This window comes from Pinus tabuliformis, chromosome X (assembly GCF_031772625.1).
Source record: "Pinus tabuliformis cultivar Carrire ecotype Pingquan chromosome X, CPIR1, whole genome shotgun sequence".
Taxonomy (NCBI): domain Eukaryota; kingdom Viridiplantae; phylum Streptophyta; class Pinopsida; order Pinales; family Pinaceae; genus Pinus; species Pinus tabuliformis.
This window is the reverse complement of record NC_142308.1, coordinates 341,202,773-341,491,130: the sequence shown is the minus strand read 5'-3', so window position 1 is coordinate 341,491,130 and position 288,358 is coordinate 341,202,773. Positions and strand designations below refer to the sequence as shown.

The 288,358-nt window shown below is 37.9% G+C and overlaps 1 protein-coding gene across 1 annotated transcript; it reads right to left on the bottom strand.

Moving 5' to 3' along the window:
• Positions 1-188,627: 188,627 nt before the first annotated feature.
• Positions 188,628-189,524, bottom strand: LOC149139867 (uncharacterized). The gene has a single exon (XM_089450843.1). It carries the CDS (start codon positions 189,522-189,524, stop codon positions 188,628-188,630), a length of 897 nt encoding a protein of 298 aa, XP_089306969.1.
• Between the last annotated feature and the right edge of the window lie 98,834 nt (positions 189,525-288,358).

The window sequence follows — 288,358 nt, the reverse complement described above, 5'->3', positions numbered from 1 at the left end:
AATCAGCTGATGAAAATTGGGGGGAAAAGCACCTCCAAAGCTCCAACAAACCAAAGTTCAAATGAAATGGTAAAATGAGAGTACAATCTTTGAAAGAACAAAGCTATTTATGGTAAAATCAAGAAATGATCGTTACATCGAGCAGTTTTAGCGCGGACTTCATGCTCGTTAAAAAATAAACATAAGCAAAGAGCACATGTTCCTCTAGAGTTTAAGCTCATTAAAAAATGAACCAATTTTCGGTAAATAACCATCGTGAATGTAATACTTCAGCCTTTAAAGCCTTGGTCGTGTTTGCACCGTCACCTCCACTTTTACATTGGCCGATCATTCACCTCCATTTGATTGTTTACCCCTTTTTGAGGAACAGCTGCGAAGAGTGATCTCACTAGCCATCCTTGTAACACTGCCATGATTGGAAAATTTCAAACCTTACCTGGAATCAGTTGCTAACCAATTTTATCACTCGTTCCTCAAAAGACGAGTCTCCTTTAAGCTCTTTTCAAATGACTTGTAAAATATGAAAAGATTGCCGAGCCATTGGCCTCTCCAGCTCGTTAAAGGGACTGGAAGTGTTATCCCTCCTCTAGATTTTAATCTTTTTGGACCTGAGGGATTATTAGAAAAAAAGATCGAGTGCTTGTTTTGTTCGGCTCGTTAAAAGTATCGAAACTTCATCCCTTCTGTATTGTTTTATACTTTTTCGGACTTAAGGGATTAGATGATGAAAAAGGAATTTTGTAGTTTCCTTTACGTTCCTTTTCAGACTCTCTAAAGTTGAAAAGGACCGAGTTATCTTTGTCGTTAAACTCGTTAAAATTTTAATAGCGACAAACTTGTCTATAGACGAGAACGAGTTTCACTATCGCTAGGCTCGTTAAAACATAGCGATGGGTTTGCCCGAAGGGCAAATTATAGAACAAGCATATGTTATCCTCCTCAAGATTGACAAAAATAAAGAGGTACTGGTCAGCAATGACTGGGGAAAAATTGGGAAGAAAACTTGAAGAAACTTTGTTGGTAGCAAGTCGCTCTTGAACATGACACTTTCACTCCGCATCCAAGTCGGGTTGTGTTGTTTTATTCACCGGTCACATCACCATGGTCCCATCATACCATCCACATTTGGGGTTAATGCTACCAATCCATCACGTCAGTGTCACCGATATGTTCAAGAGAAGTCATTCAGAGAATTCACCTGTGTGTCACCCACTACAATACATTTACACTCCATTCTTTCATGACTGCCACCCTGAACCTTATATCACCAGATCGTTTTCACCTCCATTAAAATAATTTGCTCCGTTCCGTGTCATTGATGTGGGATTCATTAAGGCCCTCCTGTGACGGATCGCTTCTTGTCAACATCAACTCATTATCCAAGAAGTCGATCTAGGAACACCCCATTCAGTACTTTGAAGCTTGCATGCCTCAATGGCAAGTTTCTCACTTCCGGCGACAGGTTTACATCAATGGCCTTCGACCGAAAGACTTTGTGTGGTGTTCGGCGCCAAGTCCTTTATTCACACCAAGTGAATTGTACTGCAGTACCTTGAGGGTCATTATCATTATCAGTGATTCCTCTCGCGCCTGTTAACAGCTTACATCATTGGCTAGTAATCAGGCGATGTCTTTCCATGTTCGACTCCAGAACATCTCTCACATGGATCGACTTGTACTTGGAGTGAAGATCTAACGAGATTGAAGACCCCAGATCTAGTTTCATCCATCCGGGCTGCGATATATATTCAGGGAAATAAAGACATTAAATGTACATCATTGCTGTACAGATAATCATCCAATCAAAGGGATGATGGCTCTACCAGAATCATCAGTCTACACTTAGACGATTGTCTGTCCTATGTACATGAAAATGAATTTATAAAGCTGAGCATGGGAATGCCTGCCTCAGCTAGATCATGAAAATATTATGAAGATAATGTATTGTATTGTATCTTATTACAGGTCTCCTCCCAGCTTGAAAGAACTTCGGATCCTCATAATAAAGCATTTCACCCAACATCAAAAGATTAACGACCTCATGCTTTAGGGGGCAACTGTTATAGACATTTTTGGGCACTACAAACCCAAGCATGAAATGTCCATAAACCAAGGGCTCCTAAGTCCCTAAAAGTGTTGTTCTAACCCCTAAAGGAACAAGGTCAACTGATTACAGCTTCTCCCAGAAGTTCTCCATGAAAAACTGCTCAGAATTAGTCAAAACAGGATCATTTCAACTGCTCTATAGGCAAAGTGCATTGCATCTCACCTAAACACACTGTGTGGGTCCATTGCATTTCAAAAAGCCCTTCTATGGGGTGCGATGGGCGAGAAATGACAAATGGTAGTGTCATTCCGCGAGGTGGAGAGGCAATGGAAGCTTCCAGAAACTTCTCCTGTGACACTTGCCTCTCTGAATTCGACCAAGGATGAGTAAGAGATCATCAATCTCCAAGTGGAAGCAAGAACTATCAGAGGGAAGACACTAATCAATTCACAAGCTAACTTATCTCCCTTACAGATATCTATATATGGATCCCTCATCCCAGAGATCCAGAGGCTGGAATTTTGCATATTGTAAGGAATTGTTGTTGGTTTCTTGAGACAAACATCAAATTGTTGGGTGATCTAAGCTTTGTATGAGGTGAAGAGGGGCTTCCTTGCTGAGAGGATGATGCTGGGTTAGAACAACTGGTTGTAACTCCCCTTGGCTCTTTCTTATTTATCAATAAAAGTTATTCAAGTTTTCTTCCATACTCTTGTGTCATTTATATTTGCTGCATTTGTATGGTCAATTTACATCTGATCCTAGATTGTTTATGATTATAGATCCATGATATTGTATAGTGCTATGCTACTGTGATCTTACAGGTACTCTGTGAAGCTGGGCATGCAAGGGAACAAGTAGTGAAAGACTATCAAGAAGGAGAGGAATCGAACCGGGAGATTAGCGCAAGATAGAGGTTGGTCTGCTGTGTTCTTCTCTATCTATACTTCATAAAGGAAAAACAAAAGTAGCTTTACTTTGTTTGTTTCTAAGGTAGCTATCACACCTTAGTGGGATAAGCAGTTCTGAGTAGACACTTTTCCCTGTAACAAGGAGAATTGATGCAACACATGGATTGGAGAAAGGTCATTATATCCTTAACACATGTGGTAGATCTAATAAAGCTAGCATCCACGCAATACACAGATAATTTATTGTCAATTAATATACATTATATAAAACTTACAGCTATTATTTATGAAATGTTGCATATCATTAACTATAATAAAATAAATAAACATTATATAAAAGATATAACTATTATTTAGAAGATGTTGCATATCATTAATTATAATAAAATGTATGTCCACGGGACAACTTGACATGTATGTACAGAAAAAGGAGATGATTCTTGTAATCCTACTGCATATAACCAAGAAGTACAGATTGTTGAAGGAATGCAAGATCCACATTTTGGATTTAAAGATATGAGGTTGTTCACGATCACCTATCAGCAACATCATGTTAAGGTAAAAATTTGCATCCAAGGAAACATTTTTCAAATGATTGCATTATTGGATTCTGGTGCAGATATTAACATCCTTAATATAAAAAATATTCCAGCAAAGTATTGGGTTTCAACTGAAAGGGAGGTGGTAGGCCTTGGGAACAAGAAACTCCAATATGAAATTCCCAAAGCTTCATTGTGTTTTGATACTCATTGTGTGCACATGAAGTTTGCTATTGAAGACATTCCTGTTGACTGTATATTAGGAAATGTCTTTCTAGCTGCAGTAGATCCCCATGGCTCAGCCAGGCTAAAAGGAGGGAGAGCCAGTTATTTCATTTATGTTCCTACATCAAAAGGCAGGAGAAAGAAAATTGAACTCCCTTATGTTTCAAGTCCAAGGATTTCAACAATGGTCCAAGCCATGCAAAAACTAGAAAAAGCAGAATCTCAATTAGCAGATCTCAAAGATCTAAAAGGCACACTAAGGGTTGAAGAACAGCTAAAATTGCCCCAAGTCAAAAGAAAAATCCAAGAACTGAAAGAAAAATTGGAGGAAACATGTTGCTCAAAAGAGCCAAATGCCTTCTGGCATAGGAAGCAGCATACTATCAAGTTGCCTTAAAAAGAAGGATATACTGGAAAACCCTGTAAAAGTAGAGCCATCCCAATGAGCAAAGAATATAGAGATCTTTGCCAAAGAGATTTTCAGCAATTACTTGACAGAAGACTGATCAGAGAATCCAATAGCCCCTGGAATTGCTATGGATTCTATGTGAATAAAAGAGCTGAACAAATTAGAGGAATTCCCAGACTTGTTATAAATTAAAAGCCTCTAAACTCAGTTCTGGCTGATGACACCTACCCAATTCCACATAAAGGAGATTTGATCAGAAGGATTGCAGGTGCCAAGATATTTTCAAAATTTGATCTCAAAGCGGGATTTTGGCAGGTTGCCATTGATGAAGCTGATAAATTTAAGACTGCTTTTAGTATTCCAGCAGGGCATTATGAATGGAATGTAATGCCATTCGGCCTCAAGAATGCTCCATCAAAGTTCCAGAAAGTAATGGATGATATCTTCAAGCCATATTTTGATTGGCTAATTGTTTATATTGATGATGTTTTAATTTTTTCCAAGAATATTGATGACCATTTCAAACATGTAAATATTTTCTTGAAATTGGTTCAAAAGAATGGATTGGTGCTGAGCAAAAAGAAGATAGAAGTATTCCAGACTTCTATAAAATTTTTGGGACATACAATTTGCAATGGGAAAATTTATCTGCAACAACATGCCTTGAATTTGTAGATAAGTTCCCAAATGAGCTTAAAGACAAAACACAGCTGTAAAGGTTTCTGGGGTGTCTAAACTATGTCAGCAATTTCTACCAGGATTGTGCTAGTGACAGGAAGATGCTCAATAAACGAATTGGTAAGAAACCCCCTGAATGGTCAGATCTCCAAACCACAACAGTCCAAGAAATTAAAGCCAAGGTAAAATCTTTACCCATATCATATGTAGCTGATGACCAAGCATTTAAGATAGTTGAATCTGATGCAAGCAATGTAGGATGGGGAGGAATATTGAAACAAAGAATTGGAAAAGAAGAACAGGTTCTTCAATTTGCTTCGGGAGTCTGGAACCCAGCAGAGCAAAATTTTTCTGTCATTGAAAGAGAGGTAAAAGCAGCATGGAATTGTATTAGCAAATTTGAAGTTTATTTGATAAACAAGCTTTTTCTTCTCAGAACAGATGCCCCAGCTATGCAGAAAGTTTTATCTAAAGATATCAAGAAAGCTGGAGAAGCAAAGTTTGCTAGATGGCAAGCACTCTTTGCAAATTTTGATTTTTCAGTAGAGCACATCAAGGGAAAAGATAACACCCTTCCTGACTTCCTCAGCCGGGAATATATTGAGCAAAATGAAGCAAATGTTAGGATGATTATCACTGAATGGGATAATAACCAGAGACAAGAAGTTTTGAAAATTGTGCCAGATGAATTGGAGTGGGAAACCTACAAAAGAGACTGGAAGCCGACTTGGGAGCTTCGTAATACCAAAGTTTTGCATGCTAATTTGCAGCCTCAAACAGATCTGCAATATTATGTACCAAAGAGAAAAGTCTACCCAAAGGGAAGACAATGGATACATGACATGGTCTATGATAAGGCAAGAAGAGATGCTGAAGTGGCAAGAATAGCACTAGAACAAAATTTTCATGATATTGCTACCATCTGGTATCATGGAGGAAGAGACACAGGAATATATGAAAGACATGTCTGTATCTATAGGACCAGAGATTTATGGAGAGAACCTGGTCATGGAAAAGTTCACCCAGCAACCCGATGGCCCAGAAATGATCCTCATATCATGTTTCCTGAAACTGTTTATGATTTTACAGACTACAGAAAACTCTGGTGGAAATTTTTAAACATTGATGATCAAACAGAGACTCATTATACCAGAATCAAGTTCAGCACAGTTGGGCATTATCAAGGTTATCAGCAATGTGAATGGTTCACGGATTGGTGGAAAGACTACGGGATAAACAGGACAACCATGGATCCTGTAGAGCATGAAAAATATTGTAAAAATATGGGTAAAACCTGTATTATGCAATGTAACAAAGAATGCAATCACCCAGTGTATCATACTGTAAAGGAAATGACAGCACTGAATGGACGACTTATCAATCCTCTTCGTACAATAATTCGCTTGAAGAATATATGAGAGAGCACATGGAATGGCTCGTCCTTACCAAAGTACAACATCAAATCGTGCTGGGGAAACCTATCATTGTCCGACGAATCTACACCAAAGCATGGGACATTATGCCATATAAGCTGGACCGTTTTCTGAATCTCAAGATATTTTGATGTGAACCAGTCACAAGGGCTAAATTGTGACCAGTTTTCCCGTGGGCTTCACTGTTCAAAAGCCTCCACAGTGTAATATTCTCCATTAAAGTCTTTTCTCGTGGGCTTTAGTATAAAAGCATCCACTATGTAGAAGACTCATGATATCTGTCATATTTACTTTTAGTCCAAGAATCTACTTTACAGATAATATCTTAGCGTTACCCGAAAGCAATTATTCGGTCAATCTTTTAGACCTGAATCTTTGTGCGGACGTCGCTCTGATAAAAGCTGGAAAGCAATGATTCCTTTAGCTTTAAGTCTTTCCTTTGTACCAACCAAAAGGATGCTTTTCCCCCCTTCTCTTCCTATATAAGAAGGGTAAGGATCATTTGTTTGGCATCAGAGTTTGGAGAGTCTAAGAGTCTTGAGTCTTGTGAGTTTAGAGTCGCGTGTATTTCCTGCTCTGCATCTGCAGACCCAAGGGTCTGATCTGCTTGCACCACGAAAGATTCACTCAAGTCCTTAGGTGGTTTGGAAGCCTACGCATCAGTGTGCTCGGCACTGGTGAGAACCTAAAGTGGCTAAACCATTAGTAAGAGTCTTCCAGTCTGTAAATGTTTGCCATATGTTTCTGAGGCAGACTCTGTCTATCGCCAAGAAGCCTCCGGTATTACTTGTTCTTTATGAACGATATACAGTCCGGTAAAAGCGATGAAAGTCAATCTCTGTAAAGAAATTTTCTCTCTGTAATACTTTGAGCTTCTGAAATAAAATGATTACACTATATTTCTGCAATCAAGTATCTATGTTATCTAAAAAGTGTGCTGTGATAGTAGTTCTATTGAGCTTTCGTCCGAAGTTCGTAGGAAGTTCGCCAAAGGATCGAAGGGACACCAAGGCTGTTTTGAGGCGTGGAAGTCGTTGTGTAAGCCGAAAGAGTGTGAAAGATCTAAGTAGGTTCACCACTAGTTCATCACGAGTTGGCTATCAACACTAACGAAGAGGCACAGCAAGTTGCAAGCTCGTGACAGGAGCCCCTGCATAAAATTGGTATCAGAGCCAGTAATGTCTAGTTCTTGAGGTTGGTACTCTAAAATCTAAAAGTACTCTTATTCAGAATGGAATCGTTCAGAAAGTCTGTTTCTTTTCGGGAACTTGAAGAGAGAGATTCTCAAGCTGAGGAAAATCCCCTTAGGGATATATTTTACAGTAGTTCAAGTAGAACTCTTAACTCTGTTGAACTCACCTATGAAGAAACTCAGCCCTCTGCCCGGTGGGAATTTCCCGCAATATCCCCTTCAGAAGTCTATAGTGACTTAGCTCCTTTTCATTTAATTGCTGCTTCTAGAATAAGTATTAAAGAGTCAGTCATTCAGGTTCAAGAAAACTCCGACAATATCCAGACTATACCTCTGCTTAACCCCAAAGCCTTACAAGCAGAAGCAAAGAAGCTGAAGACAAATTATCTGCATTTAGGGTGCATTCGGGTTGGAATCAATCCTTTAATCCATAAAGGGTTACACACTTTTGTGCTTGCTACTGTAAGAGACATGACGCACAATAGATATATAGATTCCATTATTGGCGGAATCGTGGCCCCTCTGTCTGATGGTCCATTCTATTTCGACTTCTTCCCAAACTTCTTTGTGTATGTCTATGATGAAACCATTGAGGAAATCCTGCAGTTGCAGATTCAGACAATGGGCTTTGATATGAAAAGGAAGAGAAATAATATATCCATTCAGACTAAAGCTTGTTTTCGTCATACCAATACCCTGTGGCCTGCTATCCGTCATACACCCAGTAGAGACTCCAAGTCCAGCGTCGTAGTCAAGACAGATCCTAAAAACCAGAAAGTTGAACATCTGTTAATCAAATGGGAACACTTGCAGTTTCTGAAACATTGGGTCGTAAACCATTCTATGCCTCATATACCTAGGAATATCACCTCTGCAAATATTACTGAAAATGCTTCCAGTGCAGTCATTTCTTTTCCCTGAAGATCAACCATTGACAGCTGAAGAATTGATGCTGCTTGTAAATCTTCAAAATACTACAGAGATCCTTCCATTGTGGATACTGCCTGCTCATCCTCGTCTTCATGTAGACATGACCAGTTATATGAATTAGCTCAGCTTGTAAATTATTCTTCTTTAGAAGTAAAATTTCCAAACTGTGAAGATACCATAAATCTACTTACATTGGCCGAACAAAATATTCATCTGCATCACAATCCACGAACTGGTATTGCTCCACCTTCTACTTCTATCAATTCATGTCTGAATCCCAAATGCTCTGATATTCCCTTCCCACATGAGCCAGAGCCAGATTCAGACCATGTCCTTGTGATACATACAGTCAAAGAAGAAGATCCTAGACTCACTGAGATGATTTGCCTAATGAGACCATCAAAACCAAGACATGGGCTACGAAAACTTGAGCAATCACAATTGATTCCAGAATGCAGATTTAAACAAATTCCCTCTGACTGTAAGAAACCTGCAGTTATGGAAATGCATAAGTTCTTTTCACTTATGGATGGATGCTTGAAGTCAGAAATTAGTGCCAAATGGATGAAAGACATGCTGAATTGGGATTTGTATACAAACCCTCAGGCAAAAGAGTTTGACCAAGCATACACCCCTGAACAAAAGGGACAGTTGGCAACTGATCGGAAACATTATATGTAAGCAAATAACACTTGGATATATTTCTATTCATGGAAAGATAAGGTTACTCCTATAAATGTTTTTACTGGAACCACCTCTAGCACTACAACTGATAAGCATGGATGGACTACACTTGATGGATCAAAAGTGGAAACTCCTACTACATTTCCTCCTTATAAAAGAATTATTTTAGGAGAAAATAGAAATGCAGCCAAAGCCATTCCTCTGGTCCAAAAAGATGACAATGCCTTATGCATTGATGGGAAAATCCAAAAAGCCAGTGAACAATTAAATTGGACCAATACTGCTATTAAAGCTCTGGAGATGAATGTAGCAAAAACAGAAGATGTAAAGAAGCGGATAGATGTTGTACATTCTTCATTAAATAGTGTAAATAGTTGTTTGAATAACTTGCAGTTTGATTCCTGCATGACTCGCTCTTATACCAGAGAATCAATAAGTAAGATAGAAGAAGTAGGAGAAAACTTAGTTGGACACATAGGTGTAACTAACACACTCCTTACTGGCTTAACAACAAAAATTGAAAGGATACAATTGTCAAAAATTGAAATGCCAGTTCCAAATTCTTTTCTGGTAAAGAGGAATATTAAGATTGAAAATCCTGTGAGAAATGTCCATAAATTTCCTCTATTGTTTCCTAAAGAAATTGCCTCATCATCAAGAGCTGATGAATCAGAACATATCAGTATTGCTTCCTTATTCAGGGAAACAGAGGCAGAAACAGAAGCAAAAGGAATAGAGTAGAAATCACCAGAGACACAGATTCTTCCAATCTATGAGCCTCTGGAGCATAGATATAAAAAATAGGGTTATTATAAATATGTCCCAAAGACTCATTATTACAACCCCTCTGATATTGATTTGCATTCAACCAAACACGAAAAATGGAATAAAATCACTTGTTGGTTGTGCGGCCAGAATGGGCATACAGCTTCCAGATGTCCCCAAGGAGAAGAATCAAAGCTCAATAAAGTTAAGAATAGCTTTTTATGCTCAGAAGTCTAAGCAAGTCAAGCAAGAACATTCAGGACCTATTTTTTGTCTTAGATGTAAATCCAAGACACATGTTACAGAAACATCTCCAAATCTTTCTATCAGAGATACAGCCCAGCAGCACCAACTAGAAGAATCTTCTCTTGATTCTTTTAGTACTACTTCAGAAGAAGAATTGCAGGTCCATATGGGCCAGTATTTTGAATCAGACTCATCAAAATGCTCATGCTTAGATTCAGATGAGTGTGCTTTTCATGCTATATATGAAAATGATTTTGAATATTACATCAGCTCTAGTGAAGAATAAAAACTTAAGCCGCCAAAAGAAAAAGTTCTCATGGCCTCTATTGAAGAAGAAGCAGAATTGAAGATCTTATCTCAAATAAGGGCAATGGAAGAAGGAGACATGAAGAATCGCCTGATTGAAGCATTCACTGACCAGCTCAAGACCAAAGCCTCTAAAGAATCAGGTAAGAAGCCTTTATTTATTGGTGCATCTTATGAAAGAAATATTAAATCATTTCAAATGCATCATCAAAAGCCAGGAAAAGTGAGATCACTTACTCTTGGGGAAGTAAGTGGTGAAATCCACCATCTCAAAACAGAAATCTCTGCAATCAAAGCTCAAATTGCAGAAATACAGAAAGGAAAAAAATCTGCAGAAGAAAAATGAGATGATTCTTGGAATCCTACTGCATATCACCAATAAGTACAGATTGTTGAAGGAATTCAAGATCCACATTTGTATTTAAAGATATGAGGTTGTTCACGATCACCTATCAGCAACATCATGTTAAGGTAAAAATTTGCATCCAAGGAAAAAAATTTCAAATGATTGCATTATTGGATTCTAGTGCAGATATTAACATCCTTAATATCAAAAATATTCCAACAAAGTACTGGGTTTCAGCTGAAAGGGAGGTGGTAGGCCTTGGGAACAAGAAACTCCAATATGAAATTCCCAAAGCTTCATTGTGTTTTGATACTCATTGTGTGCACATGAAGTTTGCTATTGCAGACATTCCTGTTGACTGTATATTAGGAAATGTCTTTCTAGCTGCAGTAGAGCCTCATGGCTCAGCCAGGCTAAAAGGAGGGAGAGCCGGTTATTTCATTTCTGTTCCTACATCAAAAGGCAGGAGAAAGAAAATTGAACTCCCTTATGTTTCAAGTCCAAGGATTTCAACAATGGTCCAAGCCATGCAAAAACTGGAAAAAGAAGAATCTCAATTAGCAGATCTCAAAGATCTAAAAGGCACACTAAGGGTTGAAGAACAGCTAAAATTGCCCCAAGTCAAAAGAAAAATCCAAGAATTGAAAGAAAAATTGGAGGAAACATGCTGCTCAGAAGAGCCAAATGCCTTCTGGCATAGGAAGCAGCATACTATCAAGTTGCCTTACAAAGAAGGATATACTGGAAAACCCTGTAAAAGTAGAGCCATCCCAATGAGCAAAGAATATAGAGATCTTTGCCAAAGAGAGATTCAGCAATTACTTGACATAAGACTGATCAGAGAATCCAATAGCCCCTGGAATTGCTATGGATTCTATGTGAATAAAAGAGCTGAACAAATTAGAGGAATTCCCAGACTTGTTATAAATTACAAGCCTCTAAACTTAGTTCTGGCTGATGACACCTACCCAATTCCACATAAAGGAGATTTGATCAGAAGGATTGTAGGTGCCAAGATATTTTCAAAATTTGATCTCAAAGCAGGATTTTGGCAGGTTGTCATTGATGAAGCTGATAAATTTAAGACTGCTTTTAGTATTCTAGAAAGGCATTATGAATGAAATGTAATGCCATTCGGCCTCAAGAATGCTCCATCAAAGTTCCAGAAAGTAATGGATGATATCTTCAAGCCATATTTTGATTGGCTAATTGTTTATATTGATGATGTTTTAATTTTTTCCAAGAATATTGATGACCATTTCAAACATGTAAATATTTTCTTGAAATTGGTTCAAAAGAATGGATTGGTGCTGAGCAAGAAAAAGATAGAAGTATTCCAGACTTCTATAAAATTTTTGGGACATACAATTTGCAATGGGAAAATTTCTCTGCAACAGCATGCCATTGAATTTGCAGATAAGTTCCCAGATGTGCTTAAAGACAAAACACAGCTGCAAAGGTTTCTAGGGTGCCTAAACTATGTCAGCAATTTCTACCAGGATTGTGCTAGTGACAGGAAGATGCTCAATAAACGACTTGGTAAGAATCCCCCTGAATGGTCAGATCTCCACACTAGAGCAGTTTAAGAAATTAAAGCCAAGCATTTAAGATAGTTGAATCTGATGCAAGCAATGTAGGATGTGGAGGAATCTTGATACAAAGAATTGGAAAAGAAGAATAGGTTGTTCAATTTGCTTCGGGAGTCTGGAACCCAGCGGAGCAAAACTATTTTGTCATTGAAAGAGAGGTAAAAGCAGCATGGAATTGTATTAGCAAATTTGAAATTTATTTGATAAACAAGCCTTTTCTTGTCAGAATAGATGCCTCAGCTATGCAGAAAGTTTAATCTAAAGATATCAAGAAAGCTGGAGAAGCAAAGTTTGCTATATGGCAAGCACTCTTTGCAAATTTTGATTTTTCAGTAGAGCACATCAAGGGAAAAGTTAATAGCCTTCCTGACTTCCTCAGCCGGGAATATATTGAGCAAAAGGAAGCACATGTTATGATGATTATCACTGAATGGGATAATAACAAGAGACAAGAAGTTTTGAAAACTGTGCTAGATGAATTGGAGTGGGAAGCCTACAAAAGAGACTGGAAGCCGACTTGGCAGCTTCGTAATACCAAAGTTTTGGATGCAAATTTGTAGCCTCATACAGATCTACAATATTATGTACCAGAGAGAAAAGTGTACCCAAAGGGAAGACACTGGATACATGACATGGTATATGATAAGGCTAGAAGAGATGCTGAAGTGGCAAGAATAACACTAGAACAAAATTTTCATGATATTGCTACCATTTGGTATCATGGAGGAAGAGACACAGGAATATATGAAAGACATTTCTGTATCTATAGGACCAGAGATTTATGGAGAGAACCTGGTCATGGAAAAGTTCACCCAGCAGCCCGATGGCCCAAAAATGATCCTCATATCATGTTTCCTGACACTGTTTAGGATTTCACAGACTACAGAAAACTCTGGTGGAAATTTTTAAACATTGATGATCAAACAGAGACTCATTATACTCGAATCAAGTTCAGCATAGTTGGGCATTATCAAGGTTATCAGCAATGTGAATGGTTTAGGGATTGGTGGAAAGACTACGGGATAAATAGGACAACCATGGATCCTGTAGAGCATGAAAAATATTGTAAAAATATGGGTAAAACCCGTATTATGCAATGTAACAAAGAATGCAATCACCCAGTGTATCATACTGTAAAGGAAATGGCCAGCACTGAAAGGAAAACTTATCAATCCTCTTCGTACAATAATTCGCTTGAAGAATATATGAGAGAGCACATGGAATGGCTCGTCCTTACAGTACAACATCAAATCATGCTAGGGAAACCTATCATTGTCCGACGAATCTACATCAAAGCATGGGAAATTATTCCATATAAGCTGGACCGTTTTCCGAATCTCAAGATATTTTGATGTGAACCAGTCACAAGGGCTAAATTGTGACCATTTTTCCCGTGGGCTTCACTGTTCAAAAGCCTCCACAGTGTAATATTATCCATTAAAGTCTTTTCTCATGGGCTTTAGTACAAAAGCATCCACTGTGTAGAAGAGTCATGATATCTGTCATATTTACTTTTAGTACAAGAATCTACTTTACAGATAATATCTTAGCGTTACCCGAAAGCAATTATTCGGTCCATATTTCAGACCCGAATCTTTGTGTGGACGTCGCTATGATAAAAGCTGGAAAGCAATGATTCCTTTAGCTTTAAGTCTTTTCTTTGTACCGACCAACATGATGCTTGTCCCCCCTTCTCTTCCTATATAATAAGGGTAAGGCTCATTTGTTTGGCATCAGATTTTGGAGAGTCTAAGAGTATTGAGTCTTGTGAGTTTAGAGTCGCGTGTATTTCCTGCTCTGCATCTGCAGACCCAAGGGTCTGATCTTCTAGCACCACGAAAGATTCGCTCAAGTCCTTAGGTGTTTTGGAAGCCTGCGCATCAATGTGCTCGGCACTAGTGAGAACCTAAAGTGGATGAACCATTAGTAAGAGTCTTTCAGTCTATAAATGTTTGCCATAGATTTCTGAGGCAGAGTCTGTCTATCACCAGGAAGCCTCCAGTATTACTTGTTCTTTATGAACGGTATACAATCCGGTAAAAGTGACCACAGTCAATCTCTGTAAAGAAATTTTCTCTCTGTAATACTTTGAGCTTCTGAAATAAAATGAGTAAACTATATTTCTGCAATCAAGTATCTCTGTGATTTAAAAAGTCTATTGTGATAGTAGTTCTATTGAGCTTTCGTCTGAAGTTCGTAGGAAGTTCGCCAAAGGATCGAAGGGACACCAAGGCTGTTGTGAGGCGTGGAAGCCGTTGTGTAAGCCGAAAGAGTGTGAAAGATCTGAGTAGGTTCACCACTGGTTCATCAGGAGTTGGCTATCAACACTAACGAAGAAGCACAGCAAGTTGCAAGCTTGTGACAGGAGCCCCTGCATAGAATTGGTATCAGAGCCAGTAACGTTTGGTTCTTGAGGTTGGAACTCTAAAATCTAAAAGTACTCTTATTCATAATGGAATCGTTCAAAAAGTCTGTTTCTTTTCGAGAACTTGAAGAGAGAGATTCTCAAGCTGAGGAAAATCCCCTTAGGGATATGTTTGCCAATAGTTCAAGTAGAACTCTTAACTATGCTGAGCTCACCTATGAAGAAACTCAGCCCTCTGCCCGGTGGGAATTGCCCGCAATAACCCCTTCAGAAGTCTATAGTGACTTAGCTCCTTTTCATTTAATTGCTACTTCTATAATAAGTATTAAAGAGTCAGTCAGTCAGGTTCAAGAAAACTCCGACAGTATCTAGACTATACCTCTGCTTAACCCCAAAGCCTTACAAGCATAAGCAAAGAAGCTGAAGACAAATTATTTGCATTTAGGGTGCATTCGGGTTGGAATCAATCCTTTAATCCATAAAGGGTTACACACTTTTGTGCTTGCTACTGTAAGAGACATGATGCACAATAGATATACAGATTCCATTATTGGCGGAATCATGGCCCCTCTGTCTGATGGTCGAGTCTATTTTGACTACTTCCCAAACTTCTCTGTGTATGTCTACGATGAAACCATTGAGGAAATCCTGTAGTTGTAGATTCAGACAATGGGCTTTGATATGAAAAGGAAGAGAAATAATATAGTCATTCAGACTAAAGCTTGTTTTCGTCATACCAATACCCTGTGGCCTGCTATCCGTCATACACCCAGTAGAGACTCCAAGTCCAGCGTCGTAGTCAAGACAAACCCTAAAAACCAGAAAGTTGAACTTCTGTTAATCAAATGGGAAGACTTGCAGTTTCAAGAACATTGGGTCGTAAACCATTCTAGGCCACATATACCTAGGAATATCACCTCTGCAAATATTATTGAAAATGCTTCCAGTGCAGTCATTTCTTTCCCCGAAGATCAACCGTTGACCGCCGAAGAATTCATGCTGCTTGTAAATCTTCAAAATACTACAGAGATCCTTCCACTGTGGATACCGCCTGCTCATCCTCGTCTTCCTGTAAACATAACCAGTTATATGAATTAGCTCAGCTTGTAAATTATTCTTCTTTAGAAGTGAAATGTCCAGACTGTGAAGATACCATAAATTTGCTTACATTGGCCGAACAAAATATTCATCTGCATCACAATCCACGAACTGGTATTGCTCCACCTTCTACTTCTATCAATTCATGTTTGAATCCCAAATGCTCTGGTATTCCCTTCCCACATGAGCTAGAGCCAAATTCAAACCATGTCCTTGTGATACATACAGTCAAAGAAGAAGATCCTAGACTCACTGAGATGATTTGCCTGATGAGACCATCAAAACCAAGACATGGGCTAGGAAAACTTGAGCAATCACAATTGATTCCAGAATGCAGATTTAAACAAATTCCCTCTGACTATAAGAAACCTGCAGTTATGGAAATGTATAAGTTCTTTTCACTTATGGATGGATGCTTGAAGTCAGAAATTAGTGCCAAATGGATTAAAGACATGCTGAATTGGGATTTGTATACAAACCCTCAAACAGAAGAGTTTGACCAAGCATACACCCCTGAACAAAAGAGACAGTTGGCAACTGATTGGAAACATTATATGGAAGAAAATAACACTTGGATATCTTTTTATTCATGGAAAGATAAGGTTGCTCCTATAAATGTTTTCACTGGAACCACCTCTAGCACTACAACTGATAAGCATGGTTGGACTGCACTTGATGGGTCAAAAGTAGAAACTCCTACTACATTTCCTCCTTATAAAGGAATTATTTTAGGAGAAAATACAAATGCAGCCAAAGCCATTCCTCTGGTCCAAAAAGATGACAATGCCTTAGGCATTGATGGGAGAATCCAAAAAGCCAGTGAACAATTAATTGGACCAATACTACTATTAAAGGTCTGGAGATGAATGTAGCAAAAACAGAAGATGTAAAGAAGCAGATAGATGTTGTACAGTCTTCATTAAATAGTGTAAATAGTTGTTTGAATAACTTGCAGTTTGATTCCAGCATGACTCGCTCTTATACCAGAGAATCAATAAGTGAGATAGAAGAAGTAGGAGAAAACTTAGTTGGACACATAGGTGTAACTAAGACAATCCTTACTGGCTTAACAACAAAAATTGAAAGGATACAGTTGTCAAAAATTGAAAAGCCAGTTCCAAATTCTTTTCTGGTAAAGTGGAATATTAAGATTGAAAATCCTGTCAGAAATGTCCAGAAATTTCCTCTATTGTTTCCTAAAGAAATTGCCTCATCATCAGGAGCTGATGAATCAGAACATATCAATATTGCTTCCTTATTCAGGGAAACGGAGGAAAAAACATAAACAAAAGGAATAGAGCATAAATCACCAGAGACACAGATTCTTCGAATCTATGAGCCTCTGGAGCATAGATTTACTAGATATTCTACTCCTGATATTGAAGGAAAAGGGAAAATGCCTGAAGCTCATACTTTATTTCCTGACTCTCACAGAGAATGGAACATTGATAACATGAGTATTGGCCAGATTCGCCAAATGATAGATTTGATGTATACTGAATATAAACTCATGTGTCTCAGAGGCAAATCTGAAATAGGTGCTTGCAGAACAATTATTCAATGTTTCACAGGTACTCTCCTCAGGTGGTGGGAGACTGAATCTTCTCCTAAACTCATTGAAACCATGGAAGAAGAAGTTCTCAAAGATGAGAAAGGAGATGTTATTCACAATCCAGATGGCACTGTCATAAGCAATATGATTGGCGCTTGACATCAATGATTCTGGAGCATTGGTGCGAGAGTGAGACAGAAATAGCCAATAAACATGAGGTTATTCTTATGAACCTCAAGTGCCATAAAATTTCACAGTTCGAAGATTTCCATAGAGATTGGATGCAGTGGATTTATGAGGTAAAAGACTCCAAGAATTTGTGTTGGAAACAGGTATACCTTGCTGCTTTACCCTCTAGATTTGTTGATTATATCAGGATGCAAGAGATTTTTCAGTTACCTTTTGAATCTTCAACATGGGGTGAGATATATTCTCATATTACAAAGACATTGGTGAGTCTTTGTACTAGTTCAAAGGTTAACAAGTCTCTGGAAAAATTATCAAGATTACCAGATAAAAAGTCCATCTGCAGCAAGTATGGACTCACAATAGATGATCCTTTGGTCAAGAAAAGAAAGTCCAGAAAAAGAGCCAAAAGAGAATTTAAAGAGACTTTCTACAGAAATAAAAGAAATTACCCAAAGGATAAAAGAAGATATCCTACAAAGGATAGAAATCAGAGATATAAAAAGAAGGGTTATTATAAATATGTCCCAAAGACTCATTATTACAACCCTCTGATATTCATTTGCATTCAACAAAACAAGAAAAATGGAATGAAATCACTTGTTGGTTGTGCGGCCAGATTGGGCATACAGCTTCCAGATGTCCCCAAGGAGAATAATCAAAGCTCAATAAAGGTAAGAACAACTATTTATGCTCAGAAGTCTAAGCAAGTCAAGCAAGAACATTCAGGACCTATTTTTTGTCTTGGATGTAAATCCAAGACACATGTTACAGAAAAATGTCCAAATCTTTCTATCAGAGATACAGCCCAGCAGCACCAACTGGAAGAACTTTCTCTTGATTCTTTTAGTACTACTTCAAAAGAATAATTACAGGTCCATATGGGACAGTATTCTGAATCAGACTCATCAGAATGCTCATGCTCATATTCAAATGAGTGTGCTTGTCATGCTATATATGAAAATGATTTTGAATATTACATCAGCTCTAGTGAAGAAGAAAAACTTAAGCCGCCAAAAGAAAAAGTTCTCATGGCCTCTAATGAAGAAGAAGCAGAATTTAAGATCTTATCTCAAATAAGGGCAATGGAAGAAGGAGACATGAAGAATCGCCTGATTGAAGCATTCACTGACTAGCTCAAGACCAAAGCTTCTAAAGAATCAGGTAAGAAGCCTTTATTTATTGATGCATCTTATGAAAGAAATACTAAATCATTTCAAATGCATCATCAAAAGCCAGGAAAAGTGAGATCACTTACTCTTGGGGAAGTAAGTGGTGAAATCCACCATCTCAAAACAGAAATCTCTGCAATCAAAGCTCAAATTGCAGAAATACAGAAAGGAAAACAATCTGCAGAAGAAAAAGGAGATGATTCTTGGAATCCTACTGCATATCACCAAGAAGTATAGATTGCTGAAGGAATGCAAGATCCACATTTTGGATTTAAAGATATGAGGTTGTTCACAATCACCTATCAGTAATATCATGTTAAGGTAAAAATTTGCATCCAAGGAAATTTTTTTCAAATGATTGCATTATTGGATTCTGGTGTAGATATTAACATCTTTAATATCAAAAATATTCCAGAAAAGTACTCGGTTTCAGCTGAAAGGGAGGTGGTAGGCCTTGGGAACAAGAAAATCCAATATGAAATTCCTAAAGCTTCATTGTGTTTTGATACTCATTGTGTGCACATGAAGTTTTCTATTGCAGACATTCCTGTTGACTGTATATTAGGAAATGTATTTCTAGCTGCAGTAGAGCCCCATTGCTCAGCCAAGCTAAAAGGAGGGAGAGACGGTTACTTCATTTATGTTCCTACATCAAAAGGTAGGAGAAAGAAAATTGAACTCCCTTATGTTTCAAAGTCCAAGGATTTCAACAATGGTCCAAGCCATGCAAAAACTGGAAAAGGCAGAATCTCAATTCGCAGATCTCAAAGATCTGAAAGGCACACTAAGGGTTGAAGAACAGCTAAAATTGCCCCAAGTCAAAAGAAAAATCCAAGAATTGAAAGAAAAATTGGAGGAAACATGCTGCTCATAAGAGCCAAATGCCTTCTGGCATAGGAAGCAGCACACTATCAAGTTTCCTTACAAAGAAGGATATACTGGAAAACCCTGTAAAAGTAGAGCCATCCCAATGAGAAAAGAATATAGAGATCTTTTCCAAAGAGATATTCAGCAATTACTTGACAGAAGACTGATCAGAGAATCCAATAGCCCCTGGAATTGCTATGGATTCTATGTGAATAAAAGAGCTGAACAAATTAGAGGAATTCCCAGACTTGTCATAAATTACAAGCCTCTAAACTCAGTTCTGGCTAATGACACCTACCCAATTCCACATAAAGGAGATTTGATCAGAAGGATTGCAGGTGCCAAGATATTTTCAAAATTTGATCTCAAAGCAGGATTTTGGCAGGTTGCCATTGATGAAGCAGATAAATTTAAGACTGCTTTTAGTATTCCAGTAGGGCATTATTAGTGGAATGTAATGCCATTCGGACTCAAGAATGCTCCATCAAAGTTCCAGAAAGTAACGGATGATATCTTCAAGCCATATTTTGATTGGCTAATTGTTTATATTGATGATGTTTTAATTTTTTCCAAGAATATTGACGACCATTTCAAACACGTAGATATTTTCTTGAAAATGGTTCAAAAGAATGGATTGGTGCTGAGAAAAAAGAAGATAGAAGTATTCCAGACTTCTATAAAACTTTTGGGACATACAATTTGCAATGAGAAATTTTCTCTGCAACAGCATGCCATTGAATTTGCAGATAAGTTCCCAGATGAGCTTAAAGACAAAACACAACTGCAAAAGTTTCTGGGGTGTCTAAACTATGTCAGCAATTTCTACCAAGATTGTGCTAGTGACAGGAAGATGCTCAATAAACGACTTGGTAAGAAACCCCCTGAATGGTCAGATCTCCACACCAGAGCAATCCAAGAAATTAAAGCCAAGGTAAAATCTTTACCCATATCATATGTAGCTGATGACCAAGCATTTAAGATAGTTGAATCTGATGCAAGAAATGTAGGACGGGGAGGAATCTTGAAACAAAGAATTGGAAAAGAAGAACAAGTTGTTCAATTTGCTTCGGGAGTCTGGAACCCAGCGGAGCAAAACTATTCTGTCATTGAAAGAGAGGTAAAAGCAACATGGAATTGTATTAGCAAATTTGAAGTTTATTTGATAAACAAGCTTTTTCTTCTCAGAACAGATGCCTCAACTATGCAGAAAGTTTTATCTAAAGATATCAAGAAAGTTGGAGAAGAAAAGTTTGCTAGATGGCAAGCACTCTTTGCAAATTTTGATTTTTCAGTAGAGCACATCAAGGGAAAAGATAACAGCCTTCCTGACTTCCTCAGCCGGGAATATATTGAGCAAAAGGAAGCAAATGTTAGGATGATTATCACTGAATGGGATAATAACCAGAGACAAGAAGTTTTGAAAACTGTGCCAGATGAATTGGAGTGGGAAACCTACAAAAGAGACTCGAAGCCGACTTGGCAGCTTCGTAATACCAAAGTTTTGGATGCTAATTTGCAGCCTCATACAGATCTGCAATATTATGTACCAAAGAGAAAAGTATACCCAAAGGGAAGACAGTGGATACATGACATGGTATATGATAAGGCTAGAAGAGATGCTGAAGTGGCAAGAATAGCACTAGAACAAAATTTTCATGATATTGCTACCATCTGGTATCATGGAGGATGAGACACAGGAATATATGAAAGACATGTCTGTATCTATAGGACCAGAGATTTATGGAGAGAACCTGGTCATGGAAAAGTTCACCCAGCAGCCTGATGGCCCAGAAATGATCCTCATATCATGTTTCCTGACACTGTTTATGATTTTACAGACTACAGAAAACTCTGGTGGAAATTTAAACATTGATGATCAAACAGAGACTCATTATACCAGAATCAAGTTCAGCACAGTAGGGCATTATCAAGGTTATCAGCAATGTGAATGGTTCACGAATTGGTGGAAAGACTACGGGATAAATAGGACAGCCACGGATCCTGTAGAGCATGAAAAATATTGTAAAAATATGGGTAAAACCTGTATTATGCAATGTAACAAAGAATGCAATCACCCAGTGTATCATACTGTAAAGGAAATGGCCAGCACTGAATGGACAACTTATCAATCCTCTCCGTACAATAATTCACTTGAAGAATATATGAGAGAGAACATGGAATGGCTCATCCTTACCAAAGTACAACATCAAATCGTGCTAGGGAAACCTATCATTGTCCGACGAATCTACACCAAGGCATGGGACATTATGCCATATAAGCTGGACCGTTTTCGAATCTCAAGATATTTTGATGTGAACCAGTCACAAGGGCTAAATTGTGACCAGTTTTCCCGTGGGCTTCACTGTTCAAAAGCCTCCACAGTGTAATATTCTCCATTAAAGTATTTTCTCATGGGCTTTAGTACAAAAGCATCCATTGTGTAGAAGAGTCATGATATCTGTCATATTTACTTTTAGTACAAGAATATACTTTACAGATAATATCTTAGCATTACCCGAAAGCAATTATTCTGTCCATCTTTTAGACCCGAATCTTTGTGCAGACGTCGCTTTGATAAAAGTTGGAAAGCAATGATTCCTTTAGCTTTAAGTCTTTTTCTTTGTACTGACAAACAGGATGCTTGTCCCCCCTTCTCTTCCTATAAGAAGGGTAAGGATCATTTGTTTGGCATCAAAGTTTGGAGAGTCTAAGAGTCTTGAGTCTTGTGAGTTTAGAGTCGAGTGTATTTCCTGCTCTGCATCTGTGGACCCAAGGGTCTGATCTGCTTGCACCACAAAAGATTCACTCAAGTCCTTAGCTGGTTTGGAAGCCTGCGCATCAGTGTGCTCGGCACTGGTGAGAACCTAAAGTGGCTGAACCATTAGTAAGAGTCTTTCAGTCTTTAAATGTTTGCCATAGATTTCTGAGGCAGAGTCTGTCTATCGCCAGGAAGCCTCTGGTATTACTTCTTCTTTATGAATGGTATACAGTCCGATAAAAGAGATGACAGTCAATCTCTGTAAAGAAATTTTCTCTCTGTAATACTTTGAGTACTTTGAGTACACTATATTTCTGCAATCAAGTATCTCTGTGATTTAAAAAGTCTGCTGTGATAGTAGTTTTGTTGAGCTTTCGTCCGAAGTTTGCAGCAAGTTTTCCAAAGGATCGAAGGGACACCAAGGCTATTGTGAGGCGGGGAAGCCATTTTCTAAGCCGAAAAAGTGTGAAAGATCTGAGTAGGTTCACCACTGGTTCATCAGGAGTTGGCTATTAACACTAATGAAGAGGCACAACAAGTTGCAGGCTCGTGAAAGGAGCCCCTGCATAAAATTGGTATCAGAGTCAGTAACGTCTGGTTCTTGAGGTTGGTACTCTAAAATCTAAAAGTACTCTTATTCGGAATGGAATCGTTCAGAAAGTCTGTTTCTTTTCGAGAACTTGAAGAGAGAGATTCTCAAGCTGAGGAACATCACCTTAGGGATATGTTTGCAAGTAGTTCAAGTAGAATTCTTAACTCTGCTGAACTCAACTATGAAGAAAGTTAGCCCGCTGCCCAGTGGAAATTGCCCGCAATAACCCCTTCAGAAGTCTATAGTGACTTAGCTCCTTTTCATTTAATTGCTGCTTCTAGAATAAGTATTAAAGAGTCAGTCAGTCAGGTTCAAGGAAACTCCGATAGTATCCAGACTATACCTCTGCTTAACCCCAAAGCCTTACAAGCAGAAGCAAAGAAGCTGAAGACAAATTATTTTCATTTAGGGTGCATTCGGGTTGGAATCTTGATGTGATCTACTGAAAAATCAAAATTTGCAAAGAGTGCTTGCCATCTAGAACCTTTGCTTCTCCAGCTTTCTTGATATCTTTAGATAAAACTTTCTGCATAGCCGAGGCATCTGTTTTGAGAAGAAAAGGCGTGTTTATCAAATAAACTTCAAATTTGCTAATACAATTCCATGTTGTTTTTACCTCTCTTTTAATGACATAATAGTTTTGCTTCGCTGGGTTCCAGACTCCCGAAGCAAATTGAACAACCTGTTCTTCTTTTCCAATTCTTTGTTTCAAGATTCCTCCCCATCCTACATTGCTTGCATCAGATTCAACTATCTTAAATGCTTGGTCATCAGCTACATATAATATGGGTAAAGATTTTACCTTGGCTTTAATTTCTTGGACTGCTCTGGTGTGGAGATCTGACCATTCAGAGGGTTTCTTACCAAGTCGTTTATTGAGCATCTTCCTGTCACTAGCACAATCCTGGTAGAAATTGCTGACATAGTTTAGACACCCCAGAAACCTTGGCAGTTGCGTTTTGTCTTTAAGCTCATCTGGGAACTTATCTGCAAATTAAATGGCATGCTGTTGCAGAGAAATTTTCCCATTACAAATTGTATGTCCCAAAAATTTTATAGAAGTATGGAATACTTCTATCTTCTTTTTGCTCAGCACCAATCCATTCTTTTGAACCAATTTCAAGAAAATATTTACATGTTTGAAATGGTTGTCAATATTCTTGGAAAAAATTAAAGCATCATCAATATAAACAATTAGCCAATCAAAATATGGCTTGAAGATATCATCCATTACTTTCTGGAACTTTGATGGAGCATTCTTAAGGCCAAATGGCATTACATTCCATTCATAATTCCCTGCTAGAATACTAAAAGCACTCTTAAATTTATTAGCTTCATCAATGGAAACCTGCCAAAATCCTGCTTTGAGATCAAATTTTGAAAATATCTTGGCACCTGCAATCCTTCTGATCAAATCTCCTTTATGTGGAATTGGGTAGGTGTCATTAGCCAGAACTGAGTTTAGAGGCTTGTAATTTATAACAAGTCTAGGAATTCCTCTAATTTGTTCAGCTCTTTTATTCACATAGAATCCATAGCAATTACAGGGGCTATTGGATTCTCTGATCAGTCTTCTGTCAAGAAATTGCTGAATCTCCCTTTGGAAAAGATCTCTATATACTTTGCTCATTGAGATGGCTCTACTTTTATAGGGTTTTCCAGTATATCCTTCTTTGTAAGGCAACTTGATAGTGTGTTGCTTCCTATGCCATAAGGCATTTGGCTCTTCTGAGCAGCATGTTTCCTCCAATTTTTCTTTCAGTCCTTGGATTTTTCTTTTGACTTGGGGCAATTTTAGTTGTTCTTCAACACTTAGTGTGCCTTTCAGATCTTTGAGATCTACTAATTGAGATTATGCTTTTTCCAGTTTTTGCATGGCTTGGACCATTGTTGAAATCCTTGGACTTGAAACATAAGGGATTTCAATTTTCTTTCTCCTGCCTTTTGATGTAGGAACAGAAATGAAATAACCGGCTCTCCCTCCTTTTAGCCTGGCTGAGCCATGGGGCTCTACTATAGCTAGAAAGACATTTCCTAATATACAGTCAACAGGAATGTCTGCAATAGAAAACTTCATGTGCACACAATGAGTATCAAAACACAATGAAGCTTTGGGAATTTCATATGGGAGTTTCTTGTTCCCAAGGCCTACCACCTCCCTTTCAGCTGAAACCCAGTACTTTGCTGGAATATTTTTGATATTAAGGATGTTAATATCTGCACCAAAATCCAATAATGCAATCATTTGAAAAAAAATTCCTTGGATGCAAATTTTTACCTTAACATGATATTGTTGATAGGTGATCGTGAACAACCTCATATCTTTAAATCCAAAATGTGGATCTTACATTCCTTCAGTAATCTGTACTTCTTGGTGATATGCAGTAGGATTCCAAGAATCATCTCCTTTTTCTTTTGCAGATTGGTTTCCTTTCTGTATTTCTGCAAATTGAGCTTTGATCGCAGAGATTTCTATTTTGAGATGGTGGATTTCACCACTTACTTCCCCAAGAGTAAGTGATCTCACTTTTCCTGGCTTTTGATGATGCATTTGAAATGATTTAGTATTTCTTTCATAAGATGCATCAATAAATAAAGGCTTCTTACCTGATTCTTTAGAAGCTTTGGTCTTGAGCTGGTCAGTGAATGCTTCAATCAGGCGATTCTTCATGTCTCCTTCTTCCATTGCCCTTATTTGAGATAAGATCTTCAATTCTGCTTCTTCTTCAGTAGAGGCCATGAGAACTTTTTCTTTTGGCGGCTTAAGTTTTTCTTCTTCACTAGAGCTGATGTAATATTCAAAATCATTTTCATATATAGCATGACAAGCACACTCATCTGAATCTGAGCATGAGCATTCTGATGAGTCTGATTCAGAATACTGGCCCATATAGACCTGCAATTCTTCTTCTGATGTAGTACTAAAAGAATCAAGAGAAGATTCTTCTAGTTGGTGCTGCTGGGTTGTATCTCTGATAGAAAGACTTGGATATCTTTCTGTAAAATGTGTCTTGGATTCACATCTAAGTCAAAAAATAGGTCCTGAATGTTCTTGCTTGACTTGCTTAGACTTCTGAGCATAAACAGTTGTTCTTACCTTTATTGAGCTTTGATTCTTCTCCTTGGGGACATCTGGAAGCTGTATGCCCATTCTGGCCGCACAACCAACAAGTGATTTTATTCCATTTTTCTTGTTTGGTTGAATGCAAATGAATATCAGAGGGGTTGTAATAATGAGTCTTTGGGACATATTTATAATAACCCTTCTTTTTATATCTCAGATTTCTATCCTTTGCAGGATATCTTCTTTTATCCTTTGGGTAATTTCTTTTATTTATGTAGAAAGTCTCTTTAAATTCTCTTTTGGCTCTTTTCCTGGACTTTCTTTTCTTGACCAAAGGATCATCTATTGTGAGTCCATACTTGCTGCAAATGGACTTTTTATCTGGTAATCTTGATAATTTTTCCAGAGACTTGTTAACCTTTGAACTAGTACAAAGACTCACCAATGTCTTTGTAATATGAGAATATATCTCACCCCATGTGTAAGATTCAAAAGGTAACTGAAAAATCTCTTGCATCCTGATATAATCAACAAATCTAGAGGGTAAAGCAGCAAGGTATACCTGTTTCCAACACAAATTCTTGGAGTCTTTTACCTCATAAATCCACTGCATCCAATCTCTATGGAAATCTTCGAACTGTGAAATTTTATGGCACTTGAGGTTCATAAGAATAACCTCATGTTTATTGGCTATTTCTGTCTCACTCCCGCACCAATGCTCCAGAATCATTGATGTCAATGCGCCAATCATATTGCTTATGACAGTGCCATCTGGATTGTGAATAACATCTCCTTTCTCATCTTTGAGAACTTCTGCTTCCATTTGACACCTAATCCGAAACGGATGGGTGAACTGGACAGTCATCTAGAAGATGAACTGATCTGTTTTCATTTTTGTATATATATGCATGAGTTACCTAATGAATATATCAATCAGTTTTGTCTCTCGTTCAATGTGGAGTTACCCTGGCCTGACATGGTATCAGAGCACAGGTCCCAAAATAGTGTAACTCCTGCTGAGCGCTGCATCATCCTGAGCGATTCCCTTGAAATAGCACTGCCAGAGAGCGATTCTCTGCGCATATAGTGCTGTCACTGCTGAAGACTACGCCCTGTCCTGAGCGCCTCTGCCCTGACATTATCTGCGCATCAGTTTTGATTTCCCTGATCGTTCTCCTTCCGTCCTGACGCTCTCTGTCCCTTGCATGAATGCTGAGACTTCATTGGTATCATCGACTATCAGAGAGAACTCGTTTTCCTTCTTTCGTGCTCCATTCATTCACGTTTTACTGTGTGTATTGGTTTATGTTGCCTGAGCATTTTGTATCAAGCTCACGCTCCATTCATTCACGTTTTACTGTGTCCACGAGTTCCAGCAGTGAGGTATGGGATGGAGTTGCGGTTTGAGTTGAGCCAATAATATTCACTTTGACTTCAAGAAAAAATGAAGTCCATCTTCAAACGCAGTAGACCGTGGCCCCTCGCTGTTGTCGACGTTTTCCTTGTTATAATTAAAGGCGGTGAACAAAAACCGGGTGGTGATGGTGGTGGCATAACCTACAACTGTCGAAAAACAAATCCCATAGATCGGGCCTGTTTGTGGAGATGCGGGGTAATGCGAGTTTTGTATGCTTTCTGGCCTGAGTTTTGTATGCTTTCGGGCCTGTTTGTTGATGAGACCACCGAACGCTCTCTCGTTCAGAGATGTTGTAACTGTAATTCCTTTTAAAATGGATTTATAAGGGCAGAGTTTGTGGATTTATAAGGACCCAGTTCATGAGTTTTGTATACTTTCTGGCCTTCTTCTTGTTCTGATTGTGATTTTTTAGTGAATGTGGTGCTGGACAGTATGTGCACATGTGTGCATACATTATTGTAATGGGCAGCGACTGACATTTATATATGTACATTGTTTAAGGCAGTTGAGTCTGTCTACAAATCATTTGTTTCACAGGATTATAGCTTTTAAAGACTTGGAGATGCTGATGAAAGGATTTAAAATCATCTGCTTTTTGATTTGAATGCCTATGCACAGTCTTGTTCATTCAAAGCAGTTGTAATATTGCACAGTTTTTTATCATTTGAATGATAATTCTTTGAAAAGTTAAAGCATTAAAGTGATATTGAAGTGAGGAAAGTTTTTTTTTATCAGCAGAGATATTTTTTTTACAAAATGCATTCAATCATCTCTATGGTCGGAATAGTTCTCACTGGCAAGGAGAACTATTCAGAATGGTCTCGAATGGTAAAACACACCCTCATCTACAATGAGCTGTGGAAAGGAGTGTGTGTCAGAGAAGAAGACAAAGACCCTGTGCAGCCCACATCAGACAAAGAACTCGTCATTTGGGAGAACAAGAACATCAAAGCCTATGCATTGATCGCAACATCTGTAAATGAGGAAGTAAGTCGTCATATTTCATCCTATTCCAATGCCTTTGAAGCTTTACAAAAGTTGAAAGAACTCTATGATACACATTCTGCACTTGAAGTTGTTCAGCTCATGATTAAACTCTTCACTCTTGAACTAAAAAATAATGATCCTCTTGCTCTTGCATCTGAAATAAAGTCTATAATGCATGATATTAAATCCACTAAGGTTGAGCTGGATATCTCTCTTATTGCCTTTCTCAAAGCACTCTATCCTACCTACTCTAACTATCTTGAGTCTTTACAAGCAAATGGAAATCTTAAAGATATAACCTTTGACACTCTTGTGAAAAAGTTTGCTGAAAGAGAGAAAGCCTTTGGAAAGAAAACAGTCCCTGAATCTTCTGAAGAGACTGTTTGCCTTGCTCATAAAGAAAAGCATCCTGCTCAAGATTCTACAAGAGGAAGATACTTCAGAGGCAAGGGGGGCAGACATCCTCAAGCAGAAAAGGCAGATCTGCATTGCATTCGCTGCAAACGAAATGGATCACATGATGCTTCTACATGCAAGCTACCATGGGACAAGGTTGAGCAGAGAAGAAATCAGCAAAAAGGTAAAACTGATGACACAGACAAAGGTAAAGCACCTGAATCCGCTCACTATATTGAGGCACAATGTAACATTGGAGTAAATGAAGATCTGTTTAATGCTTCACTTGCTTCTTCGAAAAATGACTGGTTTCTTGATTCAGGAGCAACCTGTCATATGACTCATAGGAAAGATTTCTTTGAAGATTTCACTGACAATGTTGATGGAGCAGTATACTTTGCAGATCAGTCAAAAATCAAGCCATCAGGGCTTGGCACAATCAGGCTTAAACTGCCTGGTCTTCCAGACTTTCTTCTGGATCATGTTCTATATCTCCCACAGCTCAAGAGAAACTTGTTGTCCCTGGTCCACATCCGCCAGCAAGGTCACTCCATTCACATGTTTGATGGCAAGCTTGAGGTAAGAAAGGCATCTGACCACTCACTTGTCATGAGGGGTATAGAAGAAGAAAGACTTCTTAAACTGCAAGGAACCTCTGCTCATGCACAACATTTCTCATATATTTCTCATCATGAAGAAGGTGCACTTCCATCAAGTTTATTATGGCATGCTAGATTTGGACATTTAAACTATGATAGTCTCCGCTTGTTGAAGAAAAATGGTGTTGCTGGTTTGCCTACAATTCCTAGAAAACATAAACAATGTGATGCTTGCATTCTAGGAAAGCACAGCAAACAGTCTTTTCATGATTCACATTCAAGAGCACATAGGAAGCTTGAACTTATTCATTCAGATTTATGTGGTCTAATGCCTGTTTCTTCTGCAAATGGAAATAAATATATCATGACATTTATTGATGATTACACCAGAATGTGTTGGGTTTATTTTTTGAAGAACAAATCTGATGCTTTTCAAACATTCAAGAATTTTCATAAGTGGATTGAAAATGATGCACAATCTCATATTGGGTCTATTCGCACTGATAATAGAAAAGAATATACATCAAATGAATTTGAACACTATCTTCGCCAACATGGGATTAAACATCAAACAATTGTGCCTTATAATCCTCAACAGAATGGTGTAGCTGAAAGAATGAACAGAACAATTTTGAATATGGTACGATCCATGCTTTTCTTCAAAAATGTAAAGACAATGTTTTGGGCTGATGTTGTTTTATGTGCTGCATATATAAAGAATAGATGTCCATCTAGTGCTATAAGAAACAAGACTCCTTATGAATTGTGGTATGGACATGTTCCTTCGGTAAAACATCTCAGGATATTTGGTTCCACCTGTTATGCTTTAATACCAAAGGTACATAGAAACAAACTTGGTGCTAGAAGTCGTAAGTGTATCTTCCTGGGGTATTCAAACACATCTAAAGCATACCGCCTCTATGATGAAGTAAATAAAAAGTTTGTTTTATCTAGAGATGTCATTTTTCTTGAATCATCCAAATCTGACAGTGTTGTTGAGCGGCAACTTGATCGCTTGGATAGATTCACAAAACCAAAATCATTTCAAGAGTTTGATAATCAGATTCCACATCTTGAAGGGGGGATTCCTATACTAGATCAACATGTGGAATCTTCTTCTGAAGAACAATCTCCCCTGCATGACACTCCAACAACAGATGATGCTTTAAGTGATGTAATTGATAGAATTGGGAGACTCAATCTTGATTCAGACCCAACTCAATCAACAGAACAGCCTGGACCATCTCAGAAAGGTCCCCCAAAGTGGCTGACAAAGACACTTGAAAGTGTTCATCCTGATGAAATTGGAAAAACAGGAACCAGAAATACAAACCGACAAGATGGAGGTGATGTAGATAACTCTAATTCACCTGTTGATATGGATGTTACTTATGATTGTGAATTGAATTTGTCTACAGATTTTGAACCAACTTCCTTCAAAGAAGCTGCTTCTCATGATGAATGGAAAGAAGCGATGCAGAAGGAGTATGATGCCCTCATAAAGAATGGCACTTGGAAGCTGGTTGATCCTCCATTTGGAACCAAACCAATTGGCTGCAAGTGGGTCTACAAGAACAAGTACAAAGCTGATGGCTCACTTGACAAGCACAAAGCTAGGCTTGTGGCAAAAGGTTTTGCACAAAAGGAAGGGGTCGATTATGAGGAAACTTTTTCTCCCACAGCAAAATGGGCCACCATGCGGACACTCTTTGCACTAGCTGCTCAGAACGGTTGGAAAGTCCATCAAATGGATGTAAAAACTGCATTCTTGAATGGAGATCTAAAAGAGAATGTTTTTATGTCCCAGCCTGAAGGATTTGCTGTGAAAGGACATGAACACAAAGTATGCAAACTTGTGAAGTCTTTGTATGGCCTCAAACAAGCACCACGAGCCTGGTATGAAAAACTAACTGAGCATCTTCTGAAACTCAACTTCAAACATTTTGATCTTGATGATGCAACTTTATTTGTCAAGAAAGTTGGCAAAACAGTTGTATATCTTGTGGTATATGTAGATGATCTTTTAATGACAGGGAACAATGAAAGCTATATTGCATCCATAAAGAAAGAATTAGGAAAATTTTTTGAAATGACTGATTTGGGCTATGTTCATTACTATCTTGGCATTGAAGTAACCCAACATCCAAAGTCCATATTTCTTTCTCAAAAGAAATACATTGGAGATTTTTTATACAGATTTGGCATGACAGAGTGCAATCCCCTTTCTACTCCAATGGAACAAAACTTGAAGCTCACATCTACTGAAGGAAAGGAATTTGAGGATGCAACAAGGTATAGACAGCTTGTAGGAAGTCTCATCTACCTCACTACTACCAGACCAGACATTTCATTTGTTGTTGGAATCCTCTCCAGGTTTATGCAAAAGCCTTGTGAGGGACATTGGTCTGCTGCAAAAAGAGTTCTAAGGTACTTGAAGGGAACTCAAGACCTTGGAATCAAGTATACACAGGTGGACGACTTCAACTTGATTGGATACTCTGATTCAGACTTCGATGGAGACAAAGAAACTGGGATATCTACTTCAGGATATGCTATGAGTCTTGGATCAGGAGCTGTCTCCTGGAGATCACGCAAACAATCAGTACCAGCAGATTCCACAACAGAAGCAGAATATGTGGCAGCAGCTGAAGCAACGAAAGAAATTGTGTGGCTCAGGAAAATTCTTGAAGATTTGCAAGTAAAACAAATACAATCTACTCCACTCATGATTGATAACACATCTGCAATAAAGTTGGCCAAGAATCCAAAGTTCCATGATCGTACTAAGCACATCAATACTAAATATCATCTGATCCGACATCATGTTGAGGCCAAAACAATCCATCTTCGTCATTGTTCCACAAACGAGCAAATTGCAGACATCTTCACCAAAGCGCTTGGAAGAGAAAAGCTTGAAAGATTCAGAACGATGCTTGGACTCACCAACATCCCTTCAGATTAAGGGGGGGAATGTTGACACCTAATCCAAAACGGATGGGTGAACTGGACAGTCATCTAGAAGATGAACTGATTCGTTTTCATTTTTGTATATATATGCATGAGTTACCTAATGAATATATCAATCAGTTTTGTCTCTCGTTCAATGTGGAGTTACCCTGGCCTGACAGTTTCAATGAGTTTAGGAGAAGATTTAGTCTCCCACCACCTGAGGTGAGTTCCTGTGAAACATTGAATAATTGTTCCTGCTGGAATACTAAAAGCAGTCTTAAATTTATTAGCTTAATCAATGGCAACCTGCCAAAATCCTGCTTTGAGATCAAATTTTGAAAATATCTTGGCACCTGTAATCCTTCTAATCAAATCTCCTTTATGTGGAATTGGGCAGGTGTCATCAGCCAGAACTGAGTTTAGAGGCTTGTAATTTATAACAAGTCTAGGAATTCCTCTAATTTGTTCAGCTCTTTTATTCACATAGAATCCATAGCAATTCCAGGGGCTATTGGATTCTATGATCAGTCTTCTGTCAAGTAATTGTTGAATCTCTCTTTGGCAAATATCTCTATATTCTTTGCTCATTGGGATGGCTCTACTTTTACAGGGTTTTCCAGTATATCCTTCTTTGTAAGGCAACTTGATAGTGTGTTGCTTCCTATGCCAGAAGGCATTTGGCTCTTCTAAGCAGCATGTTTCCTCCAATTTTTCTTTCAGTTCTTGGATTTTTCTTTTGACTTGGGGAAATTTTAGTTGTTCTTCAACCCTTAGTGTGCCTTTCAGATCTTTGAGATATGCTAATTGAGATTCTGCTTTTTCCAGTTTTTGCATGGCCTCGACCATTGTTGAAATCCTTGGACTTGAAACATAAGGGATTTCAATTTTCTTTCTCCTGCCTTTTGATGTAGGAACAGAAATGAAATAATCGGCTCTCCCTCCTTTTAGCCTGGCTGAGCCATGGGGCTCTACTGCAGCTAGAAAGACATTTCCTAATATATAGTCAATAGGAATGTCTGTGATCCGGATTTAAACAAGAACGCAATAAAACACAGAGATAACCATAAACATAGATATGCAGCGGAAATAATACTTCACTTCATTAATGTAAAACACTGAAATATGATTACAAACAGTAATGGAAATAAACCAGCTAGGGCAATGGTAGCTTATCTCTAAGAAGAGATGTGGTGGCTTCATGCCTCTGAACTATGTTACAATGAGGCTCGAAGGCCTATTTATTGTTGAGAAACAATGGAAACCCTTTCACATCCCAAAATCTAACCCTAGAAGATGAAACACCAAATTGTGGGCCCCGTTTGGGTAAATTGGTACATCAATTTCCCGAGGTCGTAACTTTGGCATACTATCTTCGTTTGACACGTACAATAGCTCGTTATAAAGATCTATCCAAACACTACCACTTTGGGAGGCAACATCAATCCATGGACCCATGTTTCCCCAGATTCCCAGAAAAACATCGTTTAGGGCCTCAAAACGGCTCCTGAAGTTCAGGACCCGAAAAACTGCTAAAAATAGTAAACTGTGCTACAATTTAGGAAACTGAAAAGACTGAAAGAGACAGTTGTGGGGGTCCAAATGGGATAGGTGGGTGGCCACCAACATCCACCTGGATCATTCCTCCCCCCTTAGGAAGCAATGGTCCCCATTGCGTTGAGTTCCTCCATCTGCTAAACTTGTCCTGCAATCTCTGATGTGTCTAGTAATGGTGGGAAGCATGGTCGACGATGGTCCATATTGAACACTTGGTGCAGGAAAAGGAATGGAAGAATGATGTGCTCCAAAGCATTGTTCCCCACAGCCTTGGTACTGTTGTAAGGACCATGTCGGAGTGGTCTGAGCTTTTGATGGATTCTGGTAAGGCATTCTCTCTGCAGATGCAACCTGACTTTGTTGCCCACCTGAAACTTGTGTGGTATCTCTGTGGGTGAGGAGAAGTTGTTCCTGTGTTCTGTCATGACCGTATCCCTTTGCTGCTGCTGCTGCATGGAGGAACCCTTTGCAGGGGTCATGGATGTAGCAATGATCTTCCCCTTACTTTGGGAGTGAACCAGACAGATAAATTTCCTGGTCTGGGAGATGAGCTTGCTGCCTTTCTTAGCAGTGATCAAAGATGTGGCAGTAGGTGGGGCTACCTCCGGTATCCTGTATAATGAATTATTTAAAGAAATAATGACAGCACGAGGCCTTGACTCATACACAGCATGTCGCCTCCACAAGTATGGTTGGCCTAATAATACATCACAAACATCCAGAGGTGTAACATCACACAATACCTCGTCTGTGAAGGGCTTGACGCTGTAGGAAAGGCGGCACTACTGGCGAACTTTGAGATCTCGTCCTTCATGAAGCCACCCGATACTGTACGGCTATGTGTGGTGTAGTCGGTAGGCCCAACCGCTTCACAACCTCTGCTGAAACGAGGTTTTTTTGGCTGCCACTGTCGACAATGAATTGTAGCGGCGAACCCTTCACCCACATCTGTGAGTGGAAAAGACGCTCCCCTTCCTCTGGATTTTCGGGCTCATCTTTCTGGATCTTGGCGGTGGCAACAGTGGTGCTGGTATCCGCATCAATGATCTGCTTCCCTTTGTCATTCCCCTTGTCGGGTTCTAGCTCAGGGTCAGAACATGCATCTGATTTGGAAGCCTTCAACTCAGCCACCAGCGACTGCTTGGTCCGACACTCACTTGTGTTATGAGTGGGACTCTTGTGGAACTCACACCACTTCCATGTGTCCTTCTTCGGCTTCATGGTGTTGTTCTTTTCTTGCGGCTTCGACGGGTTGTCTTGGGTCACCTCGCCTTGGCTTTGTCCTTTGGGCTTCGGATTTGTAGATCCAAAGTCTCGCTTCTTCTGTTTGAACTTTTGCTCAATTTTGAAAGCGTATCGGTACGCCGTGCCGAGCGAGGAGATGTTCAAGAACACCATCTCTTCCTGGATGTATCTGTGTAGGCAGCCACGGTATTTGAGTACTAGATGCAGCTCAGAATCTTTGATACCCAACTATGTGCGAAGGGTATGAAAAATGTTTGTGAACTCCGGTACATCTTGGTCTCGTCCCTGCCGCAGTGTGGTCCATTTGATGTATTTGTCCTCATAGCTTCCAACAGGGTAGTACTGCTCCTTGATGGCATCTCGGAAGTCATTCCAAGTGGGTGCGGCTGAAAATAGTGAGCCTGTACTTTCATCCTTCTACTCGCAGTAGGTTTCCCACCAGTCTTTGACGTGGGGGGCTGCTTTGAGAAGATTGAAAACGATCTTTTCCCGACTTGAAAATTCATGAACAGAAAAATACCCATCTATTAGATCTAACCATTTATCTACGACATCTGCGTCTATTTGACCCTCGAAGATGGGGATTTAAAATTAACTTGTACCTTAAACGGTGTTGCATTTCCATAGTAGCTGTTGGAAGCCGATGCGTCGCCTATGGGTAGCCGCTGAAAGATCTGGCAAAAGTCGTCCATCATCGCGTTCCTTTATCACTCGAGAGCTTCTTTGAGCAAGATTTTGATAGGATCTCCTGCCCCCTCATCTTTCTTCTCATCCGCTATGGGAGGCCATCGGGATTTGCGAGGCTGGTCTTGCAAAGGTTCGACCAGTTCAAGCCCTAACTCCTTATATCCCAACCTCATTGGGGACATGCAAAGAAAAACAGAGAAAAAGCAGACCGCTCTGATACCACTGATCCAGACTTAAACAGGAACGCAATAAAACACAGAGATAACCATAAACATAGATATGCAGCGGAAATAATACTTCACTTCATTAATGTAAAACACTGAAATATGATTACAAACAGTAATGGAAATAAACCAGCTAGGGCGATGGTAGCTTATCTCTGAGAAGAGATGTGGTGGCTACATGCCTCTGAACTATGTTACAATAAGGCTCGAAGGCCTATTTATTGTTGAGAAACAATGGAAACCCTTTCACATCCCGAAACCTAACCCTAGAAGATGAAACGCCAAATTGTGGGCCTGTTTGGGTAAATTGGTACATCAATTTCCCGGGGTCGTAACTTTGGCATACAATCTCCGTTTGATGCGTACAATAGCTCGTTAGAAAGATCTATCTGAGCACTACCACTTTTGGGAGGCAACATCCGTCCATGGACCCATGTTGCCCCAGATTCCCAAAAAAACATCGTTTAGGGCCTCAAAACGGCTCCGGAAGTTCAGGACCCGAAAAACTGCTAAAAATAGTAAACTATGCTACAATTTAGGAAACTGAAAAGACTGAAAGAAACAGTTGTGGGGGTCCAAATGGGATAGGTGGGTGGCCACCAACATCCACCTGAATCAGTCTGTAATAGCAAACTTCATGTGCACACAATGAGTATCAAAACATAATGAAGCTTTGGGAATTTCATATTGGAGTTTCTTGTTCCCAAGGCCTACCACCTCCCTTTCAGCTGAAACCCAGTACTTTGCTGGAATATTTTTGATATTAAGGATGTTAATATCTGCACCAGAATCCAATAATGCAATCATTTGAAAAAAAATTCCTTGGATGCAAATTTTTACCTTAACATGATGTTGCTGATAGGTGATCGTGAACAACCTCATATCTTTAAATCCAAAATGTGGATCTTGCATTCCTTCAGCAATCTGTACTTCTTGGTGATATGCAGTAGGATTCCAAGAATCATCTCCTTTTTCTTCTGCAGATTGTTTTCCTTTCTGTATTTCTGCAATTTGAGCTTTGATTGCAGAGATTTCTATTTTGAGATGGTGGATTTCACCACTTACTTCCCCAAGAGTAAGTGATCTCACTTTTCCTGGCTTTTGATGATGCATTTGAAATCATTTAGTATTTCTTTCATAAGATGCATTTGAAATCATTTAGTATTTCTTTCATAAGATGCATTAATAAATAAAGGCTTCTTACCTGATTCTTTAGAGACTTTGGTCTTGAGCTGGTCAGTGAATGCTTCAATCAGGCAATTCTTCATGTCTCCTTCTTCCATTGCCCTTATTTGAGATAAGATCTTCAATTCTGCTTCTTCTTCAGTAGATGCCATGAGAAATTTTTCTTTTGGCGGCTTAAGTTTTTCTTCTTCACTAGAGCTGATGTAATATTCAAAATCATTTTCATATATAGCATGACAAGCACACTCATCTGAATCTGAGCATGAGAATTTTGATGAGTTTGATTCAGAATACTGGCCCATATGGACCTGCAATTCTTCTTCTGAAGTAGTACTAAAAGAATCAAGAGAAGATTCTTCTAGTTGGTGTTGCTGGGCTGTATCTTTGATAGAAAGATTTGGACATCTTTCTCTAACATGTGTCTTGGATTTACATCTAAGACAAAAAATAGGTCCTAAATGTTCTTTCTTGACTTGCTTAGACTTCTGAGCATAAACAGCTATTCTTACCTTTATTGAGCTTTGATTCTTCTCCTTGGGGACATCTGGAAGCTATATGCCCATTCTGGCCGCACAACCAACAAGTGATTTTATTCCATTTTTCTTGTTTGGTTGAATGCAAATGAATATCAGAGGGGTTGTAATAATGAGTCTTTGGGACATATTTATAATAACCCTTTTTTTTATATCTCTGATTTCTATCCTTTGCAGGATATCTTCTTTTATCCTTTGGGTAATTTCTTTTATTTCTGTAGAAAGTCTCTTTAAATTCTCTTTTGGCTCTTTTCCTGGACTTTCTTTTCTTGACCAGAGGATCATCTATTGTGAGTCCATACTTGCTGTAGATGGACTTTTTATCTGGTAAGCTTGATAATTTTTCCAGTGACTTGTTAACCTTTGAACTAGTACAAAGACTCACTAATGTCTTTGTAATATGAGAATATATCTCACCCCATGTGTAAGATTCAAAAGGTAACTGAAAAATCTCTTGCATCCTGATATAATCAACAAATCTAGAGGGTAAAGCAGCAAGGTATACCTGTTTCCACAACAAATTCTTGGAGTCTTTTACCTCATAAATCCGCTGCATCCAATCTCTATGGAAATCATCGAACTGTGACATTTTATGGCACTTGAGGTTCATAAGAATAACCTCATGTTTATTGGCTATTTCTGTCTCACTACCACACCAATGCTCCAGAATCATTGATGTCAATGCGCCAATCATATTGCTGATGACAGTGCCATCTGGATTGTGAATAACATCTCCTTTCTCATCTTTGAGAACTTCTGCTTCCATGGTTTCAATGAGTTTAGGAGAAGATTCAGTCTCCCACCACCTGAGGAGAGTACCTGTGAAACATTGAATAATTGTTCTGCAAGCATCTATTTCAGATTTGCCTCTGAGACACATGAGCTTATATTCAGTGTACATCAAATCTATCATTTGGCGAATCTGGCCAATACTCATGTTATCAATGTTCCATTCTCTGTGAGAGTCAGGAAATAAAGTATGATCTTTAAGCATTTTCCCTTTTCCTTCAATACCAGGAGCAGAATATCTAGTAAATCTATGCTCCAGAGGCTCACAGATTGGAAGAATCTGCGTCTCTGGTGATTTCTGCTCTATTCCTTTTGTTTCTATTTCTGCCTCTGTTTCCCTGAATAAGGAAGCAATACTGATATGTTCTGATTCATCAGCTCCTGATGATGAGGCAATTTCTTTAGGAAACAATAGAGGAAATTTCTGGACATTTCTGACAGGATTTTCAATCTTAATATTCCACTTTACCATAAAAGAATTTTGAACTGGCTTTTCAATTTTTGACAATAGTATCCTTTCAATTTTTGTTGTTAAGCCAGTAAGGAGTGTCTTAGTTACACCTATGTGTCCAACTAAGTTTTCTACTACTTCTTCTATCTTACTTATTGATTCTCTGGTATAAGAGCGAGTCATGCTGGAATCAAACTGCAAGTTATTCAAACAACTATTTACACTATTTAATGAAGAATGTACAACATCTATCTGCTTCTTTACATCTTCTGTTTTTGCTACATTCATCTCCAGACCTTTAATAGTAGTATTGGTCCAATTTAATTGTTCACTGGCTTTTTGGATTCTCCCATCAATGCCTAAGGCATTGTCATCTTTTTGGACCAAAAGAATGGCTTTGGCTGCATTTGTATTTTCTCCTAAAATAATTCCTTTATAAGGAGGAAATGTATTAGGAGTTTCTACTTTTGATCCATCAAGTGTTGTCCATCCATGTTTATCAATTGTAGTGCTAAAGGTGGTTCCAGTAAAAACATTTATAGGAGCAACCTTATCGTTCCATGAATAGAAAGATATCCAAGTGTTATTTGCTTCCATATAATGTTTCCAATCAGTTGCCAACTGTCTCTTTTGTTCAGGGTGTATGCTTGGTCAAACTCTTTTGCCTGAGGGTTTGTATACAAATCCCAATTCAGCATGTCTTTCATCCATTTGGCACTAATTTCTGACTTCAAGCATCGATCCATAAGTGAAAAGAACTTATGCATTTCCATAATTGCAGGTTTCTTACAGTCAGAGGGAATTTGTTTAAATCTGCATTCTGGAATCAATTGTGATTGCTTAAGTTTTCCTAGCCCATGTCTTGGTTTTGATGGTCTCATCAGGCAAATCATCTCAATGAGTCTAGGATCTTCTTCTTTGACTGTATGTATCACAAGGACATGGTCTGAATCTGGCTCTGGCTCATGTGGGAAGGGAATATCAGAGCATTTGGGATTCGAACATGAATTGATAGAAATAGAAGGTGGAGCAATACCAGTTCGTGGATTGTGATGCAGATGAATATTTTGTTCGGCCAATGTAAGCAGATTTATGGTATCTTCACAGTCTGTACATTTTACTTCTAAAGAAGAATAATTTACAAGCTGAGCTAATTCATATAACTGGTTATGTCTACAGGAAGACGAGGATGAGCAGGCGGTATCCATAGTGGAAGGATCTCTATAGTATTTTGAAGATTTACAAGCTGCATCAATTCTTCGGCGGTCAATGGTTGATCTTCGGGGAAAAAAAATGACTGCACTGGAAGCATTTTCAATAATATTTGCAAAGGTGATATTCCTAGGTATATGAGGCCTAGAATGGTTTACGGCCCAATGTTCAGGAAACTACAAGTCTTCCCATTTGATTAACAGATGTTCAACTTTCTGGTTTTTAGGATCTGTCTTGACTACAACGCTGGACTTGGAGTCTCTACTGGGTGTATGACAGATAGTAGGCCACAGCGTATTGGTATGACGAAAACAAGCTTTAGTCTGAATGGCTATATTATTTCTCTTCTTTTTCATATCAAAGCCCATTGTCTGAATCTGCAACTGCAGGATTTCCTCAATGGTTTCATCATAGACATACACAGAGAAGTTTGGGAAGCAGTGGAAATAGACTGGACCATCGGACATAGGGGCCACGATTCCACCAATAATGGAATCTGTATATCTATTGTGCGTCATGTCTCTTACAGTAGCAAGCACAAAAGTGTGTAACCCTTTATGGATTAAAGGATTGATTCCAACCCGAATGCACCCTAAATGCAAATAATTTGTCTTCAGCTTCTTTGCTTCTGCTTATAAGGCTTTGGGGTTAAGCAAAGGTATGGTCTGGATACTGTCGGAGTTTTCTTGAACCTGACTGACTAACTCTTTAATACTTATTCTAGAAGCAGCAATTAAATGAAAAGGAGCTAAGTCACTATAGACTTCTGAAGGGGTTATTGCGGGCAATTCCCACCGGGCAGAGGGCTGAGTTTCTTCATAGGTGAGTTCAGCAGAGTTAAGAGTTCTACTTGAACTACTGGCAAACATTTCCCTAAGGGGATTTTCCTCAGCTTGAGAATCTCTCTCTTCAAGTTCTCGAAAAGAAACAGACTTTCTGAACGATTCCATTCTGAATAAGAGTACTTTTAGATTTTAGAGTACCAACCTCAAGAACCAGACGTTATTGGCTCTGATACCAATTTTATGCAGGGGCTCCTGTCACGAGCTTGCAACTTGCTGTGCCTCTTCGTTAGTGTTGATGGCCAACTCCTAATGAACCAGTGGTGAACCTACTCAGATCTTTCACACTCTTTCGGCTTACACAATGGCTTCCACGCCTCACAACAGCCTTGGTGTCCCTTCAATCCTTTGGCGAACTTCGGACGAAAGCTCAACAGAACTACTATCACAGCAGACTTTTTAAATCACAGAGATACTCGATTGCAGAAATATAGTGTACTCATTTTATTTCAGAAACTCAAAGTATTACAGAGAGAGAATTTCTTTACAGAGATTGACTGTCGTCGCTTTTACCAGACTGTATACCGTTCATAAAGAACAAGTAATACCGGAGGCTTCCTGGCGATAGACAGACTCTGCCTCAGAAATCTATGGCAAACATTTACAAACTGAAAGACTCTTACTAATGGTTCAGCCACTTTAGGTTCTCACCAGTGCCGAGCACACTGATGCGCAGGCTTCCAAACCACCTAAGGACTTGAGTGAATCTTTCGTGGTGCAAGCAGATCAGACCCTTAGGTCCGCAGATGCAGAGCAGGAAATACACTCGACTCAAAACTCACAAGACTCAAGACTCTTAGACTCTCCAAACTCCGATGCCAAACAAATGAGCCTTACCCTTCTTATATAGGAAGAGAAGGGGGGACAAGCATCATGTTGGTCGGTACAAAGAAAAGACTTAAAGCTAAAGGAATCATTGCTTTCCAGCTTTTATCAGAGTAACGTCTGCACAAAGATTCGTGTCTAAAAGATGGACCGAATAATTGCTTTCAGGTAACGCTAAGATATTATCTGTAAAGTAGATTCTTGTACTAAAGGTAAATATGACAGATATCATGACTCTTCTACACAGTGGATGCTTTTGTACTAAAGCCCACGAGAAAAGACTTTAATGGAGAATATTACACTGTAGAGGCTTTTGAACAATGAAACCCACAGGAAACTGATTACAATTTAGCCCTCTGGTTCACATCAAAATATCTTGAGATTCGGAAAACGGTCCAGTTTATATGGCATAATGTCCCATGCTTTGGTCTAGATTCGTCGGACAATGATAGGTTTCCCCGGCACGATTTGATGTTGTACTTTGGTAAGGACGAGCCATTCCATGTGCTCTCTCATATATTCTTCAAGCGAATTATTGTACGGAGAGGATTGATAAGTTGTCCATTCAGTGCTGGCCATTTCCTTTACAGTATGATACACTGGGTGATTGCATTCTTTGTTACATTGCATAATACAGGTTTTACCCATATTTTTACAATATTTTTCATGCTCTACAGGATCCATGGTTGTCCTGTTTATCCCGTAGTATTTCCACCAATCCGTGAACCATTCACATTGTTGATAACTTTGATAATGCCCAACTGTGCTGAACTTGATTCTGGTATAATGAGTCTCTGTTTGATCATCAATGTTTAAAAATTTCCACTAGAGTTTTCTGTAGTCTGTAAAATCATAAACAGTGTCAGGAAACATGATATGAGGATCATTTCTGGGCCATCGGGCTGCTGGGTGAACTTTGCCATGACCAGGTTCTCTCCATAAATCTCTGGTCCTGTAGATACATACATTTCTTTCATATATTCCTGTGTCTCTTCCTCCATGATACCAGATGGTAGCAATATAAAATTTTGTTCTAGTGCTATTCTTGCCACTTCAGCATCTCTTCTAGCCTTATCATAGACCATGTCATGTATCCACTGTCTTCCCTTTGGGTAAACTTTTCTCTCTAATACATAATATTGCTGATCTGTATGAGGCTGCAAATTTGCATCCAAAACTTTGGTATTACGAAGCTGCCAAGTGGGCTTCCAATCTCTTTTGTAGGTTTCCCACTCCAATTCATCTAGCACAGTTTTCAAAACTTCTTGTCTCTGGTTATTATCCCATTCAGTGATAATCATCATAACTTATTTAAATTTAGTGACATGTATTGTACTGTATTGTAATATTTATTATAATGTGGAGAAATATATATATTGTTTGTCCATTTATTATTATGTTATTAAATATTAAAACTCAATACTTATAAAAAAAATTATTCGCATTAATGTTTATATTTATTGAAAATAAACTTTAATTAAAATAAAAATATTTATCAATAAGTGGCTATTATATTTGAACGCAACATTTGCCAAAAACGTCAAGATAAATATAATTTACATAATTCGAATTTTACTCATCGAATGTATTTCACATTTTTTATATTTTACATAATTCAAATTTTATGGATTGCAGAATTTGTTTATTGCATTTTAAATTGATTTAAATGATAAATAAAAAACGAAAAACTTGCTTAATATTTCTAATTTAAAATTCCACGAAGAAAGTAAGATTGCTAGGCACGGAACCTGCGGCTCCTTTCAACTGGAAACAAGTTTTAAGCAAAGAAGATTCTGGAATTTTCGACAGTATTCTGGAATTTCGAAACCTCGGCTGTCGGTGGAGTTGTCCGAAAAGGAGTTGTTTTAGTGTGATTTTTTGGAGATTCTGTTGACAAAATTCGGCGGAAAAAATTGAGGTTAAATCTTGATTTGTATTATTTAAAATGGTTTTTTAATTACATATTTAGGTTTAGCATCTTGAAAAACCCCTGGGACGTTTTGATTGTGCAGAAATTAGCTATCAAACTTGTGATTTCAATAAATTACTGCCGGATTTTGACCAGAAAACCCCAGCGAAAAATCTTCCAAAAAATCTCTTTAAAAACAACTCCGTCCGAAAATAGCCGTTAACGTGAATAACGTTCTCTTTAACGTCACCCAATCCAACACAAAATTCGGCTCTGCACCAATCAGTAATACGGACTCCAAATCTGGCCACACACCTAAATATGAAAGCTGTGTTTTTTAATTTATTAGCTCCCTCAGCTTCGAACGCTCGACGTCAGAACCTTCTACACTCTACGGGTTCCATGCAGAAGAAGATGTTTCCATGGAATTGCCACGCGTACTTAAGTACTTGTTACTGCCTCACTCCCTTGTATTCCCGTCAATTCACGTAAATCCTCGTTCTCCGTCATTTCACTGAGATTCGTCGTCCCAACGTTCAAAGACCCGTTCTCAAAACTGATTTGACGTTAACAGAGCATAACAGGCGTTAAAAGTTCAACCTTCCGTCAAATTATATCCGTTTCTTGGAAGCCCACCCACATTGAACATATTATAACGGGCGTTAACTGTTTACCATTCCGTAAAGTAACATCAGTTAGCGTTGATCACATGAGTAAGTTAAGTAACGTAAGGTAAGAAAGCGTGGTAAAATCACACTACTTTTTCACATGGGAAACAAGGACAAAAAGTGAATGTAGTGTAGGACGGTAACGTCTCTTAATTGGGATGATCCACAGAAAACGACATGTGGGGTGCTATATTCTCATTATAAATGATATTGGAAGAGCGTAAAAATGATATTGGTATGAAACAACGTCTCTCTTTTTCATGATGGATAATTAAAAAAAGGAAATGGGAAAATGGATCAAAGGGGAAAAGTACAATTTAGCGTTAGATAGTCAATATAGCCTGTTCTCTGGTCAAAAATTATAGCCGTTGGATGTTTTGAAATATCACTCATTTTGATATGGATCACAAAAGCCTCAATTCAACAAGTACAATTTAATTAAATTTGATGGATGATGAGTAAGATTGTGTTTTTTTGTTATTTAAAATGTATTTTTTAATGTATAAATAGGTTTATTAGGTTGATTTTTTTTCAAAGTATTTGGATTTTGTATGTGATACATCTCAAACTTACTATTTTAAATAATTTTTTTTAGATATTTAGGGAAAAATGGCTCAAAGGAGAAAATCAAAATCTTTATTAGTTAGACTAGGCTTAGCATAAATGGTACAATTTAACTAATAGACATTTGGCTTGTTTTACGAGAATCCAATGGTACAATTTTGGATGAAATTGTATTTTTTTGTATTTAAAAAAATGATTTTTAAATGCATAAATAAATTTAGCACCCTTAAAAACCCCTAAAATAGTCTACCTATAATTCTTAAACATCATATAAATCATATTATATGTAAATGATATAAAATTATTAGCTAAATGACTAGCACAATCTTATATTATATAAAATAATAAATATCAGAAAACATAGCACATACTTTTTCAAATACTCATGACTTTAATGGTTTTCTTATAAATAGAAAAGTATGAACACCAACTATATTTAGAGACATAAACACCCAAATTGAAGAAGCACAAAAACCCTTGATAACAAGTTGTTTAAAAGTGAAAACAACTTCGATGAGATAATTCTTTGAAATAAGTTATATTCATAATAAAATTGGATATATTAAGAAAAATAATTCTCTATAAGTAGAGAATGGTATTGATGGACAACAATAATGGTTATGGTTGAAATCATTGGAGTAAAGATAGAGAAAACATTAAACTCAAAGTGAAGAATATTTTTTTAAGAATAAGATATAATTAATAAAGATGTAGAATGAATAAAATTACATATATAAGTAATACAATACTTTCCTGAAGATGAAACTGCAAAGTTACTTGAAACATATCATTCAGTAACATCTAACAAAAGAGATCATACATACTTCTAAATTAGGAAAAAATCAAATTCACATATCAAACATTGAGAATCAACATTTATAAATTCAAATAAATTTTTAAATAAATTTGAAAATGCTATTTTCTCATTCTTCAAAAAAAAAATATTTTAAAAAAATGATAAATATTTGAGAAAAAAAATCATTATACATAACCAAAAACAAAGGACTCACTACAAGTATGTAAAATTTATTTTATTTTCTTATTAAATATATAAGTTATACTAGGATTATGTCTTTGCCCTGTAGATTATTTTTATGTACAAATACTACGTTTTTATTTATGTTTCTCTGAGATATTTAATGCAATACACATAATTTAACAAATGTTTTATTTTTAATTATTTTAATGTCTGGTATATAATTATTTATATTTATGTTTTTATTAATTCAATAATTTATGTGTTAAAAATAGAATTATATAATTTATTTTACATATATATATTAATCTTAAAATTTTCATGTTTAAATGAGATTTTTAGCTAAACAAATTTATATGGTTAAACTTTCTTACCAGAGAAATAAGAAACATAAAATTATCAATTTAGATCTATTTTAATTTGAGATTTACCAAGGGTCTAGAAGGATCAAATTCCTTTTTTACTTAAAATAAAGTTTGTATCTCAACAAATTTGGTCTCTTTCTCAAGGCTTTGTCGATGCAAAGTTAAAATGAATATAGACTCGTTTTAAAAATACTATAATTTATAGTTTTTATTACATGTCTAAAAAATAATTACATATATTAATGTTTTTTTTGTTAAATATGATTTTTATAATTCAATATAGATTATAATATATAAATAATAATTTATGTTGACAATTAATTAATTAATTATATAATGGGACTAGCCCTCTCAACCCTTACAGTCAATCAATAATTAATTTATGATTAATAAAAAGAATTAATGTAAACAGTCATATGGGTTGATTGCGCAATTAAAAGGTGTGTATTGTGGTTGGTGTGAGGGGACACTTGTCCCTGCCTCGAACTCCACTCTCCCACACTTTTCTTACACCTCAAACCCTTGTTCACTATGGCATTTCGACACTGTGGTTCTCTGTTGTTTGCTGTGAGGGTTTGTCGACTGTTACTCTGTGCTTGTGAGGTTTATGGCAATGGTCCCCGGTTTGCGCTCGGCCACGGGCCCTTCTGCCTGGAGGTTTGGTAACTCTGTCAACAACTCCTTGTCTACTGACTATTTGGCCTCACCTGGGCACTGTGCTGGTTGTTCCGTCGACTACTGTGGAGAGTTTCTTTCGTTCTTCAGCTGTTGTAGCTTACCCTCTCATGGGCGTTGTTCCTATTACTGTTGTCTCAGCTTTCTCTGTGTGCATTTGTTGTTTGAATGTTTGGTTGCTCGCATGGTCATTTCTCTGGTTAACTGGTTGTTATATTTTTATGGTTTACAGGTTGCGGTCACAAGGGACCGGGTCCTCGGCTCTGCTCGTCACTGGGCAAGGTAAGCCCTCTGGTCCATGCTTTAGCTCCTCCTCGCAATTTTTCTTCCTTACTAAGGGCAGTCACTCCTTGTGAGCAGGGACTCCCTCTTGTGGTTGCGACCTGGTTATGGGTTCTTCTCTCTGGTGCCGTCCACTCCTCTGGTAAGCCTTCAAACCCTCACCCTCTCTACTTCATGCTTCTTCTGTTCAGTTGGATAGTCAAACCACTAACGCCTCTCTGTTGGTTTTGTCTACAGGTGGGTTGTGGCTCTAGATGCTTGTTTCCGCGCCTGTTGCTGCCTAGTGAAACTGGTAGGATCGCTCCTCGATATTGACCTGTGTTATCATTTTTTGTTTCACGGCTCTAGCATTCTTGTTGTTTGGTAGTTTGGTTAGGTTTTTGAGATCCTCGGCTCCTCTGTTCCTCGTTTGCTATTAGGTTGCCTTCGGGCTTCAAACCTTCTGTATAATTTATGTTTGCAACAATTATGGAGTCATTCTGGTTTTCACACCTTGGGTTTACTATCGGTTGTCTTATGTATGGGCTCGCCCCGTCTTAACAGTTGCTGGTCTAATATTCTATAACTTATTTTCATGTAAAGACTGTTACTTGGAAAAGGAAAAAAAAGACTTTATATGCTTGTGGGTTACCTGTGTATGTAATGCGATTATTTTAATGCTGAGACTATTAATATTTCGAGGGTTTCTCCATATTGATTGTCTACTCTTTGTATGTCTGAAACTCGTTGCTGGCTGGAATTGTGAATTTGTCTCTCTGTTATTATGATGTCTTCGATCGTTGCTTGAACTGTCCTTGAGACACTGGTTTGCCCAATGACTATTAGGAAAGAAATGCTAGAACAAGAAATGCACTCTTATGATTTTTCAATAGGCACAGTAATTAATGGAAAGAGATAATAGTTAGCTGCAAATGGATTTAGATGTTTGTAACAGAAAATTTCTTTTTGTCTTCTATTCTATCTCATGAAATCGAACCCGTTACAATTTTGGTGTATTTTCTTTTAAGCTATTTTGAAAAAGTTTCTCACAACTGCTGGCAGTTACATATATAGTTGCATGGTTATGATAACTGTTCTTTTTTTTATCCTGTTGTAATTTTACGAAAGAAAACTAATTAAATAAAATAAAAGAAAAAGTTGGCTGGAACAGCCTCCAACTAATCATAATGTTCCTAATTGTTATTTGACTAATAAAATAAAAGCGAAATTCCCTAAATGTTGTTTAACTAATAAATGGAAATGAAAACTAAAAAGTTACTGTGAACCTGTCTGTCTTAGCTGAGACCAAATACCCCAGCCATGATACCCTCAGCTAGATGCTCCTGCATCAGGTTCCCAGGGTAATAAAAATTCATGGCTCCAGTCCATGAGCTCCTCAACTGAATACCCTGCATGTTGTATTTGTCCTACGTCAAGCTAGGAACTGTCCTCAATGGGACAGTTCTTCCACTTGACAAGGTACTGCAGGTACTCCTTCCTTCGAGTTCGCCTGGCCACCTGAGTATCGAGGATTCTCTCGATCTCAAGGGGTTGAGCTGAAGGCATTTGCCTCATCCATGAGTTACTTCCTTCCTGGGTGTCCTGTTTTGGTCGTGCCGAACTGTTGTCTTCTGGACTGGCAGTGTATGGAAACAAATCTTCCACGTTGAAAATGGGCAATATGCCTATCCCTGGAGGCAGTTGTAATTCATAAGCATTGGCAGAGAATTTACGCAGAATTTTGCATGGGCCAATCTTCTTATACTTCAGTTTGTTGTATTCACCCTTAGGGAACCGTTCTCTACGCAAATGTGCGAGGACTTCATCCCCCACATTAAATTGTACCTCTCACTAGTTTAGATATGCCCGCTGCTTATACTTTTGACTGTTGTCCTGCAATTTCGACTTTACCTGCTCATGTAGGTCATTCATTGCTTTGGCGAAATCTTCCCCGTCAGCACTCTGTCTTTCCAGCTGTCCTAGATCCCGTAACTCATGCACTCCGCGAGGATGCATGCCATACAAGATCTGAAAAGGACTGTATCCCGTGTTGTGATTCGGTGAATCATTGTAAGCGAACTCCGCCTGGGCAAGTACATGATCCCACATCCATGAATTTTCTCTGATCAAGCTTCATAGCAGGTTTCCCAAGCTCCTGTTCACCACCTCTGTCTGCCCATCGGTCTATGGGTGATAAGCAGAGTTGAAACTCAACTATGTGTCCAACTTCATCCACAAGGTGCACCAGAAATGTCCTGTAAATTTCACATCCCTGTTAGAAACAATAGACTTACACAGGCCGTGTAGCCTGACTATCTCCATGAAAAACAAGTGTGCTACGTGAGTGGCATCACTGGTTTTTTTTACGAGGGATGAAATGTGCCATATTTGAGAACCAGTCTACTACCACCATCACAGAGTCATAACCTCGTTGCGTTCTAGGTAGACCTAAGACAAAGTCCAAGTTGATTCAGTCCCACGGTCTACTCGGAATAGGCAGTGGTGTGTAGAGTCTCGTTTTCTGACTGTGTCCTTTCGCCAACTGACACACTTTACACCTAGTTACAAATCACTGCACATCCCTTCGCATCTTCGGCCAATAATAAAAGTGACTAAGCTAAGCTAAGGTCTTATCAATGCTGAAATGTCTGGCTAGACATCCGTTGTGCTTCTCCCGGATGATGTTCTCTCTCATTGAACAGTCGAGAATGCATAGCTGTCCTCCTTTAAAAAACAGCTTCTCCTGTAAGCTATAGTCCAACCATGGACTATTATTCCTCAACAAAGAGTTTTGGCAGGCTTCATAAGCCTCCTTGAAATCTGCATCTGTCTGATATAAGTCCTTCAAGTGTTCAAAACCCAACGCTTGTATCGTGCTCTCCTGCAAGAGCAAAACTCTCCTACTCAACGCATCTGCTACCTTGTTGGCCTGTCCACTGATATGCTTCAAAACAAACGTGAAACTCTGCAAGTAATCAACCCATTTTGCGTGCTTGTGGTTCAGCTTATGCTACTGCATAACATACTGCAACGCAGAATTATCAAAAAACAAAACAAATTCATTACCGAGCAAATAGTGTCTCCAATGCTTCAATGCTTGGACGACAGCATAGAACTCCTTGTCGTAAGATAAGTACTTTTTCCTGCTTTCATTCAATTTCACTGAAATAAGCAACTGGTTTGTCTTCCTAGTTGAGTACAGCCCCAATGGCTGTACCACTAGCATCACAACGGACCTGGAAAAGCTTGTTAAAATCAGGCAATCTCAGGATTGGTCTTTCAGTGATCTTCCTCTTCAACATCTGGAAGCTTTTCTCTACTGCTTCAGTCCAATGAAAAGGCTGACTTGCCTTTTTAATAGTGTCCAACATAGGTGCGCAGATCTCACTAAAATTCCTTATAAACTTACGATAAAAACTTCCCAACCCATGAAAGCTATGTACCTCGAACAGACTCTTTGGGGTTGGCCAGCTAATGATAGCTGCAATTTTCTCTGGGTCCATTTTCAGCTCATTTTCTGTAATCACAAAACCCAAATAAACTAATTCCCTCTGAAGAACAGAACATTTTTTCAAATTTATCAGCAGCTTGTTTTGTTGTAATTTCTCCAGCACGCTTCGAACATGTCGAAAATGTTATTCTTTGGTTTGACTGAAAATCAGTATATCATCAAGATATACAATCATGAACTTTCCAATGAATTCTTTCAACATCTCATTCATCAAGCGCATAAAGGTACTAGGGGCATTACATAACCTGAATGGCATCACCAGGCACTCATACAGACCTTCATTGGTTTTGAAAGCTGTCTTCCATTTATCCCCTTCTCTGATTCTAATCTGGTGGTATCCACTCTTCAGATCGATTTTCGAGAAATATACTGCCTCGCTCAAACAGTCCATCATGTCATCCATCCGTGGCAACGGAAACATGTACCTGATGGTAATCTTATTGATGTCCCTCGAATCTGTGCACATCCACCACTCTCCTCCTTTCTTGGGAGCTAAAACTGTTGGAAATGCACAGGGACTTAAACTCTCCCTTATCAATCGCTTATCCAACAATTCCTGTACCTGTTTCCTAATCTCCTCGTTGTCCTTAGGACTCATTCGGTACGCTGCCTTGTTTGGTAAACTAGCTCTGGGTATAAAGTCTATGTGATGACTGATACTTCTCTTAGGAGGCAATTTATCCGGAAAATCATCCACCACAATGTCGCTAAACTCCTGCAACATGTCCTGAATTTCTTCAGGAAAATCTGCAATTTCAGTGTGTAACAACACTGCTCTTGGCCTCCTTACAACAACATATTTTATCTCGTTGTCTTCGATCTGTTTCAAAAATTCCTTTCCTCCCACCAACAATGCTTTGGCTCCACTAGTTTCTGTTGTTTCTTCCTCCTTGATGGGTACAAGCGTGTGTTTAATCCCATCCTTGACAAACTTGTAACAGTTTGTCTTTCCATCATGAACCACCTTTCTGTCATACTACCATGGTCTTCCTAGCAGTATGTGACACACATCCATAGGCATAATATCACAAATAACCTTGTCCCTATATTTTCCAATATGGAACTCAACTTCACACTATTCATCAACCAACAGTTGATGGCCTTTCTGCAACCACGACACCTTATAGGGAGTGGGGTGCTTCAACCGTTTCAAACCCAACTTCTCCACCATCTCTATGGCAACTAGATTATCCGTGCTCCCACTGTCGATAATCAGCTTGCAGCATTTTCCGTGTGACTTACAGACTGTCTGGAATAATGCCTTTCTTTGGGTTTGGTCAGCTGTCTCCTTTGCTGGTTTCAGCAACACCTTATTCAAAATTAAGGCCTCCCCTGTCTCCGGCACATTCTCTACCTCCTGGGGTGGTGCCTCTGCTTCCTCTGGCTGTGCAACATACACTCCTCTTTGGCCAGCCTATTCTCCTTCAGGACACTCAAAGGATCTATGCCCCCACTTGTGGCACTTGTAGCACTGGTAGGCAGCTCCTCTACCTCTGCCATTTTTTTGTTGTCCCTGAGGTCTCTAAATTGCTGACCTCTTCACTGTTGTTGGTAGCTCTTCCTCTGTCAAAGGATTGTCCTTTCCCTCTACCAGTTCCTCGTCCTCTCCTGGCATTCTGCTTTCTTGTGATCTTCTCTTCTGCCTTTAGGGCACTCTGGTATGCTTCCTCTATGTTCTTCAGAGAAAGAAAACTTATCTCGTCCAATATCTCCAGCCTTAGGCCATTCACAAACCTTGTCGTCTTTTCTGGAGTGTCTTCTGTATAACCAACTCTCAAATTCACCCAGTAGGATTCTTCAATATATTCACCCTCATTCCTCTCTGCTTCAAATTCTGTACCTATCGATCCAGAGCAATATGGTAATCTTTGGGCAAAAACCTGCCCTTCATCTTGGCGACCATTCTAGGCCACTTTCTAATTGGTAATTTATTCATCCTTCTTCTCTCTGCTTGGACACTGTCCCACCATAAGGCCGCGTGTCCTTTTAGCTTGGTAGCAGCAAATTTAACTCTCCTATCTTAGCTGACCTCCTCACATTCAAAATATTTGTTTAGCTCGCTAATCCAATCCAATAGCACTTCTGTGGACAAACTGCCATCATAATTCGGAATTGCAGGCTTTGGCTTACTGCTAGCCAATAAGACTGACCTCAATAATCTGATTTCAGGTCCTTCCTCATCTGATCCATCTGTCATAACTACATCTTCTTCTTCACTGTCATCTCCTACTTCCGAATCCCTTCTCCTTCCTACTTCTACCATTGCCAAGCGGGCATTTAGGATCCTAATCTCTTCCCTTAATCCTTCCTCTGCTACTCTCCGAATACCTCTCCCACAACCTCGTCTTCCAACTTCCATTTCTTATGAAAAAAACTCATTCCTGCACTGATACCACAATATGATAGGACCAAACCTCTCAACCCTTACAGTCAATCAATAATTAATTTATGATTAATAAAAAGAATTAATGTAAATAGTCATATGGGTTGATTGCACAATTAAAAGGTGTGTACTGTGGTTGGTGTGAGGGGACACTTGTCCCTACCTCAAACTTCGCTCTCTCGCGCTTTTCTTACACCCCAAACCCTCATTCACTATGACATTTCGACACTGTGGTTCTCTGTTGTTTGCTGTGAGGGTTTGTCTACTATTACTTTGTGCTTGTGAGGTGTATAGCAATGGTGCCCGGTTTGCGCTCAGCCACGGGCCCTTCTGCCTGGAGGTTTGGTAACTCTTTCAACAACACCTTGTCTGCTCACTGTTTGGCCTCACCTGGGCGCTGTGCTGGTTGCTCCGTTGACTACTATGGAGAGTTTCTTTCGTTCTTCAGTTGTTGTAGCTTACCCTCTCATAGGCGTTGTTCCTGTTACTGTTGTCTCGGCTTTCTCTGTGTGCATTTGTTGTTTGAATGTTTGGTTGCTCGCATGGTCGTTTCTCTAGTTAACTGGTTGTTATATTTTTATGGTTTACAAGTTGTGGTCACAAGGGACCGAGTCCTCGGCTCTGCTCGTCACTGGGAAAGGTAAGCCCTCTAGTCCATGCTTTAGCTCCTCCTCGCAATTTTTCTTCCTTACTAAGGGAAGCTACTCCTTGTGAGCAGGGATTCCCTCTTATGGTTGCAACTTGGTTATGGGTTCTTCTCTCCGGCACCATCCACTCCTCTGGTAAGCCTTCAAACCCTCACCCTCTCTACTTCATGCTTCTTCTGTTCAGTTGGATAGTCAAACCACTAATGCCTTTGTGTTGGTTTTGTCTGCAAGTGGGTTGTGGCTCTGGACACTTGTTTCCGCGCCTATTGCTTCCTGGTGAAACCGGTAGGGTCGCTCCTCGATATCGACCTGTGTTATCGTTTTTTGTTTCACAACTCCAACATTCTTGTTTTCTGGAAGTTTGGTTAGGTTTTTGAGAGCCTCGGCTCCTCTGTTCCTCGTTTGCTATTGGGTTGCCTTCGGGCTTCAACCCTTCTGTATAATTTATGTTTGCAACAGTTATGGAGTCGTTCTGGGTTTTCACACCCTGGGTTTGTTGTCGGTTGTCTTATGTATGGGCTTGCCCCGTCTTAACAGTTGCTGGTCTAATATTCTGTAACTTATTTTCATGTAAAGACTATTACTTGGAAAAGAAAAAAAAAAAAAACTTTATATGCTTGTGGGTTACCTGTGTATGTAATGCGATTATTTTAATGCTGAGACTGTTAATCTTTCGAGGGTTTCTCCATATTGATTTTCTATGCTTCGTATGTCTGAAACTCGTTGCTGGCTGGAACTATGAATTCTGCTCTCTATTATTATGATGTCTTCGATTGCTACTTGAACTGTCCTCGAGACACTCTGTTTGCCTGGATGACTGTTAGGAAAGAAATGCTAGAACAAGAAATGCACTCTTATGATTTGTCAGTACGCACAATAATTAATGGAAAGAGATAATAGTTAGTTGCAAATGGATTCAGATGTTTGTAACAGAAAATTTCTTTTTGTCTTCTATTCTATCTCATGAAATCGAACCTGTTACAATTTTGGTGTATTTTCTTTTAAGCTATTTTGAAACAGTTTCTCACAACTGTTGGCAGTTACATATATAGTTGCATGGTTATGATAATTGTTCTTTTTTTTATCCTGTTGTAATTTTATGAAAGACAACTAATTAAATAAAATAAAAGAACAAGTTGGCTGGAACAGCCTCCAACTAATCATAATGTTCCTAAATGCTATTTGACTAATAAAATAAAAATGAAAGTCCCTAAATGTTGTTTAACTAATAAATGGAAATGAAAACTAAAAGGTTACTGTGAACCTGTCTGTCTTAGCTTGAGACCAAATACCCCAGCCATGATACCCTCAGTTGGATGCTCCTGCATCATTATATATATATATATATATATATATATATATATAATTTTTAATTATTGAAATTTAAACTTATAAATTAATAAAAAATCATTATTATCTCGATTTGAAATTAATTATTATCTTAAATTTAATTTGAGGTAGTTTTTTTATTAAGGAATTGTTTATTATTAAAATTAACCTTAATTGATTTTAAAATTATTACTAAATTATAAATGATTTAATTTCTATTCAATTATATATTTTATATAAATATTAGTTGAGTCTAAAACTTACTAAATCATTGATTTTTAGTTGTTGGATTTGATTGTGTTAAAATATCTTTTGAGAAAAGTGTTATGCCCATGGTTTGGTTATATCCAATGGTCTTGTACTTTATATTTATTTAATCTATTAGGTTTTTTCATGGTTTTGTTAGAGCCCATAGTTTTGTATTTTACATTTATCCAATCTATTAATTTTTAAATTTTCTTTTAATTTTTACTGAAATAGATACTTTTCACATGAAATTATTTGATATTAGTTTACATTTCACATTTTATATTTATATATGTTTTCATTTGAATATTAATTAAAACATATGAAGTCATCTTTTGTGTGTATATATGTTTTCACAACATTTAAAAATGCTTAAATTACTTTTTCCTATTCAAAAGATTTGGCTATAGCCTCTTACAAAATTTTAAAAACTTTGGCTTATAATTTTTCTTAATGTTAGCATGCCATTGGTTCATTTGGAGCTTGGCAAGGTGACAAAGCTTTTGGATTTCATTTCTCGTGATTTGTTGTCTCTGCATTTGGAACTTTCAAATGAGATCTATGCTCCCATTTGGTTCGCGATCGAGGCCTACTCAACATTGAAACCTACTCGTCCAGAAGAAATCTAGAAAGTAAAGCAGTCCAAGAAGTTGTGTAAACTCTCAGAGAAATTGATCTCGCAGCCTAATGAGTCTAGTTGCTTTCATAGTATTTCCAGAAGCATAATTACTTCTAATCAAATCTCCGCTCTCCAATCTTGGTTTGACAGTGTTTCTCACCCTTCCGAGGGTGAAGCTGGAACGGTCTCGTGTTTCAGCTATAATAACTCTGCGAATTCACCGTGTCAGATTCACTCAGGTTCTTTGTCCGTTAATTCTTCTTTGGTTTTTGAAAATAGTGGAAGTAGTTCTATTAAAAATAATTTTATAATATTCAATTGAAATAATAATAATAATAATAATAATAATAATAATAATAATAATAATAATAATAATAATAATAATAATAATAATAATGACGGTCGGATAATAATAATAATAATATTAGGGATAACAATAATACTTTATGTGTGGATAATAATAATAACAATATCACTGGGCATAATAATAATAATAATAATTAAGTTAGTGACTTTGTTTCCAATTCCGATAATTGTAATAATATTAGGATTGGTAATAAGGCTCTAGGTTTGAATAATATTGTTTGTTCCAATTTTCTTTCCTCTTTTAATAATAGGGTTTTCAACCTTTCTAGATTTTCTTTTGATCCCCTTGTATTTAGTCTTTTGGAGAAAGGTTTAAATTTTTCTCTTTCTCCTAGAAAGATCTCGGTCGACGATATCATCTGTGACATTGAATATTGTATTAGAGACTTACCAGATGTCACTAAAGATATCATTTGTTAAGACTGCGCAGTTGTCCTTAGAAAGGTAAAGCCACCCAAGAACAACATTGACAAACCTGAGTTTGATGTGCTCAAATCATTAAACAATAATAAGAATATTGTTGTTTTCAAAGATGACAAAGGTGGTGTTGTGGTTATTCTTGATAAATATGATTACCATCAGAAGATGTTGGACCACCTCCATAATAGCGAGAGCTACAAGAAACTCAACAAGGATCCCATGAAGAATATTTCCAGTACTGTGGCTCTTGCTATAAAGGCTAGTAGCTCGGTTAGCTCCTTCAAACATTAGATTATAGAAAGTTTCCCTCTTATCCCTAGAATTTATGGTCTGCCAAAGATTCATAAGGAAGGAGCTCCTCTGAGACCCATTGTCAACACGATAGGAGGGCCAACTTATCTTCTTGCTAAATATTTAGCCCAGAAGCTTAAGCTCCTTGTTGGCCATACATAATCCTTCGTTAAGGACTCTGCATCATTTTTCAATGAGTTAAAGAGTTTTAAGCTTGATCTGGATGACAATCTTGTGATCTTTGATGTGGTCTCCCTCTACACTAATATCCCTATCAACGAGGCCATCGAAGTCATCAATCGCATTACAGATCCTGATACGGATAATTTAGTTGGTATTTGTCTTACTTCTACTTTCTTTTCATTCGATGGGGAATTCTATGAGAAACTTGCGGTGTCGCCATGGGTTCCCCCCCTCCCTTGTGGTAGCTAATCTATTCATAGAGGATTTTGAATCAAAGGCCTTATCTTCTTCTTGTCTTCTGCCTAAGATGTGGAAGAGGTTTGTGGAAGACACTTGTGTCATCTACTCCCATGGTAATGAAGAGCTGGAACTATTTTTCCTCCATCTTAATAATCAATCTAGTTCCATAAAGTTCACCATGGAATTTGAAAGTAATGGTAGTCTGCCCTTCCTTGACGTCCTCCTCTCAAGGAATGATTATGGCTCTTTTTCTCATCAGGTATTTCGTAAGAAAACTCATAGGGAGCAATATCTTCATCCTAATTCTCATCATTTCCCAGCTCAAAGGCTTGGTGTTCTCAACACCTTAGCAATTAGAGCTTTAAGAGTTTCTAATGACAATTGTCTCAATGGAGAGAAAGCACATCTCATAAGTGTTTATTTTAATAATGGGTATAGTAGACACCAGTGTACTAAGGATTTCCTCAGAGCTGAAAATGGTCCTAGTGCTAAGAAAGATACCAAGGATCGATTTTCTGGTGTTCATCTTCCTTTTATCCAAGGGACCACTGGCAAGATTGAGAGGATACTAAGGAAGCATAAGGTGGCTTCAACCTTTAGGCCTTTAAATACCATCCGAATATCCCTTAGATTTGTAAAAGACCCAGTGGAACCCAAGAATATGAAGGGTGTTTACGTTATCACATGCTCTTGTGGGACTCACTGCATTAGTGAGACTGGTAGCTCAATTAATCAAAGGATTTGTGAGCATGCCACTGACATTAAGCATGGCAGGACTCGCTCCTTTGCTTTGGCAGAGCATGCAGATAAATCTAAGCATCACATTTGCATTGAGGAGGCCCAAGTCATTACTAGAGTTAGTCATTTCCATCATCGTAAATTGAGGGAAGCCCTAGAAATTGAAAAAAGACCCAATAGTTTGAATAGAGATGATGGTTTGAATATTAGTAGAAGTTGGGTCCCTATCCTGTCCTCCTAGTTTTTTAGGTTTCTTTTTAAGATTTATTTTGTTTGTTTGTTTATCTATGTAGGTATCGGCATCCTTTTTAAAGTATTTGTTGTTGATTTATTCTTCATTAGAGTTTATTTTCTTGATCCTTCATGTTTTCTTAATTATTTTATCATCCTATTTGTTCTTAACTCCTTTTAGTATTTTTGTTATTTGGTTAATGGCCTCAGCCCCATATTTTATTGTTGACCCTGTTTTATTTATTAATTACTTTTCTTTGAATAGATATCTATATATCTTTTGACTTGTGTATATTTTTGTTTTATTTTATTTATTTTTCCATTAATTATTGTTAATTTAGTTTATTTTATTTCCATTAATTATTTTATTTATTAAATGATCTTGTCTTGATTAGGATTTTGACTCATTTTTATAGTTTTTGACTTCCCTCCTTGTTTATAGTTTGACTTTGATTTTTTTATTCTTGTTAATTTTTTTTAATAATATTTGATTTTAATAAATTAATTTAAATATTATTTTTCAAAAACTATTAATATTTGATTTTAATAAATTAATTTAAATATTATTTTACAAAACTACTCGTTACTTATTAATATTTGTTTTTAATAAATTAATAAACTAATCTCATAATTTAAATATTATTTTTCAAAAATCATTTAATATAGCGACTACTTAATGATATTTGTTTTTAATTTATTAATAAATTAATATCATAATTTAAATATTATTGTTCAAATATAGTCGTTACTTGAAATTATGGACTCTACATTGCTCTTTATTTAAGCTTTTGCTATGGTCTGCCTCTTCATGTAGTCCTGATGATGAACCACACTTGTTGGTTCAAAAAAGGTCGGCCAAAAATTTCTCTTATGTGATTTCTACCGAAAAACTTTGCTTAAATAAATAATAAATAATAAATAATGATAAATGTGAAAATAAATATTATAGTATTTTTAAAATTTAGAGGATAATTTTTTTTAATTAAATTGAAGTTGTATTTTAATTAGGAATTTAGCAAATGTTGAGAGAGATCAAATCTCTTGAGGTATTCATCTTTTTTAAAGTGTAAAACTTAAAAATTTGATGAAATTGATGGAAAAATATACCTAAAAAATATTTTATTGAACATAGGCATTTAATATTTTATTTATAACACATCAAAATATTTTTGAATTAATATATTTTTAAATGCACGTCAATATCACTTAACCTTACATATTGAAATATTTGATTTTTTATCCACCTTGCATATAATAACAAGGGCTACATAGTAGCTAGTGCTTGCTGCTTAGTTTATATGTGACTAAATTAATGTAAAAATATTAAATTCAAGTTAGTGTTAAAGTTTAGAATTTGGTCAAATTAGATAATAATCCTATCCAAAAATGATAACAATAAATATTTGATTGATCGATCATAAGTGCCTGTTGGAAAGTTGGATTTGCATATATAAAAAATTGATTAAAAAACGAGTGTGTTTTTTTAAAAGAGATATTGCAATCTCTAAAAAAACAAAACAAAAAAACAAGAAGAAGAGAGAGAGATTGCACATCCATTCAATAGAAATTAAGGTTTGCCCATACCATGTATCTCTAGTTTTCTAATTGGTTGGTTCTATATGCTTTTATATTTATTATTATAAGTGACAACCTTATCATCTTGTATAATGAGAATTTTCTATAACAAAAGTTCTCTCTAATTTAGAGATGTTGTGAAGACTTAACAATGATAAATATCTCATTGCCACTGTTACTTCATTGACATGATAAGAGAGATGCAACATAGATAACTCTATAATATATAAATAGAATTGCTAAATCTCCAATAAAAATGTTTGTATGAATAAATAAATTTCAAATGTATAAAAAATTTGTTAATAAATTAATTTGTGAAATAATTTAGATAATTTTGTTAATAAAATAATAATTAGAGAATTTTGTTAAAAATCTAATTTATATTTAAAAATAAATATAATTAAGTTTTAGAAATATTTCCTAAATAGTAACTACAAATTTTTTCAGTAAACTAATTCCAAAATACACGTATATAATTTAATGGAAAACTATCTTATTTCGAGTCCAGCAAATTTGTTTGTTATTATGAACTTGAAAATTACAACTCAAACAAGAGTATAGAAAATATGTTTTAAAAATCAATATAAAAATATGTTATAAAAATCAATTGGGAGTCAAGCTCTATATTTTGTGTGTTGAATTAATATGGAAGACGTGTACATTGTCCTAAAACTTCTTTGGTTTTACTTTATCACATAACAAAATTGTAATAATAGGTAAGAAATTGAAAATTATATAACAATTTTGACAAAAGTAATAGGCCGTGAAACTAAAACCACGACGGTAGGCATAATAATACTAACTTAAATGTTATATTGTTGATTTATGTAATAATCTAATGAATTACATATCTCTTTTTTATTACTTTTATTAAGAAATAATTGAATTTTTTAATTTCAAATATATTTTTTGTCACTAAAATATTCTATTATGGTAAATATTAAAATACATTTGTATATTCATAAGAAATATATATATATATATATATATATATATATATAAAAAGTTGACATTGCCATAAATTATAGATATTCAAATAATTTATTTATTTTATGTATTAAAATATTTTTTAAAAGTTTAAGAATCACATGTTTTTAACACTTAAAATTGAAAATATAAGATTTTTTTTTAAATTACTTTATTTATATAAAATTATGTTACTTCATATGGATATGAAAATATTTTGTTTATGCCTAGGAGTGATAGTAAAATATTTTTACTACATCTCCTTTCGTAGTAGGTTTTAAGACACTATCCTCTTTCCACATACACACTAAAGATATCAGAATATAGGATTACTATAACAAATCAAGCTCTTACAGTGACAATAAAATTATTGATATTTTATAATGATATAATTAAAACTACCAAATATATGTATTCATTTTTGTTTTTTTAATCAAAGTAGACATTATTTTTTTAATTTAGAGAATATGTTACTTTTATTTTAAAAGGGACATGGGTCAACTCTACATTGAATACAAAGGAATCAAATATCTGTCTCGTACTGTACTGGGATGTAGAATGGGTCTCTCTACCCAACAAAAATCCCACTCAAATTGTATAAATTTTTAACATATAGTAAAAAAAAATATTTGAAAAAAAATAATAAATATAAAATTTGTAATAAAAAAAATATTGGAATTATTTTTTTCCCATTATGTAAAATATTGAAAATTACATGTTGTAGATGTTGCAAAAGGAGTATATGTCAAAACTGGTGGCATTACCACATACTGAGTATTGGCTATGATTAATGATTACATGGTTGTAACTGATAAGATGACAACATGATATAAATAAACAGATACATGGATCGATCTACCAACACAAAATAAATAAATAAAGACAATGAGGAGCTCCATCTATGATCTGCAAAAAATCAGGGCACTGTTGCCCCCTGTGCATGATGATCTATGAAAGGCCTGTGGAAATACTGATAGAATTCATGTCCATTCTGCTCCTGTATCAACCAATAACCAAGAGGTTGTTGTGTTGCTTCCTTGGAAAGGTTGTTGGAAAGCTGGTTCCTCTCCCTGTAGATATGACGACATGATATATAGTCAAAATGTGATTTTAAATAAATAATTTCATCTAGAAAATTCCTGAGTGTGTGCACGTGACATTCAGATTGTTGATTGAACCAGTTAATGACAAGCTTGGAATCGCCAAAGATCTGAAGTTGTCGACATCTTTCTCAAGGGAAAAAGTAAGAAGATGTCTAAGGTTGTTAAGTTCTGAAAAATTATTTGTGCCTCTCCCTAATCCCATCCTCATCTTATAGTATTGTTCGTCATTAAGATATAAAATTGCTCCATTGCCACATCCTATTTCCTGGGCCAATCCATCGAAATATGCTTAGGGAAAAGTTTCGTCGATGGTTTCTACAACTATATTCCTATGTTGTTGTCTAGGTTCTTCATCCAGAATCAAATTGTACAGAGCAGTAATGTGAGAACAAGATAACTGCCAATTGGGGACCTTCTCTTGGAAAATGAGTTTGTTCCATCCTATCCAAATACTCCAACAAACCAACAGAGGTAAGTTGCGAAGTTTTGAAGGGTGGGCTTGGTTCCACCAGGATTCCCATGCATTTCGAACAGTATCTCCCATCCACCTGATGTTGATAGCCATTGATTGATATAACTGATTCCAAATTTCAATTACTGTAGGGCAGTGAAAAAATAAATTATCAATAGATTCTTCATAGTTCCTGCATAGTATGCACCAGTAGGGTCCATGAAAGGAGTGACATTGTAAGTTGTCTCTTGTAGGAGCTTTGTTGTGTAATAAGCACCACATAAAGAGCTTAGATTTGGGAGAACCTTTTAATTTCCAAAACGAAAACAACCACCAGACATAATTATGGGGCTCTTGATCAACATAGATAAATGGATATCCTTCTTTTGGAGAATATTTTCCATGTTGAGAAATAGCCCAAACTAATTCATCTTCCCTATCCTGAATCCTTATGTAAGCTTTTGATAGTGAATTAATATAGCTTGTCTAGTCCTAATACCATATTGTATGGATCCTATGTGTCAATGCAGATTTCTATGCTTGCCCAAAGATAGAGGAATTTTCTGGAGCCATGATTTGATTTAGAGTCCTTATATCGGATGTCTCCAGAAAATGGACGAGTTCAGGGGGGAGCATGTGAGCATTTACACTCCCAGACCATGCGTCCATTCCAATGCGAACCTTCCCACCTGATCCTACTCTCCATGCCAGACCTACTTGGATGTATTCAATAGAGTTCAAAACAAATCGCCAAATGGTTGATATGTTATTTATGTTCTAGTTTAGCCCTCTGATCCATTCATCACTATGTTGTAGTCTAATGTATTTTCTAACAACCACCTCTATCCATAAATTGTTTTTAGTGAGGACCTGGCATCCTAATTTTGCTGCAAGGGCTTTAGAAAAACATAAAAGATTCTTCATCCCCCATCCTCCCCATTTCTTGGGCAAAGCAATGTGATCCCATCTTACCCATGAAAATTTTCTACCTTCCTTGTTCAGTTGCCAAAGAAAACTACAACATAATTGTTGAATTCTAGATAATATTCCTTTTGTGATCCATGCCAAAGGCATCCAATATATAGTGGTTTCCTCCAACACCAATTTGATTAGAACTAGACAACCCACCTTGGATAACCAATGATGATGCCAGATTTTTACTCTTCTTTCAACCTTAGCTACCAACCACATCCAGTGAGTAATTTTATAGTTATTTGGTTTGAGCTGAAATCCCAAATATTTGAGGTCATCTTTAAAATCTAGGAGTCTATATGGAAATATTTGTATTGCATAATCTATTTCATAATGTGTACACCCCATAGCAGTCAAAGTAGACTTCTCTTGATTTCTTATTGTCATTGTAGCCTTACAGAATAAATTAAGAGTGACATTGAACACGGTTAAATCACTGACAGTCCCATTAAGAAAGATGAAGACATGATCGACAAACAATAAATGAGACAAAATGATATTTTCTACTATTTTAACACCTTTAATTGTCCCTAAATTATTTTCTTCAATGATCAATATACTTAGTCCTTCAATAACCAATAGGAAAAGTAACATGGTAAAGGGCATCCCTGCCCGAGCGCACGTTCAACATGAAAGAAATTTGATGTTGATCCATTGATGAGTATACTATATGATACAGAGGAGATACAACACATTATCCAATTAATAAAATCATGAGGGAATCCTAGGTGAGTTAGTAACATTTGCAAGTACAACCAGTTGGTCTTGTCATATGCCTTAGATAGGACTATTTTGAAAATCATACCTTTCAGGTTCTATTGTAGCGGCTAAAACCACCCTCCAACATTTTTCCTTAGCTTTGTTTTGGAGCCCCCCTACCAACCATCTTCAGCAGCATGTCTTATACTGTCAAGTACACAAGCTTCACTGGTTTTCTATCAGATTGTCAGCTTGTGCATAATAGCTTGTTGCATTCTTCTTACAGGTTGTTTCTCTGGGCTTGGTCCAATTGCAAGTTGACTAGCTCCCTCAAGAAATTGTGTAATTCTGGAGGGGAACCAGCCTTCCCTCCAGAAATTGCGCAATCCTAACTGGAAGCCTGCTGGGCTCCAGAATTGCGCAATCCTTCCTGTCAACCTTCACTAGAAAAATTGTGCAATCCAGCCAAGCACCACTGCTCAGCCCAGAAATTGCGCAGTTCAGGGTAGTAGTCAGATGCTAAGCCCAGAAATTGCGTAATCCCTCTGGGATAGCCAGCCCAACAGCTAGCATAAATTGCACAAATCCATCCAGGCAGCTTGCTTAGCTCAGAAATTGCGAGATGTAGTCAAACATGCTTCCTTGAGAAAATTGCGAGGTTTGACCCCGGAGAACTACTCAGCCCATAAATTGCACAATCTTGGGAAACAGTCACCTGTTCCTCTCAGAAATTGTGCAGTCCCTCTGGGATAGCCATCTCTGCTCAGCCCCAAAACTACGCATATTTTCACCCAAAGCTCGCTGGTCGATGCATGTGCCTTCAGGTTGACGGTGCCCTCCGAGACTGAGCGAACTGATTTGCATGCATGGACTGCTTCTCCCAAGGTAGCATACAAAGGCATCTTTTGATTCATGGATCTATCTTTAGCAGCTGGAGGTTACATGCAAGGATCATTTCAGAAACCTCCCACAAAGTGTTGCTCTTCCTAGATTTGCAGCATGTGCGTAACAACCTCGATTTTATCAGAACTCATCAACCAGACGCTGCAAAGTTCATTCCTCACATCAACCTTGTAGCTTTGACATCCCACATTGCATCTAGGAGTCATCGTCACATTCTTCTTAGCTGTTTTGAGGTAAGCCCACTTTTCATGTCTCGCACCGTGTTTCTGTTGCTTTTCGTGTTTCACTTCGTGTGAGTGTTGTCTGCTTGATTCAGTGAGCACTTGTTGTCGTTTTGATGTATGTTGGCTTGTAGAAGCAACGTTTCAGTTTTTTTTCGCATCTCACTACTGTAGCATGCATGACATTGTTTGTTACACAGTAATTTGTCACCATTTGTCACCGTCCCTGTTACCCCTTTCCCGCACTTTGGAGGACTCATTCCGGGACCTGTGAGAAGTGACATAACTTGAAAACACTTGCATTATGTTCCCCTAAGTATGGACTTCATATTCCTTGAAGACATCTCCTGTAGAATATCCTTAAAAAGTCCCCTTTTTCCATTAGCGCGGATCCACAGTGTATTACCCGCGCCAATGGGGGAAATCCTCCAAAGACGGCGCGCCAGTTGGCGCTCTGTCTCAGAGTTATACCCGCGCCAACTGAGTTTTGGAAAGCTTTTTAACAAACGCACGCCCGAAGGTTTTTTCCTTTCAACTCATGAAGCTTTTTAAGGATAATGCCAATCTCATGGATGTCGAGATTCATCATATCTCCCTTTCCTCTATCCATAATAGCTTTTCAAGGATAATGCCAATCCCATGGATGTCTTGGTTCATTGTATCTCTTCCTCCTCCTCCATCTATAAAAGCTTGTTCTGTTGCATTTGACAAGCTAGTTTCAAGCATAGGGAGAATTATACTGTCGGAAGTCTGAGAGATTTCTGTAAGAGTCTTCTTTGTATTCATAATCAAAGAGAGAGAGGCTTGTTCCCAATCCCAACAAGCTTTACAAGACATATGTAGCTGATCACCCAACCAAAGGAGGATTTGATGTCAGAACTATGGTTGTATTCTTCTTTGTTGATTATCAATAATAGATGACTATCATTATGGTTCCATTCTTGTTTTCCATTGTGATGATGTTGGAGTTATATCTTTTCTGACCGATATATAATTGCATCTATTGGATTTTATGCTTGTATTCGTGTCGTTCTTTGCATGTGCAGGTGTCCATTCACGGAGATCGTGAGGATCGTGACCAGCCGGAGCAAAGGAACGGGAGTGTCAACTCTTCTACAACACTAGCGTTGGAATCCAAGTAGGCTCTCATAATCCACCTTTAATTTGCAATTAGGAACTTGCGTGATAGCATTGTTTGATTGTTGCTAGACCCATTTTGGGCTAGTGGGGATCGCCTCTGTCCGCAGAGGGGATTTACCTCTCCAACAATTTGGTGACTCCACTGGGGAAAGCTATTTGTTGTTTGATTCGTAAACTTTGGACGGAGCTTGAAGTACGGCCAGGTAGCCTTCGAAATGCTATTGCTCTGCATTAGCGAAGTAGATCAACGCCACTTCAGTCAATCTCCGGTTTGGTTTACGAACCAAACAGCTTGGAGTTTATCTTGCACCTTGGTTTTCTCTTGTTTTGCCTGCTTAGATAAGTTTTCTGGATTTAATTTTTAAGTTGTCTCTTGCTGCCTGGTCTGTCTGGATACTGTTGATCAAGCCGTGGACTGCTTGTTTTTATTTTTAAGCTAGCAAACTTGATTAGTGAGATTGTTTCCCTGACAGTCGCGCCAATGGGCGCATGTACAAAAGCAACTCGCGCTAATCCCTTAAAAGCACGAGTTACAGCCTGACAGTCGTGCCAGGCCTGTGAACTTTTCCAGTTTGCTTGTTTGGAAGCCTTCTGAGCTTGGATTTCTGTCTTGTCACATTTTTTCAACTACTGGAGTGTGTCAGACCTTTGTTTGACTGGTTTTTGACATTCATCCTTCGGGTGTTTGCCTCTTTCCATCGATTTCATATTCCAGCCCTAGGGCATCTAGTGGCTTTGTGCATCGAGCCTTCCATGGGAGTTTTTGGTTCTTTGATTGTCCAGTCGACTTCTTGGCTACTTTTTTCACTTGTCTAGTGGTTGTCAAAAAATTTTATTGTGTTCTTTGAGCAATTTACCTCTTTTTCGTTTAGATTTCACTTGGCTTCGTTTGGGCTTAGATTACATAGCTCATTGAGGTTTTTGTGATTTTTCTTGGTTTGAAATATTGTCTTGGTGTTTCAGGGACTTGATTGTGTTTTCATTGAGTGAAATTTGTCTTTTTACTCTTTCTTATTATCTCTCAAAATTTGTTTAGTGCATTTTTCCATCGAAAAAAAAACAAACAATCTCTTTTGCATTGCATTAGTTAATGGAAATTAGAGTTTTTCATTGTTATTAGCGATTAGTCACTTTAAAAAAAAAAAAAAAAAAGTTTCGTTTATTGTCATTAGCTGCATTAGAGTCATTGTTGATTGTTTTATGATCATTTTGTTTGATTGAATGATCTCAACTCTCCCGTAGTTAGCATTCATCAAATGAAATGATATATTTTGGCATATAGCTTGCATTTAGGAAATTGTGAGAGATTACATACGGTAGGACCTGGAAACTGAAACTTAATCAAAGATCAACTGTAAAATGAACTGAATGAATCTAAAAATGCATTGGAACTTAACGCATACATCTAGAGGTCTAGGCTAGAGATGTGTTCCAGCGTCGTTAAACCTAGTCACTATTGTTTCACATCATGGTTGGGTGATTCCTCCTTTTGTGACTCAATAGTTTTCTAGCACGGATTTGTGCTCCCACGTACCGTCGAGTATATGTGGAGACCCCACTAGGTTATCATCCTTTATCCACAAGAAGCCGTGTCTACCGCCTTACAAGTCGTAATGCACTGAACACAACATTCGGGAAGATTGACTGCCGTACGGGAAGTCCTTGGTTTTCATATGATTGCCAAGGTGTATATGCAGTTTTACAGATTGTTTGGTAAACCCTTTGCCTAGTTCTCTAGAGTAGTCACTTTTGATCCTTTTCGGACTCCCTAAAAGAAAAGGCTCACCTGAGCATTTGTCACTTCGGGCTCACTGAACATTCGAAGGAGACTAGAGTCATCTTTTTGTCCTTTTCTCGACTCTTAAAACATGAAAAGGTCAAGTTCAATTCCTTTGTCTTAAAATTTATTTGGCCGCGATTCACATTTACCCGGTTAGATCTTGTTTGCGTTAGTTTGAGTAGGACCCTTTTCTCGTTAGCTTCCCTAGGATTTTGTGAAGTTTTCATCCTGGCAGAATTACCAATTTCGTCTTCATCCTTTGTCAAGATACCAGTTGTGAGTGATACTCTTCCTGTTATTCTGAGTATACAACCGATTAATTCTCGTGCTCCAGGCGATGAGACTTACGAATTTCATTGGAACCCCGTTTGGGAACCTTCTGAAGACGGTATCCCTTTTTGGGAATACACTTCCCCTCGTGTTTTGGCCCCACTATTTTCTTTCGATATGGAGGAAGTATCCCCTACTTCGACTGAAGAATTCGTTGCGACGAGCGGTGAAATTCCCACCGCAACGAAACCTATACCTGTTAGTAGCACCCCTACTACTGGGAGACTACCTCCAGGCTACAAAGCATTAAAGGATGTTATGTCTTCTAGGACTCCCTCCACGAGTTCTATTTGGTCACAACTCGCCTTTCCCACCACGGAGCCTTTTACTCCACAAAGTCGCAGTACGTCTGTTACCTCAATTCCAACCATTCCAATGGTATGTGTAGCTTCTTCGACTCCCGTTTTCAGTGGTCCTTCGGCCTCTATATTCGGAGTCGTTGATCCTACGTCAAACGTCCCAGCAGAGGGACCATACGACCAGTATTTACGACATCTTGGTAGGCCTTTGTTGTCTCAATCAACTGTTGAGATTTCGGTCCCATTGTCAATTGATTGGGGCCCCACCTATTATCATGGTGGCCAAGTATCGTCTGGGCAACCCCAAGGGCCACCTAATCAAGACCAATAGTCTTACACAGGACAACCCTTCCAGGGACAACCTTTGGCCTCTGGTGGTCCATCTTTCACCTCTTATGATCAATCTTTTGGTAACCCAGGTCAATCTTCTGTTCAACAAGGCCAGCCTGGTATCCAACAAGGTTACCCTACTAGACAAATTGGTCAATCGTATGTTCACCCAAACCAACCTAATGTCCAGTATGGTCCAACATTTGGACAAGCTGGTCAACCGTATGGTCAACCCACCGTCCAGTATAGTCAAGCACCTGGGCAAGTCGGCCAGCCTCAAATCCAATCAGGCCAACCAACTGCCCAGCCCACTCGGCCATCTGGTCCGTCAGGACAACCCTCAGTTGTGCAACAACAACTCCACCCCCAGCAAGTACAACCTTCTGGGCAGGTGGGCCAACCTCAATATCAACTAGGTCACCCTTCCGGCCAGATAGCCCAACCTACAGGACATCCTTCCGGTGCTGCTCAACCGGGCACTCAAATGGTTGTTGTCTCACAAGCTCAACCCGGTTTTATGCCCCAGGCTGGACCCCAGGCCCCATCCGGTCTTCAAATGCAAGTTGGAATTCAATCTCAACTAGTCTATCAAACTCAGCCTATTTCTCAAACTCAGTTTGGAGTCCAGCCGCCTTATGGTTACCAGCAACCCCGAGGGCAACCTTCGTTTGCCCCATATCAAAATTATCAACAACTGCAGGCAAATCCTTATCAGAATTACCCACAACCATATGGTGCTCCTGCAGGACAGTTTGGTAATCAATGGAATGCTGGGGGGCAGAACCAAAATCCCTACGGACAAAACCCTATGGGGCCCAGTCCGTCCGGACAAAGCCCATGGGGGCAACCGCCAGTTGGTTGGAACCCTGGTGCTCCATCTTACCCGCAGCCCCAGATGTCCTTCAATCCTCAGTTACCCTTCTTAGCAACCTTAGAATTACTGGATGTGTCCAAACTGACCAATGATCCCATTCTCCATAATCCGTATTGGCCTCCGGTTCCAACGAAGATTCCCGGTGATTGTCCCAAATTTGATGGTAAAGCTAATGAAGATCCTCAAGCTCATGTCATGACCTATCACCTGTGGTGTTCATCGAATTCGTGGCTTGATGACTCGATTCGGCTTCGCCTTTTTCAAAGGACTCTCACTGGCTCTGCAGCTAAGTGGTATATTGAGCTCACTCGCGGATCCTTTCAGGATTTTAACTCGTTGGCTATGGCATTTCTAACTCATTTTCAGTTGCCCATTCGATATGAAATGGGTACACACCTCCTGACATCCTTAAGACAGACAACGGCTACGCATATCTCTGATCATATCCATGAATGGAGACGGCGTAGACGTATGATCAAGTTTTGGATTCCCGACCAACTTCTTACCGACTGGTTTACGACTTCGTTCGTTCCTCCAATAGCACGGGACATTGCAATGGGGGCATGTGTCACTGAAGAGCAAGCTATCGCGCGCGCTCAGTACCTTGACTTGGTTTATTCCCAGTCTGGTACATTGTATGATTATTTGCCTGATGCCCCGAGACCAGGAACATCCAAAGCCCCGCCAACACCATCTGTTGACGGTATCATTGGTTCTGTTAACTCATCCTCGAAGAAGAATTCTGCGAACCCTGGGAAGAAAAAATCAAATGCTTCGAATGAACACACTTCTCAGGCTACACCCACTTCGAATATTACTTTCGAAGTCAATGTCGTCCAGTCCACCACGGCAGACAAAGCTTCGAAAGGAAAGAAGAAAGGAAAAGGGAAGAATAAACCAGATCAACCTAAACAGGACTCACCCAAACCTCCACCCGAGGAAGGTGCCAAGTGCAAACCCAAGTATCTTTGTCTTATCTGTGATGACGATCACTATACCAAGGACTGCCCCAGACGGTCCGAAGTTAGTCGTTTGTTGAAAGGCGCTCCGGGGACTCCTGCGGTGCTCAAAGAAACCTTTCCCTCGCAAAAAACTCAAATGGTGGCTGACCCCTCTCAACCTCCATCTTCCTTCGGTTCTCAAGTATTTATGGCTGGAACAATACCTGTCCACATCAGTACTCAGACAAATAATATCCATCATCAGCCGGGAAAGAACCTGAGGTCCCCTCTAGTGCTCCTCCGTCCAATTCAGGCCCGCTCCACATCGAGAGACCTAGCACTGAGACGCTTATTCGACCCCCTCCAAAAGGAGTACTCCGGAAATCTTCTTACAACCAAAATGCTCGTGCTGCACATCACTACAATATTGTTGAGGACTTAGCTCAGACTCCATCGGCTATGTCCGCTTTATAAGTTCTCCAGAGCTGCCCTTCTCAGAGGAAGTCCTTGCTATCGGCCATCGGTGGCATAGACCCGGCCGACTCGGACCTGATTACTTTTGATTTGGAAAGCCATACGCCGAGACTGCCTCACCAAATCGCATTCCTCATACAGGTTATTATTAATTCCAAAACGATTCATCGTACAGTCATTGATGAAGGTGCTTCAACTTGCATCATGTCTGTTGCCTGTTGGAAAGCTATTGGTTCTCCGACGTTGAGCCAGTCTCCCACAACCTTGGAAGCTTTTGATGGAAGAGCATCCCGTCCCTATGGTATACTCCAACGTTTGCCCATCTCTTTGGAAGGGAAGATGGTCGAGATGGAAGTTGAAGTTGTTGATGCTAATCTTACCTACAACCTCCTTCTCGAACATAGTTGGACATACGCGATGCAAGTTGTAGCTTCGTCTTTGTTTCGTATCATCCGTTTCCCTCATCAAGGGAAGATTGTTACCGTAGACCAGCTTTCATTCTTCGCTTCCTCTTCTGAAGGCAACATCCCTTTTGTGGAGCATACCTCCAAATCATATGAAAGTCTTGAAGCCGGGCTTTTTAAAGATCCCACCCTCATGGGTGTTTTTCTGCTCCCACCTCCTAATGTCGCTTCTGTCAATATGATTACTGTTCATTCTGATCCGTGGATCCTCCCTCCCACTGATCAAGTAGAATCTTGGGGCGATGAGATGCCATTGAGTCCTGCCGAGCTCAACTACGTTGAAATCGTTGCAGCATCGGCTCCCTCTTCTGAACCTGCTCCTTCGAGCAAAGTTCCCGACTCATTCGCTCCATCCTCATGGCTTGGAGATGAGACTTCTTCAGACCCTTTAAAAGAAATATTCCCTTCTGACGAAGCCATTATTGAGACTATGTCTCCCGAGGAACCTCCTTGGCATGATTATCACCATCGTTCCTCGTTTCTCCCTACCCATCAGAATATGCTTACTTGTCTCGAACGGTTTGCTCCTTGTCTCCCATTTCAAACCCTTCAAACACCTATCCAAGTTTATCAAGTGTCCTCTGAAGGAAATATGGGGAACATCACGCAAACCCAGCCTATCGACTTCTCTGTCAAAACCAGGGATTGTTGAGCATCTTCACATTGGAGTCACTTGTACTCCGAAGGAGATTCGACTCTATACCAATCTTTTTCGCGAATTTCGTGACGTCTTTGCATGGTCCTACAAAGAAATTCCCGGCATTGATCCTAGCATAGTGGTGCATGAGATACTCACGTATCCAGGTGTTAAGCCTGTTCATCAACGTTTACGCCCCGTACACCCCCGCAAGGCTGCAGCTATTAAGGTAGAAGTGGAAAAGCTTCTTAAAGTTGGTTTTATTTACCCTATCCCACTCACAGATTGGGTATCTAACATCGTGCCTGTGAATAAAAAACAGGGTACCATCCGTGTTTGTGTCGATTATCGTGATATTAATCGGGCCTGTCCTAAAGATAATTTCCCCACACCATTCATTGATCAAATTATTGACGAGTGTGCCGGAAGAGAAATGTACTCCTTTATGGACGGTTTTTCTGGGTATAACCAGATAAATATTGCCCCCGCTAATCAACACAAGACCGCTTTTATCTGTCCATGGGGCACTTTTGCTTATAAGAAGCTCCCTTTCGGTCTCAAAAATGCCGGTGCTACCTTCCAATGTGCAATGTCTTATGCTTTTCATGACATTCGCCACATTGTACAACCATACCTGGATGATCTACCAGATCATTCAGCTTCAGGACCACCCTACTCACCTTTGCGATATCTTTCTTCGCTGTCGACACTATCGTATCAGACTCAATCCTCACAAATGTGTCTTCTGCGTTGAATCGGGCCGACTTCTCGGGTTTATCGTCTCCCGAGAGGGCATCCGTTTGGATCCCCTTAAAGTCGAGGCTATTTTGAATCTCCCTCCCCCTGCTTCTTTACAGCAATTACAAAGCTTGCAGGGTAAAGCCAACTTTCTTAGACGATTCGTTCCAAACTATGCCGAGGTGGCTAAAGGTTTCACACGGTTGCTAAAGCGAGACGTCCCTTTCCGTTGGGATACTATCGCTCAAGAATCTTTTGAGCATCTCAAGGGTCTCCTTGTTTCCGCTCCATTATTGCATCCTCCGAACTATCATCGCGACTATACTCTGTATTTGGCCGCCGCCGACACCACTATCGGCATGGTTCTCATTCAAAGTGATGATAATAACACTGAGCATGTTATATATTATCTCAGCCGCAACCTTTTAGACACGGAAACTCGATATGCTTATGTCGAGAAGTTGGCTTTGGCCGTTGTTTGTGCCGTCCAACGTTTCCGTCACTACATTCTGCTGCGCACTACCACCGTGGTTTCTGATTGCAACCCCATGACGTACATTTTGTCACGCCAGTTGCTGGGGGGCAAGTACTCAAAGTGGATTGTCATCCTCCAAGAGTTCGACCTGGAATTTACCACTGCCAAGTCCAAGAAATCCCTTGTATTCGCTGAGTTACTTTGCTCTTTGCCATCTTCTTCAACGCCCTCTCACTCAGAGGATCATATTCCGGATGAGACCTTGTTTCTCATTAGCACCCTCGATCCCTGGTACGGGGATATCATCGTATATCTGCAAACGGCCTCTTTTCACCCCGCCCTGTCCAAAGACGCTCGGCGAAGGATCCGTCATCAATCTCAACCATACCGTATCATTGGGGATACACTATACCGCCTCGGCGCCGACTCTGTTCTCCGCCGATGTCTAACTCTCGAGGAAGCTGAGCGTGTTTTGAATGACTGCCACTCTGGCGCCTGTGGTGGTCACATGTCCAGATATGCCACTGCCCAAAAAATTCTCCGTGCTGCCTACTTTTGGCCCTCTATCTTTAAGGATTGCATTCTTGTCGTCCGCTCTTGTCATGAGTGCCAGATATGCCAGCGGAAGATGCGTGCGCCTCTCGCTCCATTGCACCATGTTTTCACCGTCGGCCCTTTTGCAAAATGGGGCATTGATTATACGACATGTAACCCCTTGCTCAACCGGGGGGCATGGGTATATTATCGTTGACGTCGATTACTTCACTAAATGGGCCGAGGCGATGCCCACATTAACTGAAGACGGTCACACAGCGGCGCAATTCTTGTTCAACCATGTTATCTCGCAATTCGGCGTCCCTCAAGCCATCGTCACTGATCACGGGAAGCATTTTCGTAATCATATGATGACGGAACTAACAACCCAACTGGGCTTACGGCACGATAGTTCGACTCCATACTACCCTCAGGCCAATGGCCAAGTTGAAGCTATCAACAAGATTTTAGTTACAATGCTTCAGCATACCATTGGCATGCATAAGTCTAACTAGCATTTGATGTTGTTCCCTGCCTTCTGGGCCTACTGAACCTCCGTGAAGGATGCCACCGGTTTCACTCCATTTCAACTAGTTTATGGACTGGAGGCTACCCTTCCAATCGAGTGCGAAATCCCTTCATTAAAATTGGTCGTCGAACTACTTCCCAACACTACTCTGCTAGAAGAACGCCTTCTTTACCTGGAACGGCTAGATGAGACCCGTCGCCTAGCCTCTCTGGCCATTGAAGCACAAAAGAAGCGGGTCAAGATTCACTTCGATCAGACTGTCCATCCACGTTTTTTTGTTGATGGAGATTTAGTCCTGCTATACGATCAGGAAAACGATAAACTGGGGGCAGGAAAACTCGAGCCTATGTGGCTAGGTCCTTATATTGTCAAGAAAGTTTTGAAAAAAGGGGCCTACGAGCTAATTGACTATGAAGGGAATCCTCTCGAGAAGCCCCGAAACGGGCTGTACTTGAAAAAGTACTATGCGTGATGCTTGTGCACTTTGTTTTGTACATACATGTACTTTAGCAGGTGTGTTGTGTGTGTGTGTTTTAGTTTTGAAGGCGTGACTACCACTTATTGTGTCTTTCGCTTCTTGTGCAGATGTCTGATACACCTTATGTTGGTTTCGCTGATGGTGCCTGCCGCAGTACTCGTAACTTGTCCTCTGCGGCGTGGGTGATCTATGATCCTCATGACGAGTTGATAGATCTTCAAGGTGTGTGTTTGGGCCGTACCACTAACAATGTCGCCGAATATTGTGCTGTAATTGAACTACTTGCTGAAGCAATTAATCTCGGCATTCATGCATTGGTAGTGAACCTAGACTCTCAACTTGTCGTCCACCAGCTCAACGGGAAATATTCCGTCAGAGACCATCGTATTCTAAGGTTGTATTTATGTGTGAGATTGTTAGAAAGGAACTTTGATTTCATCACATATCAGCATATTCCAAGACAATTGAACACATTAACTGATGCATTGGCTAACCATGTATTAGATAGACATTTGCGTAATAGATAAAACATCATACAAGAAAGCATATAAAGCACAATAATAAAACCATAGAAATAGGCATATGTATATATATATGTGTGTCGCAATGTTTGCACCACGTGCATCATATAGTTCAAAAAATAATACATGTTCCTCTCAAATACATCCGGAGACGACATGTCTCTCAAAAAATATGCATGAAAAAGAAACCTAGGAGTCTAGTCCCGGTGGTGCTCATGATAGCACAACACCGCGCGCACCAAGCGTCTCAACAGACGATGGACACGATTAGGCACCCCCACTGTGTGCCTCTGGTATGCTAGTGGCATATCTCCCAGTCTAGCGTAATCAGGAATCCCTCGGGCGAGTCCCTCGAGATTCTGAATCAGTTCATCCCCCTCGGCACCCTCTTCCTGAGGGTCGGCTGCGGGCTGGTTCCTCCGAGCGATGGGAGACATGCCAACTGGTCGCTCTAGGCCAACATCTGCATGTATATACAATTGTTGTTAGGACAAACATGTATTAACAAAAAAAAACATATAAAACATCAAAAACAAAAGAGATCTTACCCAGCTCTTCGTCCCACTCCTCTCCCTCGGGCAGTGGGAGATCTGGGTCTCCCATGAAGTCAGTCCCTGCGTATGGCCAATCCTCCACCACAATCAGCTGACGGCGGAGCCATATAAAGAACTCGGGCCTCCAGGACATCTGCTGGCCCCCTCCTCCCCTGGGCATCAGTGCTGCCCAGCGAGCCATCCTAGGCTCTCGTGGCAAAGGATCAGCCACTATAGCTCCCTGTCCCTGAAAAATTGGTAATCGTTCCAAGAAGAACGATACCACGATCGAGCCATACCCAAACTGCTTTACCCCTCCTCGCTTGCACTTTGTAAGCTGCCTCTTGATGTTGGTGGTCACTGTTGTGGCCCAGTCAAAGATAGTAGGATTTAGGCATTCTGTGGCTAACAGAAGATGGTTTTTGCTCGCCTCATGGGGCGCCTGCACTCCTGCAGCTCGAGTAATGGTGAACAGTATCACCCTGAGAATCAAGTCCAGAACGATGGGAATATCCACCTGCGCACTGTTCCTTCCAAATTGCGCCCCTGGGCACACTCGGTCTCGAACTTCGGTCATCTTCTCCCCAGAAGGTCTACTCTCGGTCAAAATGGGCCTCTCCCCTCTCCGTGACAACCCCGTGATGAAGTAGACATCGGACACATCAAGCTCCAGCACTTGGTCCCGTAAACGGAACACTTGGTCATTAACATCCCACAAATCAATTATGAATTGCAGTAGCTCGGGCTGAGCGCGCAAGTAAGGCGTAAGAAAGAATTTCTTAAGCCCGCAGTCCCTTAGGGCATTCATACACCCTTCATCCTCAAGGGCCAAAGCATCTACGACATCATGTTCTCGTTCCTTCCATTCTACTACCATTTTGCCTGCTTTCCTGCACCCACAAGAACACATAAACCACAATTAGATCACTGGTAAACTTGCAATCCAGTTAAATTCAAAATGCATTGGGAAATTTTAAGCGAAAAATTGAGTTGCGCGGTTGGCGCGACTGTTTCTAAAATAGTCGCGCCAATGGCGCGACCCTTTTAGAAAAATCACCCCATTAGCGCGGGTCCGTGCCGGATACCCGCGCTAATGGGCGAAGCCCTAAATTTTTTAATACCCCTTTGCAGAGGTCAATCAGGAAGCAAAAGCATGAAAAAAATGTATGGAAATGGAGCTAAGGGAAGCGCCTCTTACCTGGAACTGACGAAATCCTGAATGGTTGCACGAATTAGCCGTAATCACCGTCTGAAGTTCACTCCCCAAACAGACCACTGCTACTCTTCGGAGAGGTAAAAAGTAAAAGTAATTCTATTTTTACCATTTTCACCATATTTATAACTTTTTTTACTTATACTTAGGTTTAAAAAGTTACTTTTTGAATATTTTAATATATTTTTGGTTGAAAATGGATTTTACGCTTGCTTTTTGTGCAGCGACAAGTCTTTTACGCAACTTCGATGGTGAAACAAGTTGTATTTTATACTTTTTCGAACTCGGTAAATACACGAAAAAGTCACTGTGGAGTCATCTTTCAGCTCTTTTCTGACTCACTAAACATGAAAAGATCGTCGAGTTATCCCTCTTGACTCGTTAAACGTAAATAAGAGGCGGTCGTCTTTAAACTCTTTTCCGACCGTGTAAAAATGAAAAGATCGTCGGACCCTTGTCATTTCAGGTTCGTTAACGGTTACGAAGCGTCGTAGTTTCGATCGCTTTTTTACTTTTTCAGGTCGAAATCACTACTCATGAAAAGTACTCCTCGATCGTAATGGTCGGGCGGTTCTTTCGAGCATTTTTTTATACTTTTTCGGGCTCGAGAGACACAACTTTACGAAAAAGGACACCCTTGGAGTTTTATTTTCTGCTGTCTTTTCAAACTCTCTAAACATGAAAAGACGTCGAGTTCTTCCTCTGTCAAACAAGTTAAAACTTGATGACATTGGAGTCCGTCGAGATGACACTTCACAAGCATATGCTATCCCTGTCAACCTTGTTAATAAAAATAGCTGGGGTACTCGCCAGAAATGGTGGGGGGAAATGGAACCATAATTATTGTCGTGTCGGCAGCATGTCGCTCTTGAACATGGCACTTGTCTGCTTTTGTGTCTGGGTGGGGACATCTCATCTCATTTTTCACTTGCCTCCGTGGATTTGGGTGATCCTGCTTGACCTCTCATTTGCTCATTAACTCGTCACCATGACCTTTGATCCATTGATGTCAAATACTGCCAAGTCCACTGTCGTGTCGCCGATATTTTCAATAGAAGTTGACCTCTGCGGAATAACAACCTCCCTCTGATAGCTCACAATAATTCTGATTCACCACAACATTCTTCCTTTGTCTCGTGTCGATGATGTGGGAAACACTATGGCCCACCTTTGATCAAGGTCACTTCCTGTCGACTTCAACTCATTATCCAGGAAGCTAATCTAGAGACTCCCTTCCGGTGCCTTGGAACCTACATGCCTCAATGGCAGGTTCTTCGTGTTCGACGTGAGGTTTTCATCATTGGCCTCCGATCGAATGATTCTACGGGTGTTTGACACCAGCTCACTGATTCACATGCCGTAGATTGTACCTATAGTACCTTGAGGGCCATTGTCATTATTGGTGGTACCTCTTGCGTCTGTTAACAGTTTTCATTATTGACTGGTAATCAAACAATGTTCATGCATGTTCGACTTCAACTCATGTATTCACATGCTTGAACTTGTACTTTTGTTCGGGTCGAGATGGAGCGCAAGACCCTGAATTTTGTCTGTTGGAATCCAGGCTGCGATTTTGTGGATTATTGTTACATGACTCATTTAACTGGATGGTTGTGACCATGCCTGAGTCTATTCATCGATCCTCACCGGATGGCTGCGCCCATACCATGGATCTAGATTATTATGTACTATGTTATGGATGGCTGCGCCCATACCACATATATCATGTACTTGAGCTATCAGTTGTACCTCTCTATGCAGATTCTCTGGCGGCCGCTGCATGTGTTCTTGTAAAGAATTTCACCCCTCTCTCTCTCTCTCGGGCATCATGCTTTAGGGGGCATCTGTTACACAGTAATTTGTCACCATTTGTCACCGTCCCTGTTACCCCTTTCCCGCACTTTGGAGGACTCATTCCAGGACCTGTGAGAAGTGACATAACTTGAAAACACTTGCATTATGTTCCCCTAAGTATGGACTTCATATGCCTTGAAGACATCTCCTGCAGAATATCCTTAAAAAGTCCCCTTTTTCCATTAGCGCGGATCCACAGTGTATTACCCGTGCCAATGATCCAGGTGGATATTGGTGGCCACCTGCCAAGTCCACCTGGACCCCCACCATTGTCTTTCTCAGCATTTTCAGTTTCCTTAATTGTAGCACAACTTACTATTTTTAGCAGTTTTTCGGGTCCTGAACTTCCGGAGCCGTTTTGAGGCCCTAAACGACGTTTTTTGGGAAATCTGGGGGCAACATGGGTCCATGGACCGATGTTGCCCTTCCCAAAGTGGTAGTGCTCGGATAGATCTTTCTAACGAGCTATTGTACGCGTCAAACAGAGATCGTATGCCAAAGTTACGACCCCGGGAAGTTGATGTACCAATTTACCCAAACGGGGCCCACAGTTTGGCGTTTCATCTCCTAGGGTTAGGTTTTGGAATGTTAAGGGTTGTCCATTGTTTCTCAACAATAAATAGGCCTTCGAGCCTCATTGTAACACAGTTCAGAGGCATGTAGCCATCACATCTCTTCTCAGAGATAAGCTACCATCGCCCTAGCTAGTTTATTGCCATTTCTGTTTGTAAGCATATTTCAGTATTTTCCATTAATGAAATGAAGTATTATTTCCGCTGCATCTTTGTGTATATGGTTATCTCTGTAATTTGTTGCGTTCCTGTTTAAATCCGGATCAGTGGTATCAGAGCGGTCTGCTTTTTCTCTGTGTTTCTTTGCATGTCCCCAACAAGGTCGGGATATAAGGAGTTAGGGCTTGAACTGGTTGAACCTTTGCAAGACCAGCCTCGCAAATCCCGACGGCCTCCCATGGCGGACGAGAAGAAAGACGAGGGGGCAGGAGATCCCATCAAAATCTTGCTCGAAGAAGCGCTCGAGCGACAACGGAACGCGATGATGGACAGCTTTGCGCAGATCCTTCAGCGGCTACCCAGAAGCGGCGCATCGGCTTCCAGTAGCTCCTCTGGAAACACCACACCCTTTAAGGTACAAGTTAATTTTGAAATCCCCATATTCGAGGGTCAGATAGACGCCGATGCCGTAGATAAATGGTTAAATCTGCTGGAGGGTTATTTTTCTGTTCATGAATTTTCGAGTCGGGAAAAGATTGTTTTTGCTCTTCTCAAAGCAGCCCCCCACGTCAAGGACTGGTGGGAAACCTACTGCGAGCAGAAGGATGAAAGTACTGGCTCACTGTTTTCAGCCGCACCCACCTGGGATTCGTTCCGGGATGCCATCAAGGAGCAGTACTACCCTGTCGGAAGCTATGAGGATGAATACATAAAGTGGACCACGCTGCGGCAGGGAAGGGACCAAGACGTGCCGGAGTTCACCAATCTTTTCCATACCCTTCGCACAAAGTTGGGTATCAAGGATTCGGAGCAACATTTGATACTCAAATACCGTGGCTGCCTGCACAAGTACATCCAGGAAGAAATACAGTTCTTAAACATCCCCTCGCTCGGCGCAGCATACCGGTATGCCGTCAAGGTCGAGCAGAAGTTTAAACAAAAGAAGCGAGACTTTGGATCTGCGAATCCAAAGCAGGGGAAAGGTGCCCCTAAACCACAGAACAAAGGACAAAGCCAAGGCGGGACAGCCCAAGACAACCAACCGAAGCTGCAAGCAAAGAGCAACGCCGCGAAGCCGAGAAAGGACACTGGAAAATGGTGCGAGTTCCATAAGAGCTCCACTCACAACACAAGTGAGTGTCGGGCCAAGCAGTCACTGGTGGCTGAGCTAAAGGTTTCAGAATCAGATGCATGTTCCGACTCTGAGTCAGAACCCGATAAGGGGTATGAAAAAGGGAAGCATATCATTGATGCGGATCCCAGCGCCACTGTTGCTACCGCAAAGATCCAGAAAAATGAACCCGAAGATCCAGAGGAGGAGGAGCGTCTCTTCCACTCCCAGATGTGGGTAAAGGGCTCCCCGATACAGTTCATTGTTGATAGCGGGAGTCAAAAGAACCTCATTTCGGCAGAGGTCGTGAAGCGGTTGGGCTTACCGACCACAGCACATCCACAACCATACACCATTGGGTGGCTTCACCAAGGGCGAGATCTTCGCGTGAGCCAGCAGTGTTGCCTTCCATACAACATCAAGCCCTTCACGGATGAGGTATTGTGTGACATTGCTCCCCTTGAAGTTTGTGATGTATTACTAGGACAACCATACTTGTGGAAGCGACATGCTGTGTATGAATCAAGGCCCCGTGCTGTTATTATTACATTGGGAAATAAGTTGTTCAGGATACCAGAGGTAGCACCACCTGCCGCCATCTCTTTGATTACTGCAAAACAATGCAGTAAGATCATTTCCAAAACCAGGAAATTTGTTTTCCTGATGATACGCCCTCAAGGGAAGAAGAAGACAGTGGCCACGGCCTCCAAACGGGGTTCCTCTGCGCGGCAGCTACAGATGGACAAGATTGTGGAGGAGTACGAAGACATTTTCACCTCCCCGGCAGGGGTTCCTCTGCACTGTCAAGTCAAGCACTCCATCGATCTGACCCCAGGTGCGCCGCTACCCAATGGACCAATTTATCGGCGCTCCGTTTTGGAGAACAATGAAATCAAGAGACAGATTCAGGAGCTCCTGCAGAAAGGTCACATCCGTCCGAGTTCTTCGCCCTGTGGTAGCCCGATAGTGTTGGTACAGAAGAAGGATGGGACGTGGAGACTCTGTATTGACTATCGGGCACTGAACAAGATCACTGTCCGTAATAGGTACCCGATCCCGCGGATTGATGACCTCCTAGACCAACTAAAGGGGGCGAAATATTTCAGCAAGATCGATCTGAAGTCAGGATATCACCAGGTACCAATTGAACCCTCAGATGTGTGGAAGACTGCCTTCAAATCCAAGGAGGGCCTCTTCGAATGGTTGGTCATGCCTTTCGGATTGACGAATGCTCCTGCAACCTTTATGAGGCTAATGGATGACATCTTGCGGCCATTCACCAACTCCTTTGTAGTAGTATACTTGGATGACATTCTGATCTTCAGCCAGAGTTGGGAAGAGCACCTCCACCACATCCGACAGGTTCTCCAAACACTGCGGCAACACAAGCTATGTGCCAATTTGGAGAAATGCACTTTTGGCATGACCGAGGTTCAGTATCTGGGATACATCATTGATGAACAGGGGGTGCATGTCGATCCAGCCAAGGTCCAAGTCATTCGGGATTGGCCCTCTCCAACCACTCTAACAGAGCTCCGCAGCTTTCTAGGTCTTGCCAACTTCTACCGCAGGTTTGTGTTGGGATTTTCTCATATTTCTTGGCCCTTGAGTCAAGTCACCAAGGGCGGGGCGAAAGCAAAATTCTTTTGGTCTGAATCTCAACAGAAGTCATTCAGGGAGTTGAAGGATCGCCTCTGCACGGCACCAGTGCTCGCGTTACCAGATTTACAACAACCATTTGAGGTCGAGACAGATGCCTCTGACTATGCTGTTGGGGCAGTCCTTACTCAACATGGACATCCAGTGGCATATCACAGTGAAACACTTTCAGACACAGTCCGGAAGTACCCCACTTATGATAAAGAGATGTATTCCATTGTACAGGCCTGTCGACAATGGAAGCATTACATTTTGGGGAAGGAAACGGTCATCCACACAGACCACCGACCTCTGCAGTTCATACAGACCCAAGGGAAATTGCAGAATGATCGCCATCAGAAGTGGTCTACATACCTGCAACAGTTTCACTTGAATATCAAGTATAAAAAGGGCAGCACCAATAATGTTGCAGATTGCCTCAGTCGACCACCGATCATGGCGCTAACCACCGTGCTCAACTCTTGCGGGCACGAGACTTCTGATTGGCCACTTCTCTACAAAAGCGACCCAGAATTCGGCCACACATACCAGACACTCTTGGAGGGTCGGCAAGTTGCAGATTTTCACCTCCAGGATGCCCTATTATGCCACCTCGGTCACCTCTGTGTTCCTTCAAGCGAGCGTGCCAAGATGATTTGGGAAGCACACTACAGTCGGGCTGCTGGGCATTTCGGGGTCGAGAAAACAGTGGCAGTACTGCAAAACTATTTCTATTGGCCGAATCTTCGACAGGATGTTGGGAAGTACATCCGATCATGTACTGCATGTGCCATTGCCAAACCGACCATTAAGAAGCAAGGCCTCTATACCCCGTTGCCTACCCCTAGTCGACCTTGGGAATCCATCTCCATGGATTACATGTCAGGCCTTCCTTCCACTAAGCATGGAAATGACTGTGTTTTTGTGGTCGTCGACAGGTTCTCAAAGATGGCCATTATGATGGCCTGCAAGAAGAATATCACAGCAGAAGCCACTGCTAAACTCTTCTTTGAACGAGTGTGGGTGCACTTTGGGATCCCACAGTCTATCATCTCAGATCGGGACAGTCGGTTCCTCAGCACCTTTTGGTCCAGTCTCTGGTCAATGCTGGACACCAAACTCACGAAGTCCACAGCCTTCCATCCTCAAACTGATGGCCAGACGGAGGTTGTCAATAGGATGATTGTGCACATTCTGCGCATGTATAACTCAAAGCATCCACGCACATGGGACGAGAGCCTCCCCTACGTTCAGCACAGCTACAACCGAGCTCTTCACAGCTCCACTGGCCATAGCCCTTTTCAGGTGGGTTTGGGATTCCAGCCACTATGCCCCATTGATGTGGCCATGCCACTTGCAGCTACTCACATGAATTCAGCTCATGTCCAGTCCGAAACAGATAAGGCCACCAGCTTCATTGAGCGAATCCAACATATTCGCCAGCAGGTCCATGACATTCTTGAGAAATCAAATGCCAAGTACAAGCAGCGACATGATCAACATCGGGTGCCACACAAGTTTCAGGTGGGCGACAAAGTCTGGTTGCATTTGCAAAAGGAACGCCTTACTGGAGCCTATCGGAAATTGAGACCACTCCGATATGGTCCTTACACCATTACTAAGGCTATGGGAGACAATGCATTTGAGCTCAGCATTCCCCCATTCCTTGGCCTGCACCCAGTATTTAATGTGGACCGCCTTCGGCCATACTTTCCACCATTGTTAGACACATCCGACATTGCAGAACAGCTCAAACCCACAGAATTAAATCCAGATTGCATGGAACAAGCTGCAACTGATCGGATCATGGACACACAGATCAAGAACACTCGCCAACAGAAGATCCAACTGTATCGAGTTGTCAAAGCGGGCCAACTCCTTCAGCAGGGCAAGTGGCTCACCAGGGAACAAGTTCAGCAGAAGTTTCCTCATCTCATGGAGGAGCTCAACGCAATGGGGACCATTGCTTCCTAAGGGGGGAGGAATGATCCAGGTGGATATTGGTGGCCACCTGCCAAGTCCACCTGGACCCCCACCATTGTCTTTCTCAGCATTTTCAGTTTCCTTAATTGTAGCACAACTTACTATTTTTAGCAGTTTTTCGGGTCCTGAACTTCCGGAGCCGTTTTGAGGCCCTAAACGACGTTTTTTGGGAAATGGGGGCAACATGGGTCCATGGACCGATGTTGCCCTTCCCAAAGTGGTAGTGCTCGGATAGATCTTTCTAACGAGCTATTGTACGCGTCAAACAGAGATCGTATGCCAAAGTTACGACCCCGGGAAGTTGATGTACCAATTTACCCAAACGGGGCCCACAGTTTGGCGTTTCATCTCCTAGGGTTAGGTTTTGGAATGTTAAGGGTTGTCCATTGTTTCTCAACAATAAATAGGCCTTCGAGCCTCATTGTAACACAGTTCAGAGGCATGTAGCCATCACATCTCTTCTCAGAGATAAGCTACCATCGCCCTAGCTAGTTTATTGCCATTTCTGTTTGTAAGCATATTTCAGTATTTTCCATTAATGAAATGAAGTATTATTTCCGCTGCATCTTTGTGTATATGGTTATCTCTGTAATTTGTTGCGTTCCTGTTTAAATCCGGATCAGCCAATGGGGGAAATCCTCCAAAGATGGCGCGCCAGTTGGCGCTCTGTCTCAGAGTTATACCCGCGCCAACCGAGTTTTGGAAAGCTTTTTAACAAACGCACGCCCAAAGGTTTTTTCCTTTCGACTCATGAAGCTTTTTAAGGATAATTCCAATCTCATGGATGTCGAGATTCATCGTATCTCCCTTTCCTCTATCCATAATAGCTTTTCGAGGATAATGCCAATCCCATGGATGTCTTGATTCATTGTATCTCTTCCTCCTCCTCCATCTATAAAAGCTCGTTCTGTTGCATTTGACAAGCTAGTTTCAAGCATAGGGAGAATTATACTGTTGGAAGTCTGAGAGATTGCTGTAAGAGTCTTCTTTGTATTCATAATCAAAGAGAGAGAGGTTTGTTCCCAATCCCAACAAGCTTTGCAAGACATATGTAGCTGATCACCCAGCCAAAGGAGGATTTGACGTCAGAACTATGGTTGTATTCTTCTTTGTTGATTATCAATAATAGATGACTATCATTATGGTTCCATTCTTGTTGTTCATTGTGATGATGTTGGAGTTATATCTTTTCTGACCGATATATAATTGCATCTATTGGATTTTATGCTTGTATTCGTGTCGTTCTTTGCATGTGCAGGTGTCCATTCACGGAGATCGTGACCGGCCGGAGCAAAGGAACGGGAGTGTCAACTCTTCTACAACACTAGCGTTGAAATCCAAGTAGGCTCTCATAATCCACCTTTAATTTGCAATTAGGAACTTGCGTGATAGCATTGTTTGATTGTTGCTAGACCCATTTTGGGCTAGTGGGGATCGCCTCTGTCCGCAGAGGGGATTTACCTCTCCAACAATGTTTTTGCATGAACAGTCGTTGTTTGCAGCGACTCTCTTCACACACATGTATGCTTTCCCATTTTATGAATCCTGCACTTGTTTTTTGCATGTATGAACATTCACTCTTGTTTGCAGTCATCTCATCATGCATTCAGACTTCTCATGATTTCAGTCGCTTGTCGGATGGTTTTTGCTGCCTTGGCCAAGACTGTGCCCCGCCTGGCTAGCATTGCGCATTTCCAGAAGTGAAGCTTCTGCCTTCCCTCGAGAAATTTTGCGTGTTTGGCACATCACTGACTTCCAGACTTTCATTGCGCAATTCTTGGAGGAAGCGTCCTGCTGACCCCAGAAACCTCACAATGCAATTTGTTGATTGCATGTCACTACTGACTGAAATTGCGCATTGCGCAGTTTCAGTCCTCAACAGGCCAGGCTAGATTGTGCATTGCACAATTCCAATAGTCAGTCAGCCTCCTGATAGCCCAGGCTATGCCTTGCACAATTTTGGCAGCCAGTCTCCCGACCTCCCAGCAGAAATTGTGCAAGATTCACGTTCAATCACACAGGTATGTTGCAAGTCAGTGCTCAAGTTTGTTTTGGTTTTGACTGGCAGATTGATTGCCATGAGTGTTGGTATGTCTTTAGGCATCACAGGTGTTCGTTTGTCTCTCAGCAGTACAAGTACAATGGCCTTCAAGAGAACAGAGTCAAAGGACACCGTTGAGAGCACAACGGGGTTGCAGCCAAGCAAGTGTCTATGAACTTGCCTACCTATGAAGACATCAAATTGTTCATAGACAAGGACATCAAGATAAGATGGTAGTAGCATCACAGTGAGCAGCACCATCAGTAGCAGTAGAAGGCAACACACCTGCATTCCGTGAGTGCAAGAGGAAGGTTGTTGACAGCGTAGAGGTGAAGCAAAGCTACAAGTTCAAAGTAGATCCACTTATGACGAAAGAAGCTTTGGATATTGAGGCTATAAGGTGACGGCGCGACAAGATGATCGTGTGAGGATAGAGAAAGCAACAGAGAAGGAGTTGCATGTGCTAAAGTAGCAACTCAAGGAAGAACAGGAGCCACACAGACAAGAGAATGAGTTGTAGCAGGAACATGGACAACAAGGGGCGCAACATGCACAGACGGATGAAATGCCACCAACACAAGTTATAGATCCATCCTAGCAGCTGGCACGAAGTAGACAAGGTGAGCAGTGTTGTTGATCGCATGTAAGGGAATTCAACATCATGCATGTCATCATGCGCATGCATGCGATCCCACCCATTTGGCACACTCGCCAAGGCAAAGAAATGAAGCAAGTTTGACTGGGGTTGAACAAGAAGTTTTACAGTTGATGTGCATGACCACCAGCACACACTTGTGTCAGTGTGTTGCCAATTCGACCACACCCAAGAAGACCATGTGCATGCTATCATATGAGTTGGACAGAGGAGCCATATGCTGTACCAGGATGCAATGGAGGCAAGAGTTTGCTTCAACGAGATGTCATCGTTGAGCGCACAGACACCATCACGGATGACCAAGCTTGGCATCAGCTCACCACCTCAACCATCACAAGGATGTCAAAGAGTTGGTCTCACCACAATGATCAAAGTGTCAGTGATGTATTGCATGGCTCACTCGAGCCATTTTGTCTCACATGGGCACATGTGCATTGTAATGTAACGTCTTGTCAAGTGGAAGTTCAAGTGTCAATAGTTGGATGTAACAATCATAAAGTAGATGAAGAGTCATGAGGGTAGATGTACTGTCACAAAGGGGAATGTCAAATGTCACCCCGCCCTTTGCTATAAATAGTGTTTATTTGGGGTAGCATCAGATGTTCTCTAGCCACGAAAATTGGTGGAGAGGCTAAAGCACATGAGATATCCAATACCTAGAAATGGTTTGGGAAGAATCTAACCATCTTGGGAGATATTAATATAATTAATAATTTTAATGGAGTCCTTAAGTTTAAACTTAGGGAAAATAAAATATTAATGTGAATTAATATAAAACTGAGTTAGAATGGTCCAAAAGTCATGGATCAAGACATATCTAATATTAGTCGTTGATTAGGTACTTAATCTTAGTTGTTGAATTGTCAATGAGAAAAGTATAAGAGGAGGCTTGAGGGTCACTTGGAGAACGCACTGAGTTGGTCAAGAATTTGATTTTCTAGGGCAGTGCTTGCTGAGGAAATCGAAGGAGTGATCACAGTTGTAGCTGAGGGGCAGTGAATGCAGCAGCAAAGAGGCAGAGATAGTACCGAGAGCATCAACGCAGAATCCAGGAGAGGGTTGACGCAAAGCCAGCTAGAGGCCACACAGAGGCAACCATGAGCTACGCAGAGCCTGAGGAGGGCCAGCGTGGGAGACACAGAGGCTCTAGAGGCTGATGTAGAGCCCCGAGAGACTAACGCTGGGCCAAAGAGTCTGACACAAACCCAAGAGGCTGACTTTGGGAGATTTCGTGGGCCAAAGAGTTGGATAGGGTGACGTAAACCCTATTAGGGTGACAGAGAGCAGCAGAAGTGCTGCAGTGTTGTTGTGGGATCATTCATCCGGTGATTTAGATGGAATGTCTATCTCCGACTAAGAGGTGCTACTACCGAGGGCATTCTTTGTTGGGTGAGCCATTTCGAGCACCTAGATTGTATTCTGAAAATGCTTAATAATAAAACCCTCAGATAGCTGCACTGGTTTTCCCGCATTGGGTTTTTCCAGGGACATTAGTCCAAAAATAATGGTGTCACTTGTGTGCTTGTTTTCCTTTAGTTGATGATCTGTATGTGTTGAGACTGCACTTGTATTTAGTTTCAATATTTACATGGTAAATAACTTGTTAATTAACAAAACAAGTAGGAAGAAATAAATCAAATAGTGCAGGAAGAATTTCTAGTGAATAAACTTATAAATTACAACATGGTATCAAAGCGTGGTTGCGGATCACAGCAGAACTGAGGGCATCATCCGAGCAGAGCAGCGACAGCAAAAACAACTGTCCCGAATGACAAAAGTTGTTCCTAGCGAAGAAGCAGCAAGGAAGGGGTGATGCAGTGCCTAGATCATCAAGTTTAAGCCGGGAGGAGGATCAGCGCAGTGGCAGAAAGGAGAAAACCTAACCTACGCAGTGCTCGGTCATATTTCTCAGTCAGGAAGGATTGACACCCATGGCCAGGAGGTGCAGATTTGCTGGTTCCAAGATTACGCAAAGCCTAGAGGCTCTAACCTTCAGTTTGCTGGAGCATAGGAGGCTGTGGGTAAGTTGCGGAGTGAAGCTGGTGGGGTATTGTAGTCAGAACAGTACCTAACAGGGCAAGACCAAGGAGGAGGGAGTTGTTGCCGAGGATTTCTAGCCAATAAATCCAAATCAGTGGTGCAACTGCACTAACAATTGGAGTGGGGGCATCTTGACATTGGCAAAGGGGTTTCCAGGAGGGAAATCAAGGCTTAGAGGGAGTCACACTGAGAACTTCCAGGAGGGAAGTAGAGAGACTCGAAAGAGTCAAAAAAGGAGGAGCGAAATGGCAGTGAATGGGGTGTGAGATCAGGACAGATTGGACGGAGCCTCAAACTTCGTAGCCTTGAAGGCCAGGATCTTGTCCATTCTAGACAGGAATCATCTCAAGCACTTCGCCTTGAAAACAATAGCGATCCCAGTTGACCTAGATGAGAATGACAAGTACAAGGAAGAAATGGTGAGGGCCAAGAGCATCATCCTTGACGGGGTCAAGGACCATGTAGTACCACATATTTCCACAAAGGACACGACAAATGCAATGTGGGAGGCCCTGAAGAAATTATATCAGCATACTTCCATGTAGAGGAAGATGCTACTATAAAATCAACTACAGTCATACTAGATGCAGAAGGGAGAATAGATCGACACCTTCCTCGGTCAATTGAAGGAGATCTGGGATCATCTGACTTCGATAGGGTCCACGCTAGATGAGGAGATGTTGGTGAGGACCGCATTGAACGCAGTCTCAGAGGATTGGAAGGTAATTTTCCAGAGCATACTAGGCAGGTTGACCCTTCCAAATTAGGAGGAAATGTGGACGGCTCTTCATCAAGAAGAGATCAAAAGGCTAACCAAGGCGGGAAGCAGTGGCAAGGGGGTCAGAATCAAGAAGGAGGAAGAGGAGGATGCTACCCTAGCATCTAAGGGAAAGTAGGAGAAATGGAAGAAGAAGGACCTCTCCAAGGTCAAATGCTTCCACTGTGGGGAACTGGATCACTATGTGAGCTAGTGTACGAGGAAGAAGAGCAAGGGCGAGGCTTATGAGACTAAGGTTGCGCTAGCAAGGGCGGAGAAAGAAGTAGAGACAGATGATGATTGTGCCATGAGTGTTCATGCACCACATGAGAGGAAGTGGGGAGACATTGAGTTGTAATCATACGGACTACAAGCAATGAGGGGAAAGATCCTTGAGGTACCCAACCTCTTGGATTATACATTACTATGGGAACCCCGAAGAGGAGTAGCAGGATTGGCAGATGTCAGTAGAGACGGATGCAAATGGAGAAATAGAAAGAGCTACAGTGCAGGAGTCCCAAGACAGTGTGAGGCAGCAATGTGAGATGCATATAGTTGTTGTAGCAACACAGAGGTTAGAGAGGGAGCACCTGTTAGTGACAGAGGGAGCTTTAACATCGGGAGTGTTTCTAGCCTAACAGAGATGTCAGAGTTGGGAGATCAGTTACTTACTTCTCAGTAACTGAGTTGCAGTGCAGCAGTTAGCAGTGGCAGTGCTATGGGCAACACGATGCAACATGATTAGAGGGAACTGTCGTATGGATGTAGCAGTGGCAGTGGTAAGGCCATGGGTAGCAATACATGATGCAATAGTGTAGATGATGGGCAACAGGCCTAGCATCAGCACAGGTGCCGATGCTGGATGATCAGGGTGATGCTCAATGAGGAGTATTGCTAGAGCACAATCCTCGCTAAGAGGGAGTGTTGATTTGCGGTAGCATCAGATGTGCTCTCACCACACAAATTGGTGGAGAGGCTAAAACACATTACATCTCCCATACCCATAAATAGTTTGTGCAGAATCTAAACAGATTGGTAGTTATTAAAATAATTAATATTTTTAATGGAGTCCCTAAGTCTAAACTTAAGGAAAATAAAATATTAATGTGAATTAATATAAAACTGAGTTAGAGTTGTCCAAAAGTCATGTATCAAGCCAGATATAATCTTAATCGTTGATTAGGGACTTAATCTCAACCGTTGAATTGTAAACGAGAAAAGTATAGGAGGAGGCTTGAGGATCACTTGGAGAACACACCGCGTTGATCAAAAATTCGATTTTCTGGGACAAGGCTTGCTGAGAAAATAGAAGGAGTGATCAGAGTTGTAGCTAAGGGGCAGTGAATGCAATAGCAGAGAGGTAGAGATAGTATCAGGAGCATCAACGCAAAAGTCGGGAGAGGGTTGACACAGAGCCAGCTAGAGGCCACATAGAAGCAGCCAAAGGCCACGCAAAGGCAGCCTGGAGTTGTGCAGAGCATGAGGAGGGCTAGCGTGGGAGATGCAGAGGCTCTAGAGGCTGACACAGAACCCCAAGAGGCTGACACTGGGCCAGAGAGACTAACGCTGGGTCAAAGAGGTTGACGCAAACCCTAGAGGCTAATTCTGGGAGATTTCATGGGGTAGAGAGCTGGATAGGGTGACGCAGTCCCTATCAGGGTGACAGAGAGCAACAAAAGTGCTGCAGCGTTGCTGTGGGATCATTCATCTGGTGATTTAGCCGGAATATCTATCTCCGATTGAGAGGTACTACTTTCGAGGGCATTCTCTGTTGGGTGAGCCATTTCTGGCACCCATATTATATTCTGAAACTGCTTAATAATAAAACCCTTAGATAGCTGCACCAATTTTCCCACATTGGGTTTTCCTGGGGACATTAGTCCAAAAATAAAGGTATCACTTGTGTGCTTGTTTTCCTTCATTTGATGATCTGTATGTGTTGAGACTGCACTTGTATTTATTTTCAGTATTTACATGATAAATAACTTGTTAATTAACAGAACAAGTAGGAAGAAATAAATCAGATAGTGCAGGAAGAATTTCTAGCAGATAGACTTAGAAATTACAAAAAATAGTCCCTTATAACTCATTGTAAAGGCTTTTTATCAGCCATGCTTCCAATAGGACTATCTTAGAGAGAGCTTGGACAGTATTGTAACGAGCCTTGGCTTCTCCACTACACAAAGCTAGTATATCTCTTTGGAGGAGCAGGCAGTTGTGGCTTAACATTCCGCTGTCAAAACTATTGGTTGGACATGGATGTATTGTATGACTGGAACTTACACTTCTTAATATAAAAAATCCAACATGTTTCATGCATATGTTGTAATGTATTTCAGCTATATTGAGTACTCTAAATGATATATGCATATGTTTTCTTACGCATGCATGTGTAGCTATTTTCTGTATATGTATGTATGAATCTTACTGAAATGTGTTGTTGGTTTAACCATAAATTTGGGTGCTAGCTAACTTTCCTTCAATGTTGTGCTGCATTTTTTCTCATGTGTTACCTTCTTAACTCTGTGCTATCACAGGTTTCCAAGGGGCGCACTCACCTCACCCTTCGTGTGTTAGAACCTCTCATGCACCTTCTTTGACTTGCCGCAACTGTCACACCCTTGCTACCAACAGGGACATCTTACTTGCCTCTGTGTGAAACCATGGTCGAGGACAAAAAAGGCACGACCCACTACTGGAACTCCTACACCAAACGGTCTGAGGTCTAGTTGGGATTTCTTGCCAAGGAAATCCCTAGAAATGTTGGTGAGTCCAGCACCGTCAACATTTTGGCACTAGAAGGAGGGCCAGATGACAAGCTAAGTCCTCACATCTGTTTTAAATCTCTAAATATCTATCATGAATAACTACATAGTTTCTCTTCCAGAGTGTATGTCTTATGGAAACAACTTCATTATCTCGGAAAAGCTCTTGGATAACTTTTCACATAGAACATACGATGGTGGAGGCCACGTAGCCTTGATTAGGCATGCAATCAGCGTTGTAGGCTCATGCGAAAGACAAGGAATCTTTAAAGAATACATGACCTGTGCGCCGTTCGTCTACACGCTTCGAGGGAACCCCATGCACTGGTGTGCCACGTTGCCTAAAAAATCTATACATTCTCTTTCTCATTTGGTCGGAGAGATAGACTGTGCTTTAATTCATTTTGACTGTAAAGCACTCAATAAAGAAATTTTGGAATTACGAAAAGCACCCGATTAATCCATTGAAAAATTTCACACACGCTTTTGTAATATTACATACCGATTTCCTGAAGATGATATTGATTGGGAATTTCTTGATGGAATATTTGAGTATCTTCTTCACATATCTGAACCCCGCTCAACACACTTAGGTGATGTAATTGCACAATCACAAGCAGGCACAATTGATGTCACAAGTGATTGTCCGCCTTCACCTCATCAGACAGCTCCACCACTATAGAGTGATGTGGGAGATTATGCACACACATCTATTTAACTATCACATCCTCCCACCCCACTACTCTTGATATCTACATAGATTTGGCTTGCAAGCTTGTTGGTTGTCATGTGGATTCATTCCCTCAACCTCTGTCCCCATGTTCTATTGATCCTCTGGATTGTACTGTCTTGTGTTCTCCCATTCCAGACTCCTCACCTACTATCAACGAGGACCAAGTTGCCAACGGAGTTGGTGTTATACAACCAACCTGTTATGTCATTCATGATGAGTGTGTGTGGGAATCTAAAGAGGAACCCACGGTGAAGGATGACTCCCTTCCAGCCACGCCTCATCCGCTTTCTCCTGGCATTCCTTGTGATTCTACCACTGTTGATTTCCCCTGTGACAGCTCATTTCCAGATGTTTATACTTCCGATCATTCACAAGACACATCAGATGTCAGTCTGTCATTACAGTGCAGAGAGGACACATATTCCTCCAAAAATCTGTCCAATCTATCATCTGTAATTTCTGAATACGGAGAGGGTGAACATACTTGCTTTTCATCTACCCCTCTACCCAATTCATCAAATCATGAGGATGCCAACAAACATCCTAAATTTTATGATCTTGGTTGTCGTGATCTCTCTACTTATTCATCTATTCTTGATGTTGATTCAATCATTGTTAATCTGTCTAAGACACTTGTCTATGATGATCTATCTATCAACAAAGTCGAAACACCATAGACTGTCAAGGCACTTCAGCGTGGGCTGATGGTTATGTCAAGCCCTCGCTGTCCTGAGGTTGGTTTCACTTCTGATCAAGAAATTGTTGAAACACTCAAGGCTCCTCATCACTCTCTGCATTGCATTAAAGATGAACCAAACACCCATATTTCGCTTCTTCCACTCGAACTACACGATCCCATCACTCATGCATTGGAGGAATCTTAAACAGCAAGCACACTTTCACAACGTAAGTGGTCTACCTTTCTCACGTTTGCTAGCATGTCACAGTCAAGAGAATGCATACACTCAACATTTGCGAACAGTGCAGCACAACACCATGGCAAGTCCACAGAATGCATGTCATGCGCTTTCACTCATTTTTGTTCTGTGGATGCATGTAAGCTCCAAGTGTGTCCATCTTCATCGTTATATCTTTCATTCTTGCTAGTTTGTGCAACTGTGATGTTCTCAAACCGTGCCTTCACCAACATGGGTCAACCAATGCGCCGGTGGCTGCATTGGAAGTATCACTTCACGTGAGACGACCCATGCACTATTAGCTTAGGAGTAGGAGTAGTGTTTGCTTTTGAGTTGTTTGCTTACATGCATGTTTTCTTCTTTGTTTGTTTTTTTGCTTGCTTGTTTTCTTACTCGCTTTGATTTTGCATTTGATTATGCTTCTCGCTTTGCTTTTTGGTTTGTTTGCTTGTTATTGTCCGTAGGTTAGTTTCACATGGACCGTGTGTGACTCTTAAAACAAGTTGGGTAAAGTACAAGAGGACTTGTACAGCTATCAAAATTTGGTTATCTGTTGCCCGCTCTCTTATGTAAGAACTTGTTGTCTTCAGTCCATGATACATAAATGGAAAATATGTACTGTTCAAAGTGAACGTTGGTGAAAGCACAACGCTTGCACACTAACTAGTATCACCTACTCTAGTCAGTTATTTTTGGGTTAATCCTTGTCAACTCAGTCAAGTAGAGTAAGGTGAGGGGGAAAACCTTAACAAGCACGTCAGAGATATATATAAACTAATTCTCTGAAGGAATAACCTCTTCTTCTCTCAATAAGTCAAGATCCCACTTCTGCCTCTGAAATTAATAAGTGTTATGCACAGATATGAAAATGGAAAAAAATAAAAATGAAAAAGCGAAAATTTTTGAAAAAATGAAAAATGAATAAGGTGAAAGAAGAGAAAGGCTTCCTATGCAGAGAGGTGATTCACGTAACTTTGTCGAGTACTGACCAGGCTTGCTAGTAGCAAAGCAATTCTTGTGTTCTTTCATGACTCCGTCGGGGTACTGTCCAGGCCTACTGGGAGTGGAGAAAAACAAGATATGAAACTAAGACTTTGACAACTATACTGCTTGTGCACCAATATGCCCCTCATCCCCAATCGAAAAAAATGTGTTGGCTTGGCTTGGAATGTGTGAAGACTGACCAAGGGCTTGGCAGATTCTACATCTTACAATCAATCAAGTGTAGAAACCAAGACAAACAGAGAACTGAACAATACTTCTGGAGGTGTTAGACTTTCTTTTCATGAACAAGGTCCATTTAGAGAGCTGGAGTTCTACCAGTGTGTCACCAAGAGTTGTAGCGGCTACAACCACCCTCCAAAATTTTTCCTTAGCTTTGTTTTAGAGCCTCCCTGCTGACCATCTTCACCAGCATGTCTTGCACTGTCAAGTACACAAGCTTCATTGGTTTTCTAGCAGATTGTCAGCCTATGCATAATAACTTGTTTCATTCCCCTCACGGGTTGTTTCTCCAGACTTCGTCCAGCTGCGAGCTGAGTAGCTCCCTCAAGAAATTGCGCGATTTTAGAGGGAACCAATCTTCCTTCCAGAAATTGCGCAATCCCAACAAGCAACCTGCTGGGCTCCATAATTGCGTAATCCTGCCTATCAACCTTCATTGGAAAAACTGTGCAATCCAACCCAACAGGACTACTTAGCCCAGAAATTGTCCAATCGCTCTGGGATAGCCAACCCAATAGCTAGAAGAAATTATGCAAATCCATCCAAGCAACCTGCTCAGCTCAGAAATTATGAGATGTAGTCAAACATGCTTCCTTGAGAAAATTGTGGGGTCTGACCCCAAACAGCTGCTCAGACCAGAAATTATGCAATCCTAGGAGACATTCACCTTTTTCTCTTAGAAATTATGTAATCCCTCTGGGAAAACCATCTCTGCTCAACCCAGAACCTGCGTAGATTTTCATCCCAGACTTGGAGGCAGATGCATGTGCCTTCAGGTTGACTGGTTCCCTCTGGGACAAAGCAAAATTGATTTACATGCATGGACTGCTTCTCCCAAGGCAACATGGAAAGGCATCCCTTGATTCAGGGATCTATCTTTAGCAGCTGGAGGTTACATGCAAGGATCATTTTAGAAACCTCCCACCAAGTGTCGCTCTTCCTAGATTTGTGGCATGCATGTCACAACCTCGATTTGATCAAAACTCATCAACCTGACACTGCAAAGCTCATTCCTCACATCGACCTTGCAACTCTGACATCCCACATTGCATCTAGGAGTCATCGACACATTCTACTCAGTTTTTTCAGGGTAAGACCTCTTTTCATGTCTCGCGATGTGTTTCTCTCGCTTTTTGTGTTTCACTTTGTGTGAGTGTTGTCTTCTTGATTTCAGTGAATGTTTTCTATCATTTTGATGTATGTTAGGTTGTAGAAGCATCGTTTCAATTTTTGTTCACATCTCATTGCTGTTGCATGCGTGACACTGTTTTTGCACGAACGGTCGTCGTTGCGGCGACTCGCTTCACACACATGTATGCTTTCCCATTTTCTAAATCCTGCACTTGTTGTTTGCATGTATGAACATTCACTCTTGTTTGCACTCATCTCATCATGCATTCAAACTTCTCATGATTTCAGTCGCCCGTCGGTCGGTCTGGGCTACGTTGGCCTGGACTGTGCCTTGCCCGACTAGCACTGCGCATTTCCGAAACCGAAGGCTTTGCCTTCCCTCTAGAAATTGTGCATGTCTAGCCCAGCACTGACCTCCAGACTTGCATTGTGCAATTATTGGAGAGAGTGTCATGCTAGCCCTAGAAACCGCGCAATGCAGTTTGTTGGTGGCATGTCACTTCTGATTGAAATTACACATTGTGTAGTTTCAGTCCTCAACAGGTCAGGATGGATTATGCATTGCATAGTTCCAGAAGTCAGTCAGCCTCCTGATAACCTCGGTTGTGCCTTGCGCAATTTTGGCAGTTAGTCTCCCGACCTCCCGGTGGAAATTGCGCAACCTTCATGTTTAATCACACAGGTATGTTGCAAGTTAGTCCTCAAGTTTGTTTTGGTTTTCGATTGATAGATTACTTTCCATGAGTGTTTCTATGTCTCCAGGAATCACAAGTGTTCATTTGTCTCTCAGCATTACAAGTACAATGGCCTTCAAGAGAACAGAGTCAAAGGACACCGTTGAGAGCACAATGGGGTTGCAGCCAAGCAAGTGTCTATGAACTTGCATACCTATGAAGACATCAAGTTGTTCATAGACAATGAAATCAAGATAAGATGGCAACAACATCATAGTGAGCAGCACCATCAGCAATAGTAGAAGGCAGCACACTTGCATGCCGCGAGTGCAAGTGGAAGGTTGTTGACAACATAGAGGCGAAGCAGACCTGCAAGTTCAAAGTGGATCCACTTATGACGAAAGCATCTTTGGAGATTGAGGCTATGAGGTGACAACGCAACAAGACGATCCTGTGAGGACAGAGAAAGGAACATAGAAGGAGTTGCCTGTGCTGAAGCAGCAACTCAAGGAAGAACAAGCGCTGCACAAACAAGAGAATGAGTTGTAGCAGGAATAGGTACAACAGGGGCACAACATGCACAAATGGATGAAACTGTGCCCACACAAGTTATAGATCCATCCGAGTAGTCAGCATGGAGCAGAAAAGGTGATAAGTGTTGTTGATCGCATGCAAGGGACTTCAGCAGCATGCATGTCATCGTACACACGCATGTGATCCCACCCATTTGGCACACTCACCAAGGTGAAGACAAGAAGCAAGTCCGACTGGGGCTGAACATGCAGTTTGACAGTTGATGTGCATGACCACCAGCACACACTTGAAGATCAACACGAACACTATGCATCAATGTGTTTCCGATTCAACGCACCCAAGAAGACCATGCGCATGCTATCAGACAAGTTTAATAGAGGAGCCATATCAGTGTACCAGAATGCAACAAAAGTAAGAGTTCACTTCAGCAGGATGTCACCGTTGAGCACATGGACACCATCGCGGACGATCAATCTTAGCATCAGCACCACCTTGACCATTACAAGGATGTCAAAGAGTTGGTCTCACCACAACGGGTCCGAGTGCCAATGATGTATTGCATGGCTTACTCAAGCCATTTTGTCTCATATGGGAACATGTGCATTGTAATGTAACGTCTTGTCAAGTGGAAGTTCAAGTGTCAATAGTTGGACGTAACAGTCATAGAGTAGATGAAGAGTCTTGTGGGTAGATGAATTGTCACAAAGGGGAATGTCAAGGTTCACCCCACCCTTTGCTATAAATAGTCCCACATAACTCATTGTAAAGGCTTTTGGTCAACCAAGCTTCCAATAGGACTATCATAGAGAGAGCTTGGACAGTATTGTAATGAGCCTTGGATTCTCCACTGCGTAGAGCTAGTATATCTCTTTGGAGGAGCAGGCGATTGTGGCTATAATGTTCCACTGTTAGAACTAGTGGTTGGACATGGATGTATTGTATGACTTGAACTTACACTTCTTAATATAATAAAGCCAACACGTTTCATGCATATGTTGTATTATATTTCAGCTATCTTGAGTACTCTAAATGATATATGTATCGATTTGCTTACACATGCATATGTAGCTATTTTTTGTATATGTATGTATGAATCTTACTGAAATGTGTTGTTGGTTTAACCATCACTTTGGATTGCTAGCTAACTTTCCTTTCATGTTGTGGTGCATCTTTGCTCGTGTGTTCCCTTCTTAACTCTGTGCTATCACAGGTTTCCAAGGGGTGCACTCACATCACCCTTCGTGTGTTAGAAACTCTCATGCACCTTCATTGACTTACCGCAACTGTCACACCCTTGCTACCAACAGGGACATCTTACTTGCCTTTCTGCAAAACTGCGGTCAAGGTGATACTACACGACCCACTGTTGGGACTCTTACACCAAATAGTCTGAGGTCTAGTAAGTACTTCTTACCGAGGAGATCCCTTGACATATTGGTGGGTCCAACACCGTTAGCAGGTTCTTAATTTTCAAAGAGTGTAATCCTTCCTGAGAAATGTCTATAGCTTCATGGATCTGGAAATTGTCTAAGAAGGCAAATTCCTCCTGTGATATATATTGAGATAAAATAGGCTTGATGTGATCTACAATAATTTCGCAATATCCCTATAGATGTAGTTACAAAGATAAATATGCCTGAAGCCATTAAAAGTGCCAGGCTTATCTAATTTTGGAATCAAGGTAATAAAAGTTGCATTGAAAGCATCATACATTCATCCATTCATTCGACAATATTCTATGACCCTGAGAAGATCTTGTCCTATCAAATCAAAGAAATCCAAATAAAACTCCACATATCAGCCATCCGAACCTGCGATCTTATCTTTCTTAAACCATTTAAGCATTGCCTCTAGTTTCTCCAAAGACACTGGTATGTTGAGGTCCTCAGCTGCCTCCTCATCTACAAATCAGGGAAAGAGACCAACTACTTTTATAATTTCTGCTAGAGAAGCCTCCTGGGGGGCTTTAAACAATTGCCCAAAATGAGAAATGCCCAAATTCGCTAACCTGCTGAAGGATTGCACTGATGAGCCATCCTCATCATCCAATAGCCATATAGTATTGATAACCTTCCATCCTTTTGCAAATTGTTGAAATTTTTTTGTATTTTCATCACTATCTTGAAGCCATATAGCTTTTCTCTTAAGCCTCCAAGTTTCTTCCCTTTCTTTTAATATCCTGAGTCTCTCTGATTCAAGTTTAACAACCTGGGATTTTTCTTCAGCAGATACAAACCCTCCTCTATCTAGCTCTTCTAACCTAGCTAATTCAGCTTCAATGTTCCTAAGAGCTTCTTCATCCTTCTTTTTCTTTTCCTTGGCCCATTCTATTGTCCTCTTCTTTAGACAGATAAGGTTTCCAAAAAATAAAAATTAAAAAAAATTAAAAAATAAATAACTAAATAAATAAAAAATAAAATCAGACATTGACTGACCTTCAATCAATGATCTCTCCTGCCATGTTTCTTTAACAATACGATGGTAGGCTTCATCCCTTAATCACGTAACTATTGGAATTATATTATAAAATATAATAATATAAATAAAATGGGATTTATAGAAGTTAAATTTTCAAATATTGTTTGAAATTCAAAATTATTTCCTATAAATTAAATTATTATAATTGTTAATGAGATATAGCATAAAGGCTTATTAGTGTATATCCTAATAAATCAGCTTAGAATGAAAACTATCTTTCAATACATATATTAACTTGGTATTAGAAAAACACATGCCCACAAGTTTCTTGTATGACTTTTTCTTGCATATTGAGGTTGTAATCTAGAAGTTCCATATCTACATCTCCAGAGCTTGTTGATTTCTTTCTTCACCTTAAGAAAAACTTGGGGTAGAACCAAACTACATCCTTAGATGTGATACCATAGAACTCTTGGCTAATCCCAACACCAATCGATAAAGCATGCCACATTCAACTTCATGTTTCTCAATTTTCTTTTCTATTTGGTCACAATCTCTAATGTATTTAGATCTCCTATATTGAAGAATTCATGTTGATTAGGCAGTCTATTGTTCTGGTGGGAGATAGCCACATAATTATCATCTAAAATCATACAGTGTCTCCTAAGAATTCAACATAACATCAAATCCTCCAATGAAAAAGAAACAACTAGGGTGAATATGCTCAACCATTCTTCTATTCTTCCAAGCTTTTCTAAGGAATGCACATGCTGTGGCAACAATCCTTACCTATAATGGTCTTTTGGTTGCCTAAACAAAAATCATCAACATAGAGGTTACAACAACGCAAAAAAAAAGATTCCAAACTATACATAACCTAAAGAAGTCCACAAACTAGGGTAGTGATCACGGAGGCCTTATTTATCCCTAAATCCAACATAAGCCAAGGAGAAACAAATTGGGCTAGAAGCTCCAAAATGATCACACCTTTTATTTTGAAATTAATTCCACTTTGTTTATGAATATGCTCTACTATTGAGGGTAAAATATGCAAAGGTACTTGAGTGCTGGGGGGTTTTAATTCTCATTGATTTACTTTGAATGCATTGTGCCACTTGTCCTTCCTTGTGTCTTTTATTGTAAGCTTGGATTATGATTATCATTGACTAATCTAGGGGATAAGGGACATGGAGAGTATCACTCTTTTTATCCTCAAAATTCTCATGTCCAAATGAGTTTCTTCATTATCTAGGTGGTTTGCTTGTATATTCCAATCCCTCAAGACATAGAAGAAGTCTACCCATTCAGATTGCTTTGTTTCCTTTCCGAATATGAGGATAAATGTTGTTATGTTGTAGTGCTTTGGAGTGGAGTGACATATATGTATAACAATGATTGAGAATTCTCTTATTACAGAGAGACCCTTTATCTTCCTAGCGTTAAGAGCTTCTAGATCTTGGAAGAGAGCCAATGTATCAATTTAGATCTTCCTAGTGTTGAGAGTTTTAAGATCTTGAAAGAGAACCAATATATCAACTTACTTATTGGAAAATTCAACGAGACCTTACTCAAATATTATTTCCTATTTTTCCTTGAAATCAAAGGCAATCACCCCCTTATTCCTTTCTTTGTTTTGATGGAAAAAAATCTACTAACATCCACCACTCATTCTTTTCTTTATTTTGATGGAAGAAAAAAAAATTCATTAAATTTTAAATTTTAGTTTTTTCCAAAATGATTATAAATCTACTAAATTAGAATTGCAGTGCAAATAGAAATTATATAAAATAGTAATAACTATATACAAATTGTTCATATATTTACCTTAAAATTGATAATACAAACACAATTAGAAATTGATATCTTCATTTTTATATTATTATGAAAAATATTTAAAATGAAATACTTAACCTTTTATTTCTCCCATTATATTTACACGTATCATACCAATGGCTGCAAGGTTTCTCATTGTATTATCCCCTGTGATTTTGAAAGCATTATTTATTACACCGTGACTAAAATTTCTATTAAAATCCAGGTCTTTTCTTTGAATCCAATACACCATTGGATATTCTCGATTGTTCTTTCCACTTGGTAAGAGAATCTTGAGTACCAGTAACCCAACGTTAGAAAGCGTGGTAAAATTCCTTTACGGTTCCACTTGAGAAGCAACGACAAAAAGTGATACTTGTGTAGGACCGGAATGTCTTTTAATTGGGATCCAATGAGTGTGAGTGCAACTTATTTTGTAAAAAAAAAAACAAAATGCCATATTGGAGTGGATGTAGAGTAATAAAGGTACAAATGAATAAAAATGTGTTTAAAAGTTATATCTAAGAATGTTTAATAAAATTATAATGGAAAAATACATTATAATAAAGTAAAAACAATGGCTTCTCGATGGGGGTGATCTCTATGTTAAGTAAAGGATAGGGCAGAAAGACCTTGGTTGGCAACATCTTTATAGGAGTACAGGGTGGTTTATTGTCCTTGTCATCACTAGCTCCCCAAATTGCAATAATAAGGGACGACGATTCATGCAGTGGAGGCTTATCCCCTGTCACAACAGCAGCTTAGTATAGAACAATTGGGACTCGAGATCTTGGAGTTCTGCAAAGACAGGGATCGTGGAGGTATGCACAGACACCGAGTAAGAACTTAGAGTTTGTGTGAAGAAAACAACAATTGGGGCTAACATTTACGATTACTTTGTATGCAGCCACCTCAATTTTAATCTCATCGGTTAAATTCTCTTTCCCAACCCCCAAGTTTGTATGTGCATTTTCTCATATCTATAATGTTAATTTTATGGTGGAACGGTTGTTTGGCTTGGGGTATTATTCGCTGAGTTGATAGTTGTTGGGGATTGACCTCTTCTGGTCTCTGTCTTTTTCATTTGTTGGAGTTCATTATTAGCGGTCAATTGGGGAGGCATTGGTGTTGTTTATCGGGTTTCCCCTCTCTCTGTTGCGACTGTGAGTCATTATCATTTTGGGTGTCTTTAGCATCTAGAGTGACCATGAGTCGACTCCTCTCCATTGTGCAAATTTGTACATATTCTTGGTTTCTTCGTCTTGGGGGTGTTGGTGACAGTTCATAGTGGGGATTTCAAGGAAGTTACTTCTCTAAGCATATGGCGTGGGGTTGATGGCCTTCATATGTCACTCTAAGGCCCATGAAATGCTAGCAAGGTTGTGCTCGCTGAGGGATGGCACCTCATCGCCAGGGAGAATACCACCAAGTGGAAATTTAAGACTTTTTGGAAGAAGTAGAATAACGACCACCCCTTTCTCCTTGTAGAGTTGATTTGCCACCTCCATTCGTTTCACTGGAAAATCAAATTCAACAGGTCACCATGATTCTAGAGTAGCTTGCACACGACTGGCATGAGGACTAGAATGAAATGATTGCTTTCATGAGAAATATTCAACACAACGAGTGGCACATGATAGATCGATTGGTATCCTTGCGCAGAGGTCAGAAAAGGATTTAGGAGAGGCTGAACCAACTTGAGGGCAAGTTGGCACATATGGAAGTGAACATTGATAAAGGCCTTTGCCCTCCTCCGCCTCCAGGAAATGGAACGCAAATTCCAGGTGTTGAGTAATCTTTTTGATTAGGGATGAATGTTGGATGCATTTTAGTTCTTGGGATCTTTTGGCTTTTTTGGGTGGTCTGCATGTGATCTCTGTGTTTATTGTTCTTGTTGTTAATGTGTTTTTGTCTTTACCTTCTAGCCAACAAGTCTGGTAGGAATGACGCTGGAAGTAGGATGTTACCAAGCTTCTCATGGTGTACCTTTGATATGAATTAATATAAATTCTCGATTCACAACAAAAAAAAGTTAAAAAAATTGCAAAATAAAGGAGGAGAAGAAAGTGTAAAACTACAAGAAGTTTATCATCAATGGATCACAAAATTGAGAACCAACTCACAAACATTGAGATGTGAACTAGAGAGATAGTTGAATAACCCTACCAATAGTGGCAAGAAAGAAACAATGTTACCAACCTAACGAGAACTTTACCGAGTTCTTTCTTTTCTAGAGTTCACAACAAATCATGTTTTTTAAGCTAATTTTGAAAAGTGATAATACAATATCACATTTTTTCATTTTAGGCTTAAACTACAAACCATTTTCAACCAATTACGAAAGACACGAAAAACACGCTAAGATGCAAAAGTGGGGAAACAATATCACCTTAATTTTTTAGGGTTAAAATTCAAATATTTTTCAATCATGGCATTAAAGGCCAAATATCGTGATTATGAAAGACATAAAAAAACACACCAAAATGAAAAAGTGGTCATGCAACGTCACCCTTTTTTAAGATTAAATTTCAAACATTTTCTAACTGTAGCATTAAAGACCAAATATCATGACTACAAATAAGCACTTAAAGTTTGTATATTTTTTTTTCTTTTCTGAATGTTTGTTTTTTAAGTGTTTTTCAAATTTGTTTAAATTTTATTTTATTTTATTTTTAGGTTAAAATTATGAACTAATTGATATTTTGGTCTTGACCAATGGTTTTCTAAAAAAAATAAAAAATTAAATGTCTCTGAATCAAAAAAATGACATTACATAATTTTTTTAAACTATTTTTTTAATAATTTACATACAAAAAAAACAACAACAATAGAAACAAGGTGTAAAGGGGAAATCAATTTAAAAAGAGGAAGATCAAGAATCGACCCACATATATATATATATATATATATATATATCATTTTCTCAAAAAAAGAAAAAAACAAAATTTTGGGGAAACGTTTGCTTTTTTTAATTTAAATATTTAAAATTTATAAATTTATTCTTTCGAAATTTTTATATAATAATAAAATATAATTAGAATAAAAATAATAAGTTTAGGAGTTTTTTTGTTTTTTTTTCTACTTTGTAGTTGATAGGTCCCAGATTTCGGTGATTGTTACATCCATATAATATTTGTACCAGTCAAATCCACCTGAAGGTATCACTTCCTACCATCTCAACCACAAATCCTAACCTTCAGAGTGTCGAGAGAATTGAACTCATGACCTCTTAATAACAAAGGTGCTTTAATGATAGGCACTCGACTAATTGAGCTAACCCTCAATGCTCAATTTTGTATACAAGTATAATAACACAAAAGAAAATGATTTTTTTTAAGATTATTACAATTCAAAATTATTTAAAAATAACCTAGTTATTTTAACTATTACTATGATATATCATAAAGTATTATTGGTATATATCCTAAGTAATTGATCTAAAAACCAAATATATCAAGGGTCAAGAGGGATCAACTCCAGAGTTAATATGGATTAAAGTTGGTACTCTTGCATTACATAATGGATCTCCTCAAGGCTTTAAATAGACTTCATCATAACAAATACCATGGACAAATACCATGGGAAATGCAATACTATGGGCTTGTAAACCACCATCAATAAAGCCGTCAATTGAATAACTCAAACTTATCTTAACTAGTCTATGACCTAAAAATTTAATTTTTATTTTATTTTAAATAATTTGCCTGAGTCAACATAACATTGCATTGTATTACATAATGTTTTACAACATAGTTTCCATACTGGATTGTAGAGTGCCTCTCAATGCAATCAAAACTTGGAATTAAAAATAATACATATTCACTATGAGCTTCCTACATGACTTGTGCTAGTAGCTTGAGTTCTCAATCTACATGCTTCATTTCCACATTTCGTAGAGATGGTTGACCTACTTCTTCACATTTGGCAACTTCTAGGGTACATCCAATTCACATCTTAGGATGTGATAACACAAAGTAAGAACTTTTGGCTAATTTCCTAGGACCAATTTGTAAAGCATACCACATTCACCTTCAGGCTTCTCAATTTTCCTTTTGTATTGGGTCATTCATAAATTATGGGCTTCTTCTTGATTATATTTTTTCAAGTGGGACATAACTACTTAATTATTATCCAAAAGCTTGTAGTGTCTCCATAGAATTTGACATAGCTTTGAAGCCTCACACAAAAAGTAGTAACTAGGGTGACTATGCTCAGTCATTCTCTTGTTCTCCAAATATTTGTTAAGGAACGTGCACAAGGTAGCCTTGGTTTGAACATGTAATGGTCTTGTTCTTGCCCTAAAAAGGAGAGTTTGGTTCAATATAACATAGAGAAACTCATGATGGAAGGGTCAAGACCATAGGGCTCTTACTAATCCCTAGACCAAATACATACCAACGAGAAACAAATAACCTCCAACATAATTGCACCTATACTTTGTGAATCCATCCCACTCCATTTATGAATTTTCTCCACCATTAAGGATAAATATGAGAAGGTCCTGAAAGCTGACGGGTGTTAATGTCATTCTCCTCACATTGAATACATTGTGTCACTTGTCTTTCCTTATGCCCTTCCTGGTAAACTTGCTATATGATTATCATTCACTAATCTAAGCATATGTGATAAGGACATTACTACACCTCTTATCCTCAAAATTCTCACATCCAAATGAGTTGCATTAACTAAGTGGTTTTCTTGTATATTTTCATCCCTTAACATGTAGAAGAATTCTACTAATTCAAACTACTTTCTTCTCTTTTTTTCGTTTTTATTCTTTTTAAATTATGATAAGCTTCTCTATTTTTCAATCCTTGATAATGGAGGAGTCACATATATTTAATGATGATTTATGTGTCTCGTATTAGCGAGAGGCTCTTGATCCTCTAAGCATTAAGAGTCTTAATACCTTGGAAGTGAGTCAATCCCTTAAATTGGTTATTAGATGATTCAACTAAGACTCACTCAAAACTTATTTCATGTTTTCCCTTGAGATCAAAGACAATCCCCTCACACTTGTCACCCTTTATTCCTTTCTTTGTTTTAATGGAGAAAAGACAATGTTAAAATGAATCATTTTAAATATTTATGTTTTAGTATTTCTAAGATGATTATTGATGTAATAAGGTCAGAGTTTTCTTGCATATCAGAGTCATATAATGGACTCTTATATCTACTCTACATTTTATATTTATTCATGAGAACATATATAAAGTATCAATAAATATAAGCATGCATTTTTTCACACATTTACATTCAGATTTATACTTTAAAAACTCAACTAAAATTTGAGAAAACCACTTTGTACAGACCAATTTCTTCATTTTAATATAATTTCTTCATTTTAATATTAGTATGCAATATATTTTGTAATGTCTCCTAATAATAATAAAAATAATTATGATAGTATAATATAATATAATATTAAAATATAAGTAAATAAATAATAAACAAAAAAGAAAAGATAATAATGGTAAATAAATAGTAATAAATAAAGAAAAGAAAATAATCAATAATAAAGAAAATATAATAATAATAAATAAATAATAAATAATGAAGAGAATATAATGATAATAAATAAATAAAATAGTAAATCATAAAAATAAGAAAATTTAATAAAAGTAAAAACGAATAAAATAAGAAAGAGTTAAATTAAGACAAATATTAAATTAAGTAAAACTTAAAATAAAGAAATAAAAGTTGCATGTTGACACATGGAATGTGTGCATGTGGTCCCTTTCCATTTTTTGGTCTATTTAATAGACAATTAGGAGGATGAGATTCATCCATTCCTTTATCCATTCTTTTGAGAGAAAAGTGTTGCGAGACAAAGGATTCCCTAGAATTTGTACGTTGATTGAAGGCTCGGGGGCAACTAGTTGTAAAAAGATTCTATGCAGCTAAGCCTATGGTTGAGTGGAGAGTCGTCCCAAAAATATTTGTTGTGGTTAGCAGAATTCAAATAACATTCAATTCGAAAAGCAGAAGCAATGAATATCGTCAATACAGGTAAGTCGTCTCTACTCGTGTTTTTTTTAAATTCTATGTTAAATAATCGAATAATTGGGTATTGATTATTAATAATATAAATTGATGTAATCATTTGTATATTTTAAATAATCGATGTACAAATATTAAATATTAATTCAATGTAAAAAGTCCAACCTCAAAAATTAACTCAATTAATTGAATCATTCAAACATATTCAGGATGAAAATACTATATATCACAAATTCAAATTTAATTAATATAATTTTAAAATTACAAACTAATATCACAATTAGTGATTAAAAACTCTTATCCAAATATTTTGTAACCCACAAACTTTTCTTTATTATTATTATTACTTTTCAAATTATCATATCCATACCACCAACCAAAATAAAATAGTGCTCTCATAAAGCTCCATAAAAATATGGAGACATTTATTGAAAGGAACATGCACCATCTTATTATTACTTTTCAAATTATCATATCCATACCACCAACCAAAATAAAATGGTGCTCTCATAAAGCTCCATAAAAATATGGAGACATTTATTGAAAGGAACATGCACCATCTGAGGAGAAAAGGTGTAATGTGTACTTGAATGTCATTTAAATATAAAGATGTAACATATCTATAGCTATTTAAAAAAGCATGTTCCATGCGATGATAAAAGATGGACTGAGTAGTTAAATGGCAGTTCTTAGATATTACAATGATGAGAATCAAATTTCTTTATTATTATTTTTACTTTTCAATTATCATATCCATACCATTAACTAAGAAAATAAAATGGGGCTCTCATAAAGCTCCATATAAATATGGAGACATTTATTGAAAGAAACATGCACCATTTGAGGAGAAAAGATGAACTCTGTACTTGCGTGTCATTTAAATATAAATACTTAACTCAACATATCTATAGCTATTCAAAAAATTATGTGTCATGTGATGATGAAAGACAAACTATGTAGTTAGATGGCAGTTCTTAGATATTACAATGATGATAATCAAATTTCTTTATTTATTATTATTACTTTTCAAATTATCATATCCATACCATTAACCAAGAAAATAAAATGGTGCTCTCATAAATCTCCATAAAAATATGGAGACATTAATTGAAAGAAAATGCACCATTTGAGGAGAAAAGACGAACCGTGTACTTGCATGTCATTTAAATATAAAGACTTAACTCTGCAGATCTACAGCTATTTGAAAAAGCACGTGTCATGCGATGATAAAAAATAAACTGCATAGTTTGATGGTAGTTCTTAGATATTACAATGATGAGAATCAAATTTCTTTATTATTATTATTACTTTTCAAATTATCATATCCATACCATTAACCAATAAAATATAATGGTGCTCTCATAAAGCTCCATATTAAAAAGGATACTTTTATTGAAAGAAACGTGCACCATCTGAGGAGAAAAGATGTATTGTGTACTTGTGTGTCATTTAAATATAAAGACTTAATTCGACAAATCTATAGCTATTCAAAAAAACATGTGTCATGTGATGATAAAAGACAGGTTGCGTAGTTGGATGGAAGTTCTTAGATATTACAATGAGGAGAATCAAATTTCTTTATTATTATTATTACTTTTCAAATTATCATATCCATACCATTAACCAAGAAAATAAAATGGCGCTCTCATAAAGCTCCATACAAATATGGAGACATTTATTGAAAGAAACATGCACCGTCTGAGGAGAAAATATGTGCTCTGTACTTGCGTGTCATTTAAATATAAAGGCTTAACTCAACATATCTATAGCTATTCAAAAAAGTATGTGTCATGCGATGATAAAAGAGAGACTATATAGTTAGATGGCATTTCTTAGATAACAATGATGAAAATCAAATTTATTTATTATTATAATTACTTTTCAAATTATCATATCCATAAAATTAACCAAGAAAATAAAATGGTTCTCTCATAAAGCTCCACATAAATATGGAGACATTTATTGAAAGAAACATGCACCATATGAGGAGAAAAGATGTGCTATGTACTTGTGTGTCATTGAAATATAAAGAATTAACTCAACACATTTATAGCTATTCAAGAAAGCATGTGTCATGGCATGATAAAAAAGAGACTGCATAGTTAGATGGCAATTCTTAAATATTACAACGATGAGAATCAAATTTCTTTATTATTATTACTTTTCAAATTATCATATCCATACTATTAACTAAGAAAACAAAATGGTGCTCTCATAAAGCTCCATATTAGCTCCATATAAATATGGAGACATTTATCGAAAAAAACATGCACCATCTGAGGAGAAAAGATGTATTGTGTACTCTTTTGTCATTTAAATATAAAGACTTAACTGAGCATATCTATAGCTATTCAAAAAAGCATGTGCCATGCGATGATAAAAGATAGACTGCGTAGTTAGAAGGCAGTGCTTAGGTATTACAATGATGAGAATCAAATTTCTTTAATGTGATTGCAACTTTGGGGGTCCACGATGTCTTTTATTTCGAATCCAACAGGGGCACCATTGCTACATAATGTCAAGTGACTCAGTGATTTTTTAAATGAGAATTTAAATCTAATAATACAAATGTTGAAAAGTGATTTTTTCCAATTACTATAATTTAATTATTAAATCAGTGGTGGCACATTTATTATTAATTATTATGTGTGAATATATATTAATTCTTCATTATTATGAAAAAATTATATTATCTATAATGATTTATAAAAAAATAACTATTCATTATTATCAAATATTTTGATTTTTTAATTATTTATTTATTTTTTAAATCAAAGAAAATTTAATTATAATTATATATATTATTTTAAAAACTAAAGAATAATGGATGGATCTTTGAATACTTTTATGGCAGTTAGGGTTTCTCTCCGGCCAACCGATCCATACTTTGAATGTGTGCATTTCTCTGTAGATTTATGTAGTGTGGCTCTTGCAACCCAAACAATGGTAAATCTATGTCATTCAGTAGATAAGACAATAACTCTTGTGGAAATAGCAGTTGGTTCTACGAGCTCTTCCTCTCAGGAAACTCAAGACAACGTTTCTTATAGTGCCATGTTGAAATCTAGATCTGTTCTTCTGACGGTTCAAGAGGCGTTTGCCTTTGATGTTCCCTTGGGGGATGAAGCTTTCAATTGTGATTTTTTTTTCAGAACAAGGTTTGGTATGTAGATTTAATGGGTTGTGGCCACGGCTCGCTGATCTCCAAAAGTGAGTTTATGATTCGTGGAATCCTCTATTGTTTGATGATCTAGATATTTATCCTCTCGCTCAACGTTTTTTTATTGTTGTCTTTGACAACCCTGAGCATAAGAAGATTATTTAGGATTTGGGCCCTGGTTTTGGGGAAGTATTGGTCTCTTCATGTAGCCCTAGTCTCCTACTTTTGATCCAGTTACGGTGACAATCTCCTCGACTCTAGTTTCGGTAAGGCTCTCAAACCTTCCCCTGCATCTTTGGAATCCCTGTTCATCAACTTCTATTGGAAAAGCAATAAGAAAAGTTTATTTTTGTAGTTCAGAAATTGAGCATTTCCTCAAGAGCTATGCTTGAATATGCATGAACATGGATTTAAATAAAGGTTTTCCCGCTGAGGTAAACCTAAAAGCTTCAGATTATGTATGGGTTCATAAGCTTGACTATGAAAATACTTCATTCCAATGTCGAGTGTGTTATGAAACATGCATGTAATCAAGAATTGCCCAAGTGGTTGCAGCATAATAGAGCCCAGAAAAATAGTCGGAGACCCAACATTAGAGAAATTTTTAGGTCAAAAGTAAGCTTCAAAACAAAATGTAAAATAAAAAATAACTTTATAACAACCAATAGGATTCAATATGATGATGTCAACCATGGGGGATGATTCACCATTTTTGGAGTAAAATGGTAAAAAAAAAAAAACTATTTTTTCAACTTATCTCAATATGATTTTACTCAAATTTTGAGCGAGAGCACTGAATGGATGAAAATTTTAATTTTGCATCCAATAAGTACCCATGTTGTATACTTTTGATAGACCCTACTACACGAAAAATCTAAAATACATGAAAAACGTGATCACAATCACGATTTTTCATGTATTTCACATTTTTGTGTAGGAGGGTCCGTAGAAAGTAAGCAAATGGGTACTAGTTCGATGAAAAATTAAAATTTGGATGATTTTGTATTCAACGAGTGCTCCTACTCAAAATTTGAGTAAAATCGTGGGAAGATAAGTTGAAAATACTAGTAGAAAAAATAATTTTTTTTTACTTTTTTCCCTCCAAAACTTTGAGGTAATCTAATCTTATTTTATTATTTCCACTATTATTTTATAATATTCCTTAGAAGGCTCATTTTAGACCTCAAAATTTCTCTAATGATGGTAGGAAGATGCTCATATATAACATTATGTTGTATACAAGGAAGAAGAGACCCAGGACATGTAGGAAGCAAAATAAAGTCGAGAAGAAGTGCATGCCAAAGAGGATCCATTGAGGAAGTAAAAGATAGCCAGGAAGAAATGCATGTCAAAGATGACCCACCAAATTCAAAAATAGAGGAGGACAAAGCCTAACAAGCTCTTGTGAATTATGGATCCTGCATTGAACTCCCAAGAAACAAGACTGGAAATGCAATTTATTGGGTTGATCAGGCATATGGAAAAACTAGATAACGACAACAAAGATCACTCTCTAGAAGATAAACTCCATGGATTAATAAAAATACACGATTTGGATTCAAGTTGGGGAAAGGGACAAAAACATCTTGCCAAGGAACATGAAAAGCCAATCAAATTCAAATAAGCAATAACAAATGGAAATAAAATTTATTTGGATCTTAGGGGGTATTTTCGAAAATCTTTAGTTGGAAAGAGAATAAAATTTTTGTATTAAGTTCTCGCTTGAGGGTTTGGATTGAGTCCTTGTGCTCAATCTCAAACTCACAAAGGATATTGTCAATTGTGGGGAAATGTAATGGTTTTGGGCCGGATCCCAATATTTTTTTTAATAAAACCTTCCCAAATCTTCTATTCCTTCGGTGTACATTTGCACCTTTAGGGACAATTGTTAGCTATTTTCATAATATGATTGGAATTGTTTGTGTTAATTTTTTAAAATTATTGTTTGTAGCCAAGTTTACTCTCATCCTAACCCCTCCCTATGAGGTTTGAACCTCTAGTGTGGACTAAGCCTAATATAAAGAAACAATTTTACACTTCATGGGTTGATCTTTTCAATATTGAATTTTGATATACCACCATATATCCAACTTAACTTTGTATCTATCATGCTTCAAGAGGGTTCAAATTTCTAGAAATGCAAACATTTCTTCAAATTTTACACCATAAAAAGTTTACACTTCAATGAATTTGATTTTTGTCCTAAAATGACAAATCTAAAGTTAAAATGGATCTACACTAATATTAAGTAAATATTGAAAAATATCTCATAAAAGTGTCATTTTTTTACTCTTAAACAACTTATTGTCATAAATTTTTACACTTTTCCAATTTAACTTTATATATCTTTAATATTTCTACTTCACATTTATAAAAAAGTATTGAATTTAATATTAAAGCATTATTGAAAAATATCTCATAGAAGTGTCATTTTTTTACTCTTAAACAGCTTATTGTCATAAATTTTTACACTTCTCTAATTTAATTTTATATATCTTTAATATTTCTACTTCACAGTTATAAAAAAAAGTATTGAATTTAATATTTCGGCTTCACATTTATAAAAGGAGTATTGAAATTATGAACATGCTAAAAAGAATATACAACATTTACCTATATTAATATCTTATTTTCTTACATTTATTTCTCATAATATTTTTCCTGTGCTTTATACCTTACTTTAAATATTCATTAAAACTTAATCCTTAAGTATTTAGAAATTTGTGATATTTTAGTTACTAACCTTCAACATTAATGTATGTAGAATACTGTAAAAAAGACTTCTCAATAATCTTATAGGTGGCAGTAGTAAGTACTAAATACGTGTGGGAATTGCATGGAAGCGTCTTTTTTTAGCATAGAACGTAAAAGGCAGAACATAAGTTTCTGAGGTGGAGCGTTCGAAGCTCAGGGAAGCCAATTAATTTAGAAACACAGTTTTCATATTTTGGGATGTGGCCACTGGCCAAATTTGGAGTCCGTATTACTGATTGATTCAGAGCCGCATTTTGTGTTGGATTGGGTGACGCAAAAGAGTACGTTATTCACGTTAACGGCGATTTTCAGTCAAGCGACGGAGTACTCCACCGACAGCCCAGGTTTGGAAATTTCAGAATGCTGTCGAAACTTTCAGAACCTTCTTTGCTTAAAATTTCCTCTCATTGAAAGGCGAGCAAGTTACGTGTCCGGCAATCTTTCTTTCTTTCGTAAAATTTCCTTTCTCATTGAAAGGCGAGCAAGTTACGTGTGCGGCAATCTTTCTTTCTTTCGTGGAATTTTATATTTTAAAAAGTCTACTGAAATTTTGAAACACCGAATTTCAACGTTCAGAGATTTGCCACAGCTTGGATGGGAGTCATGTGCCTCCAGAGTCAAAACTGGCTTGACGTTAACAGAACAGAACGTTCTATTTAAAGATATATAGAATCAAATTGAATAAGTGCAAATACCCTGGATAACAAGTTGTCTAAGAGTAAAAAACAACTCTTATGAGATAATCTTTTGAAATTAGGTAACTTCGTAATAAAATTGGATATAGTAAGAAAAATAATATTGTATAAGTAGAAAATCGCATTGATGGACAACAATAATGGTTATAGTTGAAATCGCTGGAGTTAGATAAAAGAGATAACATTAAACTCAAAGTGAAGATTTAAGAATAGGATGTAGATTAATAAAGATGTAGAATGGATAAAAGTGCACATACAAATAATGCACATGAATACTTAGTAGAGGGAAAATGGAAATGAGAAGATTAAACTGCAAAGCTATTTGAAACTTATCATTCAAAAGTGTTGATGGTGTTGGACCCGTCAAGATTCAGGGGATCTCCTCGATATGAAGTCCCAACTAGACCTCACATTGTTTGGTGTAGGAGTCCCATCCAGTATGATGGTCTGGTTTCCATTATCTTAAAGATTTGTCTTAGTTCTTACTTGTTAGCACGTGAGAATGGTTTACTTTGTCTTGAACAACGAGGTTGGCCTGCTTGGTGAATGCTTAGTGCTGTGTGTGTCAAAGTTCTTTCACTGCAGAGGGAGAGGGTGGAAGTGAGTCTCAGGTTGAGAGGGAATAGTCCCAACTCTGCTAGAGACACACAACACATCAAGACATGTGCAGCATTTGGCGGAGTAGTCCACACAGATGCGGCAGTCACAAACATAAGGTGAATAGATAACACGTACAACACCCAACGGAATAGTCCACAAGAGTGCGACAGTCATTATAACGAGTTTACAAAAATGAATTTGTCGAGTGTCCGACGAGATAGCCCACATGGGCGAGACATCGTTAACATCTGATACGACACATTTCCAATAGCATATGTACTAAACAACCAAAATAGTTCAACTGTCTTAATACAGGTTAAAGCAACATGCATTACAAGTGTCCAAAGAATAGTCTTACAAACGAATACAATACATGTGTGAAAACGTGCTAGCATGTTAACAAACTTCTGAATTAAGCGAAAGTTCCAAGACACATCCATACACCATTACATCACTAACCCCGATAGCGGGGTGTTGGAGCCACTACTCGCTCCTCAAAGAAAAGATTACAGACTCTCAAGGCTATGTGGGAGGAGCCAAGGTGAAAATTCCTTTGCATGTAAAAATGAGGGGTATTTATAGCCAAGGGTAAAACTGGCCTGTGTGACTGTTCGACTACCCTCATAACTGTTTGACTTACATGACTCTTCATATTTACATGTGGGCCTTTTGGACTTCCATGTTACATTACATTGATTACAACAGTGTGGCCCACAATAGTGAATGGCCAAGATGACTCATGACATGAATCGACATGATAGAGCTGGTATTTTCACGCTGCTAGTGGCGTGCATGTCGAGCTGCAGTGTTGTTGAGTGATGGATGTGCTCTTGGTGTCTCATAGCTTCACCTCTGCATGGCAAGGTGTGCGGAGTCTTCGATGGTCTTGGTGTTCGCTTGATGTTGCATGTGCACATCGCTCCTTTGCTTGTACTTTGGCATGCTTCATGTGTTCGTTCGTCGCGAACAAATCTCCTTGCATGCATTCCTTGTTGTTCGTTTGCGAAACAATCTCCTCACATGCATTCCTCATTGTTCATTTGCGAAATAATCTCCTCGCATGCATTCCTCGTTCGTCCATTTGTGAAACAATCTCCTCGCATGCATTCCTTGTTCGTCCGTTCGTGAACGAATCTCCTCGCATGGTCTCCTTGTTCATCTCGTTCGTCGTTGCATCATGTCTCATCCATGTAACTGTATCTGCAATCACTCATGACGATTCGACATCAAATCCAGAAATCTCATAGTCTACCATGATGCATTGTCATTCGCTTTTAGATGCGAGTGACTAGGAGGGACGACAAGACTCTGAAACCACGCAAGGCATATTTCAAACCGGGATGCAGGCTCGGGGCACTGCCGGTGAAAATTGCGCAGAGGTCACTGGGACACTGAGATGGGCTGATCCGGATCAGCAATGACTGTCTATGGGATCTGGCTCGGCTGGAGGGCATATGTGGACAATTTTCTCAAGGAGGCAGTGCAGGCAGTAGAGGGGAACTGGTAGCAAAAACTGCACAATTTCTCTGGGGAGCTGGCAACGAGCTGCAGGAGGTTGCTTGGAAAAATTGCACAATTTTTCTGTGGAGCTGGTAGTGGGTTGCGGGAGTGCTACTGGCAAAAACTGCGCAGAGTTGGGAGGATGGCCTGTTGGACATCCCTGCTCAGTTTCTGAGCTAAGCGGGATGCTGGGATGCTAGGTGACTTCTCATGAAAATTGTGTGGTTTTCAGGCTGGCTGTCAAGGTGACTCGCTGAGAAGACTGTGCATTTTTTTAGGGCAGTGTAACGAAATGCATCAGGTGCCTGTTGGGCATGCCTGCGCAATTTCTTTAGTCAGCGGAAGTGGGCATGCTTTGTAGCCTCTACGCAATTTTTTGGAGGAGTGAGGCCCAGGGTCACTGCCCAGTCAAACTCTCCGGTCGACCAGCTGGAGGCTTGGTTGATTTGCTTACGGGAAACGCAGATTGAGATGGCTTGCTGAGAAACTTCTGCGTTGTTCTGGGTGACAGTCAGTCCGGTCGATTCCAAGATTGTGCAATGCAGGCTTCCTGGGAGACAACCTCAAGCTCTGCATAATTATGGGCAGCAATACATGATCATTAAGGGCCAACTACGCAATGCAGCTTCACGGAGGTCCGGTTGTTGGAGGGTGATCCTGATCTGGATTTAAACAGGAACGCAACAAATTACAAAGATAACCATGAACACAGAGATGCAGCGGAAATAATACTTCATTTCTTTAATGTAAAACACTGAAATATGCTTACAAACATAAATAGAAATAAACCAGTTAGGGCGATGGTAGCTTATCTCTTAGAAGAGATGTGGTGGCTACATGCCTCTGAATTGTGTTACAATGAGGCTCGAAGGCCTATTTATTGTTGAGAAACAATGGAAAACCCTAAACATCCAAAAACCTAACCCTAGTAGATGAAACACTAAACTATGGGGCCCGTTTGGGTAAATTGGTACATCAACTTCCCGGGGTTGTAACTTTGGCATAAGATCTCTGTTTGACACACACAATATGTCGTTAGAAAGATCTATCCGAGAACTACAGCTTTGGGAAGAGCAACATTAGTCCATGGACCCATGTTGCTCCAAGTTTTTCCAAAAAACGTTGTTTAGAGCCTCAAAACGGCTCGTGAAGTTCAGGACCCAAAAAACTACTAAAAATAGTAAGCTGTGCTACAATTAAGGAAATTGAAAAGCTGACAGAAACAATGGTGGGGTCCAAATGGACTTGCCAGTGGCCTCCAATATCCACCTAGATCATTCATCCCCCCATAGGAAGCAATGGTCCCATTGCGTTGAGATTCTCCATGAGATGAGGAAACTTCTATCGAACTTGGTCCCTAGTGAGCCACTCGCCCTGGTGAAGGAGTTGGCTTGCCTTAACAACTCGATACAATTGGATATTCTGTTGGCGAGTGTGCTTGATCTATGTGTCCATGATCCGATCAATTGCAGCTTGTTCCATGCAATCTGGATTTAACTCTGTGGTTGTGAGTTGTTTTGCAATGTTGGATGTGTCTAGTAATGGTGGAAAGTATGGTCGAAGGTGGTCCATATTGAACACTGGGTATAGGCCAAGGAACGGGGGAATGCTGAGCTCAAATGCATTGTCTCCCACAGCCTTGGTAATGTTGTAAGGACCATATCGGAGTGGTCTAAGTTTCTGATAGGCTCCAGTAAGGCATTCTTTTTACTAATGCAACCAGACTTTGTCCCCCACCTGAAACTTGTGTGGCACCTGATGTTGATCATGTCGATGCTTGTACTTGGCATTTGATTTCTCCATAATGTCATGGACCTGCTGGTGAATATGTTGGATGTGTTGAATGAAGTTGTTTGCCTTATCTGTTTTGGACTGGACATGAGCTGAATCTACGTGAGTAGCTACAAATGGCATGGCCACATCAATAGGACATAGTGGCTGGAATCCCAAGCCCATCTGAAATGGGCTATGGCCGGTCAAGCTGTGGAGAGCTTGGTTGTAGCTGTGCTGACCATAGGGAAGGTTCTCATCCCATGTGCGTGGATGCTTTGAGTTGTACATGCGCAGAATGTGTACGATCATCCTGTTGACAACCTCTGTCTGGCCATCAGTTTCAGGATGGAAGGTTGTGGACTTAGTGATTTTGATGTTCAGCATCGACCAGAGACTATACCAAAATGTACTAAGGAACCTGCTATCTCGATTTGATATGATAGACTGTGGGATCCCAAAGTGTACTCACACTCGTTCAAAGAAGAGTTTAGCAGTGGCTTCTGTTGTGATATTCTTCTTGCAGGCCGACATAATGGCCATCTTCGAGAACCTGTCGACGACCACAAAAACACAGTCGTTTCCATGCTTAGTGGAAGGAAGGCCTGACATGTAATCCATGGAGATGGATTCCCAAGGTTGACTAGGGGTAGGTAGCGGGGTATAGAGGCCTTGCTTCATGATGGTCGGTTTGGCAATGGCACAGGCAATGCATGATTTGATGTACTTCCCAACATCTTGTCGAAGATTCAGCTAATAGAAATTTTCTAGTACTGCCACCGTTTTCTCAACCCTGAAATTCCCAACAGCCTGACTGTAGTGTGCTTCCCAAATCATCTTGGCACGCTCGCTTGAAGGAACATAAAGGTGACCCAGGTGGCATAACAGGGCATCCTGGAAGTGAAAATCTGGAACATGCTGACCCTCCAAGAGTGTCTGGTATGTGTGGCTGAATTCTGGGTCACTTTTGTAGAGAAGTGGCCAATCAGAAGTCTCGTGCCCACAAGAGTCGAGCACGGTGGTTAACGCCATGATCGGTGGTCGACTGAGGCAATCTGCAACATTATTGGTGTTGCTCTTCTTATACTTGATATTCAAATGGAATTGTTGCAGGTATGTGGACTACTTCTGATGGCGATCATTCTGCAATTTCTCTTGGGTCTGTATGAATTGCAGGGGTCGGTGGTCAGTGTGGATGACCCTTTCCTTCCCCAAAATGTAATGCTTCCATTGTCGGCAGGCCTGCACAATGGAATACATTTCTTTGTCATAAGTTGGATACTTCTGGACTGTGTCCGAAAGTGTCTCATTTTGATATGCCACTGGATGCCTGTGTTGAGTAAAGACTACCCCAATAGCATAGTCAGAGGCATCTGTCTCGACCTCAAATGGTTGTTGCAAGTCTGGTAATGCGAGTGCTAGTGCTGAACAGAGGCAATTTTTCAACTTTGTGAATGTCTTATGTTGAGATTCAGACCAAAAGAGTTTTGCTTTCGCTCCTCCCTTGGTGACTTAACTCAAGGGCCAAGTGATATGAGAAAATCCCAACACGAACCTGTTGTAGAAGTTGGCAAGACCTAGAAAGTTGAAGAGCTCTGTCAGATTGGTTGGAGATGGCTAATCCTGAATGACTTGGATCTTGGTTGGATCCACATGCACCCCCTATTCATAAATAATGTATCCCAGATACTGAACCTAGGTCATGCCAAAAGTGCATTTCTCCAAATTGGGATATAGCTTGTGTTACCACTGTGTTTGGAGAACCTGTTGGATGTGTTGGAGGTGCTCTTCCCAACTCTGGCTGAAGATCAGGATGTCATCCAAGTATACCACTACAAATGATTTAGTGAATTCGTCAATCTGAAAGGCATCACCAACCATTCAAAAAGGCCCTCCTTGGCTTTGAAGGTAGTCTTCCACACATCGAAGGGTTCGATTGGTACCTGGTGATATCCTGACTTCAAATCGATCTTGCTGAAATATTTTTACCCCTTCAGTTGGTCCAGGAGGTCATCAATCCATGGGATCGGGTACCTATTACGGACAGTGATCTTGTTCAGCGCCCAATAGTCAATATAGAGTCTCCAAGTCCCATTCTTCTTCTGTACCAACACGATTGGGCTCCCACAGGGCAATGAATTCAGACAGATGTGACCTTTCTACAACAGCTCCTGAATCTGCCTCTTGATTTCATCGTTCTCTAGAATAGAACGCCGATAGATTGGTCCATTGGGCAGCGGTGCACCTAGGGTCAGATTGATGGAATGCTTGACCTGACAGTGAAGACAAACCCCTGCGGGGGAGGTGAAGATGTCCTCGTAGTCCTCCACGACCTTGTCCATCTGTAGTTGTTGTGCGGAGGGGCCCTGTCTAGAGATCATGGCCACCGTCTTCTTCTTTCCTTAAGGGCATATCATTAGGAAAACAAATTTCCTGGTTTTGGAAATGAGCTTACTGCATTATTTTGCAGTAGCCAAAGAGATGGCGGTAGGCAGTGGTACCTCCGGTGTCTTGTACAACTTATTTCCCAAAGTAACAATAACAGCACGAGGCCTTGATTCATACACAGCATGTCGCTTCCATAAGTATGGTTGTCCTAATAATACATCACAAACTTCAAGGGTAGAAATGTCACAAAATACCTCATCTGTGAAGGGGGTGATGTTGTATGGAAGGCGACACTGCTAGCTCACGCGAAGATCCCGTCCTTGGTGAAGCCACCAAATGGTGTATAGTTGTGGACGTGTTGTGGTCAATAAACCCAACCGCTTCACGACCTCTGCCAAAATGAGGTTCTTTTGGCTCCCGCTGTCAACAATGAATTGTAGCGGGGAGCCCTTTACCCACATCTGGGAGTGGAAGAGACGCTCCTCCTCCTCTGGATCTTCGGGTTCCTCCTTCTGGATCTTCGTGGTGGAACGGTGGCGTTGGGCTCCGCAACGACAATCTGCTTCCCTTTGTCATTTCCCTTGTCGAGTTCTGACTTAGAGTCAGAACATGCACCTGATTTTGAAACCTTTAGCTCGACCACCAGTGACTGCTTGGCCCGACACTCACTTGTATTGTGAGTGGAGCTCTTATGGAACTCACACCACTTTCCCGTGTCCTTTTTCGGCTTCGCGGCACTGTTCTTTGCTTGTAGCTTTGGCAGGTTGTCTTGGCCCACCCCACCTTGGCTTTTTCCTTTCTTCTGCGGTTTGGGGGCACCTTTCCCTTGCTTTTGATTCGCAAATCCAAAGTCTTGCTTCTTTTGTTTAAACATTTGCTCGACCTTGACGGCATATCAGTATACCGTGCCGAGCGAGGAGAGGTTCAGGAATTCTATTTCTTCCTGGATGTACTTGTGCAAGCAGTCGCAGTATTTGAGTATCAAATGCTGCTCCGAATCCTTGATACCCAACTTTGTGCGAAGGGTATGGAAAATATTAGTAAACTCCGGCACGTCTTGGTCCCTTCCCTGCCGCAGTGTGGTCCACTTTATGTATTGATCCTCATAGCTTCTAACAGGGTAATACTGCTCCTTAATGGCATCTCAGAATGAATTCAAAGTGGTGCGCTGAAAATAGTGAGCCTGTACTTTCATCTTTCTGCTCATAGTAGGCTTCCCACCAATCCTTAACGTGGGGGGCTGCTTTAAGAAGACCGAAAATAATCTTTTCCCAACTGGAAAAATCATGAACAAAAAAATAACTTCTAGCAAATTTAACCATTTATCGATGGCATTTGCATCTATCCGACCCTCGAATATGGGGATTTCAAAATTAACTTGTACCTTAAATGGTGTGGCGTTTCTAGAGTAGTTGTTAGAAACTGATGCATCGCCCTTGGGTAACTGTTGAAGGATATGGGCAAAGTTTTCCATCTTCGCGTTCCTTTGTCGCTCGAGGGCTTCTTCGAGCAAGATTTGATAGGATCTCCTGCCCCCTCGTCTTTCTTTTCATCCGCCATGGAAGGCTGTCAGGATTTGAGAGGTTGGTCTTGCAAAGGTTCAACCAGTTCAAGCCCTAACTCCTTATATCCAGACCTCGTTGGGGACATGAAAATAAAAATAGAGAAAAAGCAAACTGCTCTGATACCACTGATCCGAATTTAAACAGGAACGCAACAAATTACATAGATAACCATGAACACAGAGATGTAGCGGAAATAATACTTCATGTCATTAATGGAAAATACTAAAATATGCTTACAAACATAAATGGAAATAAACTAGCTAGGGCGATGGTAGTTTATCTCTTAGAAGAGATGTGGTGGCTACATGCCTCTAAACTGTGTTACAATGAGGCTCAAAAGCCTATTTATTGTTGAGAAACAATGGAAAACCATAAACATCCTTAAACCTAACCCTAGAAGATGAAACACCGCACTGTGGGCCCCATTTGGGTAAATTGGTACATCAACTTCCCGGGGTCGTAACTTTGGCATAAGATCTCTGTTTGACGCGCACAATATCTCGTTAGAAAGATATATCCGAGAACTACACCTTTTGAAAGAGCGACATCTGTCCATAGACCGATGTGGCTCTCAGTATTCCAAAAAAACGTCGTTTAGGGCTTCAGAACGACTCTGGAAGTTCAAGACTCGAAAAACTACTAAAAATAGTAAATTGTGCTACGATTAAGGAAACTGAAACGCTGACAGAAACAATGGTGGGGGTCCAAGTGGACTTGGCGGGTGGCCACCAATATCCACCTGGATCATTCCTCCCCTCTTAGGAAGCAATGGTCCCCATTGCATTGAGTTCCTCCATGAGATGAGGAAACTTCTACTGAACTTGGTCCTTGGTGAGCCACTTGCCTTGGTGAAGGAATCCAATCGTCAGAACTTCAGCAAAATGACTAAGTGTGTGAGCGAGTGAACTTATGCATACATGACCTTGCGAACACACATTCAATATGACTCAACGACAAGACACCTCAAACCATCAAGACGACATATACTCAGTGTGACCGACTGACGATACGACACTTGTGATAGATCGTTGAACGACTGCGGCGATGCTTGCGCAATTGTGCATACAACTTCGTGTGTGAGTGCAACTGATGTTTACATAGAAAATACAACTTGTACACACGAAGGTGGACTTTGTGGATGGCCAGAACATGACTGCAAGCATGACATTGTGACCGACATGCAAAAAGATGTATGTTGAATGGTTAAGTGATAATGGTGCAAAGACTCGACACGAGCTCATGGGATGAGCCCGAGTGTTCGCAAACATCAAGGAAAAACCCAAGGAAGGCTGTGAAATTGGATGCAAGGCAAAATTTTGGAGGGTATTGCAGCCGCTACAACAAAAAGCTTAGCATTCAGTAACTTCTAACGAGAAAGATCATACAACTGAGAACTAACTCGCATAGGTTGAAATGCGAACTAAAGAAGGAAATAGACCTACCAATTGTAGTGGGAAAGAATAGACCAAATATATGAAATTATGTTGATAAAAAAATGGAGGAATTTCTCTTACATTGTGTAGCATACTAATAAATTAGATCAAGATAAATTCACATATCAAACATTAAAAATCAACCTTTTAGAAATAAAAACAAATTTGAAAATATAATTTTTTTATTTAATTAAAAAATAATAATTATTAAAAAACATTATTAAAAGAAAAACCAGCCTTTTCCCATTCACTTTCTTAAAATTTCTTTATAAAATCTTAAATAGCCGTAGCCACATTGGACCAATTTTTGGGAAAAAAAAAGACTCTCTACATGTAAAGTTTACTTTATTTTCTTATTAAATATCTAAGTTATATTAATATTATGTCTTTAAAGTTTACTTTATTTTCTTATTAAATATCTAAGTTATATTAGGATTATGTCTGTACCCTCTAAATTTTTTTTATGTATAAATACTACAATTTTGTTTATGTTTCTCTCCCATATTTAATGCAACACATATGATTTAACTAATTGTTTTATTTTAATATCCGGTATATAATTACTTATATTTATGTTTTTATCAACTCAATAATTTATCCGTTAAAAATAACATTAATAGAATTATATATATATATCTTTAAAAATTAGTAACAAAAACCAAAATCCAATAAAATTTTTTTGTTTCTATTCGAACTCCATGTTTAAATAAGATTGTTGAACTCCTATTCAAACAAAATGAGAAAAATAAAAAAATAAACTTAGATTTATTTTAATTTAAGATTTACAAAATAGAGAAGGATAAATATCTTGTCACTTAAAAAGGGTTTTTATCTCAACAAATTTGATCAGAAATTTTGATCTTTCTCGATATTTGGTAGATGTGGAATTAGATGTAAGTTGGTTTTAAAAATACTATAAGTTGGTTTACAAGTGATTCCTCCAACATGACATCATTATTGTGATGGTCAATTGCTTAAAGATTCAGCGAGAGTTGCAAATTTCAAAGCAAGGATTGGACTGTTTTATTTTCAACTGAATACCCCTTAAACAATTATTAAAGATTTAGCTATCTTATTAAATAAAGTTGTATATATTGAATTTTATTTTGAACTTAATCACTTGGGTTTATTTAAGTTAATGATAAATTCCAATTTGGTATGGCATCAGATGGTTTTGGTATTGGATCTATGGGGGTTTGAGTCTAATCACTTGGGTTTATTTAAGCTAATGATAAATTCCAATTTGGTATGGCATCATATGGTTTTGTTACTGGATCTGTGGGGCTTTGAGTCTAGACTACGGATTTGTGTCTGATCAGGATAAGGATATGGATCAGCGCAACCCAGTGTAGGATATTCCACAAAAACATACGCTTAAAGTCCGGAAATGGATCCCAAGGCACCAGAACAGATCCTATGCCAGCTAGCACGCACCCACTAGATCCAAATTTAGTTATTTTTAAATTTTCTTTGAAGGATGTTGACCACCTTTATGAAATGTTGAGTACCAGATTTCAATTTTTAGTTAGATTCCTTATCATTAACTTGTAGGTTTAGTTGTATAGTTTAAGTAATTAATTACCCATAGCCTGTAGGTTGTGTAGCATATGATAATGCTAGCAGGAAAATTCTGAGATACTATGTAGATAAGAGTCTATACCATATACATAATTTTCAATTTCTTTGTGTATAAAAAAATGTATGTGTGATTACTAATATTATTAGATCAATCCATCTAACTCTAGGTAAAGGCTCCTCTTAGAACAATATAATATATAGACTATAACATATTGTCAAAATATATATGAAATTAATTTTCCATCATACCTAGCTGGGAATCTTTAAACCTTAAGACATATTTCAAGTAATATGACTCATTGATAATGATGTAGAGTTAAAATATTCATATGATGAGAATTCTATCACATTTCAGGATATGTAGTTAGACCTACTCTACATTATCATGTCAATAGAGTGATCATTGGTGAGAGACTGAATTTTGTATTTACAATTATCTTTGTTGAATGAGATGTGATGCATTATGATTTCACTCTTTTTAGAATATCTAATGATTTCAGTTCTATGTTTTTTTTATGAATGGTATATATATATATATATATATATATAGCGTGGTATATATATATATTGCGTGGTGTTTTTGTATCCAGATCTTGGCCTTGGTAATGTATATTTTTAAACAATTTTGGAAGAGTAGAGAGGAGATGGAAGATATGTTGACACGTCCAACATGTCTAATAAATTCCAAGCTTTGAAGGAAGATTTACAAAGAGGCATTGTTGATGGCAAAGACATTAATGTCTCATTGGATAGATTCCTGTATTACCTTGGGTAGATGGGTTTTTTTGTGTGACTCTCACACATCATGATAATTATATGCCATTTTAAAAAAAAATCCACAATAATGTTTTATATATGGTGGAAATACACATTCTTAGTTTTCATTTATTGATTTTTTTTTTCCAAAATTCAAAGGGGAAACTTGAAAAAAAAAATCCATTTGATATCTGTATCCTTACACATGTTCAACTATAGGGGGCAAAGTATAGCTCATGCCAATGCATATGATGTCTACAAGTCATGAGACCTTGAACTGGCTGTCTCACAAATCACAAGCATGGATATCAAAATCTTGAACTGGTTGTCTCACAAATGACAAGCATGGATATCAGAATCTTCAAATCAGTCAAGATTAATTGTATTCTTCCATTTCTTAATGACCCACCGAACTAAAAATAACCTTTGTGCTTGATGTCATGCCTCTTCAAGGTGTTTTCCTGTTCCCGTTACTCGAATTCATGGATAATCTCTTCACAGTGTTTTTCTATTCTCGTTGGTCAAATCAATGTACAAAATTTAAAAGCAATCAAATACAAGTTGAATTTCAGAAGAAACAATAAGCCACTTTCTTTAAGAGATTAGTCAATTAGGCTATTGCTATGTAAAAGCGAGAAAGATGAATTCAGATGTATGATATACATTCTTAGTTTTTTATTTGGTGTTGATTACCCATAGATGTGTAACCTGGCAGGCCTGTGAGTGGAGATTCACATGGAAATTATCCTTTATTTTATTTTTTTGGATTAGAAAAATTTGTTGGATATTGGTGATCTATATGTCAAATATTTAATTGATTAATGTTGGAATTAAGAATGTGATCTTTTCAAGAAAGCATATTGTTCTAGATGGATCTGGCTTGTAGACCTCAATTGAAATGCTCACAACATGTAAGGGGAATTTGTTGGCGAGGTTTCATTTGTAAATATTTTAGTCATGGATTTGATAAATTTTGTATGGTCCAGATTGATGGTGGCTGACATATGGTTTCCTTTGGTTGTTTTGAAGTATTTCTTAGTGACATGTAAATGTTTATATTTTTTTTGTAAGCTTAGGTAGATCCTCCTTTTCTATTTTTATATAAACAAACTGAAACCACATACAGTTAATAGGTGGCCTCAACTTGCCCAGTGGGAAACAAAATCTGTTGGCCACCGATGCATATTGTAAGCCATCCAAAAACGATAAGTTATCAGTCTTTCTACCCAAGAAATATATACATAACTATTTAAGACCTAGTCTATAGTCTTAGATACCATAAGCATGCATGTAAAAGAAAGCTAGCCGCTAAAAAACAAAAACCCTGAGCTATCATTGTGCTCAGCTATTCTTCGAGGTCTTCCGGTTCTTACTCAACTGTCATTGGATCTTCAGCTGAATCTCCAAGTGTTGGTGTCATTTCGATAATGCATGGAATGTGTCACTGGATACAATCCATTCTAATGTCCTGCTTGCAAATCTGGAATTGGATAGTTTGTAGGTCCTTTTTGTAGTCTGGCATGTCTCTACAGATCAAATCTGTCCCCATGGACACATGTTCCATTGCTTTTCCTACCAATATTTTCATGAGCTAATACAGATGCAAGGTTTGTTTGAATTGGGATAGTCTCATTCTTGTGTTCCCGGGAACTGGAATGTGTTCTTTCCATTCCTCCATTTCGTCCTCGAAGTCCTCTTCCATAATTCGGTCCTCCATTTCTTCTATAGTTTTGCGGATCCCTGCATTCGTTCCTTCCTTATATGCTTTCGTTGCCTCCCTGACAATCTCGTCTATGGATCTTCTCCCTTTCCTTTGTTCCGAGGTTCCCGGGTCCTTTGAATGAGGACCAGATTTTCCTCGTCCTCTGTGGCCTCTTCCTCTGGCTGGACACGCCATGTCACAGTTATCTACTACATGTTCACAGTGATCACAGTTCAATGTCAGGATAATAAAACCATTACCAGTCCAAATGTCGATTGCCTCGTGGAGTTTCTGTTCTCCGTCATTGACTCCCCTCTGCCCGCACTCCGTTGCTCCCAGGCATTCAGGTGAAACAGGGGTGGGCTTCACCTTCTCCCTGCTCAACCTGTCCTACCCCTCGGGCAAATCCAGCATGGTCTCAGTCACTCCTCCACTGTCCCTTCCTCCCGCATTGAGGTCCCTCAGGCTAACCCATTCCCTGTTCGACCCCGGTAAAGCATGCAAAGGGAGCTTCATGCTGAGACTCTCCTCCCTCCCCCTGCCTTGCATGCCATCGCCACTCCCTACCCTAACAGCCCTATTGATTTTGCATGCCACCCATTCCTTGCTTAGCTTCTTGCCCAGGTGCCCCTCCCAGGCTTGCTCTTCTCTACTGCCATATCATAAATGTAAATGTTTGTATCTTTTCCCATTATGCTTTTATGATTAACTATATGGATAGGAAACTGGTTCAAAATGCTACCAACCAGATTGTTTGCTCAATCCAACAATTATTTACAGGTTTGGAATAGAAGTGTCTAGAGATTTAGTAGATGTTGTAGCTGACATTGTGGAAACAAGGAAATCTAATGTCATTGCTCAAATATGGAGGTCTTTATTAAAAGGATCAAATTGAAGCATAAGTTATTGGTTCATAGTTAAGTTACTAGTTCATAGGTTTTTTGAAATGCTTTGTGAATGAGAAAGGCCAAACCCAAACACAAGGGGAAATTTTCTTTCGATAGACACGATGCGATGGGTGATTAGAGGATAAAATTACAACAGTTTTGATATGATCATATCCAACGACATTGAAAAGCTTAATGCCAAACAACCTAATCCATAACAGAGAAGGAAGCTAGATTTTTATTTCAGTGAAAGTGTTTTTTCATTAGAGAAAGAGCATCTAAGGGCCCTTCAGATAAGTCATATCAGCAAAAGATAATGTAAAATATAGAATGTTATTACCAACATTGTGGAAAATACCCTGCAAACAATTTCAACATTGTATAATTCTTTGTACTTGAATATTTTGAAATTATTGAATATAAGTAGCTATTTATTACACCCTTTCAAATTAGAACTTTTTATTTTACTTAATATTAAATCACAATTTTTTTTATTAGACAACAATCTTTTAGACACTTATATAACTTTAATATGATCTAATATGGTTAGATTTAGAAAATTAAAGTTTAAAAAATATATGTGTTAATTGGAAATGAAAAAAAGAGTTAAGTGTAAAATTTGTTAATTTAATAATAATTTATTAATTTAAATTATATATATTTAAATAAAGGTTTGATTTAATTAGTCAAACCTAAGATAATAATCAATAATTATAAGAGTTATATTCTTGTAATATTAAAGTAGACAATTATAATAATTATAAGTGTTATATTCTTGTGATGTTTAAAATAGACAATTATAATAATTATAAGTGTTATATTCTTGTGATATTTTTAAAGTAGACCTTGGGATCAGAGTGAGATTATTAATAAGAGGAAGTTAAAATGTTGTAAATTTTTTCCAATCTTAAGTTTGTTTATCAATTTGATTTTTCCAACATTGTGTATTTATAAAGCAATATGATCCTATTCACAAAAAAGAAGTACAATTCCAATTTCCATGTTAGACAGTTTTAGTTTTCTTTTGAATTGGAAAAATCATTATTCTTAGAAATAAGAATATCAAAGAAAGGGAGGCAACCATCAACTTCTTGTTCCTTAGTGAACTTAAGGGCCGAGGATTGATTGTTGAGATGATTGAAGAAGAGATCTAACTCCTCTTGGCCGTGAGACCAGATGACATTGGTGTCATCTACATACCTTTTCCAAAGCTTGGGCAGGAGGTGGGCTGAGTTTAGAGCCTTGGATTTAAAATCTTCCATAAAAAGATTAGCAACAACAGGGGATAGGGGTGAGCCCATGGAAACCCCACAGGTTTGCTCAAATAATTCACCCTCAAAACTAAAAAAGGTGGAAGTGAGGCAGATCTCAACTAACCGAGTGGTGTCAGGATCTGTTAGGCAGTTGATTACCTCCATGGCCCCATTTATAAGGATGAAAATGTATAGGGAAACTACATCAAAACTAACAAGAATGTCCCCAAGGTCAAGTTAATGTCCTTGACCTCATCAATAAAGGAAGCAGAGTCTTTTACGAAGGACTCCGTACGGCCAACCAAGGGCTTAATCCTTAACGCAAGGAACTTAGCAAGAAGGCATGTAGGACCTCCAATGGTGTTGACAATAGGCCTTAAGGGATCTCCTTCCTTATGAATTTTAGGGAGTCCATAGATCCTAGGAGTGATAGGGTTTCTCTCAATAAGCTTATGGTGCAGGGAACTCACTAAGCTACTGGATTTAATGGCAAGAACCACAATCCTAGAAATCTTTTTTAACGGGTTTTTGGGAAGTTTTTTATAGCTTCCACTATTATGAAGATGATCCAACATCTTATTTGTGTTTCTTACTCATACTTAAAATAAATTATGTTTTTTTTTTTTTTTTTTTTTTTTCCTGAATTAAGACTAATTCTATTAAGCAAAAATATTGTACAAGAGGATACACTCCAGAGAGGCAGGAAACCGGCAACCGGAAATGATAGGACTATCAACCTCGGTTCCGGAGAAGGAGTTAAGCAAGCAAGGAGCTACAACAAGTCACTGGGAGCCTAAAGAAGCATTAATTCCTACCCTGAAAGGGTAGAGGCATCAACACGAAGCTTTTTCCCTTTCCTTTTTTTGACTTCAACCCAACCATTTTGGGGTTGATGAGCTATAACAACTTGAAGATTAGGGTCCTCCACAGGAGAGCCCTCCTTTTCTGAATCAGAGGAGGAGGACAAATGGACACGTTTCTGAGCAGTGGCTGAGTCAGAGGAAGGCGCCAGACCATCTGTGGAAGGGGCCACGAAATGAGGAGGCTGATTCAATTCTTCATCACTATCTTCATCTTCAGAGCTGGAGGAATCAGAATCCACGACAGGAGGAGGAGAGCAAGGAGCCCATCGTTTGGACTTGGGCTTGGAGATGTTGGCCTTGTTCTTTTTTGCTGGGCGAGATGGGCATGTATTCTGCAAGTGCCCAGATTGGTGGCAATGGCGGCATCGAAAAGCAGTATTCTCGTAATCCAGTGTCTGGGTCCAGACAAAGTCGTTTATCTTGAGAGTGATTTGTTCTGGAAGTCCTTTGCTCAGGTCTAGTTCCACACATATTCTTGCATATGAGTAGAGACCTTTGGATTCCTGCCATAAATCCCCATTTATGAAGCTGCCCAAGGTGTCTCCTATGGCTCTGAAGACTTGAGTACTCCATAGGTGGGCAGGTAAGTTTGGAAGCCGGATCCATACAGGTGTCTTGGTGATGACCGCAGTAGCTGGATCAAAGTCTGGGAACCAAGGAGTCAAGAATAGCCCTGCAGTTCCCATGAACCAAGGGCCCTCTCTAAGTCCTTTTCGTAATGCTTACTGTTATCAAATAAAACAATGAAGTAACCTTTCGAACAAAAAAAGATCTTACAATGATCTTTCCAGTTTGCATGGATCCATGCATAGAGATCCTACGACCGCGGCCACAATCCGTTGAATCTGCAAATGATGGCTCTTTCTGCAAATTCTTGAAGATGGGAAGCCAGATCTTCATGTATGAGTTCAACAGAGGGAACTTCTTCAATCTTGTCAACCAAGAAGGCCTTAGATTTAAGGGCTTCCGGGGGTTTGGGGATCTCAGAGTGAACTGCGTCTTTGTATGAGAAAGGCTGAGTAGAGGAAGACTGTCCCACTGCTCCTCCTCTCAAACGAAGGGTTACCACCACAGAGTTGTTTCTGGAAATGCTGTAAGCAGAGAGGGGAAGAGGGTCTTCAAGTTGTTTACCTTGAAATATAAGTCGCTGAAGGCTTGGAGGGATCCCCATTTTGCGCTCAAGAATCAGTTTGAGTTCCTGCACCAGATCTGAAGGGCTAACCCATTGCATGATGGTTCTGCCTGTGGGTTGAGAAATTTGGATCTGAAAGGAGTCAGGTAAGGGCCTTGACCCCATTCCAGGGCTTCTTGAGCTTCCTAGAACAGATCTGCCGTGGCCGTTTCCCATCCGGGGGAGCAGACCTGCAAGATCTTGGCCGTTCTGTTTGATGAGAGCCCGATCTGCTTGATCAGCAGCGGATCTGGGGATTTTATATCTTCTTATGCTTGAAGTGAGCGTCCCGTCTTCTTGCCTCGCTCTCCCAAGGCCTGAGGTATCAGATCCGTTCCTTAGGTTGCGAGTCCTTCGCTGACGGCAATGCGGATCCCGCTTCTCTTAGATTGATTGAACTTCATTTAGTGGGAGCGGTAAAATAAATTGGGATTTCCAGATTCCAGGCATCACTGTCCAGATATTCCATGCAGACCCTTCTCTGCGATTTTGGACTGCGGTTCGGAAAAGGACCGAGCCAGGATGTGTGCCGATCTCTAGATCTGGCCAGAGCGGGGGCTGTTCAGCCTTTTGGGTGACCGAATCTGGCTGATCTTTGTCAGATCTGAAGCGAAGACTGTGTTTCGTAGAGCTAGTAATTGCCCCAGATCCAAACAGAGACCATGCAAATGATGAGATCTCCTGCTCTGGTTTGTGGCCAAAGCGCCCTGATAACTGTCCGACTGAGACCAGAATGACGAGTGCAGATCTGCTGTGAAGGCGTAATGATCCCGCGCTGTGCTTGCTACGGCTGCCCTGAAGGCTGGATTGGAACGTTGCGTGAAGGAAGTCTGCCAGAGCCTTCTCCTTTTCGTTGTGTTTGCAGAGATTGTTACAAACAAACACTGAGGGTTCCTGTCCGCCATGGCTGTCGTAAACAACGATAGGAGTGCTGAAGGGAGAAACCCTAACCTGAGCGGCCGAGGGCGAAGATCAAATCACCTGCGCGGCAAACATTTCTTGTTCTCTCGTCTAAAATAAATTATGTTACTCCATATGGATATCTAAATATTTTGTTTATGCCTAAGAGTGAGAGTGAATATTTTTACTACATATCCTTTAGTACTAGGTTTTCAGACATTGTCCTCTTTGCACATATATGTTAAAGATATTTGAATATAATATTGCTATAAAAAAATCAAGCTACCAAAGTGACAATAAAATTATTGATATTTCATCATGCTTATACTTAAGACTAACCAGATATATCCATTCATTTGTGTTTTTTAATCATAGTAGACATTGTTTTCTTAATTTAGAAAATATTTTATTTTTATTTTAAAAGGAACATGGCCCAACTCTAAGTTAAACACAAGAAAAATTAAACATATATATTGTACTCGAATGTAAAAAAACCCTCTCTACCCAACAAAAATCTCACTCAAATTGTATAAAACTTTAAGATATATATATATATATATATATATATATATATATATATATATATAATAATAATAATAATAATAATTATTATTATTATTATAAAAATAATAATAAATTTAAAAATTGTAATAAAAGAATATTGGAATTGTATTATACAATACAATAATATCAATAAAATGGAATTTCTTAAATTTAAATTTTAAAATATTGTTTGAAATTCAAAGTTATTTCCTGTAAATTAAATTATTATAATTGTTAATGAGATATAGCATAAAGGCTTATTAGTGTATATCCCAAGAAATTGGATTAGAATAAAAACAATCTTGTAATACATATATAAATTTTACGTTAGAAAAATGCATGCCTACAATAATTTTCTTGTATGGCTTTTGTTTATATTGAGGTTGTAATCTATAAGTTCCATTTCTACATCTAGAGAGCTTGTTGATTTCTTTCTTGATATTTGGTAGAATCAAATGACCTCTTTAGATGTGATACCATGAACTTTTGGCTAATCCCAACACTAATCGATAAAGCATGCCACATTCAGTTTCATGTTTCACAATTTTCTTTTCTATTTGGTCACAATCTCTAATATATTTGCATCTCCTATATTGAAGGATTCATGTTGATTAGGCAGTCTATTGTTCAAATGGGAGATAACTACCTAATTATCATCCAAAATCATATAGTGTCTCCTAAGAATCTGACACAACATCAAAGCCTCCAATGAAAAAGCAACAACTAGGGTAAATATGCTCAACCATTCTTCTATTCTTCTAGGACTTTCTAAAGAATGCACATGAGGTGGAAACAATCCTAACATATAATGGTTTTTTGGTTGCCTAAACCAAAATCATCAACATAGAGGTTACGACAAAGCAAAAAAATATATATTCCAAACTAGACATAAGCTAAAGAAGTTCACAAACTAGGGTATAGATCATAGAGACCTTGTTCATCCCTGAACCCAATGCAAGCCAAGGAAAAACAATTTGGGCTAGAAGCTCCAAAATTATCACACCTTTTATTTTCAAATTCATTCCACTTTGTTTATGAATATGCTCTACTATTGAGGGTAAAATATGTCGAGTTACTTGAGAGTTGAGGGGTTTTGATTCCCATTGATTTACTTTAAATGCATTGTGCCACTTATCTTTCCTTGTGTCTTTTATTGTAAGATTGGATTATGATTATCATTGACTAATATAGGAGATAAGGGACAAGGATATTATCACTATTTTTATCCTCAAATTTCTCATGTCCAAATGATTTGCTTCATTAATTAGGAGGTCCGCTTGTATATTTCAATCCCTCAACACATGGAAGAAGTCTACCAATTCAAATTGTTTTGTTTCCTTTCCAATTATGAGGATAAATTATGTTCTGTTGTAGTGCTTTCGAGTGGAGGAGTGACATATATGTGTAACGATGATTGATGAGTCCCTTGAGCTTTCCAGTTTTGAGAGTTTTAAGATGTTAGTAGAGAGCCAATATCTCAACTTAGTTATTAGAAAATTAACTTAAACCTTACTCAAATATTATTCCCTATTTTTCCTTAAAATCAAAAGCAATGGCCCCTTTATTTTTTTTCCTTTTTTTATGGAAAAAAAATTGCTAACATACCCCACTCCCTATTCTTTTCTTTATTTTGATGGAAGGAAAAACCCTTTATTTCTTAGCTTACTGAAATCAAAGGCAATCACCCCTTTATTTCTTTCTTTGTTTGGATGGAAAACACATGCTAACATCTATCACTTCTTATTCTTTTCTTCATTTTGTTGGAAGAAAAGCAATATTAAAAATAATATTCTCGCTAAATTTTAGGTTTTTCCAAAATGATTATGAATCTACTAAAATTAGAATTTTAGTGCATATAAAATTTATACTATAAAATTACATCTACTTTACAATATACATTGATAAAATAGCAATAACTATATACAATTTTTTCATATATTTACATTAAAATTGATAATAAAAACACAATTGGAAATTGATATCATCATTTTTATATTATTATGACAAATATTTAAAATAAAATACTTAACTCTTTTTCTTTCTCCCATTATATTTACATATATCGTACCAATATACCAACGACTTCAAGGTTTCTCGTTGTATTATCCCCTGTGATTTTGAAAGCATTATTTCTTACACTGTGAGTAAAAATTCTGTTAAAATCCAGGTCTTTTCTTTGAATCCAATACACCATTCGATATTCTCGATTGTTCTTTCCACTTGCTAAGAGAATGTTGAGTACTAGTAACTCAATGTAAGACATCGTGGCAAAATTCTTAAATTACGGTTCCACTTGAGAAGCAACGACAAAAAGTGATACCTGCTTAGGATCATAATGTCTTTTAATTGGGATCCAATGAGACAATTTTATGACATACATGGATGTGATTAAGGTTATGCATAAAATTGGTGGACTTGAATTATTCAATGTCATACATGGATGTGATTAAGGTTATGCATAAAATTGGACTTGAGTTATTCAATGTCATATGGATGGTAGCTAGTTCTTCCCTTGAGTGGAAAGCGAGGCTTGAGCACTGAATTAGTCATAGCCTTGAACTAGTTATCACCCTTGATTTCAATAAGTGAAGGCTATGGTTCCATATGTTTCTCGGTGATCATGTTTATATGCTAGACAAAATATGTGATTGTGTTTATATACGTCAGTTTTGAATAATCTACATGCCTCATTTCTTATTGGATAAAGCTAGAAAGAATATCAGGATTAAACTATAAAGAGTATAATAACCTCTCACCTAAGCGAGCCACCCTTAGCTTGAAGGCACATTAAGCTATCCAAGAGAATAAAAAAGGTAAATCCCAGTAGCACCCTGAGCTTTTGCATAATCCCTCCGACGCTTGACGAACCTGCAAAGTCTAAATGTCATCAAGGTCATACTATTGATTGCATCGTATAAGAAGAAGCAGTAGTACATACCAAGATAATATACATCCAAAGTCACCGTGATAAATTTTTTTTTTCGTAAATCATCGTGAAGTGTCTTTCTTGAATAACACAAAAGACTTGTCCATAGTTGTATTGACCCTGTTCACTTTTGATTGCAGTTACCTACTTATACATGGAGTCGCTTCTGGCCTTCAATCAATATTATGCCATTCTCCTCGTTTTTCTATTTTCAAATTGGTGTCGACACCACAACAAAATTGTTTCCAAACACTCTACATGACTAATGTTCAAAAACTGAAAAAATTCACAGGCAAACGCTCGCATATTAGGAGAACTTGTACTTTAAGTTCAAATAAAATGGAAGAATGCTCACTTGAAGAACAACTAGATCGATTTCAGACCCAAAACAATTCAATCTGCATTGTGTGGAGGATGATTTAAGTTAGTCAGCAAAGAGCCTTTCGTTCATTGAGTTTGAGAGAATTCCTGGTCTGGAGATCTCGGAACATTAGAAAATAGAGACTGCCATTCAAATCCCATGCCAGTGGGGGAAAGACATCTTTGTTCTGGTGCATGACGGATTGATAATGTAGGGACCGAATCTGTATATGACTGTGAAAGTAATGTTTCACTTTGATGAAACTGCACTGCACTTTCTCTGTAAAATTACAAGGAGGGCCGATTCGGAATAGGACGCTGAGAGGCCGATCCAGAAGCTACGGTATCACTTTTTGTAGTCCCAGAAAGAACAGTACTTGAAGTGGGCCGTTGCAATAAGGGGTTGGAGGGCGACATTGCTATGGACTACTGGATGACAGGGAGAAAAGAGAGACCCGTTTTTGCAACAGCTGAACATAGAGATGAAATCCTAGAAACTGCTTCGAAATTAAGTTAATATTGCATGAAGAATATTTGAAAGGATTTGAATGCCCAGCTGCACCAAAATGTTGCGATTCCATTGCATTCATAGGGCGACGAGGGTGATGAGCATTCTGCATAATTTTGTCTAGGAAAACCAGTTTTGCTTGCGAGCCTCTGAACCTGCAAGCAACCTCGTTGTAAGTGCAAGCGACGTCCTCTGCGATATCAAAGGTGTCCAACCAAACCCAGGCACCCTTGTTTGAATTGTGAATTTCTGTCGCCTCACTCGTCTATAACGTTTTTGTAGTTTTTTCAATGTGGTTGCCTCGTCTATTAAATCATTTACTCTCATGTTTTGTTCATCTCCATGACTCGCGCTCACTTCTGCACCACCAAAAAAAAAGTTTTATGATCGTGAGTTTGGATTGTTGCATGAATGCTTTATTGAAATCCATTTAAAATATCGTGTGATAAGAAACTGTATTTCCTCTTGATTCACAGAGAGAAATTAATATGATATTATATAACGATGCATTATCGACATTTGGATGCGGAAATGAATGCTCAAATTTGAACACATCCCTTCTCAGTTTCAGAGATTGAACACACATACCATGTTGCAAACAAAGAAATGGTAAGTTCCTGCAGTTTTGAAGTGATAAATAGTAATGATCTTATAATACAATGCACCTCACTCCATTTCATTCTTTCGCTTATATAATGAATAAAAGATATGGACAAGCTCTCATACATTATAGGTTTTGGCAGTGATGAAAGTAATTTTTCAATAAAGTCATATATATGGAAAGAGGTCGAACAATCATAATTGGTAAGGACAGTGACCAGTCTAAATAATTGGTATAAAGGCAAGGACCAAGATAAATACTTTGTGTAAAGACAAGAGAAGTGTAAAGGTGGCACATTACTAATTGAGCGAGTCGATCTTCCATACGTGGTTTCAACGAAATGAAGATGGAACTCAAGCTAGATGCCAAGCCCATCAAGAAGAGACCCTACAAGATTAATCCCAAAATCAAGCAAAAGGTCAAATAAGAGTTTGACAAAATGATAGAAACAGGATGAATCTTCCTAGGAGAATAATCCAACTAGATAAGCCAAAATTGTTATCCATTATAATACAAAACGAATTGGCAAGATAAAGAATAGTATGAATTTCTCTGAACAAGGGGGTACGTAGAGTGGGTTCCCTACCAAGAGAGAAAGTGGGTTTAAAGTTCTTATTTGCCATTCCTAGGGTCTCAAAGTATTCTTTACCTAAGTGTCAATCTAAATTGCTTGCTTGTTGGTCTAACTAAAAAAAGAAAGATTGTTGTTGTCGCTAGGAATGCTCAGTTCACTTTACTGGGTCTGTTACACAAAAATATCGTCACCATGATTATTTGCAATCAGTATGGGTCTACCATCACTTGTACTGTCCTCCTAAGCAAGTCTCAAACCTCAGCTCTTCAAGTCAAGCTTTGAAAATGAGAGAAAGACATTGAAAATCAACAAAGCTCTAGTTCTGCACTTTCTCTCACTGTTGTCTACGGCCCCGCACCCCCTGTTCACAAAAACTGTGGACCTGCCCACTCTGTCCCTAAAGGAGTGGGTGCGGACCCCTGTGAAAGTCAAAAAGGCACAAGTTTATTCTAAAAAACTCACTTTGGGTTAATTCTAGATGATTCTAGAAGGAATTTTGACGTGGATTGGTCGCTCTTAGGTGGTTCATGCATCCCAAAAGAGAAGGAGTTAATCCCTTGATGAGAGGAGCTATCCCTTTGAAGGAGGACCTAGTAACTTCCCTCCATTGCACTATAAATTAAGACATTGGGCTGGTTGCTAGAGAGGTTAGAAGCTGAACATTTTTTAGGGTAAATGCTGGTGGAATTGAGACTTCCTAGTTGAGCTTGAGAGGAGAGATCACATACCTTTTTGGCTTCATTGGGAAGAGAGTGAAACTTGTCAAAGTAGAGGAGACTTCTTGTTGGACCCTGGGAGGAGCTTGTACAGCATCAAGGCACAGGTTGTAAAGTTCTTCTTTGATTTGAATTCATACAATCAGATTCATTTTTCTCAACAAATTGTCTTACGTCATTTGTTTCATGAATTCCTTGATCATCATGTTAAGTATGCTTTATGATATTAGCTTTTCAGGTGCTATTTAATTTGTTTGCTTGTTTGTGTTTGCAGATTCGCAACAAGGGACTTCATTTGGATCAAAGGAGCGAGGCTTCCACAAACTTGCATTGGACCAGGGAAAATTTTAAGAACCCCCCCTAAATTTATAAATATAATAAATGGCGAATCTCCATGGTATATAGGAAAATGGAGGCGATTTTATCAATAATTTAATATGTATATATAATTTTTTTAGCGAATCTCTCACCAGGCATGGCGAATATTTTACTCAATTATAAAATCTTGTAAGATCTTGGCGAGTCTTTCACTAAATAATAAACTTTGTAAAGTCCTAGTGAATCTTAGCATAGGCTACATGCTGGTTTAATTCCCCATTTAAATAGGCTACATTCCAAGTGAATACCATGGGTCAATACCATGTGCCATTTTGGTGAATACCATGGGTCAATACCATGTGCCATTTTTATTTTTATTAATTCTAATATTAGATTAATAATGGTTTTTTGCATGGTATTAATAACAATCTAGTCCATGGTATTTGTCCCATAGTATTTTGGCCATAGGTTTCACCTAAATATAACCATTTTTTGAGTGTTCGTAAATATAAGGTGACTTATGGAGTAAATATAAAAAAATGTTTTATTTGTTTACCATACCTCTCATTTATTTATATTTTTATTAATTTACCATACCTCTTTTACAAATATGGTATTTGGCCCATAGGATTCACTTAAATAAAACCTCTTTCTTGAGCCTTCATAAATAGAACGAGGGTTATGGACTAAATATAAAAAGATGTTTTATTTATTTACGATACGTCTAGTTTATTTATATTTTATTTATTTACCATACCGTTTGAGTAAGTATAAAAAGATGTTTTATTTATTTACCATACCTCCACTTTACTTATATTTTTATTTGTTTACACCGTTACATGTATATAAGGTGACTTATGAGTAAATATAAAAAATGCTTTATTTATTTACCATACCTCTCATTTATTTATATTTTTATTAATTTACCATACCTCTTTTATAAATATGGTATTTGGCCATAGGATTCACTTAAATAAAACCTATTCTTGAAAATGGGGGAATGGATTCACTTAAATAAAACTTATTCTTGAAAATGGGCGAATGGAAGGTTGTAAGTCCTAATTTCAAGGCTAATTTACCTTTTCTACCCTCTCCTTAAATAAGGTGGGCTATTTGAGGTGATTTGTAAAAATGTACTATGATACAAAATATTCGCCCACTAAAATTTAAAACCCTTAATTTCGCCAAAGGGCGAACATTCGCCCTAAAATTATCCTTGCATTGGACCCAAGGTAGGCCTAAACACTTGTTTGCCTTTGTTTATAAATGCATATTGAGAGAAAGATAGTTTTTGATTGGCTTGCTTGTCACTAGATATCGTTAGATTCTAGGAAGGTCTATCTTGTCTGCAAGATCGACCCATTCCGTGTGACAAAACGGCAACTCCATGGGGAATTGATTTTTTCCTTGTTTTTACTTTGACCAGAGAAACTGTGTTTTTGTTTATGTTTTTGGCTTGTTGTGTGTGAAATTGGGTAGATTTAGTAGATCTAAGATTATTTTTTGTTTTTCATAACTTTCGGAGAGGACCGCACCCTAGGCTTGGGACACAGTGCGGACCTATCCGCATTTTTGCTTTTAGCACATAGCGGTACCGCACCTGTGTTAACTGTGGGTCTGCGGACCCTGTCAAAATTTTGGAAAACCTAAGATTTTCTCTGTTAGTCAGCTTAGTTTTTGTTTAGATGTTATTATCCCCTGCCCAGACCTGCATATAACTTGTCAGAAGCTTTTCTTAGGTTAATTCCATTGGTGTTAGGGTTTTAGGTGAAATTCCTAGAAGTTTTGATTGTTGGGTTTGGTTTTCATTTTGGTCTTGTAGTAGCTCTGAGCTTAGAAGCTGTAGAAACCTCAGATCACCTTGGTTTTTACTAGCCTTCTTATGAGTCTGACCATTTGCAAAATCTACCTTTGTTGAGGAATCCACCTTGTGTTTTCTCTTTACAAAACTTCGAAAAAGCTTGTGTTAAAAGTTTGGATTTCATTTTTAGAAAAGAAAACAAAAATTGGTTGTTTTTTGACTGATTTGTGATTCTGGACAAATTAGTCCTTAGTTTGCTTGTAGCTAAGTAAAACATCCTTGAAAAATACATCTTGTAAGCTTTGACTTCAAATTAGGTTTTTATAGTTTAAAGATCTCAAGATTAGTCATTTCCATAGTTTTGAGTGTTTTATAAAAAATAAAAAATCTCTTTTGGAAAAAGTTTGTTTTTGTAGTGTTTGAGTGTTTTGAAAGAAGAGGGAAATTTTTGTGAAAATAACTAGTTGTCTCGTTTTGAGTGCATTGGAAAAGTCAAAAAGCTCTTCTTTTAATTTGCTTGTTAAGAAAGATTTGTGTTTACAAGTATTTGCATTCTCAAACTCTTTCCTAGCTAGAAGTTCATTGAAGGGAAAAGATTGCTTAATCATCTTAAGTGCATTTTTTAGTGATTTCGAGTCGAGTCTTCACACCACGAGTTTCATCTCCGAACCTCTTGACTTAAACAAAAACCAATAAAAATAACGCTTAAAGTAAAATCTATCTAGTAATATTTTTATTTCTAGGGCTCTGATACACCAATATAGCTTAGGCTAGTGTCTTGGAGTAGGGAGTAATTAACTCTCCAAGACAGTAAAACAAACAAGTAGCTGTATCTTGCAGTAGGAGAGAAATCCAATTGTTGCATTTATGCTCTGGGAAAGCTCCTCTTAAAGGAGAAGCACGAGATCGTGTCCGAACCAGTGTGGGAATCAATCCTTCCTCATTGGGAACGACGCCAGATATTCACGTATTAAAAACGGTAAACCTCGGATTAACCATTGTCAAGGAGCTTGGGGTCACTTGTTGGTAAACCTTGGATTATGTCAAGGAGCCTTCAAGGGGATTGAGCTTGTTACTCTGCCCTTGTGTGCGTATCGGATCGTAGATTGTTCCCCCAGGTATATTTGTTTCCGTTGGTAACCTTAGAGACCATATTCTATAAGATTCTTCCTAAGGTGACAGTGGTGGGAAGATCCCACTGTACCTGGAGCAGACGTCGGCTAGACTCACTTGGATTTTCTGGGGGGTTCTCTTCACTTGAGACGGTTTAGTGGAGGAACTTGTGCCAGTCTATTCATTAAGCAGGTTGCCGGGGTAACTGTTCCAACCGCCATTTCTGTATTGAACTCTGCGACGTTGGGCTTCATCACCAACTAGTGTTTTCAGTACGGAAAGTTACTGCTTGTGTGTGGTTTGATCTCCTAGATTCTTTAGGAATGTGATTCAAATTTGTTTGGTTCTTTAGAGGCTTTAGGTGGTTTTCATTGAGATTTTACTTTGTTTGCGTGTGAAGTAGTTAAAAATTTTTAATCGTGGCTGAATTACCGAGGAAGTCCCGTAGACTTTGGGGCCAACCTCCTGAGTTTTCACCGAGCCAGCCTGAAGGGTTAAGAGCCCTCGTAACTCCTAGAGACAGTAGAGTTGGGTCACCTGAAGAAGGAGAGTCTTCTTTGGTGGTACATCCTAATTTTCAAGCTTTGGTAGCAGATTATAATCCACAATCAGTGTCTATTTCCGGAATTACTGGTAGCTTTTCATCTACTAGTGATATAGGTGAGGAACCTGAAATATCCAAACCTGAAAGTGAATTTGTTGCTACCCCAACATCGGGGTTTACCTCTCCAACTTCTAGTGGTCATGGTTCACCCAGTGTAGAAAGAATAATTACCCAAAATCTTCCTTCTGGACTTATAGCTATCGAAGAACTTGCTACTCTAGAAGAAGAAGTAGGCATCCCTATCCCTGAAAATCAACCTGTTATTGAACTTAGGGAGCGTGAATCAATTTTTTACAGTCCACCTAGGAGCAGTGCTTGGTATCTTTCATTAACTAATTTTTTCGAAAACCCAGGGCTAAGTTTTTCACCACCTCGTATTCCTTATCACCCAACACCTAGAGGTTACTATCCTTCGTTAAATATGTCAAGACAGTCGTCCATGTTTACTCAATCGCCAGAATCCTTTTTGTACGGCGGTCCTTCTGTTCCCTCTGGGTATCAGTCACTTTCTGCTACTTTTGCGGGAGCATCTCCTCAACCCATTGAACAAGGGTTATTAATTGGGAACAATGGTACTAAGTCGTTGAGTGTAGAAGATATTCTCATGATGTCAGGTACTATTCCTAATCCTCAACCTCAAGGTGGCCAGTTACCGCCTAGGGGGCAACCTCAAAATCCTCAATTATCGCCTGGGGGGAAACCTCAAGGTACCCAATTTGCGCCTGGGGGGAAACCTCAAGGACAGTACATACCTACGGGACAGTACGTTCCTCAAGGTCAACCCCAGACTCAATATGTACCTCAAGGTCAACCCGGTATCAATATGTACCTCAAGGTCAACCCCAGTATCAGTACGTGCCTCAAGGGTATCAACCCCAAGGTCAGTACTCGAACCAAGGTTTCCAACCATCCTCCGGTCAATCATATGTTCAAGGAACAGGAAATGTACCTTTGAATTATCAACCCTACCCTCAACCCGGTTATGGTCCTCAATATTATCAACCTGTTATGGGTCCGTACCCCGGAATGAACTTAGTGTGGGATCCATCGCAAACTCAACAGGTCTTGCAACCGAATGTACATTTGTCATCTCAAACTGGACAACCCTTAGTTTCTGGTTCACCCCAGCAACCTGTCCAATCTACTATTCAAACTTCTGTACCTTCGGTAGTTTCTTAGCCTGGGCCTAGTACGCCTCGTACTCCGCCTCAAACGGCTGCTGCAACTGCTGCAACATCTGTTCAATCTACCCCACCTACTTCTGGAGTATCGACAGCTCCGGTTTCTACTGTTCCTGTATCTACTCCTCAGACATCTTTACCTCAGTCTGGATCCACAATTCAAACTTCGGTTCAGATGCCTGTAGGACAACCTGGTTCAAGTACGGTTGTCACAAGTCAACCACAATTTACTTATCAACTGTACCAGGGACAGTACCAATTCGGTCCTGCTGTGCAGCAGCCAGTCTATCAGTATCAACCGTACCCTGGGTATACATATCAACAACCTCAACAACCCCAGTACGGTCCGGTTAATCCTGGTTTTCCGGGAGGATACAATATCCCAAATGAAATTCCTATTCCTAGTTATCCTGGATATCCTCCTCCTGGGGCTGGTCTCATGACCCAGAGTTTTAGGGACCCTAATCGTTAGTTACTGTTTATCGCAACTTTGGATTTGCCTGACTTGTCGCGCCTAACGAACGATCCCATTAACTATCTTCTGTTTTGGCCGCTAATGCCGAATAAGTTGCCTAGTGATATTCCTAAGTTTGAAGGCAAATCAGGAGAGGACCCATCGAACCATGTGATGACTTATCACCTCTGGTGTGCGTCTAACTCCATTTCAGATGATTCAATCCGTCTAAGGCTTTTCCAGCGCACTCTAATTGGTCTTGCGGCCAAGTGGTACATTGAGTTACCGCGAGCCACTTTTTATAACTTTAGTCAGTTAGCTACCTCGTTTTTAACCCATTTTCAGTTGCCAGTTAGATATGACAATGGCACGGAATTACTAACTTCATTAAAGCAGTCGACGTCCACTTACATTTCAGATCACATTCATGAATGGAGACGTCGACGGCGTTTAGTGAAGGTTTTTATTCCGGATCAGATCTTAGTTGAATGGTTTGTAAAATCTTTATTGCCAAAGATCACTGAGGATGTAGCTAAGGCCGGAGTCGTTACTGAGGAGCAAGTAATTGCTCAAGCACAGTACCTTGACTTGGTTTATACTCAGTCAGGTACGTTACACGAGAAAATCCCCGATCTTCCTAAGCAAAATCAAATCGTTGCAGCTCCTTCAGGGTCTCATGCCGCTGACGGTATGATTGGTACGGTTAACACCAAAAGTAAGAAGAAATCTTCCAAGAATTATTCTCGTATCATAACGTTGCCAGATTCCCTGATAGGAAATTCTTCCACGGATATTTCCGCCGATATTCATGTTGTAGAGTCATCTACAGCCAAATCAAAATCTGGTGGTAAGAAGAAAGGGAATAAGAAAAATAAAATAGACAAAAATTCAAAAGAGAAACCAGAAAAAGCGGAATCAAATGATGAGAAACGCAAACCTAGTTATCCTTGTCTCATTTGTGATGAAGAGCATTTTACAAGAGACTGCCCTCATCGTGCAGAGGTTGCGAAGATTGTCAAAGGTTCCCAAACGCCTGTTGTTTTGAAGGATCCTTTTCCAAGTCAAGACAGTAAGATGATCGGTTCTTCCTCGAATGCCAATGAAGAACCCATACTGATGATGTCCCATGTTAGGATTGCGACTCGATCGCATGATTATGGTAGTAAAAGTCCTGTTGATGGTAAAGAAGCAGAATCTTCTCATTCTAACCCATCAAACTTAGCTCCCGGTTCCAATCCACTACAGATTGAGAAACCTAATCCAGACTTAGTAATCAAACCGCCCGCCAAGGATATACTTCGAAAGTTAGCTTCCAATCCACATGCGAGAGCGGCTCAGAACTATAACATTGTTGAGGATTAGATGTTTCACCTTCAGCAATGTCGGCTTTAGAAGTGCTGCAATCATGTCCAGCACAGCATAAATTACTTTTGTCGGCTATAGGAGCTGTTGACGTTCAGGAATCGAACCTGATAATTTTCGATCTAGAAAATAGTACACCGCGCTTACCTCATCAAATGGCTTTCCAGATCCCAGTGATAGTAAAAAACAAGCCTATTCATAGGACTGTGATTGTTGAGGGAGCCTCAACGTGTATTATGTCGATACAGTGTTGGAGATCGCTTGGTTCTCCTTCACTAAATCAATCCCCGACGATTCTAAAGGCCTTTGATGGCCGTGGGTTTCATCCCTTTAGCATTCTACAGGATTTACCTATTGGGATTGAAGGAAAAACTGTTAATCTAGATGTGGAGGTGGTTGATTCCCCTCTAAATTACAACCTTCTCTTGGGTCGTAGTTGGTCTTACGCTATGACAGTTGTCATTTCATCGGTCTTTCGGGTTATAAAGATTCCTCATAATGGAAAGATCGTAACAATAGACCAGCTGGCTTACTTTTCGTCCGACCTAGCCTCTTCTTAAAGCATTCAGCATGTCGGTAAAATGACTATCCCGTATAAGGATGTTGGAGTAGGACTAGTTAAAGATGCCGGTTTACTGGGAACTTTTCCTTTTCCTTCGATCAACGCATCGTCTTCTTTTACAACCATTCATATGATTTCGTCAGACACCATTATTTATGATGATCCTTGGATCGTACCTTCTAAATCTGAGATAGACTCATTTGGTGATGTTATGCCTTTGAGTCCATATGAAATTGCGTATCAGGCCGTGCAATCGTTTTCTGACCCATCTTCAACCAAAATTGACTTAATGAATGTGGTCCATGAGGAATCACTTTTCACATCAAACTCGGTCTCAACAACATTTTCCGAACTTGTTCACTATGATGAGCAAATTTGTGAAATCCTATGTGTAGATGATTTACCATGGGAAGATCTCCATCACAGATCTTCGTTCTTACCCGAGAATGATCATTTTGAAAATGATTTTTCATCAATTTTTACGACTGAATATGTCAAGGAACCTTAGAATCCAATGAAAAATCCTGATTCAGAGTTGAATTTGGGAAACACTTCTCGAACTATTCCAATTGACATTTCGGTTAAGCCTGGAATTGTTGAAAACATTCATATAGGTGCCTCGTGTACAGAAGATGAAATTCAAATATATAAGGCCCTATTTCAAGAATTCCACGATGTGTTTGCTTGGTCATATGAGGAAATGCCAGGAATTGACCCCGCAATTGTTGTTCATGAAATCAAGACTTACCCGGATGCTAAACCCGTCCAGCAACGTTTGCGTCAGATTCACCCAAGAAAAGCTGCTGCTATTAAAGCAGAAGTTGAAAAATTACTCAAAGCAGGTTTCATTTATCCGATTTCGTTAACGGATTGGGTATCAAATATTGTTCCGGTTAACAAAAAGCAAGGGACAATAAGAATATGTATCGATTATAGGGACATTAATCGAGCATGTCCAAAGGACAATTACCCAACTCCCTATATCGATCAAATCATTGATGATTGTGCCGGCAGCGAAATATTCTCCTTTATGGATGGTTTTTCCGGATACAATCAAATCAATATTCTACCAGTCGATCAACCAAAAACGGCTTTCATTTGTCCATGGGGAACATTTTCTTATTGCAAATTACCCTTTGGGCTCAAGAATGCGGGGCAACTTTTCAAAGGGCCATGTCTTATGCGTTTCATGACATCAAGCACATTGTGCAACCCTATCTCGATGATTTGCCTGCTCATTCATTACATCGAGCTGATCATCTCATCCATTTACGAGCAATCTTTATGAGGTGTAGGCATTATCAGATTAGGTTGAATCCACACAAGTGTGTTTTCTGTATAGAAACGGGTCGATTGCTGGGGTTTGCTGTTTCGAAAGCCAGCATTCGCGTCGATCCCTGAAGGTTGAAGCTATTGTCAAATTGCCTCCTCCTTTGAGTCTTCGCCAACTCCAAAGTTTGCAAGGGAAAACAAACTTTTTACGACGATTCATTCCTAACTACACCGAGGTTACAAAGGGTTTTACCCGGTTGTTGAAACAGAATACTCCATTCTATTGGGATGAGATAGCTCAGAAATCTTTTGATGCACTAAAACACGCGTTGACCCACGCACCGTTATTGCATCCTCCCAACTACAACCATGACTACTTCTTGTATCTCGCCGCCTCTCATTCCACCATTGGAATGGTATTAGTTCAAGAAGATGAATTCGATACTGAACATGTGATATATTACCTTAGTCGAACTTTAAATCCAACTAAGCTAAAATACTCACATGTGGAGAAATTAGTATTGGCAGCTGTTCAAGCTGTCCAACGTTTTCGTCACTACATTTTACTACGTAAAACTACAGTAATTTCTAATTGCAACCCTATGATCTACATTTTGACCAAGCAATTGCTAGGGGGGAAGTACTCCAAATGGATTGTAATCCTGCAGGAGTTCGACTTGGAATTTGAAAAATATAAGTCTAAGAAATCTTTAGTTTTTGTGGAGTTAATGTGTGACTTCACGCATGCTGACACGGAAACTGTGGCGGAGGAGCCCATTGCGGACGAATCCTTGTTTCTAATTAGCACTTTAGATCCGTGGTATGGGGATATCATCGTTTATCTCCAGACCCAATCCTTTCGGCCAGAAATTTCAAGGTCAGAACGTCGAAAAATACGATTCCAGTCCCAACAATTCAGAATTATTGGAGATACTCTTTATCGCCGTGGGTCGGACTCTATTTTTCGACGTTGTTTAACTCACGAGGAAGCTGAAAGGGTTCTAAATGATTGTCACTCTGGAGCGTGTGGCGGTCATATGTCTGGGTATGCCACAGCCCAAAAGATATTACGTTCTGGCTATTTCTGGTCGTCTTTGTTTACAAATTGTATTAACGCGGTCTGAAAATGCCACAACTGCCAAATTTTTTATCGAAAGATGCGCGCTCCACCTGCTCCTCTCCACCCTATAATTGTCGTCGATCCTTTTGCCAAATGGGGTATCGATTTTATTACATGTAACCCTCACTCGGCCGGGGGGCATGCGTATATCATCCTTGCGGTAGATTATTTTACCAAGTGGACCGAGGCGATGCCTACATTTGAGGCAAACGAAAAAACAGCTGCAATTTTCGTGTTCAATCATATAATTGCTAGGTTTGGTGTTCCATAAGCGATTATCACTGATCATGGGCATCATTTTAGAAACGTTATGATGACCGAACTTACAGACCAGCTTGGCTTGCGTCATGATAGTTCAACTCCTTATTATCCACAAGCTAATGGTCTGGTTGAATCCATCAACAAAGTTTTAGTCATCATGATCTGATGAATCATTGGGATTCATCGGTCGAATTGGCATAACATGCTATTTTCAGCACTTTGGGCGTATCGAACCTCCGTAAAAACGTCAACAGGGTTCACTCCTTTCCAACTAGTTTATGGTCTGGAAGCTGTGTTACCCATTGAATGCGAAATCCCGTCATTGAAAATGGCCATCGAGTTACTTCCAACCACTTCCGAAGAGGAAAAACGTTTGTTATACTTGGCTCAATTAGATGAGAATCGACGTGATGCTGCATTGGCGATCGAAACTCACGCAAAACGTATTAAAGCTCAGTATGATCGAAATGTGACCCCTGGAAATTTTTCGGAAGGAGACCTAGTCTTATTGTACGATCAAGCTAATGATAAATTAGGTGCTGGAAAATTCGTTCCTATGTGGCATGGTCCTTATGTTGTCAAGCGAAAGCTAGCAAAAGGGGCCTATGAATTGGTAGACTTTGACGGGGACTCTTTAGGTAAACCCAGAAATGGTCTTTACCTGAAGAGGTATTATGCTTAAAGAATGGGTATGGAGATTTTTAGTTAGGATAGTTTTCTTTCTAGCTGGTGTGTTTTAGTTTAAAAAGTGTGCTTAGCTTAGAGAGTGTTTTTCGTCATTATTCCTGCTTATCTTGGTTTTACTCTTGATATTGCAGATGTCGATGCCTCTCCAAACATACATTGGTTTCGCTGATGGTGCTTGTCGTAATACACGGAACATTTCTTCTGCAGCTTGGGTTATCTATTCGCCCTCTGACGAGTTGGTATCTATGCATGGGGTAAGCCTCGGTCAAACAACGAACAACATTGCCGAATATAGTGCAGTGATTGAGTTATTATATGAATCTATTTCATTTGGGATTCGGAGTTTGATAGTGAGGTTAGATTCTGAACTCATTGTATTACAGCTTAATAGAGTGTAGGCCATTAGAAATCCAGTGTTATTGAGATTATTTTTGAGAGTGCGTCTATTGGAACGTGAATTTGATTATATTGAATATCAGCATATTCCAAGATCTTTAAATACATTAGCAGATGCAATTGCTTCTCGAATGTTAAGTAAACATTTGCAATAATCATACATGTAAATTTAAAAGCATTCCATAACATGATTTACAAGATAAGCCGGTAATAGTGATATATATAGGAGTGTGTCAAAATATACATCGTCCTCGATCATAGGTTGAAAAACACCTTATGATCGGCAAAAATGATAAGTACAAAAAGCAAAAATGTCGTATGTGTCTACAATAGGCGATCATCCTATCACTGGTGATGGTCTCGATAAGAAACCACTGTATGGGCCACCTTACAAAGGAACTTCCTAAAAGGTCTTGGGACCCCAATCACATAGCGCTATAGTCGACGAGGAATGTCATCTATGCTGGTCTCTGGAATGTCCCCTATCAAGCGCTCTAGATGACTCTCCAACTCGGCCAAGGTCTCTGCTGATTCGTCCTGTGGGGCTGGCGCCGCTGCAGCTGGTTGTTTCCTCTCGTAAGGCCGGAGAGCGGCTGGTCACTGTGGACCCACATCTGCATTGAAACTTTTACTATCAGTTTTGGGATGACATAAAAACAAAAAAAAAATTAAATAGGAAAATGTTGAAAATGATTTTACCTGAGTCATCCCATTGCTCTCCTGGTGGAAGAGCCATGTCTGGGTCACCGCGAAAATCTACCCCAGCGTAAGGGAAGTCCTGAATAGAAAAAACCTGGTTTTCCAACCAATGGAAATACTCAGGTTTGAATCGAACGACCTTTGTCCCCTCGTCAGGATGACGGGCCATAACTGCAACCCATCGCATCAGTTTGGGCTCTCGAGGAAGCCCAGCTCCAATAGTAAGGTGCTGCGGGACCAACATTGGGACCCTCTCCAGACCAAAGCTCACAACCAAAGCCCCATAACCAAAGGTCTTCAGTTGTCCGTTCTTGGCTCTGGTCAGTTGGCCTTTTACATTAGCCAACACAGCATCACACCAGTTGAAGATGGTGCCTCGAAAGCAGTCAACTGCCATCCGCATCTAGGATCCGGTGGCAATATGTAGTGCGGCACTCCCGCAAAGTCTGGTAACAGTAAACACGATCACCATGAGTTCAGGACGGGATATGGTTTTAATGTCTATCCCTTTGTCTCTAGCCTGGTTGTTACAGAACTCTAGCCGGAGGCTATCGACAGACTGGCCACCTGGCCTAGTCCCGAATAGAGTCAAGTCTTCGCCTCTCTTAGGCAAACTAGTCAAAAAGTATATGTCTGTCGGCTCAATTTCGAGCTAGTGGCCACCAATGAAGAAGCACTGGTCCTGTATGCTCCACCTGTCTACCAGCCACTACAAGAAGTCCACCTGGGCCCTCATGCCAGGTATGGCCCAGAATTTGTACAAGCCGCATGCCTTCAATGCATCGATCGAAGGTTGGTGATTTAACATGGCAAGATCTACGTCCTCATGCTCCCGTTCTCGCCAATCAAGCATGATGTACACTCTACATCCAACAAAAAGGCAAATTAGAATGCAAGAAATTAAATTGTTTGGGTCAATTTTGAGAATTTTTGGGTTAAAAACCCTTGCTGCGGGGACCGCACCCTCTCTATTAGAGACAGTGCATGGGTCCACACCTTGCCTTCATGGAAGGTGCGGACCCCTGACTTTTTCCTCATTAAGAAAAAGTCGGGGTCCACGGGCTGCCAGTGTTATGCCTGTGGGCCCCTGCGCGCGGGTTTCTAGCCTAAAAACCCTCTAAAAAATGAAATAAAACCCTAAAACACAAATTGAAACGGTTGAAATTGAAGAGTAGGATGATGTGGATTACCTGGAGAAGACGGCGTTCGATTCCGACGGATGGATTTTCCGCAATCTTCACGGGAAGTTTCTGAACAAAAGCACTATTTTCTCACCCAAATCTTAAACGGTAAAAATGAATTGATGAAAGCCCTTTTTATAAGTTTTTTGAATAAATGAATTGTAAATTTGTTTATGTTTCACTTTAGAAAGGTAACTTTTGCAGCATTTTTATCCATCTCAAACAGGTATGAGTAATGTTTGCAATTTTTGTTCAGGATAACGGATTGTTCAGGCGAAATCGATCATTTTCGACGGAAAAAACATTTAGAGTCACCTTTAAGCTCTTTTTTGACTCCTAAAACATGAAAATATCGCCGAGTTTTTCTTTTTAAACTTGTTAAAACGGAACTAAAAAGACGGTCCACTTGCAGCTCTTTTCTGTCTGTAAAAACATGAAAAGATTGCCAGATTTTTGTCGTTTCAAATTCGATATTGGTTATAAAACGATGTGTCGTTGATCGCTTTTTTACTTTTTCAGATCAGGGGCACTAATTACGAAAAGTAATCCTTGGTCTTAAAGATCAAGCGGTTCTCTCAAGTATTATTTTATACTTTTTCGGGCTTGGGAGACACAAATTTACGAAAAAGGTCAACCCTGGAGTCTTCTTAAGTTTTTTCAGACTCCCTAAAATTGAAAAACGCTGAGTTTCTCCTATACTGGACTCGTTAAAATTTAACAGTAAAGGACCTATTCAATTACAAACAGGAACGAACCACTCCTTCTTAGGGTTCGAATTTAAACTAAGTTGGACTCATCCGAAGGATGAGCTTATAATCAAGCAAATGTTATCCTCCTCAAGCTTGTCAAAAATAAAGAGGTACTTGCCAGAAATGGTGGGGGGAAAGAGAGAAAAATAAGCCTGTTTGTCATACTTTGTAACCGCTCTTGAACACGACACTTTTATTCACCTGGGTTGGGAAATCCTTTGCCTAACAGTTGATCAAACCACATTTGAAAGTGTTCAGCCGGTTTCTGGGTATTAACTTTGGGTCAATTTTCACCAAACCATCTGATGTGTCATTATGTGTTCAAGAGGTCACTGCCAATAAAGCCATTCATCTGCAAAATATCTGTCATCCATCTTGACCATCCCTGAGTCAGTCCTTGCAACTAAATTTATTAGACTTGATCTATGATTTCGTGTTGTGGGCTTGCCTGCAACGGATTGCTTTCTATTGACTTCAGCTCATTATCTAGAAAGATGATCTATAAATCGTCAGTACCTTGGGATCTGCATGCCTCAATGGCAGGTTTCTCGCCTTTGACGACAGGTTGCATCATTGACCTTCGATCAAAGGATTCCGTGACATGTTCGACATCAACACATTCATTCGCATGGATAGAATCATACTATTTCGGGAAGTAGAAATGAAAACCCTGGATCTAGTTTCTATAATCCAAGCTGCGAGGAATTTTGTATTCATTATATTGTAGACTATTCATAAATAGATGGTTGCATCCATACTGTGTCTACATGAGTCTATACTTGTGATGTATTACAAGATCATTCCTATATCAGAGCAGTAGTTAGTTTTCTAAGTCAGTTTTGATCTGAGAATGGGAATGCCTACCTCAGCAATGATATGATCTCATATATATATTTTGCATTGAATGTCTTTTATAGGTTCCGACCGGGCTCTCCACAAGATGGTCCTCGAAATGATAAAGTACTTCACTCTTCCTAAATGATAAATGAAATCTTCATCTACCACAAACTTCGCACTTTAGGGGGCAATCTGTTACACAAAAATATCGTCACCATGATTATTTGTAGTCAGTATGGGTCTATCATCACTTGTACTATCCTCCTAAGAAAGTCTCAGACCTCAGCTCTTCAAGTCAAGCTTTGAAAATGAGAGAAAGGGATTGAAAATCAACAAAGCTCTGGTTCTGCACTTTCTCTCACTGTTTCCTGCGGTCCCGCACCCGCTGTTCACAAAAACTGCGGACCTGCCCGCTCTGTCCCTAAAGGAGTGGGTGCGGACCCCTGTGAAAGTCAAAAAGGCGCAAGTTTATTCTAAAAAACTCACTTTGGGTTAATTCTAGATGATTCTAGAAGGAATTTTGACGTGGATTGGTCGCTCTTAGGTGGTTCATGCATCCCAAAAGAGAAGGAGCTAATCCCTTGATGAGAGGAGCTATCCCTTTGAAGGTGGGCTTTATCCCTTTGAAGGAGGACCTAGTAACTTCCCTCCATTGCACTATAAATTAAGGCATTGGGCTGGTTGCTAGAGAGGTTAGAAGCTGAACATTTTTGAGGGTAAATGCTGGTGGAATTGAGATTTCCTAGTTGAGCTTGAGAGGAGAGATCACATACCTTTTTGGCTTCATTGGGAAGAGAGTGAAACTTGTCAAAGTAGAGGAGACTTCTTGTTGGACCCTGGGAGGAGCTTGTACAACATCAAGGCACAGGTTGTAAAGTTCTTCTTTGATTTGAATTAATACAATCAGATTCATTTTTCTCAACAAATTGTTTTATGTCATTTGTTTCATGAATTCCTTGATCATCATGTTAAGTATGCTTTATGTTATTGGCTTTTCAGGTGCTATTTAATTTGTTTGCTTGTTTGTGTTTGCAGATTCGCAACAAGGGAGCTCATTTGGATCAAAGGAGCGAGGCTTCCAAAAACTTGCATTAGACCCGAGGTAGGCCTAAACACTTGTTTGCCTTTGTTCATAAATGCATATTTAGAGAAAGATAGTTTTGATTGACTTGCTTGTTAGTAGATATCGTTAGATTCTAGGAAGGTCTATCTTGTCCGCAAGATCGACCCATTCCGTGTGATAGGGTCCAACAAAAACCATATTAAGGAAATTTTTATTTTTAAAATTTTTGAGTTGAGAATTATAAATATTCTTTGTTAATGGGTATGTATGTTTTGAAGTTCCATTTGTGCCTATTGAACCAGTTGTTGACCCGGTCCCATATCTTGTCGGAGATAGAGTAGTTTACCAAGTCTATGTAAAACATCATTTGTTCACTGGTTAAGTCCAACCTTGTGGTTTTAGTGATTTGGTGGGTTTCAGTCTATTGTCTCTGCCACCTTAGACGCTACGTCTGTTGTCTTTACTCACCCCTTCATACACCATCCTAGCTATCCATGTCTCTGCTTTTGCCCCAACCTCCGCTGGATCATTCACTACCTCTCTATCCTCTATCTACCCTCTTCAATTGACACTTAATGGGTTTTCAACCCTAATTGTGAGTACAGATAGGCCTTTGAATTCTCAATTACTGGGAAAACTATGGGTCTACTACACTTTCCCAATAATTAGCTGTCGAGAAGCTCGCCTTCATGGTCCATCCCATTGGACTGAAGTGTTTGGTGTTTTCTTTGGAGCCCTTTGTTCACCAGCATATGAACATATGAACACATGTCCAGGTATGCAAGTACCCAAGTAACACTTGGAATGACATTTATAGGTTGAGTAGGAATGCAACCATGTTTTTTATATTTTCCATGCAAATATTTTCATGGTCGACTCTCCACTATATCTCATCGTGACTTTGTCCATTGTATCTCACCATAAAAACATAACCGACTCTCTCCACTGTATCTCATATTGACTTTGTCCATTGTATCTCACTGCAGAAACACAACAAGAACTTGAAGGATGGTTTTGCAACCTATTGATTTGGGGTCAGGGAAGCACTGCACTTAATGAGATTTTCGTTTCATTTTCGAAAATGAATGGTCACCCATTTGCGATGGCTTTCTGGTCTCTCTTTTGGATTGATTATGCACATTTATTTTGTTGACTCTACTTCTTGCTAAGAATAAAGGATTGTGAAGATTTAGAGGGTTTTAATTCAGGTAAATGACAGACCGTCACTTTGCTATCAAAGTCTTAAGCCACTGTAAATGCATTGTATCTCTCTGAAATGAATTGATGGTGAACTTTTCAAAAATTCCCGTAGCACTTTTTGTTATCGGGAAAACTAGTGTCCATTCAGAGCTGCTAGTCCCACTAAGACGGGTAGCTATCTTAGAAACAAACAAACAAAATTTACTTGTGTTTTCCTTTATGAGAGATAAATGAGAGAGAAGTAGAGAGTACCAACCTCAATGTTTCACTAGTCTCCTTGCTTGTTTCCTCTCTCCCTTGATAGAGCTTTCATCACTCCTTTCTCACTTGTCCCGCTTCAAAGAACACCTATAGAGTCAAAGCAGCAAAATACCATCAAAGCATAGAGATCTATAACCATAAAAAATGTAGGGTCAGATGTACATTAACCATATAAATGCATATACAAATACAAGATTCAGAGATATACAAGCATATGGAGGAAAACTCAAATAGCTTTATTGATAGAAGTAGTAGAAGAGAGGATTACAACCAAGTTATCTGATCCAGCATCATCCTCCCAGCATGAAAGCCCTCTTCACCTCATACAAAGCAAGATCACCCAACAATACAATGTCTTCAAAGAGAAACCAACAACACTTCCTTGCAAAATACAAAATTCCAGCCTTTGGATCTCTAGGATGAGGGATCCATTTATAGATGTTTGCAGGAGAGTGAGTCAGCTTCTGGGATTTTGATTAGTGTCATTCCACTGATAGTTCTTGGTTCCACTTCGAGATTTCATGATCTCGTACTCATCCCTGAGCGAATTCAGAGAGGCAAGTGTCATATGAGCAGTTTCTAGAATATTTTTTGAGTTTCCACCTAGCAAACTACTTGTGCCCTTTGTCTGCTCTCGCTTATCGCACCCTACAGAAGGGATTTCTAGTATGCATCGCACCCCCCGTGTGTAATAGGTGAGATGCATCGCACCCTATGCATGGAGCAGTTTGTATGGTCCAGTTTTGACCAGTTCTGAGTAGTTTTTCATAGAGAACTTCTGGGAGATGATGTAATCAGCTGACCTTGTTCCTTTAGGGTATGAAACAACACTGTTAGGGGTTTAGAAGCCCTTGGTTTATGGACATATGTGATTGGGGTTGCAGTGCCCAAATATTTCTATAACAATTGTCCCCTAAAGCATGAGGTCGTAAATCTTCTGATGTCGGGTGAAATGCTTTATAATGAGGATCCGAGGTTTTTCGAACTAAAAGGTGACCTGTAATAAGATGCAATACAATACATTATTTTCATAATATTTTCATGATCTAGCTGAGGTGGGCATTCCCATGCTCAGCTTTATAAATTAATTTTCATGTACATAAGACAGACAATCGTCTGTGTGGCAGACTGATGATTCTGGTAGAGCCATCACCGTTTAGTTTGGATGATTATCTGTGCAGCTATGATGTACATTTGATGTCTTTATTTTCCTGAATATATCGCAGCCCGGATGGATGAAACTAGATCCGGGGTCTTCAAACTCGTTCAATCTTTGCCCGAAGTACAAGTCGATCCATGTGAAAAGATGTTCTGATGTCAAACATGGAAAGACATCGCCTAATTACCAGCCAATGATGTGAGCTGTTAACAGGCGCGAGAGGAATCACCGATAATGATAATGACCCTCAAGGTACTGCAGTACAATTCATGTGGTGTGAATACATGAGTTGATGTCGAACACCACACAAAATCTTTTGGTCGAAGGCCATTGATGTAAACCTGTCACCAGAAGTGAGAAACTTGCCATTGAGGCATGCAAGCTTCAAAGTACTGAAAGGGTTGTTCCTAAGTCAACTTCTTGGATAATGAGCTGATGTCGACAAGAAGTGACCCGTCGTAGGAGGGCCTTAATGAATCCCACATCTACGACACGGAATGGAGCAAATGATTTTATGGAGGTGAAAACGATATGATGATATAAGGTTTAGGGTGGCAGTCATGAAAAATGGAGAGTGAAGGTATTGTAGTGAATGAGGCGTTAGCTAGGTTGGTGAATTCTCTAAGTGACTTCTCTTTAACATATAGGCGACACTGAAACGGATTGGTAGCGTTAACCCCAAAATGGATGGTACGGCAGAACAATGGTGATATGACCGGTGAACGGAATAACCCAACCTGACTCAATCATGGTGACGGAGTGAAAGTGTCATGTTCAAGAGCGACCTGCTACCAATGAAGTTATTCAAGTTTTCTTCCCTTTTTCCCTAGTCATTGCTGACCAGTACCTCTTTATTTTTGTCAATCTTGAGGAGGATAACATATGCTTGTTCTATAATCTGCCCTTCATGAAAACTTGTCACTATGTTTTAACGAGCCTAGCGACAGTGAAACTTGCTCTTGTCTACATGGACAAGTTTTTCGCTATTGTTTTAACGAGTTTAACGACAAAGATAACTTGGTCCTTTTCAGTTTTAGAGAGTTTAAAAAGGGACGGAAAGGCAACTCCAATAGTACTTTTTCGTAATGTAATCCCTTAAGTCCGAAAAAGTGTAAAATAATACGAAAGGGATGACTTTTCGATAGTTTTAACAAGCCGAACAAGACAAGCGCTCGATCTTTTTGTGTAATAATACCTCAGGTCCAAAAAGATTAAAATCTAGAGGAGGGATAGCACTTCCGATTGCTTTAACAAGCTGGAGAGACCAATTGTTCGACAATATTTTCATATTTTATGAGTCAGATGAAAAGAGCTTAAAGGAGACTTGTTTTTTGAGGAACAAGTGATGTTGTTGGATAGCAGCTGGTTCCAGGTAAGGTTTGGAACTTTTCAATCACGGCAATGTAAAGAAGGTGGCTAATAGAATCACTCGTCGCAGCTGTTCCTCAAAAGGGTAAACAATCAAATGGAGGCATATGATCGGCTAAAAGAGTGGAGGTGATGGTAAGAACACGACCAAGGTTCAAAAGCTGATAGTAATGCGATCGCAATGGTTATTTACCGAAGGTGGGTTCATTTTTTAATGAGCTTAAACTCTGGGGGAACATTTGGTCATTACTAGGTTTATTTTTTAACGAACCTGAACTTTGCGTAAAACTGCTCGTGGCTAGGTTTATTTTTTAACGAGCTTGAAATTTGCGTAAAACTGCTCATGCCAGTCGTATAATAAGGATGTCTCATCAGTAAGTTCATTTTTTAGGGAGCTTGCCCCATGCGCAACTTTTCTCCGGAGCCTTTCGTTATGCAAGCTAGGAACGTCCAACCTACAAGTTTAAAGGGTTAAGAGCCTACAAAATAAGAAAATAAAAGGTCGTTTTTCACTTGCATGCAAAAAGGTTTGCATGCCCCCAGGTATAAGTAGAGTTTCCAGGTTACCATACAGAAGTTCTTGCATTAGCAAGATTGTTCCATCCACGTTGCAGACAAAACACTTCCTTGGTGATGTCCATCGAAATGGACAAAGGTGATTGTTGTCAATCCCAATCACATAACCTTTGACGGGGGAATCCTTTTCCAGTCCAAATCCATTTTCCTAAAAAGACAGGGGTATCAGACTAGTCATATTCCTACGCGGAAACCTATCTTATATCTAGGGTTTGTTCTGCCAAAGCAGACTAGGATGCATGCCCCCTGGGTTTCATTCACAATCACCAAATCACTCGTGCTCATCAGGTGGACGGACTGGAGATTGATGAGACATTCCTTGTGCAAAAAGACCAGTTAGGGATGGCATTTGACTAATAACTATGTTTAAACCAAGGAATGAAAGTTGGTCAACTAGGTGGACCACTCCGCCGTCATGTGGAAAACACATCACTCGGAAGAGTGAGAAAACGATAGCTCCCAAGCTATAAATGTAGTCACGCCCAAGGAGTATATTGTAATCTAGAGGTCCTTGGACTACCATCACGTTTAGATGAACGGTTTTCCTTCTCAAAGTTATAGGCAAATTTGGAAGGATCCCTAACGGTCGACTGGTTCCTTTGTTGAAGCCTGTCAGATTTCGAATCTCAAGCAGAAGCGATGGCGAATCACACATTTTCCAAGAAGTTGAGGAAAGGATACTCAAAGAAGCCCCTTCATCTATGATAGTACCAACCATGATCATTCTGTAAGATTGTACTATGATTCAGAATGGTACATTAGATGGTAGGCAAGGTCTGCCTAGTAGATTCCAATCGAAGGAAACAACTAGGTTGCTTGGAGGAGGGACCGAATAAATGGCCAGATAAATCTCTGATGAACTTCCTTCTTGCAATAAAGGTATGGGTAGATTGCCCCCATGTTCATCAGAGTCTGTGTTTACAAAAAGAATTTGAACGGTGTCGTTCTCATTCTCTTTGGTGACAGTATCATCTGAAGATGGACCTTATGAAGACAAGATTGGGTCGACTATCGTCTCGACCTGTTGACTTTGGTCTGGTGTGGACTCAGAGGGTTTATCTTCAATGATAGGTGCTTCGACCGACAACAACGGTGTGTCAATCGGATTTTCAACTAGCGATGGACTTGGCAAGAGTTTCTTGTATCCAAGAGGAAGTCGCTGCGATGATGCAGGACGGTTATCCAAGACTCTTTCAGCTTTGTCTAGGAAAGGACAACGGTGGAGGACATGATCGCCTTCACACAGTCTACAAGGAAATTTAGATCTTCCTTGGCTTCGTTTTCACTAGTTGATGGTGTGCTCTCAACATGATCGTTAGAGGTTGAAGGCACTGGATTGTGCAAGCGGGGAGACCAGTCCCTCAGGATCCGTGGGATGCAGGGACAATCTCAATGATAGTGGTCTCTCTTGCAAATGACACATGGAGATTTAGGTTTGGAAGGTGCAGTGTGTGGATTTTTGCCAGACGATGCACAGTTACCCCCTTTTGCCATTGGATTCTTCTTCTTCTTCTCCTTCCCTTTATTCTTCTTCTCAGTTACTTGGTTTTTAGCGTTACTAGCTTCACCAAGCAAAGAGGAAGAAGGAAAGGGAGAAGCAAACGAAGTAGAAGGTAGGGGAGAAACTTCAGTATCATCTAGTTGCTGATTTGATTGCTGAGGAATTGCGGTGTTTCGAATGATAGAGGTCGAGACAAGCCATACTGGCAGGCCAATTATGAGTCCTGGAAGGGACAATGTGGCCATGTGTGGAGCACCAACATCCCCCCAAGAGGAGAAGGGACTAGGATTTCCTCCAAGGGGAAATCCTTGATTGGTAGACTCCATTTTCTCAACCTAAGACCAACGAGGGAATAGTGACGTTATTCCGATAAAAATATATTTTATGACGCTTTGACACAAATTGCTTTTTCAATTTTTTAGAGTCAGAACAAGCTAAAGATGACTCTAGTCGCCTTCGATTTTTTAATGAGCCTGAAGTGACAAGTGCTCAGATGGACCTTTTCTTTTAAGGAGTCTGAAAAGGAACGAAAGTGACTACTCTAGAAATCTAGACAGAGGGATTACCAAACCAATTGCAAAACTGCAGAATACTTTTTACGGTACGGCAGTCAATCTTCTCGAATGTTGTGTTTAGTGCATTGCGATCGATAGGGCAGCAGACACGGCTTCCTAAGGATAAAGGATGTAGCCTATTGTGGTCTCCCAATATATACTCGACGGTACGTGGGAGCACAAGTCCGTACTGGCACTTGTCATCTCAAAGAGGAGGAATCACCCAACCTACAATGAAAGCGATAGTTACCAGGCTTTACGACATCGGAATACGTCTCTAGCCTAGACTTCTAAATGTTGTGTGTTAGGTTCCAAAGCGTTTTTATGTTCGTCGAGGTTTATTTTACAGTTGATCTTTCTTAAGAAGTTTGCCTTTAAGGTTCATTGCGTGATGTAGATATACAATTCCTAAATGTGCAATCTAAGATGATAAACAGTTGTTTACTTTCTTTCTGCACTGAAAATCCTAGCTACTAAGGAAAGAGAAATGAAATTCTTTCAACATAGAGCAGAGAGCACACACTAGATGCACTTTTCCTAAATCAATTTCAGCATGCAGTCTAAATGCAAATGCACATGCATGTATTGTTTTTCAGTTTCCTTAATGTGAGAATGACAAAAAGAAAACTAAGTATAGATCTGAATTCTTTTCTTTCGAACCGACAGTACTAACAATTTTCTCTTCAAAAAACGAAAGGAAGACTACGACGAGACTTTGCGATTTTGAATCAAAACTACTTTCGACCCTTGAAATACTAATAATTCAAATCAAATACAATGGCAAAAGTGTAATCGACTATCTAAAAGAGGAATGCTTTGCGACACTCTTTTTCTTGACTGAAAACAACACTTGTGACACTTTCAAATCAAAAGACGACAGTTCGATTAAGCTACTATTTACAAAGGAAAACTGTAAATGATGAAAAATACAATAAAAACATTCACAATTCCTTCTGATGGAGGCTGAAATAATGCAAAGGGAGATGGTTTCAACAGTGATATACTAATCATAGACAGCAAAACTACAGAATAAAGCTGAAGACAATGAAGAAAAAACCAAAATCTAGAGGCAGAAACAGTATCATTCAATCATCGCACTTGTAACACAGGGAAACAGGGATGCATCTCACCTGCAACACACGGGAGGTGTGATGCATCCAGGTTGCCAAGAAGAGACAGTGCGATGGTCCAGGGACGAGACTGGGCTTGGTTTTCACTCACAATTTGCAGCTAAGTTCAAGGATTTAGGTTGAGCTAATGATTGTCAGTAAACACAACGTATAGGGGCTGAACTAATGAGGTTATTTGAGCTACCACCAGGGCACTTAGGATGTTTGCAAGCTAGATGTTCAGTTCATAAACCAACTCGGAGATTGACTGAAGCAGCGTTGATCTACTTTGCAGTTTCATAGCAAAAGCAGTTCGAAGGCTAGTTGGCTTAACTTCAGGCTCCGTCTGTGGTTTATAAAGCAAACAACAGTAACAAAACAAACAACTATTCACTCCCTAACAGAGTCACCATTTTGTTATCGGGAAAACTAGTGTCCATTCAGAGCTGCTAGTCCCACTAAGACAGGTAGCTATCCTAGAAACAAATAAACTAAAGTTACTTGTGTTTTCCTTTATGAGAGATATATGAGAGAGAAGCAGAGAGTACCAACCTCAGTCTTTTGCTAGTCTCCTTGCTTGTTTCCTCTCTCCCTTGATAGAGCTTTCGCCACTCCTTTCTCACTTGTCCTGCTTCAAAGAACACCTGTAGAGTCAAAGCAGCAAAATACCATCAAAGCATAGAGATCTATAACCATAAACAATGTAGGATCAGATGTACATTAACCATATAAATGCATATACAAATACAAGATTCAGAGATATACAAGCATATGGAGGAAAACTCAAATAGCTTTATTGATAGAAGTAGTAGAAGAGATTATTACAACCAAGTTGTCTGATCCAACATCATCCTTCCAGCATGAAAGCCCTCTTCACCTCATACAAAGCAAGATTACCCAACAATACAATGTCTTCAAAGAGAAACCAACAACACTTCCTTGCAAAATACAAAATTCCAGCCTTTGGATCTCTAGGATGAGGGATCCATTTATAGATGTTTGCAGGAGAGTGAGTCAGCTTCTGGGATTTTGATTAGGGTCATTCCACTGATAGTTCTTGGTTCCACTTGGAGATTTCATGATCTCTTACTCATTCCTGGGCAAATTCAGAGAGGCAAGTGTCATATGAGTAGTTTCTAGAAGATTCTTTGAGTTTCCACCTAGCAAACTGTTTCTGCCATTTGTCTTCTCTTGCTCATCACATACTACAAAAGGGCTTTCTAGTATGCATCGCACCCCCCATGTGTAATAGATGAGATGCATTGCACCCTATGCATGGAGCAGTCTGTATGGTCCAGTTTTGACCAGTTCTGAGTAGTTTTTCAAGGAGAACTTCTGGGAGATGATGTAATCAGCTGACCTTGTTCCTTTAGGGTATGAAACAACACTTTTAGGGGTTTAGAAGCCCTTGGTTTATGGACATATGTGATTGGGGTTGCAGTTCCCAAATATTTCTATAACATTTTTTATCCTTAACTCTGTTGTCTTTCTAATCCCTTAATGACTGACAATAGTTGTAGCAAAGCTCGATCCGACGGTCAATTCTGGAAATTTCCTCATATTGTGCTTTGCCGAACTGATTTTTTTGTCTTTTTGAAAGCGTTATTGTCTTTGAAATAATTTTCAGATTGGATTTGATGTTGAGATTTCTAGAAATTTTAATATTTTATCCGACTTTAATAGTTGTTGCTTTTTGAGCATTTAATATCTTGTTTGTTATCTGTTTTCTGTATCTTTGATAGTTTGCTTGGTCTATAAAGCACTTACCTATATATTAATGACGAGAATTTTGGATAGTTGTAATGCCTCTGAAACATGAGACGCTTATCAAAGTTTATTCAGAAATAGATATGTGATCGACCATTGAAAATTGTCTTTTGGTAAGATATCTCATATTGTAAAAATTTGTGTTTCAGTGTGTCTTTGTCAAATATTTTCCCTATCTTTTGCATGTACTCCCCCAGGCTAAAAATAGGATGGGAATGTATTTCTAGAGTTCTTCTTGCTATCTCTAGGTACCGTCGACATATGAGTCATCACTGAATTATAACAAGAGTCGAGTCCAAAACAAAGCTCGATTCATCAAATCTAAGATCAAGGCGTAGTAAGTAGAGTCCCAGGGGCTTTGAAAACTAAGCCCCATGCAGCATTACTGGATCTTTGTGCTCAAAATCATAGCCAGGTGTTTCCCCTTTCTCCGAGCGAGAGCAATCAATTCACCGGACTATTCTGTAGAATAGGTGTTGCCCCTTCCTCCAAGCGAGAGCAATCAATTCATCAGACTATTCTATAGAATACTTATCTCGAACAACTGTCCTATTTCTTTATTTCCTCCGATCATGGAGTATGAAAATATCCATAGATCCCCAAAAAAAAAAGAATCTAAGGACTGGGGGAATTATCATAGGAAAATAGCATGGGACTATGAAAAAAGGGGTTTCTCATTCCTATTGGAATATTTCCCATTCCTAACTTGAGAAGTATATGGATGGAATTTAGTGCTGGATTATTCCTATACGCTACTCCAAGTGTTAAAATCTGTAAGATTTTGATGTCTACTCTTCTTGATTCGTCCACTCACAAGGTGAGCACTGAATTCCCATTCAATCATAAATGATAAATGAATATATGAAAATTGGATGTACAATCATAAACGATAAATGAAAATTGGTTGTGCAATCATAAATGATAAATGAAAATTGACATGCAGGACTGAAGTTCCATTCAATCATAAATGAAAATTGACTTTGCAGGAAATCATAGCAAAAGATGCAGGAAATCATAACAAAGGATACAATAGTTGTTTCTTACCAGCAGGATTGGTTGTTTCTTACTTGCAGGATTGGTTGTTGCTCCATTATTCTTCCCTTCATTCCTCATGAGTCACCCAATGCAGATAGTGCAACCAGCGCATAGGTTCGAGCGAATATCAACTTCCTCTCAAAAGAGGAAGGGTTGGGGCATTGCACCTCAATGGAGGGTTATGCATGGAGAAAAGTCACTTTGAACAAAGCAGGGATTGCCAATTGTGGGCGACTTGACAAATGGATAACATGCCCACATCATCCTGGAGTTTGGTTACTAGAAGACTCTATGAAATCTGTAGAGATGAGCGATATATGTTTTGCATTATCCTAAACATTAAATACTTGAGAAATAATGCTAGCATTAGTTCTACTTTACATAAATATACTAAATTTATCTGAAGTATGCATCAATACTTCTTAGAATTTTTTTTGAATGCATGACATTTATCTAAAGTATGCCTCAATATGAGGCCAAATAAGATGAAAAACATGTTCATTGGATAATAACGAATATTCATTCAATGATAACGAATATTCAAAAAAACTTTGGTTTAAGACTAAAAGGTTTCTTTCGTTTATGTTCCCAGTTAATAGCGAGACTAAAAACGATTACCATAGTCCCTGCAACCCTGAAGGGGCATGGATTATTAAGTATCAAATGAATTAAGATGCATATAAAGGTTATGTCTAACTATGATGGAAAAATACATTATAATAAAGTAAAAACAATTGCTCCCCGATGGGGTGACCTCGAAATTAAGTAAAGGACAGGAAGAGTTATTTAACCCAATCCCACACGACATTTAATGAAATGAATCAGGTTCAATATGACTCAGGTGGCACATGAGAACATAGGGTTCTCGAAGAGCGTTGTGGTATAATTGGCATGGGGATTCTCTCAAACACTCATTGGATCTGCATGGTAATGGGAAGAAAGAAATTGGTTGGCAACTTCTTCGTAAGAGTGCAGGGTGGCTTATTGTCCTTGCCATCCCTAGCTCCCCAAATTGAGATAATGAGAAAGGACATTGATTCAGGCATTGGAGGCTTATCCCTTGTCACGACAACATCTTAGTATAGAACAATTTGGCACCCGAGCTCGTGATAGACATCAAGTGGGTGCTTAGAGTTTTTGCAAAGTAAACAACCATTGGTGCTCACAATTATGATGACTCTGTGTGTGGCCACTTTAATTTTAATATCACCAGTTAAATTATCTTCCCTATACTGGAGGTTTGCACACATTTTTCTCTTGCCTAGACTGTTAATTTTCATCGTAGAAATGTTGTTTGGCTCGGGTTAGTATTAACTGAATTAATAGTTGTTGGGTGATCCATACTCATACAGAAACACAACATAATACATATACAAACATAAACACAAAGATGTAGTAGAAATAAAACTTCATTTGATTAATATCAAGGAACTGAAATATGCTTACATAGAGAATGAAAATAAACTAGCTTGAGCGATGGTAGCTTATCTCTGAGAAGAGATGTCGCGGCTACATGCCTCCGAATTATTTTCTAATGAGGTTCAAGGGCCTTTTTATTATTTAACAACAAGGGAAAACCTTAGACAACCAAAACCCTAACCCTAGGAGATGGAATGCCAAGTGTTTGTGGGCCTCGTTGGGCTTAGTTGGAGCCAACTTCCTGGGGTCGTATCTTGGTCATATGATCTCCGTTTGGCGCGTATGATACCTCGTTGGAAAGATCTATCCAAGTACTAAAGGATTTGTCATAGGATATTTCCTATGGCTATGGGCCTGCTGCGGACCTAAAAAAATGTCGTTTAGGGGGGTCAAACAACTTTAGAAGTTCAGGACCTAAAAAACTGCTAAAAATAGTAAATGTTGTTATAATCAAGGAAACAAATAACACCGACTAGAGGTCTAGGTGGAATAGGTAGATGGCCACCAATATCCATGTGGATCAGTCCTCCCCCCTTAGGAAGCAATGGTCCCTATTGCATGCAAAACCTCCAGGAGGTGAGGAAAATATATGTTGAATCGGGTCCCTAATGAACGACTTCCCTAGTGAAGGAGTTGACTTTCTTTGACAACTCGATATAGTTGGATCCTCTATTGGCGAGTGTTCTTGATCTATTTTTCCATGATCTTGTTAGTTATGACCTGTTCGATGCAACTTTGGTTGAGATTTGTTGGTGTCAGCTGCTCAACAATGTTAGATGTGTCCAACAATGGGGGAATTTATGGTCGCAGTCAGTCCACATTGAATACTATGTGCAGGCCAAGGAACAGTGTTATACTGAGCTCGAAGGCATTGTTGCCTACAACCTTGGTGATGGTGTATGACCCATATCAGAGTGGGCGAAGTTTGCAGTGGGGAATAGAGAGACATTCTTCTGCACATGTAACCAAACTTTGTCTCCCACCTAGAACCTATGTGGCACCCGATGCAGATCATGACATCGCTTGTACTTATCATTGGCTTGGTCCAATATGTCATGGACTTGTTGGCGGATGTGCAGAATGCACTCAATGAAGTTTTTAGCCCTGTCAGCTTCGGCTTGGACATGAGTCAAATCTACCTGAGTAGCTGCAAATGGTATGGCCATATCAATGGGACATAATGGCTGGAATCCCAACCCCACCTGAAGGGACTATGGCTAGTTGAGCTATGGAGAGCTCTATTGTAACTGTGTTCAACATAGGGGAGGCTTTCATCCCATGTGCATGGATGCTTCGAGTTGTACATGTGAAAAATGTGCACGATCATCATGTTGACGACCTCTGTTTAGCCATCAGTTTGGGGGTGGAATACCATGGACTTAGTGAGCTTGGTATCCAACATCGATTAGAGGCTTGACCAAAATGTACTCAGAAACCTATTGTCCTGACTATCATCATGTTGACGACCTCTGTTTAGCCATCAGTTTGGGGGTGGAATACCGTGGACTTAGTGAGCTTGGTATCCAACATCGATTAGAGGCTTGACCAAAATGTACTCAGAAACCTATTGTCCCGACTATGTGTTTTGTTTTATCAGGTTTCAACTATAGATATAAATTATAAGTTCCAAAATTATCAAAATAATCACATATAGATATAATTTAAGTGTAATGTTTATATATATATATATATATATATTATGGTTATTTGCAATTTAATTATAAAAATATACAAATACAATATATTTTCCTCATGAACAATATGCTATGTTCATGGTTAGATGAACTTCTAAATCTTCTATTCCTTCGGTATACCTTTGCACCTTTAAGAACAATTGCTAATTATTTTCATAATATAATTGGAATTGTTTGTGTCATTTTTTATAAGAAGCCAAATTCACTCACATCCTAGAATGATAAATCTGGAATTAAAATAAATCTATACTAAGTAAATATTGAAAAATATCTCATAAAAATAATCATTTTTTAACTCTCAAACAACTTATTATCATAAATTTTTACACCTCTTCAATTTAATTTTATATATCTTTAATATTTCTTCTTCACATTTATAAAATGAATATTAAAATTATGAACATGTAAAGAATATACAACATTTACCCATATTAATATCTTCTTTTCTTACAATTATCTGCTCACAATATTTTTCGTGTGCATTATATCTCACTTTGAATATTCATTAAAGTTTAATCCTTAAGTATTTAGGATTTTGTGGTATTTTAGTTACTACCCTTCAACATTAATGTATGTAGAACACTCTAAAAGGCTACAACGCTCTAAAAGGCTTCTCAATAATCCTATAGGTGGCAGTAGCAAGTACTAAACACGTGTGGGAATTGCATGGAACCGTTTTTTGTGCATAGAACGTACAGAGCAGAAGTTTCGTCGTGCGTTCGAAGTTAAGGGAAGCCAGTGAATTTAAAAACACAGTTTTCATATTTAGGTTGGAGTCCGTATTACTGATTGGTGCAGAGCCGAGTTTTGTGTTGGATTGGGTGACGTTAAAGAGAACGTTATTCACGTTCACGGCTATTTTCAGACAACTCCACCGACAGCCCAGGTCGGTTTCGAAATTCCAGAATGCTGTGGAAACTTCTTTGCTTAAAAATTCGTTTTCATTGAAAGGCGAGCAAGTTACGTCTCCGGCAATCTTTCTTGGAAAATGCTATTTCCAACCCCATAGTCTCATTAATGCGGGGCTACATGTGCAGGAGATAGCCACCTCGCGTTTAGATAATAAAAAAAAAACGGCAAACGGCATAGTACCCACCTCGCGTGTTATAAACTCCTATCTCCTGTGCATGTAGCCCCGCATTAATGAGGCTATGGGGTTGGAAATAGGAGTTGCCATCTTTCTTTCTTTCGTGGAATTTTGTATATTAAAAAGTCAAACTTGAATCAATTTGAAATATTAAGTATTTATCTTCCTACCATTCAAATCAATTTAAAAAGGACTAAATAAATTTTGTAATACGTAAAATTTTAATTTTAATGATGCAAAATTTAACTTACTAAAAAAACTAAGTTAAATAAAATTAGAATTAACCCAAATTAGATTTATTTTTATTAAATATTTTGAAAATATAATTATTATTATTTATTAAATATTTTGAAAATATAATTATTACTAGCATTTGCACCAGATGTTGCAAAGAAAACCCCGTAAGGTATAAATTGCGGAAATCCATTATCCATGTAGTGTGTGCATTATTCAACAAGGTGGATCTCTCTAAATTTGTTGCAAACATTTATGTTGTTGCATTGCTAATTTATTTAGAATCTACTACTACCTCCTCTTCTTGGAATATTAAATTTCTTATCACCCCATGATGACAATCCCTCTAATTATTGGCATCACAATTTTTGCACTTTAGTGGCTTTACCTTCAACCTAAAGAAACATGAATTTAAGTCACTCAATTAAAAAGAAATTGCTAAATTGCTATTTATCAGATTTTGAGTAAAAACAATTAATAACTCATATTTACAACACTTTAAATATTTACAACCTATTAAGTCTTGTATTTATAACTCATATTTATAACCCTTTAAAATGAAACTAACTATCTATAATTTTATTAATAATAAAAAGAATGTTCTTTATAAATCTAACACTCACATGCTACTCCTATATATTTATCTTATATTTAATATTGAGTGTCCATCAATTGAATGACAAGATGAAAGCTCAATTTAATTGCACATTTTTGAACTGCTTTGTGGGAATTCATGTCCCATTAATTTAATGGCAAATTGAAGTTTCAAATACAGCACACATTTTATACCAGATTCAGAGAGTTCATGAACAAACTTTCAAGGTTTTAATGGATCTAGGTCATTTGTATTTTCTCTCATATTCTGGGTCGTTTGTATTTTCTCTGATGTTGATTATACTAGCAATTGTCCCAAAAGGTACAAACCTTAATGTCCTTTTAATGATCAAGCCTTATGTGAAAACAATCATATTGATGCACTAGTGTACATTGATTTGTTACATTTGTCTTGGTCTATAATAGAGGTGAAACAAATATGCATTGCAAGGTATGTTGAGAATTTGGTTATCTAGTAAGCTTAGAGTCATTCTTGAGTCATTATCTTTACCATCTCAGGAAGAAGAAGAAGAAGAAGAAAGGCCTATTGAATTGAAAAAGAGCCCTAAAAAGTATTAGGATCCATGGGTCATTTTTTTGCATCATGTAGCAAGATAACATGGCTAATTGATTATGCCACATGAAGAATTAGCCTTTGCCAATATTTAGGCTTATAACTAGGTGATTTTTTCTACTAATATTCTTATACCAATTTACCATGATAATTCTATTCTAAATTAAAACATTGTTTGCAAGCTATCGGGGGAGCTGAGCATTTGCTCCCTGAAAATATACCTTCAAGGTTCCTTAGGTGGACAGCAGAGCTACTATACTTGACATTGGCAGTATCCAGTAGTTTTTCTAGCCCAAAATCTGCTATGTATGGCTCCATGTCAAAGCCCAGAAGGATGTTGCTTGGCTTAATATTTGCATGAACAAACTTCCTTTCATGTAAATAAGCCAGGCCTCTGGCTACTCCCTTTGCAATTTCAATCCTGGCCAACCATGGCAGATAAAAGGGAGAGTTTGATGACCATCCTGCAAGATTAGAGAGATATAGCGTTAGTCAAAGGATCTGAAAAGGATAGGCCACTAAGAACCTTAGAAGCGCAACAAGATGATTAAGATTAGCATGCAACACGAGGAGAATAACAATTCAAACCCTACATGATAATGGACTCCCTTTTGCAATGATTACAAAGAACTGGATTTGGTTATCCAGAACGCTGAAATTGAAAAGGAATCAACACTCTTTGATAAGCAATACTCTTTGATAATCAAGGAAAGCATTATACTCGACCTCAAGGAACTCAGTGGGCAAAATTATCAATAACTAGTTATAACAAAATACAGAGAACCCAGTGAACAAAATGACAAATATCCAATTTAAATGAACCACAGAGAACGTGGTGATAAAAAAGATAAATATCCATCTTAAAGATAAAAGAGAAATGAAATAAACTGCAACATGTCCTTGAAACAAAACAAAAGGGTTGATATATATTCTAAAGAAGAGAAAACAGGGATAGGCTCTGCAAAATCCAATAATACGGTATAATGGACCTGTTCAATATATAACAGCAGAAACATTCCATAGAAACTTATATAAATGCTGCAGCCAATTGTTCTCTAGCTAAGTAAGAAGATATTATGTAGAATAAGATACAAATACAAGCCCAGGGTCACTTGTCTTATTTCATGGTCTTCCTAAGAAGGCTTATGAAGGAAGTTGTGTAGCACTCTCATGGTTTTGATAGATTATCATTTGTTGCTGAGATGAACATGTATATATAGATATTCTAACCTAAAAAAGGAGCAGTTTCTTCTTTGTATATGCAAACTATAGCTGAACCAATAAATCTAATTTTCAATATTGATTTGCATCATTTCTTTTGGTCCAACCAGCAATTAAAATCCATCCCCTGCCACTGCAACAATAATACACCATATATCACCTTCCCATTAAAACTGAGAATGAGCTGCAAGTAAACTGTGAGAACGCGGATGCCTCATAAGCATGGAGTTAAGTTTGATCCCTGAGTTTTGCTACAATCCTCAACTATAGAATACTGAAATTTTTAAGAAGACTCTAGAGATTTCATAAGCAGCTGAGTTGACAACAGAGTTTGTCTGACTCCCAATCATAGAGGTGTCTATGTCAGTTATGGCAATGTCTAAGTAGAGTTGTTGAATACGGAATGTGGGTGTAAGTCCTCATCTCTGTCCAACTTATGTCAAAGCAAGGATGATACATAGGAAGAAAGAATTGGTTAATCCGTTGTGGATGATGGCATTTTTTCTAGAAAATGCAATGCCTCCTTCATTGATGGTCTCTTTTGAGGGGAAGCAGAAGCACAATTCAATGCAATCCCCACAGACACAGAGATTTCTTCCCTTCCTTCAACCTCTGGTTGAAGAGTAGGATCTATGATGTGCAAAAGGCGATGCTTGTCATTAACAAAGTTTTGACCGCATGCTGTAAAATCCTTATCTGAAGGTGGCTTCCCAGTAAGAATGTCCAGAAAAATAACCCCAAAGGAATAAACATCCCACTTTTGGTTGGGTTTGAGATTTTTCAATGCCTCTAGGGCCTGGTAAGGAGATACAAAGTTCTTGGATGTGCCTGGACTGCTCAGCAAATCAGGTGTTGTTTGCAGGCTATGGCAGGAGCCAGTGGAGCATTTTCTCCCTGAAAATATACCTTCAAGGTTCCTTAGGTGGATAGCAGAGCTACTATACTTGACATTGGCAATGTCCAGTAGCTTTTCTAGCCCAAAATATGCTATGTATGGCTCCATGTCAAAGCCTAGAAGGATGTTGCTTGGATTAATATTTGCATGAACAAACTTCCTTTCATGTAAATAAGACATGCCTCTGGCTACTCCCTTTGAAATTTTAATCCTAGCCAACCATGGCAGATAAAAGGGAGAGTTTGATGACCTTCCTACAAGATTGGAGAGATATAGTGTTAGTCAAAGGATCTGAAAAGGATAGGCCACTAAGAACCTTAGAAGCTGAACGAGATGATCAAGATTAGCATGCAACAAGAGGATAATAACAATTCAAACCCTACATGATAATGGACTCCCTTTTGCAATGATTACAGAGAACTAGATTTGGTTATCCAGAATGTTGAAATTGAAAAGGAATCAATACTCTTTGATAAGCAATACTCTTTGATAAGCAAGGAAAGCAATATACTCGACCTCAGGGAACTCAGTGGGCAAAATTATCAATAAGTAGTTAATATCGATTTGCATCAATTTCTTTTGGTCCAACCAGCAATAAAAATCCATCCCCTGCCATTGCAACAATAATACACCATATATCACCTTCCCAAGTTGCGCCTCAATGTCAGCTAAGAGTTTTTCCTAGCTTCTAAGAAGCTACTCACTTGAAATAGAACTCTGGTATTTCACTTTCTGACTGGAATAGCAGAGCTCCTGAATTGAGGATGCAACTAATAGCAGTTACAATTCTTGAAGATAAACAATCCGCAGAAATTCATCTTCAACAGCCAAGGCAATTTGCAAAGCTCAACATTTTGTCATTTATTGGGATAGTTGATGCAGCAAAAATAGCACATGGAATAACCACACAAACACCTGTCTAACCTTAGTGTCTCACCATTCTCGTGTTCTCTTCTACAACCAATGTTTTCACTAGTTGATGATTGAACATGCACAAGATATTAATCCAACAATATAGATCTTTGTAATTTCTGCATGCACTAGGATGAAAGGACCAACGTTATACAAAGAGCAAAGATAATGGCAGATAAATAATGATAACTCACCAGTTTCCTCACTTCAGGAGCAGGTTCCTGAGAAAGAGTAAATAGGCCCTGAAGATATTGATTCATTGATATTAACAAGGCCTGCATGCACAAAAATATAAACCTTAGAAACAATTAACTTTCTTATTGAATCTAATACATTGCATTTGTTTAACAGCATAAAGATATGTAGACAGTTAGACCCTGACTGTTATTTCACATTGCATTGTGGTTACAGAGAAACTTACTGTCGGCATAAACACAATAGATTGATTTACGGAGCTAAGTGCTAGTTTCCTGAGAGAAACATGAGGTGACTGGAAGAACTGCAAAGCAATTAAAAGGTTGTAAATACATTGGAGCTTAGTTGGAAGTTGAAACCAACATAAAGCATTCTCCTTTGATAATGAGTTATGCTAGTTTCCCATCAAATCCTGACAAAACAACTATGTAATGCTATCAACAATCTAGAACAAATTCTCCAATGGTATTTACCTGAAATAATCTGGGCAAGAATATATTGATAGCTCGCTCTGGTAAACCTGGCACATCAGCATCTAGTTCCTCTGGTACATCTTCACATATCTACGTGGGCAGCACATTGTTATGTTCATAAATAGGCTCCCTGTTGTACAAAACCTACTACAAAGTTGTAAAAATGAATCAACACTTAGAAAGCTCATCCCCATGCATTGCTGTGGTCAAATGATTTCATATCCAATTCATTCTCTTGAAAGCAGAGATATATTGCAGCTGCCATGCACATTATGGATCTCATAAACTCCCGCAAAATATTCCCATTTCAAAACCACATCCCCCCACCCCGCGATTTCCCCGTCCACCTGCATGCACTAGGATGAAAGGACCAACGTTATACAAAGAGCAAAGATAATGGCAGATAAATAACGATAAATGACCAGTTTCCTCACTTCAGGAGCAGGATCTCGAGAAAGAGTAAATAGGCCCTGAAGATATTGATCCATTGATATTAACAAGGCCTGCATGCACAAAAATATAAACCTTAGAAACAATTAACTTTCTTATTGAATCTAATACATTGCATTTGTTTAACAGCATAAAGATATGTAGACAGTTAGACCCTGACTGTTATTTCACATTTCATTGTGGTTACAGAGAAACTTACTGTCGGCATAAACACAATAAATTGATTTACGGAGCTAAGTGCTAGTTTCCTGAGAGAAACATGAGGTGACTGGAAGAACTGCAAAGTAATTAAAAGGTTGTAAATACATTGGAGCTTAGTTGGAAGTTGAAACCAACATAAAGCATTCTCCTTTGATAATGAGTTATGCTAGTTTCCCATCAAATCGTGACAAAACAACTATGTAATGCTATCAACAATCTAGAACAAATTCTCCAATGGTATTTACCTGAAATAATCTGGGCAAGAATATATTGATAGCTTGCTCTGGTAAACCTGGCACATCAGCATCTAGTTCCTCTGGTATATCTTCACATATCTACGTGGGCAGCACATTGTTATGTTCATAAATAGGCTCCCTGTTGTACAAAACCTACTACAAAGTTGTAAAAATGAATCAACACTTAGAAAGCTCATCCCCATGCATTGCTGTGGTCAAATGATTTCATATCCAATTCATTCTCTTGAACGCAGAAATATATTGCAGCTGCCATGCACATTATGGATCTCATAAACTCCCGCAAAATATTCCCATTTCAAAACCACATCCCCCCACCCCGCGATTTCCCCGTCCACCTCAAGCACAATCCCAATGCATTCACTATTCCTGCTGGGATAATTTCTTTCTACCCTCGCTATACATTCCCCGACCCATATTGCAAGATTGCCCTTAATTAAAGAACACCTTTTGAAAGATCACTTGGATATGCCAAGTGTGCTTGATAAAAACCTTAGAGAGAATGTATTAAAGTACATGTATCGAGACTGTTTTTGACCCACATGCTCCCCTTCAAACAAGAGGAACTTTCAAATCCATGAATATTAAATCCTTAAAGGAACGAATTATATTGCATGCAAAACATCTACTTATGAATTACATATCCCTTGCATGAGCAGAACCATTCATACAGCTTTAAAAAGCATTTACCAAAAATAGAGAAATCTTTGGCAGACAATAAAACCATTTGCCTTGTTCAAAAGTTTTTAAAACCAACAGCGAAAAACATTAAAACAAGGTTTAAATCCCATAGCATCTCTTATATATTGTTTGCTGAGTCTCTTATATATTGTTTGCTGCAACCTTTTCTACTTCTGTATTGGAAATGATAGACAAATGCCCATTACTTCCACAAGAAACTTACTTTATATGACTTTTAAAACAAGGCAATCTGAGAGAAAGGCAGACAAGTCTTAATATGTTTAAAATGGCAACCTTGAAAAAAAACAGCCCAGGATCTACTTTAAAAAACCTAAAATCAATTCAAATGCTTACATAACAATGTACTCTGCTTTAGAATTAACCCAAATTAGATTTATTTTTATTAAATATTTTGAAAATATAATTATTATTATTTATTAAATATTTTGAAAATATAATTATTATTATTCTTTTATCCTTATTACAAATTCATTGAAACAAATTCAGAACTCATAAATTTTAAAAAAAAAAAAATAGAATTTTCATTTAAATAATTTTTTAATAATGAAAATAAATTCAACAACATCAAAAACCACACTCGACCTCATCACCCTTCCACATAGGATCCACATAGGACGACGTTTCCATGCAATTGCCACACGTACTTAGTACTTGCTACTGCCACACTCCCTCGTATTCCCGTCACTTCACGTAAATCCTCCTCCTCCGTCATTTCAATGAGATTCGTCGTCTCAACGTTCAAAGATTTGCCACAGATTTGATGGAAGTAATGTGCCTCCAGAGCCAAAATTGCCTTGACGTTAACAGAGCATAACGGGCGTTAACAGTTCAGCGTTCCGTCAAATTATATCCGTTTGTCTTGGAAGCCCACCGACATTGAACATATTATAACGGGCGTTAACTGTTTACCATTCCGTAAAGTAATATCCGTTAGCGTTGATCACATGAGTAAGTTAACCTAAGGTAAGAAAGCGTGGTAAAATCACACTACTTTTTCACATGGGAAACAAGGGCAAAAAGTGAATGCAGTGTAGGACGGTAACGGCTCTTAATCAGGATCCACAGAAAATGACAAGTGGAGTTAAACGTTATAAATGATGGTCTTTTAAACGTTTCTTTTTTGGAGAGTTGAAACAACGTCTCTCCATTTCAGGTCGATAAAAAGTGGATAATTAAAAAAGGAAATGGGAAATGGATCAGACGAAAAAAAAAACATAATTTAATTAAATTTGATAGATAATGAATTAATTTAATTAAATTGGATAGATAAGGAATGTAATTGTGTTTTCTTATTATCTAAAATGTATTTTTGCATGCATAAATAGATTTATTACATTGAAAAATCTTTAAGGTATTGGATTTTGTATATGACACACCTCAAACTTCCGATTTTAGATTTTATTTTTTTAATATATTTGGGAAAAATTGACGAGAAAAAAAAAAGAAAAGAAAAAAGGAGGCCTTAGTCTAAATAAACCCACAGATTAGCACGGAAAATAATGGAAACCACACAGATTAGCCGGAAAATAATGGAATTTTTTTCACATATTTGGGCAAAATTGACAAAAAAAAATGGCTTAGTCTAAAAAACGCACAGATTAGTGTGGAAAATAATGGAAACCACACAGATTAGCCTAGAAAATAATGGAAACTCAGGCAAGATTATAACAAAATCTGGCAGAATTTTTTTAAAATTCGGGTTAAGATGTCAAACTTCAAGGTTTTGGATGCCCTAGGGTTCTTGATGGTACTGAATCCATTTCCACCATAAAACAAAAAAATGATTCAAACTATTCTTTTTTTTTTACAGAATTTCAGAAAAAAAAATTGTCTTTTGAACTAATTTGTAACGTTAGTAGACAACGCCAAAAAAATGGGCCAAACCAAAAAGTCAAAACCTTTATTAGTTAGACTAGGCTTAGCATAAATGGTATAACTTAACTAAAAAACATTTTGGCACTTTTTACTAAAATCTAGTGGTACAATTTTGAGTGAAATTGTAGTACATAAATAAATACACCTAAAATATTCTGCTTATAATTCTTAAACATTATATAAATTATGTTATATGTAAATCATATAATACTATCAACTAAATTACTAGCACAATCATCCTATATAAAATAAAGGTAAGAAAACACAAGATTAATATTAATAGCATATCCCTTTTCAAATACTCATGACCTGATTAATATTAATAGCATATCCCTTTTCAAATACTCATGACCTTAATGGTTTTCGTTTAAATGTGAAACTATGATCACCAGTTATAATTAAAGATATATGGAACCAAATTTAACAAGTGTAAAAACCCTTGATAACAAATCGTTTAAGAGTAGAAAACAACGATTCTTATGAGATAATACTTTGAAACAAGGTATATTTATAACAAAATTAGATATATTAACAAAAATAATTTTGTATAAGTAAAATATTGCATTGATGGACAACAATAACGGTTAAGGTTGAAATCACTTCAGTCTAGAGGAGAGAAAACATTAAACTGAAAGTGAAGAAAATAATCTTAAAATTAAGATGTAGATTAATAAAGATGCAGAATGGATAAAAATGAGGCATTTAAATACTCAGTAAAGGAAAATGGAAAAATACATTAGAAAAAATTAAATATGGCAAACAATTTGGATCGAGATGAAAAGGTGACACTGCAAAGCTACTTAAAACTTATTATTCAAAAAGTTATTATTTAGTAACTTCTAACAAAAAAGGATCATACAACTAAGAACTAACTCACATAGGTTGACTTGAATTGTGGACGGTTAAATAGACTTACCAATGGTGATGGGAAAGAATAGACAAAGTATATGAAATTATGTTGTAAAAAAGTTGCAAAAATTTCTCTCAGTAAATTAGGTAAAATTAAATTTGTAGATCAAACACTAAAAATTAACATTTTAGAAATTAAAATAAATTCTAAATAAATTTAAAAATACCAAATTTTTTATTTAGTTAAAAAATATAATTATTTTAGAAAAAAATCATTATAGCAAAAAAAACCAAACTAACCCAACTTTTTCTCATTCACTTATAGTATAATTTTAAAAGGCAACAACCACATTATACCAATTTTGGAAAAAAGACACACTACAAGTATGTAAAATTTACTTTAGTTTCTTATTAAATATCTTGTAATTTTACTTTGGTTGATTATTAAATATCTAAGTTACACTGGGATTATGTCTTTGCCTTTGTCAGGTATATTATTTTTATTTACAAATACTACTTTTTTTAGTTATGTTTCTATCAAATATTTAATGCAATACACATGGTTTATTTAACTGTATTTTAATTTATGTTTCTCTCAAATATTTAATGCAACACACATGATTTAACTAATTGTTTTAGTTTAATTATTTTAATGTCTAGTATATAATTATTTATATTTATGTTTTTATTAATTCAATATTAAAAATTATAATTATAATTTATTCTATTAATTATTATATTTATATTTATATTAAATTTCATGTTTAAATGAGATTTTTAGCTAAACAAATTTATAACGTTAATTTTTTTATAAAAGAAATAAAAAACATAAAAACATTGATTTAGATCTATTTTAACTTGAAATCTACCACGGGTTTAGAAGGATCAAATTCCTTTACTTAAAATAAAGTTTGCATCTCAACAGAATTGATCTCTTTCTCAAGACTTAATAGATACAAAATTAAAATAAATATAGACTAGTTTTTAAAATACTATAATTTATAGTTTTTATTATATGTCTCAAAAATAATTATAATTACATATATAAGTGTGTTTTTGTTATATATGATTTTTATAATTCAAGATAAATTATAATATATTAATAATAATCTGTGTTGAAATATATATACATATATTGAAATTTAAACTTATAAATTAATAAAAAATAATTATTATCTTAAATTTAATTTGAGGTATTTTTTATTAAGGAATTGTTTATTATTAAAATTAATCTTAGTTGATTTCAAAAATATTATTAAATTATAAATACTTTAATTTCTATTCAATTAAATATTATATATAAATATCACTTGAGTCTAAAACTTACTAAATTATTTATCTTTAGTTGTTGGATTTGATTGTGTTAAAATATTTTTTGAGAAAAGTGTTATGCCCATGATTTGGTTATATCCAATGTTCTAGTACTTTATATTTATTTAATCGTTTTTGCATGGTTTTGTTATAGCCCATAGTTTTGCATTTTACATTTATCTAATTTATTAATTTTTCTTTTAATTTTCACTGAGATAGATACTTCTCACATAAAATTATCTAACATTAGTTTAGATTTCACATTTTATATTTATATGTTTTCATTTGAATATTAATTAAAATATATGGAGCCATTTTTTTTGTTTATATATGTTTTCACAACCTTTAAAAATGCTTACATTACTTTTTCCTATTGACACTATTTGGTTATGGTTATCACCTCTTAGAAAATTTAAAAAGCTTTGGTTTATAATATTTAGAAAGGATATATATATATATATATATATATATATATATATATATATATATATTAGTGAATATAAATATTATAATATTTTTAAAATTTAGAGGATATTTTTTTAATTAAATTGAAATTATGTTTTAATTAGGAATTTAGAAAATGTCAAGAGATCAAATCTCTTGAGATATACATCTTTTTAAAGTGTAAAACTTAAAAATTTGATGAAATTGATAAAAAAATATACCTAAAAAATATTTTATTGAACATAGGCATTTAATATTTTATTTATAATTCACATCAAAATATTTTTGAATTAATATATTTTTAAGTGCACGGCAATATCACTTAACCTTGTTTAGAGTTGAGAGGCCGGGCAAAAAAATTCTCTCTGCAATCGATGAAATCCACCTAGGGTTTGACTGCCTAAAGAAACCTGACAACCCTAAGGGCACAACCTGGGTACGAACTACTGTAGAATGACAGAGGAGATATGCAAGCCCCAGTGGGGGGCGAGGAGAGATCCCCTCCTATCGAAATGTAACAACCGACGAATCAAGCGGGAAAACCAAAAATCAACCCAGTTCCCTTGAAGCCACCGACCCTAATAAACCAAAAATCAACCCAGTTCCCCTGAAGCCACCGACCTTAACAATGGACTTGTCCTTGAAGCTTGATGGTAGGCAAGAAGTGGAGGGCAGTGTTTGCCATGTGCAACAGAGAAACCCAAATTTGTAATTTCTCTGAACAAATTGGAGAAATATCGCAGTTATGTGAAGGATCATGTGATGATATGCAAATTCGTCGAACTCTGGCTGACGGAGAAAAGCCTGATAAAGTGGATCCAACAGAAATGGCAACCAAAATGCCATGTAGAACTCAAGTTGGGAGCTAGAGGAATTTTCATGTAATATTCTCAAACCTGCAAGATAAGGAAAGGGTCTTTGAAAATGGTCCATATTTTCACCACAATGCAGGGTTGTTCATGAGATATTGGGAGGAATGCTATAACCCAGATAAGGAGCAATTTCTAGCAGCCCCTGTTTGGGTCCGACTCTTTGGCCTCCCAATGGATTTCTGGGACCCGGAAATACTAGAAGGCATAGGTAATTCAATAGGAAGATTTGTCAAAATAGCAGAATCCACATGCAGGGGATGATATACCTCCTATGCCTGAATCTGTGTTTATATGAATATTTCGAAACCCATCCCTGAATCACTGTAACTAGAATACCAAGGAGAAATGTGGAAGCAGACCTTGGATTATGAGCACATCCCGTTTCGCTACCGTCGGTGTCAAGAGTATGACCACCTGTACAAAGCATGCCGATGAACCGGGAGGACCGGCCAGACCTAAAGGAGGAACAGAAGAACCCCCCACAAGAGGCAAACGAGGGGTTCAACGAGGTCATGCATAAGAGGAACACGAGAGTGCAGCAGAATCCACGAAACCATAACCAAAATCAAAGGAAAAATAAGAATAGATACGAGGTGTTGCAAGAGGAAGGAGAAATCATAAATGAGACAAAAATAATGGAGAATCAGGACAGAGAGAAGGAGAACAGTCATGCTAAATCAATGACCACCCCAAAGCGAAAAGCCCAAATAAATTTGATGGAAAAAGGACAAGAACTAATAGATCTCACCACAATGGAAGTCGATGCAGCCAGGGATGAGTTGAGCACGGAAGAGGAAGTTTTGAAAAGAGTCTTGAATGAGTGGAGACACCTTGATGAAAGATCATTCCAAAAGATCAAAAGAAATTGTACAAAGAAACCTTCCAGCAATACATGGCTACCGAAGGCCAGAGACAAGGAGACATAGTTGAGCAGCTCAATATGCAACAAGAAACTTCCTAGGAACATAACAACCACCGAAGTAAAGGAGGGAAGAAAAAGGGGAGAAGAGATCTACAGGTGTCAATTCAAATAATGAAAAAGATGTTGGTAAACACGGTAATGGTAGTACAACTCTCCGCTGTATTCCAACAACTCAATAAAGTTAACCAATGATAGTGATCTCATAGAACATAAAGAGTCTTAACATCTGAGGTAAACAGAGATACCTACAAGATCGTTTGAAAAAGGAAAAGCTTCAAATTTATATCCATTTGTCTTGAAAGCCCACCCACATTGAACATAATATAACGGGCGTTAACTGTTTACCATTCCGTGAAGTAATGTGCGTTAGTGTTGATGACATGAGTAAGTAAAGTAACGTAAGGTAAGAAAGCGTGGTAAAATCACACTACTTTTTCACATGGGAAACAAGGACAGATGACATGAGTAAGTAAAGTAACGTAAGGTAAGAAAGCGTGGTAAAATCACACTACTTTTTCACATGGGAAACAAGGACAAAAAGTGAATGCAGTGTAGGACGGTAACGGCTCTTAATCGGGATCCACGGAAAATGACAAGTGGAGTTAAACGTTATAAATGACGGTGTTTTAAACGTTTCTTTTTGGGAGAGTTGAAACAACGTCAAACCAAAAAATGGAAAATGGATTACATAATTTAATTAAAGTTGATAGATAATGAATGCGATTGTGTTTTCTTGTTATTTAAAATGTATTTTTGAATGTATAAATAGATTCATTTTATTGAAAAAATTTGAAGGTATTGGATTTTGTATATGACACACTTTAAATTTCCGATTTTAAAATATTTTTTTCATATATTTGGGTAAAATTGACCAAAAAAAAATGACTTGGTCTAAAAAACCCACAGATTAGCGTGGAAATTAATGGAAACTACACAGATTAGCCTGAAAATAATGGAATTTTTTTTCACATATTTGGGCAAAATGAACAAAAAAGAAAATGGCTTAGTCTAAAAAACACATAGATTAGCGCGGAAAATAATGGAAACCACACATATTAGCTCGGAAAATAATGGAAACTCATGTAAGACTATAACAAAATCTCGCAGAGTTTTTTGAAAAATCGGGTTAAGATGTCAAACTTCAAGGTTTTGGATACCCTGGGGTTCTTGATGGTACTGAATCCATTTCCACCATTTAATATATATATATATATATATATATATATATATATATATATATATATTCAAACTATCTTTTATTTTTTTTAACGGAATTTGAGGAAAAAAATTGTCTTTTGGACTGATTTGTAACGCAGGTAGACAACGCCAAAAAATGGCCCAAAAGAAAAAGTCAAAACCTTTATTAGTTAGACTAAGCTTAGCATGTACAACTTAACTAAAAAAACATTTTGGTACATTTTACTAAAATCCAATAGTACAATTTTAAGTGAAATTGTATTTTTTTATTAAAAATATATTTTTTAAATACATAAATAAATACACCTCAAATACTCTGCCTATAATTCTTAAACATCGTATAAATCATGTTATATGTAAATAATATAATACTATCAACTAAATTACTAGCAGAATCATCCTATATAAAATAAAGGTAAGAAAACACAAGATTAATATTAATAGCATATCCTTTTTCAAATACTCATGGCTTTAATGGTTTTCGTTTAAATGTGAAAGTATGATCACTAATGATAATTAAAGATATATGGAACCAAATTTAACGAAGTGCAAAAACCCTTGATAACAAATTGTTTAAGAGTAGAAAACAACAATTCTTATGAGATAATACTTTGGAACAAGGTATATTCATAATAAAATTAGATATCTTAAGAAAAATTATTTTGTATAAGTAAAAAATAGCATTGATGGACAACAATAATGGATATGGTTGAAACCACTGCAGTCAAAAACATTAAATTGAAAGTGAAGAAATAATTCCAAGAATAAGATGTAGATTAATAAAGATGCAGAATTGATAAAGAAAGGCACTTGAATATTCAGTAGAAGAAAATGGAAAAATACATTAGAAAAAACAAATATGGCAAACAATTTGGATAGAGATGAAAAAGTGAAACTGCAAAGCTATTTTTAGAAGTTATCATGCCAACAAAAGGGATCATACAACTAAAGGGATCATACAACTAAGAACTCACTCACATAGGTTGACTTGTGAATCACATACTATTAAATAGACTTACCAATGCGGATGGGAAAGAATAGACAAAATATATGAAATTATATTGTAAAAAAGTTGCAAAAATTTCTATTACTTTGTATAGCATATTAGTAAATTAGGTAAAAGTTAAATTTGTAGATCAAACATTAAGAATTAACGTTTTAGAAATTAAAATAAATTTTTAAATAAATTTTAAAATTCCAATTTTTTATTTAGTTAAAAAATATAATTATTTTAGAAAAAAATCATTATAGAAAAAAACCAAATGAGCCCAACTTATTTCTATTACTTTGTATAGCATATTAGTAAATTAGGTAAAAGTTAAATTTGTAGATCAAATATTTTTTTTTTTCTAGGCTAAGACTAAACTAAGTACCTACGGGGAATTGAACCAGTGACCTATCGCAAGGAGTGTCTTAACAGCGCACCCATTCACCGTCAATTCAAAGCCCCATGGGCATTTGTAGATCAAATATTAAGAATTAACATTTTAGAAATTAAAATAAATTTTTAAATAAATTTTAAAATTCCAATTTTTTATTTAGTTAAAAAATATAATTATTTTAGAAAAAAATCATTATAGAAAAAAACCAAACGAGCCTAGCTTTTTCTCATTCACTTATAGTATAATTTTAAGAAACAAGAACCACATTATACCAATTTTGGAAAAAAGACTCCCTGCAAGTATGTAAAATTTACTTAGTTTCTTATTAAATATCTGGTAAATTTTACTTTAGTTTCTTATTAAATATCTAAGTTACACTGGGATTATGCCTTTGCCTTTGCCGTGTATATTATTTTTATGTACAAATACTACTTTTTTATTTATGTTTGTATCAAATATTTAATGCAATACACATGATTTAATTAATTGTTTTTTTTAATTTATGTTTCTCACAAATATTTAATGCAATACACATGATTTAACTAATTGTTTTATTTTTAATTATTTTAATGTCTGGTATATAATTATTTATATTTATGTTTTTATTAATTCAATATTAAAAATTTATAATTATAATTTATTTTACTAATTACTATATTTAATTAAATTTCATGTTTAAATGAGATTTTTAGTTAAATAAATTTATTGTTTATATTTTTAATTATTTTAATGTCTGGTATATAATTATTTTATATTTATGTTTTTTATTAATTCAATATTAAAAATTATAATTATAAATTATTTTACTAATTACTATATTTATATTAAATTTCATGTTTAAATGAGATTTTTAGTTAAATAAATTTTTTTTATAAAAGAAATAAGAAACATAAAAACATTGATTTAGATCTATTTTTTTTTTATTTGAGATCTACCAGGGTTTGGAAAGATCAAATCTTTTTTTACTTAAAATAAAGTTTGCATCTCAACAGAATTGATCTCTTTTCCAAAGCTTAATAGATACAAAATTAAAATAAATATAAACTAGTTTTTTAAAATACTATAATTTATAGTTTTTATTACATGTCTCAAAAATAATTACATATATAAGTGTGTTTTTGTTAAATATGATTTTATAATTCAATATAAATTATAATATATTAATAATAATTTATGTTAAATATATATTTTTGTTTCTGTAAACTACTGCATTTCTATAATCTACATTAAAATATAAAAATACAAACTAAGAAACCTCAATCCGCCCAAATGGGAAACCGGATCTGTTGGTTCCTCTCATGCAAACATTCAATACTGTTTTTTCGTTCGACATACTGTCCTTAAAAACTTGCACGACATTAAACCTATTTTCTCCAAAAGTTCCCAAAAACTGATCTTTCAAAGATCTGCTAAAAGACCTATCTTTACTACTACTGTTGTGACATGCAAACTGATTTCCAGAAAACAGAGCAATATCATCTAAAATCAAAAAAGACGGTTAACAAGCCTCTTAATTCTCCGCGCTTCCCCTTTGAGTTTCATTGCTATCTTTGGTCTTCACCAGCTCCCTCAGCATCTCCCGAATCTCCTTAATTTGTTCGTTCTGTTGACGCAGCATCCCTTCAACGTTCGCCACCTCCTTCTTCGCTGTCGACGCTTCCTGAGCCATTTCCACCATCTCTGCCGCTACTTGCTCCATGGCCTTGGCCAAGAGATGCTTCAAAACCCAATACGTGTGAAGAGCTCGGCGGTATAGAGTTAATCTGCCTCTGGTGTTGCCTGGGTCAGGCAGCTGGGTTGTCCATTCTTCCATCTCCGGGTCAGACGGTTCATCCAAGACTCTGTCTTCCATAACATCAATGATTTTCCTTATATCCTCATTTGTCTCTAGATTGTACGCCTGTTCTGCTTCATGCACTGCCATGCGGATTGATTTCTTCCCCCTTTTTCGCCTTCCCTGAGACTGATTCCCCTCCTCACCGATGTTAGTTTGCCGAAGTCTACCTCTGCCTCTCTGTTCGCGAGCTTTCCTTCTTCCATCTTTTCTACCTCGCTTAGTACCTTTGCTGCTCTGACCTGTTTCCAAAAGTCTTACTCCGAAAAACCCTCGTCCTGGTTGTTCTCCATTTCGTCTGAACTTTCAATTTCAAATTTTACTCTGCTTTCCGTTCAAATTGTCTGTCTCCGAATTCCTCCCGCTCTGCCTGGACTCCTTTATCCCAGCTCGCTGCCATTTTGGTTCGTTTGAGGCGTTGATTTTGGTTCCTCTGCCAGGTCTCACCTTTCCTCGCCACCTTCTTCACCTTCTTGCTGTCTTTCATCCTTTTGTTGTTCTGCCTTATAGAATTCTCGCCACCTTTCCGTTTATGATGAGTTTGCCCCCCACTTCCTTTCTCCCTTGCAGCTTGAATGATGGTCTCTTCGGTGTTTTCTCCGAGTTTTTGTTTTGGACTACGTACCTGCTGCTCCTGAATTATCATTAATTTCTAATGTCAGGGAGGTGTGGCCGCTGTCCTTTTATCCTGTCTTTGCTACCGAATAAACCTGCCTTAACTTCCCGCTCCAGATCTCTATGGTTTTTTGATTACCATTATGTTGTTTCATGGTTATCGTTGTCTATGAGTTGTTTTAAACTATCCCATCTTGTCATCTCTATTTGATTTGTCCAGCTGTCATCCACTTTCCCCAATAATTCCTTACTTCCCCAATTGGCCAAGCAGTCCACAGGCTTATTTCCTTCTCTCCTGACATGCGAGGTGATTTTGTATTCGATACCTTTCAATGTTTCCTCAATTTCTTGGACTATACTCACTGTTCTCCAGCTTTTGACAACTGCTCCCAATGTTTCCCTTGTATTAATTTTCTAATGGTGGTTATGACCAGGGCTGAATCGCCTTCAATCTCTATGTTCCTATATCCATTTCTTGTAGCAATTTTGAGTCCCAGGTAAGCTGCCATAAATTCCGCTTCGTTATTACTCATTGTTCCTCCATGTTCTGCATAGATCCATTCTACCTCTCCTTGTCTGTTTCTAAAGATTCCTCCATATCCTGCTGGACCTGGATTCCCCTTAGCCGCTCCGTCAAAGTTAAGCTTAATAAACCCTTCCTGTGGCTTACGAAAGACTTCAAGACTTTGGCCAGCGATAGGTTGGTGTTGCTCTGTTTTTTGTTGAAAGACCATCCCTTGTTCCAGGTTCAACTTTTTTAGGATTTCTGCTTCTTCCTCAGAGGTCTTCCAATCTTCCTCTGTCCAAATTTCTGCGAGGATTGATTCTCTGATTTGTCTTAGGGTATTTTGCCAAACTTCTTCCGGATTTGCTATTTTCCCCTGGAAAATTCGATCGTTTCTCTCTTTCCAAATATTCCACACATTGAAACCTGCCACCATGTTCCAGGCTCTTTTTACCACCGAGCTTTTAAACTTTCCTTCTCCCCAATTACCTAGAGTTTGTATGATGTCCTGTGGATTTCGTTCAGTTGTCGAAAATAGATCTTTAGTCTTATCCCATTGGAACTGGGCCATTCTGCAGCCATTGAGGAGGTGTTCCTGATCTTCTTCTTCTTGGTAACAGAGGCAACATCTTGATGGGCCTGAGAATCCTCTTCTTTGGATTCTATCCCAGTTAGAATGCGTTTTCTCCCTACCAGCCACACGAAACATCTTTATCTTCGGCCACCATTTTTTTTCCAGAGCTTCCTCCATTTCTGCTCATCTTCTCCTTGCTCTTGCTAGATTTTTACCTTATATGCTTCTCTAATAGTGAAAGTTCCTTTAGTTTCTTTACCCCATCGTAGAATATCATTGCCTCCTCTATTTTTTATTTTCCTGGACTCTAATTCCTTACTGAACATTGTTTTTTGTTCCTCCGTTGCATTCCTATTCCAGTCTTCCATTGATTTCCATTCCCTCCATTCTTCATTTCCTCTTCCTTCTATCCAATAATCTTTGACCCTAATGAGTTCTCTGTCCATACCTGTTGTGTAGATATCCTGCATTCCCTGTAGATTCAACATTTTCTCCCTTTGTTGCCACGCTTCCTCCCAAAATCTCGCATTCTGACCCCCTCTGATTTCCCAAAATATATGTCCATCAACTAATTCTCTGCTTTGATTAGTCAGGTTCCATATATCTTATCCTCGTGGTGTTTCTTGTTTCCTTAATATTTCTTCAGGAGTTGATGGCATATTATATTTTGCTGTCCATATTTCTTTCCACAGGTCCTTCCCTCCTTGCATCCATCTCCATCTTAATTTGGCTGCTAGAACTTCATTTAGGACCAATGGGTCCCTTAGACCTAGTCCACCTTTTTCTTTTGGTTTGGTTAGGCTATCCCATGAGCAGAGTGCCCATTTCTTTTGTTGCTTAGGGCCTCCCCATAGGAATTTTCTGTATATCTCTATCAACTTATTGCATATCCCTTTTGGTGCTGCCATTACTGATAAAGGATATATCGGAATTGCCTGGATGGTTGATTTAAGCGGAACAACCCTTGCAGCAAGATTCAGAGTACGGAAAGACCAATTTTCCAGTCTTTTCATGATCTTTTCCAAGATGGACTTCCAGTTTCCTATTTTAAGGGATGATGAGTCTAGCATAGTTCCTAAATACTTTGTTGGAAGTTCCCCTTTTCTATAGCCCAAGGTTCTGGTTAAATGATTTTTGATGGGTTCCACTGTATTAAAGAAGAATGTTCTTGATTTTTCATTGTTTACCTCCATACCTGAACCTTTCATAAACACCTCTAGAATTCTCTTTATCCTTCTCACCTCATTCAAGGATACTTTGCAGTATATCATGATGTCGTCCACGAATTGTTGGTGGGTGACAGTAGTATGATTGCCCCATAGTCTCAGACCTTGAATTTTGCTTTCTCTTAATTCTTTTTTGAAATATCTACCTAATCCTTCTGCTGCTATTATGAAGAGAAAGGGGGATAGGGGATTCCCTTGTCGAAGCCCTCTTGATGCATTAAAAGTAATAGATGGGGCTCCATTTAGCAGGATGGAGAAATTCGGTGTGGAAATCATGCTTAAGACCCACTTTACCCATCTGTCGCAGAATCCAAAGGCTTGAAGGATGGCTTCTAGATATCTCCAGTTTAACCTGTCATAGGCTTTTGACAAATCTAATTTTATCAACATTCCTTTTTCCTTCTTCATTTTCAGAGTGTGGATTACTTCCTGGGCCACCACTAATCCATCCAGAATCTGTCTTCCTTCTACAAACCCAGTTTGTTCTGGGGATATTATGTTCGGGAGAATAGATTTCAGCCTCTGGGCCACCACTAATGCCACTATCTTATAGATAATGTTACATAAAGCTATAGGGCGAAAGCCTTCAGCTTGATCCGCTTGGGCAGTTTTAGGAATAAGAGTCAACAAGGTTGAGTTTATACCTGGCCATATTCTTTGATTGATTCTAGCTTCCTCCACCACTTCTAGAACCTCTTCGGCTAGGAAGTGCCATCCTGCTTGGTAGAATTCTACCGTGTACCCATCTGGCCCGGGAGCTTTGTTCCTTTTCATATTCCTGATTGTTTCCTCCACTTCTTCCATTGTAACTTTCCTTATCAGAGCCAAATTCTGTTCCCTGGTTACCAGTTTAGGGATCTCCCTGCTTATCTTAGTCATAGCTTCTATTCTATTGTCCTGAGTTTCACTTAATAAGTTTTTGAAATGAGTAACCAAAACTTTTTCAATTTCTTCATGCTAGAGGACTCGCTGGCCTTCTTGGTTTTTTATGGAGAAAATTTTGTTTCTTTGCCTATGCTGTATCATAGCTTTATGGAAGAACTTACTATTCCTTTCCCCTTCTCTAAGCCACTGAACCCTTGACTTCTGTCTCCATAAGATCTCTTCTTGCTTCCTTCTCTCCTCTACCTGGTTTATTATAATTCCTTCTTCCTTTATTCTATCTTCCTGTATACCATCTAGAATATCCATCTGTTGCAGCTCTTCCATTCTTTGCTCTAGGCGCTTCTTCTCTTCCAGTATATTTCCAAATTCTTCTTTATTCCATTTTTTTATTTTGTCTTTCAGCTCCTGTAATTTGAGTTGGAAGGTGTGCATTTTATTTTTTCCTTTTTGTTCACTCTTCCTCCACCATTCTTCAAGTTTCTCTATCAGCCCCTCATTTCTTAGCCAAAATGCTTCAAATCTAAAAGGTTTTTTGTTCGGTCTTTGCTTGAGATCTATTTCCATTTTAATCGGCCAATGATCCGATCCTGCTACCGGGAGAATTGTGGCTTCTATGAAAACATCTTTCATCATTATTTGTTCAGAAATTAAGAACCTATCAAGTCGTGAAGCAATTTGATTAACTCCCCCTCTTCGGTTGTTCCACGTATGGTTTCCATTTATAGTTTGAATATCGATCAGTCTCTGCTCTCTTATCATGTCTCCAAACTGTTCCATTGCTTTATCCATTCTCCTTAGCCCTCCTCATTTTTCCGCTAAGCTTTTAATCAGATTGAAATCCCCTCCTACTATCCACTGTCTTCCAGGGATTAGACTTCTCAATGCTTTTAGATTTTGCAGAAAGTTTTCCCTTTCTCCTTGGGTATGGGGTCCATAAACCCCTGTTATAATAACCTCCTCCGTTGTTCCTATTATCTTTGCAGTCCCTGTTAGAATTCTTGGAAAACTTATCCAATTGCTTAATTGTATTTCTTCGGGGTTCCACATTATTACCAGACCTCCCGCACTCCCAATCGCATCCTGTCCCATCATTTCATATCTATTCTTGCTTCTATTCAAAATATCTCTCATTTTCTCAGTACTTATTTTTGTTTCTTGTACTATCATTATGCTGGGTTTATCTTTTTTCAATCTGTCATTTAAATACCTCTGTTTGCCTCTACTGTTGAGGCCTCTTATGTTCCAGCTTGTGATGATCATCGCAAAATCTTCGGGGGGGTTTGGAATACCTCTGAGAGAGGTATAACTCTTCTTGAATTCACTAACATTTCTCCGACTTCTTGAATTGTTTCACTCATTGTTCTTCTACCTCTTTTTTTGCCTCCCTTGCCAATACTGCTCATTCCTAGATTTTGTGTTTCCTGCATCTCCATTTTCCCATCTCTTCGATCTTCTGTTATTCCTTTTTTCTCTTTATATCTTTGAAAGGCTTCTTTGTATATCCGCTTCTGATCCTCTGGAATAAATCTTTCATCGAGCCTCTTCCATTCCTGTAAGAGCTTCGTCATTATTTGTTCTTCTTCCTCTCCTTTTGTTTTCTGTGGGTCTATTTCCATTCCTCGTTGATCCTCTTGGTTTTCTATTGGGCTCTCTGTCCTCGCTTGACCTTTATCTATTTGATCTGCCTCTTTGTCTGCGTTTTCCTTTATGACTTCCATTCCTTCTATTTCCTCATCTTCGTTCTCCTCTGTTTCTGCTTCTTCATCCTGCAGTACTTGGAACTTGTTTTGGGATTCTATATTATGGATTCCTTTTTGTTTGTCCGTCTGTGTCTTGTTGTTCCCTCTTTTTTTCTTCCTCTGCACTTCTCTGAAGTCCTCATCCTCCTTTCCTGATTTCTTTGCCGCGTTTCGCCTCTCATTTTCTGCTTCCTTTTCCTTTTCTGCTAACGTGATAGGGCATTCTCGGTACAGATGACCATACTCATGGCATCTTCTGCATCGAAAGGGAATGTGTTCGTAATCAATTGGTTGATGCCAAATCTCATCGTGATATTCCAACTCTATTGTGTCTGGAAGTGGCTCTGTTATGTTCATGTACGCGCATATTCTTGCGTATGTTGTATATCTTCCCCTCTTTGTCGATTCTGCCACTTTCACAAATGATCCTATTACATTACCTATACCCTCAAGGATCTCTAGGTCCCAGAATTCTGTTGGTAGGCCAAAGAGTCTGATCCATACCGGGGCTGCTAACATTATTTCCTTATCTGGGTTGTAACGGTCTACCCATTGTCTCATAAATAATCCAACATTGTTCATGAAGTAGGGTCCTTCCTCAAAGATCCTTTCCCCGTCTTCTAGATTGGAAAATATAACTGTAAAAAATCCCTTTGCCCCCAGCTTTATTTCCACATGTCCTTTTGGTTTCCACATTTGCTGGATCCATCTGAGAAGGTCTTTCTCTGTTGGCCAGTATCCTACAAACTTACAGATCAAAGCATAATCCTTCATGTAGCTTCTATATTTCTCTAATCTATTATGTGGTATTACAAACCTGGGTTTGTTCGTCGCCCTCGGCAGACATTTACTTGTTGCTCCCGTTCTCCTTTGCGTACCCGCTGCTGAGGTCTCTCCTTCATTTGTTCTGTCCCCTTCCTTCTGCCGTTCCTTCCTTGCTTCCCCCGTTATCACTGCTTTGAAGGAGGGGATCTCTCCCCTCCCCTGCTCCGTTTCCATTTCGTTCCCTCAGATCCTGCGCTTCTGTTTCTCCCCCAGATTTTAGGTTTTCTTCCTTTTCTTGCTCTAGCTCTTATACTTCTGAATCTCGCTCCCGAGATCTGTCCTGATGCGTTGCTTCCGCAATCAGTAGCCCTTCTTCCCTTCCTTTGACGAAACCCTCGCCTGCGGAACCCTCATCCGTTGCATCTCCCCTTGTTCTTCAATTTATGTTGAAATATATATATATATATATATAATTTTTAATTATCGAAATTTAAACTTATAAATCAATAAAAAAAAATTATTATCTTAAATTTAATTTCAAGTAGTTTTTATTAAGGAATTGTTTATTATTAAAATTAATCTTACTTGATTTTAAAAATATTATTAAATTATAAATGCTTTAATTTCTATTCAATTAAATATTATATATAAATATCACTTGTGTTTAAAACTTACTAAATCATTTGTCTTTAGTTGTCAGATTTAATTGTGTTAAAATATCTTTTGAGAAAAGTGTTATGCCCATGGTTTGGTTATATCCAATGTTCTAGTACTTTATATTTATTTAATCTATTAGGTTTTTGCATGGTTTTGTTAGAGCCCATAGTTTTGTATTTTACATTTATCTAATTTATTAATTTTTCTTTTAATTTTTATTGAGATAAATATTTCTTATGTAAAATTATTTGACATTAGTTTACATTTCACATTTTATATTTATATATTTTCATTTGAATATTAATTAAAATATATGAAGCCAACTTTTTTTTTTGTTTATATATGTTTTCACAACATTTAAAAAATGCTTACATTATGGTTATCAAGATTTGGTTATGGTTATCACCTCTTAGAAAATTTAAAAAGCTTTGGTTTATAATTTTCAGAAAGTGTATATATATATATATATATAAATAAATAACTAGGGAAGATAAATATTATATTATTTTTAAAATTTAGAGATATTTTTTATTTTAATTAAATTGAAGTTGTATTTTAATTAGGAATTTAGCAAATGTGGAGAGTTCAAATCTCTTGAGATATACATCTTTTTAAAGTGTAAAACTTAAAAATTTGATGAAATTGATAAAAAAAATATACCTAAAATTATTTTATTGAATATAGGCATTTGATATTTTATTTATAATTCACATCAAAATATTTTTGAATTAATATATTTTTAAATGCATGCCAATATCACTTAACCTTGTTTGGAGTTGGGAGGCCCAAGAAAAAAAATTTCACTCTTCAATCGATGAAATCCACCTAGGGTTTGATTGCCTGCAGAAACTTGACAAACCTAAGGGCACAACCTGGGTACAAACGATTGTAGAATGAAAGAGGAGATATGCAAGCCCCAGCGGGGGGCAGGAAGAGATCCCCTCCTATCGGAATGTAACAACCGACGAATCAAGTGGGAAAACCAGAAATCAGCCCAGTTCCCCTGAAGCCATCGACCCTAATAATGGTCCTGTCCTCGGAGCTTGATGGCAGGCAAGAAGTAGAGGGCAGTGTTTGCCATGTGCAACAGAGAAACCCAGATTTGTAATTCCTCTGAACAAATTGGAGAAATATCACAGTTATATGAAGGATCATGCGATGATATGCAAATTCATCAGAGTCTGGCTGACAGAGAAAGGCCTGATAAATTAGATCCAACATAAATGGAAGCCAAAATGCCATGTAGAACTCGAGTTGGGAGCTAGAGGAATTTTCACAGTAATATTCTCAAACCTGCAGGATAAGGAAAGGGTCTTTGAAAATGGTCCATATTTTCACCACAATGCAAGGTTGTTCATGAGATACTGGGAGGAATGCTATAACCCAGATAAGGAGCAATTTTTAGCAGCCCCTGTTTGGGTCTGACTCTTTGGCCTCCCAATGGATTTCTGGGACCCGAAATTACTAGAAGGCATAGGTAATTCAATAGGAAGATTTGTCAAAGTAGCAGAATCCACACACAGGGGATGATATACCTCCTATGCCTGAATATGTGTTTATATGAATATTTCGGAACCCATCCTTGAATCGGTATAACCAGAATACCAAGGAGAAATATGGCAACAGACCTTGGATTATGAGCACATCTCGTTTTGCTGCCGCTGGTGTCATGAGTATGACCACTTGTACAAAGCATGCTCAATGAACTAGGAGGACTGGCCAGACCTAAAGGAGGAACAGAATAACCCCCCACAAGAGGAAAACAAGGGGTTCAAAGAGGTCATGCATAAGAAGAAGACCACGAGAGTGCAACAGAATCCAAGAAACCATAACCAAAATCAAAAGACAAATAAGAATAGATACAAGGTGTTGCAAGAGGAAGGAGAAACCATAAATGAGACAAAAATAATGGAGAATCAAGACAGAGAGAAGGAGAACAATCATGCTAAATCAATGACCACCCCAAAGAGAAAAGCCCAAATAGATCTGACAGAAAAAAGAAGAATAGGAACTAGTAGATCTCACCACAATGGAAGTCGATGTAGCCAGGGATGAGTTGAGCACGAAAGAGGAAGTTTTGAAAAGACTCTTGAATGAGTGGAGACACCTTGATGAAAGATTCATTCCAGAGGATCAAAAGAAATTGTACAAAGAAACCTTCCAGCAATACATGGCTACCCAAGGCCAAAGACAAGGAGACATAGTAGAGCAGCTCGACATGCAACAAGAAACTTCCTAGGAATAGCACAACCGAAGTAAAGGAGGGAAGAAAAGGGGGAGAAGAAATCTACAGGAGTCAATTCAAATAATGGGAGAGATGTTGGTAAACACAAGAAGGGTAGTACCACTCTCAGCGGTATTCCAACAACTCAATAAAGTTAACCAATGATAGTGATCTCATGGAACATAAGGGGCCTTAACAGCTGAGGAAAATAGAGGTACCTACAAGATCGTTTGAAAAAGGAAAAGCCTCAAATAGTACTCCTACAGGAAACAAAGGTAACAGGAGAAAAAATAGAGGAGATACTACGGAAAATGAAACCACGATATGAAGCAGTAGCATTAGATGCAAAAGGAAGTGCAGGTGGAATCGCTATATTATGGAATCCTGCCAAGGTAATGGTGGATTACTGGATAGGAATGCCGAGAATTTTGACTGGAAGATTTCACAACATAGGGACCAAAGAATGGATCATCATTTCGGCAGTATATGGGCCTCACACTCCTGGAGAGAAAGAAAGCTTTATCCAGAGTATTAGGAAACTAAGTCAAATGCATACAGAAAAACTATGGTTAATAGGAGGGGATTTCAATCTGATAACTTCATTGGCAGAAAAAAAAGGCGGGATAAGAAGGGAAGAACCAAAAATGGAGCAGTTCAGGGACATGCAAGAAGAGTTGCAACTAGTAGATATTCTGACCATCAATGGAACTCATACCTAGAACAACCGCAGAGGAGGAACCCACCAAATAGCATCTAGGTTAGACTGGTTCTTGGAAACAGAAAATTTAATAAGTAGGGATGTATACTATGAAGCGTCAATCTTGCCATGCATGGGATCTGACCACTAGCCAATTAGGCTAGAAGTAGACATGAAACAAGGGCAGAACAAGAGGTCATTCTGGTTCGAAGCCTTCTGGCTTCGAGACCCTGCCTTCTGGCTTCGGGACCCTGCCTTCTTAGAAAAAATGAAGGAATGGTGGAGATTGAGTACAAAACAGGGGAGGAATAAAATGCATACATTCCAGCTACGCCTGAAAGAACTCAAGGGAAAAATAAAGAAATGGAACAAAGAAGAATTTGGCAACATCCAACAAGATCAGGAACTACTCCAGGCTAGGATGCAATGAGTTCAACAACAGATGATAACAAATGGCCGCTCGGGACCCCTAGTGGAGGAAGAAGGAAAGCTACTGACTAGGATCAAGGAAAGGAGGAAGCAAGAAGAGATCTTGTGGAAACAAAAATCGAGAGTCCAATGGCTCCGAGAGGGAGAAAGGAACACTCGATTCTTCCACAAAGTTATGATACAACATAGACAATAAAACCGCATATTCTCATTACTAGACCTGGGAGGAAACTAGTTGGTTCAAAATGATGAGATGGAAGATTTGTTGGTGAACCACTTCCAAAACATTATGACAGAACCTAATCTTAACAGGTCAGAAGCTATAAACAAGATAACCAGGCATATCCCCCAATTGGTAAGCAGGGACCAAAACTTAGCACTTATGAGAGCTATTACCTTGGAATAAGTGGAGGAGGTAGTCAAAGGACTGACAAAGAATAAAGCGTCGGGTCCGGATGGCTTCACGGCAGAATTTTTTTAGGCAACATGGCCAATTCTAGGAAATATATCCTGGAAGTAGTGGAAGAATCCAGAAGAACAAAAAAGGTACATCCTGCCCTAAAATCAACTTTTATATCTCTTATTCCAAAATCTGATCACTCTGAAGAGCCCCAGGGGTTTATACCTATAGCACTATGCAATGTAATCTATAAAATCCTCTCAACTATAATGGTAAATCGACTCAAACCGATCCTCCCAGCCTTAATCTCCCAAGAGAAAACTGGTTTTGTCAAAGGCCGAAAATTTTGGATGGTATAGTTACTGCTCAAGAGGCAATCCATTCCCTTAAGAATCTCAAAGCCAAAGGAATGATGATCAAGCTAGACTTATCGAAAGCATATGACCGTTTAAGTTGGACCTACCTTCAAAGTATTCTGAAAGCCTTTGGCTTTAACCCTCGATGGATAAATTAGATCTCTTCTTTCATATTGACCCCTGTTTTCTCTATCATACTGAATGGAGCACCATCTAAGGCTTTCAACGCAACAAGAGGGCTAAGACAAGGAGACCTGATCTCCCCTTTTCTATTCATTCTAGCAGCTGAAGGTCTAGGAAGATATGTCAAAGCCAAAGTTCAAGAAGGACAATTTAAAGGCCTACGCATGTGGGGAAACGATCTTCCTTTAACTCATCAACAGTTTTTTGATGACATTATGATGTTCTGTCAAGCTACTCTCAAGGAAGAAAGGTCCCTCTTGGCCATACTTCAAGATTTTATGAATGCCTCAGGAACTCAGATCAATAAAGATAAGTCTGATATCTTTTTCTTTAACACAACTGCTCAATCTCAAGCCTTCCTAGCAAGAGTAATGGGCTTTCGAATAGGAACCCTACCCTCAAAATACCTGGGGATTCCTTTAAGCCTTAACCCGCTTAGAGTGGAAAATTGGAAGGTTCTCCTGGACAAGATTCAAGGTCACCTTCAAAACTGGACCTTCGAGCCCTTAACATGGCTAGTAGAGTCATCCTTCTAAAGGTGGTGCTACAATCAATTCCTATCTACTAGCTCTCAAGTCTAGCAGTGCCCAAAATTGTATGCAATGATATGACAAATATCTTTAAGAAATTCCTATGGCAAGGGCCACAAACAACACAAAAATGGGCTAGCTAACGAAGCCCAAAAAAGAAGGGGGTATGGGCTTGCAAGACCCTTACACTATGAACCAGGTTAAGGGGGCCAAGCTATGGTGGAGATGGATACATGGAGGTAATGACTTATGGAAAGAAATCTGGGGAAGAAAACACGGAATGCCTAGGACAAGCAAAGGAAGACTGAGAACCCATTTAAATACAAAGGGATCAGCTTTATGGAACCTAGTAGCAGAAAATATTGAACTGATAAGAATCCACAGCTTCTGGGAGATCGAGGGATGGGATAAGGCCAGGTTCTAGCAAGATGCCTGGTAGCAGAGGGAAAAACTATTCAGTAGGCAGGACCTAGCGGAAATATTCTTGAACACAAACTAACCAGCAAACTAGACGGTGAATAAATTCTGGGAAGCAGAAGTAGGATTAATATGGAGAAAGTGGAAGAGGAGACAACACTGGCCAAAAGCACCAGATTCTCTCCAATGGGAAACCTATGATAAAGAGGTTGACTCTCGAAGAATAACGATAATAGAAGGAATGGACATTATAAGGTGGGGATACAGAATCAAAGGAATGTTTACTATCCAAGAAGGCTACTACCTGAAAGCAGAACATCAACAAAAGCAAGGGATACCCATATGGGAACGAATATGGAAGGATCAACTATGGTCGAAAGTAGTTTTTTTTCCTATGGGTGGTCCTCCATGGCTGCGCCCTAACATGGGACCAACTTCAAAAAAGAGGGATGCAGGGACCATCGGTTTGTTGCACATGCGAAGGACAAATGGAAACGATGGAACATCTACTGAACTCTTGCATATATAGCAACACCCTATGGCAGAATCATGAAATTCTCTTCGGACACTCAGATAGAGATTACTCAAGCACAAAAAAAACAATGGAAAATTGGAGGAAGAAAATCTACCAGAGCCCCATCCTTAACCGAGCCTGGAACATCTCCTTAGGATTTCTCCTGTGGGCGGTGTGGAAAGAGAGAAATCAGAGAATCTTCAAAGATGAAAAAAATACGGCAACGGAGGTGTGGAAGCTTATAATACAAAATATCCATGAAACTATTTTGGCCAAGAAATGGTACCCAGAAGACTGGGAAACAACACCCCAGGAGAGTCGAATAATGGCAATGCTCAATCTGAATCCGCAAATGCTGATGCCTAACTCCTGGAAGTTGAAACCTACACCCCTGAAATCCCTATCATACTTTGATTACCCTCTTGAGGATTTCATAAAACTAAACTTTGACAGAGCTTCCAAAGGAAACCTGGGAGAAGCAGGACTCAAAGGAGTATTCATAGACCACCAGGGCCAAACAATTAGGCTATTTGCAATGGATTACGGAATAGTGAGCAACAATGAGGAATAATTCAACGCACTCAAACAAGGACTAGAAATTGCTCGAAGGGAAAGATTTCAGAAGCTGGTGGTGGAAGGGGATTCCACATTGGTGATTGACACAGTGAAAAAACTCCAACAGGGAACCCAATGGGAAAAAATAAGCAAGAGCTGGAGAACGGCTAGATTAGTCCAGGAAATAGGAATCCTTGTACAAGGGATAAAATACCTCATTCTGACACATGTCTGTCAATCGGGAACGTGGCAGTTGATTTCTTATCAAATTGGGGAGTTGGCAGTCCGAAAAGCAACTTGGACATCCTTGGGAATGAGATAAATCAAACAGAAGGAATGAACATTCTGCAGGAGATCTTGGGAAAAGACAGGGAAGGAGGAAAAAACCCCCAACCAGGGTGTGAAAGGAGCCTGGATCCTCACGGAAATCAGTCACATGATTGAAGGATGAAGGAGGAGGATTCGTCGGTGACCCATCCGAGGACCCCACATGAAGGAGGTAGAAGGAACCGGGAGAAGGAGGCAAGTGGAGGATGCCTCGGGAAAACAAATGGGTAGGTGGGTGAACATTCAAGAAAGAAAGGTGACGAGAGAGCTGGGTGAATGCATGCGAAGTATGAGAGGAGAACGATAGCCAGGTGTTGTAGGGGGTAGTCAAGAGGAGAACCAGACCAACAGGAGAAGGGGTTATCGTCGGCAACTGGATTATGCCTGCATCAACCTGGAACGAAACTAGTATGTAAACCAAGCTTTCCTAAGTCTATATTTGGCACCAATGTTGCAAAATTGGAGATTCTAGCATAGGAAGAGGGTGGTGTGAAAAGTATTCGAAAAATGTTGGTCTTGTCTTAATATTTTGATGTCTGGTTTCTTTATTGCTATAAGAAATGAGAAAATATGAGAATTTTAGCTCAATTGCCTGTTGTTAATGTCTGGCTATGAATTGGCTGCATTTCATGGAAGGTGGGGGGGGACGAAGATATCTTTGGAGGCTTTGGAGGGACTCACGGACCTTGGAGAAAGAAATTGGCAATTTCCATAATGAAAATCAGTAGCCTGAGATTGAGAAGGGGCAATGGCTCCTCTGACAGCCTGTGGGGGTTTGGTAGTTTCCAGAACCATTGGGGGGTGCGAGGGGGGTATGGGAAATGGAAGACAGACCCTGCTTGGCTAGTCTGGCTAATGGGGGGCTACCAAACCCCAAGGGGAAAGAAATATATACAATGGAATAGGAATGGGGGGAAACTTAACCAGCGGGTCTTTGCATGGCCGGGGGGAAATCCATTCTTAGTCATCCTGAGTAGAGATGGATTGCAAGGGTGGGCCAGAAATCATAATGATAAGAGGGAGGGGTTGGTGCACCTCAAGTCAAGGGGGTCTGCCCTTGTGGTGGAAACAGAGCCAAAAACTTGCTTTCCCGACTTTGGTATCCCAAATCCTTGCTTACCAGCTCCCAGGAGTGGAGATGGACCACATCCCGGATCCGTATTGGAGGTCACCAGGGGGGGCTTTGAGCGGGGGAGGGAAGGGATACCCTTACTGTTGAGCGCAATGAGAACCAACGAAATATGGGAAGGGAATTGGGGGAAACTAGGTTGTCGAGACCAAATTCGTAGTTGGTATGTTATAAAGAAGAATTACAAGGAATGACAGAAGGTTGTGAATGAAATTCAGATTGGTTTTAATGTATGCACTTATGTTAACATTACATGTTTAATTATCTCCTATACCATTCAGACTTTGGTGCTCTGACATTAGGAGCAGGTAATAACGCAAGAGGGGTGGGGACTGAAGGAATTGCTGAAGGAAAATATGGCGAAGGCACAAGCGAGACATGGAAGAAAAGGAGGTCGGCGAGCAGGTAAACAAGTAGAAAAGAAAATGAAGGGTCTGATGGCTTCAGCAAGCAAAACCCAGCGAAAAGGGGGGAAGAAAAATGGGTGAGGAAAGTATGCAGAACTTATTGCATATTTACCATGCAGGCACTCCAACACAGGTAAAAGAAGTAATATCAACTTAGGAGGCAGAGTTAAATGTCGATGTGGCAAATGAAGAATTTCGAATGAAGGACTGGGAGCCATTGCTTATTGTCTCGGGACATACTAGAAGTCGTCAAACACTCTTTAGACAGACCATCCAGCAGTATTGGGTCATGAAGAATATGTTGGCCAAAGCCATGACAACATAAAGGGATAGAGAAGAACCAGTGCAATATCAACAGGAGGAACTAAGTCTAAAGGACATTCAAAAGGAAATCCAAGCTGTGCAAGTACAATAATATCACCAGAACCTTCGTTTTGGGCGAATGGAAAAATAGATCCAAACCTTGTTGTAGAACGAAGTGCCGGGTCAAGTGCCAAGGACAAGGCCCCTATCGAGTCATCTAATGACTGATGCAAAGTAGTAGAAAGTAAATTTTTCTATTATGATGGATATCATTTACTTTACAAGTCAAAGGATTAAGCATATAATAGATACAGTAGAAAACTTAGCATGGATGATAATGATCAAACTATTTAAATTTTGGATGGCTTATGATGTTGATCGATGGCCAACAAACCTAGTTTCCCTCAGGCAAGTTGAGGCCACCAAATATATTTTGTTACCTGCTTATAGATAATTAATAGAGAAAGGAAGTACTACCAATCTTACACAAAAAACAATATCACTTAACCTTACATATTGAAATATTTGATTTATGAGCCACATTTCATATAATAACAAGGGCTACATAGTAGCTAGTGCCTGCTGCTTAGTTTAAATGTGACTAAATTAATGTAAAAATGTTAAATTCAAGTTAGTGTTAAGGTTTAGAATTGGGTCAATTTAGTATATTGAGGTATTTGGTTATTTGTAATTCAACATTGTCACGGTGGACAAACCAATCCTATCCAAAAATGATAACAATAAATTTTTGATTGGTTGATCATAAGAGCATGTTGGAAAGTTGGATTTGCATATATAAACAAATTGATAAAAAAAGCTGTTTTTTTTTAAAGAGATATTGTAATCTCGGAAAAACAAAACAAGAAAATAAGAAGAAGAGAGAGAGAGAGATATTGCACACCCATTCAATAGAAATTAAGGTTTTGGCATACCATGTATCTCCAGTTTTCTAATTGGCTGGTCTTATATGTTTTTATATTTATTATTATAAGTGACAATCTTACCATCTTTTATAATGAGATTTTTCTATAATAAAACTTTTCTCTAATTTAGAAATGTTGTGAAGACTTAACAATGATAAATCTCTCATTGCAACTATTGAGTCATCGACATGATAATATAGATACAGCACATATAAATCTATAATATATAAATAAAATTGTTAAATCTCCAATAAAAATATTTTTATGAGTAAATAAATTTGAAATACATAATAAATTTGTTATTAAATTAATTTGTAAAATAAATGAGATAATTTTGTTAATAAAATAACCATTAGAAAACTTTGTTAAAAATCTAATTTATATTTAAAAATAAATATAATTAAATTTTAGATATATTTCTTAAATAATAAGAACACAATTTTGTTAGTAAACTAATTCCAAAATACACCTATATAAATTAATTGAAAACTATCTTATTTTGGGTCCACACAATTTTGTTTGTCATTGTGAACCTGAAAATTACAGCTCACACCCGAGTATAGAAAATATGTTTAAAAAATCAATATAAAAAATATGTTTTAAAAATCAATTGGAAGTCTTTGTGTGTTGAATTAACATGGAAATTCTTTGGTTTTACGTTATGGTATAACAAAATTCCAATAATAAAAAAAAATAAAAAATTACTTATTGAGAAATTGAAAATTAATTAAAATTTTTGACAAAGTAATAGATGGTCAAGCTAAAACCAAATACGTAATACTTAATAGGCATAATAATACTAATTTAAATGTTACATATTAATTTATGTTATATCTAATGAATTACACATTTCTTTTTTATTATTTTTATTTCAAATACAATTTTTTTGCTATTAAAATATTCTATTATGGTAAATATTAAAATACATTTGTATACTTACTAGAAGGCATATAAAGTTCAAGTTGACATAAATTAGTTAATATGGATATTCAAATAATTTATTTAAGTTATGTATTAAAATATTGTCGAATCACATTTTTTTTCACACTTAAAAGTGAAAATATAAGTTTTTTTTTTAAATTACTTTATTTATATAAAATTAATATAAAATTATGTTACTTCATATGGATATCGAAATAGTTTGTTTATGCCTAGGAGTGAGAGTCAAATATTTTTACTACATCTCCTTTCCTACTAGGTTTTAAGACACTATCATCTTTCCACATATACAATAAAGATATCTTAATATAAGATTATTATAATAAATCAAGCTCTTAGACTGACATTAAAATTATTGATGTTTTATAATGCTTGTAATTAAAACTAACCAAATATGTGTATTCATTTTTGTTTTTTAATCATATTAGACATTGTCTTTTTAAGTTAGAGAATATTTTACTTTTATTATAAAAGGGACATAGGTCAACTCTAGGTTGAATATCGAAGGAATCAAATATATATCTGATGTAGAATCGGTCTCTCTAACCAACAAAAATCCCACTCAAATTGTATAAAATTTTAATATATATAGTAAAAACAATTTTTGGAAAAATAATAATAAATATAAAATTTGTAATAAAAAACTATTTCAATTATTTTTGTTCCCAAGGAAAATCGTAACTTTCATTATGTAAAATATTGAAAATTACATGTTGTAGATGCTGCAAAAGGAGTATATGTCAAAACTGGTGGCATTGCCACATACTAAGTATTATCTATGATTAACTGTTACATGATTGTAACTAATAAGCTGACAACATGATATAAATAAACAGATATATGGATCTATGTACCGACACAAAATAAATAAATAAAAAGACAATGAGGAGCTCCATCTATGATCCCCAAAAAAATAGGGTACTGCTTCCCCCATGGATGATGATCTATGAAAGGCCTGCGAAAATACTAATATAATTCATGTCGATTCTGCTCCTATATCAACCAATAACTAAGAGGTTGTTGCGGTGCTTCCTTGGAAAGGTTATCGGAATGTTGGTTCCTCTCCCTGTAGATATGACAACATGATATATAGTCAAAATTTGATTTTAAAGAAATAATTTCATCAAGAAAATTCTTGAGTGTTCCCACGTGACATTCAGATTGTTGATTGAACCATTTAGTGACAATCTTGGAAACACCAAAGATATGAATTTTTCGGCATCCTTTCTCAAGGGAAAAAGTAAGAAGATGTCTAAGGTTGTTAAGTTCTAAGAAATTATTTGTTCTTCTCCCTAATCCCAGCCTCATCTTATAGTAATGATTGTCATTAAAATATAAAACTGCTCCACTACCACATCTGATTTGTTGGGTCGATCCATCGAAATATGCCCAGGGAAAAGTTTTGTGGCTGGTTTCTGGAACTATATTCCTGTGTTGTTGTCTAAGTTCTTCATCTGGAATCAAATTATACAGAGCAATGTGATAACATGATAACTGCCAATTGGGAACCTTCTCTTGGAAAATGAGTTTGTTCTATCCTATCCAGATACTCCAACAAACCAATAGAGGTAAGTTGCGAAGTTTTGAAGGGTGGGCTTGTTTCCACCAAGATTCCCATGCAGTTTGAACAGTATATCCCATCCATCTGATGTTGATAACCATCGATTGATATAACTGATTCCAAATTTCAGTTACTGTAGGGTAGTGGAAAAATAATTGATCAATAGATTCTTCATAGCACTGCATAGTACGCACTAGGAGGGTCCCTGAAAGGAGCGACATTTTAGGTTGTCTCATGTAGGATCTTTGTTGCGTACACATAAAGAGCTTAGCTTTGGGAGGACCTTTTAATTTCCACAGCGGACGCCACCACCATACATAATTATGCGGCTCATGATCAGCATAGATAAATGGATATCCTTCTTTTAAGAGTATTTTCCATCTTAAGAAATAGCCAAAACTAATTCGTCTTCCCTATCCTGAATCCTTATGTAAGCTTCTGAAAGTGTATTAATATAGCTTTTCCAGTCTTGATGCCATATTGCAAGGATCCTAAGAGTTAGTGAAAATTTCCATGCCTGTCTAAAGATAGTGAAATTTTCCGGATTCGCGATTTGATTTAGAGTCCTTATACCAGATGTCTCTAGAAATTGGATGAGTTTATGGGGAAGGATGTGATCATTTCCACTCCCAAACCGTGAGTCCATTCCAATGTGAACCTTCCCACCTGATCCTACTCTCCATGCCAGATCTACTCGGATGTATTCAATAGAGTTCAAGACAGATTGCCAAATTGTTGATATGTCAGTTTTGTTCTAGTTTGACCTTCTGATCCATTCATCAATATGTTGTGGGCTAATGTATTTTCTGACAACCACCTCTGTCCATAAACTATTTGTAGTGAGGACCTTCCATCCCAATTTTTCTGCAAGGGATTTAGAAAAACATACAAGATTCTTCATCCCCCATACTCCCCATCTCCTGGACAAAGCAATGTGATCCCATCTTACCCATGAAAAATTTCTAACTTCCTTGTTCCCTCGCCAAAGAAAACTACAACATAATTATTGAATTCTAGATAATATTCCTTTTGGGATCCATGCTAGAGACATCCAATATACAAGGATTTCCTCCAACACTGATTTGATTAGAACTAGATGACCCACCCTGGATAACCAACGATGATGCCAAATGTTTACTCTTCTTTCAACCTTAGCTACCAACCACATCCAGTCAACAATTTTATAGTTATTGGGTTTGAGCTGAAATCCCAAATATTTGAGGCCATCTTCAAAAGCTAGGAGTCTATATGGAAATCTTTATATTGCATAATCTATTTTATACTACGTACAACCCATAGCAATCAAAGTAGAATTCTCTTGATTTATTACCATCCTTGTAGCCTTACATAATAAATTAATAGTGACATTGAACACGATTGAATCACTGACAGTCCCATTCAGAAAAATGAGGACATCATCCACAAATAGTAAATGAGACAAAATGATATTTTCTGCTATTTTAACACCTTTAATTCTCCCCTAATTCTTTTCTTCAGCGATCAATCTACTTAGTCCTTCCATAACCAATAGGAAAAGTAACAGTGATAAAGGGAATCCCTACCTGAGCCCACGTTCAACATGAAAGAAATTTGATGTTGATCCATTGATGAGGATACTATATGATACAAAGGAGATACAACACATTATCCAATTAATAAAATCATGAGGGAATCCTAGGTGAGTCAATAACATTCGCAAGTACAACCAATTGGTCCTGTCATATGCCTTAGATAGGTCTATTTTAAAAATCATACCCTTCAGGTTCTTAATTTTCAAAGAGTGTAATCCAACTTGAGAAATGCCTATAGCTTCATGGATTTGGAAATTGTTTAAGAAGGCAAATTTCTCCTGTGATATATATTGAGATAAAATAGGCTTGATGCGATTTGCAATAATTTTCAAATAATCTTATAGATGTAGTTACAAAGATAAATAGGCCTGGAGTCACTAAAAGTGCCAGGCTTATCTAATTTAATAAGGCAATAAAAGTTGTGTTGAAAGCATCATACATTCGTCTGTTCATTCGACAAGATTCTATGACCCTAAGAAGATCTTGTCCTATCAAATCAAAGAAAGCCAGATAAAATTCCTCATGCTAGCCATCTGGGCCTGGGCTCTTATCTTTCTTAAACCATTTAAGCAGTGCCTCTAGATTCCCCAAAGACATCGGTTTGTTTAGATCCTCAGCTTCCTTCTCATCTACAAACTGGGGAAGAGACCAACTACTTTTATAATTTCTACTAGAGAAGCCACCTGGGGGGTTTTAAACAATTGCCAAAAACGAGAAATGCCCAAGTTCGCTAACCTGCTAAAGGATTGTACTAATGATCCCTCCTCATCCTCCAATGACCATATAGTATTGATAGTCTTCTGTCCTTTCGAAAATTGTTGAATTTTTTTTGTATTTTCGTCACCAGCTTGAAGCCATATAGCTTTTCTCTTAAGCCTCCAAGTTTCTTACCTTTATTTTAATATCCTGAGTCTCTCTGATTTGCGTTTACCAACTGGGGCATTTGCTTCAACAGATACAAACCCTCCTCTATGAAGGTCTTGTAACCTATCTAATTTAGCTTCAATGTTCATGAGAGCTTCTTCATCCTTCTTTTCCTTTTCCTTGGCCCATTCTATCGTCCTCTTCTTTAGACGCATAAGGTTTCTAGAAAAACATTCTAACATCGATAGACCTTCAATCAGTGTTCTCTTCTACCATGTTTCTTTAACAATACGATGGTAGGTTTCATCCCTTAACCAAGTAACTATTAGAATTATATTATACAATATAATAATATAAATAAAATGGGATTTATAGAAGTTAGATTTTCAATTATTGTTTGAAATTTAAATTTATTTCCTATAAATTAAATTATTATAATTATTAATGAGATATAGCATAAAGGCTTATTAGTGACTATCCTAAGAAATTAGCTTAGAATGAAAACTATCTTTAAATACATATATTAACTTGGTATTAGAAAAACAAATGCCCACAACAAGTTTCTTGTATGACTTTTTCTTGCATATTGAGGTTGTAATCTACAAGTTACATTTCTACATCTCCAGAGCTTGTTGATTTCTTTCTTCACCTTAAGCAATACCTGGGGTAGAACCAAAATACCTTCTTAGATGTGATACCATAAAAATCTTGGATAATCCCAACACCAATTGATAAAGCGTGTCGCATTCAACTTCATGCTTCTTAATTTTTCTTTTCTATTTGGTCACAATCTCTAATATATTTACATCTCCTATATTGAAGAATTCATGTTGATTAGGCAGTCTATTGTTTAGGTGGGAGATAACTACCTAATTATCATCTAAAATCATATAATGTCTCCTAAGAATTCAACACAACATCAAAGCCTCGAATGAAAAAGCAACAACTAGGGTGAATATGCTCAACCATTCTTCTATAATAATATTTTGGTTACTTACCTATAATAATATTTTGGTTACTTAGAAAAAAATCAACATAGAGGTTACAACAACGTAAAAAATAAAGATTCCAAACCAAACATAACCTAAAGAAGTCCACAAACTAGGGTAGTGATCACGGAGGCCTTGTTCATCCCTAAATCCAACACAGGCCAAGGAGAAACAAATGGGGCTAGAAGCTCCAAAATGATCACTTCTTTTATTTTGAAATTCATTCCACTTTGTTTATGAATATGCTCTACTATTGAGGGTAAAATATGCAGAGTTACTTGAGAGTTGGGGGATTTTAATTCTTATTGATTTACTTTGAATGCATTGTGCCACTTGTCCTTCCTTGTGTCTTTTATTGTAAGCTTGGATTATTATTATCATTGACTAATATATGGGATAAGGGAAAAGGAGAGCATCACTCTTTTTATCCTCAAAATTATCATGTTCAAATGAGTTGCTTCATTATCTAGGTGGTTTGCTTGTATATTCCAGTCCCTCGGCACATAGAAGAAGTCTACACATTCAAATTGTTTTGTTTTCTTTCCAAATATCACGATAATTTGTTTTTATGTTGTAGTGCTTTCGAGTGGAGTGACATATATGTGTAACAATGAGTGAGAATTCTCTTATTACAGAGAGGCCCTTGATCTTCCTAGTGCTAAGAGTTTTTAGATCTTGTAAGACAGCCAATGTCTCAATTTAGATCTTCCTAACGTTGAGAGTTTTAAGATTTTGGAAGAGAGCCAATATATTAAATTACTTATTGGAAAATTCAATGAGACCTTACTCCAATCTTATTTACTATTTTTCCTAAAAATCAAAGGCAATCATCCCCTTATTCCTTTCTTTATTTTGATGGAAAAAATCTATTGACATCCATACTCATTCTTTTCTTTATTTTGATGGAAGAAAAATAAATCATTAAATTTTAGTTTTTTTCAAAATGATTATGAATCTACTAAAATTAGAATTTTTTAGTGCATATAGAAATTATATCAAATAGTAATAAATATATACAAATTTTTCATACATTTATATTAAAATTGATAATATAAACGCAATTAGAAATTGATATTTCATTTTTATATTACTATGAAAAATATTTAAAATAAAATACTTAACCTTTTATTTCCCCATTATATTTACATGTCTCATACCAACGGCTGCAAGGTTTCTCATTGTATTATCCCCTGTGATTTTGAAAGCATTCTTTCTTACATCGTAAGTAAAAGTTCTATTAAAATCCAGGTCTTTTCTTTCAATCCAATACACCATTTGATATTCTCGATTCTTCTTTCCACTTGGTAAGATAATGTTGAGTACCAGTAACCCATCATAAGAAAGCATAGTAAAATTCCTTTACGGTTCCACTTGGGAAACAACGACAAAAAGTGATACCTGCGTAGGACCGATATGTCTTTTAATTGGGATCCAATGAGTGTGAGTGCAATTTCTTTTGTTTAAAAAACCATATTAGAGTGGAATGTAGAATAATAAAGGTACACATGAATAAAAATGTGTATATAAGTTATATCTAAGAAAGTTTAATAAAATTATAATGGAAAAATACATTATAATAAAGTAAAAAAAATTTCTCTCTGATGGGGTGATCGTTGTGTTAAGAAAAGGATAGGGTGGAAAGACCTTGGTTGAAAACATTTTTGTAGGAGTGCAAGGTGGTTTATTATCCTTACCATCCCTAGCTCTCTAAATTGCAATAGTAAAAAAGGACGTTGATTTAGGCTTTGGAGGCCTATCCCCTATGACGACATAAGCTTAGTATAGAATAATTGGGACTCGTGATCATGGAGATCTGCACATACAGGGCTCGTGGAGGTTTGCACAAACACTGGGTGGGCACTTAGAGTTTGTGCAAAGAAAACAATAGTTGGGGCTGGCATTTACGATTACTTTGTATGTGACCACCTCAATTTTAATCTCATAGGTTAAATTCTCTTTCCTAACCTCCAAGTTTGTACACGCTATTTCTCCTGTCTGGATGTTAAATTTCATGGTGGAACTGTTCTTTGGCTTGGGGTAGTCATGGCTGAGTTGATAGTTGTTGGGGATCGACCTCTTCTGGTCTCTGTCTTTTTCATTTGTTGGAGTTCATTATTCACAGTCAATTGGGGAGGTAGGGATGTTGTTTATGGGGTTTCTCCTCTCTCTGTTACGACTATGAGTCATTATCATTTTGGGTGTGTTTAGGATCTGGAGTGACCATGATTCGCCTCCTCTCTACTGTGAAAATTTGTACATATTATTGGTGTCTTCGTCTTGGGGGTGTTGGTGACAATTTACTCTCAGACTTTCAAGGAAGTTGCTTCTCTGAGCATATGGCATGGGGTTGATGGCCTTCAGATGTCACTCTAAGGCCCATGCAACACTAGTGAGGTTGTGCTCGCAGAGGGATAGGGCCTCGTGGCTAGGGAGCATACCACCAAGTGGAAATTCAAGACTTTGGGGAAAAGTAGAACAAAAACCACCCCTTTCTCCTGGTAGAGTTGATCTACCACCTCCATTTGTTTCAGTGGAAAATTAAATTCATTGGGTCACCATGAATCCGGAGCAACTTGCACATGACTTGGACAAGGACCGAAATGAAATGATTGATTTCATGAGTAATCTTCAACATAACCAGTGGCACATGATGGATCGTCTGGTATCCTTAGGCCGAGGTCAGAAAAGGATCCAAGAGAGGCTAGACCAACTTGAGGGCAAGTTGGCACATACGAAAGTGAACATTCATGAAGGTATTTTCTCGCCTCCGCCTCTAGGAAATGGAATGAAAATTCTAGGTGCTGAGTAATCTTGTTGATTAGGGATGAATGTTCGATGCATTTTAGTTCATGGGATCTTTTGTTTTTTTTGGGTGGTCTGCATATGATCTTTATGTTTATTGTTCTTGTTGTCAATGTGTTTTTTTCATTACTTTCTGGGCAACAAGTCTACTAGGAATGAGACTAGAAGTAGGCTATTACCAAGCTTCTCATGATGTACCTTTGATATGAATTAATAGAAATGCTTGATTCACAAAAAAAAAGTAAAAAAAATTGCAAAAGAAAGGAGGAGAAGAAAGTGTAAAACTACAAGAAACTTTTCATCGATGGATCACAAAATTGAGAACCAACTCACAGACATTGAGATGTAAACTAGAGAGATAGTTGAATAACCCTACCAACAGTGGCAAGAAAGAAAACAATGTAGCCAACCTAACAAGAACATTATCGAGTTCTTGCTTTTCTAGAGTTCACAAAAAATCATGTTTTTAAAGCTAATTTTGAAAAGTGGTAATACAATATCACTTTTTTTTCATTTTAGGCTCAAAATTTCCACCGGTTTCAACCAATAACAAAAGACATGAAAACACGCTAAGATGCAAAAGTGGGGAAACAACATCACCTTCTTTTTTTAGGGTTAACATTCAAATATTTTTCAATCATGGCATTAACAGCCAAATATCATGATTATGAAAGACATGAAAAAAACACACCAAAATGAAAAAGTGGTCATGCAACATCACCCTTCTTTTAAGATTAAATTTCAAACATTTTCCAACTGTAGCATTAAAGACCAAATATCATGACTATAAATAAGCACTTAAAGTTTGTCTATTTTTTTTCTTTTCTAAATATTTGTTTTTTAAGTGTTTTTCAAATTTGTTTAATTTTATTTTATTTTTAGGTTAAAATTATGAATTAATTGATATTGTGGTCTTGACGAATGGTTCTTAAAAAAAAAAAAAAATTGTCTCTAAATCTAAAAAATGACATTACATGATTTTAATTTTTTTTAATAATTTACACTAAAAAAACAGGTACAAAGTGTAAATATTTTTTTATTTTTTTAAGGGGGAATCAATATAAAAATTTACTCCACCATTAAGGTTAAATATGAGAAAGTCCTAAGCGCTGAGGGTTGTTAATGTCAATCTCCTCACATTTAATACATTGTGTCACTTGGCTTTCCTTGTGCCCTTCATGGTAAGCTTTTCTATGATTATCATTCATTAATCTAAGGGATATGTGATAAGGACATTACTACACCTCTTATTCTCAAAATTCTCACGTCCAAATGAGTTGCATTAACTAATGGTTTGCTTGTATATTTTGATCCCTTAGCATGTAGAAGAATTCTACTAATTCAAACATTTTTTTTTTCTTTTTTTTTTTTAAATTATGATAAGCCTCTCTATTGGAGGAGTCACATATTTAATTATAATTTATGTGTCTCTTATTAGCAAGAGGCTCTTGATCCTCTAAGTATTACGAGCCTTAATACCTTGGAAGAGAGAATCCCTATTCAACTAAACCTCACTCAAAACTTCTTTCATGTTTTCCCTTGAGATCGAAAACAATCCCCTCACACTCGTCACTCTTTATTCCTTTCTTTGTTTAAATGGAGAAAATACAAGGTTAAAAGAATAATTTTAAATATTTATGTTTTACTATTTCTAAGATGATTATTGATGTAATAAGGTGAGGGTTTTCTTGCATATCGGAGTCATATAATGTTATGAAACCAGCTCAAGAAAAGATAGATCAACGCCTTAGAATTCAGCCTCTTCGAGGGGGCAACCTCCTTTACATTACATAAATGAACAATTCTTGGATGATACAAATGACAAAACCTCCTTTCTATATATAGGAGTCTAAGGAGTCACAATATAATCCAGCCGACCTAACAATAATAATATAAAGCCACAAAAATAACAATAGAGGGATTCTATGGGGCACAGAAATAACAACATGGGGGTAATAGGGGCACAACAATATAAATAAGGGGTATAACTACAATAGTAATGGAGTAATCACTAGTATTATAGGGACCCAACATGCCCCTCTCCTTCAAAAAAGTGTTGTCCTCAACGCTTGAGTAGTTCTGGATACTTCTGCATAAAATTCTCATCCTCCCATGTGGAATCTTCAGCGGATAAGTTCTTCCACTTGATAAGATACTCTGAAATTGATCGATTTCGTAGCTATCGAGTTCTTGTTTCTGTGACTGCTTCCGGTTCTAATATAATTTTTCCTTCCTCGTCAAGTTCTGGCAATATTGTTTGAACTGGGAGCTTGTCACCTATAACCTTCTTTAAACATGAAACATGGAAAACTGGGTGCAATCGAGAAGCTGCAGGAAGCTCCAATTTGTATGCCATAGTACCAATCTTTTGCAACACCTTGTACGGACCATAATACTTTGGTGATAATTTATTATCCTTCTTAGCTTGCTTTAGGGACATTTGCTTATATGGTTGTAGCCGTAGGAATACCCAATCACCTACATCAAAACTTCTTTCACTGCGATGTTGATCTGCCTGTTGTTTCATTCTATTTTGTGCCAACACGAGGTTATCCTTTAAGAGTTGGAGGACTTGTTGTTGATGTTCGATGTGATGTTCCACTGCCTGAACCTTAGAATTTTCTCTTAAATATGATGTGATGGATGGTGGTTGATACCCATAAAGTGCCATAAATGGGGTCATTTTTGTTGCTGTATGGAAGGAAGTGTTATACCACCATTCAGCTAGAGGCAACCATTTGACCCATTGTGTCTGTTTATCAGATACAAAGCAACGAAGATATCCTTCCAAACATTTGTTTACTATCTCAGTTTGCCCATCAGATTGAGGATGATAAGATGAGCTATGAGCTAACTGAGTACCAAGACAAGAAAATAATTCTGTCCAAAAATTTCCAGTGAAAATGGGATCTCTGTCACTTACAATAATCTTTGGGTTTCCATGTAGCTTTTGAATTGTTTCCATAAATGCAGTAGAAACTGTACTGGCTTTAAATGGATGTGATAATGCACAAAAGTGTGCATACTTGGTAAGTCTGTCAACTACCACCATGATGACACTCTTTCCCTCAGACTTGGGTAAACCTGTGATAAAATCCATTGAAACCTCCTCCCAACGTTGGCTTGGAATGGATAAAGGTTGTAATAGACCTGGTGTCTTAATTGTTTCAACTTTATTTTGTTGGCAAACCAAACATTCCGCCACAAACTTTTGAATATCTGATTTAAGGCCATCCCAAAAAATTCCTTCTTAACCCTGTGGTAAGTTTTTAAAAATCCTGAGTGCCCTCCTAAGGGAGAAGTGTGCAATTCCATAAGAATCTTTTGTTTTAGCTGAGAATTCTTACAAAGGTATAAGCGATCTTTGTACCATAATGAATCATTTTTCCAGCTAAATGTATCAAACGTACTGGAATCTTGTTGTAGCTTTCGAATAAGTGCCCATACTTCTTCATCATTCTCCCATTCCTCTCTTGCTTCGTTTATCCAATCTGGTTGGATAATAGAAATGGCGCACAACAATGCTTCCACATCCTCATCCTTTCTTGAGAGTGCATCTGCCACCACATTTTGCTTCCCTTTTTTGTAGATGATTTCAAAGTCATAACCCAACATCTTTGTGACCCACTTTTGTTGCTCTTCAAAGGATAATCTTTGTTCTAAAAAGTATTTAAGGCTATCATGATCCGTTTTTACCTTGAAGTGTCTTCCCATTAGGTATGGTCACCATTTCTTAAGTGCATGGAGTATTGCCAACATTTCCTTCTCATAAATAGCTTTGCTTAAAAACTTTCCCTTGATTGGACGACTTTCAAAAGCAATGGGTCTTTCATCTTGCATTAGAACAGCACCAATTCCATTTCCTGAAGCATCACATTCCACAATAAAGGTTTTTGTGAAGTCTGGTGTAGCTAAGACCGGTGCTTGGCACATTGCCTCTTTAAGATGTTCAAAGGCCTTTGTTGCTTGCGGAGTCCATGAAAATGCATCTTTCTTCAATAATGTTGTTAGAGGTGCTGCTATTCTCCCATAATTCTTAACAAACTTGCGATAATACCCTGTCAACCCAAGAAATCCTCGCAGATGCTTTATGGATGTGGGGATTTTCCATTCCTTAATGGCTTTAATTTTGCTAGGGTCTACCTTAACTCCTTCATGAGATACAATATGACCCAAATATTCCACCTCCTGGACTCCAAAGAAACATTTGGATCTTTTTGCATATAATTGTTTCTCCTCCAATAGTTGTAGCACCCTGTCAACATGTTCAACATGATCCTTCCAAGACTTGCTGTAGATTAGTATATCATCAAAAAATACTAACACAAATTTTCTAAGGAATGGTTTGAAAATTGAATTCATCAAACCTTGAATGTTGAAGGTGCATTAGTAAGGCCAAAAGGCATGACCAAAAATTCATAATGACCCTCATGAGTTCTAAATGCCGTTTTCGGAATGTCTTCAATCTTCATTCTGATTTGATGATATCCCGAACGAAGATCCAACTTGGTGAAGTAAATTGATCCATGCAATTCATCCAGTAATTCATCAATGACAGGAATGGGGAACTTATCTTTAATAGTGAGCTTGTTGAGCTCCCTATAATCCGGACACATGCGCCATGATCCATCCTTCTTGTGCACCAATACTACTGGAGTAGAGAAAGAACTTTGACTTGGTTGAATTATACCAGCCTCTAGCATTTCTGCAACCATACGTTCAATTTCACTTTTTTGGACATAGGGATATCTGTATGGCCTGATGTTTGGAGGAACACTTCCTGGAATCAGATGAATAGCATGATCATGATCACGCATAGGTGGGAGACCTTTGGGAGTCTCAAATACCTTGGAATGATTGTCCAGGACTTTTTGGAGATCTGGAGAAATAGATGATTCCGATGTGGAAACATCTAGCGAACATAATTGTGCAATTACACCTCTTTGCTCCTTTTTTAGAAGCTTTGTCATACCATTAGAGCTGATTATCTTTCATGGTTTCCCTGCAATACCCTTAATTCAACTTCCTTTCCTTCTGTAGAAAATTTGATGAAAAGTTCTTGAAAATTAAAAGCTATTGTACCCAAGGATTGTAGCCATTGGACTCCTAGTACAACATCAGCACCTCCCATTGGAATGGAAAGCATTGGGCTAGTCAATACATATTCTCCCATGGATAGCTTGATATTATGGCACCTTCCAGAGCAATTTATTGTTCCTCCATTTGCAATCATCACTTGACACTCTGGTGCTGGATATAGGAAGCAATTCAATTCTTTTGCTACCCTACAATGAATAAAATTGTGGGTGCTTCCTGAATCAATCAACACTATTACTTTTTTCTTCTTGATTTGTCCTTCTATCTTGATGGTTTGAGGAGTGGTAATTCCTGCCAATGCATTACAAGATATGGTCGGATTTATTTGTTCTTCATCTAGGCTTTGTTCCTGGAGTATATCTTCTTCTTTTGACCTTTCTTGCTCATTTTCTTCTTCCTCTTCACAATCTATGTAGAATAATTTCTTCTCAGCACACTTATGACCTTTAGTGTATTTGCTATCACAACTGTAACAAAGTCCTTTTGCTCTTTTTTCTTCCAATTGTTGTGGTGTCAACCTTATAGGTTGTGGAAGACTAGGGGCAACAACACTTCCGTCTTTATAGTTGTGAGTGGTATGCTTCCTAGTTGCCATAATTTTGCTTTCCATTTTTCTTGCTAACCTGAATGCCTTCTCTAATGAATCAGGTTCCCAAAGGCGAACATCATGTTGAATATTGTCCTTTAAAGACCCTATGAAGACATCAATCCTATGCTCCTCTGGAATATCTTTTACCCTTATGTTCAATTTTTGGAACTCCTCAATGTGCTCCATTACTGAACCCTTTTGTTTGAGACTTATCAATTGGCTAAAAAAAAGTGTTGCTTTTTGTATCTTCATAATGTGCTATCAATTCTTTCGTAAAAATTGCCCAAGTGATAAATTTTTTACGAGAGCAAAGCCATTGATACCATACAAACTGATTTGGTTCCAAGTATACAGTTTCCATACGTACCTTTTGTGTGTTTTACACATTATTGAGATCGAAGAACTGCTGCATCTGTAATATCCATGTGGCGAGATTCTTGCCATCAAACTTCCTCATATCGATTTTTGGAATATGGTGGGTCTTCGATTCAACATTAGAGTCTATGGAATCATGATTAACATTACTTTTGTTCACATCATGAGTTTCCTTTATAACCTTTTCACCATTAGTAAGTATTTCTTGTAGAAAATTTGTCAAATCTGTCTTCAAATCTGCCATGTCTGTCTTCAAATCTGTCTTCAAATCTATCTTCAAATCTGCCATGTTTGTCTTCAAATCTGTCTTCAAATCATCCATCTTAGCTTCCATGCCCTTTATCTTAGATTCCACGCCATTTATCTTAGCTTATGTTAGCTTTTGTGAGCGTGACATTTGTTGCATTTGTTCTTGTAATTTTCATATATCATGTAGCATTTCTTCCTCTTCTTCATGAGTCATGCTAGAGCTTTCAGGTTCCTTACTAGATGTTTGCATTTTCTTTCCTCGGGGCATCAGTTACCGATAATAATGATTTACTATGCCCTTTGAATTCCGTTAAACCAAGCTTACACAAAAATTAAAAAAAAAACTACACACCTTTTTTCACTTTATAGAAGCCTAATATTGAATCTGATGTATCTCTGTAATTTCGGATCATCCAATTCTGAAGTTGCGACCTGTAGTAGCCTTCTACGTTCTCTTTCCAATGCCACAAGTCTGACCCAAATTGGATTCTCCAAGGAAGAGTTATGTGAAATCTCCCACAGTGACTTGCTTTTAGACTAGTTCAGTAGAGCGAACTTGTACGACGTGCCACGAGTCACTGTTTCAACCTTTTAATCTGAAACTCGCACACAAGAAACTATAGTCCGTCCTCTTTCTTTACCTTCTTACGAAATTTCAATCCGATCCCCAGAGAGAAAGTTATGATAATTTTCCCCAGGTCACCTGTTCTGAATGTAATTCAGGAGTCTGCAAAAAGACCAACTTCCTCAGATCATATCTCTGCAAATATCATGCGAAAAGCTCTGAAACTCGGACCCAAGGTTCAGCGCGATTTCTTCTCAAATGGGTTTTTTTTGCGACTTATGAAACGTCACAAAAAAAAAGTTATAGCGAAACTTCCACGATGACCTGTTTGGAGCAGCGAAACCGTAGAATCCAAAGCTCTAATACCAAATGTTATGAAACCAGCTCAAGAAAAGATAGAAAAGATAGATCAACGCCTTAGAATTTAGCCTCTTCGAGGGGGCAACCTCCTTTACATTACATAAATGAACAATTCTTGGATGATACAAATGACAAAACCTCCTTTCTATATATAGGAGTCTAAGGAGTCACAATATAATCCAGCCGACCTAACAATAATAATATAAAGCCACAAAAATAACAATAGAGGGATGATATGGGGCACAGAAATAACAACATGGGGGTAATAGGGGCACAACAATATAAATAAGGGGTATAACTACAATAGTAATGGGGTAATCACTAGTATTATAGGGACCCAACATATAATGGACTCTTATATCTACTCTACATTATATATTTATTCATGAGAACATATATAAAGTATCAATAAATATAAGTATGCATTTTCCACATATTTACATTCAAATTTATATTTAAAAAACTCAATTGAAATTTGAGAAAACCACTTTGTACACGCTAATTTCTTTATTTTAATATTATTATGTAAAATATTTTGTAATGTCTCCTAATAATAAAAAGAATAATAAATAATATAATATAATATAGTATAATATAATATAATGTTAAAATATAATTAAATAATTAATAAAGAATGGATAATAATGGTAAATTAATAGTAAAAAATAAAGAAAAGAAAATAATAGTAAATAAATAATAAATAATAAACAAAATATAATAATAATAAATAAATAAAATAGTGTGTATATATATATAGTAAAGAAAAGTAAAGTTAACAAAAGTAAAAACGAATAAAATAAGAAAGATTTAAATTAAGAGAAATATTAAATTAAGTAAAACTTAAAATAATAAAATAAAAGTTGCATGTTGAACGTGTTGAAAATAGCAACAAGAAATGCTAAATATAGAAGTGTTAAAAATAGAATTGCTATAAATAGCATTTTGGGATACATTCCAATTTTAGTTAGTCCCTGAACTAAAATTGAGAATTAAAATTCGAATTTGATCTTAGTAGCTATTTGAAAAATAATTAATTAATTCATCTTGAGTTAATTATTTGGAGAAAATCAAACATGAAGTCTATGTGAAGACATGCAATAGTTTTCCTTTTGATTGAGGAAGTTATCCCTTCATTAAAGTGATCAAGATGAGTTGTACTTTGAATTGTAATTAGTTAGCTTAGTTAACTGAGTTAAGTCCAGTTAGATTAGTTCCAACAGTTTGTGGAACTAATTGTGAGTTTAGTTAGTTAATGCATGCATGCATGTAACTACTGCACTTCAGATAAGTGAATATTCTCTCATAAATAACTCATGCATGTCAGTTCAATCAGAGACCCGGTTGAGATCAGATAATGGGACAATGTACTATCAATTGCAGTAATATTCCATTGAGGATATCTCTTGCATGCAGAAGGAATTCATTCCTTGGAGATTGCGCAGTTACTTCTGAGTTTGGTGAGTTGTGCGAAAGGTGAATTCACACAAGTGGTAGCCATAGGACCCAGGAGAAACTACGCAAGGAAATAGGAGGCTTGGAGGACTGAAGGAAGGCATAGGAGGCTTGGAGGACTGAAGGAAGGCATTGAGGGATTGTACTGAGAGCTGAATAGCTTATGAGCTAAAGCTTTGTGTAATCCGGAGATATTTCCACTTGTATGATAATACAAAGATCGAGGTTTTTAGTTGAGGCTTTCCCCAAAGTATTCTTCTGTGTTCATGCGTGATTGATTTCTCATTCTCTATTATATGTGTTCTATTTGATCTTGCTCAAAATCGATTAAGCTTCCACAAGTTTGTTTGTAGAAGTAGATCAAGTATTTTGCTTTAGTATATTGCATTATCAGGTGATCTACAGTGGGAATTTCTACATGGTATCGGAGCAAAGGTGATCAAAGTGAAGAACAGTATACAAAGAAGGGAGAAGTTCGAAGTTTGAAGTTCCTGATTATAGAATTCGAATTCTTATCACATCTCAAATTTCACCAATGGTGTTCAACAGTTTGAGACTCGAGTATGCCCTTGATGGCAGCTCAAATTATATAGCCTAGAAGGATCGCATGGAAGCAGTATTAGAGGACAACGGTTTGAAGGACTTCATTGATCAAGAACTCCCCAAGCCAGCAGTTGCTAATGCCCAAGAATTGGTAGAATGGAAGAAATGTGTGGCTAGAGCAAGGAGAATATTTCTGGAGGGAGTTCAAAACCACATTGTCTCGAGTCTCCATGGGAAGGAGACACTATTTTCAATGTGGAAAATGTTGAGGGATCTATATCAGAACAAAAACGATCAGAGGAAGCTGGCGCTGAAAGACAAGCTTTGGAAAATCAAGTGTGAAAAGGGCGACACGATCTCTACATATCTGAACAAGCTCACCACCTGCAGGGACGAGCTTGGAAGTGTATGGATCAGGACAACCGATGATGACATGGTGAGTCTTGCTCTCCTCCGTCTTCCTAAGAGCTGGCATAGTTACCAAGACTCGGTAAATGGAAGAGAGAAACTACCAGATTGGGAACGGTCGGATCTGATGAAGGAGGAGATAAGAAGAAGCACCATAGATGGATCGTCATCAAAGTAAGATGATGAAGAAAATCTAGCCTTAGCGAGTAAGGAGAGGAAAGGGAAGGGAAGGTGTCCCATTCCAAATCTAGTTCTTCCCATGGTGGGAAGAATATTGACAAATCGAAAGTGAGATGCTTTCATTGTCATGAGGTGGGCCATTATAATACAAATTATCCATAGAAGAAATCCAAGAAGGGATCCTTGAAAGGATCAGATGGTGAGGCACCGACCTCACAGTTCAAATTGGATTTTACCCTCATCGCATGTATGGTTTCATCGATGGTGGGGTGTTTTTGGTACCTGGAGAGTGGAGCTTCATTCCACATGACTGGCAACAAGAATCTATTCAGTAACTTGGAGGAGAAGGACCTCCAGATGCACATCGAGATGGGCAATGATGGAAAGTACCGTGTTTCAGGTGAAGGCATGGTGGTGTTTCAGAGGGAGCATGGAGCTCCTCTCACCCTGATTGATGTAAAGTATGTGTCTGGTTTGAAGAAGAATAATGTATCCGTCGCTATGCTGGAAGACAAAGGCTATGATGTAGTCTTTAGTAAAGGAAAGGCATTCCTAAGGCATATTGGCACTGGACAGACCAAGAGGATTGGGATTCGAGTAAAGAATCTCTACAAGCTAGAGGTAGACGACTATGCTGCATTGAGTTCCAAAGCAGAGTTGGTGCAGAGCCAAGATGTTGGTGAGCTATGGCATAGAATATTGGGCCACTTGCACCATGGGGCCTTGAAGATCATGCAGCAGATTTCTACTGGACTTCCCAAGGGAAAACTAGAGCAAATGGATACATGCAAAGGTTGTACCTTGGGTAAGTATGCAAAATATTCCTTTCAGGATCGAGACAGTAGAGCTGGAGCAATCTTGGAGCGAGTTCATACATATGTGTGTGGACCATTCTCTACAGCCTCCACCACTAAACAGAGGCACTATGTTATTTTTATTGATGATTTTTCTCGTAGATGTTGGATCTACTTTATGCAGAAGAAGGATCAAACGTTCTCAAGGTTTTGTGAGTTCAAAGCCTTGTCAAAGAAAGAATCTGGAAAGAAAATAAGGGCCTTGCGAAGTGACAATGGTGGAGAATATGTTTCCCAACAATTTAAGGACTTCTGTGCAGCAGGAGGAATTAATTGGGAGTTGATGACACCCCATAACCCACAATAGAATGGTGTGGACGAAAGGAAGAACAGATCGATTGTGGGAGCAACTCGGGCGATGTTGCATGACTAAGGCCTACCACTTCATTTGTGGGCTGAGGCATGCAATACAACAGTATACTTGCAGAATAGAAGTCTGCATCGTATATTGGGGATGAAGACACTAGTGGAGGCCTTTTTCGGGAAGAGACCAAATGTGAATCACTTCAGGATCTTTGGATCATCGGTTTATTTCCATGTGACTAAAGATGCCCGGAAGAAGCTAGATCCAACAGCTGAGTTGGGGATACTTGTGGGGTACACAGATACACCCCACAATTATCGGGTGTTCTTGCCTACCAGTTAGAGGACAGTGGTACGCAGAGATCTGAAGTTCGACAAGCAGAAAGCCATGTGAGTGTCCCTTGAGAGGGATCTCAAGTTACATGTAGAGGAGTAACTTTTGGTTCCTAAGGAGGAGGAGCCTTAGACTAATGTAGAGCAGCCGCATGCGAAGGATCTAAGAGTGGAGACATCCACTCATGCAGAGTTTTCCAGAGATGGGTGGAAATGCTCAAGGGAAGCTGACAGATTGGTGATGGATGTGAGAGAGAATGTGGGACAACCATCCTCTCAACACAGATAGAGGAGATCACCTGAGCGGTACACTGGTTACACGGACCTGGTTGGGGAGTGTGTAGAGACCGAACCTTCTTCCTTTGAGGAAGCAGTGCAACAACCAGTCTGGGTTAATGCTATGGTGGAGGAGTACGACTCCATCGTTCGGAACAGTGTTTGGGATGTTGTCCCAAGACCTGACGACAAGTCAATAATGAATTCCTGATGGCTTTACAAGGTAAAGCAAGCAGCTGATGGTAGTGTTGAGAAACATAAGGCAAGGTTTGTTGCCCATGGTTTCTCACAGGTCAAGGGGATCGACTATGATGAGACTTTTGCTCCAACAGCAAGGTACTCATCTATCAGATCGATGTTGGCACTATCAGCACAGATGGGTTGGAAGGTCCATCAGATGTATGTGAAGATTGCATTCCTCAAGGCAATATTGAGGAATAGGTGTACATTGAGCAGCTGAAAGGATTTGAGACCTTCGATCGTGAGTTGCCTGTGGGCTAACTCAAGAGAGCTTTATACAAGCTAAAGTAAGCACCTCGTGCTTGGTACACCAAGATCGACAGCTATTTCACCAGGTTGGCTTCACAAAGAATGAAGCAGATGCAAACCTTTACCACATCATGGTAGAAGGTACGCCATTGATCATTGTTCTTTATGTTGATGATCTGATATTGATAGGTGATGATCTATTGATCAAGTCTTGCAAGGAGGACCTTGCAAGAGAGTTTGATATGAAAGACATGGGTCTTATGCACTACTTTCTAAGCATGGAAGTGTGGCAGAAGGATGGGGAAGTGTTTGTGTCTTAAGGCAAGTATGCCAATGAGATACTCAAGCGATTCCACATGGAGAAGTGCAAGCCCATGCAAACTCCTCTAGCTGGTAACTGGAGGAAGGAGGATGCTACTTCAGGTGAGGTAGTAGCTGCTATTGTTTATCGGCAACTTGTGGGTTCATTGATGTATCTAGTGAACACACAACTAGATTTGTGTTTTGCGGTGAACCAAATGAGTCAAGCTATAGTTCAAACTACCAAGCTGTTTTGGAAGGCAATGAAGCATGTGTTGAGATACCTCAAAGGCACATCTTAGTATGGATTGTGGTACAGACGGACAGAGGGAGTGAAGCTTCAGGGCTTCACAGATGCAGATTGGGCAGGGAGTTCATCAAACCGAAAGAGCATTTTAGGAGGAATTTTCAACCTTGGTTCAGCTGCAGTTTCTTGGTACAGTAGGAAACAGAGGTCAGTTGTACTTAGCTCAGCAAAGGCTGAATACATGGCTGCCAGTCAGGCATCATGTGAGGCCATTTGGATGCGAGAAATTCTAGTTGGATTGTTTGGTCAGAGGATGGATCCAAATGTGATCTATTGCGATAATCAGAGTTGTATCAAACTCTCTGAGAATCCAATATTTCATGACAGGTCCAAGCACATTGATATCCGATATCATCATCTTCGAGACTGTGTGGTGAAGAGGATCATGTTGTTGTTGTATGTTTCGACCGATGAACAGGATGCAGATATTTTGACTAAGGCATTGTCAAAATGCAAGTTCAAGTTCCACAGAGACAGCATTGGGATGACAGATAATCCCTTTCATGTTGAGAGGGAGTGTTGAAAATAGCAACAAGAAATGCAATATAGAAGTGCTAAAAATAATATTGCTATAAATAGCATTTCGAGATACATTCCAATTTTAGTTAGTCCCTGAACTAAAATTGAGAATTAAAATTTGAATTTGATCTTAGCAGTTGTTTGAAAAATAATTAATTAATTCATCTTGAGTTAATTAGTTGGAGAAAATCAAACATGAAGTCTATGTGAAGACATGCAAAAATTTTCCCTTTGATTGAGGAAGTTATCTGTTAATTAAAGTGATCAGGATGAGTTGTACTTTGAGTTGTAATTAGTCAGCTCAGTTAATTGAGTTAAGTCCAGTTAGATTAGTTCCAATAGTTTTTGGAACTGATTGTGAGTTAAGTTAGTTAAAGCATGCATGCATGTAACTACTGCACTTTAGATAACTGAATATTCTCTCATAAATAACTCATGCATGTCAGTTCAGTCAGAGACTCAGTTGAGATTAGATGATGGGACAGTGTACTATCAGTTGCAGGAATATTCCATTGACGATATCTCTTGCATGCAGAAGGAATTCATTCCTTGGATATTTCACACTTATTTCTGAGTTTGGTGAGTTGTGTGAGAGGTGTATTCACACAGGTGGCAGCCAGAGGACCTAGGAGAAACTGCACAAGGAAATAGGAGGCTTGGAGGACTGGAGGAAGGCATATGTTGTGTCTATTCAGTCTATGAGCAGCATTGAGGGATTGTACTGAGAGTTGGATAGTTTGTGAGCTAAAGCTTTGTGTAATCCAGAGATATTTCCACTTGTATGATAATACAGAGATCAGGGTTTTTAGCTGAGGCTTTCCCTAGAGTATTCTTTTGTGTTCATGTGTGATTGATTTCTCATTCTCTGTTATATGTGTTCTATTTGATCTTGCTCAAAATCGGTTAAGCTTCCGCAAGTTTGTTTGTAGAAGTATATCAAGTATTTTGCTTTAGTATATTGCATTATCAGGTGATCTACAGTGGGAATTTCTATAGAACGTATGCTTGCAGTCTCCTTTCCATTTTTTGGTCTATTTAATGGACAATGAGGAGGATGAGATTCAGCCATTCTCTTGAGAGAAAAATGTTGTGAGACAAAGGATTCCCTAGCAGTAGTACGTTGAGTAAGGGCTCACGGGCGGCCGGTTGTATAAAGATTCTATATAGCTAATCCTATGGTTGGGTGGAGAGTCTTCCCCGAAATATTTGTTGTGGTTAGCAGAATTCAAATAGCATTCAACTCCAAAAGCACACGTAAAGAATATCATCGATACAGGTAAGTCGTCTCTACTTGTGTTTTTTGAAAATTATATGTTAAATAGTTGAATAATTGGGTGTTGATTATTAAAAATATAAATTGATGTAATTATTTGTATATTTTAAATAACAAGTGTAAAAATATTAAATATTAATTCAATGTAAAATGTCCAACCTCAAAAATTAACTCAATTAATTGAATCATTCAAACATATTCAAAATGAAAATACTATATAACACAAATTCAAGTCTAATTTATATAATTTAAAATTACTAACTAATATAACAATTAGTGATTAAAAACTCTTATCCAAATATTCTGTAACCCACAAGCTTTTCTTTATTATTATTAGTTTTCAAATTATCATATCCATACCATTAACCAAGAAAATAAAATGGTGCTCTCATAAAGCTCCATATAAATATGTAGACATTTATTGAAAGAAACATGCACCATCTGAGGAGAAAAGTTGTAATGTGTACTTGTGTGTCCTTTAAAAATAAAGACTTAACTCAACAGATCTATAGCTATTAAAAAAAGCATGTGTCATGCTATGATAAAAGACAGACTGCGTAGTTAGATGACAGTTCTTAGATATTACAATGATGAGAATCAAATTTCTTTATTATTATTATTACTTTTCAAATTATCATATCCATACCATTGACCAATAAAATAAAATGGTGCTCTCATAAAGCTCCATATAAATATGGAGACATTTATTGAAAGAAACATGCACCATCTGAGGAGAAAAGATGTATTGTGTACTTGCATGTCATTTTAATAGAAAGACTTAACTCAGCGTATCTATAGCTATTCAAAAAGCATGTGTCATCCGATGATAATAGACAGATTGCGTAGTTGGATGGCAGTTCTTAGATATTACAATGATGACAATCAAATTTCTTTATTATTATTATTACTTTTCAAATTATCATATTCATACAATTAACCAAGAAAATAAAATGGTGCTCTCATAAAGCTCCATAAAAATATGGAGACATTTATTGAAAGAAACATGCACCATCTGAGGATAAAAGATGTACTGTGTACTTGCGTGTCAGTTAAATATAAAGACTTAACTCAGCAGATTTATAGTTATGTGGGGGGCACTGCTACTATTTCTGACCACCAACCCATATAGTTTTCTATCTCCTAGGGATCCAAGCAGACGTGCATGGCTTGAACCCGTTACATTATACATCAATGTTTCCAACCTTAAAAGCCTTGGATGTCTGGCTTGCATTCGTATCATGTGGAACTTTTCCCCCGACCATGCGAGGACAGGCATCGGTCAACCCAACCCGGTCAGATCCCACAGTGCCCTCGCCCCTCGACATGGCCCCATAGGCGCACCCAGTGCATGTTCCGTCATGTCCTAGGATGCTTAGTTCCTCCCTATGTTATAACTCAATGGTTTGGTAAATCTCAGTCACATCTTTTGCCTCTTGAGTGACTAGTATTCCTTGTGGAATAGGGGGCTCTTCATTCTTGGTAAGGTCTACCACCTCTATAGAAGGTAATGTCGGTACACCAGTCTAAATTGCTACTGGACACCTATCTGGTCCCATCCCACCTCAATGACACAGCAAGACCTATTGAGATAATTACGATTGGCTAATGCTCCCATATGAAAAGGTGTTGTTGGAGTTAGATGGCAGTTCTTAGGTATTACAATGATGAGAATCAAATTTCTTTATTATTATTATTGCTTTCCAAATTAGCATATCCATACCATTAACCAAGAAAATAAAATGGTGCTCTCATAAATATCCTTATAAATATGCAGACATTTATTGAAAGAAACATGCACCATTTGAGGAGAAAAGATGTACTATGTACTTGAGTGTCATTTAAATATAAAGACTTAACTCAGCAGATCTATAGCTATTCAAAAAAGCATGTGCAATGTGATGATAAAAGATAGACTACATAGTTAGATGATGGTTCTCAGATATTACAATGATGTGAATCGAGTTTCTTTATTATTATTATTACTTTTCAAATTATCATATCCATACCATTAACCAAGAAAATAAAATGACGCTCTCATAAAGATCCATATAAATATGCAAATATTTATTGAAAGAAACATGTACCATGTGAGGAGAAAAGATGTGATGTGTACTTGTGTGTCATATAAATATAAAGACTTAACTCAACAGATCTATAGCTATTCAAAAAAGCATGTCATGCAATGATAAAAGACAGACTACGTAGTTAGATGGCAGTTCTTAGATATTACAATGATGAGAATCAAATTTCTTTATTATTATTATTACTTTTCAAATTATCATATCCATACCATTAACCAAGAAAATAAAACGATGCTCTCATAAAGCTCTATATAAATATGTAGACATTTATTGAAAGAAACATGCACCATCTAAGGAGAAAAGATGTATTGTGTACTTGCTTGTCATTTAAATATAAAGACTTAACTCAGCAGATCTATAATTATTCAAGAAACCATGTGTCATGCGATGATAAAAGACAGACTGCACAGTTAGATGGCAGTTCTTAGATATTACAATGATGAGAATCAAATTTCTTTATTTTTATTATTACTTTTCAAATTATCATATCCATACCATTAACCAAGAAAATAGAATGATGCTCTCATAAAGCTCCATATAAATATGGATACATTTATTAAAAGAAACATGCACCATCTAAGGAGAAAAGATGTATTGTGTACTTGCTTGTCATTTAAATATAAAGACTTAAAGCAGATCTATAGCTATTCAAAAAAGCATGTGTCATGTAATGATAAAAGACAGACTGCATAGTTAGATGGCAGTTCTTAGATATTACAATGATGAGAATCATTTTTTTTAATGTGATTGCACTTTGGGAGCCCATGATGTCTTTTATTTCGAATCCAACAGGGGCACCATTGCTACATAATGGCAAGTGACTCGGTAATTTTTTTAATGAGAATTTAAAGATAATAATACAAATGTTGAAACACGAATTTTTTCAATGGTTATAATTTAATTATTAAATCAGTGGTGGCACATTTATTATTAATTATTATATGTGAATATATATTAATTCTTCATTATTATGAAAAAATTATATTATCTATAATGATTTATAAAAAATAGGTATTCATTTATTATCAAATATTTTGATTTTTAAATTATTTATTTATTTTTTAAATCAAAGAAAAGTTGATTATAATTATATTTATTATTTAAAAACCCAAAGAATAATGGACGAATCTCTGAATACCTTTATGAATGTTAGGGTTTCTCTCTATCCAACCGATCCACACTCAGAATGTGTGCATTTCTCTATAGATTTATGCGGTGTGGCCCTTGTAGCCTGAACAATGGTAAATCTTCGTGATTCAGTCGAGAAGACAAGAACTCTTGCAGGAATAGCAGTTGGTTTTACAAGCTATTCCTCTCAGGCAACTGAAGCCAAAGTTTCTTGCAGTGCCATGTTGAAATCTAGATCTGTTCTTCCGACTATTCAAGAGGTGTCTGCCTTTGATGTTCCCTTACTGGATGAAGCTTTTAGTTGTGAATTTCTTTTTTTCAGAACAAGGTTTGGTATGTAGATTTAATGGGTTGTGGTTGCGGCTCACTAATCTCCAAAAATGAGTTTCTGATTTGTGGAAACCTCTATTGGTTGATGATCTAGATATTTATCCTCTCGCTCAATGTTTTTTTGTTGTTGTCTTTGACAACCCTGAGCTTAAGAAGATTATTTAGAATTTTGGGCCTTGGTTTTAGGGAAGTGTTCGTCTCTTCATGTAGCCCTAGTCTCCTACTTTTGATCCAGTTACGATGACAATATCCTCGACTCTGGTTTGGGTAAGACTCTCAAACCTTCTTGTGCACCTTTGGAATCCCCCTTAATTAACGGCTATTGGAAAAGAAATAAGGAAATTTTGTTGTTGTAGTTCATAAATTGAGCATTTCCTCAAGACATGTGCTTTAATATGCGTGGAGATGGATTTTAGTAAAGGTTTTCCTACTGAGATAAACATAAGATCTCCAAATTATGTATGGGTTCAGAAGCTTGGCTATGAAAATGTTTCATTCCAATGTCGAGCGTGTTATGAAACATGCATGTAATCAAGAATTGCCCAAGCGACTGTAGAATAATAGAGTCCGGAAAAATAGTCGGAGGCCCAACGTTAGAGAAATTTTGAGGTGAAAAATAAGCCTCAAAAAAAAAATGTACAACAAAAAATAACTTTATAAGAACCAGTAGGATTCAATATGATGATGTCAACCATGGGGGATGATTCACCATTTTTGGAAAAAAAAAACTATTTTTCAACATACCTCCCTATGATTTTACTCAAATTTTGAGCGAGAGCACCCGTTGGATGCGAAATTTAATTTTACATCCAAGAAGTACCCATGTTGTATACTTTTGATGGACCTTACTACACGAACAATCTGAAATACATGAAAAACGTGATTGCAATCACATTTTTTCATGTATTTCACATTTTGCATGTAGTAGGGTCCATTGAAAGTAAGCAACATGGGTATTCGTTCGATGAAAACTTAAATTTTGGATGATTTTGCATCAAATGATTGCTCCTACTCGAAATTTGAGTAAAATCGTGGGGAGATAAGTTGAAAAAGTAGGTTTTTTTTTTTTTTGCCCCATGCAAAACTTGATGAGGTAATCTAATCTTATTTTATTATTTCTACTATTATTTTATTTTATAATATTCCTTAGAAGGCTCATTTTAGACCTCAAAATTTCTCTAATGATGGTAGGAAGGTGCTTAGATATAACATTATGTTGTATACAAGGAAGAAGAGACCGAGGACATGTAGGAAGCAAAATAAAGTTGAGAAGAAGTGCATGCGAAAGAGGATCCATTGAGGAATTAAAAGATAGCGAGGAAGAAATGCATGTCAAAGAGGACCCACTAAATTCAGAAATAGAGGAGGACCAAGCCTAAGAAACTCTTGTGAATTCTGGATCTTGCATTAAACTCTCAAGAAACAAGACTGAAAATGTAATTTATTGGGTTGATCAGGCATATGGAAAAACTGGATAACCACAACAAAGGCCACTATCAGAGGAGAAACTCCATGGACCAATAAAAAAACATGATTTGGATCCAAGTTGGGGAAAAGGGCAAAAACATCTTGCCAAGGAACACGAAAAGGAAGTCAAAATCAAATAAGCAATAAGAAATGGGAATAAAATGTATTTGGATTTTATGGGGTATTTTGGAAAATCTTTAGTGGGAAAGAGAATAAGTTTTTTCTATTAAGTTCTCGCTTGAGGGTTTGGATTGAGTCCTTGTCTTCAATCTCAAACCCACAAAAGATATCGGCAATTGTGGAGAAATGTAATGGTTCTCGGTCGGATCCCAACATTTTTTTAATAAAACCTTCATACCCATATATATATATATATATATATATATATATATATATATATATATATATATATATATATATATATATATTCTCTTAAAATTTGAATCAATGAACATATGTATATGATGTAGTCTAAATAATAGACAAAATGATTTTTGGGTCAATATTCGGCAATACAATTTCTAGTAAGATTATGACTAGTTATTTAAAATACACTTATGAATGCATAAATGAATTCAATACCCTGAAAAACCCCTTGAGGCACTTGATCTTTGCAAATTAAACAACTTAAACTTATGACTTTTAAAAATCTATGCCGGATTTTGAACAAAATTAACTCGAAAAAGGCTTCAAAAAAGGGTAATTTCATCTATTAATTAGACTACGTATATTTCTCTATAGATAACATATTCCTTTCATAGTTTTGTGTTATCAAGGAAAAATATATTTTCAATTATAGATATAAATGATAAGTTCCAAAATTATCAAAATAATCACATATATAATTTAAGTGTAATGTTTATATAGTATTATTATTATTATTATCCAATTTTGAGGTCACAGCCAAGCGAGACACCAAATTGGTGTATGAGACCCCCTTGTTTGTGGGACAAGGAACCCACCTCCATGCAATCATTTGACTACTAAATCTACGAAGGCATAGATACTCTACCCCCCTCTAGTTTTGAACATATGACCTCTTAGGAGGAAACACATGCTCTTAATAATGGTTATTTGAAATTTGTTATTTACAATTTAATTATAAAAATTATGCAAATAGAATATATTTTCCTGATGCTCATACATTCAACAGTATGTTATGTTCATGGCTAGATGAACTTCCCAAATCTTCTATTCCTTCGGTGTACCTTTGCACCTTTAAGGACAATTACTAGTTATTTTCATAATATAATTGGAATTGTTTGTGTCAATTTTTTAATCATACATTCAACAATATGTTATGTTCATGGCGAGATGAACTTCCCAAATATTCTATTCCTTCGATATACCTTTGCACCTTTAGGGACAACTGCTAGTATTTTCATAATACAATTGGAATTGTTTGTGTCATTTTTTTCAAAATATTGTTTGTAGGAAGCCAAGTTTACTCCCATCCTAACCCCTCCCTATGAGTTTTGAACCTCTAGTGTGGACTAAGCCTAATATAAAGCAATAATTTTACACTTCATGGGTTGATCTTTTCCATATTGAATTTTGATATACCACCATATATCCAACGTAACTTTATATGTATCGTGCTTCAAGAGGGATCGAATGTCTAAAAATGCAAACATTTCCTCAAACTTTACACCATAAAAAGTTTGCACCTCAATAAAATTAATCTTTGTCTTAAAATGACAATTCTAAAGTTAAAACTACTTATTATCATAAATTTTTACACTTCTTCAATTTAATGTTATATATCTTTAATATATCTACTTCACATTTATAAAAACAGTATTGAATTTTATGTATCTTTAATATTTCAACTTCACATTTATAAAGAGTATTGTTGATGTGTGGCAGAGGAGCCGAGGGCGAAAATAGGGTTTCCAATGTGCTGATACCATTGCAGGGCTGGAAGTGGTATTCTCTCGATTCGCAGCACTGTATCGCAAAGGTCACGAGCTGACCGACCGAATGGGGGCAGAGGGGTCCAGTGGGACCCCTACTTTCAAACAGATAATCATGCAGAAGCAGAGGCAAAATAAGAAGGAAGGGGTCAGGATTTCTGGGCTTGACAATAACAAGCAGAACGGCAGGAGGAATAAGGAGAAAATACAAGGGGAAACTTACAAGCCAGACAGATCAACGGAAGGCAAAGGCACAGTGGGTGAAAGATTGACAGGAACTAAAGACAAAATCACCTCAATAATTAAATCATCAGAAAACGAGGAACGACAAGCTGAAGAAGACAGGGAGCAAACAGACAACAGGTAAGGAAAGTCGGAAAAGGAGGGGGAGACAAGCACAAGAACCAATAAAAACTCTTCATCAAATGGGGTCTGCAAACCAAAAAAGACCAATAACCTCAGGGTAGTAATAACTGACCCAGAGATTCAGGCATACAGAGAGCACATGGCAGAACATGCTGTCATTTGCAAATTTATGGGCATTTGGCCATCTGAAAGGACTCTTTGTCACTGGATCAGACAACAATGGAAGCCGAGGGGGGATGTTAAGCTTCATTTGGGAGCCAAGGGCTTCTTCACAGTTGTATTCTCCAACCTAGAAGACAAGGATAGAATTTTTGAGGGTGGCCCATACTTTTTGGCTTCAGCTGGTCTGTACATGCGACCATGGAAACCAAACTTCGCCCCAGAGAAAGAATCTTTCACCCAAGTCCCAGTCTGGATTCGTTTGTTCTCTCTCCCAATAGATTATTGGGGTCTGAATGCCTTGAAACAAATTGGTGACCAGTTGGGAACATTTATCAAGGCCTCGGAAGCAACTTTACAAAAGAGATATACATCTTACGCCAGAATATGTGTTGAAATGGACGTTTCTGGGGCACTGCATGAAGGGCTCTGGCTGGAATACAGGGACGAGGATTACTTTCAGGCCGTAGATTATGAGCAGATTCCCTTCCGGTGCCGCAAATGTCATGAACATGGGCATTTGATGAGAGATTGCCCTCTGATTAGGAAGGAAGAAGAGACCGAAACAGCACAAGCCAACAAAGATAAAGAAACCTTCATAAAACCTAAGTCTAGACAGAGAGCAAACAGAAGGAAGAATAATAAAGGTAATACAGACAGAAACAACCACAGCAACTCTTTTGTGATCTTAGATCTTGAAACAGATTCGGAGGACAAGCTCAAAACCCTAACATCAGATGCAGGGTATGATGAAAAGGGAGAACCAACCAGGGAAGGAACGGAGGAAGGGGACCTCAACAATGAAGTTCAAATGCAGGAGAGAACAGAGGAGACAGAAGAAGAAACTGACATGCTCACCAGTGATGGTGGAAGTGAGGATCAAGAATGGGAAGAGGCGCTAGCCAGGGAGGGGATGAACCTACCAGTAATTGCAGAGAACTGGAAGGCCCGAGGAATAGAGAATGCACCGGAAGAAGAAATCAGGAAGGTAAACGACCTGTTCATAGCAAGGCAAAAAGCAGAATTAGAAAAGCAGAATAGGAAGCTAGGTATAGTAAAAGGCAATAGCTTCCATTCGAAAAGTCTTTTATGGAAATCATCTAGCTCAAAGCAAAAGAAAAGAAGAGGCCGTAGAACCAGTGGTGAAGTTCTACAGGAGCTAGGCATGATAATGATAAACTCAGGGAAGATGAAAGCGCTTAGCGCCTTCCAGTCCTTCCAATGAAAATTAGTTAAACATGAAGATCATCTCGTGGAATGCAAGAGGGCTTAACAGCCAGGCAAAACACAGAATCTTAAAGCGGAAAATCCAGAAATACAGACCGGAAATTATGTTCTTACAAGAAACTAAATGCAGCAGCTCTAGCATCAACAGTCTTTGTAGGAAGCTTGGGAGAAATTTAGAAGTTTTAGAGATTGAGAGCCAGGGACGAGAAGGAGGTCTTGCAACTATTTGGGATACAAGGGAAATCCAGATTTTATCAGCTGAGGCGAACAAACACTTCATAGCGGTGGATTTTCAACCCACAGGTAACTCTGGGTCTTTCCTTTGCATCAACATTTATGGTCCTCAGAAATTAGAAGATAAAATAAATTTTTTGAATTCAATAACCAAACTTATTGAAAGATATCCAAGGTCTAAGTGTATACTGGGGGGTGATTTCAATATGATAACCACCCTTCTGGAAAAAAAAGGGGGTCTTAGGAAACTTAATAGGGACGCGGAAGCCTTTACAAGTTTCATTGAAACTGTCAAAATGGTAGACATATACCCCAAGAGTGGCATGTTCACCTGGAACAACAGAAGGGGGGGAGAAAGGTTGATAGCTTCTCGCTTGGATAGATTTTTAATCTCAGAAAGCATTATCATGGATGGTATAACAGCAGAATCAGATATCCTTCCCAGTGGTGGGTCGGATCATTGGCCGATCTCGCTTATTGTTGAAGTTCAGGGCACTCCAAGGAATAAACCATTCAGATTTGAAAAATTTTGGTTAGACCACCCTAACTTCCTCGAGATGGTTGAGAAATGGTGGTCTGAACCTTTGGAGGCAAGAGGCTCCAAAATGTTTAATCTACAAAAGAGGCTGAAAGCAACTAAAGAAAAGATAAAAGAATGGAACAGAACGGTTTTTGGAAATATATTCCAGGAGAAAGCCATTCTAGAGAACAAACTGGAACAGATTCACAGAGATGGAGCAGCAGGCAATTACAGTGTCGAAGCGTTTGAGCAGGAAAAATTTCTTTCACAGCAGTGGCACAGAAGATGTATACAAGAAGAGGTACTTTGGAAACAGAAATCTAGAGTCCAGTGGCTAAAAGAGGGGGAGCAGAATACAAAAATTTTTCACAGGTCGGCTCTAGACCATAGAAGTGCTAACAGGATTCTTGAGCTGAAAAACAATGCAGGGGAGATATTAAAGAATCACAATGATATATCTGCTCTGCTCTCGGATCACTTCAGCTCAATTGCACAGGAACCGCCTATAAACAGAGAGGAGGCCATCAAGGAACTTACAGCAGCCATTCCTAAATCCATTACCTCAGATCAGAATTGGGCCCTTTGCAGGGAAATCTCTCTGGAGGAGGTGGAGGAGGCAATCAGGAGTATGCCTAATGATAAAGCACCAGGTCCAGATGGATTCACCATCAACTTCTACAAGGCTTGTTGGAACACTGTTAAGCAGGAGGTCTGGGAGGTAGTTGAGGACTCCAGACGCTCAGGTACTATTCTAAAATCCATCAACTCCACCTTTTTAGCGCTCATTCCTAAGGTGGAAGAAGCAAAGACACCTGATAAATTCAGACCTATTGCCCTATGTAATGTTATCTATAAAATTATTTCAAAAGTCATAGCTAATAGACTAAAGTCGATTCTTCCTGGTATCATTTCGGAAGAGCAATCGGGCTACGTTGAGGGTAGACAAATTCTAGATAACATCTTGTTAGCGCAGGAGATGATTCACTCACTTCATTCGAGAAAAGAAGCAGGAATGCTAATGCAATTAGATTTATCAAAAGCTTATGACAAAGTAAGCTGGAGATACCTTGAAGCTGTTTTGGATGCATTTGGTTTCTGCAGGACCTGGATCAAGTGGATACTTGCTCTCATCAAATCTCCAAGATATTCAATCCTTGTCAATGGCGCTCCCTCAGCTCCTTTTACTCCTTCGCGGGGAATAAGACAGGGGGATCCCCTATCCCCTTTCCTATTCGTAATCCTAATGGAAGGACTAAGCAGAATCATAGCCAAGAAGAAAGCAGAAGGATCTATAAAAGGTCTACAACCGATAAGATCGTTACCAGCCACAACACATCAACAGTTCGTGGACGATACCATGTTACATGGTACCCCCACTGTGAAGGAGGCTGTGGCTTACAGGGGTATCCTTGATCTCTTTAGCCGAGCCTCTGGCATGGAGATTAATTTTTCTAAGTCCACAATTTTCTTTTTCAACACTCATCCGGCAGTTCAAACTCACTTGTCCCAGCTTCTTGGATTCAGGATTGGTTCCCTGCCTTCGAAATATCTAGGGGCTCCCCTGACTCTGAAACCTTGGCAGAAAACTCACTGGGAGAAGGTTCTAGCCAACATGGAGAAAAAGTGCAAGCACTGGACGCACAGAGCCCTAAACCTGGCGGGTAGACTTATCTTAACCAAGGCTGTTCTGCAGGCAATTCCGCAATATTTACTTTCTATGCTTCCAGCTCCCAAGGGCATTCTGCAACAAATGAGAAACATACAGAGATCCTTTCTATGGAATGGGAATGGGGATAAGAAGAAATGGGCATTGGTGGCGTGGAATAAGCTATGCCAGCCAAAATCTATGGGGGGGCTGAACTTAGTAGATCCTTCAGTGGTCAACAGAACCTGTGGAGCTAAGATTTGGTGGAAATGGATTAAAGAACCCAATTTACCTTGGGCGAGGCATTGGAAGGAAAAATATACTCCAGACTGTGATACTCAGGACCTCATAAGACTACAGGAAGTCCCGGAAGGTTCGTCAATATGGAACCATGCCAGGAATAACAGGAGCTTAGTACAGGAGCACAGCTTTTGGGAGATTCGCAATGGAAGGCTTGCCATGTTCTGGGAAGATGCATGGCAGCAATTCCCTAAACTGGATACCCCAGAGCTATCTACCCTCAAGCATATAAGTCAAAACGAGGGTAGATTCAGAGTTAATCAATATTGGATTCAAAGCAGTAGGGATCAGATCTGGAGGGACTAGATTAATTTAAATCCTGGGAGCACAGAGGAGAACAACGAAAGCTTTCAGCAACTCAATGAGAGAATCCTCAAAAGAAAGATTCAGAAAACTGAAGAGGATGATAAGCTAAGATGGGGTTTAAAAGGTAATGGTAATTTTTCATTAAAAGAAGCTAGGGACATAATAGAAAAGGAAGAACAGGTAGAAGCCGTACCCTGGTGCAGCAAAGTTTGGGACAGCCTATTCTGGCCGAAAATCAGGACTTTCCTTTGGCTTCTAATGAGAAACAAGACTTTAACTTGGGACAACTTGTGCAAGAAAGGTTTCAGGGGACCCTCAAGATGCCCTATGTGCCTCGTCGCAGAGGAATCTATAAACCACCTGTTTAATGCTTGTGAATGGGCAAATCAGTTATGGAGCTGGATGGAAGGAATTCTCAGTAGTTCTGACCGAGATAGAGAATCCATTCACAGAACCATACTGAACTGGAAAAAAGACTTCTCCAACATACTAAGAGTCAACAGCATATGGAAGTCTGTTCCAGGCTTCTTACTGTGGTCAATTTGGAAGGAATGTAACCGTAGAATATTTCAAGATGAACACAGGAACATAGAGTTCTCTAAAGACAATATAATAACTAATATTCAACAGTTAATTCAAACGAAATGCAGAGAGGAATGTAACGAGAAACCTTCAGCTCAAGACTTACGCATTTTGAATTGCTTTCGTCTGGAAGCCACCAGCAGCATCTCAGCTTCGAGACACAGAACGCAACCGTCCTCACAGATCGACAAATGGCAGCGTCCGCCGGAAGGTGGATTGAAGCTGAATTTTGATGGGGCCTCGAGAGGCAATCCCGACATGGCAGGAATTGGAGGGGCATTACGTAACCAGCATGGAGAAATTCTGCATATATATTACAGAGCGCTTGGGGAAAGCACAAATAATGAGATGGAATTTGCAGCGCTTGAGCATGGTCTGAGAATTTTAAAATCCCTATGAAGTTGCAATGTAATTGTGGAGGGGGATTCATCTCTGGTTATATCAACAGCTAAGAGGATTCAGGGAGGTACTAAGGCGAACAAAGCCACAAAACACTGGCGGTTTGCCAAGGTGACAGAGAATGTAGCAGAACTAATGGCTGGAATGAAAGGCTTAGTCTTTCGTGCGGTAAGATGCAAGGCGAACGGGCTGGTAGACTACCTAGCGAATTGTGGCGTGGACAATCAGGACAGGGGGTGGGACAGTTGTTGGGAGGAGGTGGACTGCCCGAACCTGAAGGCGAGATGTTTACAGTTGGCACAGCAAGATCTACACGAAACCGACCGGGCTTGACCGGCAACGGTTTCTGTTTCCGGGACCGTAATCCTGGAGTTACCGGTAACAACTTGGGTGTTCATTACGGGAGCTGGGTGACTAGACAGATGCGGCGGTGGTCATTATGGCAAGAGAAGGCCAAATATGGAAACTATCAATATGGTTCATGCCACGAGAGATTCCGTAGAGTCCGCTTGCGAGGAAGGGACAGCTGGCTCAACCTTGATGGGAAGGCTTTCAGCTACATTTATGTTAGGTCAGGGAGGAGATGTGTGATTTGTGCGGATATCTTTCGAATTAATAACGAAAGTACCTCCACTCTGCATCGAAGGGGAGAGCGCATTATGGGAAACTCCATGGAAAACAACTATTTAACGGAGAGTCGTGGCTCTGGTTCTTTCACCTCAGCTCAAAGCACTGCGAGAGACCACAACTTTTCTGTCTGTAGAAGTGATCACAGCGATAAGTTCAGAGGGTATAGTATGGAGGCGGGGAGCTGCAGGTGTTCGGCAGCCCACCATGAACTACGAACAGCGCAGAACATGTACGAGACCAGAGCAGCAGCCAGGAGCAAACGCAAGATCGCGGAACTGGAAGCTTCTGTGAAAGAGGAAGAAGCGCAGCGACCGGAGGGGATCATTGCGGAGGAGGTTGACTGGTTACATGACCCGGGCACTCCTTCCAAAAGAGCCACTCAATATGTTCGGACCAAAGCGGAGAGCTGGAGAATCAAAACTCTCCTTGCGAAAGCCCTGGATTCAAAGGAAGAAGGGAAGCAGCAATCTGGGAAGGGGAACTCCACTTCGGAGGATCAGTTAGCAAAATTTCATGAAATCCATGAATCGCTGGATCGAAGAATCTCCACAGTGCATGATGCTGTGGAAACTGTCAACAAGAAATTGACTCTGCTTATCAGGCTTCTTCGGCAAACTCTGAGCCCGGACCCCCTGATGCAGGAGAAAAAGATGAAGGAAGCACAGGAATTCCAATCCATGCAAGATATGCAGGCCAGAGTTGACAAGCATGTTCTGGACGTGGGCTTAGACACAGTCAGTCGAATTGGCGGTTTTCCTCGCACCGGCGGGTTTCCTTAGTTTCTTCTTTATGGTTGTCTTATGTCTTCTGTCATGGCTTCGGCTTTATGCTAAATAGTTATGTTTATTCTGTTTCTGTCATGGCTTCGGCCTTATGCAAGATAGCTATGTTACTCTGTTTCTGTCCAAGTTTTGATAGTGTCGTGGCGATAAGTTACAGTTTTAAGAGTAAGCCGCCCTGCGTGGTGTGCAGCTTAGTTTTGAAAGCTCAGGGCTGGCTGTCAGCACGTTTTATTTGGTCCATCTAAGGTTCGTTCTGCTTCGGCAGACTTTTTGTAACATATTTTGTTCTATAATATAAATATCTGACTTACAAAAAAATAAAAAGTATTGAAATTATAAACATGTAAAAAAAGAATATACAGCATTTACCCATTACCCATGTTAATATATTATTTTCTTACATTTATCTGCTCATAATATTTTTCTTGTGCTTTATATCTCACTTTAAATATTCATTAAAACTTAATCCTTAAAGTCTTTAGAATTTTGTGGTATTTTAGTTACTAACCTTCAACATTAATGTATTACTTCTCAATAACATTAATGTATTACTTCTCAATAATCCTATAGGTTGTAGTAGCAAATACTAAATACGTGTGGGAATTGCATGGAAGCGTCTTTTTGTGCATAGAACGTACAAAGCGGAAGAGAAGTTTTTGAGGTCGAGCGTTCGAAGCTCAGGGAAGGCCAATGAATTTGAAAACACAGTTTTCATATTTTGGTATGTGGCCACTGGCCAGATTTGGAGTCCGTATCACTGATTGATTCAGAGCCGCATTGTGTGTTGGATTGGGTGACGTAAAAGAGAACGTTATTCACGTTAACGGCGATTTTCAGTCAAGCGACGGAGCACTCCACCGACAGCCCAGGTTTGGAAATTCCAGAATGCTGTCGAAACTTCCAGAACCTCCTTTGCTTAAAATTTCCTTTGTCATTGAAAGGCGAGCAAGTTACGTGTCCGGCAATCTTTCTTTCGTATAAATGGTACAACTTAACTAATAGACATTTTAACATTTTTTACTAGAATACAATGGTATAATTTTGTGTGAATTGTATTTTTTTTTTATTTAAAAAATGTTTTTTAAATGTATAACATCCTTGAAAGTTTCTAATAAAAAATAAATGTAAGAAAACACAAGATTAATATTAATAGCACATTTTTTGAAATGCTCATAACTTTAATGATTTTTTTATAAATGTGAAAGTATGAACACCAACTATATTTAAAGATATATAGACTTAAATTCAACAAATGCAAAAACCCTTATAATAAGTTGTCTAACAGTAGAAAACAACAACTCTTATGAGATAATTCTTTGAAATAAGGTATTTTCATAATAAAATTGGATACAGTAAGAAAAATAATTTTGTAGGGGTAGAGAATGATATTGATGGATAACAATAATGGTTATGGTTTAAATCAATGGAGTCTAGATAAAAAGAGAGAGAAAAAAGTAAACTCAAAGTGACGAATTAAGAATAAGCTTTAGATTAATAAAGATGCAGAATGGATAAAAATGCACATACAAGTAATGCAAAAGAATATTCAGTAGAGGGAAAATGGAAAAATACATAGAAAGAAAAAAAATATAACAAGCAATTTCAATAGAGATGAGAAGATGAAACTACAAAGCTAATTGAAACTTATCATTCAAAAGCTTATCATTCAATAACTTCTAACAAAAAGGATCATACCACTAAGAACTAACTCACATACGTTGAGATGTGAACTAGAGGGTTATCATACAACTGAGAACTAACTCACATAGGTTGAGATGTGAACTAGAGGGTTAAATAGACCTACCAATGGTGGTGGGAAAGAATAGACCAAGTATATGGAATTATGTTGGAAGAAAATTTGCAGAGATTTCTCTTACATTATGTAGCATACTAATAAATTAGGTAATGGTAAAATTTGCATATCAAACATTGAGATCAACATTTTAGAAATAAAAAGAGATTCTTGAATAAATTTGAAAATATCATTTTCTTATTTAATTAAAAATTGAAAATTATTAAAAAAAAACATCATTATAAATATATAAAAAAATCAAAAGGGACCAACTTTTTCTCATTCACTTTTACTAAAATTTCCTTATAAAATTTTATGAACCAGCGACCACATTGTACCAATTTTTGGAAAAAGACTCACTACAAGTATGTAAAGTTTACTTTATTTTCCTATTAAATATATAAGTTATACTAAGATTATGTTTTACCTGGTAGATTATTTTTATGTATAAATACTACATTTTTAATTATGTTTCTCTAACATATTTAATGCAATACACATAATTTAACTAATTGTTTTATTTTAATGTCTCGCGTATAATTACTTATATTTATGTTTTATTGACTTGATAATTTATCCATTAAATTAATAACAAAAATCAAAATCTAATAAATTAATGGTTTCTATTTCGTGTTTAAAGGATAGTTTTAGCAAAACAAACTTATATTTCTAGCTAAACAAACTCATACGGTTGAACTCTCAGTTATACAGAATTTACGACTACATACAAAAGTATCTTCTTGATGACTTAGTCTAGAACAACACAAAACAAAGAAATCAATGTTTTCCTTAAAGTAAATGGACGAAATGAAGTGTTGGGCTCCAAAAATGTCATACAAATATCACTCATTACCATACATTTTTCACCTATGCCTCCATTACATCACTCACTATTCACCACCTTGTCACTCCATTTTCCCTATTATTCACCATTAATGGGTCTCATTTATATTTTCCAAATATTATTTATTTTTAAGCATTTTTGAGAGAAATTCTTGATTAAATATTAGAAAATAATATATTTTACTTTATATATGGAAAGTGGGTTGTTTTTGTGACATGTGTAGGTGCCAAGGAAGCTTCCAAGACACCTTTATGTGGCCTTGAAGGATCAAATTCGAATTTGAAGAGATAAACCTCATGGAGAAGATGATGATCTCATGGAGAAGATCAAGGACAAAAGGGGTTATGTGTCTAGATGGTTGAGAGATGTATGGAACTAAAAGAGAGATTAGTGGATGATCATTATGAGTTTGTTACTCATCCCATTGTATAAATAGGAGTACAATCTCCTCCATTTGTAATCTTAGATTGTTGAAGTTTTGTAATGTTGAAGTTTTTGTAAATCTTAGAATCTTGAAGTTTTTGTAATGGAGATTTTGGAATAAAGGATCATACTTCAATTTTGCTTCTACATTTGAGTCTCCATTGAAGTGGTGTGCTTGTGGAGTTATGGAGGGCCCCCATGGCCTCACTTGCATGCTTATTTGCTTATTTTAGGTATAATTTGTTTTATGTTTTTTTTGTTTGATTTCAGCTTTCAAGTTTTATTAAATGTTCTAATATTGGAAGGATCTTATTTGAAAGTGTTTTTGTAAAAGAACCATAAGATCTCATACAATGATTAGATCTAGGTTTACTTCATTTCAGCTTTTAAGTTCTTATTAGATGATCTAATTTTTGGAAGAGATCTTGTAGAATATGTTCTTGTAAGAGAATCATAGATCTCAAACAATTGTTAGATCTAAGTTTGATTAGTTATTGAAAGAGATCTTAATGAATATGTTCTTGTAAGGGGACTTTAAGATCTTGGACAAATTAGGAATCTTTCTAGATCTATATATTTTAGATAGGCACTTCTAAGTTTACCTTCCCGGGTTGACATTAAATTAAGCTCTAATTGACATCATCAATTGGAACCAAACATGAAGCCTACCTGGAATCAGCCATAAGCTTTGTTCCTCTCTTGGCTTGTATTCTCCAATCCTGATTTAATGATCGCTATAATTAAAATTTGCACAATTAGACAACAGAAAAACTGACAATCTATGACATCTATGTAGTATCACCTAATCACTTTATTCAATGGAACAACATGGAATTGAAATATATGAGATCATAACATCACATATAGGAAAACAATGAACTCTTTGTATTCTTAGAAATGGAGAGAGTTACAACCAAATATAGAGTTGATCTTGTAGAAGAGATCCTCCAAGTTGACTTGTCCTTCTTTCTCACAAAGTGTATCTCTATGTCACCCTAATGCATGGAATAATGACTCTCACAACAACAACATGAGGGTAGAATTGATCTCCAAAAGTCAACCTCTAGCTTGTAGATGGCAGTAAATATATAAGAGAGGATGGTACTTTAGGAATTCTTATCCATTTACCAATCTTGAGATCCACTCTTGATGGCAGGATGAGCTCAAAGGATAAGGGGTGAAATATCCAAGGTAGGATACAATAAGATTCAAGACTTTCATCCAAGGTAAATGATTAGAGCAACCTCTAGAAGCTTATGGAAGAGGAAACTTCATGATTCTTTTTGTTTTTCCCGAATTTCTAGAATCAACGCGCCCCCAGCAAGGGGCAACCTACTAGTGATCAACACAGGTTCAGAGAGGGTCAACCTGCTAGTGAACGCAATCTCCTAAGGTAGCAGGGTGTGTTGGGCCTTAAAAGCACTGAAATGAAATAGTTAAAGGCAAAAATTATTGGGATTAGGGAGATTCATGCTTAGGGCTTTGTGTAAGGGTGATGACAAGGGGTAAAAGGATGTTGATTGATCCAGTTAATAGGCCTATTTACCAGATGTGACAAAGTAGCCTATAGTACTCACCTAAAAAAAAAAAAAAAAACATAAAAATGTCAACTTAGATCCATCTTAACTCAGGATCTACAAAGGGCATAGAGGGATCAAATCTCTTTTCACTAAAAAAAGGTTTGTATCTCAATAAATTTGATATCTCTCCACGCTTGGTAGATGTGGAGTTAAGATAGATCTAGGTTGGTTTCAAAAACACTATAATTTATATTTTTTATCTCATGTCTAAAAAATAATTACTTATATTAGTGTTTTTTTTGCTAAATATGATTTTTATAATTCAATATGTATGTATGTATGTATGTATATTAACATTTAAACTTGTAAATTAACAAAAATTAATTATTATTTTAAATTTAATTCGAGGTAGTCTAACAAATAGATGAAATGATTTTTTGGCTGGAATCTGGGAATACATTTTCTAACAAGATTGTGATTTATTGTTGTTTAAAATATATTTTTGAACACATAAATAAAATTTTCATCATGAAAAACCCCATGAGGTACTTATCTTTGCAAATTTCATAACTTAAAAATATGATTTTTAAAAAATTGTATTAGATTTTGAATAAAATTGACAAAAAAAAAAGTGTTTACAATAGAACCATTTCATCTATTAATTAGACTACCCAAACTTAATTCATAATCTTGATTAAAAAATGTCATAACCTTTAATTATTAATCCATTTATAAATTATAGTGTTTAATTCTTGATTTATTTATTTATAATTTTTGAATTTCACTTATAAATTGAGATGGACATTTTCATATATATTATTTACTATAATTATTGTTAAAGTGTTCAATGGGTCTCTTATATACATATATTTGCATTTATTAAATAATTAATAATTAATATATATTTATATTTTATATTGATTTTTTTAATGGACCCCACACAATTTATATAATAAATTTACTGATATGTTGAAATTTGTTGGTCAATTTTAACTACCCTACATTAATATTAGTTTTTTTTTATTAAGGAGTTGTGTATATGTAAGATTCTAGACAAAGTATAAGGGAAAATAAATTAGAAAACTTTTCAAAAGTCTCACTTATAGACAAAGCCTTTTATTAATCTTAATTGATTTTAGAAAATATGGATATTCAAATCATTTATTTAATTTATGTATTAAAATATTTTTTAAAAGATTTAAGAATAACATCTTCCTCATACTTAAAAGTGAAAATATAATATTTGTTTTCAATTACATTATTTATATAAAATTAATATAAAATTATGTTACTTCATATGAATATAGAAATGTTTTGTTTATGCCTAAGAGTGAGAATGAAATATTTTTACTAAATCTCCTTTCGTACTAAGTTTTAAGACACTATCCTCTTTCCATATAGACAGTAAAGATATCTGAATATAGCATTGGTATGACAAATGAAGCTACTACTGTGATAGTAAAATCATTGGGGACATTGTTTTTTTTAATTTAGAGAATATTCTATTTTTATTTCAAAAAGGACATGGGTCAATTCTAGGTGAGAAGGAATTAAACATCTCCCTCACATGTAAAATGAGCCTCTCTACCCAACAAAATTCTCACTCAAATTGTATAAAATTTTAATAGGTATAGTAATAAAATTTATTATAAAAATAAAATATATTTAAAATTTGTAATAAAAAATTATTGGAATTATATTATACAATATAATAATATAAATAAAATGGAATTTCTAAAAGTTAAATTTTAAATATGGTTTGAAATTCAAAGTTATTTCCTATAAATTAAATTATAATAATTGGTAATGACATATAACATAAAGGTTTATTAGTGTATATCTTAAGAAATTGGATTAGAATAAAAACTATCTTGTAATACACATATAAATTTTCAAACTATAAGTTTGTTGTATGACTTTTGTTTGCATATTGAGGTTGTAATCCACAAGTTTCATTTCTACATCTTGAGAGCTTGTTGATTTCTTTCTTCATATTAAGTAATATTGGGGTAGAACCAAATGCTTCTCAATTTTTCTTTTCTATTTGGTCACAATCTCTAATATATTTACATCTCTTATATTGAAGGATTCATATTGATTATGTAGTCTATTTTTTAGGTGGGAAATAGCTACCTAATTATCATCCAAAATCATATAGTGTCTCTTAAGAATTTGACACAACATCAAAGCTTCTCATGAAAAAGCAACAACTAGGGTGAATATGCTCAACCATTCTTCTATTCTTCCAAGATTTTCTAAGGAACGCACATGAGGTGGCAACAATCCTAACCTATAATGGTATTTTGATTTCCTAAACCAAAATCATCAACATAGATGTTACAACAACGCAAAAAAAAAAGATTCCAAACTAGACATAACCTAAAGAAGTCCACAAACTATGGTATTGATCACAGAAGCCTTGTTCATCCTTAAACCCAATGCAGGCCAAGGAGAAACAAATTGGGCTAGAAGCTCCAAAATTATCAGACCTTCTATTTTCAAATTCATTCCACTTTATTTACGAATATGCTCTACTATTGAGGGTAAAATATGTCGAGGTACTTGAGAGTTGGGGGTTTTAATTCTCATTTATTTACTAAATGCATTGTGCCACTTGTCCTTTCCTGTGTCATGTATTGTAAGCTTGGATTATGATTATCATTGACTAATCTAGGGGATAAGGGACAAGGAGATTATCACTCTTTTATCCTCAAAATTCTCATGTCCATCTGAGTTGCTTCATTAATTAGGTGGTTTGCTTGTATATTCCAATCCCTCAGCACATGGAAGAAGTCTACCCATTCAAATTGCTTTGTTTCCTTTCCAATTATGAGGATAAATTCGGTTATGTTGTAGTGTTTTCGAGTGGAGAAGTGACATATATGTGTAACGATGATTGATGAGTCTCCTATTACAAAGTGACCCTTAATCTTCCTAATGTTGAGAGTTTTGAGATCTTGGAAGAGAGCAAATGTCTTAAATTTAGATCTTCCTAGTGTTGAGAGGTTTAAGCTCTTGTAAGAGATCCAATATAAAATTCAACGAGACCTTACTCGATTCTTGTTTCCTATTTTACCTTGAAATCAAAGGCAATCACCCCCTTATTCCTTTCTTTGTTTTGATGGAAAAAATCTACTAACATTCACTACTCATTCTTTTCTCTATTTTGATGGAAGAATTTTTTTTTAAAAGAATCTTTCTATAAATTTTTGGGTTTTTCCAAAACAATTATAAATCTACTAAAATTAGAATTCTAGTGCATATAGAAATTATACTATAAAATTACATATATTTACAATATTTATTCATTTATGAAAAAATTGATAAAATAGTAATAACTATATACACATTATTCATTCATTTACATTGAAATTGATAATTAAAACACAATTGGAAATTGATATCTATTATTATGAAAAATATTTAAAATAAAATACTTAACCTTTTATTTGTCCCACTATATTTACATGTATCAAGCCAACAATTGCAAGGTTTCTTATTGTATTATCCCCTGTGATTTTGAAAGCATTCTTTCTTACACCGTCAGTAAAAGTTTTGCTAAAATCCAGGTCTTTTCTTTGAACCCAATACACCATTTGATATTCTCGATTGTTCGTTCCACTTGCTAAGAGAATCACTAACCCAATGTAAGAAAGCGTGGTAAAATTCCTTTACGGTTCCACTTGAGAAGCAGAGACAAAAAGTGATACCTACGTAGGACCGAAATGTCTTTTAATTGGGATCGAGTGAGTGCGAATGCAATTTCTTTTGTAAAAGTGAGACAGTGTTATGACATACATGGACGTGATTAAGGTTAAGCATAAAATTGGTGGAGTTGAGTTATTTAAAAAAAAAAAAAACATATTAGAGTGGAATGTAGAATAATAAAGGTACAAATGAATAAAAATGCATATAAAAGTTATGGCTAAAAATGTTTAAGAAAATTATAATGGAAAAATACATTATAATAAAGTAAAAACAATTGCTTCCTGTTGGGTTGATCTCAGTGTTAAGTAAAGGATAGGGATGGGGATTTAACCTCAGTTCACATGAGATTTGATGAAATGAAGCATGTTCAATATGTCTTAGATGGTGTGCGAGAACAAATAGTTTTTGAAGGGCATTGTGATATAATCGGTATGTGGATTCTCTTAGGCAGTGGTCATATCTGCATGGTAATGGGTGGAAAGAATCTGGTTGGCAACATATTTGTAGGAGTTCAGGGTGGCTTATTATCTTTTCCATCCATGGTTCCCTAAATTGTGATAGTAAGAAATGATGTTGATTTAGGCATTGGAGGTTTATCCCCTATCATGAAAAAAGCTTAGTATAGAACAATTGTGACTTGAGATCTAGGAGGTCTGCACAAACATCAGACGGGCACTTAGAGTTTGTGCGAAGCAAAAAATAGTTGGAGCTGACATTTATGGTTACTCTATGTGCGACCACCTCAATTTTGATCTCACTTATTAAATTATCTTCCCCAACCTACAGGTTTGTACACACTTTTTCCCCTGTCTAGACTGCTAATTTTCATGGTGGAATTGTTGTTTGGCTTGGGGTAGTTGTGGATGCGTTGATAGTTGTTGGGGGTCGACCTCTTCTGGTCTCTGTCTATTTCAATTGTTGGAGTTCATTATTCACGGTCAATTGGGGAGATAGTGGTGTTATTTATGGGGTTTTCCCTCTCTATGTTATGACTGTGAGTCATTATCATTCTGGGTGTGTTTAGCATCTGGAGTGACCGTGATTCGACTCCTCTCCAGTGTGCGATTTTTTACATCTTCTTGGCTTCTTCGTCTTGGGGTTGTTGGTGACAGTTTACTCTGGGATTTCAAATAAGTTGATTCTCTAAGCATAGGGCGTGGGGTTGATGACCTTCATATGTCACTCTACGGCCCATCAAAAAGAACAACAACAACCAATCGTTTCTCCTGGTAGACTTGATCTGCCACCTCCATTTGTTTCACTGGAAAATCAAATTCAACAAGTCTCCATGATTCTCGAGCAGCTTACATACAATTGGTATGAGGACCAAAATGAAATTATTACTTTCATGAGAAATATTCAACATAACCATTGGCACATGATGGATCGAATGGTATCCTTTCGTCGAGGTTAAAAAAGGATCTAAGAGAGGCTGGACCGACTTGAGGGCAAGTTGGCACATATGGAAGTGAACATTCATGAAGGTCTTTGTCCACCCCCACCTCCAGAAAATGGACTGGAAATTCCAAGTGCCAAGTAATCTTGTTGATTAGGGATGAATGTTGGATGCATTTTGGTTCTTGGGATCTTTTGGCTTTTTTGGGTGGTATGCATATGGTCTTTGTGTTTATTGTTGTTGTTGTCAATGTGTTTTTGACATTACCTTATGGCCAACAAGTCCGGTAGGAATGATGCCGAAAGTAGGTTATTACCAAGCTTCTCAAGATGTACCTTTCATATGAATTAATAGAAATGCTTGATTCACAAAAAAAGGTAAAAACAATTGCAAAAGAAAGGAGGAGAAGAAAGTGTAAAACTACAAGAAGTTGATCATCAATGGATCACAAAATTGAAAACCAAGTTACTCACATATGTTGAGATGTGAACTAGAGAGTTGAATAACCCTACCAACAATGACAAGAAAGAAAACAACGTTACCAACTTAACGAGAACTTTACTGAGTTCTTGCTTTTCTAGAGGTCACAAAAAATCATGTTTTTTAAGCTTATTTTGAAAAGTGGTAATATAATATCACATTTTTTTCATTTTAGGCTCAGAATTCCAACAATTTTCAACCGATTACAAAAGACATGAAAAACACGCTAAGATGCAAAAGTGGGGGATACAACATCAACTTCTTTCTTTAGGGTTAAAATTCAAACATTTTTCAATCATGGCATTAAAGACCAAATATCATGATTACGAAAGACATAAAAAACACACCAAAATGCAGAAGTGGTGATGCAACATCACCCCTTTTTTTAAGATTAGATTTCAAACATTTTCCAAGTGTAGCATTAAAGTCCAAATATCATGACTACAAAAAAACATTACAAATCAACACTTAAAGTTTGTCTATTTGTTTAATGGATGTTTGTTTTTTAAGTGTTTTTCAAATTTGTTTAATTTTTATTTTATTTTATTTTATTTTTAGGTTAAAATTATGAATTAATTGATATTTAGGTCTTGTCTAAGAGTTCACTTGGAAAAAATAAAATAAAAAATAAAAATAATTGTCTTTAAATCTGAAAAGTAACATTACATGATTTTTTAAAATTATTTTTTTAATAATTTACATTTAAAAAATAAATCAGGGAAAAAGTGTAAATAATTTTTATCTTTATTAAAGGGGAAATCAATTTAAGAAGAGGAACAAGAATAATCTAGCTTTATATTTATTTGAAAAAAAAATACTATTCACTTAAAAAATAGGGGAAAAACGAAAAAAAATTTGGGGGAAAAGTTAGATTTTTTTTTTTTTAATCTATATATATATAATTTGAATATTAAAAATTTATAAATCGATTCTTTCCAATTTCTTTATATAATAATAAAAGATATTTAGAATAAAAATAATAATTTTTTTTTTTACTACGTGGTAGACAACCCCGGATGTATGTGATCGTTACATCCACAAAATATTTGTAGTAGTTAGATTCATCTCAAGGGATCACTTCCTACCAACCCAACCACGAAGCCTAAGCCTGAGAGTATGGAGAGAATTGAACCCATGACCACTTAATAACAAATGTGCTTTAATCACTGGGACTCGACTAGTTGTGCTAACCCTCGAGGCTAAAATGATTTTTTTTAGATTATTAAAATTTAAAATTATTTAAAAAAAACCTAACTATTTTAACTATTACTATGATATATCATAAAGTATTATTGGTATTGTCCTAAATAATTGGTCTAAAACCGCCTAGATCCATCTTAAATCCAGATCTACCAAGGGTCAGAGGGATCAAGTTTGGAGTTAATATGGATTAAATTTGGTACCCTTGCATTCCATACTGGATCTCCTCAAGGCTTTAAATAGACTTCATCGTAATAAATATCATGGACAAATACCATGGGAAATGCAATACTATGGGCTTGTAAACCACCACCGGTAAACCTATCAATTGACTAACTCAAACTTAACTTAAATAGTCTATAACCTAAACATTTAATTTCATTTTTATTTTAAAATTTTTATCTGAGTCAACATAACATTACATTGCATTACATAACGTCTTACAACATAGTTTCCATACTAGATTTTAGAGTGTCTCTCAATGCAATCAAAACTTGAAATTAAAAATAATACATATTCATTATGAACTTTCTACATAACTTGTGCTAATAGAGTTCACAATCTACATGCTATATTTCCACATTTCATATAGATGGTTGACCTATTTCTTCACATTTTTCAACTTATAGGGTAGATCCAATTCACATCCTAATATGCGATAACACACACTAAGAACTTTTGGCTAATTTGCTAAGACCAATTGGTAAAACATACAATATTCAACTTCAAGCTTCTCAATTTTCCTTTTTTATGGGGTCATGATATCTAATATCTCTACATATCCTAAATTATGGGTTTCTTCTTGATTAGATTGGTTCAAAGTGGGAGATAACTACTTAATTATTACCCAAAAGCATGTAGTGTCTCTTTAGAATTTGACATAGCTTTGAGGCCTCACACAAAAAGTAGCAACTACGGTGACAATGCGTAGTGATTCTCTTGTTTTCCAAAGATTTGTTAAGGAATGTAATAAGGTCGAGGTTTTCTTGCATATCGGTCATATAATGGGCTCTTATATCAACTCTACATTTTATATTTATTCATGACAACATATATAAAGTATCTATAAATATAAACATGCATTTTTCACACATTTACATTCAGATTTACAGAATGGCAACTGACCCCGTAATTTTTTTAATGAGAATTTAAAGATAATAATACAAATGTTCGAAAGGTGTTTTTTTTCAATTATTATAATTTAATTATTAAATCAGTGGTGGCACATTTATTAATTATTATATGCGAATATATATTAATTCTTAATTATTTATAAATAGGTATTCACTATTATCAAATATTTTGATTTTTAAATTATTTATTATTTTTTAAATCAAAGGAAAATTAATTATAATTATATATATTATTTTAAAAACTAAAGAATAATAGACGAATCTTTGAATATTTTTATGATGATTAGGTTTTTTTTAGCCAACTGATCTATATTCTGAATCTGTGTATTTTTATGTATTTTTATGTAGATTTATGCAGTATGTCTCTTGCAGCCCGAACAATGGTATATCTTCATGATTCAATAGAGAAGACAATAACTCTTGCAGGAATAATAGTTGGTTCTACAAGCTCTTCCTCTCGGGCAGCCCAAGCCAAAGTTTATTACAGTGCCCTGTTGAAATCCAAATCTATTCTTCCGGCAGTTCAAGACTCACGTCTGCCTTTGATGTTACCTTGGGGGATGAAGCTTTTAGTTGTGATTTTTTTTTTCAGAACATGTAGATTTAATGGGTTATGGCCGCAGCTCGCTGATTTCCAAAAGTAGGTTTATGATTCTTGGAAACCTCTATTGTTTGAATATATGGATATTTATCCTCAGGCTTAGCATTTTTTTGTTGTTGTCTTTGAAAACCCTTAGCATAAAAAGATTATTTAGGATTTTGGGCCCTGGTTTTAGGGAAGTGTTGGTCTCTTCATGTAGCCCTAGTCTCCTACTTTTGATCTAGTTACCTAAGATCTCCGGATTATGTATGGGTTCAGAAGCTTGGCTATGAAAATGTTTCATTCCAATGCTGAGCGTGTTATGAAACATGCATGTAATCAAGAATTGCCCAAGCGACTGCAGAATAATAGAGTCTAGACAAATAGTCGGAGGCCCAACATTAGAGAAATTTTAAGGTTAAAAATAGACCTCTAAACAAAAATGTACAACAAAAAAAAAATTATAAGAACCAACAGGATTCAATAGGATGATGTCAACCATGGGGGTGATTCACCATATTTGGAGTAAAAAGGTAAAAAGATAAAAAATAAAAAAAAAAAAATAAAACTATTTTTTCAACTTATCTCCATATGATTTTACTCAAATTTTGAGCGCGAGCACTCCTTGGATGCGAAATTTGATTTTTCATCCAAGAAGTACCCATGTTGTATGCTTTTGATGGACCCACCTACATGAAAATTTTGAAATACATGAAAAACGTTATTACAATCACATTTTGTCATATATTTCACATTTTTCATGTAGTAGGGTCCATCAAAAGTAAGAAACATTGGTGCTCGTTGGATGCAAAATTAAATTTTGCATCCAAAAAGTTCTCCTTCTCAAAATTTGAGTAAAATCATGGGGAGATAAGTTGAAAATATGACTCGAAAACGTAGTTTTTTGTTTTTTTCTCTCTAAAACTTGATGAGGTAACCTATTCTTATTTTATTATTTCCACTATTATTTTATAATATTTCTTAGAAGGCTCTTTTTAGACCTCAAAATATCTTTAATGATGGTAGGATGGTGCTCAGATATAACATTATATTGTATACAAGGAAGAAGAGATCCAAGACATGTAGGAAGCAAAATAAAGTCAAGAAGAAGTGCATGCAAAAGAGGATCCACTAAGGAAGTAAAATATAGCCAGGAAGAAATGCATGTCAAAGAGGACCCAACAAATTCAGAAATAGAGGAGGACCAAGCTTAACAAACACTTGTGAATTATGGACCATGCATTGAACTCTCAAGAAACAAGACTGGAAATGCAATTTATTGGCTTGATCAGGCATATGGAAAAACTGATAACGACAACAAAGACCATTCTCAGAAGAAAAACTCCAAGGATCAATCAAAAAATAATAGTTGGGGAAAAGGACAAAAACATCTTGGCAAGGAACACAAAAAGCGAGTCAAAGTCAAATAAGAAATAAGAAATGGAAAGAAAATGTATTTGGATCTTGGGGGCATTTTGGAAAATCTTTGGTTGGAAAGACAATAAATTTTTTGTATTAAGGAGTTCTCGCTTGAGGGTTTGGATTTAGTCCATGTGCTCAATCTCAAACCCACAAAGGATATTGGAAATTGGGGAGAAATAATGGTTATGGGCCGAATCCCAACCATTTTTTAAATAAAACCTCTCTCTCTCTCTCTCTCTCTCTCTCTCTCTCTCTCTCTATATATATATATATATATATATATATATATATATATATATATATATATATATATATATATATATATATATATATATATATATATATATATATATATATATAAGTTATTTAAAAATAATTAATCAAATAAATTCTCTTAAACTTTGAATCAATGAACATACGTATATGATGTAGTCTAAGTAATAGACAAAATTAATTTTTTTGTCAATATTCGGCAATACAATTTCTAAGAAGATTGTGACTAGTTGTTTAAAATACATTTTGAATGCATAAATGAATTCAATACCCTTAAAAACCCCTTGAGGCACTTGATCTTTGCAAATTAAACAACTTAAACTTATGGTTTTTAAACTTCTATACCAGATTTTGAACAAAATTAACCCAAAAAAGGCTTCAAAAAAGGGTCATTTCATCTATTAGACTAAGTATATTTATATTATTAGAAAAATAACTCTCATTTCTCTATAGATAACATATTCCTTTCAGTGTTTTTTTATATCGAAAAATAAAAATAATTCAATTAGAGATATAAATTAGAAGTTCCAAAATTATCAAAATAATCACATATATAATTTTAGTGTAAAGTTTATATATATATATATATATAGATAATGGTTATTTGAAATTTGTTATTTACAATTTAATTATAAAAATGATAAAAATATAATATATTTTCCTCATGCGCATACATTCAACAATATGATATGTTTATGGAGAGATGAAATTCCTAAATCTTCTATTCCTTAGGTGTACCTTTTCACCTTTAGGACAATTACTAGTTATTTTCATAATATAATTGGAAATGTTTGTGTCGATTTTTTTAAATTATTGTTTGTAGGAAGCCAAGTTTACTTCCATCCTAACCATCCCTATGAGGTTTGACCCTTTAGTGTGGACTAAGCCTAATATAAAGCAACAATTTTACACTTCATGGGTTGATCTTTTCCATATTGAATTTTGATATACCACTGTATATCCAACTTGACTTTGTATCTATCATGCTTCAAGAAGGATCAAATTTTTAGAAGCGCAAACATTTCCTCAAGTTTTATACCATAAAAGGAAGTTTGCACCTCAACATATTTGCTCTTTATCTTAAAATAATAAAATATGGGATTAAAATGGATCTACACTAATATTTACGCTGATAGGCGTTTTCTTTACTGGCATGGAGTGGGCAAACACTATTCACCCCATCCAATGAGAATGCTTGGATTTCGCCATTCTGACCAATACCATTGTGACATTGTTTTCCCTTCCATCTTGCCATCTGTCAAAATACATTTCTGTCAGTGGGCCACATGCGCCATCCCCCCATACTCCTCTCCCTTCCGCATTTACTTTTCATGCACGTCTCTGCCACTTGTAGAAATTTTATGGCACACCATCCCAACATCCGTCCTTCTAAGCAAAGTCTTGGTCACCTGCAGAAACTCTATCACACTCCATCTTATCATGCATCCTTCTAAGTAATGAAACTAAATAAAGTAGGAAAGAAGCTCTTAAAGTGCACTCATCTGCAACTTGTAAACAACTTATGACCCAACCTGTTGATAAGAAGAAGATCGAAGATAATGCTTGCCTAGATCTTCTAGCAAATTTCTCTTTCTCTTTGCAGGAGGCGCTTTTACTCCACTGTTACAGTAAGCAGGTCAATCTATCCCATCTGCCATACCTTCGCCATTGAACTGCACTTTCTACCATACCTGCCTGCAAAACATTGAATTGGACTGAGTTATGGGTGTTCATAGGCCATCCTCTGCCCACAACCCGTCACTTCATTCCACTACCAATATATTGTCTGGGGTGTCTTCTTACTTGGTGTTGTTTGAGCAAGTCAAGTTTACAATATCGGATTTCAAATTTCACAGTATCAGCCCGACTACTTGCTTTCTGAAAACACAAGGTACCTTGTGTTAACATGACATATATTCTTGTAAACATGAAACGCGAGATTCGCCAGTGAAAATGTTTTTCTTCTTATTTCAATTATTTTATTTGATAATTTCCATTCTTATATTTGATATAGCATTTCCCAGTAACTTGCGTTTTTTCTTTGAAAACCTGAGGTCTCAACATGTCCTCAATGGTTTGCTTTCCCTTCTCAATTTGCTCATCTATGTGAGACATTTTTTTTTTAACTTCAATTGTTTACCCAAGACCAAGGACAAATATTTTCTGCATTCAGAGGCAACACCTCCAAAAGCAGTTCATCATTACTATCATCTTGAGAACTGCAATAATTCCACATCCTAGTGGGTGAAACAAAGTAGTTTGCTTGTTATCACAATATAAGTCGGTGATTTGAATGAACACACACCACACCAAATCCTGAGCCTTTCCCAAGGTTACGGTAGTCCTCTTCACATAACAAAAAAAGAAAAAACAACAACAACAACAACTTGATATTGTTGGGGCAGTTGATATGCTTGTTTTTGCTTCTTTACCTAGACATTTTCCTAAAAATAAACATTTTATCCTTTATTTCTTGCTTTGTAACTTCTCTTACCCACTTGCAGATATCATCATGCTCCATGAAATTGACTTCTCGAACACAAAGAGTAGATTCCCATGGTGCTTCCTCCACAGTTTTGCTTCACTGTTTAAAATAAGTAATCCTCAATTTCTTGGCTCTGAATCTTCTTGTGCCTTTTGTAGTCTATACTGGGTCATGCATCCTCCGCTCAACCTCTTTGACATCTATAACAGTTGGCCTAACATTGACAATACCTCAAAAAATTGATGTTTCCTGTTATCGTTGTGCATTGCAAGTTAAAGTTAGGCGCCAGAATATACATCCTCAATTTCCATCAAAGTTGGCATCATATTTTGGAATTTGGATTATGTGTTCGTATAAGTAGCTGACAGGAAAGTTCTAATGCATCCTAACATAGGTTGGTAAATGAAACTTGTAAGATAATGCATTGATCACACTGTTATTTAAATTTAATGTCCTCAAATCTTGCTATTAAAATAACAATTAGCATATTTTATTGGACAAGGAATCCTTTGCCTACAATATACATTTTATCCCCGTCTTAAAGGATTGTGATGATATATGATGGCTAGCATACAACTTTGCATAAAGTTGAGGCCTCTTTATATCGTTATTTTATAATTTCACTTCTTTTATTTGATAATTTCAATTCTTATATTTGGTATAATATTTCCCAACAACTTGCATTTTTGCTTTGAAAACCTAAGATCTCAGCATGTCCTCAATGGTCTGCTTGGCCTTCTCAAATTTCTCATCTATGTGAGGCATTTTTTTTTAACTTCAATTATTTACCCAAGACCTAGGAGAAATATCTTCTGCATTCGGAGGCAAAACCTCCAAAGCCAATTCATCATCACTATCATCTTGAGAACTACAATAATTCCACATCCTAGTTGGTGAAACAAAGTCGTTTTCTTGTTATCACAATAGAAGTCAGTGACTTGAATGAACGCACACAACACCAAATCCTGATCCTTTCCCAAGGTTACAGTAGTCCTCTTCAAAAAAAGGATGAACTAATGTTCACTCCATTTTCACTCATGATCTGGTTACTTGTGTAGAGAAATGGAGTTTTTTGGATTTAAAATTTAATAATAGAAGTTTGAACTAGGGCATTTACTGTTGATTGTTCTCATAGGCTAGAAACCTACAAGAAACAATCAACAAAAACATTAATTGTTTCTTGCATTATAGGTTGTTGTCCCAAAATGGAAATAGGCGCCACTAACAAGTTTCTAGTGTGGTTTATGTTATGGTATGGGTTTCTGTAAGAGACAATCTCCTTAGGTGTGTTTCTGGTAAGATGATGCACAAGATTAGATGACTAGTGTAAGTTTTAGAGTGCAGTGAAAAAAAACCCAATCATCCTATTTTTTTTTCTTTTCCCTACTGATATGCACTACGCCCATAGAGAAGCTATTACATCTTCATTTCCAACACTGAAAGCCAAATTTACAAGTCCTATTTTAAAATCCAAAGTGCTAATTGTAAATCCTATATTCCATGGCTTGATGCCAAATTTTAGTTTGAAGACTGCCTTTTGAGTAATATGTTGTGAAGTCGGATGAATGGTTTAATGATTTCCTTGAAAATGCTTTAACATCTATAAAAAAAAGTGTTGAAGCTTAGTTGGAGTTATGATTTTTTTTATTTGCCTCGTTGGATATGGGTTGCTTGTGAAGTCAGATGATCATTCCCTGGGTTCCTGCAAAATGATTTCATATATATAAACATAAATTATTTTAGGTGAATTGGAGTTATGATGCACTTTTTCGATTTAGCCTGTTGGATATGGGAAAGCCTTAGCTAAAAACCCCGCTATCTGTATTATCATACAAGTGGAAATATCTCAGGATTACACAAAGCTTTAGCTCACAAGCTATCCAGCTCCCAGTACAATCCCTCACTGCTGCTCATAGACAGAATAGACAACACATATTCCTTTCCCTCTGTCCTCCAAGCCTCCTATTTCGTTGCGTTGTTTTCCCTAGGTGCTCCTGCTGTAACCTTGTGTGACACTGGTCTCACACACTGCTCCAACACACTGTAAAAATGCGCAAATCTCAAGGAATTAATTCCTTCTGCATGCAAGAGATTTTCTTATAGGAAAATTCTTGCAACTGATAGTACACTATCCCTGCCTTTAATCTCAACTCGGTCTCTGTCTGAACTGACATGCATGAGTTATTCATGAGAGCATATTCAGCTATCTGGAGTACACTAGTTTCATGCATGCATGCATTAACTGATTGAATTCTCACTGTAGATTAAACTGATTATGCAATGTACTAAAGCAAAATACTTAATCTACTTCTACATCAAACTTGCGGAAGCTTAATATATTTTGAGCAAGATCAAACAGAACACATATAATAGAGAAAAGATTCAATCACACATGAAACAAATAAGAATACTATGGGGAAAGCCTCAACTAAAAACCCCTCTATCTGTATTATCATACAAGTGGAAATATCTCAGGATTACACAAAGCTTTAGCTCACAAGTTATCCAGGTCTCAGTACAATCCCTCACTGCTGCTCATAGATAGAATAGAACACACATATGCCTTTCCCTCTATCCTCCAAGCCTCCTATTTCCTTGCGTTGTTTTCCTGGGTGCTCCTACTGTAACCTTGTGCGACATTGGTCTCACACACTACTCCAACACACTGTAAAACTGCGCAAATCTCAAGGAATTAATTCCTTCTGCATGCAAGAGATTTTCTTATACGAAAATTCTTGCAACTGATAGTACACTGTCCCTGCCTTTAATCTCAACTAGGTCTTTGTCTGAACTGACATGCATGAGTTATTCATGAGAGAATATTTAGTTATTTGGAGTGCACTAGTTTCATGCATGCATGCATTAACTGACTGAACTCACAATCAGTTCCATAAACTGTTTGGAACTAATCTAACTAGACTTAACTCAGTTAACTGAGCTAACTAATTACAACTCAAATACAACTCATCCTTGTCTCCTTAATTAAGGGATAACTTCCTCAATCAAAGGGATAATTGTTGCATGTCTTCACAAAGACTTCATGTTTGAATTTCTCCAGCTAATTAACTCAGGATGAATTAATTAATTATTTTTCAAACAGCTGGTGAGACTAAATTCTAATTTTAATTCAAGGAAAAATTAAAATTGGAATATATCCTAAAATGCTATCTATAACAATGCTAATTATAGCATTTCTATTTTTAGCATTTCTTGTTGCTATTTTCAACACTCCCTCTCAACAAGAAAGGGATTATCTGCCACCCCAATCCTGTCTCTGTGGAACTCGAATTTACACTTTGACAATGCCTTAGTCAAAATGTTAGCATCTTGCTCCTCGATCGAAATATACTGCAACAACATGATCCTCATCACCACACAGTCTTTGAGATGATGATATCGAATGTCTATATGCTTGGACCTGTCATGAAATACTGGATTCTCAGAGAGTTTTATACAACTCTGATTATCACAATAGATCACAGTTGGATCCATCCTATGATCAAACAAACCAACTAGAATTTTCCACATCCAAATGGCCTCACATGCTGCCTGACTTGCAGCCATGTATTCAGCCTCTGCTGAGCTAAGTGCAACTGACCTCTGTTTCCTGCTATACCAAGAAACTGCAGCTGAACCAAGGTTGAAAATTCCTCTTGATGTGCTCTTCGATCTGATGGACTCCCTACCCAATTTGCATCTGTGAAGCCCTGTAGCTTCACTCCCTCTGACCGTCTATACCATAATCCAAACTAAGATGTTCCTCTGAGGTATCTCAAAACATGCTTAGTTGCCTTCCAAAACAGCCTAGTAGGCTGAACCATAGCTTGACTCAGCTGGTTCACTGCATAGCACAAATTTGGTCATGTGTTCACTAAGTACATCAGTGAACCCACAAGCTGCCGATACACAGTAGCTTCTACTACTTCTCCTGAAGTAGCATCCTCCTTCCTCCAGTTACCTGCTAGAGGAGTCTGCATGGGATTGCACTTCTCCATGTGGAATCTCCTGAGTATCTCATTAGCATACTTGCCTTGAGACACAAAGACCTCCCCATCCTTTTGCCGCACTTCCATGCCTAGAAAGTAGTGCATGAGACCCATGTCTTTCATCTCGAACTCTCTTGCAAGGTCCTCCTTGCAAGACATGATCAACTGATCATCACCTGTCAATATCGGATCATCAACATAAAGAACATTGATCAACTGCTTAACTTCCACCATGATGTGGTACAAGTTTGCATCCGCTTCACGCTTTGTGAAGCCCAACCTAGTGAAGTAGTTATCGATACTGGTGTACCAAGCACGGGGTGCTTGCTTTAGCCCGTACAAAGCTCTCTTGAGTCAGCACACATGCGACTCATGATTGAAGGTCTCAAATCCTTTCGGCTGCTCTATGTACACCTCTTCCTCAATCTTTCCATTGAGGAATGCAGTCTTCACATCCATCTGATGTATCTTCCAACCCATCTGTGCTGATAGTGCCAACATCGATCTGATAGATAAGTACCTTGCTATAGGAGCAAAAGTCTCATCATAGTTGATCCCCTCGACCTGTGAGAAACCACAGGCAACAAACCTGGCCTTATGTTTCTCCACACTACCATCAACAACATGCTTTACGTTGTAAAGCCAACGGGAACTCACAACTAACTTGTTCTCCAGTCTTAGAACCACATCCCAAACATTGTTCTGAACTATGGAGTCGTACTCCTCCACCATAGCATCAACCCAAACTAGCTGCTGCACTTCTTCCTCAAAGGAAGATGGTGTAGAATTTTCTCTACAAATCAGCTAGCTCACTGATATCATGTAGAAATTTCACCTGCAGATCAAACTGATATATGCAATGTACTAAAGCATAATACTAGATCTACATCTACCATAAACTTTGCAGAAGCTAATCAACAATGAGCAACATCAAGCATGAACACATATAACTGATAAGAAGGAATCAATCACACATAACACAGAAGAATTTACCTGGGAAAGCACCAGCCTAAAACCCCATCTCTGTATTATCAATCAAGTGGAAATCCTCAACAACATACAAAAAGAATCAGCTCAAAAGCTCTCCTTCTCTGTCTATACTCTGATGATCTTCAATTAGAAGAAGAAAATCATGGACTACCTAGGCCTCAATATATAGTTTGTAAGTTGGCCTAATCATACATGCTGTCACCTAAGGTCCAACTACGTAGTCATAGAAGAAAATAGATTCCTTCCTCATGCAAGGAATACTTACTAGAAATATCCAAGCATCTGATAGTACATTGTCCCTCATCTGATCTCAACTGGGTCTCTGTCTGAACTGCCATGCATTAGTTATCCATGAGAGAATACTCAGTTATCTGAAAATAATAGTTGTCACATGCATGCAAGCATCAACAAACTATATCTCATTAATTTAACAACTTGTTAAATTAATCTAACTGGACTTGACTAAGTTAAACTAAGTCAACTGATCCTCTCAATATAGAACTGAACTTTATCTCCTTTAATGAAGGGATAAATTCCTAAATCAAGAGAGAAAATAATTGCATGATCTCACAAAGACTTCAAGTTTAATTTTCCATAACTAATTAACTCATGGAGATTAATTATTTAATATTTTAAACTGCTATTAAGACCAAATTCGTTTTTACTTCCTATAGTTAGGGCAGGGATTGCTAAAAATAGGAAGGGACCCATAAATGCTATTTTTATAAGTTTTTATTTTTAGCAGTTTCACCTCTCACCCAAGGTGGCCAAAATGCTCATTGGCCAAACTACTATTTTTAGACATGCTATTTTTAGCAGATCTATTTTTATCACTTTCTAAATTTAGCATTTCTTGTTGCACATTTTTCAACAGATGGTTCAGTCTCTACACATTCCCCAACAAGGGCCATGTAACTAGTGTACCGCTCAGGTGACCTTCTCTGTCTGCGCTGAGAAGACGGTTCTCCCACATTCTCTCTCGCATCCAAAAACAATCTGTCAGCTTCTCTCGTGCGCTTTCGCCCATCTCTAGAATACTTTGCATGAGTGGATGTCTCCACTCCTGAAACCTTTGCATGTGGCTGCTTCGCATCAGTTTGAGGCTCCTCCTCCTTAGGAACTAGAAGTTCCTCCTTTGCTTGCATCTTAAGCTCCCTCTCAAGGGAAACTCGCATGGCCTTTAGCTCATTGAACTTAAGATCTCTGCAAACCACTATCCTCTGACTGGTAGGAAAATACACCCGATAGTTGTGGGGAGTATCAGTGTACCCCACAAGTATCCCCAACTCTGTTGTTGGCTCTAGCTTCTTCCAGGCATCCTTGGTCACATGGCAATAAACCGATGAGCCAAAGATCCTGAAGTGACCCACATCTGGTCTCTTCCCAAAGAAAGCTTCCTCTGGTGTCTTCATCCCAAGTATGCGATGCAGGCTTCTATTCTACAAGTAAATCACTGTGTTGCATGCCTCTGCCCACAAATGAAGTGGTAGGTCTTGGTCATGCAGCATTGCCCGAGCTACTCCCACAATCATTTTGTTCTTCCTTTCGGCCACCCCATTCTGTTGTGGGTTATGGGGTGTCGTCATATCCCATTTAATTCCTTCTGCAGCAAAAAATTCCTTAAACTCTTGAGAGACATACTCTCCACCATTGTCGCTTCGCAAGGCCCTGATCTTCTTTCCTGATTCTTTCTCAACCAAGGCTTTGAACTCACAAAACCTTGAGAAGGTTTGATCCTTCTTCTACATGAAATAGATCCAACATCTATGAGAAAAATCATCAATGAAAATAACATAGTACCTTTGTTTAGCGGTGGAGGCTGTTTAGAATGGTCCACATACATCTATATGAACTCTCTCCAAGATTGCTTCAGCTTGACTGTCTCGATCCTGAAAGGAAGATTTTGCATACTTACCCAAGGTGTAACCTTTGCATGTGTCCACTTGCTCAAGTTTACCTTTGGGAAGTCCGGTAGAAATCTATTGCATTATCTTCAAGGCCCCATGATGCAAGTGGCCCAACCTTATATGCCATAACTCGCCAACATCTTGGCTTTGCACCAATTCTGCTTTGGAACTTAATGCAGCACATTCATCTACCTCTAGCTTGTAGAGATTCTTCACTCAAAAACCAATCCTCTTGGTCTGACCCGTGGCTATGTGTCTTAGGAACGCCTTTCCTTTACTGAAGACTACATCATAACCTTTGTCTTCCAACATCGTGAATGATACCAAGTTTTTCTTCAGTCCAAGCACATACTTTACATCAGTTAGGGTGAGAGGAGCTTCATGCTCCCTCTGAAACACAACCGTACCTTCACCTGAAACATGGTACTTTCCATCATCGCCCATCTCTATGCGCATCTGGGGGTCTTTCTCCTCCTAGGTACTGAATAAACTCTTATCGCCTGTCATGTGGAATGAGGCCCGACTGTCCAGGTACCAAACACAACCCACCATCGATGAAATCATGCATGTGATGAGGGTAAAACCCAATTCGAATTGTGAGGCTAGTGCCTCACCATCTGATCCTTTTGAGGATCCCTTCTTGGATTTCTTCAATGGACAATTAGTTGCATAATGGCCCACCTCATGGCAATTAAAGCATCTCACTTTAGATTTGTCAATCTTCTTCCCACCATGGGAAGAACTCGATTTGGAATGGGAAGCCTTCCCTTTCCCTTTCCGCGCCTTACTTGCTAAGGCTAGATTTTCTTCATCATCATGCTTAGATGAAGAACCATCTATGGTGCTTCTCCTGATCTCCTCTTGCATCAAATCTGACCACAGTCATTCCCAATCTGGCAGTTTCTCTCTTCTATTCACTGAGTCCTGGTAGCTATGCTAGCTCTTAGGAAGACCTAGGAGAGCAAGACTCACCATGTCATCATCAGTTGTCATGATTCCTACACTTCCAAGCTCATCTTTGCAGGTGGTGAGCTTGTTTAGAGATGTAGAGATCGTGTTTCCCTTTTAACACTTGATTTTCCGAAGCTTGTCCTTCAGCGCCAGCTTCCTCTGGTCGCTATTGTTCTGATATAGATCCTTCAATGTCTTCTACATCAAGAATGGAGTCTCCTTCCCATGGAGACTCAAGATAATATGGTCTCGAACTCCCTCTAGAATAATCCTCCTCGCTCTCGCCACACATTTCTTCCATTTCGCCAATTCTTGGGCATTAGTTGCTGCTGGCTTGGGAACTTCTTGATCAATGAAGTCCTTCAAACCGTTCTTCTAATATCACTTCCATGCGATCCTTCCATGCTATGTAATTCAAGCTGCCATCCAGGGCATACTCGAGTCTCAAGCCATTGAACGCCATTGGTGAACTTTGAGATGTGATAAGAAATCGATTTTGTGCCTAAAATCAAGAACTTCAAACTTCGAACTTCGAACTTCTTTGTATACTATTCTCCGCTTTAATCACCTTTGCTCTGATACCATGTAGAAATTCTCACTGTAGATGAAATTGATTATGCAATGTACTAAAGAAAAATACTTAATCTACTTCTACATCAAACTTGCGGAAGCTTAATTTGAGCAAGGTCAAACAGAACACATATAACAGAGAAGATGAATCAATCACACATGAAACACAAAAGAATACTCTGGGGAAAGCCTCAACTAAAAACCCCGCTATATGTATTATCATACAAGTGGAAATATCTCAGGATTACACAAAGATTTAGCTCACAAGCTATCCAGCTCTTAGTACAATAACTCACTGCTACTCATAGACATAATAGACAACACATATGCCTTTCCCTCTATCCTCCAAGCCTCCTATTTCCTTGCGTTGTTTTCCCTGGGTGCTCCTGTTGTAACCTTGTGTGACACTGGTCTCACGCACTGCTCCAACACACTGTAAAACTGCACAAATCTCAAGGAATTAATTTCTTCTGCATGCAAGAGATTTTCTTATAGGAAAATTCTTGCAACTGATAGTACATTGTCCCTACCTTTAATCTCAACTAGGTCTCTATTTGAACTGACATGCATGAGTTATTCATGAGAGAATATTCAGTTATTTGGAGTACACTAGTTTCATGCATGCTTGCATTAATTGACTAAAATCACAATCAGTTCCATAAACTGTTTGGAACTAATCTAATTGGACTTAACTCAGTTAACTGAGCTAACTAATTACAACTCAAATACAAATCATCCTTATCTCCTTAATTAAGGGATAACTTCCTCAATCAAAGGGATAACTGTTGCATGTCTTCACAAAGACTTCATGTTTGAATTTCTCCAACTAATTAACTTAGGATGAATTAATTAATTATTTTTCAAACAGCTGGTGAGACTAAATTTGAATTTTAATTCAAGGAAAAATTAAAATTGGAATATATCCTGAAATGCTATCTATAGCAATGCTAATTATAACATTTCTATTTTTAGCATTTCTTGTTGCTATTTTCAACATATTGATAGGTTTGGTCATCAATTATTAGTTTCTTCTCTTCGGCTTCAGAAATTAGGATTGGAAGCATTGGGGGTCGTTGATTAGTGCCCCTTAGGTGAGACTTCACCCCTTCCCCCCTCTTATTGGAGGAATTCATAAGTCCCATTTGTGTTTGAGAGAGGGACATAACTGAAATTGTTGTATGAACACAAATATTCATTGCTCATGTGCTAGTAGATGATGTATATATAAATAGGAGATGCAATATAATAAAAGACAAATTCCAACTAAACAGAAAAAAACAAATAACTTGATATCGTTGGGGTAGTTGCTATGCGTGTTTTTGTTGCTTGACCCAATGTAAAAAGTTGCAAGGTATAACTTGTAAGTTTGAGAAATTTATGTATTTTCTACCTCTTCCACATGATAACATTTCAAGTTTGTTTTTTAGCAGGGCACCTGGTAGAATGCTAGCAGTAAAAGTTCATTATTGCCTTAGTCCTCCTGGACCAGAGGAAATCAGAAGTCTAATAGAATAATTATTTTACCCACCTACTAGAATTTCTCTTGGTATTTGAGAATTGGATAAGGCACCGAATAGATTTCCATTCCTCTGTAGGTTCAACTTTGTGAAGGTGGCATCATCAAAGTTGCATTGCATCCATACCTAAGATAATTTCCTTGAGGATCCATTAAAAATTAAAAATAAGTTCATTGCATGGGGAACTTATTAGTTTATTCGGTATATTGGGGATACCATCTGACTAAAAGAAGTAGCTTCAAATCACACGAAGAGCCAATGACTCAAATAATATGAATTATAAGTTACAATGTAGTATGAACTACAACTACAAATTTTCTCAGCACACACAATTCGTAATTTATTCTAGAGTAAGTTTATTTGTACTCTTGGTGTTATGGATTCTTCAAATACAAAAGATGGCACACAGACTCATGAGTTAACAAACATATGAGGAAGCCCTTCTCTCTCTTCAAAGCACACATAGGCAAACCAACTGTGTTTTATGTTTTATCCTCCCTCTCCCCTCATGCAATTTTTTTTATCCTTTTGGATAGCATAATTTGGATAGTGATGCAAAGGCAGACCAATGGATTTTAACATTTTATGTTCAATAATCCCTTTCCCATCGCGCAATTTTATTTGATTTTTTGGAAAGCATGATTTTGAGAGAGCTTGGAGTCACCAGAACCACTATAGGCAATTATTTAATAGTCATAATATCTGCAATATATTTATCTTTATGCATCACATGTGAAAGAATGCATATTATGATTTTTTTTAGCATTATTGATACCAAAAAAAAAAATCGCATTGTCATTGATTCCTTGGGAGAGAAGTTAGGATCCAATGAATTATCTCATTTCTCAATTGAAATTAACAGTGATAGTGATGATTCTAATGGTTGATTTCCCTTTGCCTTTTTGACTTGCAAGTTCAATATTACCAGTGGGATTTTGCATGTTCTTCCAGAAGTCATTTTATTTTAGTAATCATATGTTTTGCCCCTTCTAGTATAACACCAAAAATACTATCATGTCATTCATATAGGATGTTTTACCTTGGATCAGACACATCTCAAGTTATCAAGGATCTTGCCTTTATGCCTATTTTGTTTCCGTACTGAAGGGGACTTTTCACACTTTGTCACATTGTTCATTTGAGGTATTCGCAAGGTATCTTGTATAAATATTTTCTTTACAACACTGTAAATGAGCTTGAGTTGGAATTATTTGGACAAAAATCTCTACAAATATTTGCATGCCTTGTCATTTTTTTAATCCCTTCTTAAGTGATTATTGCATTCACAACTACTTGATATGCATAGTTGTAGATGGTAAACAGATTATTTTTATGGGCTGACCAAGTGAGAGTGAGCACTATGATGAACAACTCAATGATAATAGCCATTTTTAACTAATAGGTCCAACATACCTTGTCTGCGCCTATATTATAACCCTTAAAAGAAGAATTGATCTGGGGTTATGAGAACCTAACAAACATGGGAGTCAAAACTATTGTGCAATTATTTCCCATTGTTGAGTCCCAATTTTGCTCATTTTTTATCATGTTTCTGAGGTCTTAACCCCTTTATTTTGAACCTTTCTTAATCCTTGAACACCCTCTTCTACCATCTTTTGTGTATTTTGACCAAGAAGGTGTTGTGAACTTGAAGGTATGCAAATTATTTTAAAATGTATCATTTTACTTTAATTCCTAAGTATTTTCGAAGTTAAAACGTTATCTAATTGAATCACCTACAATGTCAAAGGAGCTGACCACACCTTACACAAATCAACTATTTTCTGAAGAGGTTCCAAAATTCCTGCAGCTACTCCGTAATTTCCTACAAGTTCGCCAATTTCCTGTAGACACGGATATTTCCTATAACCGCCTTGATTTCCTGCAGTGATATCCTTATGATCATGTTCCAATCAACCTTGAGGAGAACGAAGACATGGTTTTTGCTAAGAAAGTCACTAATATGGATTTTGTCCTATTGGTCACCTCGGAACTGCTATTGAAACTGCCCATACCTTCATTCCTTTTTCAGATGGTCGTATTAAGAGGCAGTTCCAGTAGCTTCACGAAATCTGTTTGATCCATGCTTTCAGTCATGGATCGAACTCATCATGCTTATTCTTGATATCTTTGTTAGATATTGTTAGCTAGTAGTTCTATGATGTTATATTTTCTAATTTGAGGTAGATTATGCCCATGTATTTATATAAAAGACCTTTATGTTTATTAGGAGGGGGATAGAAAGGATCTGGGAGAAGAAGGGTAGATTGAATATATCGGACTTGTATTATTGTATATTTTCTAGATTAATATAATACTTGGTGTTCTGTTGAATTTCATTGAGTAAATCCTTTCGTAGTTGAAGGGGTTGTGAGTAAGGGAGGGCCCCCTTTACTCACAAATCTTGTAGTTGCAGACTTGTTTTATTTCCATTTATTTGTGTCATGCATCAGTAGACTTATTATACAGTTTTCAATTCCCTTTTCTAATTTGTAACATCTTGTGAATGATGGTTAAATGTGAGCTTATTTGATGAATGATTTGGAATTTTTGAATAGGCTTTCATTTCTGTTATGCAAAGTGTGAATTGAGTTAATTGATGTTGTTTAGGTTTGTATCTTTTCTTGATCTGCATCAGCAATTCTAGGTGTTGTAGAGAGATGAATTATCTACTACATAGCCTTTGCTACTAAGTGTTGATGAGGAAAAGAGTTCTTGAAGCTGTGTGTGTGTGATTTTATTTAGAACAACACTTATAGTATTAGCCTGCATATATTTTGCGCAACATCTCACAAGCTTACCTACCCTGGTCGATAATTTATGTCTGTCAAATTATAAGTCTATAATTTTCCCAAACATTTTGGCATCGTTTCCGAGGAGGTGCTAAGGGATGATACTGGAAGTGTTTTAGTATGATTTCTTTTTTTTAAGCTTTTCACGACTCGAGGAGTCAAAGTGGTAAGACGTGGGGTAAGGCCTACGCACCTGCGGAGATCAGAATTCGCCAAATCCATGTCCTGATTGTTTGGTAAGTAGAAGTTTTTAAATTTTCTGCATAATATATGAATAGGGTCCAATATTTTTAGTGGTGGTGTGAGCACCACTTCGTTCACTAATAAAATGGTAAGGAAGAGGAATTTCGTAAAAGAATAAGGAAAAGGAGATAGAGGAATCCAACAAGGGGTTACAACTCTGAGAAGGGTTTGATAGTTGATCCTAAGCAGACTAATACTCCCACAACAGCTTCTTCTACCATAAAACCCTCTATTGCTTCTCATTCAGAATTTGCAATGGCACCTCAAAGGCCATGGCAAACACATCCTACAAGTATGTTACAACAAAATGTTCAATTTCCTTATGCCCAAAATTGGATGTGGGACATTCCAGTGCCTTGGCAGCCCTGGCCTCGACAGGGGAGTTTCCCTTACCCTGCTGCACCAAATTATTCCCCTCAAAACTTTTATTTACAACAAATGGTACAACAACAACTTCCTACCCAGCCAGTATCCAATCTCAACAATAAAGCCATCCAATCTACTCACAATATTGGAATGGCCATTTATCCCACTTATCCTACCTATTACATTGCACCTCAGCCTCTGCAGGAAATTTTTGTACCTTTGCTGTAGGAGTTTCCTGCGTCTCTGCAGGAAATTAAACTAAGGTTAGGAAAAGTGGTGACCCAACCAGAAAAGATTGAAGAGATTATAGAGGAAGAACCCCTGATACACTTGAAATAGAAAATGTACAAGAAACAACAGAACAAAACATTCTAAGTTCACAAGAACCTTCCTCATCTCAAACTGTCCAACCTCCTTTTCTTGAATTTGATCTAGTATCCAAGTTAAGAAATTTATGCATCAAGATTCCTTTACTGCAAGCGATTAGGGATATCCCAATCTATGCTAAAATAGTTAGGGAACTATGTATCAAAAAGTTGGGGAGACAAAAGAAAGAACCCTCTACAATTCAAGTAGGTGGGAAAATTGCAAGTCTTATGTCTACCGGATTTGCCACTGAAAAATATGTAGACCCTGGAATTCTTGTGGTTACCACCTTCATCAATGGATATCCAATAATAAATACTCTAATTAATTTAGATGCAGCCATTAATATAATGACAATGGAAACACTGTCCCATATAGGATCCTTTGACTTGCTTCCTACCCCTACTATGTTAGAATTAGCAGATAGATCTAAGGTCAAGCCAGAGGGTGTATTGGAAGACATTGTCATTTCATTAGATTCTTGGGAATATCCTACAGATTTTTATGTTCTTCAGCCTAAGACTAATTTAGGGAGGCACCCTTTGATCTTAGGGAGACCTTGGTTGGCCACAACAGATGCCTTCATTAGGTATAGGTCGGGGAACATGACCATCACTCATGAGGCTAAAATTAAGCACATCAATCTATATCCCCCTGCTAAACCCCTCTTGAAATCAGAAAAGATTCATTGGGTTGAGGAAGAACTTAATTCAGAAATTATTCAACCAGTTTTGACAATAGCCCAAGCTATGGGCCTTAAAGAAAACACTGGGGATAATTTAATTAATTGCTCTATTTCAAACCCTGATTTTTCCCAGCACTTAGAGGGGCAGTCAAGTCATGAGATAGATGTCATTGTTGAGCATAACTTCCAAGACCATAGTACAATAGTTGAATTAGATTCATCCCTCCTATCTGTATTTCCTACAGAATCAACAACTGAAGGTGGAAGCAAGGTAATTGAGATCTTTCCTGGAAAAACTTTAATTATCAATTCTTCCCTAACTTATGAACAGGAAAATCAATTAACTCAAATATTGAAAGATTTTTCAAACACATTTTCTTGGGAATATGCAGATATAGATATGATACTTGATATCTTATCTGATCTTTTATATGATTGCATAGAGGTTTATATGGATGATTTTACGGTGGTGGGTGATAGTTTTGAAGAGGCTTTACTTAATATTAGGAAGGTTTTGCAAAGATGTAGAAAGAATAATATTTCACTAAGCAGTGAAAAATGTTTTATAATCATGACTGAAGGCATTGTCTTGGATCATCATGTTTCTGCTACAATAATTAAATTTGATCTGAAAAAAATCGAAGTGATTTTGAAGAAGAAAGAGATGGAAATGGTGGGAAAGGGGCTCATTCCTTTCACTACCTCTTCTTGATCTTCTGCTACAATAAACTGAGCTTATTTTGTTCCTTCTTGTGCTCATTAAACCATGAGAGGAACATTTATTGGGTACAAGTTTATTCCTTTCTTTGGGCCCAATGGACTAATTATGGAAAAGGATCCCCCTTGGAGTCTTCTTTTTTAGTATTTCAGACTCTCTAAAATTGAAATCTGGTGAGCATGGACTGTCCTGGGCTCGTTAAAATAACAGGTCAGTAGATCCTTCTGGATCCTTAGAATAAATTTCATTTTTCAAGACAATTTTTGGTTTTCTCGTGTTGGACTAATGTGGGATTTCTTAAGGCCCTCCTTCCAATGATCTTGGCCAATCGACATTAGAAAGGTATCTGGGTTTCAAGATTAGAGACTGGTGATGCCTTGAATCTTGTATACCTTAACAATAGGCTATCTCATTAGCAACAATGGGGATTCATTATGGCTCCTTGACTATTGGATCCTATAGGGGGTTCGACAACAACTCATACATTCACACCTAAAAGGATGCATCATATGTACCTTGGTCCTTGCTCTCATCATCAGTGATGGGCCTCGCATTGGTTAACAATTGACCTTAATGGCTGGTAATCCAACGAGTCCACTATACATTCGACCTCAGCACATTTATTCGTGTGTAATGAACTGTACAAGAAGGGGAGAATATGGTTTCCTATAGATGGATTTCCTGCAGAAAATTCTAGAAGCTACATTTCCTGCAGCAAAAACAATTATTTCCTGAAGAACGAGTTCAAGCAGAGCATATTCTACAAAATCTGGAAAGTACCATCATTATTATTTGAGGCCACGTAGCTACATGATCTTTCCTCTGACATGATTTCGAAGTGGTTTATAATTTCAAGGTAGGAACAGGCGTCATCAAAAGTACTGACCGTTGTAAGGTAAGATCGAAGGTACGTTTTGACGTCATAATACTTAAGGTAAGAAAAGGTAATGGTACGAAAATTTTAAATTTTCATAAGTACGAGTCATGGCCACCCTCGCGGAATAAGGCGGCTACGAGCCATTTGTGTCATAACGTGAGTCCCCATTCCCGATTATTATCTTGACATGTATGATGGTTATCTTCTCGATATTTATTCCACAGGACGGATCATGATGGCAATCATGATCATATTCTATGTCTCTCGAAGTTGCCCATTGCTCCCGAGTCTTTCCTAATTAAGCATTTTTGTGAAACCTATCAGTGAACGAAATTGAGCTCTGCTCCCTCTTCCACTCCTAGTTATGGTAAAAATGAGGTATGTTGTGAGATATGAGCCGCAGGGTCCCGCACTACTTGACGCCTACCCACAGAGTAAGGCGAGGTTGGAGAAGGCAGGTTGGCTGCCTCTGTTCATGAAATATAGCAGCCACAATTTGGAGGTTACAAATTCCTTCGCCTTAAAATTAAATGGAGACAAGGCGCAAGTGGGGAATGTGAAATTTAAGTTGATAGAGGAACTGGTAGCACGAGCATGCGGGATTTCACAAGATGGAGAGTGTTGGTTCAAGAACCAACGATTTAACAAGGAAATGTGTGCGCCCTTTCTCAGGAAAGAACATGCAAACCCGGATTGGAGTAAGGGAATTTCCCAGGAATTCCTCAGAAGTAAGTACCACCGACATTTATTTTTGTTAAGTACCACCGACATTTATTTTTGTTGCATAAATATATCACTTGCGAGGGTCTCTATGGTTTAGCGTTTTGTTTCATATTCGTCTTTTAGGCCATTTTAGAGACAAGCCCCTAAATTTACCCTACTATCTTAGAATGTATCTCATGAAAATGGCTACCTCTACTAAGGAGAGGGCTGCCCATATAGAGGAGAACCTTTATCATCATGGACTGGTAAAAATCATTATGACAGAGGTTTTGCAGAAACAAGGAAAAACATGGGATGAGTTCTTGACTGAGAATTATTTTGTTGACGATGAGAAGGAGCTTGATGTACCTGAAACTAAAGAAGCAGAACCGGTGGAGAGGCCTAAAAAGAAACCCCAGACCCACGGTCAGCTAACTGAGGAGGTGAAGAAAGATGAAGAAGTGGTGGTAGTTAGGGAAACTGTGGGGAAAAAGCCTAAGGCATCAAAGGGTACCTCTACTCCTGCTAGGCATTTCACGAGAAGCCAGGCAGCAAAGATAGCAGCAAAGGAAATTTCAGAGGAGAAGGAACAACAAATTAAGACTTAAAAGAAGGATAAGAAGCCTCGGGACTTGTCTAAGGGGAACAGGATAAGATTGAATTAACTGAGTTTATCAACAGAGAAGAGTGGGAAACTGCGTCTTTCCAAGAACCACCACTATAGGAAAGTGGGGAGAAAACAGTTGAAGATGGTCGAGAACGGGAGGAACCAAGTCCACCTCAGTCCTCTCAAGGACAGAATGGGGATGAAGGAACATCTAAGAAAAAGAAATCTCGAAAGGAGATGGAGGAGACCATTAATGAGCTCACCATGTCTAAATGAGTGCTCCAGATAGAAAATAAGACCTTGAAGGAGAATAGTCTACGATTGCAGAAAGAGGTGGAAGAATGGAAAGAAAAACATTAGAATACCTGTCGTATTATGAAGAAACATAAAGTTCAGATTGATCATTTACAGAAGAAGAATGAAGAGTATCAGAATAGGGTACAGAAAGTAGAATCTAACAGGGCACACCTAGACCACCTGGCTACAGTAGCTGCGGCCCAGAGAAAGGACTGAATTTTCTTCCTGGAGGAACGTTTTTTCTTGCATAAGGGACATGAAAGAAGCTAGGTGTGGGGGAGATGTTGAGTCCCAATTTTTCTCATTTCTGATGGTGTTTCTAAGGTATTAACCCCTTTATTTTGAACCTTTCTTAATCCTTGAACACCCTCTTTTACCATATTTTGTGTATTTTGACCAAGAAGGTGTTGTGAACTTGAAGGTATGCAAATTATTTTAATATGTATCATTTTAATTTAATTCTAAGTATTTTCGAAGTTAAAACATTATCTAATTGAATCACCTACAATTTCAAAGGAGCTGACCACATCTTGTGCATATCAACCATTTTCTGAAGCAGTTCTGAGATTCCTGCAGCTACTCCGTAATTTCCTGCAAATTCGTCGATTTCCTCTAAATGTAGTGATCCAGGTGGATGTTGGTGGCCACCCACCTATCTCACTTGGACCCCCACAACTGTCCCTTTTAGTTTTTCAGTTTCCGTAATTGTAGCACAATTTACTATTTTTAGTAGTTTTTTTCGGGTCCTGAACTTCCGGAGCTGTTTTGAGGCCCTAAACGACGTTTTTTGGGAAATATGGGAGCAACATGGGTCCATGGACCGATGTTTCTCTTCCCAAAGTTGTAGTGATCGGATAGATATTTCTAACGAGCTATTGTACGTGTCAAACAGTGATCGGGTACCAAAGTTATGACCCTGGGAAATTGATGTACCAATTTACCCAAACGGGGCCCACAATTTGGCATTTCATCTTCTAGGGTTAGGTTTTGGGATGTGAAGGGTTTTCCGTTGTTTCTCAACAATAAATAGGCCTTCGAGCCTCATTGTAACATGTTAGAATATTATATATTACGGAGCAATGGAACACATAAAATATTGCAGAAATATAAACACAGAAAAACACGCAAAACAAGAGAGACATAGATATACGTGTTTCACCCAGTTTCGGCTACGTCCACCCTGAACAGCCAGTCCTTACTTTTTATTATCCAGCAAAATGAAGAGACACAACCTACAGGAAATCCGCTGTAATATCCTCTGTTTTCTCTCACAGTCTTACCTCTCTGTTTCTCGCTCACAGAATACACATCTATTACACAGCCTCAAATACAATGCCCTCATACAAAGAGAGGGGTTGCCTTCTAGGGCAAAAAACCCTAAAATAAACATAAGTTCTACCGTCAGATCATCTGCCTAATGAACGGCCCAAATTGACTAGAAATTACTGTACTTTTACAAGGCAATTTTACAGCTGTTTTTAGCTTCGGGAGCGCTGCCCTCGAACCCCCCGCCAGGGGGGGGGCTCCCAAAGGTCGCAGCCGCACCCCCTTGGACCCCCCCCCTGCAACGAATATTTTATTTTTAACTGGGGTCCAATGTGGCGATACCTTTGAATATAGAAGATAATCAGGCTCCACACCCAACATAACACAGTTCAAAGGCATGTAGCCGCCACATCTCTTCTTAGAGATAAGCTACCATTGCCCTAGCTGCTTTCTTTCCATTTCTGTTTGTAAGCATATTTCAGTATTTTACAGTAATGAAATGAAGTATTATTTCCACTGCATATCTGTATTTATGGTTATCTCTGTAATTTGTTTCGTTCCTGCTTAAATCCGAATCATGCAGAGATTTCCTGCTACCACCTCAATTTCCTGCAGCAATATCCATGGTTGAGCATGTTTCGGTAAGCCTCGAGGAGAATGAAGACATGGGTTTTGTTGAGAAAGTCACTAATATGGATATTGTCCTATTGGTTGCCTTAGAACTGCCATTGAAACCACCCAGATCTTCATTCCTTTTTTAGATGGCCGTATTAAGAGGAAGTTCTAGTAGCTTCACGAAATTTGTTTGATCCATGCTTTCAGTCATGGATCGAACTCATCATGCTTATTTATGCTATCTTTGTCAGATATTGTTAGCCAGTAGTTGTAGGATGTTAGATTTTCTAATTTGAGGTAGATTATGCCCATGTATTTGTATAAAAGACCTTTATGTTTATTAGGAGGGGGATAGAGAGGATCTGGAGAGAAGAAGGATAGATTGAATATATTAGACCTGTATTACTGTATATTTTCTATATTAATATAATACTTGATGTTTTGTTGAATTTCATTGAGTAACTCCTTTCGTAGTTGAAGGGGTTGTGAGTAAGGGAGGGCCCCCTTTACTCACAACTCCTGTAGTTGCATATTTTTTTTATTTCCATTTATTCTTATCATGCATCAATAGAATTAGTACACAGTTTGCAATTCTCTTTTCTAATTTGTAACAGCTTGTGAATGATGGTTAAATGTGAGCTTATTTGATGAATTATTTGGAGTTGTTGAATAGGCTTTCATTTTTGTTATGCAAAGTGTGAATTGAGTTAATTGTTGTTGTTTGGGTTTGTATCTTTTCTTGATCTACATCAGCAATTCTAGGTGTTGTAGAGAGATCAATTATCTACTCCATATCCTTTGTTGCTAAAGGTTGATGAGGAAAAGAGTTCTTGAAGTTGTGTGTGTGTGATTTTATTTAGAACAAAACTTACAGTATTAGCCTGCATATATTTTGTGCAACATCTCACAAGCTTACCTACCCCTGGTCGATAATTTATGTTTGTCAAATTATAAGTCTATAATTTGCCCAAACAACCATTATAGAAATGTATTACATAGTATTCTGACATGCATTGCATAGATACTATTTTCCAGGTTCTAAATATTGAACAAGTGAGTACATATTTTTCTTGGAGAATCAGTGCCACATCGCTGCTACTTTGGATAGTGGATGTATGATTCATGGTATTTTACAAAGATTGCAATCAAAGGCATTGCTTGGCCAAACTGGTTCAGTCATTTTTCTTGTCATATTTAAATACTACTTACCTAACACAAATTCGTTTTGATCTAGCAGGATATATTGTGTTGTTCCCTGCCGAGAGGTACGGATCTTTGGTTTTTGCTCTTTATTACATTGTTTTTTTACATGTTGAGAGGTATGCATGTACACTTTTCCTATCCTTAGGAAATTAGTTTAACATTTCTTTTCCCCTATTGTGGAAGTTTTTCCTTTATGGTTGTTATCTATTATTATGTTAAACTATTTATGGTTGTTATCTAACCGATGTTACATGTTGTCTGAAAACACATTTTATTCCCTTATTTCTACCCTCTATTTTCCTTCTCTCTCTTTTTTTTTTGCAGAATTCCACATGCTCTTTTATTTTTAATATAGTTAGAAATTTTCTCTAGCATAAAAAAACCTAGCGTATATTCTTTTTTTATGCTATTAATTGATTGCATCCATAGATCCAGTTCATCAGAAAAGTTGCAAGGTCGTTTGAATAGGTTGAAAAACTGTAATTGACATAAATGCATAAAGACACTTTTCTTACACACAACTACCATAATCAGAACAATGCTTCCTACTTTTCCTTGCTACTAACAAACCTCTTTGTTCGAATAAGGCCTAAATGTCTGCTAGGTACCTCAATAAAATTTCCAAGCCCTTCCTCTCTTCCTTCCAAAACTATCCTTCACTCAACAAAAACCAAATTCATGCTAGGCGTTGTTTTTTCATTTCTTGTATCACAGTTGTTCTTGCCCCTTTTTTCCCCTCATGCTTTTTTATCTTCCACACATTTCCCTTCAATTTCTATTGTTGCTTCATCTATTTTAAGATAATCTCTTTAACCTTTTTCTTCTTTTTACTACACAATTTGTTCTTCACTTTCCTACACTTACAATTGATATTCACTTGTAGCACCTTTCTTTCAACAACAAAGTCGTATCACCATGGAGCCAACCTTGACTAGCAATGAACTTGCATTGTTTCTCGCTCGCTCTACCGAGATGCAAACAATCCTCCAGGTCATTGTTGTCGAAGAAATTTGACCTACTAGGACGTCAACCCATCGCTACCGTGTCTCTATTTCTGATGGTGTTCACAACCATGCGGTCTTGCTTCCTTCTTCACATGATGCCCTTGCAAAAAATGAAGAGTCACTTGCAAATATGCGCTATTTTTCTCCTCAAAAAATGCTCATGCACATATGCACATCATACTATGTATGTTGCACCCCGGGGATCCTGCTCATCCTCTCGACCCTTCCTCTCCTTTTATATCCACTTTAGAATCTATTTTCTTTTATAGTATTTTACTTCCCCTCTACACTCACATATGATCTTCCTTGTAGGTCGCTTTGTGTCCTCGAACTTGAAATACTCCACTGTGTAGCAACTCTAGCTGGCAAGTCAACCCCTCTTACTCTCTCCACTGAACAAGTGCTCCATGTAACCTCATCCTCATCTACTGGCTCTTCCTTTTCATCAACCACCCCTAGTGACAGCCAATCTACCGTCTTCACAAATTTTCTCATTTCTTTTGAAACAACTCTCCCTTTTAAGGCACTTACCTTGACCCATAAATTTTCATCCATACAAGGCAAAGTGCTCGCAAAAACACCCCTTCGTGCATACACCAATGCATGTGGCTCTGGGAAATCACTTGGGTTTGACCTTGTTCACAGTGATCACGACGAATCCATGTATCTGCATTCAATGACTTTGCGGACTCACTTCATGCTCTCATTCAACTTGGCCAAGTCTACACAGTTTCAAATGGCACCATAAAGGTCATGAACCTTGAGTACAACCATCTTAAATGCCCATTTGAAATCCTCCTCTTCTCCACATCAACTGTATCTCAACTTATAGATGACGATCAAACAATACCTTCCCATACCTTCCATTTTGTGCTAATAAGTTCACTCAACCTTGCGACTCTCGACTCATTTTTTGATGTTATTGGTGTTGTTTGCTCGACCTTTCCTGCCTCTATTGTGCATAGACTGGGTGGCTCTTAAACTCCCAAAAAAACTATCTCGTTACGCAACATTTCTGGTAGCAGCATCAATGTCACCCTAAGGGGCAAACACTACCACGCTGAAGGATGTGCACTCTCCAATCTATGCATGGCACGTGTCATCCCGGTCCTTGCAATCAGAGGGGGTCGGCTTGTCAAGTTCAATGGGTGGACTATCAAAACTATCCCAATGACTTGCCTTCTTATAGATCCAGATATCGCCAAAACATGCCAACTCAAACAATGGTTTCAACAAGAAGGCGTCAAATCTTCCTCGCCATCACTCAGCTAGAAATATGCAGTGACGACCAACAGGCCCATGCAAACAAAAACAATTGTTGCAATGCCACCTGACAAAATGTCTTCATGGGTTTCCCTCCTTGCTACTTCTACAACAATTAACATGGACGACTTCTACTTCCTCGCATGCCCCCTTATCATTGATGTGATGCAATGCATGAAAAGGGTTGTATGAAAAGCTAACAACACATTCCATTGTTCAAAATGTGAAGTCTCCTTCCTCAAATGTGACTACCTCTATGTGCTTCGGCTTGCGTTGCATGAACACACTAGCAACCTCAAAAAATGAGGTTGCTTTCGATGATGTCGCAAATGGCCTCTTGGGCATATATACAAAGGAACTTTTCTTCCTCTCAAGCGAGCTAGAAGTTGTCAGAGACATATGCAATAGGATCACAGCACGTCAATTCCTCTTTACACTGGTTGTCAAAACATACACTTTCAACAACATTGAATGCCTTTGCCCATACACTTTCAACAACATTGAATGCCTTTGCCCAACCCTCATGCACTATGAAGAGATCCCTTATGCCTCTGCATCTGCTTTCCTATTGCAAGACCTTCAACCCACTACTCCCCCTGCAAAAAAAGTTTCCCATCGACTATAAACATGCCTTTCTCCCCTCTCCCTCATTATTCCCCATCTCTTGCTCTATACACCCTTTCCCTTTAACACTTTTCTTGTCATAACCCGCCCCCCCCCGCTCTCTATTGATGCCCATCCTTCACCTTGCAAACACTTTCCCTATTATGCCCTCCCTTTTGCTATTTCCAACTCCTTTCCCACCCTTTCCTCTCATTAATCCCCATTTTCCCTTTTTCACTTTATCGAACCCTCTTATTTGCACTTCTATCTCTACTTTTTCTCTAAACCTCATCTTCGGCAATGCTTCCTACTTTTGTAAATCTTTCTCGTAACTATATGCGCCCTCTCTCAATTGTAATGGTTCTCATGAACAAATGGGCAGCCACTCATTTTTTTCTCATGTGCATAAATGGCCATTTGCTCACTTGTAATGTCTCTTCTATATATATGGGCATTCGCTCACTTGCATTTCGCTATCCTTTCTCATCGTTTAAGCTTCTTTGCAAAACACACACACATTATTCGAATGCACATATGAATATGATATGCTCAGTATGAAAAACAATACACACCTAATGCTTCTAATTATGGTCAAATGCACAAATGGGCTTCCTTTAGTCTAGGCCAAATATGCATCATGTGGTTGCTTCTACAATTAATAATAATCATTTGAACATCCCATAATGGAATATTTTACTTCAAACAAGTGCAACAATTAAAAAAAACAAATACCATTCACTCCCGTCTTCATATTGCACCTGTGATTCACATTCATCACGTTGCATTATGAATGCACTTTCCCTAAAAGAAACACTCGCACCATATATATGCTACTATGATTTGTAATGCAAATCAAACACACAAAAAAAAAAAAAAAAAAACAAACAAACACAACTTTAAACAAACAAAACAAAAAAAAATCCTTCTTATGCATGCTTCACTTGCCTTTGCTCCTACTTCACTTACACCTCTGATGTTGAGACAACTTTTCTTGTTTGAACAACTATGCAAACCACCCCAGAGAATAGCATGCAGAAGGAACAACGATGATGCCACTACACACTTAACAAGGATATAATAAATGAACATCATCATATTCTCTACAATAATCATCAATCCAACCTTCCCTCTCAAACCAACGCAAACTAAACTCCTTTTCCTTCCCAAATTCGTCTTCCTCCCCTGCCATCCACCCCAAGTATTATGATTTCCCTTCCATTTCCACTCACCACCCAATCAATTGCAACCCCTACCCTTTCATCACCTCCCAATTTCCATGTGCAATCACCCCCCCACATGGCTTCCTCCTCAAATTCTCAGCAATTCCACAACAACCATCTCCATCATGCACATCGTTGCTTTCATGAAAGGATTGATGCACTTAACCCCATACAAGTTTGTTCCACTTGTCATGAAGCTTACCCATCCATGAAAACAAAAAAAAAAAATCTAGAAACATTGTATGTTCCTGTTGCGCCTCTGAGCGAACTCTCCATCATTTTTCCTCCTCAAACAACATGGACCCATGCAACCAACCCCATTTCCTCTCTTTCCTAATTCAAGTTAAAGAGATTCTCATTGCCTGTTTCAAACCCGTTCTTCAAGTGACACATGCACGTGGAGGGAAATTCAAATATTTCGACCATACTATTAGCTTCCCTCAAGATATAACTAACATTGTCACCTCCCTTCCCCACATGCTCTCAGAAATAGACATCCTTTTTGTAAATAAAACCAACAAGGACCACATATCCTATGAATTGTTTGTCAGTAGATAATGTGTTCTTGGGGCTTTGTAGTTCAATTAGCAAACAACCCATATTACAAAGATGTTCAACTTAACCTTCTTGTGCTTTCCTCTTAGCTTGTTGCCCCTTTAAACATTTCTAGTATGTTATGTCGTCTCTTCCCCAACTCCCTTGGATCCCAAGAAGTCCTCTCAGAAAAACTTGATCCTGAACTTCTCCACCCAAACCCTTCTAACCTTCAACCATCCTCCTTTGTTGCAACTCTACCAAATTCTCATACGGAAATTGATGAAATACTTGCCTACATAGAATCCTCCAATTCCACACCCACCCATTCACTTCAATGGCCCATCATTGGCCTTTCTCCAGTCAACGAATACAACACAGAGGTCCTCTTCTCCATGGCCTTCCCCAACCTCTTCCCCACCGGAAATTCCATGATTAACCAACAAAGAATTGCAAAAATTGATATGCAAGAATATGTGCATCTAATGCGCTTCGATGAAAATTGCTTTGGCCAACATCCTAGGTTTCTCTATTACCTATACAAACTTATCATGCAACATCGCAGTCAGGGAACTGTTTTTGTCTTCACTAAAAGGGATCTTACAAATACCTTACCGACAACTGTAGTCGACCTTCACCTCCACCTTTAGCAACGTCCGCCTTCGACAATTCCAAACCAGATTATGCGCTTCAGATCATCCTTGCGTGGGAGCTTCTCACTTTGCACCAAGGCTAGAGGGGAGCTCAACGACATGATCATTCAACAAGGTAACCCTACCTTCTTCTTCACACTAAGTGTAGTTAATACCAAATGGCATGACTTGCATATGGCCATGCCTTCCAATCCTCCATCCAATGCACAAGATCAAACTCGATGGAGAATCCAAAACATTGTTGCAAACCTGCATCGTGCATCTCAATACATCCATTACAGATTCACAATATTCTTAAAAGAGGTCCTACTAAAAGGATTCCTTGTAAAGGATTTCTGGTGCAGGTATGACTATACCATTTCTTTCCCTTCTCTATTTTTTTTACTTTTCCTTTTCATGTATCCCTCTTACTTTTTTCTCGTCTTCGTTGCTAAGGTATGAATGGAAACATAGAGGCTTTGCACATGTACATGGGTTCCTATGGTTCGAAAACACACCTGATATGGATGCCCTCGACTGGGCTAGCGATCCAGACGTTCATGCAGCCAAATAATTTTTTGATACCTACATCACTGCTTGGAACCCTCGACCTCTCCAAAACAGGACTCCTGGAATGCATCACTCATTTATACGTGATCCCTGCCTCCTTGCGACAAATGAAATCTTTGCATCAAATGAACTCCAAGACTATGAGGAACTTGTGAACTACATCCAAAGGCACACAAATTTTCATTCCTCTACATGCCTTCGCAAAAGAAATAACTCTACTACTTGCCGCTATGGAGCCCCTTGGGAATTGTGTGAGACCTCTTCTCTACACATCGATGTTTTCGGTCGAAAAATGTACACTCCTGCTAGAAATGATGACAAGATAAATGTGCACAACTCTCATATGCTTGCAATTTGGAGGGAAAACATTTACTTCCAACTGGTCTTGTCACACCGTGTTGTATTGAACTACATTGTAAATTATGCGACAAAAGCAGAGGCAAAGTCCAAAAGTTACCACCAAATGCTCACATGACTTTAACACGGTTCCCCCCCTGATGCCCCTACTGTGTGTTATAGCTCCAAACCTCACTCTTGATGTTTGTGATGCTACACTCATGGCCTAGGGTAACCCCTCCTTCCAGACCTGGTCCAAAATTTAAAAAACAATGTTTTATTCCCTATACGCGACATTGCCCTGAGCTAAACGCGTGTGTACGCGGGTCTGTGTATACACAACCCTTGTATATGTCTTAAAACACTTAAAAAAAATAAATCTCCTTAATTTCAGGCGGAGATCGCGGGTTTTACCTGTTGATTACCTATTAGTGCCCGTGGCCCAATTGTTCCCAACAAATTCCCAACTAAAAAACTACTTCAGGAGAAGTATAAAAAGGCTTCAATGGGAAGGTCTAAGGGAGGAGAGAAGAGAGAGAAAGGTTATTATGCTGAGATTTCCCTGACCAGGTCTGAAGATCCTAGTGCCTCCTACACTTCCCCCATTTACAAGAAACTCTTGTTTCCTTGTGTGATGATGTCTATCTACTACTTGAGATATCGTGGAGTAAGTCATGAAAGGAGTTTGTTAAAGGCTTGAGACTGGACGAATCCGGAGGACGGTTCCACTTGGAGCCTGCGAAAGGACGAATCAGGTGAAATTATTCCTTTCTGTACTTTATTTGTCCATAATAAAAGAAACACTTGTCTTTGTTCCTGATATAAATATTCTTCATGTTTATGATATCCATGTTATGATTCATATATGAATGGTTGTTTAATTGCATAACTAGCTACCTTTCAATATACTATGAAGATGATTTCTTTATGATGTTTAGTCCATATACTACTGTACTTTCTTGAATTGATTGTTTTGCAGGTTGAAGGAGCAAAAGGAACTCTAAGAGGGTTTGGATCTAATATAATGCTTATATTAGCATTATATAAGAAAACTATACAATAAGGGGCGTACCTGGGGGTCCTTCCTTTGAGAAGATCCTGCCAGGTTCCAAACCCTCTTAGAGTTCCTTTTGCTCCTTCAACCTGCAAAACAATCAATTCAAGAAAGTACAGCAGTATATGGACTAAACATTATAAAGAAATCATCTTCATAGTATATTGAAAGGTAGTTAGTTATGCAATTAAACAACCATTCATATATGAACCATAACATGGATATCATAAACATGAAGAAGATTTATATCAGGAACAAAGACAAGTGTTTCTTTTATTATAGACAAATAAAGTACAGAAAGGAATAATTTCACCTGATTCATCCTTTCGCAGGCTCCAAGTGAAACCGTCCTCCGGATTCGTCCAGTCTCAAGCCTTTAACAAACTCCTTCCATGACTTACTCCATGATATCTCAAGTAGTAGATAGACATCATCACACAAGGAAACAAGGGTTTCCTGTAAATGGGGGAAGTGCAGGAGGCACTAGGATCTTCAGACCTGGTCAGGGAAATCTTAGCATAGTAACCTTTCTCTCTCTTCTCTCCTCCCTTAGACCTTCCCATTGAAGCCTTTTTATACTTCTCCCGAAGTATTTTTTTAGTTGGGAATTCGTTGGGAACAGTTGGGCCACGGGCACTAATAGGTAATCAACAGGTAAAACCCGTGATCTCCGCCTGAAATTAAGGAGATTTATTTTTTTTAAGTGTTTTAAGACATATGCGTGGGTTGTGTATACACAGACCCGCGTACACACGCATTTAGCTCAGGGCAATGTCACATATAGGGAATAAAACATTGTTTTTTAAATTTTGGACTAGGTCTGGAAGGAGGGGTTGCCCTAGGCCATGAGTGCAACATCACAAACATCAAGAGTGAGGTTTGGAGCTATAACAAATGCCCCCTAATATATGAGGTCAGAAGGGGTACATGATGGCCAAAATGTATTAAGCAAGTTCACGGAAAGGAAATCTACCAAAAACTGAGAAGGACTTCACCAGAGTTCAACCTGCCAAGCCACAAAAGGAGATCAGAAAGAAACACTGTCTGAGGCGGGCATACCCATGCTCAGAGAAAGTAAAGCATGTCCGCATATCAATTACAAGCGGATCCACTAAGTATACAAGTATACAGAACTGGAAAATACATAACGGATCATCTGATCACGATCAAACAAGTACATGTCTGAGTATCACATATAAGAATGTCAATGATGCTAAAGAATGAACCGGATCACTGATATCAAAGACTAATCACAAAAGGTACCAAATGAACATGATGGAATAGGATGGTACTACACTGCAAACTTAGGTGCCAGCATATATAATGTCGCCATGACTGACTGCAACATATAAGGCGGAATGGTATCAACTAGCAGCAACAGGAGCAACTGTCAAGTGAACCAATGAATGATGATGCAACCTGAGGTCTTCACCGATCACTATGGTACATTTCTACACCATGGGAATAAATGATCTGAAGTTGACCATGTGAGAAATCGTTTGATTACTGGTCATTAATGTATACCGTTAACAAACGTGAGACTACTCATCGATAATGATAATGAGCGTCAAGGTACCCAGTACAATCTAACAAGTGTGAATGGATGAGCTGAAGTCGAACAAATGTAAGAATCTATCAATCAGGAGACAATGATGGTTTCCCACTGTCGATAGCGAAGGATCTGCCACTAATTTCTGCAAACCCCAAGGTACTGCCAAATGGACTCTCGATCTTTGTCCCAGAGCAATGAGTCGAAGTAGATAGGGAAAGATCTGCTAGAAGGAAGGCATTAAGGCATCCTTCATCAATCTAGCACAAGTGTAACCCGTAGGCCAATAATGTGGAAGGAATCGGACGAAAAAGATGTAGTAACCCGACCGAAGTACATTTCCGGCGTACACAGGATGTGGCTAGCGCACGATAGAAACCCCCTGAACCAAAAAATAAT

Excerpts from the sequence above, each read along its gene's own strand:
- LOC149139867 (XM_089450843.1), bottom strand. The coding sequence starts at position 189,524 with ATGGAGGAAGCTCTGGAAAAAAAATGGTGGCCGAAGATAAAGATGTTT.